This window comes from Hemibagrus wyckioides, linkage group LG25, assembly GCF_019097595.1.
Source record: "Hemibagrus wyckioides isolate EC202008001 linkage group LG25, SWU_Hwy_1.0, whole genome shotgun sequence".
Taxonomy (NCBI): Eukaryota; Metazoa; Chordata; class Actinopteri; order Siluriformes; family Bagridae; genus Hemibagrus; species Hemibagrus wyckioides.
Window position 1 is genome coordinate 13,724,253 of NC_080734.1, and position 271,243 is coordinate 13,995,495.

At 39.8% G+C, this 271,243-nt stretch overlaps 8 protein-coding genes, 1 long non-coding RNA gene and 4 other non-coding genes across 19 annotated transcripts; 3 read left to right on the forward strand and 10 right to left on the reverse strand.

Annotated features, from left to right (window-relative positions):
* Window positions 1-66,469: 66,469 nt before the first annotated feature.
* brf1b (BRF1 RNA polymerase III transcription initiation factor subunit b) lies at window positions 66,470-126,341 on the reverse strand. The gene is made up of 19 exons (XM_058379097.1): window positions 126,168-126,341; window positions 124,891-125,102; window positions 120,316-120,396; window positions 118,161-118,334; window positions 113,103-113,134; window positions 111,670-111,742; window positions 102,821-102,970; window positions 99,620-99,713; window positions 98,302-98,428; window positions 98,145-98,184; window positions 96,651-96,743; window positions 96,113-96,415; window positions 85,843-85,904; window positions 85,520-85,601; window positions 83,343-83,395; window positions 81,651-81,919; window positions 70,619-70,670; window positions 68,892-69,063; window positions 66,470-67,504 (listed from the first exon to the last, which is right to left on the reverse strand). The coding sequence occupies exons 2-19, from the start codon at window positions 125,072-125,074 to the stop codon at window positions 67,467-67,469; spliced, it is 2,079 nt and encodes a 692-aa protein (XP_058235080.1). The 5' UTR covers window positions 125,075-125,102; window positions 126,168-126,341; the 3' UTR covers window positions 66,470-67,466.
* btbd6b (BTB (POZ) domain containing 6b) lies at window positions 106,958-110,646 on the forward strand. 2 transcript variants are annotated; one of them, XM_058379100.1, is made up of 5 exons: window positions 106,958-107,111; window positions 108,350-108,644; window positions 108,742-108,832; window positions 108,926-109,044; window positions 109,164-110,646. In XM_058379100.1, exons 2-5 carry the CDS (start codon window positions 108,439-108,441, stop codon window positions 110,194-110,196), a joined length of 1,449 nt encoding a protein of 482 aa, XP_058235083.1. In that variant the 5' UTR covers window positions 106,958-107,111; window positions 108,350-108,438; the 3' UTR covers window positions 110,197-110,646. The 2 variants fall into 2 exon arrangements, with proteins under 2 accessions (XP_058235083.1, XP_058235081.1); XM_058379098.1 differs by lacking the exon at window positions 106,958-107,111 and having other exon boundaries at window positions 107,906-108,644.
* trnaa-ugc (transfer RNA alanine (anticodon UGC)) lies at window positions 121,274-121,345 on the reverse strand. The gene has a single exon. It is a non-coding gene; the product is annotated as a tRNA-Ala (tRNA).
* trnaa-ugc (transfer RNA alanine (anticodon UGC)) lies at window positions 123,810-123,881 on the reverse strand. The gene has a single exon. It is a non-coding gene; the product is annotated as a tRNA-Ala (tRNA).
* A 422-nt stretch (window positions 126,342-126,763) lies between the features above and the next one.
* On the forward strand, window positions 126,764-131,932 carry xrcc3 (X-ray repair complementing defective repair in Chinese hamster cells 3). The gene is made up of 7 exons (XM_058378630.1): window positions 126,764-127,148; window positions 127,243-127,380; window positions 128,799-129,011; window positions 129,309-129,463; window positions 130,189-130,401; window positions 131,460-131,506; window positions 131,625-131,932. The coding sequence occupies exons 1-7, from the start codon at window positions 127,094-127,096 to the stop codon at window positions 131,851-131,853; spliced, it is 1,050 nt and encodes a 349-aa protein (XP_058234613.1). The 5' UTR covers window positions 126,764-127,093; the 3' UTR covers window positions 131,854-131,932.
* trnaa-cgc (transfer RNA alanine (anticodon CGC)) lies at window positions 127,499-127,570 on the reverse strand. Its single transcript has one exon. It is a non-coding gene; the product is annotated as a tRNA-Ala (tRNA).
* trnaa-ugc (transfer RNA alanine (anticodon UGC)) lies at window positions 128,026-128,097 on the reverse strand. Its single transcript has one exon. It is a non-coding gene; the product is annotated as a tRNA-Ala (tRNA).
* On the reverse strand, window positions 131,925-145,939 carry LOC131345646 (uncharacterized). Its single transcript, XR_009203508.1, has 3 exons — window positions 145,821-145,939; window positions 135,347-135,521; window positions 131,925-132,281 (listed from the first exon to the last, which is right to left on the reverse strand). It is a non-coding gene; the product is annotated as an uncharacterized LOC131345646 (long non-coding RNA).
* Window positions 145,940-163,041: 17,102 nt separating this feature from the next.
* On the forward strand, window positions 163,042-166,659 carry ckbb (creatine kinase, brain b). Its single transcript, XM_058378934.1, has 8 exons — window positions 163,042-163,198; window positions 163,975-164,179; window positions 164,791-164,945; window positions 165,027-165,159; window positions 165,285-165,456; window positions 165,658-165,781; window positions 165,871-166,060; window positions 166,253-166,659. Exons 2-8 carry the CDS (start codon window positions 163,987-163,989, stop codon window positions 166,429-166,431), a joined length of 1,146 nt encoding a protein of 381 aa, XP_058234917.1. The 5' UTR covers window positions 163,042-163,198; window positions 163,975-163,986; the 3' UTR covers window positions 166,432-166,659.
* Window positions 166,660-167,675: 1,016 nt separating this feature from the next.
* Window positions 167,676-206,162, reverse strand: ppp1r13bb (protein phosphatase 1, regulatory subunit 13Bb). Of its 5 annotated transcripts, none has more exons than XM_058378930.1 (19): window positions 205,793-206,162; window positions 205,187-205,347; window positions 191,754-191,901; window positions 189,331-189,450; window positions 188,262-188,332; window positions 178,548-178,649; window positions 176,897-177,071; window positions 176,112-176,308; window positions 175,775-175,915; window positions 175,328-175,517; window positions 174,746-174,892; window positions 173,541-173,665; window positions 172,646-173,144; window positions 171,775-172,523; window positions 171,207-171,344; window positions 170,971-171,104; window positions 170,553-170,719; window positions 169,388-169,587; window positions 167,676-169,155 (listed from the first exon to the last, which is right to left on the reverse strand). In XM_058378930.1, the coding sequence occupies exons 2-19, from the start codon at window positions 205,193-205,195 to the stop codon at window positions 169,114-169,116; spliced, it is 3,354 nt and encodes a 1,117-aa protein (XP_058234913.1). In that variant the 5' UTR covers window positions 205,196-205,347; window positions 205,793-206,162; the 3' UTR covers window positions 167,676-169,113. The 5 variants fall into 5 exon arrangements, with proteins under 5 accessions (XP_058234913.1, XP_058234912.1, XP_058234915.1 ...); XM_058378929.1 differs by having other exon boundaries at window positions 175,751-175,915; XM_058378931.1 differs by lacking the exon at window positions 174,746-174,892 and having other exon boundaries at window positions 167,677-169,155; window positions 175,751-175,915; window positions 205,793-206,161.
* A 7,068-nt stretch (window positions 206,163-213,230) lies between these two features.
* On the reverse strand, window positions 213,231-215,944 carry atp5mj (ATP synthase membrane subunit j). Its single transcript, XM_058378552.1, has 4 exons — window positions 215,819-215,944; window positions 214,945-215,068; window positions 214,803-214,823; window positions 213,231-213,379 (listed from the first exon to the last, which is right to left on the reverse strand). The coding sequence occupies exons 2-4, from the start codon at window positions 215,066-215,068 to the stop codon at window positions 213,360-213,362; spliced, it is 165 nt and encodes a 54-aa protein (XP_058234535.1). The 5' UTR covers window positions 215,819-215,944; the 3' UTR covers window positions 213,231-213,359.
* Window positions 215,945-216,272: 328 nt separating this feature from the next.
* rd3l (RD3 like) lies at window positions 216,273-220,122 on the reverse strand. Its single transcript, XM_058378694.1, has 3 exons — window positions 219,894-220,122; window positions 217,632-217,934; window positions 216,273-217,552 (listed from the first exon to the last, which is right to left on the reverse strand). Exons 1-3 carry the CDS (start codon window positions 219,932-219,934, stop codon window positions 217,213-217,215), a joined length of 684 nt encoding a protein of 227 aa, XP_058234677.1. The 5' UTR covers window positions 219,935-220,122; the 3' UTR covers window positions 216,273-217,212.
* Window positions 220,123-230,363: 10,241 nt separating this feature from the next.
* Window positions 230,364-269,627, reverse strand: rtn1b (reticulon 1b). 2 transcript variants are annotated; one of them, XM_058379052.1, is made up of 9 exons: window positions 269,257-269,627; window positions 250,769-251,518; window positions 249,037-249,837; window positions 234,136-234,343; window positions 232,993-233,131; window positions 232,445-232,514; window positions 232,297-232,343; window positions 232,134-232,192; window positions 230,364-230,514 (listed from the first exon to the last, which is right to left on the reverse strand). In XM_058379052.1, exons 1-9 carry the CDS (start codon window positions 269,441-269,443, stop codon window positions 230,472-230,474), a joined length of 2,304 nt encoding a protein of 767 aa, XP_058235035.1. In that variant the 5' UTR covers window positions 269,444-269,627; the 3' UTR covers window positions 230,364-230,471. The 2 variants fall into 2 exon arrangements, with proteins under 2 accessions (XP_058235035.1, XP_058235036.1); XM_058379053.1 differs by lacking the exons at window positions 249,037-249,837; window positions 250,769-251,518; window positions 269,257-269,627 and adding an exon at window positions 239,999-240,175.
* Between the last annotated feature and the right edge of the window lie 1,616 nt (window positions 269,628-271,243).

Genomic DNA, 271,243 nt, shown 5'->3' on the forward strand with positions numbered 1-271,243 from the left:
AGGCCTGACAGCTACACTCTACATAACTTTGCTGTGTGTGCAACCCAGAGGCTATAGAAAATATTATACCTATTGGCCCAGAGGCATGGTACAGTTTGAGAGCTGAAGTGTCTCAGGTCTGTCTAAGCATGTGCTATATGTAGATGTCTGTTCCTGGCACCATGAGGCAGCACATCCTTCACGGTCACACTAATGGGCCATTGTTGCACTAAGGTTCCCCTCCCATGCTCACTCCTTCACTCCCTCCCCAGGGTGAGCAGGGCCTCAGCACCATTTGTGAAGTGCCATTAAGGTTTGCTCTCCATGTGTGAAATTGTTTTGATGGACTGTGATGGGCTAAGGAGAAGAGAGGCAATGCTTGGCTGCCTCTGCATGGTCATCCTGTCCTGTTGGCCACTACTAAAAGCCCTATTCAAATTCAATGATTAAATGGTGTGCTTGATTAAACAATGGAAATAATTAAATCTGAACACCGGGAAAGAAGCTTTTGGCTCACCGCAGCTTTGGTTATTAGCCACTTGATGACAAGGTGGAGGAGGATGAGTGTGTGTGTGTGTGTGTGTGGTGGGGGTGAGTGAGATGTGTGTGTGTGTGAGTGCATACATGCGCATGCTAGTGTGTGTATATAAGTGGATGGATGGAAGGCACTGAGTGGTACATGAGCGGCTCTGTTCCCATTCTGAATGAATCGGCATATCGAGCAATTGGGCAGCTGAATGATTTCAGCTGGGATGTGGGATGATTTGGAAGTGTGAATAGACCCACAGCAGCTTGTCTTCATATCGTAAGTCACAGGTTGCATCCTGGATTACAGATGATTAATTAAACCTCCTGCATTTTCAGATAACGTCTCTCAGTGCAGAGTTTCTACTAATGTATGCTAAGCATTGCCAGCCTGATTATTAGCTCAATCCAGCTAAATGCCTGCATCAATAAGAAATGAGTTGTCCGTGGTCATGCAGGTCACATGACTGGGCCCCGCCCTTGCTGCCAAAAGACCCCAGCTAAGAGGAAAATGAAATATTCATCTTCCTCACATCCATAATTCAGCAGCAGGAGGCAGGCAGCCATCATTTGTGCAGCCAGGCCAAGCAGATGACCCTCTGATTAGAGTGCCACAGTCCAATTCACACCACAGGAGAGATGGAGAAAGAAGGAGGGCATGTATTTCTGCTGGCTTTGAAAAGTGGCACTCACGCTCTCTGACTCTGGTTCTGCACTGGTGGGAGGATGGGAGGAGCAGGAGTACAGTACAGCCTTGCTTTGGGGCTGAGAGCTGGGAGATTAAATATGTTTCATCTAGAACAAAGATGTTGAAAATGGATGAGTGGTCTGGTGGGAGGCAGGTGAAGTGAATCACCAAATGAATTTTTATGGTGTGTCTGAGTGGAACAATAAAAAGTGAACACAGAAGACTGAAAATGCCCTGTTTGGCAAAGTGGGAATATAGTCAAATGCACAGATGACACACGTCCGTGTGCATGCCGAGTTGCCGGTTCCTTTGTGTCTATTTCACAGAGAGAGCCTGTGTATATCTCACTTGTTTTTGTGTCTGTATCTGTATCTCAGAGAACGCACATGTTTGTTTTGTGCATGCAGTGCAGAGTAATTAGCATCGTTGACATTGTTCTTGCCTGCCAGGCTAATCTTTGTATGAGGCGCTTATCAGCACTGGTGTTTACCGAGTGTGCCTGTAGGATCAGGGCTCCATTAGCCTGCTGCTAGTTTGCCACTCTTCTATTGTCCATCGTGACGCCTGGCCACAAAACCAGGCCTCATGTCCTTATTGTTGAAGAACAACTAGCCAAGACAGCCATCAGCAGGCAGCGGGCAGATGGCCCCATTCATCAGCAATAACAATACAAATAGCTCGACCCAGAGTGCACGCATGGGTCCCAGTGCTGCATGAACCTTGCGAATCCACAATCCAGGGCTGATTTCCAGGGAGAAAGAACAAATAAATTGTGTCCTTTTTTTCAAACTAGAGCATATTAAGACTGATGGTGGGTGACGTATTTCATCTGTACTTTGGTCAAAACCCGTAGCTAATGCAAGAATGAGAAATTAGGAGGGTGAATTTAGTGTTTGAAAAAGGAGAGACAAGCTAATGGGCAGCAATTATGTGAAATCCAGGTGCGAGTCTGTGGAACGTTCTTCACTGTGCATTAAAGACATTTCCAAAGAAATAGCTCTGTCATTCAAATAATGCACCGGGGTATTAGATTGTCATAACTAAACTCAGCCCAAGAGTACAAACTGAACTTGATTTAAAATAAAATCTGTTTTTCACCAGTCAACTCAGTCATTGGACAATGAATCTTTCACCTGAATCAGTCTAGAGTTGATTCGATTTTCATTTGAATCTGCTTATGCAAATCTGGCTTATGAAATGAATCCCCAAGGCATAGATGGAAACATTTGCATTTGTATGAAGGCTATGTGTGTAGTCTGTGCTCGAGCTAAGGAATGCCTTAGTGTCATATAATGAAGGGGAAAAAAAGTACATTAAAAATATAACTTAAAATTCTATACTCATGCTTTGATGCCTGTCCTGAGGGCCTACATCATAGAGTGCAATGGGGTGTGCTAAAGTGCAGATTCAAACAGTATGCCGAATAGAATTGCTTAAATCAAACATTACTCATGAATACATAAAAGAAGAGATAATTACATAAATTAAACCAATTTCCACCGGCCTATAGACCTTTATGAAGTCTGCATTTATAGCCGCCGCTGCAGTTTTTCTGGTCTTCGGGACCCGCATTAATTGAATAATGGCCAGTGGCAGCTGGCGTGGCTGCTGAGAGCTGGTGTGGAATGCGGTTGTTGTGCTGCGCCTTGGTCAATCTGCTCGGATCAAAGTAGAGGGAGGCTTAGAGGGATGGAGGAATGTTTTCAAGGCCCCCGAAAAGCTCATATGAATTCAGGGCATGTCTCTCTCAGGGAACACTCTGTATTAGCAAGGGAATGTGTGGGAGTTGGGGAAAAATGTCTTTTCTCTCTAAATCTGCTCTAGTTAGAACACAGCAGGTTGTGTGTAAGACTGACACAAGATTGAAAAATGATGAGACTCTGCTAATGGTGATCTATAGGAGGGAGGATGGATAGATGGATGGTGGAAAGATGGGACTGGGAGTGGAGGGGAGATGTGACATGAGGCAGCTGTTCCCTAAAGTAGAGGAAGACCAGACACTGCAGGGAGGAGGCCAGTGGGAGGGGAAGCACCTGTCTCTCTCTCTCTCTCTCTCTCTCTCTCCCTCATTTTATTTCCTCTCCATCTTTCCCCCACCTTCCTTCTGCTTCCCTCATTCCTGCCACATCAAATGAGCTCCATCTCTGTGTAGACAGCAGCAGGGAGGAGAGCTCCAATGCTTTTGAATGGGGATCATGTGTGGCATCAAAGATAAACCAATCCACCAGCACAAACTTGTTTTCTTTTCATTGTAACGTGTTTGTTAAAAAAATGGCAGAAGCCCAAGCTGTTCAGGTTGAGCCCTGCATCAAGAGAGTGAGCTCTATCTAAACTACATCAGAAATCCAATTCAAAGGGTTGGGAGAAAAATAGTATTCCCCTCATGTGTAGCAATCTTTCTTTTTATCTAACTATGTCCAAGTCAGGATCATTATCCTTTAACCTTCTATTATTATTATTATTATTATTATTGTTTGCTGTCAAAGTTAGTGCAAGAATGAGAATCATCAATGTTGTTTATTGGACTGTATGGAACCTGCCATATATAAAACTTTCATCACCGTAAACCTACCAAAGCATTATGAAGCGGTCATGCATTCTGCTTTCATCAGCTTGAAATGAACTTTTGTGAGTGTTTACACCAAATTGTATTATTGCAAAAAATCAATGTAGGTGTAACCTGCATGAGGGCAGTGTGGCACAGTGGGTAGAGTCGATGCTGTTGATTTCTTCCACTTTCCAAAAACATGCATGTAAGTGAACTGAATTGTTTATAAAAAGTGAATGTGTGTGTGTGTGTGCACACAGTACCATGGGCTGAACTGGCATCCCAACCCAGGGGTTTAGTCCAAGGGTCTGCAGCGTTCAACATCAAAAGAGCCATTTTTGCCCCTTTCCCACCAAATAAAATTCACACAGAGCCACAAAACCTATTTGACCCCTAAAATGCAGATAACACGGCATAAAAAGTTTTATATCCAGTTAGTTTGTTGCATTTATGAAAAGGAAACCTTTTTTTTTCCACAGCAGATCTGAAATTGCTCTTTTTCGTTCATCTCCAGCTTTGGACTTGTTCGTTCTGGAAATGTCTTTCTCCGTTAGATTTTGTTGTAGTTTGCTAATTTCACACCACATATTAAGCATTCAGGTAAGCCAGCATCGTCAGTAATGAAGGCAAATGAATCTGTCTATAAAGCCTTAAACGTTCTATTTTCTTCCGAGACTTTTCTTTTTTGGATTTATCCATACATTTGCCCATACCATATCTATAGTGAGCTTACCGGGAGTTGAAAAATCTAAATTATTCACCTGGCATGTATAACCCCTGGTTTAGTCCCACATCAAGACCAGCATGGACCCTACATCCACTATTACCTAGATATAGGTACTAAAGACAAACAAATGAACAAACAAACAAATATTATTGTGAAACAGTTTCATGAAAATCTTTACTCACTTGCCAGAAAAATATACATTACTCTGTCAATACAGTAAAAATATACAACCTTTGATTATTTTATTGTCACTGGGTAAAAGAGTCATTCAGTAAACCACTACTAAGTTTTTTTGCTTTATTTTTTCCAGGAACCTCACCTAGTAAGCTATTTTATATCACAATCATTATGGAACTCATAATGATACCCCAGCTATAAATACAGTTGTCATTGTGTTCTAACTTAACTCAGCTGAGGAAAAAATGTCATAATCCAGCATTATGTCAACAATTTGTATAACATTGACTCATGTGTCATGTGAACTTGACATTTAGATTGTTGAACGCTGTCTTTGTGAGAGCTGATGCATGTTCTGATAAGCCTTTTAAATTATTTATAGACTTTTTTATGCCGTGTTTTCATTAGGGCCTATGTAGGTATTATGTAGCTCTACGAACACTGTGATCAAATAAAGCATTACCTAGACGTTTTACATTATTCCCTATTGTTATATGATCTGATCAGTCATTCCTGTAAATCTGTTGGTTATTTTCGATAGAATGCAAATGCAGTTTTTAAGAAAAGGTACAAATGCTTCTCATACAAATTGGTACAAATTCCCAAGAGTGAGAACGAGCTGGAAAATATATATATATACAGTCAATGTAAAATTACCCTCGAAGGAGCAACAGTGGTTCATAAATTCACAGTATGCATCTCTAACAAGCTTTAACGGTACACTGCATTTAACTTCCATTTTAAAGAAAAAGAATACATTGCACTAAAAGGCATAGCTCGGTGTTATTAGGTTTTATTTCCTGTGCACGCTATAGATTTTTTTTGGAGGACAGATCATCTGTAACACACCTTTGCACATTCAAAACAGAGTGTTCTGTTTGGCTTCCCTTTATCTTCTGATCCTGACCACCAAACATCTTTCCTTTCAGCCGTGTGTGTGGAGGTGTAATTGCTGTGCATTAATTCCTCCTCAGTGCACAAGAGAGCTTTGAGCTGCAGCATTAGTCCAGTAAACAAAACAAAAAAACCCACTCTGATGTAACACTGACTGCAGAAATCCCAGGCAGCCACATCAAACACACCACACTTACTATGTTTTTAAGAGAATATTGCCTCCAGCCTGAACAGGAATCCATTCATCATGGATAACTCTGCCTTCATAGTTCAAGATTTAATTAGTGCACAAACTGATTTACTTTTATTTACTTATGTGATTTATGTGAAACTGTTCCATCAATTTCAGCACAGTAACTTGTTCTCAACAAGCGATTCCATTTCCTCTACAAGGTCCCCACTTCCTTATCTCTCCACACATCTATTAGTCGACGAATTCAAGAACGAGACGTGGCTTTTCCTTCATTAATCCTGTGTGAATGCTAACTGAAATTGTGCATAATTGAAAGTGCAGCAAAAAGCAATTCTTTTTTCCCTTTGCAAGTTGGAACTCTCTGATCCCCAGCAGGAACAATATGTGCAGGGCTGCAGAGGAATCTTCATTGTGTATTCAGGCTGAGAGTCAGAAAGCTAATCCACTCACTTTTAACTGGGAAGCTCCCGTCATTAGGATTATTCATAATCAGTAACATGACTTCAGAGTTTATGAGCATTGACCTGTAGATAGTAGGTGAGTTAGAGAGATAGATGGAGATTTCATTCTAAGTTGTACTAATGTGCACAGGCAATGGTGTAAGAGTAATTCCAACTACTGCTGAAGTAAGGAAAAGCTGGCACACATTTATTTAATCTAAATGCAACTGTGACTTCATTGCTATAGTATACATTGATGGACCATTTACGGATTTTTCTGCTCTTGCTGGTGACAGGCATGATTTTCTCACCATCTTTTCAGTGCTATTTCTTGCTGTGTGTTACAGTTGACCTGTACTGTTGGAACATGTAGCATGTCTGACGTATTATTTTTAGCTTTTAAAAGCTGGGTGCATGTTAGTTATTGTGATTTGTGGGTTAGAACACAGCCTTCTCTGGTATTGCTATAGCTATTGCAAGCTACTTATAAAAGTGATAAAAGACTGCTCTCCCCAAGCCAGTAAGCACAATGTCTCAATTCTAAATACCACTGATGTACTGATATACTGTACATAGGCGACTGAGCAAATAAGCAAGCTAAGCACTTTTTTTTAGAGGAGTAGCAAGCATATAGTTTTGCTCCACCATTGTGAGAAGGATTCAGTGAAAATGCACTGCTGTATGCTGCACGGTTTATGACATCAAGACGTTGCACACCTTACCACAATTATATCAACAGGACCACCCTGGTGCAACCCTCAGAAAACAACATGCGTAACTCCTCACAATAAAGTCACACTATTATGAACAACATGTTTAATTGATAATTATTTGTCTGACCCTGCTTCTGGTTCAGCAGGGATCTGCCCTGGCATCACTGACCTGCTCGCTAACATTGCAGTGTAACTGTGCATCAGAGTAAAGAGAAGATGCTAGGCAGAAGATATTAATTTACTAGTAAAAACACAAACTCCTGTTGTGAAAGACACAAGATCTGTGCTCTTTCACTGTACTGTGTCATGTCTGTGGATGTCTCAGACTTGGGTCCCAATCGCAATCTAACTGTACAGTATGTTCTGTTTAGCATTGTTCATCAGTACCTTTGTTTCAGTTAATCTTTGCAAAATATACGTTCAGTTCTCTAGTGTCTTTGACGATACCAAGCCCGTATAGACCTGTTTGTATGACCTGTGCCTTTGATCCTGTTTCTTGCCCAATGATATTTTTGGATTGTTTGCTGGACTAATTTTATTTTTAGTTCCTATTAAAATGACCTGCATTGGCATCCACTCTCCAAGCATCTCTGTTCATGACACACACCATATGTGGGAAATAATTCATTATTAATGATTCTTGATTAATTCCATAATGTCTAAAGCTGTAAAGCATTGATAAATTTCTCATTCAAATTGAGATTAAATTATCTCAAAAAAATGTTTTTCCATCTAAGGGAAAATGGACGAGGCACATTTCCTGCCATTCTAGTGTTCTTAAGCTATTACTTGATAGTTCCTTGACAACTCATATTCCAGATTGAGTCACTATGGGACCCAAAAATAGAATGCATTTCTTTTCTGCAATTTTGGGACTGCAGCATATTTTAGACATTAAGCTCCTCTGGAGCAGCTCCCTGGCATTCACAAACATGCAGAGGTTAATATGAGACAAAGCCATAGCTGTATCGGCTGTCTGTTGAATGCACTGTGAGAATGCTTGCGCAGGCTTTTGCACAGTTCTCACAGTGATAAATCACCTCTACAATGTGTCTAGCCTGTCCCTGCTCTCTCACATGCTAATGCCGCCAGACTGACCACAGAGCTTGCTGGCTCTAGATAGGTCTGTGCAGGGTGCAAATTTTAAGCTGAAATCCTTTTATTTTTAACTTTTTTGGTTTAAGAACCTGGTCATACTGTGCAGGATATTTTGGGAATCTATCAGTAGCAATCATTTTCAACACCTGTGTCAAAGGTGTACAACTGAAAATACATCACCTGGTCATTTTACAGTCTTTAACTGTCCATTTTGGTGAGCCTGTGCTGAAGCTATCATCAGATTCCTCTTCTTGGCTGACAGGCATGGAACCTGATGTGGTCTCTTGCAGTTGTAGTCCATTTGCCTCAAGGTCCAGTGTGTTTGATGTTTGGGTTTCTTTTCAGCACACTACTGTGAGTTACCAAAGCCTACCTGTCAGCTGGATCCAGTCAGACCATTTTCTTCTGATCTCTGTCATCAGCAACGTGTTTCCAAAAGCTGGCATACTACCTTGCTGTTTTGTTTTCTAAATGCACCATTCTGTGCAAACTCTACAGTCTGCTGCCTGTGAAATTCCCAGGTAATCAGCACTTTCTAAAATACTCAAACAAGCCTGTTTGACCAAAACCATGTCACTGTCAAAGTCACTGAGATCACATCTTTCCCCCATTCTGATGTTTGATGTGAACATTAACTGAAGCTTTTGTTCTGTATCTGTATGATTTTATGCATTACGCTGCTGCTACATCATCGGATAATTGGATAATGGCATAAAAGCTCAGATGTACAGATGTTCCTAAAGTGGCAAGTCACACTATGGAGGAGTTATAAAGTTTATCTTGTGCTTTGGATCTAGAGCTATTGGAAACAAATATAAGCTCTTATAGTATCAATCCTCTACTAAGAATAACTTAAACGATCTGTATAAATCGTGTAAAGCTGTACTTGAATGTGGGAGATGGAGAACATTTAAGCTGTGTGAAGACTTAAAACCAGAACTGGTATGTGACTTACATTTACTGAAATCTACTCATCTTCTCATGAAATCTAGCCACTAAGAAAGTAATAGCTTTGTTGTATGGGTTGTTTGAAATTCGAGAGAGAGAGAGAGAGAGAGAGAGAGAGAGAGAGAGATACTGTAAGATTGTTTTCAGCAATACGTTTGTCTGCAAGTTTATAATATCATAGCTGGACAGAAGCCCAGAAATGCCAATGAGAGCCCAGTGCATCAGACTCTGAAAGGAGACAAGACAAACATTTTATCCAGAACTGATTGTATTATAAGGGCAGAACACACCATCTAATTTCTCCATCACTTTTCCTCCCAGTTTTCTGCCCCCATCCAACATACTTTATGTCTGAGAGGTTAGCAGCTTATGAAAGCAAAACTCCATTTCTTCTTCTTCTTCTTCTTCTTCCTCTCTTCAGTTAAAAGCTTCACTTGTTCTTGTTCTAGCATTTTCCTCTTTTTTGGATATTCCTATGCAGTCAGGATTTTCACTCAAATGCTCCTAATCTCTTCTTTCTCAAAGAGCGCATCTTCTTGAGCTCTGCTAAACAGTGGAACTGCACATAACTCCTGGCTTAGCTCTCTCACACACACACAAACACACACACTCACACGTGCACACACACACACACACACACACACACACACACACACAGCACAATGAAAATGCTCGTTTTCATTTTTTTTGCATTCTTTTCTAATACAGTTTTTTATTAAAATATCATCAACAGTTCGAAAGTAGAATCAAAAGTAGAATCTTTGAAATATTTACAAATTTCTTAGTATTTGGTTCCTAATCTTTGGTGGTTATGCTTTAATGGTAGTGTGACTCCAGCTGGTCTTAACAAAATTATTCAAACCATATGATCCATTTTAGATCAAATCCAGAGCTTCGTCTGAAAACATGCCTTATTAGAGGAGATTAGACATAAGGGAAATGTGACCTTTTGTACGAAGCACAAATCAATATCACATATTTGCTTAGATTTAAATAGAGATATCTAAATAGTGCAGAATCTTGAAAATTAAATATTTAAAATATTGAACATTTGTTTTAAATATTGTAAAATTCAAAACCCTATCTATCTATCTATCTATCTATCTATCTATCTATCTATCTATCTATCTATCTATCTATCTATCTATCTATCTATCTATCTATCTATCTATCTATCTATCTATCTATCTATCTATCTATCTATCTACATTTTTATTGTGGCCTTTTTCTTTTGGACCCCACTCTAGATGTGTGCTGTTACCATGAAATCATACAATGCTGTGCATAATTATAAGCACGTGTGTAGAACATTATAATTACTGAACACAATTAATTTATTATTTTTCATACTAGTAATTAATTCCCATTTTAAGAAAAAAAAAAAATTGGCCTCCCTAGGCAGTGATTGCTCCTGTCAGTTCAGTAAATACATTTTGTCCATTGGAGAACAGTAGGAGCAACCTCATGGTGGGCTTCTGATGAAAGAAAAAAAAATAATTACATCTGATTGGACAGACCCTCACTCATCATTATCCAGCTTCACGGCAGGTCTACTGTATTGACAGCACCACACAGGAGTAACAACACAAGCCAATCAGCCGAGCTCATGGGAGGCCTATAGAACAGCAGCCTGGCTCATTAGACTGGAAATCCACAAGCTCAGGACTTTGGGTCTTCTTACTATTATTCATCCAAATTCTTATCCTCTCTCTGTACCTCGCTTGGTCTGTTCAGTATTTGTAAGATGGATAGAACTACTGTTGTAACTTAAATGCGAGAGCCAAGGTTGGCCAGGTCATTCGTCCATGCTTTCTCATTGAAGTGGAAGCAGCTATTGTGTAGCTAGTCTCAGTTTCCAGGCAATTATCTCACCATGACAGAATAAGGGAATGAATGCTGCAAATGCAAGTTAATTTCCTAAACCAAATAAGCACAACCCGGGCAATCTTGTGGAAAGAATAACATTCATTCCATACATAAGTGGAGCTGACCAGTACTGAAACAAAGGAGTATCATTCCTGATTCCCAGCTCTGCAAATGAAATTAGAAACCATGTCAGTTGCATCATCACATCCAGTGCAAAATTCACTGCCAGACACTTGGCCATGATAAATCGCTGCAGTGTCAAATGATTACAATCCAAACTTCAGCTAATATAAATCTCAGCAACCAACAAAACCTCTCAAAATGGTGTGAAGTTCAAATAACGCATGCTTGACTGCAATCTTTTGCTCAGTGAACTGGTAGTAAATAAAGAATTAGAGTCCCATTGCAGTATCCATGCATGTAGGTCCCAAGAGAGGGTGGAGTACAGTGCAAAAACACGGTCACACAATGACTCACTCATTCCATCCATGACCTCATCAGTGGTCGACCCCTGGGGTTTCTGGGAACAGGAATGGAAAGGCGTGTGGGGTGTGGGTGGAGACAAATAGGCAGGTCATCTTCCATGGAAACAAAACATGGAAGAAAGATAAAACAAATGAGGTGAGGGTTTGCTACTGGAAACAGGTGTCTTGTGTTGTGTTGTACTGTGTGGCCTCATTTAGTAGCACCAACAGGCGTACACTTAGCATTGCATCAGATAAAAAATATGCTACATGTAATGAATGGGGCTGAGTAGTAGGGCAGCAGGTGGTAAGCAAAGAGCAGCTTCATTTAATGTGGCAGAACCATGGATACATCTATAAGAGAGCTGAATAGCTGATGTTATTCTACATTATTATGAAGCCACTCTGCCACTATTCTAGTGCTTCCTTTCTGTGCTGTAGAATTATACACAGGGTTATCTGTGGGTGAAATGTGAAAATATTTTGAACAAAATACAGATATAACAAAAAAAACGCTAAGGTGTAGCATATGTTAGTGCATTAACACTCAATATATATCCTGTGCAAGGAAGGTATTAACCTAAGGTATATAGGTAGAGGGGTTTCTTAAGGCTCCTGGACCAAAATACATGTAGCATAAGGTACACATGGATCAGAGAGTCCTGGAACACACCTACTGAGATTTCTTTCATTGTTAACACTGGTGGCATTTCTGGTTTTAGAAGAAAGGAAAACTACAGTCGTTTTTGAGTATGTTTTATACGATCATTAAACCATCTGATCATTTGAGTGTGATGTCAGTTCACATGTCTTGTATGTGTAAAACATTATTGAGTATAATAAGCTTTTTCATATTCTTAGAAATACATAGTAGTATGTGGGAGGTTGTGAAGTGAGTCTTGTCTTAATATGCTTGATAAATATATGACAATAATAGTGATTCTTTTAGTGGCTGTGTACTGACAAGCATCTCCATTTACTGAGTTAATTCGAGCCTTACACAAAGCTTTGTGTCTGAAAACAGTTCTCTGTGGGAATATTGTTAACACTAACTATTTATTTCTGACAGGAAGTTAAAGTTGCATGGCTTGGGGGTTAATGGAGTGGAATTTACCATTGCCCAAACATTTTTTGGGAATCAGGTCAAGGGCAGATTGATGGATACTATGATCACATGGGATTATATACACAGGTACAGTACAGATTCACTTGTTATACTGTGTTGGATGAGCTCTGTGTGTGGATTTATGAACCACACATAGTTGTAGCAGTGTCCGACTGACCTCTACACTCCACACACTAGACAGCCTCATCTCAGTGACAGATGTGCCTCTATAAACACAGGAACCCCCCAGAGAGAACAAAGGGCAGAACGCTGACCCCAAGGCACAAACAGAGACACAAGTGAGTCAGTAAATGAACGAGTGGGTGACTAAATGCATGAGTATGGGTGGATTGATACTTTTTCAGCCACGACAATGCTGCAATCTTGTCTCCTTTTCTGTCCTTGCTGTGGCATACAGAGACAGCAAGTCATTTTTTTTTTCTCAAATTCCATGCTGTGTGTTGAGACAAGCAAGAACATCACACCAACCCTGTCTATCCACAATTCAAATCTCAGTCTCTCACTCTCTCTCTCTCTCTCTCTCTCTCTCTCTCTCTCTCTCTCTCTCTTTCTCTGGCTTTGGTAGCATGGCTGTTGTGGTAGTATTAAGGAGGGGCAGAATTGTCTTGTGTCTAGTTAGACACTAGTGTAATGATGCTGTGGTGACTCACGCATTACAGAGCTCTCTATATCCACACAGTCTACAGTGCTGGGTTACAAATACACCCCCAAGAGACATCCATGTAGGTCTTTAACACAAACACAACATGCAGGTATCCATGAACATGTCTGTATCTAAAAAAATCTCCATAGTTTGATCCAAAGAGAATAACAGAGCAGGACCGAGTGCCTGAAGGCCATGCTGTTAAAGAGAAGTTTGGTGACTTGCATGCTGTATTGTCAGAAAATGTGCTGCTGGGGAGTAAGTGCAGTGGTAAGTGACCACCAATCTGCCATCAGAGTCATTTCACAGGTCAGAACAGATGTACAGTACGTCCAGAATTGTAACATCAACTATAAGCATTCTGATATGATAGGATTTGGTATGATAGGATGATAGTTTTTGAAATGAATTTTTCAAAAAATACTTAATTGTTGCTTTTGCAATGATTATAGGTTTAAGGGTATTTGGTTGTTGTTGTTTGTTTTTATTTTGGCATTTTCTTCTATTCCTCAATGCAAATTTTCTCCCACTCTGCAATTTCCTCCAAACTAGAGAAGGAGAATGTTAGTGAACAGCATTTTTCAGTTCATGCCACAGTTTCTTTCAATTAGATTTAAGTCTGGGTTTCATACTGCCCTTCCAAAATACAAACTTTTTTTTTTTTTGCTTCTTCTTTTTTCAAGCTATGCTTTTGTAGTTTTTTCTCTGTGCTTTGGCTCATTTTCCTGTTGCAACAGATATGCAGAGGTCTGGATCATACTTGTTGATCACATATTTAGTCAAGCTGAAAAATAATTTGCCAGATAGCAAAGATGGTCTACAAATTAGCTAGCCAAAACTCATGGCATACATTAGTTAGCTTTGTTAGCGGTCTAGTTAAGGCCATGTATGTGATAAAGCGTATTTACGCAAATATGGTCATTCAGTGTGGAAAAAAATGAGGGAGAATTATGAGGAAAAAAATACAAGCTGAAAGATCAGTAACCTATTGGCCATTACAAGCAAGTTTTGATTTGATGAAACTAAAGAAGTCTGCAAAATATTTTTTTTGCCCAGAAATATTTTATAAAATAAAAATGAAAACAATATTAAGACAGATCAGATATTGTTCTGTAACCTACTTTGAACTAATGCTTTTAAGCTCAGCTCAGATCAGATAGCCCACAGTTTTGTGGTGCCCAATAAAGAGCTCATGGTGAAGCTATAAAGATTGAAAGCATCTCACCCAAGTGTCTAACCACTCTAATTGCTATGGCTAGATGAAGAAATACTTCTTTCTGGCGTTTGTCGGCTCAGTCAGACTGCCATTCTGTGTGGAAAATAGGACACATTGTGAGAACATAATACACTTGAAAAAGAAAATCCTTACCTTTTCCAAAAATGGCACAACCAATAAAAAAATGTGTGTGTGTGTGTGTGTGTGTGAGAGAGAGAGAGAGAGAGAGAGACTTACACAACAGTAATACACTTGTTAAAAATGATGTAGAACACAGGCCTGCATTTGACTAGACACCGCAAATATACTCTGTTCATAAATAGTCATTTTATTGAACTTGGTTTAATTGCCTTCATTACAGAAATAACCTACAAGGCATGCAGCTCTGGAGTAGAGCTTGAACCACATTAGCATCTATATTAGCAACTAAATGCATCAGCTCATGTGCTGCCAACCTGCCGCGAGCCCCTTTGTGCTGGATGGTGGAAATGCGAAGCCAGGCACAGCAATGAACAGCGCTCTGCTCTCCAAATCCTATGCCTGCGGCTCTCATATCAAAGCGATGACTGTTCCAGGCAGAATGGGGGTTAAACCAGAGACGAAGATCTCACCGGGGAGTGTTCAGCCCCGTAATGCAGCCGTCCACCGTGGGCACAGCCCCTGTGGCATGCCATTAAGGACAAACGCAGTCTGGTATGAGTCAACCCGTCTCACTCGTGTGGGTATAAGAGAAAGAATTCTCAAGGGGCTGAAGTGAGACCTGGGCTTTAATTTCCCAAGAGAGGCCCAGAGGGACTGTCAAATGTCAGGGACTGCTACCTCTTTTTCTTTCCCATTCTATCTGAAAAGCTTTGTCTCACTGCAGGTGAACTTGCAGTAGGTGGAACACAGTTTGATAATGACACCCTGCTATCATTATTATTCTCTCTGCCTGACAGTACAGGTGACTTGCCCAGGGCTTTTGTGCAGAGACTAGTTATTTTAAAACACTATATATTGTACCTGTGTAATCTACATTCAGTGCTCTTTGTTGGAGGCAGTTATATGGTTCTGATCTAGTCTGTAACTTTCTAGCAGGTCTTCAAATGGATGGCCAGGAACCCACCTTTTAACCTCCTGTTTAAATTATCAGAGTTTTTGACCATGTAGTATATAATTCTAGAAGGGAAATAATATATAATCACACTATTCAGTGTCTGGCCTGGTCCATCCTAAGGTTTTTTTTTAATATCACCACAGGGAGTTTTCTTTCTGCCCTCACCTCTGGCTTGCTCATTAGGGATGAATTATATCCTAAATATATATTACATTTATATATATTTCTGTAAATCTGCTTTGTGACCATGTCCACTGTTAACGCTGTTTAAAATTCTATTCAATTTGATTTGTATAGCAATCTTGGATAGGTTAATTATCATTGGGCTAATTGGAAAGCTGGTAAGACAAATCCTGCCTTCTCACTGCATGACCCTGTGTGTGTGTGTGTGTGTGTGCGTACATAACTACAGCAGGCAGAAATGGACAATAGAGGATCCACATAGCACACTACTAGTTACCAAAAAATGTGCATAAAAACAGGACAGTGTTCAGGCAGATATATCTGTACAATCTTGCTGAGTGCTGAAAGATTTGCAAGTTCGATGCTCTGCTTACTATTTATGCAAGCGTGTGAGAAAGAGTCTCCAGAGAATTCAGAGGCAGTTACCTTTCTCAAACTGTGCACCTTTCTTTGTCATAATGACAAAACTTTTTTTTTTTGTTGCAGAAAGTACTGAATTTTGTAATTGGACAATTTCATTCAGAAAATAACTGGATACATCTGGAAAAGGTTCCAGTGAATAAGGACAATGCATGACTTGTGACTAACAGCTGTTCTGAGAAGGTGAGGGTTAAAAGGCTTGCTCAGGCTTCCAGCAGTTGTTCTGTCAGACTCTTTCACCGCACCTTAACCACTGAGCCCCCACTGAGCCTCCACAGGCCATCATCAAATACATGAATCATAGCTATTTTCTTTTAAATAATGGATCCTCAGTTCCCAATTGTACATTTCTAAATTACGCCACAGGATACTTTCTACTTAAATGTGGCTCATAGAATGACGGAGAATTTCAGAAGAATTTCACAAGAATAAAGTCAGCGGGCAGTTCAAGTCGTGTCCTAGGCTTATCAGCGTAGCATGATGTCTAATTCAGTGATCATGTTATTAACAATGCAAGGTTAGAAGACCTGAAATGAAAAGCTGCTGCACAGGCAGATACTGTAGCAGGACGGAGTGAAGATGTAGTCCACACCACATTCTCCAGTCTGCCACCTTTGCCTTATTTCGAATCAGGAAAAACCCTAGCGTGCGACAGGAGGAGGGAAGGGGTGGTGGGGTTGTTGGGGGGATAACAGAGGGGAGAAACTCATAATCCCCTTGCTTCTCTCTTTCTCTCTCTCTCTTTCTCTCTCTCTCTCTCTCTCTCTCTCTCTCTTTCCATGGTGACAGCAAGAGGTGGTGTGAAGGTTTTCTGCTCAGACAAGAAATTGAATTTTGCCTCCGTCTCCCTGAGCTCATATTTATGACTGTGTCACAGCCTGCTGCATTGCACCGTCTGTCTAAGCGAATGTGTAGGCAAAGCAGAGATGAGCGAAAGCTTCTTTCACCCACCCACCCACACACACTTCCCCAACCCATACACATATTTTTATCAAAACAAACATACTCATACACAACAACCTTACACAGGTCAAAAATGTTTGCTGGCCCACACTAACATGGCCTTAACTTGTGAAATATAAGAGTGAGAAATTAAATATAGGCTTCACTGAGCCAGGCAGGTGTGTGAAATAAATTTGTGATGACAGTCTACTGTCATGATGACTGCTATTTTTGCATAGCCAAAAAAAAGTCATGATACTCCTCTGTAACTGGTCATCACTCAGCCCTACTTGCTGTGTATGTTTTTTTTAGTTTACAGCAGCCTGTGTCATGACTTTGTGCTTTCCTCTGAGAATTTGAAGCTTGCTCAAGGATTGCAACATGAAGCATTTCCACTGTACTACCACATCAACCTTGACCTGGAGCTTTCTGATCTGTGACGCAGTCAGTTTGGGGGAGTTTTGTTGTCTAAAAATAAAGAAACAACTTGGATCATAAATGATCCAGTGATTTTTAAAAGTTGAAGGTCATTTTTGGAATATCTGGCCTCCATTCACATTAAATAGCCCTACAGTACATAAAAATAGCTCTAACTCTAACAGGTCTCCTGCAGTCTGGAAAAGCATCAAATGATGCATCACCCAAAACCATCTAATTAGGGGACACTCTGTATTTGTCTGTCACTTATGTTTCCCTGTCAATTCAGAAGAGGCATCATTCAAAACACTGTACTTATTTTCTGTACACTTCAATCAGAGCCAGTTTGCAGTACACAGTAGCACACTGTAACTGTCTCTCAGATTCACTTGGGAGCACAGTTTCTGCAGAATTACATTTTCATGGTTACTGCGTGTTGACATTTAGAGGTTAAATCCCCACACCATAGAGCAGAAGAGAAAGGAACAGAGCCATTGCAATGTAAGCACAGTCATAGCACAACTAGCATCAGCATAAATCGTCTGTCTCAAGCCATCACCGTCCGTTAGAAATGAAATGCTTTTGACAGAAAACATTAATTAATATTACTTAATGTTACATGTATTATTTTGTACTTATACCAATAATACCTTGCATAGTCACAGCAGAAAAACTAACAAGCTTCGCAGCCACTTCTAACAGTTGTCAGATTTCATTAGCTTTTTAGCACAGACTATAAATTAGATAAGGCATATATAAATGCAATATAAATGAAACGTTATAGAAGGTGCTGTAGGTGCCTTTAGCAGGAGTCTGGTTTTTCAATTTAGAAATGAAATAACAGCACTGTCTTGTGGGACACTACAAATTATAACCTTCTGATTTGGTACTCGGTAAATCAATGCAAGCAGTAAATAATATTGTTGTTGTTGATACGATGGAAATCTATATCCTGTTGCTATTTTGTGTAGACGATAGTATTAGTAGTATGAAAAGTCTAAGCCAAAGCAGCAGTGGTTTATGTGGTATGGCTTTGGAGGGGACACTGAAGGTTGAAGGCTGTATTTGATTGAAATTTTAGTTGAAAACGTCTTGAACCACAAGGGTGTAGTCAGTGTTATCCTCATATACCACAAAACAGCCCCACACACCCATACTATCCACACACACACACAAACACACACATACAGCAGAGTCTTCCCATGTCAGGCACCTTTCATTTCCTCTCCAGAACAGGTTGTACTGGGTATATGTGGATTTGTATGCTTCATGCCTGGTATGTTTCTGCAAGCCATGCCTCTGCCATGCTGTTATATAACTGAGGAAATTTCACAAGTGTGTGAAAGAGTGCATGCATTTTGCGCCCTGAGGGAAGATTTGAAATTCAGACAGAAGGAGTCAAAGCGGAGTAAATAAAATAAGAAAGCTGTTCATGCTCAGATGAGGCTTACCACATGGGGGCTAGCTGATGATGCACCCACATACACTTCTTACACTGATCCCCCCAGATCTCAGAGTGTGCAATAACACAGAGACTGAAGCATGCCTGAGAGATTACAGAGCCTATATGTAGTGCAACCGCATTCAAAGACCCAAGAAGGTAAATAATACCATCAGACAGATACAGTGTCTGCCTGTTACGCCGACTATCAGAAGGAACCCTGAGCCGTGACCTTTAAACATCCATCAGCATATCTGATGTTCATATCTCAGCTGCATACAGTATAATACACTAGCATTACAGCACAGCAGTCACACAAACCCTCATGGAATATATAAATCAATTATTTGATGTCATGTCAAATACCTCTTGTGTTTGAGTTATTGTATCGTCATACTAGCCAGAGAAGAGTGATGGCTATAACACCATTCCCACTACACCAGAGAATCAAAACTATAATTTGAACACAGAGTCCCTGTGAGTCTCGATAGCATCATCTTGTATTATAATTTTCATTATTCAAACCCAATGGCTTCATTTGGAGATAAAATTGCTTTGCGCCCCTTCTGAATGATAGAAGGCATCTGGGAAAATGTCATTACGGAACCAAGTGTTAATTTACCTGTCTAAATGAGTGCGCACTTGTGTGTGAGTTTAGCGGTCACCCTGACAACTCAAGACAGCTTAGACAGCACTTACAAAAGGGTCATGGTGGGGTCCTGGAAAAAAGCTGTCTCCAGCAAAATATCCTCATCCCTCCCCATTTTTCATATGCATGACAGATCTGCAATGCACGAGAGACAAAGAGCCTGGAGCCCTTCAAAATTGTTCAGAAAGCCTGGAGGAGTGACATCCTTATCATTTGAGTGGCAGAAATTTCATACACAGACGTTTTTCGAATAGCGATATTGTCAGTTTTTATCTTTAGATATCTATTATGAATGGGCAGAAGGAGCGGTTAGTGAAGTATATTGAGCATGGCTGATACTGAGAGGATGTGGATGAGTGATGAGGTAATAGCAGAAGTCAGGATGCTGGCTTTGTTAATTTCACATGAGTCTCACGTGAGAAAACAAGGCCAGCAAAACTAATGACGCCCTCCACAGACAGCATGGCCCCTCAATCCGTCAGGCATTAGTCTAGAATGGCAGGGCTCATGCACTTGCGCACTTACCCACTCACATGCAGCCTTCGCTCATTGATCTTAGTTATGGGTACTGTTCAGCTTTAATTTATAGTGCCATTAAGTTTTCTGCTGTTCTACCCCTGACAGACAACCAATAGCAAGGACTGCTGGAGAGCATTTGGAGCATGCCTGCCAAAATTGCATTATTGTAAAAAGAAAAATCGTGTTTACAGTCAGGACAGTGTGTGCAACAGTGCATGGGCATATGGTAGACTTATATCACCAAACAAATATGCATATCACAATGAGCATGACTGCATATAACTGTCGCAGTGAAACAGATGTGCATGGTTGTGCACCATCACACACACTTATCACTGCTTGACAGGCCTCATATGCAGCTAAAGGCAGGGTGGGGGATTTAGTGGGAGATCGGAATAAATTTTGATTCATAGTTCCACTGGCTCCTGCAGCACACATTGACCCTGGAGAGTATAGCACCTCTAATTGAGGTGACACAAGAGTAAAAATCTGCTCAGAGCATGCAACGGATGAAAATGAGACAACGTCTGGAACCACTGTCTGTCAGGCCACCAATCCAGCTCACAGAAACAGTGTGTAAAACTCTCACAGAGGAATTAAACAAGAGAATTTAATTAGAGCTATTAGGCTTTCTTCTCTTTCTTCTTGTGCCACAAAGCCTGTAATGTAATGGAAAAGAAGCTTTTTTTTCTGTCAGATGTGTAGAGTTTGAGTGACAGGAGCCACAGTGGCTAAAGCTGTACTTCATAATCACATCAGATGTGCTCACTTTGCACCTAGTGGTCGAAAATGGGAACTAGGACAAGTGCTAAAAGAGGCCCACTGAGACGGGAACCACACTGCCCCATGCTCAGGGGGGAAGCAGAGGATAGCACAGATAATCACAGTTGTTAAGGTCACAGTTTTATTACCAGGTTGGGCTAGTTTAAAAAACTGTACAGTCACTAAAATCTTTGTTTTATAGTAATTAACCTGAAATAAATCTTATCAAACGAATTTCTCCAAACAAAGTCAAACTTTAAGTGCCTACACATATTCTCCAAAGCTTGGAAGGAAGAGGGAAAGTGGGATTATGGAGAGGATAAGAAGTGTGTACACCACAGTGACCTTGTTTCCTACAGAAAAGCTGAATAAAAGATCTCCCTTCACCAGTATACACATTTCTGAGCTAGATTGAGGTCTTTTGTATGCTAATTGGGCTGAAAGATCAGAAACTGAAGTGACACCCCTCTACTTTCCACCTTGTTTTCTTATAAGCAGCACTATGCATCAACCCATTAACAGTAAATATGGACATTATTTTCAACTCTACAGCAAGCACTCAGTCAAGCAGCTTGCATCCCATCAGATAATAACGTGCCCGAGTGCCTCTCTCCTAATGAGAGTAATTTGGGAAGGCGTGCTTAGCTAATATGACTGATAACAAGGGCATTGTCTAATTGCACATGTAATGTGTCATTTAGTGCTGATGACTTTCGATAGGAGGGGCTGGCAAAAGTCCTGGATGCTCTGATGGGTCTTTTGCCTCCATAAGGGAGAAAGAAACAGCTGTAGTAGTGCTGGAGTAACTACCCATTGCAAACCCTTTTCCCTTCAGGAGCATGACGTACATATTTGCTCATATACAGTACTGTGCAAAAGTCTAAAATATTAAAAATGTTTTTACAGATCCTCTAGAGAATTTGACTTTCTCACTCGCTTCTGTTTTAGCACGTACAACCTGACAGCCAGCATAGTTTTTTTTTCTTTGCTCTGAAAATGGTCTATATGGTAATATGATTTCTTCTGCTCTTTAAAAACATTTTGTAGATTTTGGAAATCTAAAATCCTTTCTTTAACTGAAACAAAAGTCATCAAATAAACATCTAGATCAAAAAATATATTTATAGAATATAAATGTTTTGTAAGCTCTGCACAGTACTGCATTGGTAAGAATGATATAATGTAATTGATTCCAAAAGCCCTTTTGTTGATGGATTTTGTAATATGCTTTGAAAAATAATTTTGTAACGGGTCAATATGGTTAGAACGAATAAATTCAAATATCGATTATTGCAGGAGAGAGAGGGAGAGAGAGAGAGAGAGAGAGAGAGAGAGAGAGATTATGAGCAGATTGCAGTTTGAATGCAGATTAGAGGCAGACAGCACTGGTATGTTTACGAAAGGGATCATGAGTGATAACCTGCTCCCCAGTTCCCCACACCAAGTCTCACAGTTTGGACAGTCAGCAATCCTGCTCAATAATTCATCCATAAAGACAGTAAGTGGCAGTTATACCGCCTTTCCTGCTTGAAATTTGAGTCACATCAACAATACAAGGTTGAGAAAATGCTTACCGTAGCTAACGCAGCCAGACGTAATCAGATTTAATTTCTGTCTATGCTCTTCAGCACAGCTCCACTACACTGCACAATATAAGACTTGAGCAGGAAAACGACACAAAAGCCATCAGCCAATGCAAATGAAGCATCATTTTAGCTTACATCCTAATGCTAATAAGCGAACACTTCAGTTACTATGCATATTCAGAGGATTTCCCCATCATTAAATCAACTCCATAGACTAGACAAATGATATAATTACTTAGGAAATGACGATAAGAAGAGAGCACAGATGTAGTCATATGAAACGACACTAATATTCAATGTTTACAATGGAAATGAGCTTTGCCCTGAAGCAGTCTAGGTAGGCATGTTCACAAGCACAAATGGCAAATTTTGGGGACAATGGAATTTCCAATTTGTAATTTAGTTCATTCTAACCTTCAACAAAAATGCATTTACTTTGAATATCTAAACAGATTTGTAAAATGCGACACCTAAGCAATGCTATTCATGCACCTTATACACTCTTGCTGACAAAGTGACTTCATAAGCGAGCTTGTGGACTGTACAATAATTGCCCATTAGGAAAGGCTTAGAAACCACACATAAGCTTAAGAAAGGGTTTTGATTGCCGGGTGACACCATTAAACTGCTTCAGTGCTAGACTGCATATATGTAGGAGGTGCAGAAGTGTAACAGGAGCCAAATGGAAGCACTACCATGGGGTTTAGAGGGCTGTAGTTTTCACAGCTCCTGTAACAATCCTTCACGGCCAATGTCAGGAGCTCATTCGCATTCACGGCAGTCGGCTATTCTAAAGCTCTGAGCTGTGAGTTTCTGTTCCAGGTCAGTTGTACAGAGCCCCTGCTTTATGAAACAGACACGTATCTCCCAAGGGAGCCATGAGATGGTTTCTGTGTTGACAAGCACTTTAATATTTTATGCCTTTGCTCGGATAAGTGGCAAGCCAGCTTCACATATATTAGCTGTGTCTTCTTACAACACAACACACAGCATATATAACTGTCCATTTGTGCTGGCTTTTATGCTACCTGAATTACACCTGCAGCAGCCAATTAAAAAGGAACCCAGTGTGGAGAAGATGAGGGTCAGTGGGTGGTTTTAAACATAACCCACCATTAACATACACTTCAGCCCATGTGAAGCTGCACATGTCTACTTGTTCACACCAAGGTAGTAGTGGACACCAGAAGAGAAAGTCCCTTTCAAGTAGTGCTTGACTGAGTCAAGGTGCTTCACTCTTCTTTCATCAAAAGCACAAAAACAAACCTGAATAAAGCAGTGTGTGGTTTCAAAGATCATAAAAGTTCCCCTTTGCTGCTGTAGATTCAGCTGTGCCCCTGCAATAATTATGGACTAAGACACAACTGTGCATGCTGTTTGGGAAAATCATCAACAGCGTGTGATGTGATTGGGACATGCTGATATATGGGAAACCAAAATTTCCCCAAAGTGCCAACAACTTAATTTTTTTTAAAATGTATTAACATACCATACATTATACCTTTTAACTATTTCTAGCTACATTTATTGTTTAAATCAGCTATAAACAGTTTTCACATTACTAGTCTCTCTTTTTTCTTATCCCTTAAAAAGTAAAAAATAAAATTAAAAAAACTGAAATGCAGGAATTCTCTATTCCTGATGATATACACCAATCAGCCATAACATTATGAGCAGTGAGAGGTGAAGTGAATAACACTGATTATCTCCTCATCATGGCACCTGTTAGTGGGTGGGATATATTAGGCAGCAAGTCAACATTTTGTCCTCAAAGTTGATGTGTTAGAAGCAGGAAAAATGGACAAGTGTAAGGATTTGAGCGAGTTTGACAAGGGCCAAATTGTGATGGCTAGATATCAGAGCATCTCCAAAACTGCAGCTCTTGTGGGGTGTTCCTGGTCTGCAGTGGTCAGTATCTATCAAAAGTGGTCCAAGGAAAGAACAGTGGTGAACCGACTGACAGGGGGACCGAGGTTCACTGGTGCTCATGGGGAGCGAACCCGTGTGATCCGATCCAACAGACGAGCTACTGTTGCTCAAATTGCTAAAGAAGATAATGATAGAAAGGTGTCTGAATACACAGTGCATCACAGTTTTGTTGTGTATGGGGCTGCATTGCCACAGACCAGTCAGAGTGCCCATGCTGACCCCTGTGAACCACCGGAAGTGCAAACAATGGGCATGTGAGCATCAGAACTGGACCACGGAGCAGTGGAAGAAGGTGGCCTGGTCTGATGATTCACGTTTTCTTTTACATCACATGGATGGCCGGGTGAGTGTGTGTCAGCAAGAACAGCAACTGTTGGACATCAGGAAATGCCATAATACCTCATAAAATGTTAGTAGAAGTTCACACTACTACTATGTCGAGGAAAATAATGCTTATAGGCACTATTATACTGCCTAGTTGTACATACTGCCTGAATTGAAATATTCACTCATACTGCCTGTCAGCATATAAACTCTCACTCATAATCAGTAGCGTAAGCAACCATTTTAAACTGGAATTGATTTTAAATTGCTTTCATGACAGCCCATCAGCTAAAATAATGTGGAAAGCACAACAGTGGTGCTGATATGTGGAACACTCTACACTGAAGGACCATTGAAATGAGGCGATATGAGGAAGATTCCATATCTTGTGGTTTTCATGACTGTGGAAATTGAAATTTTCTCAGGTTGCGAGGCAAATTTTGACATGCAAATAGGAAAACACATGGGAATGCTGGGAAAAAGCAATATGGCTGATGTGTGATGTGTGTAATTTTAGTATGCAGGGTTTCGTTAGTGAGGAAAATGTCCTTTCCAGTGGATTGGTATAAATGGGGAATAAAGCTAAATGATAGCTATCCTCATCCATTTGCTAGCTTTTATGCTCTGCGTGTAGTCCAAGGTGTGTAGCAACAGTCCTCTCTTTAAATAAAAATGTCATGTATTCACCTGTCCATATCAAATTCAGGTTTCAGGTTTAAATGCATCATTGATTCCACTTATTTCTGCTACCCTATACTGAACTTTCCCACTGCTCACTTATGCAACATACAGTAAGCTAATAGAACTGTCAGTTCTTGTGGTATCACTTACCCTCGTTCAGTTGCCTGCTTTCACAGTGGTGCCCCTGTTATCCAATACAAATTAAACTGCACTGTTCCTTTTGAAGACAGTAAGGCTGGTCAAAAGAAGACAGCACTGAAGCATCAGTTGCTTAATCTCTAATACAAGAAAGTCTCACCATTAATGGAGATTTTTATCTCTTTAGCTTCAAAGACAGAACACAAAGCCTGCAGTGCGCTTCCTGATTAATGCATCTGTCGTGTAACCACAGTGAAATAGAAAGCTCTGCAGGCATTTATTATATTAAAAAAAAAAAAAATAAGATAAGGCGGCACACTCTGTCATTAGTCACTAACCAATAAGGCATATGGCTGATTATTATTGCAGTCTCTATGAAATAATGATTATCTCATATAGACTAAATAAGTTGTGTTAAATCACTTCTGAATCTTAATACACATATAGCATTCCAGATTTTTCCAAGGTGACTGCATTGCCTGTTGCTTGCCCTAATTGTATATCAAGTATGGGGTAAACTATAACTAATTAGAGAGTCAGCAGTCCCATTCAATAATCTTTCTGTTCATTAACCTTGTGCTCTCCTCTATGACTGCTGTTAGCTCAGCTGATAGATGGTAATATGGAGAGACTGCATTTTCCCTGTTTGCTGAGGTGTGCTTGCTGTGACAGCTTTGACAAATGGTGCAATGTGGCACGATCCACAGAGAGTGTGGTACAGCACTGCAAAGCCCAAACAAGTTTACTGCAAACACAACAACTGTGCTAGTTCACAGCATTAAATTGCAAATTTCCTCCAAGGTTAGCACAAGGCAAACATGACAACATCTGCTTGGCTACATGACTTATAGCATTCACACATTTCCTCATGTTCTCAAATTGTGGAGCAGATGAGATGACCCTGAGCTTAGATGTCATTTGTTATTAAAGTTGATTAGTTTAATATTAACCTGAAAGTTTATTTAACACAATAATTGTTCTTCCTTTTGATGTAAAATACTAAAAGCAAATTGCTTTCACATGAGAACTCTCTTGCGACAATAAAGGTCAAGGAAATAGGTTATATTCATATTCACATTTAAACAATTCCGAGAAAACATACAGGGAACTCAGATAAATGCAGTTGTTTATTCATAACTCCTCCAGATTGTTTTGTTGAATTTCCAATAACTGAATATAACTGAATAAACCAATCAATGCATCATTTTCTTAAACTCAGTCAATGTAATATATATGTTTTTATTGTATTTTTTAGTCTATATTATCTATTCTGTTCACTGTATTTATTAGCTCCACTACATTAGGTCTAGAATTGCATTACAGAGGAAGTTCAATATTATTGGTGGCATATTAAAGACCCCGATGAAGCACTGAGGAGTTTAGCAAGAGAGTAATTTCAGTACATTGAAATGTTTTATTTGGTCTCCCCAACAAAGCAGCTCTCCCATTCATATGGCAGCTACCAACAAAGGTGAAACTGAACATATGCTTCCTCTGAGACGTGTGAAGCTGGCCAATCACATATTTTTGAACTGTGGCCTACAGTATGCTGCATTACAGGGCAGGGTAAGAGAAAGAAAGCACCATCTGCCCTCTTCCATATACAGTATATGAAAGTGTCAGCTAGCATGTGATTCCTTTGCGACAAACCTTTTCAAACTGATGCTCAGGCTGTATCACAGTATAGAGTAAAACACTCAAAGTGGAAAAGGGTTCCCAGGTTTTGTTGTTGTACCATTCGGGGGGCTGTGATTATTTTGTGAACTATAAAAATATTTGAAGACCACCTAAGGTTTTAATTTGTGCCTTAAATAATCCCAACTCCCAGCAGCCCACCTCAGTTAGAGCTATACTTCACAGCTCTGTACTTTGTGTGCAGGAAGCACCTGAGGAAAAGTATGATTGATGAAACAGTAAAGGCTGTTCTGAAGTTCTTATTTCAGGTACAACAAAATGATTATGGTGTCACAGCACTAATACTGTTATAATGAAACATTAGACACATGAGTTCCAAACTATACTTTAATGTAAACTGCAGGGTTAGGGTTATATGATGAATGCTGCAATTAGTAATATTTAAGAATGTGAAATTTGATTAATATTGTTCTAGTGATGCACCAAAATAACAATGTTGACATTTATATTGTCATTTACTATGTATTAAAACATTTGGTACAGTTGTGCTTGTACTTTATTACACATTGTAATCTGCTGATTTGAATAGATGAATAGTATTTCACACTTTCTGTGGTTCCCTGGGCCTTTTAACAACAGACTGGCATGCCTGAGGAGTGCTTTTCCCACTGCAGTCTCTATAATGGCACTAATATAAATGAATAGATTTCTCATTTGTTACTCAGCCTGTTAACTCCACCCACTACCCCATCATCTCCGACGCGCCTGCCTACAACCTCGCCTACAGCTCCTAAGCAGACTCCCCATCTGCAGGTGTGTTTCTGCTCACAGCTGTCAGCCTCCGTGACTAAAGATGAATAGGACTTTGATTTCTTCTTGTTGTTCTTCCTCTCTCTCTCTCTCTCTCCCTCTCTTTCAATTTGTTATTGCTGTAAGTTATAGGGAAAGCCTTCCTCTCTTCCTCCCTCCCTCTAGCTGTGACAGCCACCCACACACAAGGCTACTGTGTCACTATGCATGCATGACTCACAGAGCTCTCCTTCATCTCTCGGTGCAGTACACCGATCGTAAAAGACATTCCACGCTAATAGAGAAAGGCAAACAGAAACTCCACAGGTTACAACAGGACACAGAATATTTCTCAAGACTTGATTCTTCTTCGGGGATGGGACAGCTCTTTTTAAGCTTGACTAACTGACCGCCCCACACACAGAGTAGCTAAGATGTTGGACTACTGATTTGAAGATTGTGAGTTTAAATCCCAGGGGTGCCAATTTGGCACTGCTAGGCCCATGAGCAAGGCTCTTAACCCTCAACGGCTCAGTACAGATACAACACATACAGATACAGTGTGGGGGTGTATATTACACAGAGTTGTTGAAAAGAAAAATAAATATCAATACACAAGTCTGTGATGAGATTCACAGTGATGTTCTCCCACATGAGGTTTCTGTCAACTACCAAAAACAATATACTGTAGGTGTACTGGCTACAGAATATTGATCATAGGTGAAAATGAGTGTGAGAATGTGTGTTGTACTGTATATTTCCTCCTCATGCACCGTGTTCCAGATATACACTGCCCAGGATAAAGCGATAACTGAGGATGAATGACTCCCTTGTTCTATATGTTCTATATATATATATTTTGACATTTATGTTTAAAAGTAAACATATTGTCCAAGACCTTCACACAAATGATATATACTAATATGTTTAGACAAGATATCTTCCTGAAACCGGTCTATATATATAACACAAAAACAGGCCACAGGGGGAGGTTCATGCGTGATTGTGGTTGTCGTTCCCATTCATCTCTCAAACAGAGGGGAGTCTGCATGACAGCCAGCAGAGCCTCCACTTAGTGACAGCTCTGACCTTCTTCGATTAGACATCTATATTTCCTCTCACTCTCACAGGGTAGTCCCTGGGTATAATGGCAGTGTTGACAGTGAAGTATGACAGTTGAGAGTGTTCGACCTTGGGCAACCATTTACAGCCAGATTCGTACACACTCAGAGCTGCTGATGTGCAGATGACCTTGCTATCAGGTTTCAGACCTCCAGCACTCCCAATCTGAGTTGGAGAGGAGATCTCATTTCCTAGGCCAGGAGCTCTTTGTTTTCATCCCTTCTTCTGCCATTTATTCAGCTATGCACCACTACAAGACCATGAAGAAACCATCTGAAAGGATTTTGAAGAGGTAGCTTCAATCCTAAGCACTGAAATGTAGTAAGAGCCCCTTTAAATGGTCATTACTGAGAGGAACAAATGATGGATACTGAACAAGCACCATATGGACATTGCGGTCAAGTAGGTCAAGTTTAAGTGCAAATCATAGTAACAATGGTCTACATTTAATAATAGTCAATTCTTTACAGAAGCAGGACAAACGTTTGGAAAATTGAATTCCACTCCTGCTGTTTTCTATATTCTGACCTTTTTAATGCAGAGTATAATTTGAAAGGTTAAATTAAGGTTTGTCCCTTTAGAATACTCTGGCAAATTAATTCTGTGGTCAATTCTAAAGAGATAATATTTAAGCCCTAAATCCTGCATAGGTCACACATCTGCATAGAGAGAAATCTGTAGGGTTTTCCCTAAATGTACAGGCTTTACAGGTTTACCCTCCAACTTTACCTGTTCATAATAAAGCCCTTATTTAGAGCTCTGTGAGGATATGAAAGTATTTAATAAGCACTACATTGATTTTGGCATCCTTATTTAATTGCTATATCATTTTTTTGTAATCTATAAGAAACCCCAGGTGCTCAAAACCCTGGTATCTGGAAATGTGTGTATCAAAAAAAGCTTATTATGCAGCACTTTCAGACAATTTAATAGGTGTTAAAAAAAGCACAATCTACAGTATCTCATGAGCAGTCCCATGGAATCTGGTATAATAATGTAGCCTGGATGACACAAGAACAGTAATAAAAACATGCACACACTTTATACGAAGTAAAATAAGCTTCATGTTTATATGATTATACACAATATTACCTTTTGCATTTGTGAATTGTCTCACATGATGCTACCGAATTGGATATGATACACATTTCAACAATTAGTAGAATATGAAATATTAATTTTTTAGAAAAGACAATAAAGTTTTAGATTCATACCTTTAGGCTCCTAGAGAGACATATCCTTCAGTTTCCTCATTTTGGAAGATGTAGTCTTTGTAAAAATTGTACTGAATAGTCAAGATCACTTGAGAATGGAGGGCATCTGATATCTCCAGAGAGATGTGAGTGTAGTTCAGACAACTGGTGTCACATCAGGGATTCTTCTATTAACTGCTACTGGTGCAGCATGGTAAATACCTGATTATGTGCAGAGCCCACTTTTTTTTCCACTTAGTTTGGTCTCTGTGTGGTCTCTCTTTTTCCACCCAAAGTGAGTTGAAGAACGTGTGAGCATGCATGTATGTGTTAGCAAAGATGAAATGTGACGAGTGGCATAGAAGTAATGTTTGTGTCTTGCGCTCGGGGGGGTGGGGTGGGTGTTTATCTTGCTCAAACATTCTCTACAGCAGGAGATTGAAGTTAGGCAGGCTTCTGTGAAACTAAGTTTGCCTTTTTTCTTCCTTTTTTTTTTATTCTTCACCCCCTGCCTCTTTGCATTGAGTTGCACTTACTGCTTGTGTTTTCCCAGAGAGGTGACATCTATGATGCAGAGATTCTAATTACAGAGTCCTCACACTCTCTACTTGAACCGCATGCAGTCCTCTCACAGGGGGTTGCCAGCACAATAAGACTGGACTGGGATAATGGAGGACCCTCTGAACGACAGCCAAGACCAACCACTGTGGTGAAGGCCATTCTCCAGACAAACCTATTAATGTGGTTTGTCAATTTAGCTCATTAGGAATAGACCACAGGCACAGGGAAAGGTCACAAACAGTCTTCATTTACCAACCTTATGAAAATAAGCAAAGAAATAAATATTGACTCGGTAAGTCTTCACTGGTCTAGTCATAATAACATAATAGTGGAATGTTATTACATAAGTTTTTTTATCCCTGTGTCAACAGTCAGAGTGTATCGATTTAATGAGTGCCGTTCTAAGCAATGCAGTAAACAGTACAAGCGAGTTTCTCTAGGGATAATCACCAACAACATGAAACCACAAACTCAACGATTCGAATTAGGAAGAACAATGCTCTTTGAGAAGGATGATCTTTATCAGACCAAAAGCAAAACAGCAGACAAGGAAAACCTGGCTTCAGGTAAATAGAGAAACCACCATAATCTTCACAGCCCTAATCAATTCAGCACCACTCCTCTCCCCTCTCCTCTCATCCCCATTACACTGGAGCTGGCTCACTCAATTAAGGAGATTAGCATCAGGTAAGTGTGGAGGTTGGTGTGTGAGCAACTCTGTTGCTATGTGGGAGTGGAGCTCAGCTCAGCAGCCAGAAGGAAATCAATGCAGCCACCTTCTCAGCCACCCCCCCCCCCAACCAATAGGGCATCTGCACAGTGATAGCCAGCAGCCTCTGTGACTGTGTGGCATTATGAAAATTAGACCAGCCTTTCTAGCAAGCACACACAAGTGTATCTTGGTGATGCCACAGCAGCAATAAATAAATGAATTAGCTAAATAAATAACTAAATAATTAACAAGCTTCTTTCAGAAAAAAAAAATAAAGATGTCACGGAAGATACATGGCCACTCTGAAGGCATTTTCTGAAAGGCTGTTCCACAATAAGCCAAAGCACTGGAAAGTGACCTCACTGGGAAAGATGGATGCCATGTGGGAAATCTCTGCCAGGCACAAGATATATATGTTCTATATTTTTACACTTGCCATAATACTAGGTGGGCTCAGGATCCAGTTTATTAAAAGGCTAGAGCTTCTCTGAAGTGTGGCACAAATCAACTGTCAGGCAGTACAAAAAAGACCTATGTAAACGGCACTGTTTATATCCACAACAGATCCCAAGACGTCGACTGAAGCCTCAAGAGCAGAGAAAATCCTTCACTTTACTGCCTTTAGACTGATTTAGTCCTCACTGCCTAAAAACACAAAAACTGTTTTCCCCCTCAGGGACTTGCTGGCCACCTCGTCCACTCAAACTACTCTTTAAACTGAACATTCAGTCTGTAACCTATTTAAAATTGTGATTCATTTATTTTGTATTAACATGGAAACACAGCCTATTCACTATTTAGTGCACTAGTTTTTGTAAAACATTTCTGAAAGGAAGAATATACTAAAGAACAAGACTGCCATTATATCCCACCATGCACTGCACCAATATCAGAGAACGCACCATGTAGTGTGGATGGAATTGCCATTTTAGATGCAGGGCAAGAATCTAGACTCCTGGCTCAAAACAGCCCAATTTAGGTTCATTTTAAAGCCCAGCACTGGGACAAATATAGACCAACGCAGTATGGGATGTTTTAACCCAGCAAGGTAGATTTAGCATGTTGACTCTGCATGCTGGGTAAAATGGCTACATTGCTGGACTGCCAACCTGGGTTGATAATCATTAGGAGGAATGGCTATCGAAACAGGATTAGCATGAAGCTGACTCCTGTATATCTGAGATATTACAGAGAAATGGTTAAATAATTTAGATTAGGAGTCTTTATAGTAATACAAGATTAATTAAACAGGTTAAACATATATGTAAACATATTTGGCTAAGAATATTGTTGAAATTGTAACATTCATATTTAATATATATATATATATATATATATATATATATATATATATATATATATATATATACAAATGAGACTTATTTGTTCCAAGAAGCCAACTTTGTCCCTAACTTCTAGTGTAATAATGTTAGCTAGCATACTCTTTGTTCGGTGGCTAACACTGTGGTTGTCGAGCTAAATTACATATTAAAATATTTCCTTCTAAAACAAATTGAGTTAAAAGTAAATCAAAACGAACATTTCATGAAGCTGCATCTGACGTCTTTTACCTTAGGATTGGTTCCTGCATTATTCCAGAACATGAATCTTGCTGAAACACCCCTGTTCTCTTTCAGGTCAGGCAAATTTGAGTCACATCAACCCAGCTCCCTGACCCAACTAGATAAATTCAGCCATTATTACATATAAATACAGAAATTAGCATTATTTTAGAGTGCAGATTACAGGTGGGATGTACTGTATTTACTGCTGCTGACTTGTTTGTCCTCGGTCAATACCACCGGGCACCAAATGGTGTATTTCTCATCCATCCAGCTGCTTTCTGGTAAACTGTTTAGATGTCATTGCTTTACTTTGGTGAGCATCTAAGATAATTACAAATGAGGAATTTTGAATACAGGCAAGGAATTGTAAATAAGAATGCAATAAGTTGCTTCTTTGGACTGGAGTGAGGGGGAAATCAAGCACCTTCACCTACCAGCTGCAGGCGTGAGCCCTGAGCACTTAAGCCTTGGCTCAGACAGTGATCCAATCATCCACAGACAGTCTGGATAAAATAATACAGCATTTTACACAACGACAGGAGAGATTTCAATGCAAAACACAAGCTCTACATGAGGTAGGGGAGGAAGAAATGGAGCTTAAGGTGTTAAAGTGTGCATTTACCTGCACATTACAGCTTAAAATAAAACAATGACCTTCCCAGTAGCTTCCCTACTGAGGATTAGTTATTTACTCTTGGAAGCAGGTGCTGGTTCCATAGGTTAAACCTTATATCATTCGGTTCACTTCACCTTCACTTGTTTGTTTAGGACACTAATGATTTATTTGTTCATAGCAGCAAACAGAAAGACTTACATCTTCAATCCTGCCTCCAGATACCTGTCACTATGTAGCACGTCCAATTAGGTGGATATTTAAGGAGGTAAATATTTCTGTAAAGCTGCTTTGTTAAAAGGGGCAGAATGAAATAGTAAAATAAAATTTCATTGAATTTACATGTACAGTCCATTCCATGAACAGTATCAGCAGTCTATAAGACACAGTAGCTAGAATACTATTGAAATAGGAATTGATAGGGAATATTTCCTATGCTGCCTTGATGTGTGGTTGGAGTTATGGTTAATATACTGTAAATCCCTAACCTTAGCGTTGCTTTAAGTCTTCACTTCAAGTGGGAACTTGAGTGGGAAATCATTTTGATATTTGACATTCCTGATCTGCTCTATATCTTTTTGTCTTTGTGGAAGAAAGGATTTTTCCACTTCGAAATTCTTCCTTCTTTAATTAGTGCTCATCCAACTGATGACTGAGTATTAGTGGTCAATTGCTGAGGCATATTGATAGACCACAACCACAACCAAACATTAATTATGACAAAGTACAGTTATGAACTTAGCTTTGCAGGTGACTTGTCACATCAAACTGCTGTGAAGCAGCACATCTAGTGAATAGTATACACTGCCAATGTGCAAACTCTCTTCAGGAGACCATGATCTAAAGATGGTGCAAATCTACCATATTACTGTCTAATGGGAAAAGACTGTCTGCTTATTTTTTTTATTTATTTTTTTACCAGGCTTTAGTGTTGTCAAAAAGGAGTAATTAGAAGCACCATCACACCACTTACCATGAGATTTCAAGGACTCATTGCAATACAAGAGCAAAGTAAAAAATGATTTTAAAAGCCCAGCAATTACTTTTTCACAAAATCCACTTCTGACCAAACAGAAGAAGCCCTTTCACTGACTTTTAAAAACAAAGAAGGAAACATAAAAAACAACAATTAACAGTGTGCCAGTGGTCCAGTAATGGTAATGAAAATTAATGAGTTGTTTTCTGAGGACATTTGCAAATGCTTTATAAGTAGCACCACCTGAGTGACTGCATTGGGCTAGCGGTCTCAAGCTACACTCCAAATAACAAGACACTGACCAAGAGAGTTTAGAAGCATCACCCTGATCGAATGAGTTGAAATATTAAAACTATAGCTGTATTTGAACTGTAAACCTTAACTGTGTGTGTTGTAGCTGATGGATTATCAGTACTAACTTGTTTCTCTTCCTGTTGTTGTCTATCAATACAGTATTTGAACTGTATTACTGTGTCACTGTGATTATTGAATCCTGTACTGCTAGATGAACTGATTTGCTGTTAGTAAGGTAAAAAAAGAAGAAGAAGACATGATCCTTGGTGGGCTTTTTGTTTGCTAAAGTAATCTTGGGCTTGGAAAGGTAAAAATATCATTGCTCTGGACAAAAACAAGAAGCTGTATGGATCACCTACATCTTTTTGCTGCTAGCTGTCTATTTTTACATCCACAGCATTTTACTCTTGCACTTTATTTATTGCAAAACTGTGTACTGGTCAGCTCTGTCCCTTGTCTATAGTTTTGTACTGCACACATTTGCCCACATACATTTTATGTAGCACTATGTAGTTCTGTGTTTTCTCCTGTGGTTCTGTGTTTTATGTAGCACCATGGTCCTGGAGGGGTATTGTTTTATTTCTCTGTGTACTGCACCAGCTGTATATGGTTCAAATGACAATAAAAGCTTCTTGACTTGACTTGAGGTCACAGACACTTGCAGCTCTAATCAATTTTACAAAAGGGGAAAATGTCAGAATGCCTGAATAGCTCAGGCACAAACAATTATGTGAAGTGTGCTTGACCACAAAGACTTTGTAATTATTGCTGCATTCCAATGGAGCTGTGCTAACAATATTTTCACAATTTTATATTAAACAGCCTACTCATGTGGTAATCCACCACATCAGGAGGGGGAAAAAAACATTCTGATTGTACAAGCACAATGTTCATGTTGCTCAGTAAGATGGAGATCAATGATTGATGTTCAGTGGGAGAACAATTCTAGTGTAACTTTAGTCAAATAGAGTCATTTTTTGGTGGAAAATGATGAATTTCCTGGTTGTATTTCATTAGCATCAGTTACATTTCACAGCACCGGGTAGATGCCCTTGTTCAAAGCATCTCGATTCTTTTTTTCTCAATTACACAACTGAGCAGTTGAGGGTTAAGGGCCTTGCTCAAGGACCCGGCGCTGGTGGGATTTGACAGCATGACCTTCTAGTCAGTAATCCAATATCTTAACCACTGAGCTCCCACTTTTTCTACTTCAAATATTAGGTAGTTTGTGTTCAGCCTCTAGATTTCCCAATTACCTCGAAAGCATTCCCAGGATTATAACTCCGTAAATAACAAGAGTATTGTGAGTTCACCTTCTCACACAGAAGCATGAATGAGCGACTTTCATTTCAATTCATAGTGTGACTTCACAAGTGGTAAAGAATAGCACATGACAAGCATACACAGTTTATTCCTCTCAAATGCTCTCCATTAAAATGAGTAAAAAAGGATGCATGAACATGTGCAGCTTTTTTGTGACTGCTGTTCTAATATTAAATCCAATATGGCTAGGCAAAAACACCATGCGTCTCTCACTGGGTTGCCTCACATGGGGACCGAATCAGTGTAGCTGGCTTACGTCATCCATCTTTATTATTTATCATGGCACGCTGCAACAGATGCTCCCTTAAATCACAATACATTAGCAACTACTGTATGATGCTTCGGCTCTGACATACTGACACGCCCAAACCCTCTTCATCTCTCTTTAAGACTCTTTCACATTAAGGACGAGTTTATCTTACCTACCATAAGATTTTAACTTGTTTATTTTGTTTTATCTTAACTAAAATCAAGATAAAATCTTTCAAATGATGCATGTTTCTGGGAAATGACTCACTTCTTTTCCTGAACTCATTTAATTATCAAGGCAATCCAATATAGTGGGCTGGCAGAAGAAAATGGTCACTGGGCCAATTGGCCAAACAATTACATCAGCTAACAATATCAGCAAAGCATGCAGTCTTCCAGGACGCCATATGATTATAAATCAAAGAGCTGTTAAACTAATATGAGGAACTCGATGACGCAAGTGTGCTAGATCTGAGCTGTGTTACACCATAACTACAGAGCATTAAGAAAAGATCTAAGCCAATTTGTATCCAGACAGCCGAAGAGCATTCAGTGGTGTTATTAGCGCAGTAGATTTGGATGGTTGTGATTGCACTTCACTCTCCTTCCTCTGTCTGATCCGTGTCTTCCTGCCTGATTGCTTTGTCCTGTGCTCTCCCAATCCTCGGTCGATACATACATTTTTTCATTTTCATCATGAACAGGCGTTCTCCTGCATGACGTCTCACCCACGGTGATTATGAATATCACTTTGTTTAGCTTATAACTTCACGTTATAGGCTAATATACGAGTGATATTATATGGCTCAATATTGATCCATCCTATTTTATAAGGCTAATGGTGCCTGATGGTCTGAGATATTAAACACATACTTAGACACATATTTAGTGTCTGATATCATTTTCGAATGATACTCTTTTACAATTTGATATGACATCATGATTATTTTATCCATCATGTAAAAGCATTATGGAAATAATTAATCATTTCTCTTATGACAGTTATAGCTATATAAAATATTAAAATATCACAGGAATCTAAAGGGGCTTCATGACATATAGGATACATTTTCTTGAACTAATTTAAAGGCATCTCCTTGGGGTTGAACATGCATGTCCACATGCTTTTGTGTGGGATGTGAGGAACCTCCTATCTAAAAGGACAGTGATGTACTGACAGTTTGCAATGCACTGTGCGACATGATCATTTTTTTTATTCATTTGTTTAATTTGTTCTGTATTTATGCACTTAACTAGCTTGGCTTATTTGTCATTACATTATGTTAGCTACCACATTTTAATCTAGTCTGTTTTCTGCCAATAAAAACATGGTAGACATACTAGAACTCTTAGGCATTGGGCTAAATAATAAATGTATATTTTATGTACATGCTATGAGTTTTATGTCCAGCTTTTAAAACACTGTATGGTCACAAGGATCTACACAAAATCATCTGGAAAAGTGTCATAACACAAGATTCATTCACACACTCCTTGTGATTGTTCATGTCATAAGAATAGAATAAGAAAATAATCTACAATAAAAAAATGATTTTATCTACACAGGTAGGAAAGGGGAAAATCTATAGAAAATAAAAAATATCATATGAATACAGATTGGTGACAGAAACAGTATGAACAGAACATTTTTCAGTGTGGAAATTAAAGTCTGGATAGATTGTCACAATTCTGCTCTAAAGAGAGTCTCAGCACCATCTCAGCTATAGATCTTAAGAACTCTGTGCTGCAAAATGCATGCAGCTTATCTCCAAGTCTCTACATTACGATATAACTATTTCAGCATGGTTATTTGCTGGCTTGTTTATGAAAACCTGGCAAAGGTTGTAGACAGTCACACATACTGTAGCATTTATGAATATAATGTGAAAAGCACAAGTGGATTGCACAAACCTGCATTCATTTCAGTTTAATGAAGCATCTTTACTTGGGCTGCCATTAATCTTTGATTATGATGCTGAATTACTACATGTTCTAGTATGTAGAATGAAACCAAAGCAATACTAATAAGCAGAGTCCAGAGTTATTATTTCTCATGAACAGGTAATCAGTCCTATTTTCACTGGAGATGACCCAGGCAGCTTTAATCACAGTATATAAGTTCATATTTAGTTGCAGACAAGCAAACGCTATATATTTACCCACATGGATTCTTTTTTTGTTTCTCTCTGAAACACATCACGCAATCACACCTGGCAGTCCTCAGATTTAGAAGCTTCGGCTGTATCTCCCCAGCCATCCGCAGCTCGATTTTTATTTCTGCTGCATTTGTCCACCTTTAGCTCTTTTTATCCTGAGGCCTTTCAGCCACTCGATTAGTCCAGCCATCAGTTACTCCCTCTGGACCATCTGAACCCACAACCCAGCCCTCCACCAGCATCACCTCACACATGACCTCATCATACACACACACACACACACACACACAAGTCATAACCACATGCCAATCCTTAAGGAAAAATCAACCCTCAACATTTTACACATCATTTATAATTAATATGTGAAATTCAGTGGCATTCAAGATTTAGTATGTAATGGAATTCTTTCATGGATGTTGCTTTGACTTTTAATGGTTTCCTACATTACCCACAATGCTACCCATTAATAGTGGTGCCAGGGGGGTTGTTTCATATCTACCTAAAAAGGATCTAGTTTGGTAAAACACTCCAATTATACATGGATTCTTCAGTTGCTTGTAAAAATTAAACCGCAAATCCATTCATTAAAAGAGTTTCAGAGATTTGTGGCTGTGTGTCAGGGATGCTCAGAGAAGTGCAGACCTCTGTTGTGGACAGTGTACGAAGAGCAAATCAACAGTAAATACAAACCAATATAGCAAAACAAAAAGATTAGGAGCAAGGCTATGGAAAGAAAGGCGACAAACAATATGCAACATGAACAGAAATGTGATAAAGAGATAGATAGAAACCAGAACTGAAAGTGGAGTGTATAAAGGTGCTATGAGAAAGAGGAGTGGGTGATTTGTTAGACATGGAAACAGACAGGGGCTGATGGGTAATGTAGTTCAAACAGCAATTCAGTATAACCATGACACATGACATGTTCATTACCAGTGTAGTTGTTGTGAGGATCTTACTGTACTACAAAACCTTCAGAAAAATAGTGTAAAAAACTTGAATTGCTTTTTACTGCTTTGTGCCAGGGTTTGAATGTTTGATAAGGTAATGTCTAAAGTCTATGTCTATCTACAGCTGTATTCAGAGTTGAGTTACATGCATGAGGAATTAATATTGATTTTGACCCTGAACTCTAGTCCATTTTACTTGCATATTGTCAGCTGTTTTGTTTTTTTTGTTTTTTGTTTTTTTTTATTCAGTATGTTACCCTTGGATTCATGTTTTGGGTTCATGATTATGTAAATTAGGAATGTAACTGAATATAAATGAATGAACTATTCAGAATGAACACATGATGTGCTCTGAACAGATAACAGATATACAAAAACAGGTACTAACAGGAGGTGCACTAAACAAGGCTTTCTGAGCACCAAAGTAAAATCATATTTCTACCATCTTAGTAAAAACCAGGCTGAAATTTATTAAAGAAACCTGTTTTTAATTTACTGTATAGCACCAGCACTCCATTGCTCACACAGTCCACACAATATGTAGAGGGCAACAAATCACTGCTAATAAATAATTAAATAAATAAATAAATAATTTGATTGTTGAATTGTTGAAATAAATAAAATGATTGTTTTTCAATCGTTATTAAAGGAAAATCATGCTGGAAAGTGAAGCAGGTATTTTAACTCACATTAGATTCCAACAGCATGTCCAACAAACATTTCTGATCTTTCAGGAATGTAGCAAACCCAAAACTGAGTACTGACATTAGGTAGAAAGCTTGCCAGAAAGTTCTACATGCAGCCTGGCTGACACAGATTATGAACTGATTATGAGAGTAAAAAAGTTAAAGTTATATATATGCTATGTATATACACTGTCCAGGCATAACATTATAACCACCTGCCTAATATTGTGTTGCTCCCCCTTTTGCTGCCAAAACAACCCTGACCCGTGTATTCTGACACCTTTCTAACAGAACCAGCATTAACTTCTTCAGCAATCTGAGCAACAGTAGCTCATCTGTTGGATCGGATCACACGGGCCAGCCTTCACTCCCCACGTGCATCAATGAGCCTTGGCCGCGCATGACCCTGTCGCTGGTTCACCACTGTTCCTTCCTTGGACCACTTTTGATAGATTCTGACCACTTTTGATAGATTCTGACCACTGCAGACCGGGAACACCCCACAAGAGCTGCAGTTTTGGAGATGCTCTGATCCCACCACTAACAGGTGCCATGATGAGGAGATCATCAGTGTTATTCACGTCACCTCTCAGTGCTCATAATGTTATGATCGTTAAGTGCTAGTTTTTTTTTATATTTTGTTCATTTTCCACAGTTTTTGTAAATGGTCCACAGTTTCCAGGACCAAAAATAAGTAAATAAAATGGAGGCCACATCAGCGCCAGCTTCACACACTTTACAATTTGATGATTTAGTGATTTAGACATCAAATTGATCAAGTAACATTTTATAATCTGCTTAATAATAAGTGTGGAAGCCACACTGTTTAATAAAACTAAATTTGATTATAAAAAATGTATTCTGGCCATATTAATTGTTTATTTGAATGCTTGCTATATTATTCATATAGAATGTTTAAAATAGATATAAAATTGTATTGATTTCTCTTTTTCTTTCTTTTCTATTTTCCTTTACTGGACATTGAGTTTTCAGCCTTTACTGGACATTTAGTACTGGCAGATTCAGTTTCGTTGATAAGAGCGTGTCACTAAAATCACAACGCAGTCTTATTCAACATGGTGACAGATTATTCCTGGTGCCTGTATGTCTCCTGTGACTCTGGCCATACAGAGGATACGGGAACAAAAGAAGACAGACAGAGGGTAGGTGGACACTCTTGTCTTGGGGAGAGTTGATCTGATTAGAGTGACAGTCGGTCCCACTGGAGCCAGGGGCTTTATGGGATACACACGTGGGAGATGTGATGTCCCTACTGCAGGCCAGATGGAGCAGCAGATCCATCAGCGCCAGCCTGGACAAGGTCGGTCTGTTTCTCCTTGGGGAAAGGAAGCGCTGTCAGTTGTGCAGAGGGAACAGGAAGGAAGAAGGAGACTGACCACACTTTATCCCAGAACAAGATGGGGGATTCTTTTCCCCTGGACAGCAGATTATAGGATATCCTCCATAGGTGTTAAACACTAAACCACTGCAACATGCATGCAGTCATTTCTTTACAAATGTGTTCAACTGTAGTATTGAATTAGCTGGAAAGCCACGTGCTTTAAGACATTCGATATACTGTTTAGGTTGGAGTATGTTTTTATGTAATTATTCTGTAGCTAAATCTATAACAGCAAGTGGAGCTGCTGCATGTTTATGCTGCATGAGTCTCTTAGTGTTTGCCAAGGTGACTAAGATCATTACACAGGTTTGCAAAAAATAAATAAATAAATAAATAAATAAAAACCAGATTCAGGTTCCCACTGCAGTATAAACAGATGGAAATGTTCTTGGTTGTTCTACTTCTCACAAAGAGTATATGACTGGCACTCCCAGTACATGATAAAGTGAGGAGGAGGAATCCTTACAGTTACTTGTGAAGTGAATGAGTGTCAAGGAGAAGGTTGACAAAAATGTCACAGAAGAGCAAAGTCAACATCCAGATGTACAGAAATCATGTAGTGCAAAATAGCAGAAACAGTGTACAGTAAAGGAAAGCGAAACAAAAGATGTTTTCCCATCATTCATTCAACTTCAGTAAAACCCTTTACCATGGTCAGGGTCGAGTCTATCCCAGAAACACAGGACACAAGTCAAGAAGTTTTCAATCATATACAGTACACAGTGAAATGAAACAACGTTCCTCCAGGACCATTTTGCTGCCTAAAATGCCGAGCTACATAAAGCAACACAATGCAAGACAGTGCAAACAGTGCAAGACAGACAGTATATACAATACAATAGTGTGCACAGTGCAGTGCTGACCTGTGAGGCAGGAATACATACTTAATATTATGATAGTCAATCAGTAGGCCATCATCAAGACTGACATTTCATGCCTACTAGCAATTCTGAGTAACCAGTTACCCCTGGTTTGTATTTGGAGGAGGGAGGAAACCAGAGAACCCAGGAGAACGTGCTCAGAATCTCCAAAATAAAGTTCATGAATCAGGAACCCTACAGCTTTAAAGAATCAACTTTAACCACTGCAATACTGTGCACCCCAAAATGACTTCTTTTCAGGTTCAAATCAACTGCAAACAGTAACATTTATTATTTTACATGCTATAAATGCAATAAATACTATGCCTGCTTCTGTACATTCTTCTAACCCCAAGCTTGTCCCAAAATTGCCTTTAAGAAAAACTTTAAGAAAGAATATTCTGGTAAAGTCTGATATAGTAGTCACATACAGTGAAGAACATTTCAGGTGTCTTTACTTCATTGTCTTTACTACATAAAAAAGGAGGAAGAAATAAAAATGAAAGCAACAATGTGGTCCAAAGGAAGTTCACCATGACCCCCACCAGCAGAGAAAACAAACATGCAAGGCAAGCTGAATAAACAGAACTATGTCACCAGCAAGAGAAGACACCAGTCAGCACCTTGCAGGATATATACATCACTGTGTGAGGCCTCTGTTCTTACTTCCTGGTCCTATGAAAGGATCTAAAAGGAGTAGAGGACAGGGGTTGACGGAGGTTGTGCCAGCGGGCAGCAGGATTAGTGGGTGGAGCTGTAGGGAACTGTTGGCATTAGTCTGGCAGCTTCTCGCCAGGCCCCGTGCCCGAAAGCAACCCCATATTGATGCCTGGCAGTGGCTCGGCAGCAGACGGCAGCGTGCAAACACACTCGCCACTCCACTCAAAGCAGACAGATGTCTTCATTATCGTGAGGAATAATAATGAAGGATATGGATTATGATTTGGCAGATACATAGGGAAAATACAGACGGATATTAAGAGGGAAACCCTCAAAAACATACAGTCGTTTGTTGATGTTGCTGGGCTTTAGGTTATTTAACGCTCCACTGCTGACCACTGCAGCCAACACACTGAAGGAAATTGTTTGGAGGAACACAAGGCTTCTGTTTCTCTTAAAGATTTATAGATTTATTTTTTAATTCTGCCTTTAATTTGACGCCTACAAACACTGTAATAAAGAGTGTATCATATGTTTTTAATAAATCAGCACCAAAAGATGTGGCCATAAAGCCAGGGAAAATAATTCAGAAATCTTATTTAAACCTATAAAAAAAAAAAAAAAAAAAGGAAGCACTTTCACATTATTCTCTCAATGAAAATGATTGCCATCTCTCAGGAAAGAAGGTGTGATGGCAGATAAGGAAAAACTGCAAGCCACAATTTATAGCAAATACACATGATTGTGTTGATGTAATAAACATGCTCCCTTGCTACCTTCGGATTTGTTCTGATATCATTTTCCCAGCACCTGAGTCACTGTCTCCCTGGTGACAGAGGAATTGGGCCTTTTGCGGAGAGCAGCACAAAACAAATCAAAGTGCCACCTGACAGCTCGCCACCTGCGATGAAAATGGCTTTCTGTTCTCCTCTCAAACCTGTACACAGCCTTGTCTGTCTGTGGCAGTGAATCCCCAGTCTCTGCTGTCTGAGCTGCAATGACACCGCTGCAGGGGAGAGACCATCTGCTGCTGCTGTCCTCCAGCAGCCTCAATTAATCGCCCACTGCCAATACACACCTTTACTGACAGCAAAGGAAATTTGGAAACTACTGACCCTAACAGCGACACAGTTCAACACAATTACCGATGTCAGTCAGTCGGCCACTATGCGATTCCCATGAGCTACCCGCGGCATTAATGAGTCTTATCGGCTACCTGGAGGCTCACTTTGACTAAAGACTAAAATGACCTTCCTGACCCATATTCATATTACATACATAAAACCACTTTTTTTTTTTTTTTTTACTATAAAGAAAACGAGACAGTGCTGCCTCATTATAAATAACGTATAACCTTATAATGAACTAGCCCACATTTCCATCAGTCTAAGAGCAAAGTTGTTTAATCTAATAGGGGACATGGTGTGTATTAGAAGCATTAATGACTTCACTGCTTGGTTTGGGAACGTCAAAGTCTAAATCTTTCACCATCTTCATTGCTTTAAAAACGTTTTGCATTCATTCAACTGTAAAATAAATTCCACAGACCCGTACAGAGGTTTATTTTAGAAGCATAATCCAGCTGTCCACATACTGGAAAGCTGTTCACATATTGTTCACATATTACGCTCATTATTTTAAATGTGTGCAGTAAAATATTGCCCGTCCTTTGGAACCATTTAGCTTACATCCTAAAAACTTTCCTTCAACAGCTGTTATTTATAGGCTGAGTTGTTTTTGAGTTTTTGAGGTTTGGATTAAACTCATTCAATTCAAGTGACCGGTCAAAAGGTTAAGAATCATAACTTAATTAAAAATATAATAGCTTTTATACTGATGGCTTGTGAATCCCACTTCATGCAGTTCAAGGCTATTCACGCTGATAAAAATTGCTGGAGGTGTGTGTGTGTGTGTAGGGGGGAGTCTGGGTAAGTCTTCACTTTTAATGCTGTTGTTTAAAAAGGCAGTAATACAATGGTGCACTCCGTTCATTAAAATGAAATTATGGCTATTATGACTTTCTATCATTAAAGATTGTATGTCTCTCCTAATTACCAGTTAATTCTACATTACCTGCAATCCTGGATTTATCTGTTTGTTGAAAATATAACAAAAAAAACATCACAGCTGAAAATGATCATTTACTTAACTAAGAGTTTCATTTTCAAGTAATGCTTGCACAATACATAAAAAGAATAGAACTAGAATAGAATCTACTTATATAGGTATATATTTCAAAGTATCGTAGCTCAAAATCTATTGGATGGCAAAATTCAGACCGCTCTTTGTAACAATAACAGCTCCACAGATGGAAAATTAAACTACAGAAACCGTATGATAAACTACACTGTGTGGCCAAAAGTATTTGGACACTCGACCATTTTAGGACATCGCTGTATGCGGTAGAATTCAGATTTCCCTACACTGGAACTAAGGAGTCTAAACCTGTTCCCTCTGTGCAAAAAGATCACATTTTTCAACATTTATGAAGACAAGGTTGCCCTGCACAGATCCCTGACCTCAAACCCATTAAATACCTATGGAATAACCGGATGCCCCACCCAACATCAGTACCTGACCTTACTATTAATGCTCTTTTGCCTGAAACACAAATCCCCACAGTCACACTCCAAAATCTAGTGGAAAGTGCAATCTGAAACAAAAATGTAATGTAAAGACTGTCCTGTTGAGCTGTGACAAGCTTGTTACTGTCAGGTGATATTTAGGATGACAGGAGAACAGAGAGACTTTTCCAAATTGTCTATTCTACACATTTTTAATTAGGGTAAACATGTAGAGCTGTCCCTCATCCATTTTCGTCCTCTCTTGGGTATTTTTAATAAACAGAAAATTTATTTTATGTAGTTTCTTTTAATAAGGTTAAAAAGCTTCATGTTCAGTCTTTTAGCCACCTGCGAGCCATCATAGCTATTATTATATAAACATATCCCCCATGTTTCATCAGAGAAATGAACAGCTCAGTAGAATCTCATAATTAGTGCAACGTGACATGAAAGCTCTATAAATAACTTTGTGTCAGCGTTAATAAAAGGACAGCACTCCCAAACTCTAACGCCATGCTTCCTTGACTCCAGACCATTTTGGTAGCGGAACCAAACTGATTTTGCCGGCTGGGAGCTGTGGGCAGAGTGACAGTGAAAAATGCCAACACGAGCAAGTGCTCTCATTCTCTCTCTTAATCTGTGCTTGTGCTGCACAATACTGGTGAGCCAGATGGTGGCTGAAAATACTGTTCTGAAGTGCTGGAGGCACAAGGGACTCTGTTTCTGACACGGACAGTTCCATAAGTCCCTGTGAAAATAAAAATGCATTTGCCTTCTCATCCCACTTGTATAAAATTTCCCGATCCAAGTGGGTGAATGCGGAAAAACAAAAATGAGCAGAACAAAAATCACTTGACTACAGAGCAAGCGGTCAAGTGTCTAAAACAGATGGAGGCTTTTAACACAGGGCTGAAAAAAAGAAGTGTGTATTAACAGCCAGTTTAGTGGTTCTAAAAAATAATACATAGTGTACTTGCTAACCATCTTGGACATTTTGTTTTTCATTGAACTATAAGAGTCAGCCTACTAGCCAACTTGGCTCTAGTTTATTTACACAATGTAACAGGATAAAGCTTGATTATTTTGCAAGCTGTTAAATTACACAACATAATAGTCTGACTACATTAATTTAAGGGAGAACATGCTAGCTACTAACATCACATACCGACCACTGGTGCAGTTAACCCTAGCAAGCTAACTAGTAAGTTAACAGTGCTGTTTCGCTGTAACTAGCTCAAGTGAAGTTGTTGTCCTTCGAGTGCTCCCTGTTCAGGGTCGCCACCGCAGATCATCTGATCTACATATTTTGATTTTGGCACAGGTTTTTATGCCAGATGCTCTTTCTGATGCAACCCTCCCAATTTTTATGCTAGCTGCACTGAAGTATTACATTATATTTCACTTGAAACTGTAAGCTGAGCCAAAGCAAGGAAATGCAGGTGACTTTTGGCTTCATTTTTTGCGTGATTCCATGACCAAGTTTAACTTAATATGACTGTGACATGGCGCACCATAAAAGAAAGTCAGACATAACAGAATGTTTATCAAGGCAAATAAAGAAAATATTCTTCTATTGCGCAACTACAGCAGTATACTGTGTAAGATGGATATTTTATATATATTATACTATATTTCTACCCAAATAAAATCCATCCAGTAAATGCCACCTAGCACTGCCGCATCTGAAACACATAAAAATGAAGCACAACAAACTTTTACAGTAGGTGCTGGATCCTCACCCAGGTGCAGTAACATTTCACACAGCTTATGAACACACGTATGATATCTCTTCATCTCAGCCTAGGCCTACAAACACACCTGGAATATCCCCCGCAATCAAAACGCTTAAATACTAGCTTTCAAGGTTCATAATTACTCTGAGGCGTGCAGATCTACCCAGAGATCAACAAACACCCACTCAGCCTCTGGCAAGCGGTTACACTCATAAGCAGTATGAAAGTAAGTGTGTACAGACATTAGTGCTCATAATGTCTCTGCTACAGTCGTTTGGAAGGAGATAAAACCAAACCCTGAACGAAAATGTGTCTGTGATTCTTTAAAAATATAGAAAACAACAATCCACGTGCATTGAGCTGTGCTACGAATGTACACAGCCTTCAATATTTGACGCAAACAGCTTTCTGTTTCTCATTCTAGTGCCACAGCAAGAAAAGAGAGGTTTCTTTCACTGGATTTGACAGCGTAGCTAGCAACTGTGTGAGAAACAATAAACACAAGTCACATAAAACTTTCACTGTCTATCCTACCTACAAATATGCTCAATAATTGATGTGAAGCGTCAAATCTATTATAGCGTCTTCCATACGTTCCGATAATTAGTCTGCTCTAATAGAGGTCTCAATCATTTAATAGCCATTAGGTTACTACAAAAGACGTTTCTCATCTATAGTCTACACCACAGAGTAATGCTTTTTCAAATGAAGGCCATTTGCATTTTATTAACTTTTAGTCATTATTTATTCATCTATATGGTTGGAGTTTCATTTATCTTTTTATGTCATATTTGCCATGATGATAGCATGCTTTCTGCATCCTATATGGATTTTAAATAAATGTCCAGTGTGTGAGGTTTCATGAATAATAGACTCCGACTGATGAATATTGATAAGCACATTAATAGGATATATGTAAGCCAGATGGTTAGATAGGATATGATGAGCATGGTATATGAGCTTCATCGAGAATTTTTTGCATTCTAAACTAAATTAATGAAGATTTAAGACCTTTCTAACTATGAAGGTCCAAGACCACACTGAAAGTCTTTTTTTTAAAATTGGAAATAAACAGAAGGTTTCAAAGAAACCTCTGATATGTATATTTAATGAATATTAGTGAATATTTAATTTTTAAGATTCTGCACTATTTCTAGCTCCCTATTTAAATTTAAGCGAATGTGTGATATTGACCCGGTTAACTGCTTTGTACAAAAGGTCAGATTTTCCTCATATCTAATCTCTTCTACTGAAGTGTGTGTTCAAACGACACTGATAGATTTGATCTGAATCGGATGAGAAGCTTTTGGAGAAAATTGTGGAGTCCATGCCAGCTCTAGTCACCGTGTCGTTTAAGCAAGAAAAAAAAGGGACGTACAGAATACTGAGAAACTCTGAAATTCATGTGAATATTACAAACACTACTTTTCACCCAGTGTGTTATAATTTGCAATGAAAATTGTTGTCTTAAATGAGAAACAATATGAAATTTAAGCATTAGTGGTCTCAGACCTCTGTAGCACACTGTACGTTATCTTCACACATGACTACAGATTCAGAAGAGTTGATACACTTGAGGTTAGAAAGAGCATGAAACTAAACTACAAACAAACATGACAGGATGAAACGCTAACAAAGTTAAACACACATTATCAATTATGTTTATGTATCTGGTTTCAGTTCAGAGGACTTTTTGACTTCAGATATTGTAAGTCCAGGTCTCCCTCTCTTTCTGATTGCGTCCATCTGTCTTGTCCAGCCCTCTCCAGGCCCCCTGCTCCCTGATGTGTGCTCCTTTGATTAAGCAGCATGTCTCTCCACCTGCACTTCATAAAGGCAAGTGATCTGATTTTTATTACCCAGCTTCATGTCAACAGAGAGCCCAAAGTCAAAGTTCAAGCAAGGTCACAACCCCTTCTTGTTGCTTGGATGGTTTGGACAGAGTATGACGGGCCCCACATGGTGTTGCCATGGAGCTAAATGATGGTGATCAAGAGAGCCAGACACTGAGCAAGGCTACCAAACACCCAGAAGCTCTAGGGAGGGAATAGCGGCTTCGCTGTAGCTTGCCTTCCTCCACAGGATCAAGTGACAAAGAAACTAGCGTGGAGCCACCTGCCTCAGGGGGTGTTCTTGTCCAGGCCCCTTAATCCATTAATGAATTCAATTAGAGCAGTGGCAGCCTCTGGCATAGAAGGCTGAGTGATGTCCAATAGTGACAGGACTTTTTGTCCAGAAAGACAAGAAAACAATCAACAACCCCCACACACTGTCCACAAGCAACCTGCAGGAGACAACAAGGTCAAGGGCTGGACAAAAACTGCAAACACGACAAGGCTTAATATGAAAACTACAAAGGATCACCCTTTTAAACATAATATAAGAAAGAGCTAACTCATTTTATGGACATTCCACAACATTAAGCAGAAATATAATGGAATAAAATCCCCAATATTTGAGAAATTGTTTAGGACACTGGGACATGATGCTACTGGAAAAGAAAAATCAGCACTTCATGTTTGGTTACATCACATTGTTGATTATTTTCCTACAATAGCATGCCACGTTGTAGTCCTTACAAATACAGTTCAAGCCGTTAACACATTAATTATGCCATCTTGCTACACAAAAGGAGAAATCCTTCATTCTGATGGTATGAAGGTCCTCAACAATACAATCAGCCTGTCTTCTCTTGGCTTCTCAGTAAATAAGTCCTGCATTGATGCATGAGGTGTGACTGGAAAAATCCTCCTCATTTAGAGCCTGGGATTTTAGCGGCTGTGTTAATAAATTTACAAGTGGAACATCTTGAGCGGTAATTCAGTCCTGACAAGCATGTCAGGAGATGTGAGTGGAGCTTCTTTATAAAGGGAAGCAGTCCCAAAATCATCCTTGAGGATTGTGAAGTTTTAATTATTTTAATTTAGCATTTCAGGCGATGATTTATTAGTAGGATGATAAGCAAGCAGCACTTTCCCTCTGTGTTAACTAACATTTCTGTAGAGATGTTCATTCTCACTGCATATGGATTGGAATTTTCTTAGTATTTCGGAAGAATTGAAATGAAAAATAAAAGCCTATAGGTATATAACAGATGTCAGTTGACACCATCATGTCAGTTACGCCATGCTAGGGTGTGTGATAAGGGAGAGTGGGGCACAACCTAAAGGGAGAAGCAGGGAAGCCTTTCTTATCACCACACATACATTACAGCACAGTAGAATTCTTTTCTTCACATATACCAGCTGAGGAAGTTGGGGTCAGAATGCAGGGGCAGCTATGATAAGTAGTAGATAAGTACTGATCAGAAGATTGTGAGTTTGAATCCCAGATCCACTAAGCTGCCACTGCTGGGCCCCTGAGCAAGGCCCTTAACCCTCAATTGCTCAGTTGTATAAAAAATAAGAAAATGTGTCTGCCAAATACCATTAATGTAAATGATACAGCACTCCTGGAGCAGAGAGGGTTAAGGGCCTTGTTCAGTTGCCCAATAGTTGTAGATTGGCAGTGCTGGGGCTCGAACCCTCTCCTTACAATCAACAACCCAGACCACTTGAGCCAATACTGGCATGGGGCACAGTTATAACAAACTTTGTTTACACTGATGCAACTGTATTTACTGGTTACCATACCTCTACTGAATTTTTAAAAACACACTAACAACTTTGGGAGATATTAAAGATATTATTCATATATTATTCATTTTACAGCAGCATAAGTAAAATTTAAATTTTCAGCACTTTGTTTAGGATTCATTTAAACAATGCATATTTAGCACAAATTTAATCGATAATCTCTCGGTTATAATCCTATATATCTTATTCCGTGCAGTTGTTCATGTAAATTCATACAATTCCATCTTATTTTTTTTTACTGCAATATGAGAAACAGGCCAAAAAAAAACCTGCTAGTGTTTTTTTCAGTGGCAGAACTGGCAGAGTAATGAGGGGCAAGTCAATAAGATAGCATGTGAGGCATAGCTGTCATGTGACGAGCCATAGATTTATCACACTGAAGAAAACAAATGAGGAGACAGGAGTGATGGAGAAGCTCTTCTGTTGGTTATTGCAGTCATCAGGACATTTTCAGAGAAGATCAGGGAGGACTTTTTGTACTGTGGCTGTGAAACAGTGAAAGGATCACGGCTGCCTAAACTCAGTCACAGATACACAGACAGATAATTAAGCAATAAGTATGTAAACAAACAAACCGCCTCATGTTTTTATTTATAAGTTATTTACTTTTCATAACTTATTAATGAACCCTAAGTACTTTTCCACGAACTACAGAAAACATTGTGGTTGTGCCCCACTCTTCCCTAGTCCATCGGAAATGACTACCTTCAACAGTTCTATGTAATTTATTAGAGACAATTATATGGTTGTGTGGTCTTCACCAACTTCTGTAAAACACAAAAATAACAACAACAATAGATTTCTATATTTTAATATGTAGTTCTTTTTTCCCCCTTTTCATTCAGAAACCAGGTGAGACAAAATAAGTACTCTCTATAATTCACTAACATGTAGAATCAACTTTAGCAACAATAACTATTTTCTGGTAGAGTCTCTTACATCTTTTTGGAGGATTTTCTCTTCTTTACAGCACTGTTTTGCATTGTTTTATGTTTGAGAGCAGTCATTCATGCACAGTTAACTTTCAGCCACAGCGTCTCAGGTGTATTGTGGTCTGGACTTTGACTTGGTCATTGCAGCACCTTGATCTTTCCCTTCTTTAGCCATTTAGATGTCAGTATGACCCAGTGCTCCCATCTGCATCTTGGTCTGAAGGATATTGTTCTGTTGTTGTGTTTGTTCAGGATGCAATTTGGTCATGCTGCCATATTCTTTTTTTTTTTGGAGAAAAGGAGATTTTCCCTAGCTACCCTTCCATGAAAGCCATTCTTTAATTTTTGACTCAAGAACATAAACATTTAATGTGCCTACTGAGCCCTTTATGATGTAGCTCTTGGGTATTTTCTTTATATCTCTGATCATTAAACTGTCTGACCTTGGACTGAGTTTACTGGGAAGATTGGCCTGTTTTGAAGACTCTCCATTAGTAAACCATCCTTTTCACTGTACAGTGGTGAATTTTAAATTATATGGAGATGGCCTTATGACCCTTCCAGATTAATGAGCAGCAACAATTGTTTGTCTGAGGTTATGGCTGAGGTCTTTTCTACTTGCCATGATGTAGACACACACCTGAGTGCTCCAGAACACCAAACTGCCAATGGTTATTATTTTACTTCCCTAAGGTCACACCTCTTTAGGATTAACTAGTCTTGTGCATCTCTTTAGTAGCACATGGCTGATAATTGCTCCCTTAATGGTCCTGGATATAGCAAGTGTGTTCTGAATATTGGTTTACTTTTTGTGACTACATATTGTGGGTTTGCTGTTGTCACCTGAGGTTGTTGATTTGTTTATACAAGTTAGTGAGGTCCAAAATAAACATACACTCACCATCTACTTTAATAGGAACATCTGTACAACTGATGCTGTTAGCCAATCAGTCAATCATGTGGCAGCAGCACAATGCACAAAATCATGAGTTCAAGGGCTTCAGTTCATTTTCTTGTCAAACATCAGAATGTGGGAAATACATGGTTGTAGGCATCACATGGGCTGGAGGGAGTATTTCAGAAACTGCTGATCTTGGATTTGCTGGTACTGATCTAATAAAGGCTTTTGCATAAAAAGGTCCAGTTTTAGTGCTTATGCTGACAGGAAAGATGTACTTATGTATAGATAGAAAGATCTGGGATAAAATGGCAAACAAAATGTTCCTGTAAAAGGTCTGAATTTATTCTGCTGCTACCATCATGACTTACTGTACATAATCAATAAAGATTAGTGGGCCTGTTTCAGAAGCAGCCATGACACTACCACCACCATGTTTCACAGAGGAGCTTGCAAATAAATACATGGCTATGAAATCAAAATCAAATATCATATCGAATCAGATTCACTGGTATCATCAACTGTTGCCATATAAATCATACTGTATCATGTGGAAGCCTGAGGTTTATACCTCTAACAATATTTATGGGTTTAGTATAAACAGAGGTGCTTTTCACTGTACAGCAAAGGAATCAGTAAAACTCATGTTGAAACTCTGGAGGTCAGAAGGGTCCACCAGTGACCTTGGTCCCCAGTGGCATCCATTTAGTGTTTAATACATTAGTGAGGCTGAACTTTTCCATTAGCCCATAAACCCACTATAGGTATCATGTGTCCCCAGGCCTCATTGTTTTTTCAGAAATGTACAGCAGGACTGTCTCCCCAGAGCTTAGAGTGGCTTTGAACTAGTGAGGGCTGAGAGATGATGGATGTCTGTTGATACCTGGGGAAATGGATTCCCTTTTGCAACTCAAGTGAGAAGCAGCTTCCTAGCACTTCTCATTGCTCAGGGGGAGCTAGCCCTAAGCTCTGCCCTTAGTTAGATCTTTAATTCCCCTCCAGAATGAAAACCCAACCTCGAGCTGTGAGCCTGCAGGGAGAGTGAACACAGGTCAGGAACTGACAGATAGTAGTCAGCCTTTAGGTGAGGGTGAAGTCTTTTTCACTCTTCGCCCCTTCACCAACACTCTTACACGTATTTGTGTGAACATGAATGTATGTCAGAGTCACATAGTCAAGTTATAATGCTACATAAAGGTGGATCCTGCCACAGAGGCATAATAAAAACTCTCGATATGTTAGATTCATTTTGTATCCTACTGTCAGTATTAATCTGGACAGCTAATTTGAGTGTTATTTTTGTTTTTAAAAATATAATAAGTTTTAGACTAGGTTTAGGTGACATAATACCACAGCAATTTTAGACAACATCAGCTTTTTCTGAAATTTCCAAAATGCAAATGAATTAAAAAGAAAGATTTAATTCCTTCTTCAATGCAATGCTTACTAAAGCATTTCACTTTGTATTCCAACTTGATGTGATGTCCAGCTGCCAAAACAGCACAGACTCGGATGGTCAAACTGGTACAGTATAACATTTTTCCAAACTGGCAACTTATTTCCAGTCACCTATTACTTCATGAAATTGATCAGAAAATGCTTGAGGATTTCTATCTGCATCACTGTCATTATCTTAAACGTAATTTGTTGTATTAGTGTCAGTAATTTAGAAAATGTTTACATCTACCAAGCCTGTGTTTGGCACCTGGTGGCTGGTCAAGCCAAGCTGCGTTCTCAGTAAGCATGTGGCCAAATGAATGTGGTTGAAAAGATTAGATGATGATGACAGAGTGTCATTGCATCATGAAACTTTAGTTGAAAATCTTGCTAAGTTATGAGTTTGGCTGCGTCTTATTTAAGCTTCTTTCAGAGAAGACAGGCAGAAGGTGTGCACAACCACAGCTGTGTCCTTACGCCTCACTTCACACTGCAAATGACCAAATGCCTAAAGCCTAACTCATTAATTCCTCTAACTAATCACCTTTATAAAGTAAGCACACTAAAATGAGAACAAAATGTTTGTCTGTTTAACTAGTTGTGACATTTCAGTTTAGATGAATTGAAGAAAATCTTATTACATTTCTTACATACTTTGAGTAGAAGGCTGAATTATTTAGCTTGTTTGTCTTTTATTTCAGCAGAATTAATGCTACGTACTGTGCTGCTAAAATATTAAGCAAACACAAGCACAGTTATAATGGCATGTCTACAGTCAGTAAGTCCAGCATTAAGTGGCCTTAGACAGCTGGTTTGAGTTTCTAACTCTTGCATTACTGGGAAAGAGTACAAGCGCTGCAGTTGTTTATTATTTAGAGATGTAAAGTCAGCAATTTCGGCATAACGTAGCTGAGGTTAGCAAGATTCCACTAAAGCCATGCACACAAACTATGACTGACAAGTAAGTAGACACACCTTCATGGCCTGTTAGATGATCATTTGTTTTTTTTCGCTTGTTTACAGAGCCTGGCCTACTACAGAAGCCTTTTTTCCTTAGGTCAGTGATTTATGTCTGAGAAGATATTTTACTTAAACTAATAGACAATACTAGTTATAAGTCAACATAAGGCATTATTTTGCTGTGACTAAAATGTTAAGGTGATTCAGGTGATTTTTTTGCAGAACCAAGAACCAGCAAAGTCTTGAGAAAAATCTACAGAATGGTATGAAGTAGCAAGGCGAGGCCTGATTTCTTTCAGCCCAGATTGCAGACTGAAGAAGTCCTTCAGTGACAGCCACGTCTGGTGATTGCAAAGAGCGAAATGCCACTAGATCTCTGTTTGGGCTGATATTTTTTGCCGACACATCTGACACAGTGATTGAGAAGGAGCATACGAAATTCAGTCTTGGGAATAATTAAAGCAAACAAGGTAGATTATTTACTCCATCATCCCCCCTAGCCTTCGGAGGAGAAACCAAATGTAATTAGATTAAGCATACATCGTTGAATCAACGTACAAATTACACAAAAATGACAGACGACAGAAGCGCAAGTTTAGTGTTGTTTTGTTAAAACATACCCCTGAGACCAGTGTAATTCTATCTCTAATAAACAAACTATAAACAACAAAGTGAAACGTTAGATAAGGCTCTTTTCCAAAAAAAAAAAAAGTCAAATCTCTGACAGGATTTAATCTCTCCCCGCTCACTCACGCAAACTCGGGCGTAATAAATGCAATCAATGATTGACGTGTTTTGTCCTCTGTGTTTCAGTTCAGCATTAAATTGCTGTCTTACACAAATGCTCAAACCAGAGATGCTCAAAGCGGCCATCTGCTCCCACAGTCCACTGTCTCGGCTTTACGGCTCTCAGACTGTGCTTTATCATCTGAGCGTGAAAAAGCTGATCCGTGGCGAAACACGGCAGAATGAACCATCACAAAGGGCTATTTGCACTCATCACAACATATTTGAGCGGACAGACATAAAAGTCATTAAATCGCAGCATGCAGGGGCTGTTACGGATGCCTTTTGCTGAGACCAAAATTGAAATAGGCCATGAGTGATTTGTTCCAGTGTGATCGGGCTCCTCGGGGACAGAGAGGAGGGTAATGAATAGCTATGATGGAGAAAGGTATTAATCATGTGTAATCACGTCTAAAAGGTCCCCTGACAGGTAAAAATGGTACCCTTATGGCCGACACTTACAATCATCTATCAGCATTTGATTCCCTTGTGTGTTTGTGTGTGTGTGTGTGTGTTTGTGTGGGAGGTTGCAGTAATGTGTGAAAAAGTGTAAGGTCTATGTTTTTTCACAATCTATTCCTGCTTTGATTGCATTCAATTGCTAGTGCATATAATATTAAACTCACTCAACTGACATTTGCGAATACACAAGTCTCACAGAATTGAGCCTTCACTGGAACATTCTGAATTATTTTATTTTATTTTTTAGATTTTCAGCCACTGACGCTGATGTGCCGGAAGTGTATATGTTAGGAAGATGTTTTTTTTTTTTTATCTCAGGATTTCCATTAGTGAGTCTGATTGAATCTTACGTTCCCATTCAGATTTAAACATGCTACAGACTTCTAAGTATACTGGGCTGCACTAGAACATGTGCATGGTTTGTGTGTATAGAAAGAATCTAGAGAGAGTCTACTTCCATCCTCACTGACAGATCAGCCTGAAATCCTGTTTATCATGTGCAGCACCACACAGCTGACCTTCCTTCACTAAAACTGATTGACTATTTGAGCAGACATCTTGAATGCCTGTGTTCACCTGTTAGAGGAGTACTAACAAATGACTAGTGCAGAGAGCTCAGAGACCTGCAAATGGTACACAAAACACACACACACCCAGACTGACATGCTCACCCTCTGCTCCTCAGACAGCAGCAGACACCTTAGCCATCCTAACCATTGATTTATTGACGTGCCCTAAATTGAGCGAGACACATGTTGGCTCTACGCAATCAAGAGCTCGAGAGTGTTAAGTCAACACTAGAATGAGTTTCAATGCAGTCTGACCTGTCTATTTCTGACCTGTTGGCCATACAGCAGTCTTTCCAGAGAAGTTTTCACACCGTACCATTTATTTTATTTTCCGAAGCACCTCAGTTTGACAAGGTCAAAGGAACTGCACACTTGAATAGGAGAAACACAACTGGGTCTGACTGTTGGACAAAAAAATGCAATTGCAGATTAAATCAAGTGTGTCTGGCAGAATAAACACAGACAGTGACATGTGGATGTTTTCCACACGAACGGACGTTGCATGGATGGAGTTTCTCGATTGTGTTTCTCAATCTAGCATCTTCCAACAATGCCTCCTCACAAAGTACACTGTCCCTACTCCAGAACAGAACCTATAGCTCATTATGTTCAGCATCTGATGACCACATATTTTGGGGAAGGACAACATTAATAATGACAAACCTTAAAAAAGTTTGAGACCACTTGACTTGATGCTATCTAGTAAATTTTGTTTAGTGACCCTTAAGAGGCAAGAGGAAGCTGACAACATACAGTGATAGCAGCCCAATTTCGACATACTGTACCTCTTCACAACTGTGTTTGATTTAATAGAAATGTTTCATCACAATATCCCAATGTGTGAGAAACCTAATGACATTAAACATAAATATATACACCGGTCTGGCTTAACATTATGAGCAGTGAGAGGCGAAGTGAATAACACTGATTATCTCCTCATCATGGCACCTGTTAGTGGGTGGGATATATTAGGAAGCAAGTGAACATTTTGTCCTCAAAGTTGATGTGTTAGAAGCAGGAAAAATGGGCAAGTGTAAGGATTTGAGCGAGTTTGACAAGGACCAAATTGTGATGGCTAGACGACTGGATCAGAGCATCTCCAAAAGGAAGGAACAGTGGTGAACCGGAGACAGGGTCATGGGCGGCCAAGGCTCATTGATGCACGTGGGAAGCGAATGCTGGCCCGTGTGATCCGATCCAACAGACGAGCTACTGTTGCTCAAATTGCTGAAGACGTTAATGCTGGATCTGATAGAAAGGTGTCAGGATACACAGTGCATGATGGGTCAGGGCTGTTTTGGCAGCAAAACCACATCCCACAGGTGATCTACTGGATTCAGATCCGGTGACAGTTTACTGGAGAACACTGAACTCATGCTCATGAAACCATTTTAAAATGACATTTGCGTTGTGACGTGGTGTGTTATCATGCTGAATCAGTCATTAGAATGATGACTGGTGGAAACGGTACCTGATGTGATCTGCTGTTATAGCTGCTGTATCTGCCTCAAGGTTTGATGTGTTTGTGCATACCGAGATGCATTTCTGCTCACCACACTTGTACAGAGTGGATACCTGAGTTACTCCAGCCTCTCTGTCAGCTGGAACCAGTAGAGCCATTCTCCTCTTTATTCAACAAAGTATTTCTGTCAGCAGAACTGCCTTTTTTTTCTTCACTCCAGCAATGTCTAGAGACTGTTATGTGTGAAAATCTCAGCAGTAGAAATAATCAAACCAGCCACTCTTGCACCAACATTGAAAATCACTGCAGTTACATTTTTTTCTCCATTCTGACGGTTGATGTGAACATTACCTGAAGTCACAGGCCCAGTTCTGCATGATTTTATGCGCTGCACTGCTGCCACATGATTGGCTGATTAGGTAATTGCTTGAATGGGAAAGTGTACACGTGTTCCTAGTAAGGTGCTCTTTGAGATTATTTCCCCAAGTTGTTGGGATGTTAAATGATTTAAAAATGAGTTTTGTTTTCTTTTTGAACTTGCTTAGGCTTCATATAAAGATAAGTCAGATATGGTTTATAAAGAAAGATAGCTTTCAAAACGTTATCCTGTATAACAGCTCCCAGATTTCCTAGTGTAAAGGGTTTTTCCGAGACAGTGACACAAAATTATTTCCCAATAACTCGTACTCCTCTTATCTAAATATTTTTACGTTTCCTTTTTGTTTTTGGAGTGGACTTGTTCCAGGATACACCCACATTCCAACTTTTTTGGTTTAGCAAAACAAAACAAACAAAAAAAAAAAAAATTATAGTAAAAGGCTCGATCACGGAACACTCTTCGGTGCTGGATTTTTTCCGCTTTGTTGCTGTAGAATAGCTCCAGAGAGAAGAGGCATAATGCAGCTCTTTGTGTTGTTTGTGCTTGCTGTGCTGATGTGTAGATGGGATTTTAGGTGGCCATCTATCACCGCATCAACACTTCCATTTTGTGTGGTCTACATAAATCTGTCTGCGGCATCTCACTCCCCTCTCGCTAGTCTTGCTCTGGTGCTCTGACTCATATTCTCAGCAGACTGACATATACAGGAAGACCAGCTGCTGCAGTGTTGTACATGTTGAGACTGTTCCATAAAGCAAACTAGTAATGTATCAAAACACGATCTCTCGCTCATTCTCACATGGAGGACGCCTACGTAGGTGAGAGTTGTGCTTTTCCACAAACACTGATATAAGGGCTTTATCTCAACTCCAACTGAACGGAACGATAACACGGCTAAAATTCACAAAGCTGGGTGTGACCGATTTTAAAACAGTTTCTGGTTATAACAGCTGGATAACATCAGTTTCGATTGCTTTGTTGAAAATGAGCACAAGATCTAACCTTTGATAATATAGCACCAGATCTGTGAAAAAAAAGAAAGCTTGGTTGCATCTTCCTAAGAAATACAAAGATGTTCTGCTTACTTTTTAAGGAGAGACTTTGAGAGGATATAAGAAGAGAAGATGTGTAGTAATCTTTCAGGGGTGGGTGTTGATGGTGGGTGTGATGACACTGCCTGTAGGCCACAGACAGCTAGGCTGAGAGAGTGGGTCATCTCCACTGGAATTATCATAGATAATTATTCAAGACTGGAGCCTTCTTATAAGGCATGAATGACTACATTACAGGGAGAGAGAGAGAGAGAGAGAGAGAAAGAGAGAGAGAGAGCGAGAGAGAGAGATTTAAATACCCTGGAACATCATGAGCTAGGATAAAAATAGACATTTATACAGCATTATCATCCAATGCCAGGCTATAAAGTCAAGTAGAAAATGAGTCGCTCAATTTATAATCCCTATAAATATACAACGTCTGCGTATTTATACATAGAAGCCCCTTCAAACCCTCACATGGAAACGATGGAGTGGAAAGAGTGTAGGATCAGCCTACAAGCACATGCCAGCTTTCCATAGCATGCGGGTGCCGCCTGTCACAGGGCGCTTATATCGGAGACGGGAGAGAGGAGGCAGAGGGAACGGCGCAGCAGCAGATGGCTCAGAGACGGAGGGGGTTGTGGGTAGCGGGACTCTACCCTTCTCAGAGGCTCTGAGGCTCCTGTCTGCATTCCAATAGATCATTCAGATGGAGCCCCTGCGAGTTACCCCGCAACCTTCCCAATGCTCGTCTCTTAATGGATCCAATATGCTTTGCTCTTCATTATTATGCGTATCACTTCTTCTCAGCCTTGTGTTACATGTCCAGAGTCATTGCATGCTTAGATGGTGTGTATGTTCTACATCCAAACAGATCTTATTGTTGAGATAAACTCACTAAGCAACACAACAGCCCTCCGTAGAAATCCTTAGGGAGCTCTGAAGAATATGTTTTATGCTGGACAGACAGCGAGGAGCTCAATAAATTCTCCATTTGAACGCATGTAGAATCCTGGAAGCTGTAAGGTTTAGTATGTTATATTTACATTTATCCATCTGGCAGACACTTTTATCCGAAGCGACCGAGTGAGGCACAATACAATCCAAGCATGTAGCTGTTAAAAGAGCTGACAGTGACAGGGCTGCGAGACAAAAATTTCCACCAGTTTAACAAAGTGAAAAACAATTGTGTGGAGGAGAGAGTGAGCCGTAACCGAATTCACAAGTTGGAATAAGTGCTGGCATTCGGGAATATTGTCACAAAGCAGTCAATCATAAAGCTAGACACCAATCATTTCTCTGTAGGAAGGAGTATGAATGTTTGTAGAATTACAGCAGCTGTGAGCTTTAATATGTTACTTTTTCATTTATTCATTTGGCAGATGCTTTTATCCAAAGCGATAAAGTGTGGAAGAAAACAATCCAAGCATGTAGTCGTTAAGGAAGCTGATATGTGACAGTGCTGCATTCACAAGACGGCTGTGTAAAGGAAAACGAGAGCATGCAACTGAAGTTGCAGTAAGTAAGAAGTGGTGTTACAAAGCAGCCAAATGCCACAATGCAAGCCACCCATAAATCTTCGATGTGCCCGGCCCTGTATGTGTGTAGAATCAGAGCAGATTACATTTATTCATTTGGCAGATGCCTTTATACAATGTGGCCAAGTGAGAAAGAAGCTGGAACTGAGCTCACAGTAACCCTGTGTTCACACTAGCAAGTGACAAGTCGCTCATGTCGCCTGTAGTTTGTCTCGTGTCGCAACTCGTACATTTGTCTGTTGGACTGTCCAGTGATTATTGCAGTAAAAATTAACAAAGCAAGCTAACTATACCTGCTACATACTCTCACCAGAGACACCGATTGTCTCTGTTAATTCGTCCCATGCTTCATTTTTCTTTCTATCGTCTCTGTACACATTTAATGAGAGGTTTTATATGACAAAATGAAATCATGGTTATAGGGAAACAGTAACTGAGACATAACTGCAGGTAGAATCTAAAGTGAGTGGGCAAGTGGATAGGGAACTGAAGAAACAATGGACCATATGTGCCTCAGGACTGATGAGCAATCATTCGAGGCTGTTTTTGCTTCATGATGTTTTGTATAGAACTGAGAAAACTTCAAATGTCGCTTTGTTGTTTGTTCCTGGCACAGGAATTTTGGCTTTTTTGTCACTTGCACATGTATATAGTAAATGAATGGTCACCCATGGCTTTTTTGAGTGGGAATGTAGAGTAACAGTGCTGCACAATTTTAGCAAAAATGTTGTTGTTCTTTGGCTGCTCCCTGTTTGGGGTCACAGCAGATCATCCAATCTACATATTTGATTTTGGCACAGGTTTTACACCAGATGACCTTCCTGACGCTAACCATTTTATCCAGGCTTGTGACCGGCACTGGGAGGTAACCCCTCAGTGGCTGGGTTGGTTCCTTGCCTGGGAATCGAGCCCAGGCCGTGGCTGTGAGAGCGAGAGATCCTGCCACTGGACCATCAGGGACCTAACATTTTACCAAAAAATAAGTGCAAGAATCCATTATTGTCACAACCACATTGATGAGGCAGCGAGGAACAATTTAATAAGTAAAAGAATGCTAAGCTGCAATAATAACAGTTATTGCGTGATAGAAAAATATGTAGCCATGAAGGAGAGCGCATGTCATTATCACATTACTTTGTGCTACGACACAGTGGATAATGAAGTTCAACTCTGGTATCATTTTGAATCTGAGCACAAATATAAAGGATGCCCTCATGATGGAATTACAGTGATCACCAAGAGAAAATCTTTCCCAGCGCTTGAGGATTTTCTCTTTACAGCTCAAGGTGGGCTGAATGCTGACATCGTTGCAGCTTTGAAAGCACACTCTAAGCCTGCAATTGGAGGAACATTTCCCAAAATCAGACCCTGGCTTTAAGTGGATCAGAGATCCATTTGAGGACAAGACACACCAAACATGTGACAAGCTTTCACCATCAAAGGTTTTGGATGTTGGGACACTGGGAATGATGTTTAGGGAGAAATGTTTAATAGAATATTTCGGATCCACATTCAGACTGAATATCCTGAACTAGCTGACTCAAGTCTGACACTTCAGATGCCATCTGCCGCATATTTGTGCACAACTCTATTAAAAAAACAGCACTATACTTTCAGTTAAGTCGACAACAACAGTGATAGCTGAGTAACCAACTTTCTTCAATTTTTCCTCCGATTTGTGGAATTAAACTGGTCTGAAACTTTTTGTTGTACTAGTTAAGTGACCCACCGCTTAAAAGTTTACCACTTATCTTATAAAATATTCAAAATATATGAGCATATGTGAATTAATCAGTACCCTGACTGTAACAACCTTGAGTCCACCTGGATATGCCATGTCTCGTACCACACCATACATCACAAAACCATCTCCTTTTCATATGCTAATTCACAGGCAACAGCTAACACTACAGCTGCTGAGAAAAGCTGTCACTACACAGTATCGTTTAATTCACTTTTCACACTTACAGCAGCTTATAGAAAGTCCAGATGTGGGTGTAGATTTAGCTCCCTAATGAGCGAACCTAAGGTAACAGTGGCAAGGAAATCCTCCCCGAAATGTCGCGAGGAAGGAAACTGCAGAGGAACCAGACTCAAAAGAGAATCCATTTTCTTCTGTATGACACTCATAGCACATGAATAGACAATGATAGAGCCAATGGTCTCATTTATCAAGCAGGAGCACTTACACGAGAAATCTGGTATTCATGAAAATCTTTTAATTTCGGAAAGACGGACGTTTCCTATTACTAGTGTAACTAACTTGATTGATCGGCTTCCGATCGTATAATTAGCAGACGGCATTTTTATACACGATATGGATTATACTGTCAGGTTTATTTATTTACATGTACAGCATTTAGCAGATACCCTTCACAGAGCGACTTATTGAAGTGCTTTTTATTTAACAATAAAAACATATTCATACTAGTTCACTAGGTCAGGGACTAAGAATAACGTTGAGAAACTTCTGTACATCCAGTCCTTTGATGGTATGATTGTTAATTATAGGATATGGAAAGCTAAGAAAGAAAACCAACATAAAACTAAATGAAGATAAATATTCATTCAGTCATGATAAAATGAAATGCTGTTGCGTAAACAGAGGACGGTTTGATCTGCCTGTACAGAGCCATAATCTGTAAACAGATGGAAGAATGTCTAATGAGCTTTAAGATATTTCTTTTCAGCGAATTAAAAATATAAATCAGTTATATTAACCATGGCATCTTCTCTGAATGCTGTGCAACAGTTCAGATCTAACAGGTTGGCTGAAACACATTTAAAAATAGCAGTTTCCCTCTGTGACAGTCTCGTTGTCCGTGATAATCTAGGCACACTCTAAATCTTCTCTGTTTTTATGTCAAACCATTTTTTTTTTTACCCCCTCACTTATTTTCACACCTAAGTCACCTTCTCTCTAATTTGTTTCTAGAGTTTGACCTTTTCAAGTGCTGCCACACTGCTAAATATTTTTTGGCATAGAAGTGAATCCACTTCTTCCTTCCTGCCTTCTCTGTCACTGTGTAGATGTTATTTCATGTTTCTGTTTGCTTTTATGTTTTGTTGTGTCATTAAAGGTAATGAGCTGTGTCGGGAAAACGCTTCGCAATTAAGTGGTAATCAACATGCTCGCGCAATAGTATGAGGAAAATCAGCGTTTAAGAAAGTTTAATGAATTTGGCGGAAATGATTAGTTCAGTTTGGCAAAACGTTCACTTGCGATGTTACTAAAAAAAAGAAGAAAAAGATGAGGCTCGCTCTGCGGTGAGGTTTGCTCCTTCATCATCATCATCATCATCATCATCACGCTGATGCTTGTGGTATCTTCAAAAGTGACTTTCCAGGTCTGGAAAAAAATAAGAGACCACTGCAAAATAATGAGTTTCTTATGTTTTTTTTCTTCCAGGTTCATGTACTGGTGAGAGGAACAGTTTTGTTTCATTTTTTGTGAACAGCTGAAAATATTTCTCCTAAATTCAAAATATAGCTATTGTTATTTCGAGTGTATATTTAAAGGAAATGACAACACATCAAAATAACCCAAGATCATGCAGAGCTTTAACAACTCAAATAAAACAAAATGGAAATAATTTGTAAACAGATTGTGTTAATGCTTTGGCTAAATAACATTAAGAAATCAGTATTTGATGGAATAACCCTGAGTTGCATGCGTTTTGGCTCCATGCTCTCCACATTGCTGGTGGGGAACTTTTTACCACTCTTTTTGTAAAAAAGCAAACAGCTCAGCTTTGCTTGATGGTTTGTGACCATCCATCTTCCTCTTGATGACATTCCAGAGGTTTTCAATAAGGTTCAAATCTGGAGATTGGGCAGTGGTCTCTTCCAGAGCTATATATATATATATTAAAAAGCAAACTGGGTCATATACTCGAGTACATTCTGACACTGAAATGACACAACCGAATAAATCAATTAGGCCTATTAATTAGGAAGAATCCCCTGATCTAAGCCAGATGACTTAAATCTGGTGAAGTGACTGAGATGACCTTGCTTAGCATGTTGCATGGGAATAAGGAGGAGAAACCAGAGCCTGGTTTTCAGTCTGAGGGAGGGGAAGCCGAGCAGACCGTGCTGTGTTGTTTAATCCAGTCTTTGAAGAACCTGATATAGTTGAAGTGTGAAAGAGTCAGCATCTGCTAACAAATAAAATCAGACATGATTGGCAGGCAGCAGTGCTGCAGCGCCAGACCATTATAGTGTCATATTACCCAGCGGCCTCATGGTTGGAGGCGGGCGGACTGACGGCATCTACTCCATCAGCACCTGCAGTGTGAGGGAATCTGCCACATTAAAGGGTTTACACCAGCATACCGCTACACCAAAGAAATACCTGAACAAAACACAAAGGACACAAAGTTACCCTATCCATATTCATGGTGTTCATTTGAACCCAGGAATTAATAGAGTTTTGCTTTACTTACCAGACGTATTTACACAAGGTGAGCTCTTTGTTCCATGGGTTTCAAGCGTGCACACTGATAATAAATCGGGAATGCCGCATGCATGGAAGTCTATGGAACTTCATGAAGCAATCCAGTGATGCGAGCTGACGGTGATATCACAAGGAGAACTGAGCGCTCGCCATCTGCTGCCCTCTCACACACACACACACACACACACACACATGCATGCACACCTGAGGGTCTGGGGGTGATCTCGTGTTACACACTGACAGATTTGTCAGTGGTTGCGTGTCTTCCAGATGAAGAACTGAGAAACGGGAGACCAGCATTAAAAGGCAGCCATCATAATACGGGCTGCAGCTCATGTATAACAAAGAATCTTTCCACGTTACATCCATTTACACACTGACATGCTTAAGACAAACAAAAGGATTTGGAAGAGAAAAGAAAATCAAATATCAAACATAATAATGAACTGAACTGTAGTGCTGTAGCAAATATTCCATTTTAGATTTCTTTTCCTTTTTTTTTTTTTTTTTTTAACAGGCACAATAAAATCTTGACAAGTGGGTGAATAGACTTGGAAATTGTGAATTTAATTACACCTAGGAACGTTCACAGTCTACCTCCTGTACATCATTGAGCACCGTGAGGTTGGTCTTCTGAAATTTAAGTGATATAAAGGGTTTCACCTTAACTCACAGGGAAAACATCAAAAATAACAAACACACTGAGCGATGAATAATACATTGCTGCGATGTATGTAATTAAACATTGAAATGGAAAATATTGCATTTTCATGGAAACAAAAGCAAGTGCCATTACTTCAATAAACATTATGTACATTTATACACATTTACACACATTTATGCATTCAAATACTAACACGAGAGACAGTATTATAGAGTTTAACAAAGCTAAAACTCTAACCAGACTAAAACGACACAGAAAAACATCCAATAACATTTTCTTTTACTTAAAAATATGACATCTATTAACAGAGCACCTTCAGACATTGCTGTCAAACTAGAAACAACATAAACAATTATTCAGAATTGCCAATAAAATGAGGATGGCAATAAAATCCATCCTCAATGGTAAAAACATCACCTGAGTGGGCTTCATTTCTATACGAAAGCTACATCGACTGTTTCTAAAGCTGCATCATAAATCTGACATAACAAACACTCAATAGCTTATTATTATGCTTCCTATTAGCATGTGTAGGGTTTGGTAAGCAGTTGAGTAATTATAATAACGCGCATCTGCTGGATTAGCATGTGTCTAATAGTACAAGTACACAAAATCTACACTTCTGGTCTTCAGTCATGTGTTTTCCACATGTCACACACACACACACATCAGATGTCTCTCTATTGTCTCAGATGCTGCAGGAGTTTAAACAAGTCCAATGACGCATGACTGTTCCTTCATGGTAGTGACACTAGCGCACATGACACACATGACCAGGGCCTTGTTTTTCTCTCTCTCTCCTGTCTATATATGGAGAGAGAAGATGTCTCTGAGGCTGATGAAATCCTGCCTTGCTGGTGGGACGACAAACACTGTGCACTAAAAAACTTCCTCCTCTTCGACTTCACAGCCATATTCTGGAAAGAGAGGCAAATTTCACGAATTAAATATGAGATAGTGGACTAAAAAAGGTTTATAATGTTAGATTTAAAAGTCGGCCATGTTGTCTGGGTGAGAGATGGTATGCTCTCTCCCTCTTGTCAATCTGAGCTCATGCATGTGTAAGAGGGTAGATAGTAGTAACAATTATGAACACATACAGATACAAAAAACAATAAATAAGTAATAAATCGAAATTACACTTTAAAATAAATAGTATTTATTGTTCTTTGGCTTTTATTAATCATATGTAGTTTTATTACTATTACACAGGATGTTATAGTATGTGCCGTTGTCATATTAAGCTGCAAAACAAATTTCCCATGTGGATAATAAAGTGAAATGAACTCAGTTTCCCTCAGATTTTCTTCTTAGGGCAAAAATGGGATTAAGGGGGATGGAAGAGGAGTGATCTTTGTATTTACTAGTTGTGTATTAGTCTTGTCCAGGCACAAAAATACTTTGGGTCAATATGTCTGTTTAGTAAACTCTATGGGTAAAGGGTTATTGGTTTGTTTCCTATAAACAAAACTTCCATCCAATTTTCCGGACCCACACAAGAGCCTGAATAAATCTGTAGTTTTAATGAAAGTTAGACTGGAAAAAAACAGAAACATTAACCTTTGATTGTGAATTTTAGGACTGCTCAAATTACAACAAAGAGGAGAAATGCTGGTAAAAAAAAAATCCATGTAATATTGAGACATAAGCTAATGTTCATATTACATGCATAATGTGTGCCTAAAAGACCATTACCTAAATTAAACTTTACATAAATGCATAATGCATAAATGAATGTTCTCTTATTTTCTTTTCAGATGTAGATTAATATCAGAGCTCTATAGGTTCTCTATTCATCTGCTGATATGCTTTAGCATACTTAAATCCATTGGTCAGAGTGAGTTTGCAGGTGTACTGCAGACTCTCAAATGTCTCCGTTAGAGGAGTTATAACAGAAACCAGAGAAGTCCTTTCTTTTGCCTTGATCTTGGTTTCACTTTTATTCGTGCTAGGTCTATTGACTTATTGACTTGGTCTGTGTCACCCTTTGACCTCGGGTTTTGTCTGTAATATTCAAGATCTTGGATTTGTCTTGAACTTATCAAAGGTGGTCTTGACTACAGCCCTGGGTTCTATGCATTAAAGAAAATGTGGCATTGTCTGCTACCATAAGTAGTGAAGATCTTCATAAATACTTTACATAATCCTGGTTATACTTAAAATATATTTATTTATAAATCTATTTAACTAATACACCACTGATTTATATAATTATCGGTCTGGAAATTGAAGCGATAGCTATTTTAATCACTAACTGTAACATCATGACTCAAACTGATGACCCTGTCGGTTGCTCATACTGACCATTCCCTCCCATCAGCTTCAGCGCACTGACACAGGGCTCCTCCACCTCTTCATCCTCCTCTTCCTCAGTGGGCTCCTCATACGTCACAGGGCCACTCTCTATGACCGGAGGAGGAGTAGGGTCAGGGGGAATCTCAGGGGTCACCGAGGGCAGCATCACATTTGGCATGATCTAAAAAATTACAGGAAGGAGAACAGCCTGTGTTGATTTTTTGACATGCTTATATTGACCTTCAACAAGCCTGGCATTAATCAATGATAGACTGAGGCCAATTTCATTCAGCGCTCTGAGAAAACCTCCACTAAAAATCAATGACGGGGGAGCAAGATAGCAATAATGTGTATAAAAGAAACAAATGGGAAAACTGGATCTCTGCCATTTATGTAGTATATACGTATTCAGTATTGACTCCTTCAACAGCCATAAGGAACAGTAGAAAGAAAAAAAAAAAAAAACAGAGGGAAAGATTTTGAGAGGAATCACCACCTGGGGATTCGAGAGGCCTAATTAATTATCATGTTGTAGAAAAGCAAAGATGAGTATGGAAGTATAAGCTAATTATAGCTGGCATATATGACATGAGGGTTCTCTGGAGGCAGTCTCTCTGTAGGACTGGTAGCAGCAGCAGGGTTCTACTGATAGTAGGAGAGAAAAACTGTGCACAGCTTCAGAAGCAGCCCCTCTGCTGGCCTCAAAGAGAGCCTGACGCTCTGCAATGGGTCAGTCCCCGACTGAGTTAACCCTATCTTGGATCAATCAAACAGAGAAGCTTGGCAGCTGTGGAATCTCTGGGACTCATTAAATCGGACATGAAAAGAATATGCATGGCAAATAATCTAGGTGAATCATTTAGAGACTCAAACAAATGTGAAACTTTAAGCTTTTGCACTATATGTAGTCCAGAACAGAAGGCCTTTGTTTGTCGTGTATGTTGCAGAATGGCTCAAGTGGCGTGACATTTTCTCCCACTGTGTACAGGCATATCACTGTGACAAAGCTGACATTACAACTTCAGCAAACACAATAATAAATATCTTTGAGAGCTTCTCGTAGTCAGTCACAGTGCATTTACATTTTCCCCGTAGACCTTTCCTTGGGTTGGAGAGAGCAGTCAGATAAATGCTTGTGATTGTTTGTTGATGGTGACTCCTTTCCGATTTCCTCACAGGAACACATGCAGTTATGTAACACCAATTCATTTTGCTGTCTCTCTTCCGCCAATCAGAGCAGCCACTCCACAGCAACCAGGACAGGACCGGGAGGTTGCCTAGCGACGGCCCAGTTGACCCCCGCCAGCATTCTGTGTGTGTGCACAAGTGTGTGTGTGTGTGTGTGTGCGCGAGTGTGTGTGTGCGCACTCTTTCTCTATGCCTGCACATACCTCTCCCCCTTTTCTACCTCTCGTTCTATCTCTCTCACAGCACAGCGTCAGACTTAAATACAGGTTAAGCAAATCCTAATCTAAACGCATATCTCTGATGCACTAAAAGTCAAAGAGCAAAAAAGTAAATCAATCAAATAATCAAGCCAGGACAATAGATCCTGGGTTCAGAATAAATATGAATGCCACATAAAGTGCCACATGATTAATGAGAAAGATGGACATGGGGATGTAGCTGTTATAGCTATTATTACATTAATTCACCGAATTGCTTCTAAAATAAATTCACCTCTATTAGAAAGCAAAGCACATATCCTCATCAACCCATCTAGAATATTTTCTCACCTGTATAGCTGGTCTTTTCTTCTTGTGATTTGATGATATAAGGGGACGGAGCCTGAAAAAGTGCAAAGGTAAAAGTTATTATTGATGCATTATTATAGTGTTAAATCTGATTCAGTTTAAAACCACACTGCTTTTGTTCCATCCACTCTGTCACAGATAGAAGAACATATTTCAATCGTAACTCGTAACTGCAACTGCACACGCATTTTGCAAAGAGATCATTTTAGCACTGGAGCTGTTAAACATCCCGAAGAAACAGGTAACACTGGCAGAATCTTCTGGATTGTGCCCCACTTCGGACTGAATGCATGAAACAACCACAGCAGCAGCACTGGATTCGGTTTCTCATCACCGGCTGTGCGCTCCTCTTCGAAACTAAGTTAAGCATTCTGTCTCATCCCTTGCCTCCTCCTGCACTGCAGATTATTCAAGCCTAGCACTTTGTTAAGCCCAAGAGCTGCACCACTGGGTGAAAAGACACCCCCTGGCACTGATGAAATACTTAGCTTACAGCTGCCAGGAATCGGATTTCAACATCAAACATCCTGCTCTATTTAAGGCTAATATTAAAGAGGCTGTTATGAAAAGTTAATTAGTCTTGGGGGAGAAGGGAAGCAGGAAATGACGGCACAATCTGGAGAAAATGACCTTGATGTGTGCCTGTGCTGCTCCTGTGTGTGCAGAGCAGAGAGATCTGGAGAGGCTCTGAAGAGAACATACAATTTATGTCTCATTTAGAACAAATCCATGGAGCCTAAATAGAACTAGTGTAAGGACTGCAGAGTGAAACAGCAGTAGTCAGTAATGCAATGCTGCAAAATTCACTTAAAGCAGCAGTGATGGAAAGAATCATACAGGGAGCTTTAAAAAAATACATTTCAATTAAAGAGAATTGTAAAGTACAATGGGACCAATTTAAATATATGTTTAAATGTTGTGCACAATTAAGAAATTACACACCACCGTCATCTGCACACATGTTCCTTTTACACGGGAGACAAACCAATGGAAATGAAACAGTCATTAACCGGGAAAGGGTCAAATGTGAATGGAAGTGCGAATTGTTCATCTGCTCCTGCGATGTGATCAGCTGTGCAATAACCTAGAACCAGTTTCTGAGAAATGATGATGCAAGGAGAAGCCTGATGCATTGCTGGGAAAAGGATGACATACTGATACATTGTGGTAGGAGAAGGAGGATAAGTCTAAGGTCATTAATATATGGAAGCTATTGAAAATATAAATATTTCAGACATTTGAAGTTACCGTGTCCTTGACCTTGTTTGGGTCAATTCCTAATTCAGCACCTAATGACATAAATACAAGTAAAATGTCAGTACAAAATCGGTTGGCAAATGAACGGCATGGTACACAGCGCAGTCTTTTAGGAGTGAATCACCTGCAGATTCATAGCGTAATTATAAAAAAACAAGAGATATGCTAGTGTGTTTGAAACATAAAGGATTTGATATAACCAGCTTCCTGCAAGGCGGTAAGGCAAAACCCATCCATTAGCAGTATACCAACAATGTTCCTGACTTTGAGTTTGAAAATATAAAATGGCCACCTGCCATATCCATCTCTCTACATTTACTCACAACCCAACAACAGCGTAAGCCTGGGCGGCGACTGGGCCTCCCTGCTGAGTTCTCCCAGAGGACATGTGAGAGTGCTTTCCTGGCTGATAAACGAAAGTGCCAGTAATTAATCAGCTTAAAGAGAGGAGGAGGATGACGAGATGCAGACTGAGGGCTCGCTGCTCGCCGAGCAGAGGGGCTTCCATTTCCTTGTGATTCATTAAGCGAGACAGCTAGCACCAGCCATCTGCCAGATATAAGGCAAGCTAAGTCTAGCCTGCTTTGGCCCAGGCTACTCTGTCAAGTGCTACTGGTGTGTGGAAGTCTGGCACTGATCCCTACTGTAACTGTGGCTTTAAGGTTACTCAACACAATACTGCAAAACGCTCAGACTGAGACCTGGATCCTCTAGCGGGCTGCGACTAACACAATTACCAGCATGAGCAAGCGACAGCAGGCAGCTGGCCTCTGGGCAGAATGTGGAGAATATCTATTGACTGCTTCTGCTTAGAGGGAGTCAGAGGTGTATACAATCTTTTAGCAATGGACTTGGAGATAGCCCAGGAAGAAGTAAATAGGAGTACCACCCAAATGTACAGGGCATTACAAGGGAATGGAAAGGCTAAGCGACCACTTTCAATTATTTCTGTACGACCTTCCATTTCACAGTGTGAAGGAAGTAAAGGGAGAATCGATAGAAATCCGACTGAGTCTACAAAATCATAATGGGATCTGAAAAAGCCTGAAATACAGTAAGAGCATCTGCCAATGCAATCAAACTCTGATTGCTGTAATTTATCTCATTTTCAAATTCAGTGCTGTGGCTATCTAGAATAACTTCACATACAAAGACATCTATCTAATTTGCGAATCTTTCTTTCTTCCTGAGAAACTGTCCAGAGATGGAAATCACTTTCAATTAAGCCTGCTGTATAAAAAAAAGAAAAAGGTACTGAACTTGTACATTTTGTTTCCCAAGGCACAAACAAAGAAAAATGTTTCATTCACTTCAAAAGATGCAACAGTGGTCCTTAAGGTCCTGTAATGTACCTCAGAATTACATTCCTCATAAGTAAATGTACACCACTGATTCTACCTAAAGCCTCTAGTTTAATAGTACTCCTTTATTCACCTTGAGCATATGTACACCTCTGCTAAATCACTTGGTATTTATCTCAGCCTGCTGCTTAATGTGTAGTACGGCAGTATAGTGTAAAGACTATGACAGCACATTGTGAAAAAGGTCAGACAGCTTTGAGCACAGGTAACACTGAAACACATTCGATTTAGAGCCAGAATTACATTTAGAACGACACTGATGCATGGACATGGCTAGGCGGCTCAGTAAAAAAAAAAAAAACACAACCCATTATCCAGCAAATGTTCTTTTATGTGCTTAATGGAGCGAGGCCACAGAAGCAAGATGTTTGTTCTGGGAGCATAAAGCCACCGTAATTCTTGAGAAATGAAAGAGTGGGTGTGTTGTGTTTAGACGACATCTTGGGGTGAGGCTCTAAATGTGACTGCTGAACTCTGACCCTTCAGCATACATGCTTTCTATTGTTGTGGTTTTTATTTTCTTGTGCCAGCAGGGTTTGGCTGGGGATGAGCACATCCGCATGTGAGCTCCCACAATCCCTGTGGGCTGGCAACTCACACGAAACACAGCCAACCAGGAGTGACATCCCATATAGCATTCTTTGCCAGCTCCCATGTGGAGGCCTGCTATGTGTTTTTTTGCCAGTGTGGATGCATTAACAACATTTTGAGCTAGGTGTGAATGACAATGGTGTGTGAAGGACACCTTGGCAAATCAGAGTTTGTCAGACTGTTCTTGTGAAGCATGCAAAGGTCATGTTAAACGGAGAGCCTGGTTTAATTCAAACACTAAGCATGAAGCATCGGGTTGGACTTTTATATAGTATTATATTCATTAGATAATTAGTGGTTCAACATCGATTTCAGATCAAAGACAGTCTCTACAATAGGGAGAGGGTTAAATCAATTTCTCACATAAAAGCCCACAAAGATCTAATGGATTAACTTTCCTCAACAAAGTCAGTGAGAATTCCACATGGATCAGCTAAACACTCCATGTTATCCCATGTAATGCTAGGAAAACCCCACACTAAAACATCATACAGCAACAACATCTGGTAATTGTTGTTCTTCTGCTCATTAAACCATAAGACATCTAATCAAAAGTCCAAACTAAAACATAAGTCAAAAAATAATAAATAGACATCTTCACCAACGGCAAATTACAGTGGCCACAGTGGGAGCTTATTCAAAAAGGAAATAGATTCATTTAGAATGTCTGGCCCATGATTAGACTGTTGCTTGGGGAGCGCCACAGAGAGTGCAGAAGCCTTGCTTGCTGAGCCGCCCTGGTGAGGGGGGCGCCATCCTGATGCCAGGCTGCCTGCTTGCTCCCACTCCAAGACAGATGGCAGATGAGCTGGCTAATGGGGTGAATTCACGCAAGATAAATTTATCCACTTAACAATCAATCCCCATGTTGCCATATCATCAATAATTTCCCACACAACGGCAGACACGGCGAGACAAAAAGATACGAAGGGAAGATAAGATGACAGGGTCTTTAGTCGTTTTTTTGTGCCGCCATCTTACAGAACATGTGACTGCACTTTTTGTAGGCAGGTGAATACTTTCTCCATGCAGTTTAATTGATGTTCAATGTAAATGAAATAACTTCCTTGTCCTTCCACTATGCCGGTGTCACATTAACCACAAAGCAGCCATTAACATTTCAGTCACTCAGCCATCTTTGTAGTAATATAAGAGTTCAGGGTCACTGTAGAGGGGATTTAAGATTCAAGATCAAACTCTTCTAAACTTTTGGGCTTTGTAGGTAGACTAACACTTACAAGTGGCTCTTGCCGTAAGCTCATAAAGCTTGGTACAGCTGTAATGCCTTTTGTGGATGAGCTCTGAACCCCTGTAGGGTCTATTTTGCCAGTCAGTCAATAAGACATGTCAATGAAATCTGTCAGGGGGGAAGTAATAATTCTGCTGATCCAATATTGAGACTGCATGAATACAGAATAGGGCTAAATGCAGACTGAACGGGGATCCTAAAAAGAGCAGATCATATTTTATTAAAAGGGACAGTGTTTAAGCAATAGTAGGGGACCATTCTGCAACGTGAGGCTTCAATCACTTTAATGGAATAAATGACTAGGCTGGAACTCCAATTGATATGAATATTTTGAACCATATGTGGTACCTAACCCTGCGTCACTTAAATTGTCCTACCTTGATTGGTAGTATGTGTTCCTGTCTTTAGTTTACTGCTGGTTGCTATAGTTTTCCTGCTAGTGACTAGTTAGTTCCATATAGCTACACACCATCACCATAGCTAGCCACAAAATGTATGCTAAACACCCAAGTTGACCACAGACACAGTATCTTCCAGCACAAATAAGATATCTTGCTCATTTTGACAACAATTTTAATGTATTCCCACTAAAATATGTTAAATGTTGATATGTATTTGTGTGTATGTGTATATGTATACATTGTTTTCATGCAGTGCATCACTCTCTACCAGTGTATGAATAAGCTCAAAACAATGCTCTTCACAGTTTCTGCTGTTTACTTAATGTACCAAAAGATGACAGTGAATATCAACAGCTTATCTAGCACTTCAAACTCCCTAGAAGCATCAAGAACATCACCAGCTGCGAGAAGGAAAGACATATAAGAAACTAAAATATACAGATGTTCACAGGATGGGAGTTGGTGAGGTGTTATCTCACCCTTTCTCACTCCCATTGGTCACATCAGTCTGCTTCTCACATGCATAAAGTTACAAATCTTTATGCATTGCAACCCCAACTTCACATTGTGATAAATGCCTGGTCTCCTGTGGCTGAAACTCTGAAAATCTTATTTTAAACAAATGCTTTCTGGCCACACTGTCACATCGCTGTTGGTGTGAATGCCAAGGAATAATAATATACCAAACCTGTCTGACTGAGCATTTCAGAAGAAACCAGAAGAGACCGGCAGCGCCATGTTTTGCATGCTGCAGAAAAGATCGTTTAGATAAGTCAGCAGGATATAATGGAATTCCAATACGCCCCTGCTCAGGACACACCCATGTGATATAAGAGATATAGCAAGTGAGCCTGCCATCATGTCTTTCCCACAACAAGAGTGGTCTGGATTGACTAAAACATAATAACGGTCAATCATAAGTCAAATGTACTGTTCTACTTTGCACTGTGGAAGTAGTGTGACTGGATGTCTTGGGACATAAATCAATGATCACACTTTCACCACACACACACACACAGAGGAGAGGATGGAAGGTTAAAGCACCTAATCCAGACCAGAGAAAGCTCGCTTACATAGCGTGAAGTCATTAAACATTCAGCTCGTGCTCTCAGTTCCAGAGCGATGAAAAAGATACTGGAAGGATGCATACATTAAGAGTTGGTTGAGTTCCACACCTCCTGGTGTCAAGACAGCTTATCACACGTCCTGCAGACCACTGAGGAAACCCCCCCAGGGTCTGGAGGCTGAAGGAGGACGCTTGGCAGGAGGGATCCAGGGCAGAGAGGGAAGAAGTGATTATCCTCCTGCTATCTTCCTCTCCAGTGGTTCAGCAGGAAGGAAGTACAGGAGGGGGGATGTCCTCCACTGTTATGACCGTGCTTAGCTCATACCTCTGCAAACTCAATTTTCTCACAGGATGCCCTCTGTGTGAAATGGGCAGACGGTGACCCTTAGATGCCAATTTCAAAATACTGGCATCGACAAAATACAATAAGACATGGCCCAGAGCAAGAAACGTATCTGTACATATGAAAAATTTTCACATAATAACTACTAATGTTTCTAATCTTACCAACATTTCTTTATTTCATTCAGTAATTTGTGCATCCTGGTTAAATCTGGAGCCTAGAAACACAGGGCACAAGATGGGAATACACCCTGGCACCACTGACCTCACCTCGGTCACACGGCACATTCCATTAACCTCGACTACTTAATGAATGTCCATCCATTTTCTCCTGCACAGTCCCAAATATGCTCCCAGATTAATCATAGTGCTACTGGATACATTTATATTATATAATATTAAACATTTATAGCTCTCTCTGCTTTGTGGGAGTGGTCTCTCACAAAAACAATAAAAATACAATATTAATGGCATATTTTGCAGTGTATTCCCATAATATAAAGAAAACACGAACTGTATTTCAGGCTGTAAACCAATGCAACAATGTATGCTGGGTAAAAGACAAATCTAGCGAGAGGTACAGAGCATACAGGGGCTTTTCTAAACTATGTGCTCATATATATTGATAATGCCTATTTAGAACACTCTGATGGTCAATACAGACTGCTGGTAATAATCATTAAACCGGTTCAACAAAGCACGAAAATAAATATGCACCACATCTTGAGTACTTGAAGCGTGCAGACTGCATCTGGTATAGTGCTTTACACATGACAAGTGACAAATTTAACTGCTGATACGCTTTACCCCTGAATCAAATCAAAGTACCCGTCTAGGTTGTGTATAACAGCCTAAATTCACATGACACACTGCAGTGTGTGTCACAAACCAACCCTTAGTAGATGTTGTGAGTGTAAACTGCCTAATCTTACACACAGTGATCCAGAGAGACATTGTTACTGTGTAAAAAATGAAAACGTGCCATCTTTCCCTCTCTGAAGCACGACAGTTAAAGTGTTGCTCTGGATGTGCTGGAATATATGGGTAGAAGACCTGTATAAAACATGAATCATGGGGAAATTTGGACCCTGAAAATGGCATCAGCTGCCAAAAAAAGGCTGAGAACCACTGGTCCTCGATCACTCGCTGACACACATACATTCATGAGCATGTACTGTGGAGGCTGCTAAATCCACCCTGCCTTCTAGTGAACAAAACAGTGTGGGGGAGTAAATATGCCCTAAACTGATCACACAAAGAATCTGACATGGTGCAGGGTAGCTGTAAAGGAAGTACCAATTTTCTCTTCGTGTGTGGCTGTGCAGCTCTCGCTGTCATCATGATGCCCTTTGTTGCATCTGGTCAGAACGACGACGAAACCCGAAGAGCAGGAGAGGATCTTTCCTGCCACCTCCGCTCGTGTCAGAGCGTATACACATTCCTGATGCCACCAGGAGACATAAGCCTCCATTAACAGACGAGGTCTAGTCTGGCTTAGTGGAGAAGAGAGTGGGAGAGGGCTCCTGCTGAGACAGCTTGAGCAATGTGAAATGTGACTGACTCAACCTCCCTCAGCACCTAAAGAGCAGATGGAAAAGCAAGGCGAGAAAGCTCAAAGGGTTTACAAGATGGCCTTTTGGTGCTACAGCGTTAACTGTTCACCATGCACCTAACCTGCTGCTGAACCGAGCCATTTAATCTCTGCTGAACACTGAAGGAATATGTATTTTAAATTGAATCATATAAGTGAAATCAAAAGAATGATTATAATTGAAAGCTTTGGGGATCGCAGGTAGCGTTACTGAAATAAATCTTTCTGGTCCTCATTAGACAGAATTTATTGTTTCACTGTAATTCACTTAGTCAATGCTAATTCATTCGGGGACTTGTGAATTTGCTTATATCTTGCTTTCATTACTTGATAAGCTTGGTGGCAATGAGGTCATTAGTCACCATGGAAAACAATGCGCAATCTAGATGTTTAAGTTCCCCTGAGAAAACTGCTTAGACTGCAACATCCAGCTGTTATAAGGGATGTAGTTCCCATCAGCAGGAAGTGGCTCCCTGATTCCTACCACCATGCATCCTCTAGACTAGCCGACCACAGCCCACTGATAAATCACATCCCTAAACAATAGAAGACTCCACTTTTTGAAATCTGGACTAAAGCCTTTTGGGTCAGAGGCGAGGCATGAAATGACCCAGAGAATAAGGCTTGGCCAGTGGTCATGACCACAAAACAAAGTTTGGCTAGTTAAACGGTTGGACCAAAATTCCAAGCGTCCCTTTATGCTCTATTTGTGCCTCTTCTTCTTTGTAATCCATGCTAATCTGGACTTCTCCCTGCCTGCCTCTTCCAAGAGGAATTTTCTTGGGTATCATCCCTTTCATGCTTGCAAGCATGGTTGCAGAGGCTTTGTCGAAGGGGAGGGAAAAGCCTTCTGAGACATAATCTGTCACAGTCGCAATGTGTCTTAGAGGCCACGCTGTCTCTGGCTCAACATGACCAGACTATAGGAAAACCTAGCACTCTTTCTGCTCTGGTTACTATGGGAGTTGCTTCAAGGATTTGGTGACATGGAGCTCCACCAGTATCAGCCATGTGGCATGATCTGTTAATGGTTGCTGGGAAATGATGTCTGAGTGTAATGGCTGAAAGCTCTGTGCTGAATCTGCAGTTGTGGGGCATAAGTAGCCAAACCCATAATGTAGGATGAGCAATGCTGGATGAAAAGCTTGAGTTGACTGGAAACAATGACATTAGCTGTGGTAAATGTTGCATTTCCACTGGGAATAAGGAGCCTCTGTAACAGTCTGTCAAATGCATTAGGGTAACTCTGTACTTGGGTCATTTCTGGCAAAATCAGTGTGATGTAAATGTGGTGCAAAGCTTATTTAACACCCCCTTTTCAAAAACACTCACATACATCAACGCTTACCTCTGGCTAATATATCCATATCTCCAACCTTTAGGCAAGAAAGCCTCACTGATACAGTACTTTAAAATTCAAAAATCTTAGCTGTGTTACATGGCAAAAGCCTGGCTATGATTTCAAAGCAGGAGGAGGTACTGTAACATGAAGATCAGACAAGCATCACATAGCACTCTGGGAGGAGACACGTCTGGATGAGTTGTCACTCTCTTTGAGATATGTGCATAGAGGATTCAGAAGCAGCTCCTCCTGCCTCAACAAGTTCAGATTTGCACTTCAAAAGATGAACTCTGTGCGTACTAAAGACTCAGAACCTTTAACAACATGCAGGAGTGTATACAGGGAGGGATGAAAGACAAAAAGAGAGTAAAATAAAGGTACTGTATGGCATTTATGCCGTAGACTTCCTGGAGAAGTGCTTTGCTTTTCTATCTCTGTCAGTATAGAGGTCATGCAGTGGGCTTGGTTTGGCATCATCTCTAGGAGCTTGGCAGTGTGTGTGTGTGTGTGTGTGTGTGTGGGTGACGGATGGTGGAGTTGAGCTTTCTTGGGTACACTAGCGGAGAGGTGTGGGGTCATTCAGTTTAAGGAACAGTGTAAGGAACAGCTTGTACATACAAAAAACAGATTAGTCTCTCTGCTCTTAATCTGCAGAGGAAATATGCACAATAAATACTCAGAGGTTATGTAGTGCATTCACATGAAGCTGATTCTAATGACATCCTTCAGTGAGACTGAGTGAGACATATCGAGCGAATAGTTTTTAGTTATTTCAAAATGTAATTCTTGCACAGGCAAAGGTGCAGAAAACAACTGTGTGTTTTGTCAATAAACCATGGCTACATTTGATTGGTATAAGAAATTAAGGCACCAAGGCCAAATTGTCCTCCCACGATAGCTCATTAAATGTTTTCCCATGCTCCGGCAGGAGGGAAACGAAACGTTTTCTCTCAACCGAAGCTGTAACTAAATTAGAGTTTATTGTCAAATTTGTTCCACGTGCCATCCGTGACATAATTTAATACCTTTTAATAAGCCTTAGCCAGTCAGTGGCAGGGGGCTAAAGTGATTTTGCATTACATATGTTTTTAATAGCAAACCTGCTTTTGTTATGCACTAAAACTTGTATTAAAAGTTCAAAGCTAATTTCAGCAGTTAAAAACGATTGCTAAACCTCTGACAAAAACAAGCCATGTTTATCATTTTATTCTTAAAAATATAACATAATGGAATCTACAGCCTCTAAATACGTTGTTTTTTTCCATGTGAACATAAGGTCCACATTTCTGATTCTCCTTGACAAAAAATAAAGTTGGTAAATTAGTTAGTTATGAAACAAACATAGGCGAAAAAAAATCACATAATGAGGACCCTTAGTGAAACTGTCTGGCACAGATTCATTACTTTTCGTACAGAGACATTTGGAGTCCTAGAGGACTATTAATTGGAGAGAGGGAAAGCTTAGAGAAAGCACCGCAGGGTGCCAGGTGACAGCAAACAGAAAAGACTGGCCCAGAATTGATGACGAGGTCTCTCCTGGTGGAAATGACTCTGAAGGTCAGCCAAAGCAAGACAAAATTATACAGACGGACAAGAAAAAAGTACTCTATCAAGGACAGTGAGAACCTTTCAATCTTGTCTTTTGTCAGAGGTACAAAAGAAGTCACTTGCAAAAAAAGATGCACTACTATGAAAAAAAGATGGCTGTATACAATGAGAGAAAACTCCTTCAGTGCAAATGATCCCATTATTCCATAAACAGCAATCACTAAACAGCTTGCTGTGTTGAAAGGAAATGCTTTGTTAATTCTCACCTTTTCCCCATGAGGCTTGCAGGCTTGGCCAGACCCAGATTGCTCTTGTTGGGCTGTTTCTTGCGGCGGGTGAGCTTCTTACGTCCGGGGACAACACCAGACACTTCCTCTGTCTTATCTGCTGGGCTGCTGCTGCCTTTGCTGTTCAGGTCTCGTAGTACATCGTAATTGATTTTGCTCGAAATCTTCTTCTGTTCCAGCATCTTCTCGATTGCCTCTCCTGCAGTGCTGGCCCGAATGGGCTCTCGCCTTTTGGATGGTTTTTTGGGCTGCAAAGTCACAAAGAGAGAGAGAATTAGACAAGTTGGAAGAACAAAGCTCTGAACTGAAAAATACATAAAGAATCAGTGCTGAAAAGCTGCTCTGTACTGCAGACAATCCTCTGACTTACTGAAAGAAAACCAGATTTAGGTAACACCTTTGCGGTGCCTAGATAAGGTTCTAAAGCTAAAACATACACCGATCAGCTATAACGTTAAAACCACTGTGAATAAAATTGATTATGTTGTTACAGTGGCACCTGCCAAGGTGTGGGATATATTATGGATCAAATGAACTGTTAATTCTCAAATTTTATGTGTTGGAAGCAGGAAAATGGCAACTCAGCGACTAACTATTGACGAATTGTGATGGTTAGATGACTAGGTCAGAGCATCTGCAAAAACAGCAGGTCTTGTAGGCTGTTCTTGATGTGCAGCTGTTAGTATCTACCAAACATGGTCCAAGTAAGGACAGCCAGTGAGCCAGTGACTGGTGGAGTGAGGGGCCAAGGATCACTGATGTGCAGTGAGGGGAGTGGGGAGTGTGAGGAGTAAAGTCTAGCCTGTTTGGTCTGATCCCACTGAAGAGCTACTGTAGAACAAATTGCTGAATATATTAAAGCTGGCTATGATAGAAATGAGTCAGAACACACAGTACATCATATCTTGTTGTTTATGGATCTGAATAGCTGCAGACAAGCCACCACAGAAAGGATCGACAATGGCCACGTAAGTATCAGAAATGGACCATGGAACAATGGAAGAAGGTGACCTGTTCTGATGATTCACATTTTCTTTTATATCATGTAGACAGCTGAAAATTCCTCAGATCTAAATCCAGTCAAGCTTCTGTGAATGACATACAAGTCTGATCCATGGAGGCCCCACTTTGCAACTTATAGGACTTAAAAGACCTGCTGCTAATGTCTTGATGCTATATACCACAGCATGCCTCGACAGGTCAGAGCTCTTTCAGCAGCACAAGGAGGACCAACACAAAAGTAGCCAGATGGTTTTAATGTTATGGCTGATTCGCGAATATTTATTCGCAGAAATTAACCACGCAGTGGGAACCCTGCAGATATCAACACGGAGCCCGTAAAAGTGATTCAGCCCCTATTATCTTGAGTGATCTCCATAACCAGAGTTGTTTCAGAGTAGAGCAAATCCCAGCATGACAGCCCTGACTTCTGTATATGCTATGTGCACCAGCTTCTCAGCATCTTATTAGAGGTCCAGCAGTGCAGATGTCAATATAAAGAGGTTAAGTGCACACAGCACAGGGAGTCTGGGCTGAAACCAGAGATGTAGCCTGGATCAAATGGAAAGTGTATGGATCCCACGGACAGGGATGTGTTTGAGGACACTAGCACCAGAGCGGGGCAGGGGCCAAGACCCCGGCGTAGTGTTGTCACAAACATGATAAACTCACCTTCTCCTTATAGATCCCTTGTTCTTTCTCCTTAGCTATCCTCTCTTCTTTTTCTGAAAAGACCAGAACAAATAGAATTCAGAGGATTTGTTATATGTAGATGTTGGTATGCTTTATAGAAGATATCAGGCTTTTACAACACTACCCTAGTAAAAGAAAATACTAATAAAACCAAGTAGCTGATTGAACATCTATTTTTGCAATAAATGTTTCATTTTCCCTCCATTTTTCACTTTTAATTGAGTTTTAATTAAGTATACATATTTAATTAAAGTAAAGACGATGGATTTTATTCAGCACTAATCTTACTTGTTATAGACCTGTATATATTGTATATTATAGAACAGTTAGTTCTGGTCCACTATTATGATCGTGATTGGCATTCCACAAGCGCTTATATTTACCATAAATATAATTGTACCTGTTCCTACAGTAGTGTTAGCAATGTCATCAGCAGACATAGCAAACAAAATAACTTCTGGCTTAAAATATAAATGCTGATCAAAGTAAGAAGGGACGCCAAATTTACCGGAAGCTCCTTCAACGTTAATTTACAAATCATCGTTAGCTAGATAGCGAGCTATCGGATGTGATATAAAGCGAGTTCTTCAGGATCTGTTTCCGCCAACAGAGCAAAACATAAACAGAGTTATAAATGTCACTTACTTCATATTCATTTCTTGTTTACAGAACTGTTAGAAAAGCAATATTGTTCTCACAATCATGGGGTTTTACTGAATGTCAGCACGACTGTGATTACACAGGTCTCACCCTGCAAGCCTGACTTAATTGTATGCTAGCGATATGATAAGATTATGATATATAAACAAAATCTACAATCTCACAGTGAGCAAATGAGATAAATCTAACCTTTAGTATGAGCATATTTATTCTGATCACATTATAAGCCTTACATATAATAATTTCAACAAAACCACACATGTAGCGATTATTAGCACTACTGTGTACAATCTCCATTTGCAAATATAACTGATTTTCTCCCTCCAATGCTGGATAAGATCAGCGAGGACAAAGCAAAGATTCAGAATCTCTCTAAATCTCTCTAGATGGTCTAAGGTCCTAGGTCAACCCATCTAGATTCTTCTATTAAGCACACTCATGTTTTCAGTGTCACAGGAGGGATATCTAGGTCAAACACTTGATTCTGTGAGGAATAAAGTTTTTTAATGAATAGGATCATGCATAGGATCTTTTCTGTATAACTATCCTTATTTAGGTGTTTATATTTGTGGTTAAATAAAAGAAAATGCTTTTTTCTTTGTTGGCAAGTCTAATTCCAGGTTTGGTGACCCAAAAAATGCTACCAATCTTTTGTAAATCGCTAACTGTGATCCTTAGAGAAGGTTTTTGCCTCCCTAATGGTCCTTCTCAGCGTGTGTGGGGGTGAGGCTTGTGTCCTGTTCCATGTCATTTCAATATAGGTCCAGTTGTTTTAAACAGCTTAATTAATCAGTGGGTATGAACATTTTTTTTAGGCATGTGGACATTTTTATAGCCACTGAATAATGTATGAAGGTCACCACACTTTTGGCTCATTTCATTTGTGTATTCTCTAATTGTCCCGATGTTGATGAATGGCTATGAGAATATGGCCTTTGTGTTAACTCATATTTATGCGCCAGTGAAACAGGATAGTATGGAAGAACGGCTTGAGTTCCTAAACATTCAGGTGAACTTAAAACACATAAAATATTAATGGGAACATGATTCAGTTGAATGTTTTCCTTTAATGAATTTATTTCAATTAATTATTACAATTTTACGACAATCTTTCTCAAGGGTGCCAATAATTCTGGTCTAATACACAATGACCTGCAGCAGTTAAAGATAAAAACCTTCTTGCTACACCTACAGTGATGTAACAAATGAAACCTAATTGTAATGAAGGATGCTTTATCTTGAATTTATTCATATTTGAACACACGAGGAAGGTAAATATCCTGAAATTTGATTTGAAATTCACTCACAGGGACTCGCTCACTTTACCAAATGGGTTTTTAAAGCAACAAATCCCTTCACTTCATTAAGTTCTATTTTTATCCCAGACGTTCCCCCTTTTCTGGGCTTCACACCTGCCGGCTTGATAGCCATCTGTACCGCGAGAACCAAGTGTGCATTAATGAGTGCGTTAAAAGCTCATCGCTCTGTACTCTTACCTTTCTGCTCCCTTAGATACTCCTCATTTTGCTTCATCCACAGCTCTGTCTTAGCCTGGACCTCCTTTTCACTGAGAATGTACTGCAAAGGGGAGAGCAGGTTGATAAGGGGGTAATGCTACACAGCAAGACTGCAAGATCTCAGATTGTTCTTTAATGAGCTGATTAACTCGTGCAGCCATTCAGGCTAGCAGGTTTGTGAACATGAATTACAGCATCACCACCTAACAGGCTGTAAGAGCTTTGAGATATGGATGGCGTTTGATGTTTCATGTAATAATAAGAAGATCTCTAAATCTTTCATATCTTCACAAGGCACAGACCTTTTCGATCTCGTCCTCGTCGATGCCTTCCAGATCAAGCTCACCGTTATCTGACTTGTCCTCTGCAGGCACAGAAAGAAAGAAAAAGTCATATATTAGTTAATGCCCTAAAGAAACATGAGCTGATTTATTATTCTACTTCATTTGCAGGTTTATAATTGGTATCTGTAACAACAGTGTATTTTTCCCATGATCCATTATGACCTTACTCTTGTTGCTTCTTACAACAGAAACTTTTTTTTCCCTTTTCTCTCATTTTTTTCCCAATTTGGTCACCCACTAACCAGCTCTCTTCTATCATAAGACTGATAGCGACCAGGGTGGGTGAAGGCAAACACATGCTTTCTCTGTGACACAGGAATCCAGCCTAATGCATCTTTTCTATGGAAAGCCATTTTAGTCCAAATTGCATAAATACGACTATGATATAAATATAACACGATTAAATGCAATAATAAATATGCAGTGGTTATGCTGTTGGACTACTGATCAGAAGGTTGTGAGTTCAGATCCCAGTATTGCCAAGCTGCTACTGTGGGGCCCTACTGTGGAGCAAGGCCCTTAATCCTCAACCACTCAGTTGTGTGAACAAGATAATAATACTGAACTTAAATTAAAGTTTATTTGCCATATACACAACCATACACAGTATGGTCATCTGTTCATGTCAAAAAAAAGAAAGAATAAAAAATTTAAAAAATAAAATAAAAATAGAGAAAAATATATCATATAATAACAATCAGAAAATTATATATTTATTATAATATAATATAATATAAATATAACTACAGATGTGTGCAATTATTATTGGATTATTGGTTAAAGAATTATTATGCAATATGCAATGGTGAAGTATTCAGTGTTATGTAGAAAGGTCCAGAAAAAGATCAAGTTCTAGTCCTAGTCCTATTTGAGGGCTCGACTGCCCTGCTGGAAAAAACGCCTCCTCATTTTCTTTTTGTTGGCCTTCAGGGAGCAGAAGCGCTTCCCTGTCTGCAACAGAGAGAAGAAGCTGTTGTTTCTATTATAAGATATTATTTCTGACAACAGCATTGTCACATTTCAGAATCCGTTATTTAATAAAAGCAGATTTTATTTTTATTTATTTTATATTATGAAGTGAATAACACTGATGATCTCCTCATCATGGCACCTGATAGTGGGTGGGATATATTTGGCAGCAAGTCAACATTTTGTCCTCAAAGTTGATGTGTTAGAAGCAGGAAAAATGGGCAAGCGTAAGGATTTGAGCGAGTGTGACGAAGGGCCAAATTGTGATGGCTAGACGACTGGATCAGAGCATCTCCAAAACTGCAGCTCTTGTGGGGTGTTCCCGGTCTGCAGTGGTCAGTATCTATCAAAAGTGGTCTAAGGAAGGAACAGTGGTGAACCGGCGACAGGGTCATGCGCAGCCAAGACTCATTGATGCACGTGGGGAGAGAAGGCTGGCCCGTGTGATCCGATCCAACAGACAAGCTACTGTTACTCAAATTGCTGAAGAAGTTAATGCTGGTTCTGATAGAAGGGTCAGGGCTGTTGGCAGCCAAAGGGGGACCAACACCAATATTTGGCAGGTGGTCATAAAGTTATGCCTGGTTGGTGTATTGTCGTATATAAAAAGCAAAAAATGTTGATTATTTTCCTTTAACTTTTCCTCTAACTATAAAACTATGTTTTAATTACTAAATATCAGCCCTAGCTTTTTATATATATTTAAGTTTCAATTTTCTATATACAATAAACCTGTGACTGTGGAATATAACTCAGGTGAACTGGATTTAGCATAAGGTCAGCCGACTGTCAATTTATGTTCACCGAGCATAAAGAGGACAGAGCATGGGTTAACCTTAATCCTTTGAAGCGGTAGCGACTTTACCCTTTTGGAAGGCACAAGTGAAAAGTGTCACTGGACAGATGACAGATGACATTTATAAAAAGCAGGCAGCGGCTGTTTATCTGGTCTTCTGGCCACGCTTTTCCATTAACCCAGCAAATGCTCTGGGGCATGATTTAGTGATTATCACTAGGGCACACTAGCAGGGAGATAATTCAGCCTAGTACCTCATTTTTAAATGAAACAGAATCGTCTGTCTGCTTGATTGGAGGCCGGGGAGACGACGAAACGGGGGAAGTCGCAGGATTCCAGTCCTAATTAGACTTCCATTTCATTAAGGAGCAGTGTTACAGCGTCATGTGAAGCTCTGTCAATAACACATGCCCTGCCATTGCTGTTCAGTAATTAGCCTTAATAGTCAGAAAGAACGAAAGAAAGAAAGAAAGAAAGAAAGAAAGAAAGAAAGAAAGAAAGAAAGAAAGAAAGAAAGAAAGAAAGAAAGAAAGAAAGAAAGAAAGAACTGTTTTTATATCTACGCTCAATTTATGTACTTAGGCAAATTTTTCAAAAAATCTGTACTGTAATATGATAATGAGAATATCGTGACCTATTCAGAGCACACACCTGTCTGTTGCTACACACAGTTAGCTTTTACAGTAAGGCATGTGTCTAGTTTCAGTACAAAGGGAGAGAAGAACAAAAAAACCAACAGATCACAAAGCACACAATGCCGCACAAGCAAACAAAAACACTGACTCTCAGAATTAAGGATGCACGAATCCTATTATTTACCTTCTTCTGGCGGTGAAGCAGAAAAACTCTGCCTTTGTCTGCGGTTTCATACAAACGACAAGCTTGCGATTTAATGCGTCTGAAACAACAGAATGCACCCGTTAGCTAATTTTAGATTACCAATGCAACGCTTTATGTTTAATTAATCGAGGAAGCCAAAAATCAATGATCCCTGAACGTTCGCGGTGAACAGCGCAGCCCTATCAGACACCGATCCGATATCAAGTCAGGATCAGTCAGACACCAACAGTATGTAATTACACTGGTGTGTCCCTTCTACTTAAAATACACCTGTTTATTTATAACGTGGAGCGAATGTCACTGCTACACATTGTATAGAATAGTCTTTTCTAGCTGCATGTGGAATACGGAAATAATGCCTATAAATATATTTCTCCCTGGCGCCTAAATGATACAGAGCTAAACTGGGATGCACAAATCTGCAGCTCAGCATAGCGCGCCACGTTCGGTTTTCAGCCGACAGTGACAGAAAAAGCTTCTTCCCTGATAATTAAGAGCGGCGAGAAGAGCATGAGGGAGCTGACCTGCAATATTGCTGTGAATCAGACGGGACTGTAAAGATCAGGATCTCCTCAGATGTTCATTATCTAAACTGAGTGGTGCTTTCACCATGACCAAGACTACACGTATGTGTGCACACACACACACACACACACACACATGCACACACCTTAAAAAGAACAGCTAGGTCAAAGAAAAACTAGAAAAAAGCAGCAGCTCTAAAGAAGAAACTGATTTTACATGAGGGATGAGGAAGGAAATTGGGTCACAGTTTGTCAGGCAGCTTACATTCCCATTCGAGCTTGTGTGGAGTCGGAGACATTTCAGATTCAGATTGTAAGAGACTACAGACTCACACACACACACACAGATAGAAAAAAAAGCTGTCTGCCGTCCTTCCGTGATAACAAGCACACGATGAAGATCTTACAATTAGAATAAAACCGTCGGAGACAGCCACGATGAGCTCACTGGGTATCCGGCAGTGTGAGTTAAAGGTGCTGCTCTTCTGCAGCAGTCAATGCAGATCTATTAGACATCACACTGACTGCATACATTTCCCCTTTTTGTAACATGATAAGCCCTGGTTAATGTTATCAGCAGCTACAGCTTCCCCTGACACAGTACAAAGTGTCATTATCAGCTGCTGCTAGACTCTCCCAAGGTCAAAGGTGAGGAACGATGAATGTAATCATATTTTAGCAAAAACAAGATGCTCACTGACCTGTGATGATTCAGTTGATCATTTTGACCTTAATATTTAAACCAGGCCAATAAGCTGGTGGACAATAAAACCAGTGGACATATCAGGCTTACGGACAAGAAGTCTTTTTTTAATTATGGTTTAACAAGTCAAATAAACTACATATTGGGAGGTTTTGTGGTTCGCACATGTGCCTCGTACCTCCAGGAGCTTGCATTGTTCTCCCCATGTTTTGGGGGTTTCCTCCAGGTACTCTGGTCTGATTAGCATCTCTGAATTGTCCACAGTGTGTGTGTGTGTGTGTGATTGTGCCCTGTGATGGGTTGCCACCCTGTCCACTTGTACCCCGCCCTGGAACAGGATCCAGGTGTTGCTGTGTAGGATAAGAAGCACATAAAATGGATGTGCGAATGAAAGCTACACCTTACTGACTTTTATAACAACAAGTTGTTCTTCTTTTGGTGTGTTTTATGTTTAAACTTGCTTCACACTCTCGTAACATATGTTTGAGCTGTAACTACAGCACACACCACTCGCTCTGAATCCTACCGTATGCTGTACTACACACATCGGTGCCGAGCTGCAATTAAGTTTGACAGTAGAACGCTTTTCGGCAGGCATTAATTAGCATGCACGGATGACAGATGGTCTTCCCAGAAACAGGAACATGTGGAAAAACTGAAGAAACCGAGCATAAAATCTGGTGTAAAGCCGGCTTAAAACTCTCCTGTTATAAGTCACCATCAGGTTAAACATGAAAGTGAAGACAGACTCTGATAATCTTTTATGTGGCATGTGTAGACAGATCAGGGCACCTCATAGCCGGAGGATTGGTCAGCGGTTTGATTTTGAAGACGACGCAAAGAAAATGACATTAAATTACATTTGCTGCCACTTTAAGTCTAGTCAGTTTCTAAGCAACCAGAAGATTGTACTGAAGCACGCTGGAGCTTTTTTTGCTCTCTCAGTTGGGCTAGCTAATAAACATATTCCCTCCTGTCCACCTTTCTTCCATTCTTTATTCAACTCTTCTTCCTAGGTAAGCTAATTTTTCATAGATTTTCAAAAGGTCTCTCTTTGACAAGCTGGCAGTGGCAACCTCACCCAAGCATGGCCTGGCGTATACACACTGGAGTATGCGATGGGGCTTGCAGTGGCTGTCACATATCAAACTCAGTGGAGCAAATCACAGCAGCTCCTTACAGCAACTGCACAGCCACAGCTGAGCGAATAGTGGGAAGAAAACAGCACGGTATGATTAGGCTTCTTTTCTCCAGCAGATTAGAGTTAAACGGGGTTACTGCGTAGCTCTCCATGCACAGGGACCTGAAGGTCATCCGCAGGCTGAGCAACCAGGTGGAGCAAGAGCAAGCCAGAGGAAATGCAGCCGTCATCATAACGAGCAGTGGGAACGTCTGACTTCGGCTCACAACCGTGTCATTTGGTTTGAGATGTTTTAGTAATGCATGTAATACAGAGTGGCAGAAGAAGAGCTAGAAAAGTGATACTTGTAGCTGGGGGATATCTTTAAACAACAGCAAACATGCTGCGCATGATAAGACGGAGAACATACTCTGAGTCGAAGCCTGAATGCTGGGAATGTTTTATGGAGACTCTAAAATGCCTGTGAACTCGAGTTAGCATAATTCAAATGACATAATTGCAGTCATGTGAATCGTTATGCAAATAAATAGATAAGTTTTGACGCCAAATGCCACGATGGAGATTAAACTAGCAGTGAAAACATGCTCGAGTCACTTAGGGTAATCGCTGAGGATGAAAAATAGAAATTAGCCGACTCAGAAAGACACTATTAATAGAGCTGGCTGCTGAAGAATATAAACAGTGACAGACTGATATAAATACAGCAACAAAAAAGTCTCAATCAACACGGAAAGTTAAAGTTGGGATTCATACACGTTCGTACCAACAGAGGGAAAGTGTGTGTGTAATACAGTAGTCCAACCTCCGGAACTTCTTCCCAGCTGCACCTTTTGTTCCCAATGTTTGTGCTGTAGAGTCAAAGGGCTATATGAGATAAAATATGTGTAAATGTCATGGCTCAGCTACTTCATACTGTTTATCAGAATCCATCCTCTGAGAAAAATGCAGTGCTCCCACACACATTCAGAAAACACACACATGCCTACACAGACCCCAGCGCACCATACAGTCTCTACGCCTGTGGCTGTGAGGAACTACTAACATCCATTCTGCTATTTTGGCTAACACATTTTCATATCTGTCAATTATTCTAGCGCATGTCTGACACCACTGGTTGCTAAAATAGCCAAATTTGGCACAGCTTTAGGAAAACAAAATGTTGTGGGTGCATATTCTGCCCGGTCCTACTGATATTCAAGAACGTTAAATATGAATGATGATAATAAGTAATTTTTATACCTTCTGATTTTATTGGTGCAACTGATTGAGCCATACAGGGAACATGATTTTAAACAAAGCGGCACCTTTCTGACATCAGTATGCTAGATAGCAAGATAGCAGCTACATGAGGATACTTCAGAATCCCGGTATTATGGGATCAAGGGGGAAAGAAATGAGCTATTCTCCCAGAATCCCTCAGCATATTTTCATCCTGTCAATCATTTCAATCTACCTCTGCCTGAAAGGTTAAGCACTGTGGAGGATTGTGGAGGGTTTGGCACTTTTTTTCTTTTTCTTTTTTAAATCCTCATGCTGAATGTCATCCACTGAACGTTTACGGAGCATAGCTGTCATCTGCCGTGACACGTCCCCCCTTCCTCGGCTGCACTTTCTCTTTCTGCCTCTCCCTTTACCTCAGGCCATGGGTCCATCACTCCAAATCACGCACAGCTGCCAGCGCTCATGGCAGCCATTAGACCCGTTTTTTTGTTGGTTTTTTTTTTACCCACAATGGTACTAGTGGAAGTAGCACAGGCTTATGGCAGCAGAAGAGCGCCCAGCCAGTGAGGGAGAAAGGGTGGGAGGGGAGCACAGAGTCAGGCTCACTCAGCAGAAGAATGAAACAGCTTGGCGTTACTATTTGTGAAACCTGTCAGATGCGAACGCTTCAGCGTATGAGAGCTGCAGCTACAATTCCCATACGGAAACAATAGGCTGACACTGGAATAATAATGCAAAATCAATGTGAATGGCGAAATGACTCTAGCAGCTTGGTTGCTTCTGGTAAATGCTGATCTGATGAACAGATAATGCACTTTGAATGCGTTCTGCGGTCTAAACTGTGCCGAGGATTACTGTCTTTACACGCGCTCAATATCCAAAAGGCCTCTGATTTCAATTATTTGTCAAGAGCCTGACAGAGAGGTTTTTTTTTCCTTTAAAGGATCATTTCTCTCCAGTTCAAGTCTCAGTCTGTGCTGCTTTTTAAATGGCAGGGTTCAATCAAGGTTCATGGAACCGTGGCTAAAAGACCTATAGAGGGCTTTCCTTGTCACTTCTCACTGGGGTTTTGGGCACATTCATGCATGACCATGCCTCATTTAGACCCATTATGCATCATCTCATTCATATACTAAAATGCGTCTGGCATTTAAAAAAATATTTTGATTACATGAGCATGAACTACTTACAACCCTTTTCTGGGCTAAAAGTGGCCTGCCAGTCAGAAATAGAGCTGCTTTAAATAGACACTGATGAGAAGAAGGGAAAAAGGCTGTGGGACTAAGAGCGCTTCTTTCCTTGCTGTACTTGTGACAAAGGGTGTGAAAGACAGAGAGAGAAAAGAGAGAGAAAGAGAGAGAGATGGTGGGGTCCCACACACTGCTGCTTAGTCTCGCACTCTCTCTCTCTCTCTCTCTCTCTCTCTCTCTCTCTCCTCCTCTTTCAAGCACATTCTTAAACATTCTTTTTCCCAATCCTCAGCTCACACTTTCTCCACCTATGTCTATCTAACACTTTCACGGTCTCCCATCTCAACAATGCGACAGTCTCTATTTCCTGACCTTTTTTTTCCAATCCTTATCCACACTCTGCAGGTAAGCCCACTCCCCCCCCCATCTCCTCATGAAAATCCACACAAATCATTATGCAAGTGTCTGCAAGTGCTGAGATTTTGCAGTCTGCTGCACATTTTGTTGTTATTGTTGAGGTTATTGAGGAGGTGGATTCGTTCCTGCGGAGGAGATGGCAATAACGCTGTGTTTACCAGAGACTCTAAGAGGCTTTTGCTACTGCAGAGTCATCAGCCTCCCCTGCACAAAGGACGGAGATGATGGGGAATAATATTGGCTCGCAGCCACTCAGTGAAAGGCCCATAGACTCCCTCGTCACCGGCATCAGCAGATAGCTCCAGTCTGGATCACAGCTGTGCACCTTCATCACGCCTCTCCTGGTGGCCCCGGGGACGATTCTGCTGCTGCCACTAGCCTCGAGCAGCAAAGAGTCAATAACAACTATTCAGGTCAATGACAGGGCAAAGATGAGGGTCAAGGGGCAAAAGGGAATGGTGTGAATTCGAACGGCCAGCAGGTGCTGAGTGCTGAGAGCAACACGGTATTGCTTGGCTAAGCATTCTGGATAGCATTTTGAGGTGTTAGTAAAGACAGCATTAATAAATGATGGGTGGATTAACACTTCAGAGCCCTCTTACCAAACAGCACAACATGACAGCCAAAGGCACATTACCTCAAGGTTAATGTTCTTTGAGTGGATCATGCTTTTAATTACAATCCTAACTAAGTCAAGATCAATTTCATTGATGCGTTGTGTATCAATACTAGCTAATGTGCTGTACCTATTAGTGTACTGACAACATATGATAATTAAATACTGCCTGTTTATGTATTGATTTCCTCTTGTCTAATCACACAAAATGCCCATGAGCCCGTCAAAGCAAAAGACCTGTATGATGTGTTAAAACCTAAAACCTCCAGCACTGTGCATTTATCCTGATATTTTCTGTGAATATTTTATATTGTATTATTTTATATGATTTTAACAATCATTTATATTATTTTTAATTCTCTGCTGCAGTTTCAGGATGGCAATCGTCCCATAAAACAAACAAATATTCAGTCCTAAAGCATTTTCCAGACATCACTGCAAAGTTGTGTGAGTGTTTCTGAAATGTCCTGAAATCCTTCAAGCCATCTCAAGAAAAAACACTCATAAAAAGGGTAAAACTGCAGCAGAAGATACTAAACTATTTGGATGTGGTTTGTATTAAAATGCCTTAGAGTGACAAGTAAGATTTAAGAGCTGAGTTATTTTAGGGGAAATCAATTTATAACCAATTCTAATATCAAACTGATCAAAACTCAATGTACAAATTGTGTTATAATGATGTGTTGTGTTATAATGTCCCAATAATAGTAGCAAACATCTCATTTAATGTCTTTCGTTTTGTTTTTGTTTTCTGTATGCAAATATGCTTTATATGAACATGAATGCTAATCGTAATCATTTATAAATCTGCCTTTCTTGAAGGAGACTGATGAGATATAGGCTACAGACAATCACAGAACAATCACTGCTTCTAGCTACATCTGGAACATTAGCATAGTCCATGCTTTTTTCGGTACAGTAAAGAATTACTGATATAAAATGCAGATTTATAATTTTATATTTCAGGTTCTTTGGTTAGCGGTTAAATGGCAGGATTATAAGATCATTCTAAAACATGCCTACAGAACAGATGGGCATGTGGTAGTGCTTCAGGACAAAGCACTTCATTTGAGTCCTGAGAGTTTTAGCTGAAATATACGGCCTACGGGTCGAGCAGATCAGGAGAGATTGCATTGATTAGCTCTATTGATGAGGCTAAATCCTGCTTCCACTGGTTTTGACTTTCCCACACTGTGAAGGACTGTAAAATGAGTTCTGGCTGTTTTCATGAACCATAGAGCATTTGCCAAAAGAATTGCCTGAAATCACTATTGAACGAAGCTGAAGCGGTAGATAAAACGGGAAATGCCTTGAGAGTCTATCAGTAAGTAATAGTGTGGGGTTAAATAGATTAAATTAGAATTAAATGGTGCAAATTAGTTGAAGCAAAAGGTAAGGCACTTGAATGCAGCCATGACTATCAGACCAAATCCACAAGAAGTGTTTTTGTTGGACCTCAACAATGTAGCAATAGAGGCTAAACTATTAAAAATGTGTTTATGGCAAGCAGTGATCTACCCGTGTACAATGTTGAACAGTAATAATAAAGGACAGAATATAAGCTATAACATATAAAACACTATTTCCTGTTAATTAATTCAACTAAAAAAATCTAATCTCTAATGATCTCGTATGTCTCTACTTAATGCAAATCATACAGCCAGGCCAAAAAAAAAAATAAACAGACCATTTAGTGACTAGAACAGCTGTAGTTCATCTTTTTTATCATAATCGAATTAGGCATCAACAGATCGTGGGACATAATAACGCCAAGGAACCACATGGTGGACACGGATACTACAGCCACTCACCATCTTCCCCTTCTTCAGTCAGGCAATGGCGGATGGAGTCTGTGAGGCCAAGGCTGGCAGCGCTGGGAAGCGGGCCAAGCAGTGAAGTCAGTGGCACATGGGTGGAGCCGCTGGGCAGCTCTGCTGCCATTTTACCCTGCTCCTGTGCCTCTGTGCCCCCCTGAGGTCCCTGCTCCAGATTAGGTAACACCTGCTTGATGAAGTCCTCAGTAAGGTGCTGAGCTGCAGCCTCCATCTCCTCATCTTGCGTTTCCTCTTCATCTCCCTCGAGGTCCGACACCAGAGACAGACTACCATTGGTGTCTAACAGACAGACAGGAGGGATTTGTAAATGTAATCATCAGGAGCGATTATCCTTCCACTCCATGTTAATTTAAAATGAAGTGTAAGATTCCTCTAACGTAGCTACCGAATTACACACTAATTACAAAAAAGTAAACAAACAGTAGCGTGAGTTTAAAGAAAAACACCGTAATATAACTGCACATTTACAGAAAAAAAACAGCCAAACTGAACAAACTCGGGTGGAGTACCGTACCTTCTTTAGCATACATGGCATAAATTCCTCTCAGTTTAGGCCTGCTGTTCTCCAGTTCCGTCTCAATCTCATCCCGATAGGAGCTGATCTCACCTATAAAGACAAACAAATGCACTGAATTTCAATCACAGCACTGCCTCTGGCAAACAACAACATTTCTCAGACTGTACATTCCCCATTTTAAAACATGATCTTACATGCATAAGAAACGTCACGCTGCGAATCCTGTATGCAGCATTAACTGAACGCCTAAGTGCTATATTCAGAGTTCGTTTCCAAAGTTATGTCAATATTTACGCAGGAGAAGTAGATCAGTTTTCTGGGCTTTTAATTCAGATTAGGCAAATTACCTGTGTGTAATTCACACCTCCAGGTTTGCCAGATATCTCTTAATTAGAAATGTCAGAGTTAATGTTTTCATTAGCATCTAGATCACTGTCTTTAAGCGTAAGCATGTGCTTTTAATCAGGAATAAAAAATGCAGAGTGAAGATGGAAATAGTAACGGAGGGAAACTCTGGAATGGGATGTTCAACAAGTACGTAGGGGAGATTTGTCTGCATGCTTTTTGCCTATATAATGTAACACCGTTCAACGTAAAAGCAAAAGATGAGAAGCTTGCAAATACTGAATTAAAAATCTTGGTCCACAAAATAGCACTTGATCCAGTACAAATGTAATATTTAACATTTTATTTTTTTTTAATTATTTTAAAAAACCTTGTGTACAGTTAAAGTTATGTCAATCGATTTAAATAATCTCAGTGTTATTAATAATTTGATGTTCTCTCTTGTAAAATAATGTGCCTATTAATTAATAAAGTAATGTCATATAATAATAATGTCATATTTATATATACACAGATCAGGCATAACATTATGACCACCTGCCTAATATTGTGTTGGTCCCCCTTTTGCTACCATCATGCACACCTTTCTATCAGAACCAGCATTAACTTCTTCAGCAATTTGAGCAACAGTAGCTCATCTGTTGGATCGGATCACACGGGCCAGCCTTCACTCTCCATGTGCATCAATAAGTCTTGGCCGCCCATCACCCTGTCGCCGGTTCACCACTGTTCCTTCCTTGGACCATTTTTAATAGATACTGACCACTGCAGACCGCTGCATACTGCTCCTCACTTGTGCATGAGAAATGCATAAGTAAGTCCACAGTCAGAATCCCCCTATGTCCATATCTCTTGTGCAACTTCTGAATAGTGTTTAAGTCTGTAGTTTACATATGAGCTCTGAATACTGATGTGTGCAGTTTTCATATTCAATCCTCATAGCACATGCTTAACATAACTCTGAACATTGCTCTAAATCCTAACTGAGGTTATGTATTTTTTTCACGTTGTTTCAATAGAATATTAAAATGTCAGTTCAAGCACAAAAATGAAACGGACAGATACTGCTGAGAGCAGGCTGAAAAAAGGGGCTTGACTTTAGTGGACGCTTAAACATCGATGTCTTTTTCAGTTGAGGAAACTAACCTTGGTATTCATCAAGCTTCTTGGACAGCTCCTGTTCCAGCTGAAATAAACAAACGAATTTTACATTTTGGAAAAATGCAGCTGGTTAATTTAACAGGATAGAAGTGGCATGATGATGTATAGGTATGATGTTCACCATAAGCTATACAAAACAAACCTTTTGGAGCTTTAACTTCTTCTGGCCAGCAGTGAAAGACGGGGGATCGCACTCCTCCTCCAGGTCCACTCGCATGAACTCATCAATAGTCAAGTGACTGGTCGGTGTGTCCTCAAATTCTGTCAGCCTAAGAAGACGTTATGGTAAAATGACAGGCTACCAAATGACTTTCCCATGTATATGGCATTTATTTTAAAACTGTAGTATGGAACTTTTTTGAATGTGCAGAAATGACTGGAGGGAGAAAAAATAATGGGTCTATCAACCTTGACGTTTACAATTTTCACTTGAAAAGATCACCTTTTATATCAAAGTCTTTCTTATCATGTGTCCCTGAATACTGTGATAAATTACTAATTCTTCAGATCCTGCCAAAGGTACAGAATAGAAGGTAAGACACTGAACGACAGAAAACTTGAGGAAAGAATGGAAATGGTGTGTTTACTGTTTTGAGCTTAGGGCATCTTGCTGGGTTGGGTGAAGCCTAGCAGCAGTTGCTGTTAGAAATCTAACGATTTCTGGTGCTTTGTTATTTTGTCTTTTAAAGTAACTATAAGAAATGTGCATATTAGTTATCATATATTATTTGCATCCCACTCTGAGCAATATATTCCACTTTGCTTTAAACTCTTCTTTTGTCTTAGTTTGAAATTGCTATAGAGGTCTCTCCTAACAAATTACTCAGATGGCTGCATGCTGTCAGCTCTCACACTGCTTTGCCATTCTCATTACTAGGCCTAATTTTTTACCTAGTCATAGGAGACTACAATATCTGCAGGAGTTAATTACGATCTTAGTTCTTGAACTTGTATTACAAAAGTTACATACCGCTACTTTAAATGATGTCTATATCATTCACTCCTTACTAACATCAAGCATTTGAATATTCTATTATATGTACACTTAGCCATCATATAATCCTACTTCTTGCCATTACACAGCCTTCATATAATTTTGAACTAGTATCGAAAAAATTACATACTGCTACTTTAAATCATGGCATTTTTATATTGTTCATTCTGTTATATGTAGACTTAGCCATCATATAAGGGCTCTCATGAAGCGTTTTTTTCCCGCAGCGTGAAACATTCTGATGTCAATAGCTGCACTAAAAAAAATATCAGTGCAGTTCTGTTGGTAATATAAAAATAAGGAAAATATGTTCAGCTTGTAAAGCAGCACAAAGTAAAGAAAAACAAAAGGCAGCAAATCCACAAACCAGAGCTTGCATACATCTTATTACAGATATTCCTAAACAAGTGACACATATACGGTAGTCTAAGAGAAACCCACACACACATAAAGCGGAGGCACCTACCTCTTTCTGAGAGTCGCCTCGCAGACTTTCACCACGCCAATGACCTCCTTCACTGTGCGGCGGAATTCGTGCATGCGGGCTGCCACCAACAGAGCTGCAAGATTGAAATGTTAGCCATTTCCTATTATAATTCTACTCGGGTAATAAGAGGAAATTTCGGAGTGATGTGGCACCTTTACATGGCAATAATGTAGAGCACATGATCTCAAAGACCTGCCTGCACAAGTCTCCTTGCTTCTGCTGCCAGTTTTATAGCTCAGTGCCCACAACTGCTTTATGCAGCATTACACAAACAGCCTGAATTCAGTCAATAAAAGTTTCAGTGCCTACTTTATGCAACTAGCCCACGTTTTCAGAGGTAGAATGACTACAACTTAACCTTATCTTTTTCAGACAAAGTTCGGTTTGAAGTGATTGTTACAGCAAGCTTTGAGAGCAAGACCAAATCCAGTGAATTTTAAACAAAAGTAATATACATAACCTTATTATAAAAAGTATTGTTATAGTAAAATAAAAAATGAATAAACTGAACAATGGCTTTAGTTGTGACTCGAAGACTGTGAAGCGAGGGGCTTACTTCATTCACATGTTCCCAAAGCATCTGTGTGCTGGTCTATCAGATTTCCCAACATTACTGAGAATTCACTAAAAATAAGGCCTCATAAATGAATAGATTTAGAAACCCTGTAGTATAGCAGGTTTATCAGTAGCTATAAATGAGAATAAATCTTGTATGTAAAGCTGTGGTTAAAACTACAAAGTTAGCTGATTTCTTATTACATAAATCTTCTTATCTTCTTAATACTTAAAACGTCTTGCAAAGCTGCACGAAGGAGCTGAACTTCTGAACTCTGAAACTGTCTTTATTTGTTTTTCATTTTTTCTATAGGTTTATGTCTTTCCTGAAAATGGACGACGGAACCTAGCAGTATGTTTTGACTCGATGGACTGATAAACACATGAAATGATAACTTTAATTAACTTTTATTGAATGACTATTTATTGTGCAAATCAAGCTTGTTAACTCGCACTGCTGTCACTTCATACTGGCCGGAAAGTTATTCATTTATTGGCGCTTTATTAAGGTGCTTCCTCACAATGAGTCTGTAAACATAGGATGTAAACAGTCTCAACTCTAGTCTCGAGCATCAAATTATTAGAAATACGATTTGCATTACTTTGGAGATGATGCACAATACAAGCTTTGTGTGGGAAGCTTCTTTCATCACGTTGGGTTTATTTTTTATTCGTTCAAGTATGAAAGTGGTGCTGTTATAACAATTCAATGAGCTTTTAACTCTTTTCAGCTCTCCACTGCCTTGCGTTTAAGCGCATGTCGAGTGAGTACAAAGATTTGTGAGAGAGACAGTACTATTGTGGCCAAGGGCACAAACTCAATAAGATTGAGAAAGTCTTGATCAGGCCCCTGGCTGTTAAAAAAAGGACTAAACACCTTTCTACAGCTTCTACTAGAAAGAAATAATAAAAATTCAGTGCCTTCGGGTCAGTGTTCGGTGACGCAGATGGTGCTTGAACACAGAGGCGTAACAACAGGAAAAACAGTGCTACCAGAGTGGGTCATTTACACTGTTGATTCTAACAGAATAGAAGGTAAGACACTGAGAAAAAACAGAACTAGGGATGTATGGAAATGGCTTATTTCCTGTTTTGGGGTGAGGGCATCTTGCTGACGGCAGAGAACAGAGATTAAATGCTGGCCTTCAGATGGATGACCAGGGGTCTGTGCAGCAAAACAGGATGTGCAGAGCTTCTAGTTTAGGTGTGTTCTGCAGCACAGCAAGTCATCTTAATTCCTATAGCAAACATAGTATGGATTTGCATCATGGTTTGGTTTTTTAAAAATAAGCCTGCAGTATGTCTTTATAACATGAAATTTTAGGTTCTGATTTGTGTGACACATTTTATATTGCAAAATCTACTTCGTAACTAATTTGTATTTTTATTACTGTTAATAATCTGTATCGACATGGCATAGTATATATTCCAGACACAGAAAGACGCATTTGATCGTTTCCTCATTGAACCTGGCAACAAGGACAACCTATTTTCAACAGCATGAGGAAATGCTAAACATTACAGTGCCTGAGGAAAAAGTCTACCCTGAATGACTTGCATATTAATCTTTATAATTAACCTGTGATCTTCCTTGGCATCCAAGATTTAATTTGGGAAGAAATTTCATGACAGGTCGACTTTTAGATTAAGCTTGTTTCATCCAGATGTTTGTCTAGTCTCAGTCTGGTCAGTGATTTCCTACACCACATACAATTCCATTCGGCTAGCAGCTGATAAGGTTGGCAGCGGAGTGGACCTTTATCACAGTGACTTTGTCGCGATATCTGGTAATGGATAGAAATGCTTTGAACGTTATTCAGGTGTTAATGAGCGACGGCGATTCCAAACCGTCTGATAAGAGTTTATTCTGGCTAAAGATAGGTGGGAAATAGCTAGCTACATTTTTCAAACTTGGCTATTCAGCTACTACTATTAGTAACTAATAACTAATAATTAGTAACTACTAATGAAAACAGCACCAATAAACTAGCTAAGTTCTCACACACACTCAGTTCTATCTATCTATCTATCTATCTATCTATCTATAGATAGATAGATAGATAGATAGATAGATAGATAGATAGATAGATAGATAGATAGATAGATAGATAGATAGATAGATAGATTGCAATGTAATCAAGTCCTCAGTTTTCTCACTTGTCTGAAGGAGGAACAATTGCATAGTTATAATCTGCAGCAGGATTGGGTCCTACACACACACTACTGGATTTCTGAGTTCTTCTTACACACACTGCTGGCTTTTACTAATTCTTCTCACACAGACTGTTGGCTTCTCTGGGTTTGTCAAAAACATTTCAACAGACAACAGATGTTTGTTCTGTCCATGGGGAATAATATGTTTTAGGTGTTTACGACCAGTGCTTTTTGAGCAGATGCTTTGAAATGCTGTCTGCAGATGCTACCTGCTTCCTTTTAAAACGCTCACCCTCTTCCCGACGAACAGCACAAAGCCATTTCTTTCTCAAGAGCACTTCGATGAGAAATGAGTGAAGTTATAAACCGCTGCTGCTACACAATTCCAATATAACCATATTATTATGTTCTGGGTTGGACTTTTTCCTTTATATTTTCAAAGCTGACACCAGTGTAAGAATCATTCAGTACCTGCGCCACAGAGTCCAGATGGTCTGCGTCCTGTGTGCATCCAGTCCCTCTTCATCCTCTGCAGCAGCCTCAGTGCAGTCATGGAGACTTCGTGAGTTTTCTCTCCAAACTCCAACATGTGTGCAAAGCGTGGAATATACAGGCATGGATCTACACACACACACGCGCACACACACACACACACAAACACATCAACAATGTCAGAAGTTCTGTGTTCCCTAATAATCAGCAACCCTGTAATTACTAATGTGTAAAGCAGTCAGACTGAAAGTAGATATTTGCTTAGCGCCTATTCAGGTGGACTAGTCTTACAATGGGACTATGTAAATATTACTGGAGTACCTCTGGGATTTTAGACCTGTTAAAAAATTGTCATGTCAGTAATTTTTCCTTGTGCATGCCTGCAAAAGATAACAGAACATTTTATCTTCTATAAATTAACCAGTAGAAAAATCCCAGGTAATATTATATAAAGATTCCATTACATCCCATGGTATGAAAATAAAAGAGTTTTGCACTTTTTTAGTGTAAGGAAGTGCTCTTTTCTACCCTCTCTGGACGAAATGAAACGAAATGTAGTACTGTCTGAGTTTAAAACACAGAACTACAAGATACAGATTGCTTTAAGGAGAAGTAATACTTTTCTGAAGGTTTTAGGTAGGCTTCACCCATGCGTACATCATGAAGTCACATCCATCTATGCGATTTATACAGACATCACATTTTTCCTGTGTTAGGTGGTCATAATCAACCTACAGACATCACACATGACAAATGTCCAGAAATCCTTTAGTTACTTTGAGTATATTCTTTAGCTCCTCTTTCAGGGGGTTTTATAGGTCACAACGGACACCTCTTTAAGGCTCTCCTTGACATTGAAGTGAGTTTCAAAATTGTTTCTCTACAGGGAGTTCTCAATGTGGCTTGACTCTCAGTCACTCTGTGAAAGCAAACATCCCTAACTTCCACCTACTTCAAAGTCCTTGAATAAACTCACTCTGCTGCCCCAGTAAAGTACCCATCACGGCTGTCCTAATAACAGGGAAAAGAGTTCAGCTGAAAGAAGCAGGCAGTCACTGTCTAAGGAAATAATATATGAACTCCACCTGCGCTTGACGGGGAAAAAAACTGCACAAAAATCCCCCAGGACTGCGTATGTCACAAGGCTTTTCTGAGTCATACAGGCATTTTACACTAAATTATCATATTAATAAACTGAAATCCAACAGTGAGGGGACTGACCTTTCTGAGCCATCTGTATAACAGAGAACTATGATTTCAGCAGAAGTGTTTCCACATCTAACAACTTACTGACAACACTCTGTAGTGCGATGAGATAAAAACTGAAACTGGTGACAGGATTTGAATTTCTTTATTTCATGTGGACTGCTGGGATTGTTTGATTTGTATGGCAGATGATGAATCAAACTGAAGAGACAGACGGCACTGTAGCATTAAAAGAAATGGTTGACGTTGAACAGTCATGTCCTGACAGAGGCAAAAACACACTCATGAGAGGGTGAGAGTTGTGAAAGAGAGAACAGATGAGATTCAGGCTGAAAGGGAATCCCGAAAACCTCACACTTTCTATAGACGCTACTCCAAATCTCACAGAAGCACAGAATAGGTGGCAAAACAACACATATACCTCCTACACTGAATTACACAAAAACAAATAAAATAGCATGACTGACATTATTACAGCTGGATGCTACCCACCAACAAAATGTCTTATATTTCCTTCCCATGGACAGAGCTAGCATTCTACCCCTGGATAAACATTTTCCTATTTGTTAATCTGTACATATACGAACATTAATTTAACCGTCCCTGCTTACACGTTTCTCTCAAATTAGGGAAACACCAATCCCATTTTTCCATGTTTGGAAAAACACTGATATTCAGCTTTTAGTGCTGAGCATCATACAGTATGGAGTAAGTCCCTGACATCATGTCTGCTCTCTATAAGCTAATGTCGTTAAGCCATATAAAGCTAGACTATAGGAAAACTTGATTATGGTGTGCTTCAAGGACATTTGTTTCTTGTGTATGATCACATGCATGATCATGTCAAAGTTGCTTGCAGTCACGGCAAGCAGAATGGAATCCGATTCCAATCCGATCTCATTTCCAAGTATAAGATCATGGCATCTTGATCTAAAATTAGTCTAATTCAAATACTGGTTATGTTCAAAGGTTGTGAAAATTGAATTATGTGAAAGTTCTAGGTTCTTGTTCCCTTTATGTCTTATGAACGATCTAAATAGTATTATTATGTTCCGTATAAAAGCACCTTGATTAATCTGATTCGTACCACGACATTATTAAATTCTCAAATCTGATTGGTCCGAAGGCTGTGACTGTCACCCAGAGTCACAACAGGTTTAAATTAATGCACTCGCTTTAGCACATTATGACTTCTATAGTAACAACTAACAGCTTATCCAGAGACTTATAAACAACTTGTAAATAAGAGTAATAATCAGCAGTGTGTAAAAATGTGTTGCCTTTTTAACAAAATTAAAATGCAGACACACACACACCCTCAACACGCCCCGAGACTCAACACACCTGTTCCGAACCTGAGACTCAACACATACGTCTATAACTCCACCCACATTAAACTGTTTATATGCTTGTATTTTGCACACTATACAATTGCTGCTGTTGCTAATTTTGTACATGTCAAACTGTCACCAACTGCTGCTATACGTATATGTTTACAAGCCTATAAGCTATATCACTTGTTTACAGTTCTTCTATGTTTTCTGTTGTTTTTGTATCGTCTGTTTGCAATGTCTTCTGTCTTGCACTGTTTGCACCAAGCTGCACTTTATGTAGCTAGGACAACTACATATGGTTTAAAATGGCAATAAAAGCTTCTTGACCTCACACACACACACACACAAAACATTGTTGGAGGTAACAACATGTTTATATCTTATATAATAAGTATGTAATAACAGAAATAAACTTGTTTGGCTGAGGTGTCAGAATAGCAAATGTATTTATAAACTAATAAAATCTGTGATGTTCTTATTAATTGATAATATGCCAGTGTTTTTGTAGATGTCATTGTTTGCATATTGCTGTGGAGAAAGGAGATAGTTATTGAGAAAACAACTTCAGGGCAGGAACAGGAATTCTCATCTACATTACACCGCCCTGTTGTTGGTTATTTTCCTGTAGTAGCCGTTCCCATTGTGTTTCACTGATTACTTGTAAGAGTTTAGTGCTAAGTCTATAATGAACTCACATTGAAACTACACTGACCTAAGATTCAAGATTCAAGAAGCTTTATTGTCATTTCAACCACATATAGTCGACGATCTTGGGTGCTGTTGTAGAAAGGACACTATTTACACTCAAATTATTTACTGTCCAGTGTCACCCAAATGAGGATGAGGTTCCCTTCTGAATCTGGTTCCTCTCCTCATATCATCTCAGGGAGTTTTTCCTCACCACCGTCGCCTCAGGCTTGCTCAATAGGGATAAAATAGAGATAAAATAGCAATTTCACTTTAAACTTTATCATTTTCTCTAGGTTTCTATACTTCTATAAAGCTGCTTTGAGATGATGTCCATTGTTAATGTCCATTGTTATACAAATAAATTGAATCGAATGTGAATCCAGTATTCAAACAAGTCTATAAAAAGTAATACTTATATAAATAATATAAATCGCCTCTTTGTCTATGCAATTAATCACGAGCAGTTTGTCTGTTGCACTTTTCTGTAGGCAACTGTTGACACTTTTTCCCCAAAAATGGTATTAAAATAGATAGAAAGACAGACAGATAAATAGACAGACAGACAGACAGACAGATAGATAGATAGATAGATAGATAGATAGATAGATAGATAGATAGAAATACAGACAGACAGACAGACAAATAGACAGACAGACAGACAGACAGATAGATAGATAGATAGATAGATAGATAGATAGATAGATAGATAGATAGAGCTATGTAAATATGTTTATGAAGATAAGGGAATGCTCTGGGAAAAACATTATGATGTAAAAAAAACATTATGTATGTTGTATAATAATACTTAAAAGCCGCTTAACCCTGGCTATCTTTGGATAAAGCGCTCCTGATGATCCATTTTGTAGCGCCGGGGCCCTCTGTTGGAAAGCCGGGAAAGCGGAGTGGGAACAGGACGGAAGCCCAACCCCCTCTCCCATAGCAAGCTCCGGATTTAACATGGCTCCTGGCTGCGATCGGGCGTCCACAGATCTAACCTGAATGCGTTTCCTGATCACCTGGGCTTTACTCTGTTTTCCAAGGTAACGAATTATAAACTCTTACATCAGCATGGTTTCGCTCAGACTGTTGTTGTTGTTGTTGTGCTGAATCTCTCGCTCTGACTTCCGACTACAGTGTGTGTTCCTGGATGAGAGAAACGAGCTCATCTCAGTGCTGCCACTTTATCCTCTTTTTTTTTCCACGGCGTGCTTCAGAAAGCGTCTGTTCTCCACAGCGCTAGGGGTTATAGAGATGTGTGTATATACAATATATAGTCTGTTTGGTGTGAGAGTTGGGGTATCTAGTGCACTTCGCTGCAGATGTTTTTTTTTCCCCCCAGTGAACAAAATTGTGAAGCGTCCGAATGTCGGGACTTCACGATGCAAGGTTAGCAAAGTACCCAACTAAATGTGTTGTTAAAACTCCCACACCTGAGCGAATGGACACTCGGGATTAGCCACACACAGGGTCACTGCGCTGCATTTCGACGCGATGAGTAGTTTAAAAGTAACTTAGTAAAATTGTCTGAAACAAAAACTGAAGCTTGCAAACAAACCCGCGCTGGTTCAGTGTAAAATCGCGGCGTGTGTTTGTGGATTTTTGTTTACGCGCTCGTGTATATGATAATAGTGTATTTGCTTTTTATGGCGTAAATGGTGACGTGCACCTACATTGTCAACAATCACGTAAGGGTTAAAGGGTTGCGCTTAGAGAATATTATGGCGAAAGAGGGCGGTGTCTTCTGCTGTAGGCGGCGCGTCAGGGGTGCTGACGCCATTGGCGTCCGAAACTCTGATTGGTCGAATCAGACCTGGGCGTCTGCTTTCGCTACACAAAACGAGCTTTACTACACGGAGAAGATATACTGAGGGACCGTGTTAGAGAGTAAGCGCAGCTCCCATTCACATCACCGGTATGTTTATCTCAGCAAACCCGCGCGTGCACACACACTGTTGACACGGAGAGAGGAGGCGAGTTCTCTCAGCATGGATGTAGACCGGGTGAAGGGATGTTTTCTCACTGGTCGAGGAAGCGATGAGAGTCCTCGGTTTGGAATAATGCGTTTATTTCTGCACTTGAAATAGAGCGGTGTTTGTGAGCAAGCTCCATGCACACTGAGAGACGGACGTGTAATTCCGTGTTATATTATTACTACAGGGCTACACCTCGTCTTTCGATTGCCCCTCAGACTCGTGGATTTGCTCGCTGATGCCAACACCCCCGGACTGCCTGTATGGCCGGATCATGAAGTTGTTGACGTTTTTTCTTTTGCTTCCAGAGAGCCTCAAAAGGACTAGAAAAAGTGGGAAGCAGCCAGGCAAGTTGCCAGCATGCTATGAAATCGTGAGTTTGTCCTTGAAGAAGAAGATGGCTGCAGAGCTGTACCCTGCCAGCATAAACACCAACCTACCGAACAGTAACAGCACAGCGGTGACACCTGCCAACAAAAAGAGCATCGTCCAGGTGACCCAGACAGCGACCACTCCGACGGCCACCGCCGCACAGCAAAACATCAACAACAACAACGTCGAAACTGCCAGCTGGCAATCCACTCATCCTACACTCCGAGAGAGGTAAATCCAAACCCAGCAGTCTGATTTCTTTTTCTTTTCCCTGCATCCAAGTCTCAGGTTTATTCAGACCTTTTTAACAATCTCTGTTTCTTTCCAGGAACGCTTTGATGTTCAATAACGAACTCATGGCAGATGTTCATTTTATTGTGGGTCGCCCAGGCGAGTCCCAGAAAGTTCCTGCGCACAAGGTGAATGTGCTATACTCGATCCTGGACTTTAAAAAAAAGGGTGGACAGTATTTCCTGTCTGGGTGATTTTAATTGAATGTTTTGTTCCTGCAGTATGTACTGGCTGTGGGGAGTTCCGTGTTTGGTGCCATGTTTTATGGGGATCTCGCTGAGGGCAAATCCGAGATCCATATTCCCGATGTGGAGCCTGCTGCTTTTTTAATCTTGCTGAAGTAAGCCTTTTAATAAATTGGAAATTGTTGTTGAATGTTTGCTCTTTGAGGTTAAGTGATAAGCTAGATGTTTATTCCTGTAGCTTTAACCAAATGTGTTTCTGATCTTCCCCTTGCAGATACCTGTATAGCGATGAGATTGAACTGGAGGCAGACACTGTGCTGGCCACTTTGTATGCTGCCAAAAAGTATATTGTGCCTGCCCTGGCCAAAGCCTGCGTCAACTTTTTGGAGACCAGCCTGGAGGCCAAGAATGCCTGCGTACTGCTTTCTCAGAGTCGGCTTTTTGAAGAGCCTGAGCTCACACAGCGCTGCTGGGAAGTTATTGATGCTCAGGCTGAGCTGGCTCTCCGCTCTGAAGGCTTCTGTGAAATTGACTTGCAAACGCTGGAGATCATCCTGAAGCGGGAGACCCTGAACACCAGGGAGGCCGTGGTCTTCCAGGCTGTCCTGGAATGGGCCGTGGCCGAATGCAAACGACAGGGACTTGGACCAACAGCTCGCAACAAAAGGGCAGTGCTGGGAAAGGTCCTGTACTTGGTGCGCATCCCCACCATGACCCTGCAGGAGTTTGCAGATGGAGCTGCGCAGTCAGACGTGCTGACTCTGGAAGAGACACATGACATTTTCCTGTGGTACACGGCGGCCAATAAGCCAAAGTTGGACTTTCCGTTGACGCAGAGGAAAGGACTGACACCGCAGCGTTGCCACCGCTTCCAGTCCTCTGCTTACCGCAGCAACCAGTGGCGCTACCGTGGACGCTGTGACAGCATCCAGTTTGCCGTGGACAAGCGAATCTTCATCGCTGGCCTTGGCCTGTACGGGTCTAGTGGCGGAAAGGCTGAGTACAGTGTTAAGATCGAACTGAAGCGCCAAGGAGTCATCCTGGCCCAGAATCTGACTAAGTTTGTTTCAGATGGTTCCAGCAGCACCTTCTCAGTGTGGTTTGAGCATCCGGTTCAAGTGGAGCAAGATGCTTTCTACACAGTCAGTGCTGTGCTGGATGGGAATGAACTCAGCTATTTTGGACAAGAGGGAATGACAGAAGTCCAGTGTGGTAAAGTGACCTTTCAGTTTCAGTGCTCTTCAGACAGTACGAATGGAACCGGTGTGCAGGGAGGTCAGATCCCAGAGCTGGTCTTCTACGCATGAAAGGTGCGAGGACAGCGATGCTGAAGTGCATTCCACCCACTGTATTTCAATGCAATGAACACATGGGGGAGTACAGGGTCCCGAGACACTTTTGCCTTCTTTTCAGTGTAGCAGTGGAGGACAGTTGAATGACAGGCTGTTTATAAAACAGACTCTTCTCTGACAAAGCTTGAGTGAAAGAATGCTCCTCTGCTTTATTTATTGAGAAAAGTATATTTGATTTAATTATTGATGCTGCGGCATGCAGTCCTATAAATAACTATATAAATAAATAAATCTATATATATATATAAACAAAGAAATTGATGTATTGCACTCCTGGTGGCGTATTTCCACTAGCGTGTTTTTTTTTGTACATAACCTGAGTCTAATTTGTTTACAGCTTGATGAAATGTCTTGTATTAGTGTGCAGCTTACTAAACTGCAGATCATAAAAATTTTTTGTGACTACAAAGTGGTCGAACTCCTTATTGTTTTGACTTTTGTTGTCTATGAACTGGAATGTTGAAAACCACCAGCCTGTACCGAGGGAGTCTGAAAACAGATGTAGACACTTTAGCATAAAAGATCTGAGCTGTCTCGCTAGGTTAAAGACAATCATTTCGGGTTTTGACACAGATGTGTATGAAATCCTTGTAAACACAAACACACACACACAACAACAACAACTGTCACAGCAAACCTGAACCGTATTAATAAAATAATGGTTGCTATCAAGTGAAGAAATATCTTCATGGCCAACGTTAGGAAACCGTTTTTCTTGCCAGGCTGCAGGGGCAACTGAATGGGGAGATTGTTTGAATTGAGCCCAAAGAATTTGCTGTGCTGTCGTTTGCATTCTAATTGAGGATTTGGTGAACGCACAGCAGATGCATGATGGTAAAATGGCAGATTTTTTGTCAGACAAGCAGCTGAATGTGAAAATCAGAACACATGGAAAGCGTTTAATCAGTCTGGTTGCTGCAAATTCGCCATGTGCATTAATACGAGGATTGCTTTGTTTGCTCTGCTTACTCTGATGTGCCTAAGGAACAACAGACATTATTTATCTCTTCTGTAAGAAAAAAAAAATTGCTTAGTTCAGAATGCTTACATGATGGAACTGAATTTATTTTAGACATAATGGTGCCCCCTATGTACCTCAAACCAGACTGCAACTCTGTGTATGGAATTTTCTTTTAAACAGATGGGCAATTAATTTGCACTCATTAGCCCTAATATGGTGAAGTTTAAAGCAATTGTATAAAGGTCTGTGCAATGACCCATGAAGAGAATATGACTACGACTCAAGTCAGATTAATATAACATGTTCCAGGCAGTTAGCAGCTAAAACACTGTACTACGATACATTTTACCTGAGAAGTCAACACAATTATGGACGTACAGTATATATGATTTATCTCACTGTAAGACTGGATAAATGATGTATTTCAGTGCCTCATGTGCAGTGAGTAAAATAAAACACAACTTTACCGACAGCAGGTGCATTGATGCAGAGTTCTCTGGCCAAAAGCAGGAAAGTCTTTCCCAGGATATACACATTCACCTGAGGAAAATATATGGAGCATGTAAGACTTTACAGACATAATTACTAAGGTTTTACACAATATACCTGTATGTTTATTTGAGAGATCACTTGACCGTGATGTGACCATGGTAATTTACGATACCATACCACAGCCTTGCGCTGTAGGCCATAATGTGCACAATATGAACAATGTTCATTTTCTCTGGCTAGGAACAATTATACAGTTACACAGTATGTTTAGAACACTTTGGGCAATTCAGTAAAGTACAGAGGTCAAGCCCTCAGCAGCAGGTCTCTAGTTAGCCTGGCAGGCCCAGCAGGGTGCGGTGCTCTCAAAGCCGGGTGTGGCTGCACTTGCTTAGGATTCATTGCATGTTTCAGCCTTGCTGTAACCCACCCTCTTAACATCTTTTCAGTGCCAGACACAGTTCAAGGGTCCATACTCCCAGGACAGCTGGAGGAGTAAAAATAAGTGCAACACCAGCTGTGTAGCCATGAAATGCCTCCCCCTGGAACCACTGCCAGGCCGTGCAGAGTAGAGTGCATGCAGGACTGATTCGGCAAACAGCCACTTGCTAGTACAATTACAGTTTATTTATAGTCTGCAAACAAACTGTAATATCAACTAGTCACTTGCCAAGTCAATTCTGCATGCACCAATCACTGCACAGATGAAATATTGAATACTGCTTCACACTATAACTCGGGGGATGGGGAAGCAGTCAGTATATGCGGGATCTTTGAGACGGATTTCCAGGTAGCTACAGGAACTGTGTGCTTAGCTGTCATCAGTAACAGCTCTTATTTCTTTCGGTTGTAGATTAATTCCATATTTAGTTTAGTTTTAGATTCGATTTCTGTTCTAAAATTCGATATAAAAAGTAAAGTGAATATGAAATTAAGATGCATAGATGCATTTGTGACCCATCAATATATACACTGATCAGCCATAACATAAAAACCATATGCTTATATACATACACCGATCAGCCATAACATTATGAGCACTGACAGGTGAAGTGATTAAGTCTGATTATCTCCTCATGGCGTCAGTTAGTGGATGGGATATATTAGGCAGCAAGTGAATAGCAAGTCCTCAAAGTTGATGTGTTAGAAGCAGGAAAAATGGCAGAAAAAGGGGGACCAACACTATATTAGGCAGGTGGATATAATGTTATGTCTGATCAGTGTATATTATATTTCTCCTGTTGTCAACACATCAACTGTTCACTCGTGGTGTACATGGTGTACATAATCGTTTCTTGTGTTTAATGTGTGTTAAAATATCTGAAGCTATATCAGCTACGTGACCATATTCCTGAGTCCCGTCTGTTTTTGACTGACGTCATTAAAGGATTATAAAAATGTGAAAGCCAACCTGTAAAAGATCGCTCAGGTCCAGGAGCATGTCTGCAGATGAGTTAAGGAAGGATTAAAAACAAACATGAGGAGACAGGCAGTGCTCCTAAGCAAGAGACAGGGCTAACAAGTTTTATTATGTTTTCACTGCCTGGCTTTACCCAGTCATTAATGCAAATCTGTGACAATTAACTGATTTTGTTAATTGTCACATTAGATTAAGCTGTAGTTTAGTTTAATCCTTTCCAAATCACCACTGCACCCTCTGAGGCCTAAGGCAAAATTTGATTCTTACAGTGAGGATGAATCGTCCCTGTCCATCTACCCTGGCTCACCTGACCTGCATACATAAAAACATACATACACCGGTAGCATGTCTCCATGGTGACTAATGCCCTCAGAGGACATCAGGGGGAGATTAGTACCACTGAAAGGGAAAGTCTGATCCTGTCTTAACAAGAAATAGTCAAGGTGATCAGTCTAAGGGCAGTAATTACACTAGTGATTTTGATAAGGATAACATCTTACTGTATTACGATGTTATTTTGAGCTACCAATGGAATTCTGCATAACGTTTAGGCAAATACTGGGAGTTAGATACCTTCTGCAGAGTTTAAATAATGGCTTGGTCTTATCAGCGTTTTACACACAGTAAAGTTTGTAATGGAACCATGGCCTGTGCTAAAGCTGCATTTAGCTGAGGTTAAGCCCTTCTATCGAATGAGCCCTTCCCAGGCCTCAGGGGCAGGCAGCCTCACCCTGACGTAAACAAATCCAACTCACTGCTTCATCACAACAGTTCAGGGACCAGGGTGGGACAGAGATACAGGGCATTGCGTGCGTATGAGCATGTGGATGTGTGTGATGTAACACTGAGCAGGTGTGCAGCAGAAGAATAGAAAGACTTGTTGTCATTGTGGGAAAAAAAAAAAAAAAAAAACTGAAAGGCTTTCCGTCAGAAAGAAAAGCAGTTCTAGTCTAGAAAATGAAGCAAACCAGATGTACAGAGGCTGAGCTTCCTCACTAGATGCCATCAATTTGACATTATTCTCTACCTTATATTACAGCTATAACTACAGCAAACACTACAAAGGTTACATTTCCCTTACGAATACTAATTAAAAGATCTATCTTAGATTAATCAATGAATTTAATCAATTTACCCAAGTCCAGAGAATATATAAAATGTGTATCTGGTATGCATAGTATGTATAGTATATAGTATATTATATAGGATATGCATACTATATCAAATGCATATAAATGTGTTCACAAACCCTGTTTAAAATGTAAAATATGAATCCATATAGTACATTAAATCATTACGTGTCAGTAGATATAGCAACCAGTGAAATTTATCTCATTTATACAGCTGAGTAGCCTTCATAACCTTCTGATCATTAGTGCTGAGCTACAAGAAGAATGCCATATGCCAAAGTGAAGCATGGTGATGGCAGCACAGTGCTATGGGGCTGCTTCACTTTCACTGTGACTGAGACTCTAGTCAAGATAGAGGGAATCACTGATATTGGCTCCAAACACCAGTATACTTTGACACAAAACCTGCAGGCCTCTGTTAGAAAGCTGGAGATGAAGAAAAAAATTCACCTTGCAGTCAACAAAGGAATGAATACAGAAGCTCCAAAATCCTCATTGTGAAATATCAAAATGATCCTGATTTCATTTTTTTCTTTAAGAAAACCTTTTAACAGAGGTGGGCAGATATTTTTTTATATCCACTGTTATAGAGGTTAAAGAGAAAAAGCCCACTCTGTAATATTATACAAGACATATCATAGAGAGTACACTGTAGCTGTATTAAAGTGCAAAACACACATCACATCTTTGATTCCTTTAAAACGTAAATCGAACGTTTGTACCCTCCCATGGTTTATAGGCGAAGGAAAATACACTATCTTGGCAAAAGTTTTGGGACACCCCTCCAAATCATTGAATTCAGGTGTTGTTTTTCAGCGGTTGGGCTCGGCCCCTTAGTTCCAGTGAAAGGAACTCTTAATGCTTCAGCATACCAAGACATTTTGGGCAATTTCATGCTCCCAACTTTGTGGGGACAGTTTGGGGATGACCCCTTCCTGTTCCAACATGACTGCACACCAGTGAACAAAACAAGGTCCATAAAGACATGGATGAGTGAGTTTGGTGTGGAGGAACTTGACTGGCCTGTACAAAGGCCTGGCCTCAACCTGATAGAACACCTTTGGGATGAATTAGAGTGGAGACTGTGAGCCAGACCAAAACTGTGACATCTGCCTTTACATGTACATCAACTCTTCTGGGAAGGCTTTCCACAAGGTTTAGCTGTGTGTTTATGGGAATTTTTGACCATCCTAGAAGCGCATTTGTGAGGTCAGGCACTGAATTTGATGTGAAGGCCTGGGTCGCAATCTCCACTGTGGCCAAGCCTAACCCCTGAACAACAATTCCATGATTTGGAGGGGTGTCCCAAAACTTTTGGCAATATAGTGCATGTACCCCTTTTTTCATAAGTATTTAAAATCTGTATTGAGAAGTTAAATGGAAAATGTGGGTGTAACAAAACAATACTTTTACCAAAATCAACAGGAAAACAAGTCTAAAAAAAGGTCAAGGTTTTGCCACCAGACCTGATTTGAAAAAGGCTTTGTATGACATTTGCCAAAGACTTACAGACATGAGAGAAAAATTAGATGGGACAAGCAACTGAGAGGATCCAATTACACAATTATTAGTGGGTATAAAAGCTATTAGAGGATTTTTATATCACATTCAGAAAGAAGGATGCAAACGTATAGATTAAAATCATTCATTAATGTCTTATGCAGTTTGATGCTTACTGCAGAGATTACGGTGTAATAATTAGCCACTGACTGACTACATTTATAGATGCACTCTCTTTAATTATCTGGTCAAACTGTTACCACAGAATAATAGAAAACTAAAGTGCGGTACAGCCTAGCTGAACTCTTGATTCTGATTTGTCAGCAGAAGTAGATTAGTTTTCTCTACCAGCATGGTTCAGATAGTCCTTCTGGAGGCTTATATTAATGTGTCATTTCTAATATGTTATCTTTTCTATAATACATTAATACAGGGTCTAATAGTGGATCTTCCACGTTAACGGAAGCATGTTTAATTGTCCATATGGTGACATTTTCTTATGAGGATATTTTAATAAGGGTTTTGGAAGGAGTTCCCAGTGTCAGTGCTTTTTAACAGACACAGGTAAAACTGTAACTATAACAGTGCATAAATGGTTAAAATTATATGTTGCTCCTTAATAAATGTTGTAACAATTGTAATTGTAACTGTTGTGGATTATTTTCCCATACCAGCTTATTGTAATGGGTTTTATTCCTTACATAACTGTTAAAAACTCTGGGTCTGTTGTAACCCTGTGGTGCATTAGAGCAGAGCACCACTGCCATCATTGCTGAGAGGAAAGAGTGCTCTGAATCTGAGCAGATGGTCTGTGCACCATACTTTACTCAGCAGAACAACTCAGAATAATCATAATCCTGTCGCACTCATCCCACAGGCTCTCCACGTGACATACTGTTTCCTTTTTTTTTTTATCAGCAGTACTTTCTTCATTAAAGAAATACAGCATACCCGTGTTTTTCAATCTGTTTTTCGAATTGTTTCATTTTCCATCTGATTGTAAAGAATTGCAGAAATTGTTATTATAATGCCACAGCCCAGGTGTCAAACTTGGGGACTGCAGGCTAAACACGCCCCAGTGCCTCGTTTCATTTAGCCTGCTCAAACCTGCACGAAATCATATTGGAACTTTTTCACATTATCTAGATTTTTACACCATATCCAAAGCATAGCGAACACCCATGTTGGCTCATATTTCATGGGTTCTGGAAAAAAAAATCAGCACCTATCCCCTGCACTTGATGCAAGTCAGATCTACATCAAATAAAACATTCAAATGCCTTTAGAGCGATTCACAGACCTCCTTGCGATTCCTAAACGTATCACCTAGTGCTGAAACAAAAAAAAGTTGAAGGAGACTGAAGACCAGAACTACAGGAAACTAAAGACAGGTTATACTATATTGCCGAAAGTTTGTGGACGCCTGACCATCACACCTATATGTGCTTGTTGAACATTTCATTGGCACTGATGTCTGACGAACAGGACCGGCATACACTCTGCATGCACTCTGTACAGGACAAGTTCTTCTACTCCAAACTTGGCAAACTGTCTTCATGGAGCTTGCTTTGTGCACAGGGGCATTATCATGCTGGAACAGGTTTGAGCCTCTTAGTTCCATTCAAGGGACACTGTAATGCTACAGCAGACAAATACATTTTATACAACTGTGTGCTTCCAACTTTGTGAAACAGTGTGTGGAAGAACCATATGGCTGTGTTGATCAGGTGTCCACTTACTTTTGGATATAGTGCAAAATGAAGTCCTTCTGGGATCTTCTTGTTGTTATAAATATATATATATATATATATATATACATATATATATATATATATATATATATATATATATATATATATATATATATCCATTAGTTATTTTTTAAAAGCTTTAATCAGTTTAACAAATGTTAATCAGCAATAGTGCAAAATAGAACAATACTTTTTCCAAGAAACATCCTATTCTACACTCAGAGCCTAGATTAGCTACGAATGCTATTAATTAACAAAATATATAATCAGGAAAAAGGCCGATTTGGTCCCAGCAGAATTTGAGTTGGATATCCTTGTTACAGGGTTTGTAAGTTTGATAAAACTACATAAGGGCAGCTTTGATAAGATATTCTCTCATGTCTCATTTATTCATACAGTGAATACATTTATTGGTTTAATTTGAGAATTGCCCTCAGGGTTCCATTACATATTAAGCATGTTTCAGTTCAGTGGATTGTTAGGTCATATGCTACAGATGCAGTGTTTAGGCTCAAAAGCACTTTGAGTTGTGTATCCATTTCCTCTTGTTGTTTTTGGTGACAAGGCTTTGAAAGTAAACTGATGCAAGTAAAGCTCTTGCTGGGAGCATGGTAGCTATGAATGCAATTTTACTCATAAAATAGAAATGACAGCATGTGTAAGGATACGGGGGGTGCCCTCTGTCCGGCACACCAGATAGAGGCAGGCAGCTATGACGTGGGCCATCTTGCGCCCTCTTGTCAGATGTTTGCTCACCACCATCTTGAAGAAGTTGAAAGCTGTGTCTAAGCAGTGCTGGTTCAGCTGCAGCTGGCTGCCCAGGCTGTGTATTTGTCGTTTCCCTAGAGACAGGATACAGGCATATACATGAGTGTAGTCAAACACAGGAGTGTGCGCACACACACATATACACATGAAGCATGACTTCACACGCAGGTGTTTAGTTTTCCAGTAGCACTGATGTCATGAGAATGCTGCACATCTAGACAGGCTCCCTGAGCTTCTCTGGGCAGAGAGACAGCTGTTTTTGTCCCTGGAGATGGGACCATCTGCAGCCTTGTCTCGCTTTCTCTCAACATATTCACGTGTTTGCTCACACACTCACCACACCAGGGTAATTCATTTGACACGTTTAATACAACAGTCCACAGAAATCCCACAGTACAGTGGTGTGTGATTAGTTTATTGAAATTAACATTTAAACGTATGGTGCACAATCTGGTCAGTGATCTGATTTGCATATGCTTCTTCCAAAAAAAGCACTGTAGTGCTAGGACTCTAAAGCATCTGTCCCTGGTAGTGGGAATCAGGTATCATGCTCGAGCATTAAAGCAGATGTGGAATGGACAGACGAAGAGGTGGAATCCATGCCTCAGTTCCCAAGTGTAGCGTCAACGTGCCAAACACTAAAAATAACCCAGAAAGCTTTGAAGAGCATAATCTCTCTATTCTGCCGCCACTGTTTGCTGACCCGCTCTCCTGTGTTCACACATCTCAGGCCAGCCAGAGCACTGAGTGATTTTCATGCTGCACGCGCCACAGGATTAACGGGCCACTGCAACCTGGACTCATGTGAATGTAGCAGGAGGATTACATCACCACAATGGAGTAAATTTGGCTTTCTGTCTGGACCCTAGCCATCTCTCTCTCTCTCTCTCTCTTCTCAATTTCTTTGTGGAGCAAAAGTCTCAGTCATTAGACTAAATATAACTTAAATATATCTTATGTAAAAAATAGCAGCCATAGATTTAACATGAACCTGGGGGAAAAATCAGATCATTCCAAAATTTCTTTTTTTAATCACTCCAGCAAAGATTTTTTAACAAGTTTAGGGTTTATAAGTTTATAAGTTGTCTGCCCTAGACTTTCTAGGAACAGGATTTCTTCTTGGATTGTACTATATATATATATATATTTTGTGTGTTTTATCTTGTAACTGTCTAAGCTTAATAAAGGGATCAATAAAGTCTGTCTGTCTATCTATCTATCTATCTATCTATCTATCTATCTATCTATCTATCTATCTATCTATCTATCTATCTATCTATCTATCTATCTATCTATCTATCTATCTATCTATCTATCTATCTATCTATCTATCTATCTATCTATCTATCTATATTTTGACCTGTTTTCAAAGCCCTGTTGATGAAAACTGATGTGTTGTCAAAGAAAAAAAGTTAATTCTTTGTTTCATCAGACCTTTTTTTCGTTGAGTGTTCAAATCTTTTTTTTTATTATTATGATTTTTTTCCAGCCCAGCTTTGTAGAGTGTCTGGGTTAACAACATCTGAACTTTTGATGTCTCCAGCTTGGTTGGTCTCCTCTTGGTTAGATCTCTACGTCACTGACCTTTTTTTAATGACCTACCTAACATAGGCTCGATTTTTTTAGTCAAAACCAGTTTTTTATATATTGAGATTGTGTGCAAATTTAATCGCACAGAGATGAACTCCATTCAAATGATTAGGTTCTGTTCATGCAATTGGTTGCAAAACTAATTTATGTGTCACCAACAAACCTGTATACTTGTGCAGTCATTACTAATATCTTTTATTTGTAAATGACTATATAGATTTTTTAAATTCAGTGATTTCTTCAATACGGTGTGCTGTTTTAATAAATATATAATCGCAATTAGGCTCATTTCACATACACTACACAATGTAGAAAGGGGTGAATACTTCTGCATGGCACTGCAGGTAAGTACATGATTGTAGCGTAGAGTAATATAGTAATGTATAGAACATGAAACTTGGGTTAAAAAGCCGATCAGAAACAGTATGAACGTTGGTTCTGAGAGATAAAGGGTTACATGCTCACCATTCAGAAGTGTCTGAGCACGTGACTCCTTCCCAAGACTTGTGTGGAAGCCGGTTCCAAGCACTGGGGCCTTCACTGGACCTGCAGTGGAAAACAATTGCACTAAATTAAACTACTAAATATTATTTAGTCTGTGGATTTATCATGATCACTTGTCCTATCACTACTGATATCAGACTCTGAGTATCCTTGTACTATAGGTGCATTACCCTTTGTATTATGTTAATAATCTATTGTATAGAATATGTGCAACATCTCCCGCTATTTCACTTTTTGACGGCACACACTGTTTTTATCTTTTAATTTTTTTGCATTAAGTCTGGTTAGAAGTGTATAAATGTAGCATGAAAATTTCAGTGTATATTGATTCTTTTTTTGTAATAAACTTAATATGAACTTAGAATTTGAAACAATGCATTCACTACACATCAGCAATGAGCCTGATTGTTATTCATTAATAATAATAAAAATTAAAAAAACTTCCTGATCAGCTGTTCAAGGATTCAAACTGTATGTGATAAGATGGACTGTAATAGCGAGCCAATCATTCAGCAGCACAAAGCATAGCATTTACTGGGCTGTGCTTTTGCACTGACTCCATCTGGTGGCTCACAGCAGGAACAGCAGCGAGATATTCCATCTCTGTCTCCTAATGATTACTGATCAAACCTGCAAATATCTGTCCATCCTCTACACTGCTTATCCTACAGGGTCATGGAGAACATGCGCCCTTTCCCAGGAGGCTTGGGGCAACGGGCAGGGTAACACCCAGGATTGGTTGCCAGACAGGGCACAACTGCACACAGTCTCCAGACAATTTCGAGATGCCATTCAGCCTACACTGCATGTCTTTGTGTTGACAGGGTAGCTGGAGTGCCTGGGGGTTTCCTGGGGCACAGGGAAAGCTTGCAAACTCCACCCACACATGGTGGAAGTTACCCTTAAAAAAACATACCAATGGAGATGCAGGGGATTGAACCCTGGACCTCATACATGCAAAGCATGCGCTCTACCACTGAGCTACATCCCCATGGGCATGAAACATGCTGCAAATCTGAGAGTAGTGCATCCTGCCAGCCAAGTTACAGGTTCATGTTAATGCACTGATCTAATACACTAACCAGGCATAACATTATGACCACCTGCCTAATATTGTGTTGGTCCCCCTGACCTGTCATGCGCTGTGTATTCTGAGACCTTTCTATCAGAACCAGGATTAACTTCTTCAGCAATGTGAGCAACAGTAGCTCGTCTGTTGGACCGGATCACATGGGCCAGCCTTCGCTCCCCACGTGCATCAATGAGCCTTGTCCGTCCATGACCCTGTCGCCGGTTCACCACTGTTCCTTCCTTGGTCCGCTTTTGATAGATACTGACCACTGCAGACCGGGAACACCCCACAAGAGCTGCAGTTTTGGAGATGCTCTGATCCAGTCGTCTAGACATCACAATTTGGCCCTTGTCAAACTCGCTCAAATCCTTACGCTTGCCCATTTTTCCTGCTTCTAACACATCAACTTTGAGGACAAAATGTTCACTTGCTGCCTAATATATCCCACCCACTAACAGGTGCCATGATGAGGAGATAATCAGTCTTATTCACTTCATCTCTCAGTGCTCATAATGTTATGGCTTATTGGTGTAAGTTCTCATTATCTTGTCAAAGCTTTCTAACAGTCATAAATAAAGCTGTCGCTGTTAACCTTCTGACAAAGGAAAGTCTTCAGGACAGACGACTTTATAGTGTTTTGGTAACACAACAAGCTGGAGAGGGAACTGTTTATAGCAAATAAGATATGTGGTAACAGGATCTAGCAGATAGTAGGATATTATTGCCTTAAGCTGAGCATGAGGATGTGTTAACATGTGTTGAGGTGCAGAAAGGGAATGCCTTTCCCAAAAGCAAAAGAATTCACTGCTTCCTCTATATCAGTGCTGCCAACCACAACATTACCTTTCTTCACCAACACCAAATAAATGTACATGGACAGAACTGTTAACCTACATTATACTTAATGTGGATCAATATGCTGTTCAACAAGAAAAGCAAGACAGGTATTTGACTGTACTTCAATACACCAATTAACGATAACTGTGCAAATCTACAACAACAGACCCGAAACGTGAAAGTGAATTTCAAAGATTTTAAATATAATGCTGATATTATTGAAGCAGGCTGCACCAGGAGTTTGCTATCCAGGTAAAGATAAAGGAAAAATATTAATGATGCTGTGTTAATGGCACCCAAATCTCATGAATATGATCACATCTTCTTCTTTCGGCTTTTCCCTTCAGGGGTCACACAGCGAATCATCTCTCTCCACCTATCCCTGTCTTCTGCATCCTCAACACTTACACCCACTAGCTTCATATCCACATTTATTACATCCATATACGTCCTCTTTGGACTTCCTCATTGCCTCCTGCTTGGCAGCTCCATGTCCAACATTCTCCTACCAATATACTCCCTCTCCCTCCTCTGAACATGTCCAAACCATCTTAATCTGGCCTCCCTAACTTTGTCCAACATGAGCTGTCCCCCTGATGTACTCGTTCCTAATCCTGTCCAACCGTGTCACTCCCAAAGAGAACCTCAACATCTTCAGCTCTGCTACCTCCAGCTCTGACTGCTGTCTCATACTCACTGACAGTCTCTAAAACATGCAGCATGGCCGGTCTCACCACTGTCTTGTACATGAATAAGATCACACCCAATGCATTCAATCAGGTATGTCTAAGTTTCTGACTAGTAATGGAGAATCATTTATCTACATATGACATTAGTTGACACTGTCATTTAACTGCTTCATAAGATGTAGGATGTGATGATGTTAAAGGATCAGCTCCAGTGCGGAACTAGCTGAGAAGTAGGATTCTGGTCATTATGAAAATACACAAATATTCTGTGCAAAAACTGGTATGTTTCTGTTGCTATCTTTACCCAGACAAAATTACACTTGGCAATGTTTTATTTAATAAGTAAAAAATATGGATTTTTTTTTATTATTGCTTTTAAATTCATGAATCTTAGCAACTTGTCCCCTATGGCTTGTACTCAAACCATAGCCATGGTTTATTACTTAGGCTATTTTATAGAAGTGGACCGTGATCCGACTGCTTAAATGCATCACTGAGCTTCACAGCTAATTAAAGAGTTTGTTTAAGAAATGGGAGAGATAAAAAAAAGAGCTTTAAACATGTAAAAGCCAAGTGTTAGTGTTATTAAACTGATGTATCAGGGAGAGGGGGCTGGCACATGTAGGGGTGTGTGAGGTTAAATTGATCATATTCATAGAATTAGGTTTTCTTCATGACGGTAAAACAATAATTTATTCTGTGACATTTTTATGCAATATCAAGCATTTTATTATTCAAAACAGAAAATAATATGATCTTCCAACCAGAAGGTTGTTTAAATCTCATTTTTAATCCCAACACCACTAACCAGCAGGCCAGTGCCTTTCTCCTTAAGGTTACTCTTAAAAAGAGACTCATGGAGATGCAGGGGATTGAACCCTGGACCTCATACATGCAAAGCATGCGCTCTACCACTGAGCTACATCCCCATGGGTATAAAACATACTGCAAATCTGAGAGTAGTTCAGGCTGCCAGGCAAATTACAGGTTCAAGTTAATGCACTGATCAAATACACCAACCAGGCATAACATTATGACCAGCTGCCTAATAGTGTGTTGGTCCCCTTTTTGCTGCCAAAACAGCCCTGACCCGTCATGCACTGTGTATTCCGATACCTTTCTATCAGAACCAGCATTAACTTCTTCAGCAATCTGAGCAACAGTAGCTCGTCTGTTGGATCGGATCACACAGTCCAGCCTTCGCTCCCCATGTGCATCAGTGAGCCTTGACCACCCATGACCCTGTCGCCAGTTCACCACTGTTCCTTCCTTGGACCACTTTTAATAGATACTGACCACTGCAGACTGGGAACACCCCACAAGAGCTGCAGTTTTGGAGATCCAGTCGTCTAGCCATCACAATTTGGCCCTTCATCAAACTCGCTCAAATCCTTACACTTGCCCATTTTTCCTGCTTCTAACACATCAACTTTGAGGATAAAATGTTGACTTGCTGCCTAATATATTCCACCCACTAACAGGTGCCAAGATGAGGAGATAATCAGTGTTATTCACTTCACCTGCCAGTGTTCCTAATGTTATACCTGATCTGTGTAAGTTATCATTATCATGTCAATACTTTGTAACAGTCAGAAAATGCTGTCATTTTGTGTTATCTTCTGAGACAGGTAAGTCTTCAGGACTTGCAGTAATGTGTCACCATGACAAGCTGCACCTTTGTCTTGATATACTAGAGCTGGACAGACTGTTTACAGCATATATGTGGTAATGATCAGCAAACAATCCACAGCATTAAAAATAATTCTAAACGAATAATACGTGGTGTTTGTTAATTAATAGAAAATTGTAATCGTATGGACGTTTGGTTATCAGAAAACAATCATCTTTAGTGTGGTAACAGGTCTTTCACATTAAGGTACCCTGCTGTTAATAATTTCCCATAACAGCATGTTTTCAAGACATAAAAAGATCATGTACCATCAGCCGAGACAAACTGTCCAATAGCAGACGCTCCTCCTCCACTGTTCTCCACAAACTGCACCTCGGACACGATGATGTTGTCCTCAAGTACAGAGCCACAGGCGGTACACACAGCACTCCCACGCGCCTGGTCTATATCTATATCCGCTCCACCACAGTTCTTACACTGCCTTGCACTCATCCTGACTCCGGAGGAGATGCTGATATACCTGAGATGGAAGGAAAATATATGTTAAAGTCACAGTTGTACAGCTATGTACTTCTCAATCACAGATTTTCTCTGATATATTTGACAAAATATGATTATAGATTGGGAAAGTTACATTCTGCACTTTTAATTATTAAGTATATACAAACAAGGGCTATGAGCTGTCCTTTTAGTGAGATGCTTGAAATGGCCAGTTAAATCTTATATTGAATTAATATTAAATGCCAGAGTGTGGAAAATATCCCTAATAACTTGATATTGATGTCCAGTACTCTGTGAGTCACTATTGGGCCCTTGAGCAAGCCCTCTCTGCTCCAGATACGCTGTATCATGGCTGACACTGCGCTCTGACCCCAACCTCCAAGGATGGGATATGCGAAGAAAGAAATTCACTGTGCTGTAATGTATATGTGACAAATAAAGGCTATTTCTATTTCTACACTGTATCAGTTTGGTGCATTCTGTGCTTTTCTTTTCACAATCACAAGCCACCTGTCAAATAAACACCTTTAAGGATAAGAAAGCAAAATAATTTGTAAAAGTCTGTACAGTTAACAAACCAATATTTCCTCGTTAAGCTTCATCACAAACCAAAGCATGCCTCGAGTGGGATTCGAACCCGTCACTACGAGCTCGCTGAAACACACGAAGCTGAACAGTCCCGCTCAGCTACACGACACCACAGCCATCGCCCCCGCTCATACACTAAAGTATTTTCACTTGTCCCTGACCCTAAGCGCATTTTCACACACCTCATGTCCATTACTGTGGTTTATTATTGAATACCATGACCCGTATAGAGGGTTTATTTCCGTCCACTGCTTTATTATTAGCAGTGTATGGACATGGTTAAAGCTAGCTTAACCTAAGCTTAATTAAGCTCACTAGCTTGTTATTAAGCATCTTCCATCTTATCTACTCGTATTGCTCTGTTATTTATCACCCTAACGACCAGCGTTCACAGCGCTAACCCCAACCAAGTCTCCCTGATTTACCGGTTAGCTTTCCCACCTAGCCTGCTAATGTTACACAAAGTGATGCTCTTCTCGTTAGTTAGTCCACTCACCAAACACAGAAGTTAAAGGCTACAAAGCAGTGTCTTCGAAAGACTTTATTGAAAAGCAAGTTATCCGCAATGTTACTCCATGCTGTATGAATTCAGGAGAAAATAAATGTACCGCTGAAACATTTTGTTTTAGTGTCACTGGGTTGTTTTGACTAAAACGCGCTACAGATACAGAAGGACTCCGCGAAGTTTGTCTAAGTAGGGGTGTACAAGGAAGTAGAATGAGTTTTTCCAACTACAGAGAATTATTTTTTTCATAAATGTGAACATGGTCGTTTATTTAATATAGTTATTATTATTTGTAAACGTATCATTTTATATGCGTGTGCTGCTAAGCGGCAATATAATGAATGAACATGAATACACACCCCTAAATTGGAGTATACCATTGCCAGTGCCGTTCTTTATAGTACTTGTAAACCGCGTACTTTTTAAGGGTTGAGTACATCATTTAGGAAACTAAATAACTTATCAATATTTTCCCAAATACAAAACTTTTTCATAATAAATATTAGTAACTTTCATTTGGCTAATGCAATTTAAAAAGTGTTTTAAATGCAGTGCTTTTAAATTTTGGACGTATAGGAACTTTTATTTTGGCGTGTATTGAAAGCTTGAGTATAACCAGGAAATACAAACTACCAAACGCGGGAATTTTCTTTCAGCTATTGAAACATTTATAAGAGCGTTACACATTGTCACTACTCGAACCGTTCCCAGAAACACGATTTGTACTGCGCATGTGCGGTAATGCGTCTCCTTTTTGATTGAAATTTGGGGGTATTTATACTACTGTTGTTATAATACTATAATATTATAAAGTGTTGGTGGCAGACGTTTTGCGCATGCGCAGTACAGAACCTGTAGAAAGTTTGTGACTCTAAAGGTGCCGAACTCCAGACTTTAAGTCAGAATCATGAGATACCATGGACTGGGAGAAATTGGAATTGAATGCTAAGATTATTAATGCTTTAAAAAAAGGTACACACATTTCCAGCTTCAGACATGAGATGAAATGAAGTAACGCTGTGACTTATGTGATGTTATTATCTGATTTTTTTTTTTTTTTGATCAGCCAATGTGACCTCAGCCAGAAAGATACTGAGTCTTCCGGCTCCTGATCTGCAGAGACTCCTTCACCTGTCCGACTCTGAGGTCCAGCTCGTGCACACTGCAGTGGCCGCTCTCTACCGCACAGTCCCACCTGTCACAGGTAAACACACCTACTTTCATAGAAATACTACACCAAATTCTGCATTGCTTTACGATAGTGGGTGTTGGAATATCACAACCTTCTGACCAGCAGCCCAATGCCTTTAAAATCTCACTCATGGAGATGCAGGGGATTGAACCCTGGACCTCATACATGCGAAGCATGCGCTCTACCACTGAGCTACATCCCCGAGTGGTTGTTAAGGGTGCAGGCTGCTAGGCAACGCACGAGCTCCTATTGATGCACTCGATGTATTAAGTTATCATTATCGTGTCAAACATTTGTACCAGCCAGCAATAAGGCTGTCTTTAAAGAACAGTCTTAAGAACAGACAGCTTTTTACTCTATCTGTAAAAATTGTTCCCAAAGAAGCTACAGCTGGACAGAACACTGTGTTGCCATGCCAACAGACAGACTGACCACCAGCTTGTATTGAGTGTAGTAACAATTTCTGTGTAGTGAGCTGTTGCTAGATCTGTAATTAATATACAAATATAATAAAGCTGATACAGAATACAACTGAATAGTTAAATGTCTTTGCAGTGTTGGGATTTGAACATCCTCCTGGTCAGCAGGCCAGTGCTTTACCGATTGGCTCTAAGTCATGGCATAAGGGACTGCCCGGTGTCCTTAAAATGACACACATGGAGATGCAGGGGATTGAACCCTGGACCTCATACATGCAAAGCATGCGCTCTACCACTGAGCTACATCCCCAGATACTTAAGAAACCAGTGTATTTTCCTTAACAGTGCATTTTCTATAACTCCAACCAAAACCAATGTCTCATATCAGTGCACACAATCTAACAGGAATCATGTATTGTTTATTTCACACTGAACTGACTTCTTACTTTCTGACAATAAGTACACCTCACAGAAGTCTCATCAGCTAATGAAAAAGAGCAGTGTATTAACGGTGCTATAAACAATACAGAGTAATGATGATTAATACAGCCCAGCATCGTGGACTTTCTTATAGTTTAGGATAAACAAACCGGGCATAAAGTGATATAGAGTGATATAGCTATGTTTTATGTCCTGTCATCTCCTTTACAAAGCCACTATGCATAACTCTCTGTATTCACATATCCAGAATCATATTGGTTGATATGATTAATAGGAATAGATTTGATGTGTTCAGTATGTTAGAGATATGGAAAAAGCACCAAACAAGGTGATTGATTCAGTGTTTGTTAGTGCCGCTCTATTCTTGGAAGCTGTTACAAAAGGTTACATTTGTTAAAGAAAGGTAAATAACTATTAGAATCTCATCGTGTGTCATGCAGTGCATTTCTGAGAACTACATTTGTGAATACAGTTAAATTATACAAAATTGCACAATTACTTGATTTATCAAACAAGGCTCTTGCAAAATATTCTTCTTTTGAAGTAAATGTTCTCACCTGCTCTTTACAGCTTTACAGCTGACACTTGGAGAATTTCCCTCTCTGGAGCCGGGACATAGGCTTTCGTTCGCCTGTCCTGTTTTGGATGGTCTCTTAAGCGGTGGACTTCCACTGCATGGGATAACAGAGTTAGCAGGTGAAAGTGCTGCTGGAAAAACCCAGTTCGGTCTTCAGCTCTCATTGTCTGTCCAGTATTCACGCGAGCATGGGGGACTCGGGGCAGGTAAGACTTGAGCTGAGGCTAAGGATAAAATATATTGTTTATATTGTCGGAATGATTAGTGCTGAATGATAATGGCTAGGTTAACCATTTAACTTAGTATTTAAATTGACTACATTTGTTCAAACACATAGATTGAAATTTGAGTAGAATTAAAAATAAGGCACCTTATCACTGTGTTGTTGTCATTTTCAAACACTGAATATAAGCCAAATTATACCATCAAGATAACTGCGATCACACAGACAGTCAACAAATACCAAATTTAACAGAAATGTTTGATTGTACATCCATGAACAGGAGCTGTATATATCTGCACCGAAGACCCTTTTCCCATCAAAAGGTTGAGGCAGCTAATTACCCAGCAGTCGCGGCTTCGTCCAGATGTTCCCCCGGCTCTGATCCGTGCCATCCGCTTCAGTGACAACATCTACATCGAACACACTGCAGACCTGGTAAGAGGAGATGTCCTAGGGCTGCCAGGGTTCAGCAGAATTTTCTCAAATGTATATCATAATAATAATAATAAGAAGAAGAAGAAGAAGAACTGAGAGCAGGAAGCCTTTATTATCACCACACATACTTTACAGCACAGTGGAATTATTTTCTTCGCATATCCTAGCTGAGGAAGTTGGGATCGAGTGCAATAATAATAATAATAATAATAATAATAATAATAATAACAATAATAATTATAATTATAATTATAATAATAACAACAACAACAATTTTTATTTATTTATTTAAAATAACAAAAATACAAAGACATTTTTTTCTAAGCCTTTGTACGGGAAACATCATTGTGCACATGACATACATTATCCATTCCATAATCTACTTTTCCCTTTGTCAATCTTATCAATCTTTGAACAGGATCGAAATATTTTTGTAAATCTTCAGCACATAATGCCTGCACCTCTACACCTACTCTTTGCCTTTGCTTGCGGAAAGTTATTCCATTTATTTCTGAATATCTGTAATAAAACATGAGCTTGACAACCATTTTTGAGCTCACCTTTATATATATCACCATCTTTATAGCTCAGTGTAACAACCGTGATCCTGGTTATGTATGTTACTGTATGTTCTATGGTATTCATGCTGCTATAAAGACATGACAATAACTAGCACTAATATTTCCTCATAACAGTGGTGTGTGTTTGTTTGTGTGTCTTTACAGGAAGCCCTGCAGAAGTGTGTGACACAGCGAGTGCGCACGCTACTGGAGCGAGGTCTAGTGCGCCTCATTGTGGTGGACTCGGTGGCTGCTCTGTTTCGTAGTGAGTTCCAGGCTGATGAGGCCATAGAGAGAGCACGTCACCTACTGGCCTTCTCCGCCGCACTGCACCGACTCAGCCATACATATAGTGCACCTGTCTTCTGCATTAACCAGGTCTCTCTCTCTCTCTTTCTCTCTCTCTCTCTCTCTCTCTCTCTCTCTCTCTCTATCTATCTATCTCTCTCTACCCCACCCCCACACACAATTTCTATTTACTGCAACAATGGCATACAATTTCTGTGTTTTGAAATGATGTTGAGTAAATGCATGTGATTTGTTTTTATTTATGATGCATCAGTATACTTTTTCCTTTAGAAAATACAACATGTATTAAACATATATAGTGTATAGGGAGCTATAAGGGGTTTGTTATAACTGTGTTGAAGGTTTTTTTACTTTAAAAAATGAATATGAGAAGATGAGGGCACAAAGCCTTTATTATCGCCACACATACATTACAGCACAGTGAAATTCTTTTCTTTGCATATCCCAGCTGAGGAAGTTGGGGTCAGAGCACAGGGGCAGCTATGATACAGACCCCTGGAGCAGAGAGGGTTAAGGGTCTTGCTCAGTTGCCCAACAGTGGCAGCTTGGTGGTGCTGGGGCTTGAACCTCGATCAGCAACCCAGAGCCTTAACCACTTGAACCACTTTAATGAGTGATTAAAGCTTAAAAGAACATCATATTGCAGTCACACTACTGCTTATGTTTAAGATGTCTTTGGCAGAATTCCAATACTCAATATTTTAAGTAGGTGTAAGTAATTAGTGCTTAGCACATTTGCCTTGAATCTCTGGGGTTGGGGGTTCAATTCCTGTCTCTGACCTGTGTGCTTGGAGCTTGCAAGTTCCTCCAGGAATTCTGGTTTCCTCCCCAGTCCCCAGGCTTCCTGCCATCTCTAAACTTTCTGTAGTGTTGGTAATAGATGTGTGAGGGTGCGTGTGATTGTGTCCTCTGATAGGTTGGCACCCAAACAGGGTGTCCCGCACCTTGTACCCTGACTTCATTAAGAAAATGGATAGATTTTATTTTATTTTTTTGTTGACCCCAGTAAAGCCACGTTCAGTTATTAGATTTAAAAATATTACTTTTATAGCACATCCAAAACACAGTATTGACAATTGATAATTTTGCCTTAGAGAAATTTCCTAATCTTTATTCTCATTCACTAGGTGTCAGATGTTGTAGATGGACCAAACCCAGGCCGCTGTGATTACGGGTCAGTTTTTTCCATGTAGAAATACATTCTGTCTGTGTTATATTTCCTCTTGTTGAATGTCTCCTAAGTATAAGCAGATAAAAGGTGCAAAAAAGCTTGTGTACTTTACCCCCTACAGGCTGGTGGAAAGTAAGTTTCTCCCTGCTCTGGGTATTACTTGGGCCAATCAGGTGATGGTGCGTCTGATGCTGAGGAGACAGGAACGCTCTTTAACATTAGGGGAGCAGACTAGCGCTGCACGCAGATTAGAGGTGGTTTTTGCTCCTCACCTGGCTCGAGCAAGCTGCCTGTGTGGAGTCTGGGAAGAAGGAGTTAGAGGAATCACACAAGAAGGAATTGTGGAATAATATCAGCAGTATCAGCATAAGCAAAGAATTTGATTTTCTGATGGTCTCCAGTAACTAAGGAGCCATATTAAAATAAATACACCAAAAAATGATAATTTTTTTGTATATATGTATCTTTGATTTTGTCAATAAACTTTATCTTCGTAATTATTATATGTATAACGTATTTTTAATTATAATTCTGCTTTATAAAGAATTAAAAAAGGGTAAAATATTTGCATTCATTCATTTAATTTCTGTTCACTCCTTCTGGTGAGGGTCATGTCAGTAACAACTTGACAAGGAGAGTCCAAACATTACATCCATCTACATCTTCCAGCTTCTTCTCAGGGATCCCCAGAAATTCCCAAATCAGTATTCTGAGCTCTAATCCCTCCAGTGTGTCCAGGGTCTGTTCCAGCAAGTCATGAAGTATCTCAAAACGGCTTCTTTAGTCCAAAAGATCATGTAAATAAAAAAGTACAGTAAAATGCATTAAAACAAAAGTAACACCATCTCAGAACATTTATGGGTTCAACGGGTACAAACATAGATAATGCTCTGAAGTGAACTAAGCATGTGACGTTTACAAAGGTGCCAAAATCCATGAGTTAGCTGTACATTTTGGATTTTGATGCTGATTCTCTTTTTTTCCCAGTGAAATAAGTGGTCAGGCCAAGCAAATAAATCTCAAAATACTGTCATAACTATGAGAATATGAGAGTTGAAGTGAATAACACTGATTATCTCCTCATCATGGTACCTGTTAGTGGGTGGGATATATTAGGCAGCCAGTGAACTTTTTATCCTCAAAGTTGATGTGTTAGAAGCAGGAAAAATGGGCAAGCGTAAGGATTTGTGCGAATTTGCTGAAGGGCCAAATTGTGATGGCTAGACGACTGGATCAGAGCATCTCCAAAACTGCAGCTCTTGTGGGGTGTTCCGTATCTATCAAAAGTATCCTTTAAGTCCTGTAAGTTGTGAAATGGGGCCTGCTGCTAACATCTTGGTGCCAGATACGACATCATACCTTCAGGAATCTAGTGGAGTCCATGCCATGATGAGTCAGGGCTGTTTTGGCAGCAAAAGGGGGACCAACACATCGTTAGGCGGGTGGTCATAATGTTATGCCTGATCGGTGTAAGCCACAGTTCCTTGATAAAAGATCATGACTACGATATAACAAGTCATTATTTTGAGATGATATTGTTTACTGTTTTTTTGTGGTAATACTATTTTGTCTCTGTCTGACAGGATATTCTGGTTAGCAATGTTTTGTCCCCGGCATCAAAATGTGCTGACCAGCAGAGGGCGCTCTGTGTCTATAAAACTCCTTCACTGTACATAATTATCCAAACCGGAGCAGGATGCCATTGATTATCTTTTGTACACGGGTTATTTGTTTCTTCTTGCGTAATTGCTGAGATGGCTAGACATATCTGGCAGCTCTGTGATCAATGTCATAGCAATCACTGTCACTTATCTTCGGGGACACGGTGCCCCGGGGACACAGACAGCAGACAGAAAATACATTAATGTTAACCTGCATGGCCGTATTCTTGGATATTGACCATATTCTGGGAAATAATATAATCACACAACCCCACACAAAAAAGACAATTACATTCCACTGGTCCTCTACTGGAATTATATATAGAAGAGGAGAAGATACACATATACATATCCTCTCCCCGATCCTGAAATGTCTTGTTGGTGGACAGTAATTATGATGGACCCTGATGGACCGATAGGCAGCGGCTGCCAATCTAACAGTCAGCATATTAGGCAGCATCTGAGTGATCAATATTTCAACCCCATGGGAGTGGGGATTGATTCAGCATTGTGCTCTGTACAGGTCAAAGAAAGAGAGCTAACCTTGCGTCATCCCAAGCTATCTGATTTGGGAGTGTGTGTAGGTGTGTGTTTGTGTGTTGTGTTGATATATGAGTGATTTTGTTCTGTGCAGAAAATATGAACAGTTTAATGTGAGTGCTTTGCTTCGTTGTTTACTTCAGAGGTGGAAAGAGAAACAAGCTCATAAAACTGAATACTGATGACCATTACACTCTTCTCAAAGTCATTTGAAAAACATTTTGTTTACACAGTTTAAAGCACCAGGGATTATTATTATTTTTTTTTTTTCTGTACCTCCACCAAGATTCCCTCTTAGACCTTAGAACTTGTTTTCATTTCATTCTTTCATTCTCCCGTGAACTCTTTTCGTAGACAACTGAATTGAATTAAATACAGTGATATTTGGCTCAATTTATTTTAGCATAGCAATAAATTCATAATTTGTCTGTTTAAAAATAAAATTCTTAATAGCGTATACACTGATTTGGAGAGTGTTACATGAGGTCTGTTGTTTTGCATCATGCCACTGTTAAAGAAACTGCTCATAAACAATAATAGTCTCCAATAATAAAATCCCACAGGTTCATTTGATCTTCATCAGGTTTAATGTATTTATATTCATCCTGCCATGTTATTTTAATGAGACTAGAAATGTACTGAAGATTTCACTGCCATTAAAAACCACAAACAATTTTTAATAGTCTATAAATTATTTTTAATGTGCTGAAATATTGATGAATCTCGATTATAGCTCAGCATCCCTGTGGTTGTTTGCTATTACTTACATGTTGCACATATAGCACTTTAGGAGTTTACAAGCATACTTGGCTTATATGGTTGTCTGGCTGTCAGCTTGCCTTTCTGTTTAATGCTTTAGAGGGACATCATGAGAAATATACTTTGTATCTACGTGACCCAAATCTATCTATCTATCTATCTATCTATCTATCTATCTATCTATCTATCTATCTATCTATCTATCTATCTATCTATCTATCTATCTATCTATCTATCTATAATCTCTCTCTCTCTCTCTCTCTCTCTCTCTCTCTCTATGTATATATATACAGATCTGTAGGAGATGAGCTTTATTTCATTGATGTGTCTCAGTTATGGTACAGCATCTTAAGCACCTTGCACATTTTAGCTGTAGAAAATTATACACTAAAAACGGCTAGAAAACCTGCAACCATTAGTGAGCTTGCTATTCTGTCACTGAATGCTGACACAAAATTTCCTGGCACTGTTACAATGCTATTTCCCATTACTCAAATTTACATCAATGAACTGTGGAGGGTGTACTTATCACAGCAAGCAAAATATGCACACGCACATATATACACACACACACACACACACACACAGCCTCTTCTCCTTCTAGTCTTCGCCATTACCATGGCGACAATCACATGGTTTGGCTGTCCCAGATTACTTAACCCACCCCACTGAGCAAAGCAACCCTCTATTGTACTGCAAAACTGAACCCATTCCCCTCATCTCCCTCTCTCTCTCTCTCTCTCTCATACACACACACATACACACCACACACATCTCCGCTCAGCTGTGTACTGCTGTAGAATTAAAAAGCTTGTTATGTAATGCCCATGGACTATACACTAGGTGCAGTCAGGCAAGTAAACCAAGTAAAGACATGACCCACCATCCATACATGTCTTCCCCGTCTACAAGATGTCTTCTATGCTGAAGAGTGCAGTCTCATATATCAGCCAGAAGCTGTGAGGAGCGGAGGAAGAGGAGGAGGTGGCAGGCTGGGTGTTAGTATGCATCCTGCATCCTCTCATCTCTCTGCTTCATTCAGCCTTGTGCTTGATGTGCTGTAGAGGAGAGAGATGAGAGCTCTGTGTAAAAACGACATTAGCAGAGTCATAAAATCAGTGTATGTGTTGAGCAGATAAATTCATGTAAATTCTGAGAATTTGGGAAGGAAAATAAACTCGATTATGAAATTAAGAGATTCCTCAGACCAGCACAGCCGCACCGGGAAGCTCAGAGTTACATAACTACAGTCATGCATGAAAGCACACGATGGCTCTTTGAGGGGATGTTTGAAGTTTTTAAAAAGGAGCCTTAATAAGCAACTAAAATGTCTGCATGATAAACTGGCGCCTTAAGAAGCTCAAATGTCATGTCACATTAGCAATGTAACTTAGTTAAATTACTTCAGATGAGCTAATACAAGGTCGAAGCACATTACACACTCAATTTAGTGTCCCAGACTGGAGTTCTGTAACTACTCTACTCTCGTCTTCCTCCAACATCCACTAGTCTAAATGTCCAGCCCCCCAAAAAACTAACTGTGGTGGACCTCTGATGTACCGCAATCTTGTTGTATCACAATCCTGTAATCTTGTTTATCCGCTTAATTGACCCTTCTTTCAATATCGGATACTGCACAAGTCAATCCTTATATTGATTTATAGGTGAGGATGAAGGTCAATGTGGCCACAAAAACCTTGGCTATGTCAGCTAAATATATAGGCACTAAAATCTATCCTCTAATGGACTTAGATGGTTGGTTAAAATCATACAAAAGCAAGAGCACAGAAGGACGAGGCTCATGACGTCATCTGAGCCGACGGTGAAGCGGCATCACATGGGGAGCGGTGAAAACAGCAGAGGATGAATCGCCATTTTCATCTCCAGCATGCTGACACACTGTCATTGTGTTTACGATTCTAAAAGCACTGCAGACCAACACTGTACGATTGCTTTAGAAAAGATCATTTTAGAAAGCTTTTGATGAGGTCCAAGCATGCAAAATGAGCCCTGGGTTGTTTGTATGCGCTGCCTAGGACGAATTAACTTCTTGTCGAAGGGCTAATGAGATTCAAATGGATTGTCGAGAAACATGAGATCAAGCGAAAAACATCAGACTATGTGTTATTGTTTACTTCGCCGGCTCTGCTCTATCCTGGTTTGTGTGTGTAACGTTCTCCCTGCTCTCTCAACCCCCTAATCTGCATTCTCATGCTGTCTCATATGAGCGAGGGTGAGAAAGGCAGCTATAGAACATTCTTGCCCTGTTTGAACCCACCTTGGACATGTGATTATTTAAACGGAAAACACAAAGCCGACCTCAGATCAGCGCAAGCTTGAGGCCTGACTCTAGTTGTTGTCCAGTGGCGTATGAAAAGGTTTCAGATACACAGTAGTCTTATTCAGCTACAGCACAAAAGCAGGCCACTTTGAAACAGGAGGCTTTGGCTCTCAGGACTCGATTGCCTCTTTAAACTTGCTCAGGAAGCTTTTGTGTTTCCTTCATCCATTGAAGAGTCACCTCAATGACCCGGAGCATCACTGTACAATGATGTCATGATATTCTCCCTCCTCAAATCCCCATACACTCTAGCTCCTAAAATAAAATGTAAAAAATTCATCCATGATACACTGAAATACAAATTAGGAAATGTAACAAATTAAATGTCAAACATGTTAAATGACAGCATGATTATTCATGGAAGATGAATTCATGGCTGCCAAAAATCATTTTCTCCTTGAAAGCATATGTCTAGCAAGATCTTTGTGTGCACATTACACACAGACACACAAGCGCACACCCCGGGCTGTCTGGCAGATCAGGACGAGGGACTCAGGGTGTTTTAGGAAGAATCAGTAATGAGCCAGAGTCATTGTGCTGAGGAGGTATCTCCATGACGACGAGAAGCCTGGTTGAAACCAAAACACAATCGACAGCACCAGATGGGGCAACTGGAGGGGAAAGTATCTGAGGTTATGTGTGTGTGGGTGGGAGCTGCAGATGGGGGGAAGAGTCAGGTTTAAATGTACATATCTTAATTAGATAAGCCTCAGTTATCCAGAAAGGTCAAGCAGAGAGCAAACCTCTGCTGGGTTCACAACCCAGAAACATATATAAGCAAGGACAAAAAAAAAATATATTAAATTATATATACAGTATATAGTTACAGATGATAAGAACATCCATGCCATCCACGCACATTAGATGGGTGATATAGTATGTGATGGTCATCAGTAAAGAATTTCAATATCCAATTCTGTGAAACTAACAGGGAGACACAGTGGTGCAGTTGCCTCTCACAGCTCCAGAGTCTTTGCTTTGACCCTGATCTTGGGTTTCTGTGCATTCTGTGCATGATCTCCAGTTTCCTCCCTCCTCCCAAAAACTTGCCAGTAGGTGGACTAGATTTGTTAAATCGCCCCTTAGTGTGAATGAGTGAGTGTAAATGTGTATGCATGGTGCTATAGCCTGGCATCTTATGTAAGGTGTATTCCAGCCACAAGCCACACGTTTTTCCTGACCAGGATACAGCAGATACTGTAGAAATGACTACAAAAATAATTCACAACTGATTGGACAACTGATTAATAAATGTGTGTTATGTTTAGGTTTGAAAAGCAAAATATGTATAAGACATAAAACTGACTATATCATATTGTAACTAGTGCCAGTAAATATAGAACTAGCTGTTTATACACTGATACTTATTATAAAATGTATTAAATAAGTACATAAATAAATCAGAGATTATTAAATTCAGCATTAAAAGCAGAAATACTGCCATAACACTTTCATTTCCCTATAATGGATTAATAAATGTTTATCTTTTCTTATATTAACCAAAGGACATTTTCTTTTCACTGGTTGATGGATATATCTTGCTCATTGTTATATCCCAAGCCACTCTGAGTCACTTGTCCACCAGGCAGTGATGCATAACCAACTGGTACATGAAATACACAATTGGTTTGTGCCAGGTTTGTGAATTATCCACCTCCACAATGCATGCAGTAAACAAAGGCCCAGGCATTATACACTCCAACTCCAAAACAGACTGCATGGCAGATGTTTCTCTCACTCAGGGTGCAAAACTACTCACTGTGTAAAGAGAACAGAATGAACTGAGCATCCACATTCGAGGAACTTCTAATGACTCCTGTGCTAATCTGACTGTGCTTTTCTGCACTGAACACAGCTCGATACTATTTTCAGTACTGGTGGGAGGAATCGGTAATGAACTTGGTATTAAACAATATCGAAATTCTTCTTAGACTCCAGTAGGGCTTAAGTTTCAGCAGCAGGACAATGTTTAAAATTTTTTCTCATTAATAAGAGCAAACAAACACTGAAATTTTTGCATTAAACCTCTTTCTTGCTGATTCATTTTTCTACAACCCATGTCACTTTCTGTTTCTGTGCATCAGTACACGAATCATGTAGAACTGACACAATGTCTAGTGCTTATCATAAGGAGAAGTTTCTAGTGTTGATCTTAAAAATAAGATTATTTATTTATTATTTCTAAATAAACTGTTGTAAGGAAAGAAGCTTAGGAATTAGGAAAACAGAATTTCTTGTCAATGATCATCATCCATACACTACAGATGTGGGAAATTAAAATAAACGAAAAAATAATTATTAAATGTGCTTTTTCAAGGCTCTGATAAATCTCCTGAAGAGAATGGTAGCTATTGGAGTTTCTGATATGAGCAAATACGATCTAATATGGAGTGAAGCAAAATGGACACAGGGTCTGCCAGGTGATCTTAACGCTCAGGTCACCACAATGTTTAGCACCAAACCACCAAATGTCTGCTGTAACTAGATTATGATTGGATTATGTAACTTTGGAGTGATTGTAGCTTGTCTATAGTTTCACTAATAGAATCTTAAAACATAAGACCATCTGTAATAGCAGTGTGTGGTAGTGTGTGTCTGTGTGTGTTGTGTTAAGGTTACAGCTGGAGGATGAGCACCTCAGTGTAGTCCAGCTGGAGCACTCGCATGGGCCTCTCTTGTGTAAATGCCTGCACGCGGGCATCTGTGTAAGTCTACTACATAAACACCAACGCGAACGGAAATTGTGGACACATGGAAAACCACAGCTGGATTTGAATGACAAAACACAGGCAACACACATAGACATAGACACACCTTATGCTTTAAACCTGGCACAGAATTGCAACTACTCTAGTCTAGTTAGGAAATGTACCATGCTGTCTGTTCCAGTTCAGTACTGATTTATAATCAAAACAAATCTGTCTTCCTGACAGCTGATCTATTCTTTAGTCCCTCTGTAAATGCATTGCTGTAAGGTTTTGTCTTTGGTGGTTAAATGAGCTCTTCAATAATAGCTGATATTACATACATACATACACTCTATATTGCCAAAAGTTTTGGGACACCCCTCCAAATCGTTGAATTCAGGTGGTGTTTTTCAGGGGCTGGGCTTGGCCTCTTTGTTCCAGTACAAGGAACTCTTAATGCTTCAGCATACCAAGACATTTTGGACAGTATACTCCTGACAATGTTTACAGCTTTTACACTAAATATTCCTCTTTTTGATGTAATGCTCATACAAGTGAAGCTACTTTCATCATACTGTCACATTACTGTACATATTAGGTCTAATTATTTGTTCACTATTCCATGAGACAACAAGTGGTGATTTCTTGCAAAAGCTGAGGTCATGCTCCTGTCTGACTCGATGCCGTTTCCACTCTCTCTGGTGCAGATACTTTAGTGTTCAATTTCATTCAAAGCTTACTCCATCTGCATAAAACTGAAATATGATAACAGGCAAATAGGATGATGTGCATCCAAGTCAACAAGCAGGACAACAAATTTCACCTCATCTCACCACAAGTCAGAAATAAAACACTGACAATATTAATGAAAGCAATCCATGTTCTTGACCTTTACAGGCAACTACTTGCCCTTTTTCAACCTTTGACTAGTGACTGGTTCTAAATTATTTATGAACATTTTATTCCAGGCTGTATGTGCAATAAATGTCCTGTAGGTTCCTATATCATTTTTAGTATCATTTGTTTTTTTGTGAGTGAAAACTAGAAGGACAAGCAGGGTGAGCAGCGCCTGGTCAGGCGTTCAGAATCTGATCGATATCAGACTGGGAATAGTGACAATGTACCAGTCGCATTTTAGTATGGCCCATTGAGCAGGAGCTGATTGTTGGTCCTGGTGCTCAGGACACAGTCGGCATGGAAGCAGCGAGCATCAGAACTATATTTAACACCAGCTCTGTAGACTTAACTCCAGATAACAGGCTTATATAAAAGAACAGGACTTATCACCGCTTCACAGATGTAGACTTTGACACAACTTCAGCTCATAACTTTGGCTCGACTCAACTCATGAGATAAATAAACACAGAACTAGAATTAACACGAACACACAGGCTACATAAAGGAGGAAGTAGACAAAACATCCTATCCAAAACTCTTCATACACTGACACGAGGTATAGAGGCACTGAGGGATGCTTCACCAGCTCATGGTTTCTTCCTAATGTCTTTAATTTGCTCGTTAAGTATTTAAAGCTACATCCAGCTGCTTTGTGACAATGTGTATTGTTGAAAGTCGTATATAAACTGAATGAATTGAAATGATGTGAAAGCCCAGCTACTTAAGAATGCAAACTCTGCACTTAACCTTAGTATGTGTGCAACGACTCAAGTGAAGGAAATAAATATTAAAAACATCAGCAATCAGCATTATTTATGTATTAAACATATTTCCAATGCAGCTATTCATATGAAGTATAGACAGCATATGCACATATATATATATATATATGGGGAGAGTGAGAAGAGATGTGAAAGATGTGATTTTATTCAAAAGGACGATCGGGGGATGATCAAACAGCCCGACAGACAGACAGACAGGTCTTTGTGTCTGGAGTAGATGCGTCTGGGTGAGAGAGCCACTCAGGAGAGGGAGAGATGAGCAGCTTCACTCTTCACTAATGGCATAAAGTGTTTGGATGAACGAGTCGGACCAGGAAATGGAGTCAAAATCTGTTCAGCGTCAGCTTTGATAGATCGCATGCATTCCTTCTACAGCAAAACCAATGAAATGATTTCTCACAGTCACGTAAACAGTGTTTGTGCAAAAGTAAGAGCAGTAAAATAAATAACAGAGCTGGTATACGTGCATGCATGCAGGGCACATTTTCACACGGCTTCACTGTTGAATTTTGATTAATGAGATTTTATTTATTAGAAATATAAAATCAAAGTACTATTGTGATGCAATATACTTCTTTATAAACAAAAACAGAGCATGTTTTTTTTCCATGTTAATGCTGTTATATAATACAGCTGAGTACCCTGCACTGACACCTCATTAAATCTACACTGAAGCCAAGCAACTAGAAATGCTCTCAAAAAGCATGCTTGTAAATGCCATATGCACATCAGCATGTTATTATTTATTTATATATGTTTAAGGTTTACATACTAACATGCTACAATAAAAAAGAAAATTTGGCAGAATAAGGATGTTACCTTTACATTTACCTTTACAGTATTTAGTAAGAGTCACCCTCTTCTAAAGAGACACATAGAAGTGTGTTATGGTCTTTATCTGCTTTCTACTGAAGGAAATCTCAAGAGGTACAACACGAAAGAAATCCCACAAGACCACAAGACATGGAATTTTTTTGGAGAGTGGGAGTGATTAGTGCAGAAGGACCTTTAAGGACCAAGCTAAAGTGTGAAGCTGGCAAAATATCTTGTTTTGTAGGTACGATTCAGCTTCTATCTCTCAGCTTAACAGCATCACTATGTCTAGTATAAAAGCATCATGCTATATATAATATATATGATATTACTTTATTCAACATTTCATTTACCTTCTTAGCCAACTAGCTGTATAATATTATAACCTTAAAGAACTTATATTATTAGCTCTACTGACTAGCTCACTGGCCAACTCTGAAGTAAGCTATAGCTTAAGTTACTAGCTGCAGTTTCATCAAGAGGTCAAGTCAAGATGCTTTACTGTCATTTCAACCACAAATAGCTGACGCAGTACATAGTGAAATGAAACAACGTTCACGACAAGACAGTGCAGAAACAGAAGATACAAAAAAAAAACCCCAACATAAAACAACACAAGACAGTACAGGATACATAGCACTGAAAAAGATGTGCAATAAAACAAAATAGAATGTGCAAACTCAAGGAACTGTTAGCAATCCAGTCTACCAGTTAGCATGATGATTAACAGTAAACTCAGTTATAGACTGAAGCTAAGCTATGGAGCTAATAGGGCTGGGATTTAGATCAGCACAGTGTTCTACCTGTCTTGTCTTAACTATCAAATTCATTCATATTATGGTTCACATCATATTACTTGTTACACAAGTAACAGAACAAAGGAAATCTCAACAAAGTTGTATTTAAAAAAAATACAGCACAGAAAATACAGTACACTGGTAAAAAGTAAGGTCGCTAACTAGCTTGCTTTAATGCCTCATAACAGCATGGCAAAGGTCCACAATAGTCTGGCATCCCCAAGCTCTGGTCAAGCTCTTTCAAATAGAAATTTCAAATAGATTGTGCCTATTCTCACAACCGCAGACCGTGTAGCATAGCTGTGTATCTGTCTACAGTGTGTGCACTGGGGCTTGCTAAACACAATCCAGATGGGGACAGAGACTTGGACAAAGGCAGCTCAGCAGGGTGTACCCATGCTTGTGTGCATCATCCTCCATTATCTGTCTCCTTCCTCAGGTTCACACAACCTCTCACAGCTAGGCTTCATCAGGACGTCTCAGTTACCCTTTATCAGCCCCCTCCATGTTTCTTTATCTCCTTCTCCTCACTCTCTCACGTCACCACACTCCCTCAGCACCACTGTGTTATTCCTGTGTCTGCGCTGTACTCAATAATTCTTCTCACCTCTCTGGTGAAGGTCTCTGAAGATTGCGGAGATGTAGAGAGAGGGAGAAAGGAAGCGTGAATGAGTGTGTGTGTGTGTGTGAGATAGGAATAATCAGCAACCTACAAATGTGACTACATACTTGTGAAATGATTGCTTGTCATGCTTTTAAGATGGCATTGGTTTCCATTTGTAATATCATCCTCATTACGGTGGTACAATGGGTAGCATGGTGCATCACAGCTCCAGGGCCCCTGATTCAGTCCTGGTTAATTTTTCTCACTGTGTAAATTTACCCATGTTCTCCTTACATCCATTTTGATTTCCTCTGGGTTCTCCAGTCTTCACACAGTTCTCACAAATTAGCCCCAATGCTATCTCATTAGTCTGAATAATGATGAGTGAATGAGCATTATCATATATAAAACTCTTTACATTAAAGAGCACTGATAATATTAGGTAGTTACCTAGCCTCATCATTTTTGGTATACTAATAATATATTCATTTTCATCTTATTGTATCCTGGATCATAAAATATGTCAAGGTGGATCTGGAGCCTTGGTACATTCTGGGTGCAAGATAATAGAATTCACCCTGGCTGAGTACATCACAGGGCACCATTCACACACTAACATCCACACACTCCTTTACACTTAGGGGTAATTTAGTCTAGATAATTCCACCGATCTGTAGGTTTTTGGACAGTGGGAAGAAAACAGAAAAAATAAAGGAAGCCTACATGGCAAAACTTTTGATTTCAGAACTTTTGAATTCCTGAGACATCCGAAAGCACATGAATGGAGCATTATAATTTCCTATGGCAAATTAAACTACACTTCTGACTGTGTTGCCTTTGCTTATAAAATACAAACAACGCAGACATGAATCACAGACATGAATTTCCTATACAGTCTTCCATTCAAGACAGTGACCCTGTGTGTTATTAGTTGCTGCAAGGCAAATAAAGAGGCCTCCAACTGGCAGTCCATCTGCACACACTGGAAACCATGCCATCTCTACATTTACACCAAACGCAACATGGCCTCCATGCCTCCTGCCAGGGTGTGAGATCGAATCAGACAATCACTCTCAGAGAGCACAATCTGCTTGCATATGGAGCTGGGTCTTGATTGTAACAGTGCTGTTAGAAATCACTCCAATGTTAACAGCTAGCACTGCAGTGTTAATACACTCTCCCTGAGGTGAACTCCCATTAGAGAACATAATAAGGTCCATTGCTAAGCCATTTCAATGGAGGCATCTGAAATCTCATTGACTGTAAGGGTAGAGGTGTTAATGATTCATTATCCAGCATGGGAAAGTGACACAAATATATCAAGTGAGCATTAAAAAGGAATGGAGTAAATCATGCAGATGGGAAAATATTTAAATAAACAAGTTTATAGGCAATGACCTTAAATTGTCCAGTTGCACAGAATTATGGACAATGTAGATCAGTGCATCAGTGTGAACATTAGGTAGATAGCAACACTACAAATCCTAAGTCAGGTCAAGTAAAGCAGACAAAGTCATATATATGCAATGTGAATTGCACAGTGAGATAAATAATTTGGTCCAGAACCAAAGGTGCGAGACACTACATGTATAATAAATACAGTGCTGGCATGAGATAAATAAAGTATTCAGGTAGGGGAATATGGGAAGCAGTGGGGTGAGTATACAGAGGGTCAGTAGAGCATAAATACTAATACAAATAAATAAATAAATATGACAATAAGAAGACGTTAAAGTAAGGTCCATAGCTGTGACTTGAATGGAAATCTAGTACAAAGCATAAAGGTCAGGGCAGTAATGCTTTATAAAAGGAAACCATATGCCAAGCTGGGACAACTTTCAAGGCATAGGAGTTTTGTAGGATGTGATATGTGTATATCTGTGTAGATGAGATGACTTTGCCCGTACCTTAATCAAGCTGAATGCAGAGAGGCAATAAGAGAAGAACTAATGCTACAATATCACTGACAGAACAAAGACCCATGTCATTTTTCATCAAGAATTACTCTTTAAAGTCAATATGAAAACTGAAACCATAACAGATAAGTCTTCTATAATGTGACTTTTTATAAGGAGACAAAAAATACTGTATGTTTGGACTTCATCAGGATTGTGAAAATGGATCAGATGAGTGTGAGGGGGCGAAGTGACACGTGACATGATGTTATTCTGCATGGTGACAGAGCCGAAACTTTCAGAGGCTGGGAAATGTCAGTGCATTTTAATGCAGGTTATGCAAAAAACAGAATTTAGTTGTGAGAAATACTGATGAGTTATAATATGACAAAGCACAGGAAGGAATAATGTTTAAAAACAAAAGGCAAATTTTGTTGTCTTTAAGAGTTCATGGTGCAGATAGACAAATAACCTAAAGCATTCGTTGAAAAGCAACCCAAGAGAGTTTTAAAGCAAAGAAGTAGAATGTTTATCACCTGACCTGATTTCAAGCGAACGTGCATTTCACTTGCTGAAGGCAAAATACTCCAAGAAAAAACAGGAAATGAAGAACGCAGGAAAAAAAGCTGCAGTAAATACCTGACAGGGCATCACTAGGGCAGAAAGCCAGTGTCTGGTGATGTCTGTGGTTCCAGACTTCAGGCGGTCACTGACTCCAAAGCATTTGCATTCTACTATATCAGTAACCTATACTATAACCTATGAGTGTGAGGTGAAGGGAATGTGAAACATGACATATTATTCTGCATGGTTACATCACAAGGAAATGTTACTGCATTTTAGGCCAAAAAAGTCTCTGTGGGAAATGATGCGTTATAATATAATAAGGGACATGAAGGTGTAAGGTTTAAAAAAATGAATCAAGGTTGTTTTTACGAGTGCAATGTTGCCCTCGCAGTGTGCCCAGTGAGAAGTGAGATTAGCGAGGCAGACACATGCTCTCTCACTCCACCTCAACGTTGCCAAAAGCAGATTATGGATTACATCCACGGCTGTGCGCTGTCACATGACCAGCAGCCTTATTTGTAAGGCAAAGCATTAGGCATGATGAAAATGATAGGATGTGGGCATTATTATATCATACATAAACACCCACTTGCATAAATAATTAAACACTTACACAATGTTATTTTATTTTAGCAGTCTACCAGTGAAGAGTACCACCTCATCTAATGGCATGGGTATGTACAGTATGGCTGCCAATTGAACTAGTTCCCTTGTATTTACTGATAATGTGACTGCTGACAAAAGAAGAATTCATTCTAAATCATTTAAGGCTATATTTTCTGTTCTGATTCATGCTTTAAAACCCAATGGACATAAGTGAAAGTGTTCGGCCAAATCCATCACCTGACCTGAGCTGAATCTAACTGAGCATGCATATGAGTAGCTAAAGACAAAATGTCCCAAGAACAAGCAGAAACTGAAGACTGCAGAAACAGAAAGCTGCAGTAAAATCCTGGCATTGCATCACCAGGGAAGATACACAGTGTTTGGGGATGTCTGTGTCTGTGGGTTCTAGACATCAGGCAGGCACTGACTGCAAAGCATTTGCTGTGTTAAAATTGACAATTTAATGTATGATTATGTTTGTTCAATTACTTTTGGTCCACTGAGCTCATATTTATTATTTAATTTTACCTTCAATATACTACATATAATAGACATAACAATAAATGAAATAACAATAACTTTGTAAATGGCCAAATATTTTTGGACCTGTATGTCATATCTGTTCATGAAATGTTAAAAATGATGATGATGATGATGATGATGATTATTAGCATTATTATTATTAGCAGCAGTAGTAGTAGCAGCAGCAGCAGTAGTAGTAGTTGTTGTTGCAGTAGTACAGACCCAGTATATACTGAGTAAAGTATCATGATTTTACTGTAGTGTGTTTTGGCATGACTCTGAACAGCAGAAAGGATTTATTTAAGCAGACATGTTCAAGGTGAAAGGGAGCAGTGAAGTCATCTGCCCAAGCAAGTGCTAAACTCTTTCTTGCTTTTGTTCAGAAACCTTAATCCACTTTACTCGTTCACTACCAAGGTCAAGCCAGACTTTTTCTCTGTGTGTGTGTGTGTGTGTGTATGTCGTGTTTAATTAGCAGTTTCATTTCATTTGTACAATTCGTGTGCCGGGAATAATCTGGGAGACTATTAATTAGTAAAGCCAGCTTTCTAATGATCTATTATATAAAGCAATGTTTCTTAAGCAAAGCAAGTCTTCACAAACCATTATAAGGTACTATATTTATTACTGAGCTCATTTATTCTTTGGTCTAATTACGGCTTATTTAAATAGAACAAGTTTAATCCCAACATCAATATCTCAGAAACAAGAAGTCGAAAAATATCAACCCAGGCCTAATTTTTGTCAGGAATAGCTCCACTGCACTAAAGAGACAATACCGTTGTACACATTTAAATAACATTCACAAAATTAAATCTGCATAGAGGAGTTTCATGGGATGCATTTTACACTAAAAGGCATCCCTGGCTGCAAAAATGCTTGAGAGCCCCTGATGTAGAGCACTTCCTACAGAACAGCTTGATATTATTATCAGTATGAATAACCAATATTCTTTAACAGCCAGGATAACTCCACAGCTCACTTGATGAAGACATTCAGCCCACACATAGCCTGCTGTGAATCCTTCTGAAACAGGAAGTCAGTCTGTCTCAGACAGGGAAGTGATAGGAGAAAAGGTCAGTGTAGACGGTAGCAGTAACTGTGTGAAAGGTCTCAAAAGTCACAGATAAGACAGATATATACGCTACAGACTTACGGACTTGCAATCGTATCACAGCACAGACAGATTAATTAGTCTCCCTGGCTGGGCTTAGGGATGGCCTGGCTCTGTATGAGGATGAAGGGACAAGCAGCTTAGGTGCACCAGACCAACATATACTCAAAGATGTTTTTAAAAAAAAAGCAATAATATACTTAGATTTAGGTAGATGGTAGTTACAGATGCACTACATAAACAGAATACTTACACCGATCAGGCATTACATTATGACCACCTGCCTAATATTATGTTGGTCCACCCTTTTGCTGCCAAAACAGCCCTGACCCGTCATGCACTGTGTATTCTTACACCTTTCTATCAGAACCAGCTTTAACTTCTTCAGCAATTTGAGTAACAGTAGCTCGTCTGTTGGATCGGATCACACGGGCCAGCCTTCGCTCTCCATGTGCATCAATGAGCCTTGGCCACCTATGACCCTGTCGCCGGTTCACCACTGTTCCTTCCTTGGACCACTTTTGATAGATACTGTCAACTGCAGACCAGGAACACCTCACAAGAGCTGCAGTTTTGGAGATGTTCTGATCCAAGCGTCTAGCCATCACAATTTGGCCCTTGTCAAACTCGCTCAAATCCTTACGCTTGCCCATTTTTCCTGCTTCTAACACATCAACTTTGAGGACAAAATGTTCACTTGCTGCCTAATATATCCCACCCACTAACAGGTGCCATGATGAGGAGATAATCAGTGTTATTCACTTCACCTCTCACTGCTCATAATGTTATGCCTGATTGGTGTACAGTCAGCTAATAAGCAATACATCTATAAGCCTACAACCTACAATCTGCAACCTTAAAAAGGGAGCATGGGAACTCCCCTAATCTATTGACAACAGCACTGTTCAGTCCTTTTTCTTTATTGCTACAGCATTGTTTTTGTTCTGGCAGCATGTCCAGTCTGTCCATTTATCATCAGATGTTGTTTATTTTCTGTCATTTCAGACCAAGTAGATTTGCTGTGCAGTCTTTAATCATGTGTTCCAGTAAAGAGTTTGAAAGAAACGCCTGCTCCGGTGACTGATGCAGGGCAGTCAATAAAAGAGCCGGACATCAGGAGAGAAGATGGTGATATTTCATCAGTCCTCTTGCTGGCTGTCACAACATGTTGGCCTCAGAATGACATTTTATTAGGCCTTCTTTGGTATTACTGTTCTGTTTGTTTGCTATCACTGCTGGGAAAAGGGTGGATCTAATCTAATAATGAGAATATCTGTGGCACAGGAATGAGTATACATTCTGTTCCAGGACACAGAACATAAACAAGCTCAGTCTATAGCCCAAAGGTGCAGAAGCAGTGTGAGATTTGGTTTCCGGTGCTTTCTAAAACTATGAAAATCTTAATGGCAGTGACGGAGGTGCTGAGCTTGTTGCCATAGTAACAAGGCAGCCATTGCAAAGGAAGTCTGACAGCTTTTTCAATGCAGGCATGGCCACAGGCAGCAGGTCGCCTGGCAACAAGGCTGAGAAGAGAGCGGGCCATGGCACAGCCCTTGGGCAAACAACCCAATCAACCAGGAGACAGAAAATCAGCGGGACGAAAAAGTGTGGAGGAAAATGTCCTCCACCAGACACAGAATTCTGAGTACTAGAGAAACATCTTGACAAGCTATAATAGGACACAGACTCTATTAATAATCAATTATCAATTTCTGACATTAAAAGGATAGATAATGTCCATGTCATCCACACATTACTAGACTAATCATAGTTTTCACGGTATTAATCAGGAAATCAGTGATGATGTCCCTGTTTTTGTAGCATTTCTATGTATGACCTCTGCTCTGTGTGTGCGGAGCTCTACTGACTACAGAAATTTCTCTACTCTTTCTCTCTCTCTCTCTCTCTCTCTCTCTCTGAGCTCGACTGGGCCTCATAAATAAATGAAGCTGGCATTGCGGCTTAGACACCACTGCTACAGGCTCACACAGCTCCCTGCAGCACACCATGGGATTTATAGTCAGATTATATATAGCACCAGCTCCCAGAGACAGATATTGGTATTGCCTAGTTGTATGAAGATTTTTATTCTCCAAAATGATATAAAGAGATCCTGCAGTTTCATCCTTCACAGGTGATGTACAGTTGTACAGAGTGTGCTATATTCCACTTGCTGTCACACAAGCTGTACTACACCATTGCCTTGAAAAATCCCAGAACTCAATGCTGACACCATAACAGAAAAGAAAGATAGAAGTGAAATGAATGCCATTGAATAGAGAATCACAGGAAAGAGAAAGAGGCTATGATGAGGGAGTTGTACCGCATCCCATGTCTTTAAGGGTGCTGTTAAATTTTAATGCCTTTAGAGGGGTGAAGGTTGTGCTAAAGTCCTGGAGTACACCACAGTGACCAGACAGGTAAGATGAAGTGTAGAAAGGACAAAAACAACCCTGCACTCTGAATCCCTTTCACTCTGATTCCCAAAAGGATGCTCACTGATGTTTGGAGGTTTACACTTTGCGCTGTATTACTCTTCACTATACTCTCTAAAGCCTTGACTTCTTGTTATTTGGTAACACTCTCAGCACTCAAACACAAATCTAACACAACTGTTCATTATCATGACATTTTATTTGATACCCAGACACTATATTGATACAAGGCCAGTGTTATTATTTGGCTATACACTGTAGTTTTGTAGCCATTACTTAACACTCCCATTGCATCAGTCTATTAAACACTAGCAGTACAGGCCAGTCTGTGTGTGTGTGTGCATGTGTGTGTGTGTGTGTGTGTGTGTGTGTGTGTGTGTGTTTGTGTGTGTGTGTGTGTGTGTGTGTGCATAAATTGGTCAGAACAGCTGGCCAGACAGGGACAGAGGACACAGGAGGAAGGTGATTTTAAAGTGAGAGTACTGAGCATGCTCCCTATAAGCTGTGCAAAGGTGCATTGTAGGAGACTGCAGCACTGCAGCATGACTGCAGTGGCTCCTCGTTTTTCAGTGACTGGTACACACACACAATCTTTCTCAAATTTGCGACTGAAGGAGTGAGGAGTGCGTGGTGCGGATGTACAGTATTTGTGTAAGTAAGTAAAGATGGCTGTTGCCACTGTTGAGTGCAGAATCAAACCTCCAGTCACATGCAGCAGGCAGTCAGGAGTGGCTAAATCATTTATGAAACAGTATGAGGCCACACCCTACTGCAGTTTGTAATCTGTTCACAAAGTATCAGGAGTATCTGTATCCTATAGCACATTTCTATGAAACAATCCAGTCCAGAGTAAAGCATGACACAGCAATGAAGGATAAGGCACTGTGAAATAACCAGCATAACGCTAAGGCTATGCGATGACATGACTGAATCTAAAATGGGAACAGGAGGCGTGAGCCTGCAAGGGAGCATATATCTTTTCCCTTGCCATTACTGATCAATACAATATGACAGCTTCCTCCACTGCTTCTCTCTTTCCGTCCCTACAGGATCCTGAGGTGATACAAGCACTACCAAAAGCATGCGACTGCTGCACATATTTGCCAGCAGACCCCAGAGAGGTACTTCATATCTTCATAAATATACAGGAAAGCAATAGGACATAAGCTTTTGTGTTTGCTCCTCATCAATGGGTCTTTGAAGTGCTCGGTACTTCGCCATCATTTTGTGGTAGGCACAGGTGGCAGATAAGAGACACTTCTGATGAGATGCTTGCAAAGAACGACCAACAGAAAGCCGCTGAAAGCCCTCCAGACGCAGTTGGCTACCATGGCCATGCTGGAGATGAATGCCACAGCATTATGTTATATTGTACAGCCATTTCACACAATGGTTTCCAAAGAAAACCCAGCAACCTGAGACACAGACACAAAGATAATGCACATGACAGGCTAAACCAATTTAGCTTTTCTATCCTTTCTTTAGCAACAGTGACCTATATACCACAACGCATCTTAGCCAAAGAATGGTCAGAATGTCTTTATTAATTTTCTATAATGGAATAAATCAGCTAGTCAGCTGTTTATTTTAATGCAATTATTCTGTTTTATCCTATTTATGGCAGAACATCAACTCAACATAGTCTAAAACCTAAAATAATTCATTACGTTTTCTAAGGAGACATAACATTTATGCAAGAATTCTCAGGTGTTTCAGTAGATTTTCTGTAAGTCTTTCCAAGAGTCTTCAAGATTTCTCAGACAAATAACAAGCTGATTTTTTTTGTCTTACTAACAAAAATATACAGGTTGGTGTGGGGATATAATCTATAGCTGCTGTAGTGCAAGTGATAACAGGGACTTTTGTTCCTTATGACTGATCAGTATACAGTATGTGTGATAAGGGTAAGGGTGGGTTTATAAAATCCTTAACGTCTCCAAGGCAAGAAAGAGATCCAGGTGATAATGAGTGGGCGGAGGCAGGTTTTGTGAGTTGAAGCACAAAATGGCTAATCAGGACCAAGGGAAAACTCTAGGGAGAAACTTTTTCATGCTCTAGCACATTTGAGACAGCTCAAGGCCTTGATAATTAGCTGAAGATTTGAACCAAAGGTAGTGTTTGTCTGTCTCCTGTGTGAGAAAACAAAATATGTGAGACCATCAGCAGCTTTGCCAGATAGCAGACGATGCTCAGCCAAATGTGAGTTAGACACATAAGGGCCAGTAATGGCAATAACAAGTGTATTGTGAGCCAAAAGCAGCCCGACTGTAAGCAGTCACATTTAACGTTTGTACAAAATAGCGAACAGAAATGACCAGATCCATATCCCATGTGCACACATATCTTGCAGGATCTCAATTTTAAATAAAATAAAGAAAGTGTCTGGCATGTTTTGGGATATATCCTGCCTGTGCTGGTAGCCAGACTCTTGAGTTCATTGCCACAGTTTTATGTGGGTCAGATGAAAGTGGTAATTATGGGCTGGCACTAGGCCATAACTCATTATCTATCTGGGTCATAACCATGAGTACTGAGCAGACATAAAGCTTCAACACAACATCTAGCACATTCTCAAAGGCTTTTAGACAGATTTCAGCTTTATCAATTAGATACAAAGGTCCTCACTCTGAGGCATGCCTGTTTCATGTGCCTTGGGTTTCCATAGAAAATATCTCAAGTGTCTAGCTCAGGGGTTGCCACAATTTTTGGGGAGCAAATAACCCCAAATGAACATTTGCAGTATTTCACGTCTTTGGTTTCTAAGTGTCATTCTTGTGAATCCACCTTCACTAAATATTTCTATGAATTTTTTGTGTTCGTTTTCTTTAGATTTCTGGTTTTCCACTGAGTCAGAGTCACAATGTTGTCGAGGAACTAGTAGATGGAGCTGAAGAGAGAGCAATCTGTTTATTTTTTATTGCTGAACTCCTACACTAGCACAGTGTGTCAGGATAGCTAAAAAGACTAAAATAGCAAATACTCTCTTTGTTTAAATGCGGCTGGTTTTAATAAGACTCGCAGTAACGTTTCAAAAATCTGTCTTCATAGTTACAGCGATATAAGTATTAAAACAAAAGAGAAAAGAGTTGACCCATGACCTATATGTGAATCCAGCAACCCCATATGTGGAGTGGGGGGATGTTTGGGAATCCCTGTGTTAGCTTTTGTGTTGGTGCTGCATTTCAAATCAAATAAATGAATGTGGGTTTCCATTAGTCCTCAAGCAGGTTGAACACACAAAGGGCAGAAACTGCTTGGTTACAGGGAACAAAACCTAAAACAATTTTGTTGCCTGGCATGGCAACAAAATTTAATATTCAATGTTTGTCATTATTTCCATACAAGGATATATTTCACAGTTTTCAGAAAACACATTACAAGAGCCCAAAATATCCCATTATCCACCAGAGAAAACTGAAGGCAGGACAGTAATGATCCTCACAGGGGTGTACTGGGAGGGTGAGAGGCAGCCTGACAGTGCAGTATTCCGGATTTAAAAAGCTCTGAGAGGTAATGGTCATGGCCAGAGACTGCAGAAAATTGCAGCACCAACCTGTGATCATGTAAATTATATCTTGCAGTGAAATGAAATTATATAAAGCCAGCATAGGACCTACTGCTCATATACACCACAGCTCTTCTGCAATAATGTATGAAGTGTCTGATCATCTGACACAGAATAAACCAGTGTTGTGTTCTAATATTACACTGAATAAGGAAGAAATATGAGCTTCTGATCCCTTATAATAATACAAAACGTGTCCTATTTGCAAAGTCGTTTACATCAATAATAGAAAAAGCTCTTTTAAACTAGATTCACAAATAATGTATCAGCATTATGACCAATGATTTCAGTGGTAATATAGTATTTACCAGCATTATTAAATTAGAGAAGCATTATTAAATTAGGAGTGTTAATGCACACATAAAAATTCCCATTTATGACAACTAAAGCCCTAAACAGTTTAGCTCTGACATATCACGCCGATCTCCTGCAGGAATACAAGCCGATCTCCAGCACTTGACTCACCTTAATTAGAACAACGTCCAGACTTTTGCTCTGCAATCTTTGCAAAAAAATGCCGAATCTCACATTGTTAAGGGTTCTAGAGGATCTGTCAATCTCTGAGGAACCGTTAAAGTTTTCACTTAGAAATCTACAACTCAGGCTTATCTTATCTCATAGCCCTATATCTAGGAGCTGTATGTGGGTTTGACTCATCAATGTCACAGCCAGTAATGGCCAGCAATCCAAGTGTGTAAAACTGGCAGTGCTCTCCCATGTCAATCAGAATGATATAAAGCAATTGCAGGGTGTCTGTGAGCTCATTATTAAGTGAAGTGAAGAAATATGGTGGCTGGATTCAGCCTCCTGTCATGTCATCCAGATTAAAAACTTATTCCTGGGTCTTGTTTTTCATTTCTGTATATCATAGATATAGGGATAGTTTATTAATGATTGTAAATTGTACATATTATTAATGTACTTAATAGTGTGATTTCTACAATGCTAAAATGGTGGTACCAAAAATTATTAATATTGTTGTTGTGAGTCATAAGGAGTTCCATATAACCCCCCTATATGAACATATGGATATCTAATGATCTGTAATATCATGTATTTATATTTCATAACTGGATATTTATCCTTTTAGCACAAACATTGACTGAAAGTAATTTATTATTACATTTTTACTACAACCATAGCTTTGTGTTTTCTGTGGATAAAACGTCTGTAATGGGCAACAGCAAACAAAAGTGCTCTTATCTGTATGACAAAGAGCTCCACTTATTCCCACCTGACTGTCAGCTGCTGTTTGAGTGAGCCATATGTGGATCTTCAGGTTAAATAGATCGTTGGTCATCATATTAAAGTTCTCTCTGTGCTTTGCAACCATTTTTTAAACCCATAAAGGCAGTGACCTTAGTTGCTAATGCTATAAGCACAGCTAGAAATCCAGAAGTAGAGGGAGGAAGAAAAAGCATGACATCATGTCTTCTTTTGTTCTCATAGCAACAACAGCACCAATGTTTCATTAACACAGGCGCTCTGGCGTTCATATGCAAATAGGGCATCTGTGAATGGAGTAGGAGGAGAGAAGCCGGAGGAAAGAGAATGGCAGAAAAACTACACAGGAGACAGGCCCAAGTGTACAAATATATAGTCTGTAGGCTGGAGTTCCATTTTCAGCCCCAAGAACAGGACTCAATTACAGCACTGCCGAATGGAAGAGACACACATGACAGAAAATAGCTCCAGAGCTTCCAAAGGACCATCCAGCCACAAAAGGAAGTGGGTGGGAGAGAGATGAAGGTGACAGAGACAGAGAGATTAGGCCTTTGTGTCTGAAGTAGGAGCTCTATGGGGAGAATCATTTTCACCAGCAGGACACTTTATCTGATTTCCAAAAAAATAAAAAAAATACACAGACCACAAAGCATTGCTGAATATTGAATTTTTTGGAGGCGTACAAATGTAAACAGAGATTCAAGCTATTTAGCTGTTTTTTTGTTGTATCACAACAGAAATATTGACTATATACAAACCATGTTTAATAAATGTACAGGCTTTCAGGAAGACAGACAAAGGAAGATGACAGAAGGGAACAGCCACACTGCAGATCCAGCATCTGAAAGTGGGGGTGAGAAAGAAGAGGAGAGACAAGGAGTGTCTTGAGTCAGCAAATCTGCAGACACTAAGCGACATGCATACAGCTCCTGCAATGAGCTGAAACTTGAACCTGGAACATGAGGTTCCTTACAGCATCTTTATGCAGAATTGAATACCTTTAAAAGCCTAATGGTGACAGAAAGGGTGATAACAATAAAATAGCAAGGCATGTAAAGTTATTATCATTGTAGCAGGTTGAACAATATTCACCCGAGTCATAGTTAGTCATGTAATGCTTAGTGAAAGCAAACACGGATGTGACACAGGGGTATGAAAGTGTAAAGTTGGTGGCAAATTCATAGCAGCAACTTGACTTATCCAAAGAAATCTCAATTCCTTTTTATTTTTCATCACATTGGGCACTCGAGAATAGTGTAAAGTCTTGAAGTTACAATACTTCAGAACATCCTCACTCCTGCACCATCCATCCCACCCTGATACATAGAATTTTGTTTGTGTGAGACAGCGAGAGAGAGAGAGAGAAGGTGTATGAGAGGTTTATGTAACACTGTGAGTCAGCCATACCCTCTAGAACATCTGCAGTTCAGCCTTGTGCTTACTCAGTATTAACTATGCATCCACCTTTACATTTCTATTTCTGACTAGCAGAATAGTTTGGGGATCAATACAACAACAGTTTAGTGAATTAGTGAATCACAATTAGTGAATATATCAAAATCAGAACACAACAATGTGGGAATTTAAAAACATGAGCTCTGGTTATTGACTGTATGGAGTTTCCTTACGTTCTCCCCACATCTGCATGGGTTTCCTCCATGTTTTCTAGTTTCTTTCCCTCTCAAGAGTCCTAGTCCTAGGTTATTTGGAGTGTTTGCCCTGGTGAAACAGTTCTTACTATCAGAAACAATAAAATACTAACACATAGAAAAATATAAACATAATATTAGCATGTTGCTTTGCTTTGCAGCAGGTCACTCATGTCAGAACTGTAATGTTAAAGAAACGTCATCAATCAACATCAATCTTCTGACCAATCAGATTTCAGAACTCAGCAGGTCAGTTGGAGTTAGTGATTGCATTGTAATTACAGAAAAACAAAAAACAACACTAGTTATTTGTGCTAATTATGAATGGATCTCTTTATTTCAGTGAGAAATACTGAGAAGGTAAATAAATTGAATTGCAATTCTGTACAGCACTGTACTGAAAGAATGAACAATAATTGTGTGATGTAAAACTCATGAAGCAATATGTGGGAACCTGAAACCACTGTAGATCTATTCCAAGCTGTTTGAAGCCCACTATAAAGCTCTTCAGTCCCAGTGAAGATTTCTTAAGGGGGATTCCTAATCTACTAATTGCACTATAGCAGGATAAGTGGCAGCAGGTGGGTGGCAAAAACTAATAATTTAATAACATTTGTCTACTAAAACACTTAAGGTGCAAGAAAGCCGAGCTGATTACACTAAACTGGACACACTGTTGTCCTGTAAGGCTACCGAGTCCTCTTAGCTGGAGTGAAATGAGGTAGGATTTATTATTCAAGATAATTGAGTTCTTATTAAAGGCGCCACTGACCTGAATTCATCTGGCTGGTTAAAAATTAAAGGCCATCTACTGTTGCCTGCCCTACCAATTACACTGTCCAGGAATAGTAGCCAAAGCAGCCAGTGTGTACTGGGTCGAACCGGTCAGACACAGTATGAAGGCCGTTTATTAGTCTGAGACTGTTCAGTACAATGACATTACCTTTTAATGCCATTTCAATATACTGTACTTCCCTGGGATCCTTCTAGACTGATTCACCCCTTAGGTGTTAAATTATTCTTTGTAGTAATTGATTTTGTTGGTGCTCTTCTACAGTACAACAATCTCTCAAAGAAACCATTCATTCTTTAATACTGTGTTCTGATACAGTTTCATCCTCCAGGCTGCTGACACAATGCTTTCAAGCTAACCAAGACACTAAGCTCCACCCACTTTCTGCAAAACACTGCTCTAATTGGCTCAAATGCAGGGTGTGCTGTTTGACTGTGTAGAGCTAGAAGGATGGTTGCTAACTTAAAGAGTGTAGCTATGAAATATAGGTATTAAAGAGAAGGTCAGTTGGATAAAGACCTTTAATCAACCTGGCAGAGCTTTTGTCAGACAGAAATGAGGACAAAAATGCAAAGCAAAGTGGACTGCTGCAGATGTGACCTTCAGTGTCATCTGCCCGCATCGATAAGCCTCTCTATAAATTCACACACATGTTCAGCATCTTTGTTGTTCATGCCTCTACATAATCTCTACACCAAATATCCTGATTATGGCAAGGGTTGAATTGTAATAAGCGCCTGCAGAAATGTAATCAACCATTAATGTAAATGAAGTTCAGTTATAACATGAAATGCAATCATGACTAGTATTGTGCATATGAAAAAAAATACGTGTTTGACAGTATATCGAGTTGCAACATCAAGAAATGAAGAAGTGAAAGCAAAAATAAAAGAAATAGCATTGCCATATTTGGCAAGACTTTTTCATAGTTATCTAATAGACGTGTCAGCTGCAACTGCCCTTATTCACTTCAGTGAGCTCTTCACCTTCACCCAATCATCAGTAAGCAACCCATCATTGTCACATTACTGAATACTGAAGGTCTGTGTGGTTGCCATGGGGAATGGTGTGATAATCATTAAGAGATCAGGGGGCACTGTGTGATGACAGCTGGTGTGATAAAGTCCTGCCAAACACACCTGTTCACACAGAGGAACAGAAATTTATTGCATGATACATGACATACATGTCTATCATCTTGTATAACCAACTTAAGAGATTTGGGTTCAGAGTCGTGGGTAGTCTCGCTGCCTCGTGGTTTCCTGGTTGGATTACATTCATATTCTCCTGCATGGGTTATCTCTGAGTTCTTCGATTTTCTCCCATCTAAGTGTCAATAGGTGCATCAGATACATTAAACTGCCCCAAATGGAAATGTGTGGTGCCTTGGAATGAAGGAGTATCCCAGTCAGCATATATTCCTGCCTCACGCCTAGTATTCCTGGGATAAGAACAAAACCCACCGTCACCCTGACCAAGATTACTGGTTATGGAAAATGAATAAGGAAATGGAGAAGGAAGGAAGGAAGGAAGGAAGGAAGGAAGGAAGGATGGGAGGAAGGTAGAAAGGAAGGAAGGAATATCAATGCATATAGATTCAGGTACTCCGTTTGAGCTTACATTATACATCTCTAGGACATCATCCTCTACCAGATAAATGAAAATAAACTTGTATGCTAAATTATACAGTATGTTACTGTTCATGGCAGCTTTGTCAACTGCCACTAACTATACATTATTATTATTATTACTAAAATATGGGTTCATGTACTGATTTATTCATTAGGCAGATGCTTTTATTTACAACTAAGCAGTGCAGATGATGGTTATGAGTCTTGGACGCACCAGTGAAAGCATGGAAGTTTATAATCACACAAACTGCTGCTGAGGCAGTTCTTTAGGCTCTTTAATCAAACGTCCCATTGCCGGTGGTGGAATTCAAACCCACGTCTCCGAAGCTGCTCATCCATTCTGTTTGCATACATGAATCACGGTGCTAAAGACAAAGCTCACAAGTAACCTGAAATACTCAACCTAGTACAGTGTTAGTGAAAAACCATAGCACAAATATATCACAAAGCAGTCTCTATAACCTCAAGCAATGTACTTTTAAGCAAGCTAAACAACTTGTGCTGATGTTATTCTCACTAGATTTAAGTCTGAGCAATAGTAGATGTCTAGGATGGTGCATTTTGCAAGAAAGTAATCTAAATCATTTTCAGTTCTTAACATTCCCCTTTAAATTTTCATGACTACAGTCAGGATCATTTAACATCGCCTCTGTGAAATGACTATAGATGTGTGAGAAATAAAGATACAGGCTGCTCAAAAGCAATGCAGATTAAGCACTGACCACAGACTCTCACTGTGTCACACTCACAGTTCTTGCTTTGCTAGCAGGGCTTGATGGACAAGATGGCTGCCTACATAAGCATTCAAGCCTTCCGCTAATGGCTTTAGAGAACAGATGTACTTTTTCTGATTTATTTTTTTCTACAGAGTTAAGAGCCCGAGGGACGTTTCTGGAGGACTCTTCTGAAATCGTGTTTCATTAGTATTATACTAGAGTGCAAGAATCCAGGATAAAATAAATACATTTAAAGGCTGGGGTTTTTTTTACTGCTGCCCTCACTACTCAGCACCCTCACAGTACACTTTCTGAATAGTCTGAGGGAGAAGGTTGGCTTTCGATAATAAAATTCTAACACAAGCACATATACACAGATCCTGTGATACTGCAGTTGATCTTTTTTTTAAATAATATTTAGCTTGGTAAGAAGCTACACAGCGTTATATAAAACAGCACTGTGTCCCTGGGGGTTTTAAAGCTCTTTTCAGCTGTCTAATAATGAGGGTGTGCAGCAACACTGCTGAGTCAGAGAACTGCTGTACTAAAGCATGTATGAGGCATGAAGAGAGCAAGAAATTTGGTGTAACCTGTATTTATACTCGTGAACTCGTTATGTAAAAGAAAATACAGGAGCTCTTTTCAGTGGTAGTCAAAAACCTTGCTACATACCTACAGGCTCACTGTCACGACACCTACAGTCCATCAAAGTCTACAAGGAGGACCATGACTGTCGGAGACGGACTCAGACGAACGCAATTCTGCTGCCTGCTGTCATTGTGTCCACTTCAAAAAATGATAAATCTTTTGTTTCCACTTCACTAAATGGGTCTGTGCCTTCCTCAGACCAGGAATCATTGTTTCCACCATTCCGCCGATGATTCCTGCTCAAGGACACTCTAAAGGGGACTAAAGCAACCTTTTGTTAAAGATGGACTGAGCTCGAGAGCAAAGTTAGCTTTGGTATGAACAGTTAAATCATGGTTTTACCAAAATATTGGGAAAAGATCTGTTATTTAGATGTGCCAGGTTTGCTTAATTTATTTATTCACCTTCGGTAAACACTTTATCCTTTTGGCAGGCAGGAACACAGTCCATCACAGAGCCACATGCACACACACATTAACACTAGGGGTAATATAGAGTATTACAGTACCAATCCACCCATGGGCAGCTTTGGGAGGAGGGATGAAGCTACAGAGTACAGAAGAAGCCCATGGGGATATCATGCACAAATACTCCTGGCAACAATTCTCCTCAGCTCTGCCACCGATGTTTGCTTTATATTATGTATGAACTGTCACTTTCTGTGAAGTGGCAAGTGATTTAAATTTGTCTACATACAGTCTAAATTACATTTAATGAAGCTTAGATCAGAGCTGGTTAAATTATTGAAGGGTGTGATTTGTCTAGAGGTAGAGTTACAGAGTTGATGAACATACAAAGGATCATGATGCTTTTGTTAGGCACTTCACCTGCTGACTGATTTAGAACCAGATCATGACTGATGTATAATTGAAAGGATAAATCTTTCATTTCTGCTTGGGATCAGGAAAATGTTATCAGTTATCTTATTAACAAAGAAGAATATCTGCTGGGATACATTTCTGCTAGTGTTGCAAGTATAAAAGCTAATGAAAAAAAAAGATATTTTGACTTTGGGCAGCTGAGTTAGGAAATAAAATTGATAAGAAATTGCTTGGATGGATGGATGGATGGATGGATGGATGGATGGATGGATGGATGGATGGATGGATGGATGGATAGATAGATAGATAGATAGATAGATAGATAGATAGATAGATAGATAGATAGATAGATAGATAGATAGATAGATAGATAGATAGATAGTCAGATGCTTGTTAAAACTTACCTGAATCTAGGCAGCTGACTAAAGATGCTTACAAAGCAGAAGACAGCTATAGAAAAGATATCACAATGTTTCCAGTTCACAATTTCCACTGCGGGAAATGTTAAGCATTAGCAATTAAGGGGAACTGTATAAGACAAGGCAAGATCTGGAAGAACAACACTGGCCATATGCTCATCAAAATCCCCAAATGACTGCCGGAAGGTGTCAGGGATAGTGGTACACTGTTTTACTGTCTGATATCCGTTGCACAAACTTAGTCTGCATGGAAGAATCATCGGAAGGAAACATCACCTTAACTGTGACATTGTCACAAATGCCATTGTCGAATCATGCAAAACAAGCTCTAGATAACCCACAGACATTTTGAAAACAAGTGCTATTAATAACGGAAATGGTTGAAGAAAAAAAAAGAGGAGCACTTCATGAATATTTGATGATACCTTGCCAACTATTAATCATGGAGGTGGATGCATTATGATTTGGGGTTACATGGCAGCCAGTAGCACAGGAATCAATGCCTGAGTAGTAAATCTGTTCGTAGACAAATATATTGCAGGACTGGAAGCATTCGGCGAGCAGGAGTGTGTGAAAAAGGCATTAAATAAAAATAGAAAGACTTGTGATATGCCAATGGGGTGTTGCTGAGCCATGATTTAGTAGAGAAGGCTGTCCAAACATTTTGCACACTATGTTATTATTATTTTACAGAGAAAAATATATATTTTATATTGCAGCAGAGGTTTTGTTTTCACTTGTGCCCAAACCATTTGGATACAACAATATAGTATAAACATGAAGGTTGATATAGAGGCAAATGCAGAAGGGAAATCTGTCCTTCTTGTCTTCAGTAGAGAAGATAAGATTTAACTTTCATGGACTATCTCTTCTCACTTCTTCATTTGGAGCTACTCACTGTTGCCCCCCTGAAGGGGCTGAAGAACTGCCTCATTCCACCAAATTCCACCTGCCAGTCATCTCCAGGGTGAGTTGTCCAGAAAAGAAAAAAAAGGTCACGTGATCCACACGGGCCGTCGCTGGATGCTGGCGCTCGAGCTCCAATAGAGTGAATGGACTCAAATAGCATCCAATCAGAGCGCAGCTCCGGCGCCGTATAAAACCTGGCAAAGCAGCTTATTTCTGGAGAACATAATCAGCGTCGCTGTGTTTGTTTTGGACTAAAGGAAGACTTATTTTCATTCCCCCCCAAAGAAAATAGCCTAAAAGGTAGGATTGGTGTTTTTTTTGCTGTATTAGTGCATCTCACTACGTTGTGAATGCATCAGTTTCATTATTACATGACGATGAAAATTATGGGGAATATTTTCTATTAATATTAATTTGTTGTGAAAGATTGTGAAACATTCGGGCTGCTTCAGTATTTTTTTTTTTTTTTTTTTTACTGTATCTGGTATAAATAAAATATATAAGTAAATAATACATGCGTTTGCTTTTCAGTTGGAAAAATTCCATAAATTGAATGGCGACTCTATTGACAAATAATTTCCGGTGATTGTTCTTTTGTTATTGAAGGACATAAATACTGATATAGACTCATAGATTTTTCTGTACTAAAGAACAGCAGCGACGACCTTGCGGTTCTTCTACAGGAGCTTCAAGGTCTCCAGCGTTTTTAGGACACTGCGCAATTACGCATTTTGCGTGCAGGAAGCGTGCGTTTCTTTATTTACATCCATCCGTGTTTTTGCATGCAGTTTATATGATTAATGATTCTCAGCAGCTGGGTGGTTTGTGGAGATGCCATCACATTTGCATGGTAGCTACTTAACGCGCAAACTACTACGCTCTTAAAGGAGGTATTGCAAGCCCGTGTGCAGTTTGTGTGAGTTTGAGGCTGAATTCCTGCACCGCTGCGGGAAACGGGCGCTTTAATACCGTTACGTCAGAATTAATGCGGCTGAAGGGGGAGGGAGGCTTCGTCCTTGGATGCTCTGGCACACCATTCGGTCTCGGACGCGTCTAACGACTGGCTCTTTCCTCAGCTCTGAGCAGCCATGCCTTTCGGAAACACCCACAACAAGATGAAGATGAACTACACGGCCGAGCAGGAGTACCCCGACCTCAGCCAGCACAATAACCACATGGCCAAGGTGCTTACCCCGGAGATGTACGCAAACCTGCGGGACAAGGAAACCCCCAGCGGCTTCACACTGGACGACGTCATCCAAACCGGGGTTGATAATCCAGGTAAGATCCGTCTGCTTTTTGAAGGTCAGATTCTTTGTGTGTTTCATTTTCCAGTTCTAGTAAATGAACAGAAAGATGGTCCACGTTTGTGCGCAATCTCAGGTCTCAACGTGCCTGAAACCAACACTGATCACCTGTTTAAGGTGAGATGTAAACAGAGTTCCAGTGATTATGTCAGTGTCAGCAGAAATAACCTGTTTGACCTTGTATGAAAGCTCTATTTTGACTTTCCTGGATAGTATTCTCTAGCTCAAAAATGTGGCCATGTGTAGGTATAAACAAATCTGTGGCCAGGTACAGTCCATTCAAATCACTGGATTCCAGTGAGGTTTTTTTTTCCACCCTAATGTCTCCACTGCAACAGTGTCTGCTGCATAGCGCAAACTAAAAACAATGATACTTAACCAGAAACTCTATGGCTGTACACAGAAATGGTAGTGGTTATGGGTTTTCCACAGTCGTTGCTATTTATGCAGACACTTTATGCTCGACTGGACCCATCATCCATGAGATGACCGATCTTGCTGTAGCTTTCACAACCAAATGGTCTGCCTTGACCTGTCAAAATAGACTTGCTATGTTTTATATCAATCCCTCCCCCTACCTTCTAGGCCATCCATTCATCATGACTGTGGGTTGCGTTGCTGGTGATGAGGAAACGTATGAGGTGTTTAAAGATCTTCTGGACCCAGTCATCGAAGACCGTCATGGAGGCTACAAGCCCACAGACAAGCACAAGACAGACCTGAACCCAGACAACCTTCAGGTATGTGCAATTTGAGTGTGTGTCCTGCATTTCATTGGTTTTGCCACTGGACTGCAAAAGCATTTATTTATTGTGCCATAGGGTGGAGACGACCTTGATCCCAACTATGTCTTGAGCTCCAGAGTAAGAACTGGAAGGAGCATTCGTGGCTTCAGCCTGCCCCCACACTGCAGCCGTGGTGAAAGGCGTGCCATTGAAAATCTTTCTGTTGAAGGTCTGTGTACAGTTTCTAGATCATCAATTTCCAGATTGAGCCATTTGTGGTCTATTATATATGAAACAGACCATATAACGTGTGGGACAATACCCAAGGTAGCTCTGTGTTTCTTCACTAAACAGGTTTAGGTAGTCTCGAAGGTGAATTTAAAGGAAAATATTATGCGCTGAAGAACATGACAGAGGAGGAGCAGCAACAGCTGATCGATGATCACTTCCTGTTTGATAAGCCAGTGTCCCCACTGCTGTTGGCCTCTGGTATGGCTCGTGATTGGCCTGATGGCAGGGGGATCTGGTAAGTGAGCTTTTGGGGTTTCCCTGGCAGTAAACTAAAATTACATCACAGAATTTTGTAGACATTTGCAAAAATTGGTCTTTCATGTAATTGTAGCAATTCATTCAAATAATTTTTGAATGACTGGATGAATTAAGGATATTCTCACTTCTAAACACATTGGTCATTGTTTTACTTCCCTTGCCCTGTTTATGTTGTAAGGCACAATGATGATAAGACCTTCCTTGTCTGGGTGAATGAGGAAGACCACCTCCGTGTCATCTCCATGCAGAAGGGTGGCAACATGAAGGAAGTCTTCAATCGTTTCTGCACAGGGCTCACAAAGGTTGGTGCGAGTAAAGATAAACAAAGTTGGAGATGCAATGTATATCTTTTTTGTAAATTGTAAAACGTGGTGTTTAATTTGCCTTGTAGATTGAGTCTCTCTTCAAAGAGAAGGGCCATGAGTTCATGTGGAATGAGCACCTGGGCTACATTCTTACCTGCCCATCTAACCTGGGGACAGGGCTGCGTGGTGGTGTCCATGTTAAGCTTCCAAACCTGAGCAAACACGAGAAGTTTGGCGAGATTCTCAAGAAGCTGAGGCTTCAGAAACGTGGAACAGGTACGAGATACAAATACAACCTGCAGCTAGGCGGGCAAAGTGATACTCTTGACTGTTAATTGTAGTCTCTTGTGTAGCACTTGATGATGAATGGACTAACTGTAAATTGCTAGGGACTTCCTCCACTGTGTTAATCATAAAGACTTATCCCATGCAGTAACTAAAACATACCTACCATGTTCCCCTGTCTAGGTGGAGTAGATACTGCTGCAGTGGGTGGCGTCTTTGACATCTCCAATGCTGACCGGCTGGGCTTCTCTGAGGTAGAGCTGGTACAGATGGTTGTAGATGGTGTCAAGCTTCTCGTCGAAATGGAGAAGTGTCTTGAATCCGGCCAGTCAATTGATGACCTGATGCCTGAGCAGAAGTGAACACTGCTATATGACCCAACCATAATCCCAAAATGACTCCTCCTCCTGCCTCCAGCAGCTCTCCTTTCCTCCAAACCAGTAATGTTAATCACATCAAGGAGCTCTCTCTGCCCATGTTAGTGGCACTAAAGTTAGACGAGTCTTCCATCAGTCCGAAGGATTTTGTACCTCCAGCGTCTTGAGGATGGCTCTTTAACACCTGAAATAAAGTCTCTTTGGCCCATGGAATTGGTTGTGGTGTCTCTTGCCTGTATGACAGTAAAACCTGGGTACTATAAAAGTGCAGTTTTCCCTCCAGATGAATCCACTGAGCCAAGCATGGCCATTCAAAAACATTACAGTTGTGTAGCAGTGCTGTAAAACCTGCGGTCCTCTTATTTTGCCATTTGTAATGAATACTGCTAAACACACTTCTCCTTCCTAAACATTCCTTCGTATTTCATGCCATTTACACTCTAGACAAGATCATGACCGAATGTAATTCATTCCCTGATAAACTAAACCATACCATATGCTACTAACCAGGTTACACCTACATTTAAATGTAACATTGTCCCAGAAATGGGATTTCTGTTGTCTGTCCACAATAAAATCAAGCAACACAAGTCAATGGCCAAACTAATGTCCAGAAGGATGTTTCCTGTCAAAGCAACTCAATGAAAACAGTACTAAAAATGTAATGACTTTAAGCTTTATCTTGTAGCAGTGGTTTAGCTTTTTATGTTTATGTTAAGCACTCACTAAAACCCATTAAAATATACTAGCACGTCATCACAAGTGATTTTATTTATTTATTTATTTATTTAGGTTCTTGTTTTCCAGTGTTAATGCTCTATTGCCCTCTTGTGGACGCTCTTAGAACTTCCATGTTTTATTCTTTTAACGAATCCAGTGCTAGGATAATTCCATCCTCTTAAAGACATACAGTATAATGGCTTCAAATTACGGCTTAATGGTTGCTTTAAACTCTCTTCATTCCAATGCTTTATACAGCATTTTTAAACCACATTTAATATACAAAAAACAAAAAGGCCCAAAGTGTCAAAATGTCAGATCTGCAATCATCTGATGCATTACATACAAGCTGAAATATTGCTGAGTCAGACTCGAAATGATACTCAGTAGTAGCCTGATGCGAATAGATGTGTCTCAGCATAACAGCCTCGAGTCCCCTGAGCGCATCATCATACTCTGCAGTCTCCTTGCTACTGGGTTTTTTTGCTCGTCTCGGTAAGAGTGTTAAAAAGAAAACTCCACCATGTCTTGGGATTTGTTTAATGTTTATTTGTGCACATGTAGAGAACAGAAGGTGCGAGTGTTTGTATCTGTATGGCATACAGAGGTCTGCACAGGCAAGTACTGAACATAGCACAAATCATTTTAGAGCTTCGTCACAGTATTTACAGGTGAACTCTACGTTTAAAGCTCATTTCTGCTTCAGAGGCAGGGCAACTCACAAAACTTTCAAGAGGAATGGAGTAAATGGAGTGTGGCACAATGTAATTCCATGATTAAAAAAAATAATAAAATAATAATTCAGTGTAAAACAATGTAATGCATTCGGTTCAGACCTTTTTGATCTGCTAGTGGAACAAACCTAAGATGATTCAAAGGCTTCAAACCATCTTAGTGCCTTTGGGTAAAACTTTATCCTACTAAAATCATTGTTGTAAAACAATGTTGATTTTGTACTGCCTGGTACTGTTAATGGTACTGCAACACCATTTTGGTTTCTTGCACTCGCACACTATCATTCCATTCGCATGTTTATATGCTATTCTATCTCCATAGATCATCTTTAAAACAATTCTGATGTGCTGTGCATGATAGAAATCTCTCAGTAGCCCATCCATGCATACTTATTTCACGCTCTCGTCACTCACAGTAGAGAGGCAACTCATTCATACAGGTAACACTGTATCTGACACGTGCAAACACCCGTTGCTTAAATGTACATACTATATGATTCAGATATTTTGCAATAAGTTGGCCCAGTTACTATACATCATTTTAAAGCATTTGCTCTCTTTTCATATAAGCCATGTAACCGTTTCCGTTCTCACACGCCTCATCGTATATTTCACTTTCACTGCTCATTTTTATACACTCTGAAATTCATTCACTCAGACAGCATTCTTTTGTTCCTAACTCATACAAATGTAGTGTAAATCCACACACAACCCTTAACCCTGAAGAGTTCTATCTTCAGTGTAAAGATTCCTTCGTTGAATGAAAGCTTGGTAGGAAGCGAAAGCAGCCGTGCTCTGACCGAGCGCTGTGCCAGCATACTGTCAATAAAATAATAGCATTAAAAAGCTCCAGACAGAAACACAAGCTAAAACAATGTTATAAAACAAAAGCTATGAACCCAAGTAAGTAGTGCCTTGATAGAGGTGGAGAAATGTGTAGCAACTATGAGACAGGGTAGAATCCAGTTCTTGAAGGGTAGAGGGAAATGAGGAGATGATAAGATATTGGAGTAATGGGGCAGACCTTAGGACCTGAGGCTTCTTGTTTAACTTGTATGTGTGTGTGTGTCTCTATTGTGCCCTCAAATGAGAAGGCATGGTTTAGCAGCGTTAACCCTGCAGGAACTGCATCAGCAAAGAGTGGGAGTGAATAATGGAGGTCCTAGACCCCCAGACATCAGTCCAGTCAGTCAGATGGGAAAGGTGCAGTCAGCTATGCCAAGGATCTCTGACGTGGTTTTATTCTGGGGTATAACTGCAGAGACACATACAGATAATGCTTTAAACATGCAGCTAATTCTATAGTAAATAAATGCATTAGATATTTCTAATACATCATTTCCATATTCAAAGAACTACAGCTAAAGATTTACCAGAGAGAGTAGGTTATTAAATTTTTATGGATTATTAAAAGAAATGAGGGTACACATTTGAGTACATTTTAAAAGTCAACTTAATACAAAATGATGAATGATGATATACTATACCCCGAGCAGGTTACGAGGTACGTAGCCCTCCTTGTCATTAAGTTTGGCCCACCACCACTCTGTCTCCGTATCATCTTTCCTGCGCAGGATGGTGATGGCATCTCCCTCCTGGAATGACAGCTCGTCTGCATTTTGGGCCTCATAGTCCCACAAAGTGTACACAACTCCTTTATTCATCACACCCAGCTTCTCCTGCACACCTGCACACAGAGAAATGACAGATTAGAGAAAGCTGTACAATAACACCTTGTCCTTGATCAGTTAGAACTAGTAAATGTCTTAGAAACTCAAAAAATAGCTGAATATTCTAAACAGATCTTATCTGAAGAGATGCCATTGCTACTATTGATAAAATCCTAACAGAGAGAAAACTGAATTTGACCACAAACCCTATGTCGGTCAACAAGATAGATCTTTTTGTAAGACCTGTAACAAAACAGCGGGGCATAAATCTAGCATAACCACCGCTTAATAACAAGCAGCTTCTCTACATTCTCAGTAAACTGCTTTCCAATGTGCCCAAAACTGCCAAAAAACAAGATTTTACCCCAAAAGCCAAATTGTATGTCAGATGGCAATGCCACTCAAATAATTTTATTGTATGGACAATAAAACAAAATTTACTGGCTGCATTTGCATTACATGTTTAAGCATCCCACTTGAATGTATAACCTTGCATTATACAGTTGTTAATTTCAGATTTACCAATGTACATGCCAGATCACTGTCCCGATGCCTGACAGATGTTTAACTGTCTCCAACATAGAGAAAAAATATTAATACTGATTTTGTAGAATTTAATGTCAATTGTCAAGCCTACTCGGTCAACATTCATTTTTTATGTCTCAAATACCCTGAAAATATTCTTCAAACAGGAAAGAAGCTACTGAAGTAAAACCTGCCCAGCATTTGAACTTGCTGAGGCTTTGACCCGAGACATGAATTCCAAAATCTAATCAGTTCCTATTTCGGTTACAGTAATATTTCCACATATCCCACTAACATTCTACAGATGAACTAACAAGATGGACAGACAACCTGAAAACATAATGCCTTCACCACCTAGTGGCAAAAGCATGAAAATTGTCATCACACTACATTTACATCACTGACATGAAAGAAAACTAGTTTGCTAATATATTAGAAATATTATGAAAGCATTTACCATAGAGGAATTGTGAGCACTGAATATAACCCTCCTCCATCTCTTCACACTTATCTGCTGCTGTTTCCACATCACTGATGGTGGTGGCGAAGATAGCAGCGCCAGACTCCACCAGCAGCTTGCAGAGGTGAACACTGTTGCAGGAGGCGGCACAGTGCAGGGGTGTCCTGGTGAATACACACACACACATTAACTCTTCCCAAAAAAAAAACATCCTCAAATGATATTAGAAGATATATCCTGTCTGAGGGAGTGATTCATTTAAGCATGGCTACGTACAGGACGGTCATATCTCGGTTCATTTCTGTTCTAGTGTACAAAAGGTGATAAATTCCAATCCTAGGCATGTCAACATATGCTTATTATGTTATCTGCTCAGATATGTGCTTGGATTGAAAACATTCTGAAGTGAACTCACCAGCCATCGCTGTCTGCTGCATTGACATTAACTCCAAAGTCAAGGAGGAACTTGACAATATGGTGGTGTCCAGCACACACTGCGTTGTGTAAGGGTGTGATGCCCTCATCGTTTGGGGTGCTGGGGTTCTCCACCTGTCAACAACCCATCGTAATTTTAATATTAGAATGAAACAAAGAATTGATGTACCAAATCTGCTAGTAAGACAAGTACTCCACTGCCATATAAAAATGTACCTCATAGATGATCCGCTGCACAAGGTCAAACTCGCCCTCGAGTGAGGCATCCAGCAGCAGGGCCAACGGATTGAACTTCACCCTGAAACCATGGCCTGTCCTCTCCGAGTCAGGTTTCTTTAGATTAGTGCGCTTCTCCTAAAGAGATTTTAAATAGACAAATATCAACACTATACACAAACTGAAAAAGTCAGAGAATCTACTGTGCAGTCACCTGGGTCCTGTACTTATGAAGATGCAACTAAAGACTGCTGCTGGACCAACCAATGTTAAGCGTAGGTGCTGCTAATACTTGGCATAGCTGGGTGTGTCGAGGAAATTACATGTAACAGAAACAACTGCTAAGAGTTTATTTTTGATTAGAAAAAAATAAAGACTGGTATGCATGATTCTACACGACTAACATGTAACTCTTTGGTCATTAACCTTGCTGAGGGCAATCAGACTTCCTACCCTACTAGTCCAGTGAATAGTACCATGTTGCATGCTAGTCACCCCACCTTGTAAATAACCAATTTTATGCCTGCTTACAACTAGGAATGCATGAGTATGTGTTTTTTAAGCCCACCGTAGCTTGGGCGGCTGGTGAGCTTCCTGCCTCCTGTGGTGAGCTGGCTTCAGGAACAGGGTTAGGTAGAGTGGCCACGGGCTCTGCAGGGATGTTATTGTTGTTATCTTCTGACGGTTCCAGGGCTGTTGAGACTGCTGTTTCACTCTCTGGCTGTATTGGCTGGTTATCATTGGCATCACCTTGGGGCGAGTCTTGCGAGGGCACTTCCTCTGAGCTCACAACAGTCAAAGCTGGTGTTTCAGAAGATGCATTCCCATTATCTGCATCAGCCAGTGCTTCTCCCACTGCTGATGCTGTAGGCTGGTAGAAGGGAGTGACTCCAGTGCCTCCTCCCACTCCTCCAATGCCTCCTTCGATTCCACCAGCCAGAGTGTTAAAGCGCTGGTAGAGGAGCTTCTGGATGTTCGGCCCACTGGGTCCTTCAGGTTCTGTGATGGAGCTGCGCTTCTTGAGTGGTCGTGGCGCGTTGGCCAGTTTCCTGCGCAGGGCCTCAAGCTCAGCATCACTCTGGAAACGCATAGGGGAGTGAACCATGGGTGTAAGCTTGGTGGGACTGAGGGGACGAGGAATGTGGTCCACGCTGGGTGCAGGGGATTCTGGGAAACCAGCTGTCTGGCCTTCAATTTCCAGATCACCATCTACCATATCAGCTACAGGGCCTGGTAGCATAGGGAAAGACCCCGAGCCTGGGAAAGGCAGGGGAGAGGTGGGAGTAGAGCTGGAGGGCAGTACTGGCTTTCCATAAACTGTAGACAAAGGTTAAGAACATGTTACATACACATATGAACAAATCAGTGCATACATAAACCTTCAGGCCAAAAATGCCAAATTCTCTAAAATATCTAGGTAAAATAAATTTGTTTCCTACCTGCTTTGACGGCAGACTTGCCAAGAGGGTAATTCTTGGGCACCCCCTGCTGTAGGTACATGTGATAAATGGAACTTGAGTTCATAGTAGGTGGGCCTTTCCTAGGCGACTGTGGTCTGGAACCCCTGTCTGGAATAAAGGGCCGCACTGCCACAGCCAGAGGGGGATCCGGCCTGTCTCCTGGGGGGAAAAGAGGAGAGCTGGGCTGGAAGGTTGGACTGGGAGGGACTGAGATGCGCTGCTGGATCTGCTGTGAAGAGGAGCCAGTGGAGGAGCCACCTCGTGGCCAGACAGGTGGAGGTTGAGCACTGGGGTTAGGGGGGTTGTTTGAGTGGGTTGGAACAGGACACAGTGGCATATCTTTACGCCGGTCCAGTGAGCCAGTGGAGCCAGAATTGATTGATGAAAGTGGGTGGGCTCTGGTGTGGGTGCCGTAAGGAGGAGGCTGGGGCTTACAGGGAGGAGGTGGAGCTGGGCCCAGTTTACTCAAGTCCTGAACCTACTCAACAGAAATGAGAGAAATATATTGTCTCTAAGTAAATATAGCAATGTTTTATCCGAATGCACAAGCATTCTCAAAGTAACTTGCATGCATGTTAAAGAAATTAAGTAAAACCCCATTAGAAGAGATTTTAATAGACAAAATCATCATCCGTTTATCTTAAGAGCTAGTGTTATAAAGCCATGGATCTTAAACATTTATTGTACTGACTGCCCTTAGACTTCTACAACAAACATGACAAGTAAACAGCTGTAAAATACTGTATAGGTGAAAATGGTTATGTTGTCCTCAGTGATAAATGACCACAGAAGAGGATGGTGTGGACAGATTTTTTTTAAAAAAGCTTGAATATTCCTTTAAGAGAGACAAAAGGACTGACACTGGAAGCCAAACCTTATCTGATGGGGTGCCAGCAGGAGACGCTGTTTTGCTGGGAATGTCTCCTACTGACTCTTTCCAGTCTGGTGGCTTCAGAGATGCGTTGCCTTTGTTAAGGGTGGGCCACCCTGCATCATTAGCTTCAAAAATAGAGAAAATCAGCATAAGAATAAATGTGACATCTCACAAAATCGCATTACCATATGCTCCAGGTGGTAAATTAGTTAGAAATGCAGGTGGTAGGTGCATATAGCAAATTTGCAGGAATGAGTAATATAGTTTTTTCATAGTAGAACAGATTATATGGCAGTATGGCATAACAAACAATCATAATTTTAGAAAAGTATTTATTAAAATTATTTCTGTGTCGAGTGAACCATCACTAACAAGCGCTGATATCCAGACTTATAGTTGCACTTACAATAATTACAGTTCTGTCTCCAAGGCATAAATATACTGCTGTTCAAATGCTCTTGAAGACGTTACAAACATTTAGATTGTATCTGATTTTTCTGCCATGTATTGCTAATTTTGTCATTACATGTTATGATATTACATAAAACGAAATAAAACTGTTAATACAAGTTTAGTAGTTTATCGTTCAGGTGGTATAGAGGACCTTGTGAACCTTATCAGCGTAGAGGTTCATACAAGCATGGATCATCCCCACACACAGCCACACCAACATGCAGTCATGGACAGGCATTTCAATCCTCACACATGGGCACACACAGCCACCCACAATCACACACAGGATCAGCAGTGTACTTTATTGGAATCCAGTCAGTGAGGTTTGATTCCAGTGCATAAAAAGGGAAGCGCATTTTCATGAAAAATCTCATGTTACTGCACTGGTAACGATCAAACACAACAAGCAAAAATCCAGCCGCTTGATGTGTCTGGCCCCTAACATTTTGTGTCTGAATACGCTTTACTATTTGCAACAAGCAGAGTAATGGAACGGGTTTTTGGTTCCAGTCAGACTACAGTTGTACTTGTGATAGCATAATATTAAAATATATTGTAACGAAAACCTGGTCATTAAAGTACTTAATTCATCCAACTGGTAGAATGTAAGTCGACTTTTGGACCATGTTTAACAGTTATATTGGCATTGGCATGAATATTGCTACTCTGGCACTGCAATGATCCTGTCCAGTACTCTGGATAAGGTTCAGAGGCCATCCCTCCAGCTCTCCATCAGCCACCTTCCCACTCACAAGAGACTCCATCTGACCCCTCTGTGGAGCAGGAGGTACCGGAGACCCCGGGGCCCGGGCCAGACTCCGAAGGAGATGGTGTGAACGGGTCCACTATGATGTCTAAATCAGAGACCTTCCACGGGCCAGGGGGCTTTCTCACTCCGTCTGATCACCCCCCCATCGCACACACACACAGTACAAATACAACAGAACGGTAGACAGAGCAAAGGGAGGAAAAAGAGACACACACAGAAATATCAGGCACAAAGTAGAGATTACATAAGAAGTCATAGGAGAAGAAAAAGAAAGAAATTGAACAGTAATTGATGTGTGAAACACAAAGAATGGAGGCATGTGGCATGTGTATATAACGTCTCCCTCTACCGGCACATACCTAATCTGTATAGGTGCTTAATGACCACCACGAGCCAAACATTTTGCACAACCTCCATCTTAATGGAGTTACTTACATTTCAAGCTAATACACACTGTTTCAAAACGACAAAAACAACAGAACCCGTGTGTTGAGATACAAAGAAAACATCCCAAAATAACTGGACTCCCTTCAAGTTTGTAAAACATTGTTATGCAATGACTGACCTGATTTAGAACGAGCATGGTTGGCTGAAGTGTTCATGCCCAGTGTCTGAGGTTTAAGAGGATCTGGTGGAACCATGTAGTTGTCTGGGCGTGATGGCACCGGGACCTGGATATAGGGCCCAACTGCTGCCACACGGCCCGTATTGCCTGCCGCTGGTTGGGGTGAAGGAGGTCCATTTGCATGGTTAAGCTGTAGACAGGCAAAGTAAAGCAAGATTGAGGAAGAACAGGAAAGTGGAAATGGAGAGGGGGCATAAATCAGTATATTAGCATATACAAAAAGCACAATGGCAAAAATGCCTTTATGACCTTCTGTCTTTTTCATTCAGAGTTCCATCTGTGTCCAAACTCTGCACATGTGTGACAGAGGTTTACTTTTAGTGCATGTTTATGTCTGTGTGTGAGGTGAACTCCTAGCCTTACAGGCAAGTTCTCTTTTTGACGTGCCTCAGCTTTTTTCTTATAGAGGCGTTCACGGAGCTCACTGATGCGCTTGTCCATCAGCGTCACCTCCATGTTGCGCTTGTTCAGCAGCTCCTTCTGCTGCTGTAGCTTACTGTTCTGCTCTTGGTTCAGCTTGTTGCGGATCTGACATGTACACACAACAAAATAATCTCAGTTAACAACAATACATCCCTGACAAATACTAACACTTCATATCAGCCACAGCTCCAACAAGATTCACATTAGAAAAGTAGTTTATCTGAAAAGCTATCCAAAATGTTAGATATTGTAAATTATACTTTGTCCTGTATATCTCAGGTGTATGTATGTAAGTGCAGACCTGTAGTTCTTGGTAAAGCTTGCGGAGCTCCAGTGCAGCAGTGCCGGTGACATGACCCCCGAGGCCCTGCAGGCCGTTGAGTCTGCCTCTGCGCAACTCTTCCAGTTGCTGACTCAGCTGGTCTACCCTGAGCACAGCTGCCTGAAGCTCTGCCTGCTTCTCCTGGAACAGTCCGCTGATGTGCTCAATCTCTGCAGCTAACAAGATGAAACACAAAACAACATAAATACACACACACAGACAAAAAGGACATTGTATTTTGTACTAGTTGCCACGTTACACAATTAGTGGTCCAAAATTATGCAGCAAGGAGAATGCAACTTAAATACTCTTCATAACACCTTCTTATAGTTAGTCGCATGTGGTTTACGATGAAGAGTATTTAATTAACTGAGTGATTGAATAAAATCAACTTAACTGGTGGACACAAGTAATATACTTAGCAGAAAGAGGAAGAAGGGAAGCTGCAAGAAAGATATGATTATGATATTTGCTGATCAATCAGCTTGGCAAACTGTAATGAACCTTGGGCCAATTGTGTCAATTACAGTCACTCCTTGTGCTCATGCATTTTTCTACACTTAGCCTTGGTCTCAGCATTGAAGACAACTCTACTGGATAAGGTTCAGGTTCTCTACATTAAGCTGGTTGATGAATTAATAAGTTGGATTTTTAAATTATATTGTGTAAAAAAAAAATCCTGCAAAAAAAAGCTTTTGATGCAAGCAGGCCTAAAAGTCAAATCTGTTTAGATGCAGAAATCTGTCAACACTGAAAATACATACACAGGTTGCCATTGATGACCTTGCTGTAGTCAACTTGGCCCCTCATGGCACGAATCTTTTTGAGTTTGGCTTCCTGACTCTCCACTCTTTCTTTCAGCCTCTGCAGCTTCTCTGTTTCAGATACAGACTGCTGCTGCCTCCGCTCCTGCTGCTTCAGATACCTCAAGCGTTGTTCCTACACAAACACACGAAGTGGGAGACTGAGACATAAACAGCTACAGTTCAGCTACAGCCATTTAAAGAGACAATGGGCCATCGTTTCACACTGTATGTGTGACTGTTAATTCATATGGTTCAGTGCTTGATTCTGATTGGTCACAAGGGGTGTATTAGTTTTGTATAACAGCACAGTAAGATCTGGTTGTAACAAATGATTGAATAATATTAACGTGCATGTTCTAACATGTTACTGTTTCTATAGTGACAGTTCATGCATGAGGACTTGTAGAGCAGACACTCCAAATATTCTAAGACTAATCATACAACAGATTACAAAATGAGAAATTTTGTTTACAAAATGATTACAAAATGAGAAAAACAAGTCAGTGATGTGGTGAAGTTGTTTGTGAGTGAGTGAGAGAGAGAGAGAGAGAGAGAGAGAGAGAGAGAGGCGTGAAGAATGTCTGTTGCAACTGTAACATAGGTGAGAACAGGAACTAACTTGTCTTTGGGACATTCCACAACATTAATTTAACTATAACTTGTCATTAATAAATTAAATGGTGTACTCTAAGCTCTGTTACATAGGCAGAACAGCATTGTCTTGTATGAAAATAATGCATATTAGTGTGGTGGAGAGATTGATAGCGGCATTCCATTTGCGACTTGTGCCACAGCTAAATATAGCACAGGTAGCCTTTCTACCAACTGACTACATTTATGGCTTTATTATCCTTCACGGCAAATCAGCCACTCTCGGTCTGCAGCTGCTTCAACAACAGATCGGAAATTGATTCCACTTTTATCAACTGAGAGATTTTGCAATGACTGAACTGAATGTCACTAAGAAGCTATTCGGCTTGAGCTAGTGAGAAATGCCGACTGCTGCATACTGGACATTTCTGAGAGTGTCTGCTAAATTACTGGCATTGTGTGGTCTCGGATTGGTCTCCTGTGCAGATTTTGCCACTAACATCACCGCAGCAGTAAACAGAGATGAGCTCATCACCAACCACTAAGAGGGAGTAATGAAATCCTACAGATGAGCTCACACATTTAAAATATGTTCTCCATACTCAAGCTTTTGCCTATTCAAGCTTCACATGAAGTAAATTGGCACATTGAGTATACACTCGTTAAACTGCAAATTATAGCGTAGAAGGCCGAAAATATCCCCCTATATGACAGCATGAATTACAGGCGAAATCTTGCCTACGCATGTCTAAAAAAGAAGAAACAGACTGACCAGCCAATCTGCACTGCAAGTGAACACATTAGCATGGAACCATATTGTATATATTGTTTTGCTACTCTTACTTAGTGCCTGAAATCTTAGTATACAATAACTTAGCCTCAGGACTTAAACATCATTCAAACAGCACTGAATCCGCAGCTCTTCACACAACGCACAGCATCCGCCACCACTGAGTTGCGCCTGATCTCCAGGGTGAAGCACACTGTCCACGGCACCTGTAAAAGAAGAGAGGGTTACCTTAGCGACGAGGATCTGCTGTTGGGCCTCGATCTGCTGCTGCTGCCGCGTGGCCATCTCTTGCAACTCGGACAGAGTGAGCTCTACACGAGAATTCGCCACCTGCAGAGAGGGAGGGACAAGGGGCAGAGACAGAGGAGGAGAGACAGATGGGGGTGGTGGGATAGGAGAGGTCAGTTAGCAGGTCATTTTCAAGAAACCAAAACAAAAGCACTCCATTAAGTTGATGAGTAGTATGCTCTATTCACAGTCAGTCCCACATCTGAACCAAAAACAAAAACAGCCAATCATGTGATTGGAAAAACCTTGTTTATACAGATCATTAAAAAAGGAAGGAGAGGAGGGAAAGGGTAATGCTGGGAAGAAAAAGACTGAATTAAGGACTAATCAGAGGGTGAGGGAGGGCGAAACTCAAAGTTTTCTCAGTATAGTGTTAACAGGGTGTAAAAGGCCTGTGGCTGTGTAAACCTGGAGGACCACTGAATTTCTCTAACAATGCAATTCATTTAGCATTTCTGTTTCAGTTAATTACTTCTTGCTGTGGGCAAGAAAAGGGAAAGCAAACATCTCTGTAGGTCTGTGGTGTACCAGGACCCAAGTTTGACCTTCATGGTGTAAATGGCGCGTTTTTTATCCGAGAGGCAGCAAACTGGTCTGTGAGAAGACACAAAGCAGGTCTCCATAATCTGTCACCTGGCATTCTGACTGATAAGAGAGAGGCGTCCATCACACTGCCTGTCTCCATGCTGTCGTCATGGCAGCAGAGCAGAACTGCCACGCAGTAATAAATAAATAAATAAACAAACACTAACAACATAATGCAGAAAGCACACATAGACTATAATTTGCGCCGAGGAAGCTGAGGCAGCAGTCTCTGCTTTACACACTCTGTAGCAAAACCATTACTAAGAGCAAAATGATATCAAGGTATTAGAAAAATAATGTACAAATTTAACAAAGTGATTAAGATTCATATTCTAAAACTGTAAATAAGTGTCTGGACAGAGCCCTTGTATGTCTATGAGCTTTGAAAGCTGACCAGTTGAAGTTATAGGTGCGATGAGCTGATGGTTGTTCACTGAGCTGCCACCTTTGAATACTTCAAGTCCATAGAATGAAGTTAAGGAGAAAGCATTTGTAAAACCCTGGATGCCACCTACATTCATTGTCTGATAGTCACAATAAAGCAACTGCTACAGCTGTATCAGGAGGTTTTTTTCTGTCTGACACAGCCAGTTATATCACCCAAATGCAATGACATTAAATCCCTGAATAAAAAAAAATCCTTACCCTTTGTCTTCCATCCTTGTGTTTGCCATTCAATAAGCTCATCTTACAGCTACTTTGATCCACTGACTGTTACAGTTCTGCACTGGCCTGACCTTTACAACAACGTAGCTATTTATTCATTGGCTATACTGACAACAAATTAATTCATTTCCTAAAAAGTCATGAATCAGCTTCCTCAGGGGACTGCCCTATGTGGAACTTACAAGTGAATTCAAGCAATGCAGATCTCAGCAAGTCAGACAGAGTGTTAAGTTTGGCCACTTGTGTGAGATGGGTTGGGTGAGTTGACATGAGGCCAGCACAAATTAAAGAGCAAGCACAATGGGTCAGATAATGCCATGAGACATCTAACTAAAGCCAGTTTTAGATTTCAGGATGAATCAATAAAATATATCTGAAGGCCATTGTTGTATGCTTGATGTTATAGTGTTTCCCACTGGTCTGAGGCACACCTAGAGGAGACCTAGGTGTGGTGGAAGGGTGATGGTGTTGGTGTGTGGGTGATGTTAGGATGGGTAAGGGTTCACGTCAGATCTGGTATAACTTTTTTATATCGACTGTATACAGTGTGAAGTTACTAGAAACCAAATTTAACATCCAATATGTAAGGCCTCTCTCCCTGCTATTTTTTTTTGTTGTTACTGATTCTCTCTGCTTTCTTTCCATTCCTCCAGCCCTGACTTTGAAGTAAATCTTAACTAAATTTCTAATAAAAACTTAAAACAGGACATGAATCTCAAACATAACCTGTGTTACCACAACCTTGGAAATTTTTTTTGCATTGCTTATATTTTTAATTCTACAGTTACACTTTTTCCGGTAGTGAACGCAATTACTGAAAGGGCTCAGGAACAAAAATGAGAGAAAAACAGAAGTGAAAAGTTCCTATTTAAAACTTCCCGACACTTTAGGGACATTACACCTACTAACGGAAATATGCGGCACGATAAGGAGCGACTGCACATAAAGCCTACACGAGTGTATTAATCCATCAGCATATAACTCCCACACAAGCGTCAGCAGTGCAGCATTGCTGGGTCACCTACAGCCAGTGGCCAGATCTATTCCCAGCAAAAAAAAAAAAAAATCTGATCTATTCAATTAATTCATCTATATTAATAAGAAATAAATGGGCTGCGTATATTAAAGACTGTAGAATATTTGTGTGCATAAATATTCTCTATAACAGGCTACTGATGACACCTAACACGTGACGTCATATTATTACTATTAAAAAAACCCATGACAACACCTAAGTGCATTAATTTGAAGCTTTGTTACAAGTTCAAGTTGGATGGGATGGATAAACATTTTAAGTATGCACATACTCACTGATTCACAAGTCATTAAATCAGTAGAACGTTCTTATCTACTTATGTAATGTTAAAATATCGTTACCTGGAGAGAGTTCCCCCATGTAATTTTGCAAGAGCACACTTTTATTCTACCGCATTGTCCCGACTCTGTAAATTCCTGCACCGTCTCCACGTGTTTAAATTCCATCATATAATCCCCTCTCAAGTCTCTCCAGAAGCGCGTTAAACCCTGCAGGCTGAGGAGCGCGTGCACACACTGGCGCGCGCCAGCTTTCCGGTGATTACATCTGAAATCGCTGAGCAACGAACAGCGTCGTACTACATACCATGCTGTTTAATACGGTATTACGCAGAGTCTTGCTTTTGGGCTCTCCCGCTCCGCTTTCCAGAAGGAAACGTTACCAACACCACACATCACCGACTAACTAGCTGACAAAACAGTGAGGGGGAGAAAAAAAAATAGTAAGCGGATTTAGCCTGGGGGCGCGAGAACAAACCGGGTTCGCGTCAAACCAAAAGTCATTTTAAATCAGTGTGACGGATTGTGAACTTTTTAATTCATGGCATCAGCGTGCACGGTGTGTGTAGATGTGTTTGACCAGCGCGGATCTCACGCGCGAACGACTGATCCGTATGAAAGGAAACGTGGAAGCGCGCGTGCACGTCTGTTTACCGCACGTGCTGTTTACCTTATATTCAGTCGCTATTTGACTTTAAGGTGCAACATTCGAGTTTTATTCTTTCTTACTTGTATAAACAGCCTGCAAATTATGTTATCAACAACAACAACAATAATAACAATAATAATAATAATACATAGTTTAAGCCATGTGTCCAAGGCAAATATATTATGTGGCTGGACGGGAGAAAACATTCTGAAAACCAACTTCCGGTCCGGATGTGTTGGATGGGCCTCCCTTTGGGGACAGTGGGTGGACGGATTGGTCTCATTGAATGTTTAACCCACACACTTAACTGTTAAATAATACTGGAGCTACATACAGATTCTCACCGACTTGGAAAAGCAAAAAATAAATCAATACAAATAGTAGGGAAAACTGAAAAGTGCAGGACAGGGTGTACACCATGACCAGGGTTGGGAATCTGTCCACTAATATATATGTAACACTATATATATATATATATATATATATATATGAGCAATTGAGGGTTAAGGGCCTTGCTCAGGGGCCAGCAGTGGCAGCTTGGGGGACCTGGAATACAAACTCACAACCTTTTAATCAGTAATCCAACACCTTAACCACTAAGCTACGACACTGATCGTGTTATATTGTGATAAAAAACAGTAGACATTTCAAAATATCTTTTACATACAGTTTCTACTATAAAAATTATTTTACCTTTATCATCTCACAATTAACATTCTGGCAATTATCATTTTAAAAGAAGGCCTAAAACATCCAAATTGTAACTCAAGTTAAAGAGAAGGCTGTATCTGATATGTACTCCACTCCTCCGTATTAAATCTAAATGTCCAGCTGGCATAGATCCCAGACGATGAATTACTCGCTAAAACCATATAATTGTAGTTTTAATTACTGCTGAACACTTGAGTTGCTGACAAGGTATATCTAGCTGTGTATAGTAGTCTATTTTGAGTCCACTGCTTCAGCATGTCTGCAGTCAGAGCAGGAGGTAGAAAATCAGCACACTTCTGCTTAAACTGGACCATCTATTAAATTGTATGCACTGTGAAAGATATGAAATACTTAAAAATCAAAAAACAAAAAACGTTATCAAACAAAAATGCAGAAACTGAGAAGCAGTACAGCCTTACCCTGAGAATTAGCCAGTGCCATTGGTCATATATCTCTGGCACAAACTTTAATTACATTTGTTAAAAAAACACACACAAAAAAGAGAAAGAGAGACCAGATAAGGGCATGTAGATGTGGTCTAGTGCAGAACAGCACAGTTTAGTTGAGTTCATGATCAATAATGACACAGTCTGCACTCTGTGTAGTCATGAGCAGCGTGGCAAGCCTCCAAATTTCATTACCACAGAAATGACTTGACGCAAGTGGTGTGTGAAGTGATTCACGGCTTAAAGGCCAACAATGTTAGCTCGTATTTGCACACACAGCACTCTATGAGTCTCAGCATCACACAGGGGCTGAAACACACATCTTTAGGAAATATCTATAAAGGTGTAAGAGAAGGGCTGTAATTATCTGCATTAGCTAACCTTTTCTCTCAAGTATACAGCCTGGGTTTGATAGTTATATCATGAGGACGATGCTGGAAAAAAAAATCATCTGTAGATTATTTAGATTTTTCTTCCTCTGACTTGACCTGTCACGTCCTCTTGCTCTCATCCTCCAACTCTGACCAGATGCTGTTGTACAAATGATGCTGTCCATCTCCGGAGAACAGAAAAGTGTCTTACAATAGCAGCTTTTAGTACAGAAGTGAAAGCCGTGACCCAACAGTTTGACTGCTGACATTAATTTAGAGAAAACATTATTACCACGTGCAAAAACACTGAATAGAGTTTCTGCTCAAACAAGGTGCACATCATTTGGCTTCTTAATGAAAACACAACCTTGAGAGGCTTCCTAGAATTTAAGTTTTCTTTCTTTTCTTTGAAGGAGTCAAAAGGTTGAGAATCTCCAATTTCTCCTTGGCAACATCTGTAGACAGTGATGCCTCAATGATGTGAGGCTCTTTCAATACATGACAAAAGAATCAGGTTAGTGTACTGGCCCTGTTAAAAGCAGCTCCTGCCATCTCCTCAGCCCAAGGCCATGTTCTCTAGAGGATGTGATGCTGGAGCATGCATTCATCAAGAGAACCTGCAATCCCAGTGCAGCTGCAGGGTGGAGAGTCTTCGGTGGGTTTACTTACTGCAGCAAGCCATGTGTATGCTTTTTTGCAGAGGCAGATACAAGCTTCAAGTATGCAGAATGGAAAAGGATCAACTCCAGTCTTCTGACAACACCGATGTAGTAAAAATGACTTAATACAAGAGCTATTTCCTGGAAGACCACAAATTGTTGGTTAGAACCTTTTAAAATGTACTACAGTTGCATCTTGCTTCGACCGATTCTGTTAGATTAAATATAAAAAGATAGGTATAGCATGAGAAATTATTCAAGAAATGCCAACAAGGCCATTTAACTAAAGTCCTGACTGAGCAAGGGGCTGCTGACGAGTTCACTAAATCTGCTGGAGTCTAAAAAAATCTATACAACACACCATTTTTATGCATACCTAAACTGTAAGCAAACCAAACCTAAGTATAAATAACATGGAGCATATGTTAAATATGTCTGTGAATCCAGGTGTTTTAAGTGTAGGCCACATGATATGTCTAATGTTGTGCCAAGTGTTATGTAAATGTCAGCGTTTCTTAAAAAGAGTGAAAACAATATGACAACATCACGAAAGCACCGACAGACAACCTTTATTCATTTTGCTCTATGTGTAACTGTATAAATTATGCGCACCAAGATCACTCATGGCATGGAAAAAACACCATCATCCTCTTTCCACATGGTTCAGCATAAAGCAATAGCCTTGCCTGTTTTTTTGGGGCCGAGATCCGTGCTTGGCCGACAAGGCACAAATAATAGCAGGGCAGTAAAGAAGGATAACCAAACCACATCCAAAATCAAACCTAACAAATCTCGGATCCTGGAGGCATATTTCTCGAAATCGAACGTCTACAGTGCTAACAGAAACAAGCATAAAGCAACAACACAGCCTCTAGTTGTTATAATTACCTGCAATGATTGTATGCTCTGCTTCTTAACCGGTACGGTGAGAGAGATTCGAGTTAGATCATATGAAAAATGAAGCAAAGACTAGAATATACACTCCCTGCAGGGCAGAGCCACCCACACATACAGGAAAAAAGCTTCAACTCTGGTAAAGTTATGCTGCCCACACAGTCCAGAGTTCCACAGCTCCAGTTCTGCTGCTCATGGATAATACATTTAACAAGACCATATCAACAAACTACAACCCAAATACAACGCCACAAGTGTGTGGAAAAACAAAAACATCGACTAAACCCTTAAATTAATTAATCAGCAGGACCACATTGATTTTAGGATAGCAGAGTGAAATGAATAATTATCAGCAAGAGCCAAATAAGCCTTACCTCAGCCCTGCTTGTCTCTTCGAAACACAAGTCTGCTCGGCTGAGTGTGAAAGGATGTGCAGATGGATAGAGATGGCGAAGAGTGACGGGGAAGGAAAAAGAGAGAAATGGAAGGGAGGGGCTGACTTATTACAAATAATCCCACTCAGAGAGAACTGGCACATACACTTTCACTTCAATGCCACACAAACTGCCCTGCTGGCAAGACCCATGGCAGAAAGAGAGAGGGGAAGAAAGTGAGAGAGCATAAGAGTGAGAGAATGAAAGGAAGTAGGAGAAGAGAGACCACCCACTACAGGGACCAGCTGAGCATGTGTCCAGGGATTACCCTCCCTGGACATTGTACAAGTGGAAGAGAGACAGAGAGTGATTATTTGTGTGTGTGTGTGTGTGTGTGTGTGTATACACACATCATCATCATCTCAGTAATGTCACGTCTACATACAAGGGGATAAAAGCCCAGATTTAGCAAAGCCAGAGGGGCATACCAAGGGCACTGATCCTCTTAAGACCTCTTATGTCATAAAACTGTTGTAATCCCAAAAATATATAAAGGAGCAACTGAATAATAAACCCAGAATAGATTGCCTGTCTGCCTTGAGGTCAACCTGTAGAGAAACCTGCACACAAACACAAAGACACACAACATAGAATTACAGTTAAGCTGTTTTTGTCAGCTGAGGGTACTACTTAAGCTCTGCACTGGGAGGTATTATTTTAAGTAGGAGGATGTTGTAGGGTTGATGTTTACCATGTTCATACAAAAAGAGAGGCATGATTCAATTAAAAAAACCCTCCCAAACAACCCTGAAAGACAGACCACAGGTCGCCTCTGTGGGTGAAACGAATCCTACACACAGGCTGTGCTGAAAACACCCACAAAGCACAAACAGCAAAAAAGTCTACAGAACAGAGATTACTTTTGAAAAGCACTGCAAATCGTACTGATTTCAGATTTGTCCTGTTAGAGTGTTGTAATATGTGATGTTTTGTTTGAGCTGCAATGGTCATTTTGTGAAATGGACAAATCAAGAAAAATGCTGACACTATGAGAAAAAAATATCTTCTTTCAGTAATGTCCTTAAATTAACCAGGGACATCCCTAAGCCAATCAAGATTTTAATTTATAAAACTTAATAACTACAATATCACTAATGTTATTCACCTTTCTTCTCTGATGCCAGCAATGGAAAAAGACACTTAATTTACAGTTGACTTGCTTGTCACAAACTTGCTGCTCTGATGTTCTATTTTTTCCTCTCAAGGCCTCTTATTTCAGCTTTCTACTGCAGAGAAATAATACTTTTCGATATCATTATAAACACTGAAAGCCTATTCAGTCGAGTATTAACCTACCCTTCAAAGCGTAAAAATTTTAATAATGCTCACACTGAGCCGAGCAAATAGTTAATAACTATATAATGGAATGAGCATTAGGTTTTACAAATTTGGGAAGGAGAAATGCGCCCACACACACATCATTCTGTATTAATGCCGGTCAGCTTCTCACAGAATGTGCAACAGTGTTATCACTCTATTCCTGATATCATGACTTCACCTTGCTGGAACAGTAAACTGACCTGACTGTTGTCAGTAGGTCCTCTGTGCCTGTCATTCACAGGATATGCTATGTACTAATCACCACCATGGTGGGGCTCTGTACCCTCCTGACATCAGCAAGCGCATCTTTTCTAATAAGTTCCCTGGCTAACCACCTCAAGCAAATTAAATGAAGTGTGTCCTCTGCAGTCTGTCACTTCTTCCCCCAAGACATGGAGATACCAGAGATGCAGAGGGAGAGAAAGAGAAACAAAGAGGAAAGTAGAAGGAATAACCTCAGCCTCAACTATATGTTATATAAATGTCTGAGCAATACGGAGGCCATTATTTCCTTGTCAGCATCCTTTCACATCCCTTAAGGTAAAATTAGTTCCACTTCCTAGAGCATAGCATTTTCTCTGCCAGAATCTGGGCCAGATGGCTACAAAGAGAGTGAAAGTGAGTGATGCTGAAGGAAGCTCTTATAATCAAGTGGCTTGCAAGAACAAAAAAGCACAAACAGCAAAGCTTCCATGAAAGAAGGCAAATATGGAACATGCCTGTAAGTGCAGTATTTGATTTGCAGCTCCGAGTGAAAACTGTTAGCTTCTCATAAGATAAATGGTAAACTGCACAGGCATTCGCAAAATACTTGAACTAAAACATGTAAGCGCACAAGCTGGTGCACAAGTTTAGCCAATTTGATCAGGAAAGACTGGCATTCAAAAAACCAAAGCAGTATGGAGACTTAACTCACTCCTAATTGTGATACAGCAGAGGTCATGTCCAGAACAATCCAAAATGATAATAACCAAGCCTTGTTTCACAGTTTAAAGCCCAAAGTTTGTTGGGTTAGTTGCTGATTCTAGATTAGCATCTTCATAATAAAACTGTGCAAGCTAGCTAGCTAAGTGGACTTCTGATACAGAAGTAAATAATCAAGTAAAGCAGACAGACTTGTGTCTATATCTTGTTCCAAGCATGTATATAATGCTAAACAAATAAACATTAATGGAAAGAAAACAGCTATTTCTAATGCTTTACTATTCATTATTTATTAGATGCCTCTAACAATGGCCATCACCCAACCAAGACAAAACATAGAGGCGGTGCAGCGGTGGTGACAAAATCGCCAAGAGGGACATGTAATGTTAGCTAGACACATGACCTAGACATTAATCATGTGAAGTTTATAGACTTGCTCTCAGACAGGAGAGTCTATTAATGCTATGTTGTGTAGATAATTGGATGTGTTATGTCAGGTGGCTTTACCAGCAGAACAATAATGAGGAAAACCGTGCAATCTATGAACCAGCACATGGAGTAAAATAAAATTGAACAGATCTGCTACATTGTGATTTAGGACACATGATTAAACCTAGAGGTCATGACAAGTGATGATGAAATATTTCAACATTCACTGACACTCATATTACAAAAACATACCCCATTTTCATTGTGCTTATCAGAGCTACTTCCAGTCCTTCGGTTTGCCTGCTCCTGAGACTGCTGACTCCCTGTCATTAGGAAAAGAAAAAGAGAAACATGCACATTTAGAGCATTACAACATTTTAATCTTTGCATAACATGACCAGGCAATGCACATAGATTATTATGCTTTAATCTGTGTAGTCCTGCTGCTGCTATTAAAGGCAGCCACTCAAACACAGCAATCTGAAACGTGGACCTAAATACAAGACGAAAGAACAGAAGGAAAGAGAGACAGTGCTGCGAGCTGGGTCAGTGGACAGATGGCGTGGGGAGACAAAATGTGAGATTGCCTCGGCTGTGCTCAGGCAGACAGGATTGAGGCCTTCTAAAAGATGAGAGTGTGATGGTTTAACACCCACAATATTACAGCTCACTGCATATAAATTTGCAAAATACAGTTCATTATGGTCCACACACACACAAGCAGCATGTAAGAGCAAGAGCGTGTAAGCGCGTGAGAAAGAACTGTAGGGCAAGTAATACCGTGCCAGGTTTTAATGTTTGTATTTGGTTAGAGTGCCAGCATTATACCCTAGTATTACTTAGCTGTAGATTAAACATTAAAATGTAATTTAACCCTGAAAGTTTATAACAGTTCACACAATGTGTAGGTGATATGATTAGAGATCTCTGCTCCAATTTCCAGACTGTACATGTGGCTCATATTCTGAATGTGTGTGTGAACCTGAAAAGACACTAGAAGCTGGACACTTAATCCAAATGTACAGCAAGCTGCTTAATTATATAACCACCACTTAACCAGCAGTCCCTTGACTAAAGACCCGGACTGCACTGTACCAGTCTGATCCATCTGGATTAAAGTGAAAGCAATCCTTATGAGTGAAACTTAATACATGGCCACCTTCTTTTTTGATCAGAGGGCATTATGGAGGAGTGTGAATAGTATGAAATAAAGATCAATTTGTGAATAAAAGTTGGTGGTGGCATCTGTGGGGTAGATGATAAGGTAAGCACAGATTAGATGCTTCACAGTGCATCACTAAAGCTTTTCACAAAGGCTCACCTGGTTCACTGCTCTCTGTGGGAGAGTCTTCGTGGCGCAAGAAGAACTTCACTTCCTGTTTCCTGGGGCCCCACTTCTGCAGGTGCTCGTACATCATGTGGTCGAAGGGAATTGCTCGTTCTGCAAGGAAGGAAGATCACATAGTCCAGCACATTAGAAGATGAAGAAGAAGAAAAAAGCGTCGCTAGGATCCCGAGAGATCAACAAGGAACAGATGTAAGGTTTGAAGACAACAAACTGTTGAGAGTGAGTACAAAGCTCAGAGTTCATCTCCATTACATCAAAGGCAGACATTCTTCTCTGACCCTTGGACCTATGGGTCTACTAAGGGGCCCTGAGAAAGAAATTAAGAAGGAAGAGTGCCACACCTCACCCTGGAGAGGGAGGAAAAGAAACACACACACACACACAGAGATAGAGAGTCACATGTATCAAAGAGTCAAATGTGGCTTCCTGCCAGAGGAATGCAGTACGGCGGGAAACAGGGAGATGCAGAGGAAAAAGGAGGCTAGTCAAAACAAAACAGCTTCTAGGAGCAGGTAGAGAGACAAAATTGGGACCATGTTAACAGTTCTTTATATATTCAGCTTGATGCAGCTTCATCTTTCTCATTTGTACCAACTAATCTGTAGTCTTTCATTATCTGTACTTATTTAGGCTAGATTATACTAAGAATAGGAACCTGTTTGGAGTTTAAATTGATTAATAAATGAATAAATAAACGAATTCAGGTGTTGTTTTTCAGCGGTTGGGCTCGGCCCCTTAGTTCCAGTGAAAGGAACACTTAATGCTTCAGTATACCAAGACATATTGGACAATTTCATGCTCCCAGCTTTGTGGTAACAGTTTGGGGATGACCCCTTCCTGTTCCAACATGACTGCGCACCAGTGCACAAAGCTCCACACAAAGGTCCATAAAGATGGATTTGGTGTGGAGGAACTTGACTGGCCTGCAGAGAGTCCTGACCTCAACCTGATACAACACCTTTGGGATGAATTAGAGTGGAGACTCTGAGCCAGGGCTTCTAGTCCAACATTAGTGCCTGACCTCACAAAGATTCCCATAAACACATTCCTAAACCTTGTGGAAAGCCTTCCCAGAAGAGTTGAAGCTGTTTTAGCTGCAAAAGGTGGGCTAACTCCATTCATGTGCACGTGAAGGCAGACATCCCAAAACTTGTGGCAATGTAATTGTAAGTCCAAGAACAATATGGCAGTATTCACTAGAATGTAAATGATCATGTTTTGACTCCTATAGTGTACAATCACTGTACTGTTTGTCCTGATTTCTCTCTTCCCCTCCACAGCAGCAGAAATGCCTCGCCTCAGATTCAACCTGTGTGACAAGGCATAATAATAATCAAGCCTTAAACCTAGCTCAGAAAGGGTTTAACCAAAACAGAGAAAATAGAGACTTCATGCACCTTGTATGGAGACTGGGTCAACACTATGCCAGAAAAACATGATTTTCTATCAGAAGCACACCTGGAGAGGTTTTTACTTCCAACACTGATATGCTGTCAGCACGGGACAAGGTTACAGTAACCGTGTCTTCCTGAAGACTTGGACTGTGCTCTGTGTTTTTGATCCCACACCTGCATACTATCCACTGCTTTGAACTTTACGTGGTTTAGATGTAGGATCAGTGGCAGAGCGGATGAACAGAGTCACAGAAACAGGCTATTCATCTCCTTAACCCATACAATGGGCTATTTTGTGCATGGACACAGCACAGCCTGTTGAGGAATATAAGTGGAATGACGGAGGAGAATTGCTCAGTGTTATTATACAGAGAAGAATTGATGGACTGAAATGGAACTGGAAACGGCTATAAAGGTGACAAGTTATTTGCAAAACGAAATGGTTTAAAACTGCTACTGAGAAAAAGGATAACTGTGACATTAAATAAGACCAATGACATGTTATGAGCAATCAACACCACTTATTCTTCAGTAATGGAATCAGAGACAGCAGGCTGTCTTCTGGTGCCTCAGTGATGCTGTAGTGATGGACATTTTGTAAGGCATGAAATGACATTTTGTTGAACAGGGCAGTGACCATACCAGAATACCTGTAGTATTTTATTTGAAAATAGCAAAATGACCATGGAAACGTTTTGGGGCATTTTATCCATAGTGAAAAATGCAAGCTATTATTAACGACAAGAAGCAAAATAAAAACTGAAGGACGGGAGAATAATGGAATTTGTCTGGAGAGTTTCTATTCACTGCTCGCTCACACACTGTGATCGGGAATATGACAACACTACAGCACATAAAAGGTTCACAGTTCCTTGTGAAGTTCAGCACATTTTATTCAGTGACAGATCTTTTGGTAGAATCTGAAAAACAACACTAGAGGGCTGTACTCTTACTCTGATTGTCAGACTAGAACATAAACACTAGCGAAGATCTGGTGCTTACCGTTGCCACGCCACACTTCAGCCAGATGGCAGCCGCTCTCGCCTGGCTCCTTACAGAACTCGACCACATCGCGACAAGTTGTCTCTGGAGTGATGGGCACCTCCGTCAGAGCCTGCTCACCATCGCTCAAATACACAGTCAGAATCATCTAAAAGAGAGAGCGTGAGAAAGATAGAGAGAGTTAAAATACAATATTAAAGCATGCTAGTTTGCATAAGCAGGATAAGAAAGTGCGGGGTGAATGTTCTCCTATATTAACCTTGTTAAATTTAGACAAAATGTATTTAAGCTGGCTCATTTGCATAAAACCTGCACAGACAAGCCCTTATATTAAGATGGCTTCTTGGTTATGGAATCTAAAATTAAAGACTTCAATATTCATCCAGATAAAACACAATCTCAGTGTTGCTGCATATTAGTCACAGGTTCTGTTTTATTGTTAGCAGATAGAGACCAAAAAATCTCTGAAAGGAAAAACACTCTGAAAGCTCATTAACAGTAAAGCACCTCATCTGAGCAAGAACAGTCTCTATAACTGTTTTAAACTGAACAAACTTCTCTGCCAAGCTGCCTGTGTATTATGTATCCATCCTACCTGTCAATTATGTTGCACATGCAAACAAAGAGCTGTTATCTTCTTGAATGGTTATGAAATAACATGACATTAGCGAGACAAAAATACTTACAGGCCTGTCGGTGTTTTGTAGGTTAGAAACAGTGTTTATACGCAACCATGCAGTTTTCAAGTAAAGCACATGTTTAGGCCACGTCTCTCAGAACTTCACCACACTGATTTCAGCAGATTTAACTCTAGTCCTTCCTTTACAGTACCCTGTCCCTGCTGAGCAGAGCATTTTCCCTGCTCTGACACACCTACATTTAAATAATCAGTTTCTTAACACAGCTAATTAACATTCTAAGATGAACTGGGTGTGTGTGTAGGACAGAACCAAGACCAGGACTGGACACTGTGTTCTAAGGCAGAAACATGCTGACTTAGGAGGATCAGTCGATGTGTAGGGGTGACTGGCCGGTGGTTAGTGGAGTTCTGAAAGGCATTTCCAAATTCCACGTGTCAACCCCTCTGCCATCCAAACATCTAAGGTCCAGGCTCCACTACTGCTGACGGTGGGTTAGTGCAACCAGAGTTATCACTGCTGACTGTCATTGCTTCACTTGTCTGTGTCAGTCAGTGACAAAAATGCTGTTTATTCCCATAGCACAACAAGCATGCCTAAAGTAGCGGGTAGGCTGTAAGAACACAGCTTGAGACAAACAGACCCCGGGGAGGTCCAGGCTGTTAACAGTACTGTCCTAAATACCAAATGAACCACAAGAAACACATTCTTAACCACCAGAATAACAATATATAATTAACCACAATAATCTAATTAATATACACTAGGCCAGACGTTAACAAAGCATTTACAGACTCACCTGAGACGATGAAAAAGCCTGAGACGGGAGAGAAAAATTGTAGGCCTGAGACAAAACCATTCTGTTCTGAACCCAAGTCTGGCTTGACAAGATCTTACCCTAGAGTAATGATTGAACAATGACCAATTGATTCTATTCAGAATAAATGGAAAGGGCCCAACACTGCACTCTCTGCCTGCTAACAGAATAGCAATGCTGTTTTATATGACTGGCAAAGCTCCAAGCCCATGAAGGTGACCATTTTACCTCCAGCTAAACACACAAAGACTGTGTAGAAGGACACTGCGTCTGAGACCTCGGGGGATACATACCACTCCCCGCTGCACACAGCCAAAAACGCCACTTTCTAGGCGAGGAATCACAGGTGTGTGTGGGTAGACAAAGAGCGCTTTCAGTTTAAATACAGCAGAACAATAAGCAGGTTTTATTCACAACAAACAAGAATGTGCAGCGAAGCAAATGCCAAAACATAGTACAGATGTTTTACAAGACTGAAAACATACGCATGGGGCATGCAGCCTGGGTGTGTGTGTGTGTGTGTGTGTGTAGCAGTGAAAGTGCACCTTGAGGACAGGCAATGCAGTGAGCTTTACTAATTGGCTAAAATCCAGATAATCTGTATAAATCCCCTCAGGAGATTTGCACAGGGGTGCTAACAAACATATACGAGAACGCTAGAAGGCAAAACATAACCAGAATATAATATATGATTTAGATCATACTCTAAAAAATAATTAATATCTATTCAATTTTTTGCTGTAATGTCCACATACAGGGTGGTGGACAGGAAGCCAAAATGCAGAGGGGGAAAAAACACAGAGAAAAACCATGTCCACCCTCAAAAATCTAGAGGTTTTATCCAAAAGGATTTCAAGGATTTGATCAGTGTAGCTGAATAACCTAGTCAAGAGCCCAGATCTGAATCCAGCTAAATCTGTGACCTGAAGTGAGCTCTGTACAGATGTGTGAACAGAAGTGACCTGAAGTGAGCTCTGTACAGATAACCTTGACAATCTGATGGCTCTAGAATGTTTTTGCGAGAAAGATTCTTGCCAAAAACTTGGAGAGAGGTAATGAAATCAAAAGATTTTCCCCGTTTTCATTATTTTTTTTATACGTTGTAATTTCACGTTGAGCGTGGAAAAAATTCTGTCATGATTTATCTTGGTTTTCCTTTTATTTTTTGTCCATCCCAAAGCCTTGCCATTTTAACAAGGGTGTGTAGACTTTTAATATCCACTGTAGGTTTAAAAAATATCAACAAAAATGTGGACAAGGACTCAGGAATAACACTCAACATAGAGAGCCGTCAGGTAAATGAGAGCTCGTAAGTAAAAATTCACGTTGTGGAACAAACACTTTCATAAACAAACTAACCATTTTATAACCTTTTATAAACAAAATGTCCTGTCCATCATTTAATACCATATTGATACAAAACTATTATTAAAACTCAAAGTGTTTGTTGTTAAAATGGCATTAAAATGTCATTTGTCCATCAATACTTTTTGCTTATTTATATTTGTAGCTAACTTGTTGTTTATTGCTTAAAACAAGTGTTACAATGAATTAATGTCTTGAGTTTTTCCTTAAAGAATATTTAGATATTTGGGCCAAAATCAGACAGAATATTTGAGAATACTTATTTCACACTGTTTTTTCCAATCCCAGGGGTTCTCAGTACTCTCACAACACCAGACCCACATCAGTGAGGGCTTAACGTATATATTTTTTTACAATAATATAACTGATTACTGTAAACTGTGCTCCTCAAGACTGGAGGTAAGAACCCACAGTCTAAACAAGGTGTCTATTGAAGCAGATCATATCCCTATAGTTCTGTACTCCAATATATCTGGTTCCAAATAGCATATTTTCTGTGCAAAGGACAAAATAAATGCAGTGTCAAAAAATGTGTGTTGCCTTTTTTTGGCAGTAGTGGAAGAGGGGAAAAAAAATCAGAGCGTGCATAATTTGGATGTCCGACTGGTTGAGAAACGTTGGCACTCTTCCTCCTTTGATGCGATTAATCAGAACAATGGGTGTGATAGAGTATGAGTGTCAGCGAAGATACAGAAAATACACAGTCTACAACATCCTCACCCTTAACATTAATACAACAGCCACCATTAACCATTAGACATCGTAACAACCACCAGTTCTATTAATATCAGCAAAACAAAGATTATTTCATAATGTGAAAGAGCTTGTAACCTATAAAGATTTTCACTGATTTGGAAAGTATGCAAAATTACTGAGTGTTTAAAGCACATTCAAATCACATTTGGAACAGCATTCATTTTAATAATAAAAATTATAATAATATCCATTAATACTAATGCTATAACAGTGTCACTGCTAAAGTATTAACGTAAGCATGCTCTATCAGAATGAATGCATTTCTCTGTAAAAACTAATATGATTCGTATAACATATCTATATCAATATAGGACTTGTGTATCAGATAGAAACAATTACCCAATGAAAAGGTGTAGAGTTCTAAAAGAAGCATATTATCAATCTGCCAGCTTTAATGGCTTTCTGAGAGCTGTTTTTTATCTTACAAAACAGTCTAACATACACTAAGCATTAGCAAAGCACTTTTCATTAACACCATGTAAACACTGAGATAATCACAAACACAGAGTTGAAATCATCCACACTCTCTTGTGGGCCTGCTGATAAACCAGAACATGTGACACATTGAGCTGACATCAGCTGAAGTCTTTAATCATGCTCTGTAACGATTAAAGCCCTTAACACGACCTCTATTAACCCCACATCGCTGTAAGAGCATAGCCTCTCCTACCCTGTAGACCAAACAAGAGCATCACCTTTCTCCACCTGGCTGTAGTCCGTGTTCTTCTGCCCTTTCTCTTCAGGTGTCGGACGTGCTCCTTCCCACAGCTCTTATCCTTAGACAGGCTGACTAGACCACGAAGGACAATAGTTACAAACCTCTTCATCCCGCAGGTGTCTACCAGTCAGCACAACAGCACAAACACTACTACATACACAACCCCTCTTTCCTTTGCTCTCTGCATCACATCACATGCACTCTCAGAGAAGTAAGCAAAGACACAGCCTTGCAGTCTCCCTGCAGAGAGAAGCCTTTAAGAGTCATGCACACTATGGACCGCTGAGAGACTGAGAGAGAGAGAGAGAGAGAGAGAGAGAGAGAGAGAGAACATCCAAGTGAGACTGAGGAGGGAGCAGTACTCATTAAGATTGAAAAGTCTCATCCAGAAGAAGACAATGCCAAAACTAAAAAAAAAAAAAGAGAGGGACGTTCACAAATGTATGCAAATGTCTTGCTTCCCTAGACAATGCAAACTTATCACACTAATGGGTTAAGAGATTGCAGTGTGTATGAGCGCTCAAGCATCCTTTAAGCTATACAATACCACTGTACAGTGATCAATACTCATCATCAGTATACTGTAGTCCCTGAAATATCTCTCATCTATTAAGGCTGCACACATATAAAATACCTTTCCCATCCACTACAGTGAGAAAATCCTTGGTAATGTTATCCGTTAAGGTGCACTTGTATATCAACATTGCAAGTAATGCCTGCTGAGGTCATTCCTTGAACGTCACCAAGCGTGACAATAATTACATTTGGTATCATGTGATTAAATGAGATCCAAATAAACGTTTTGTACGGTCATGCATACAATCAGCATGGGGAGTGCATACATGGAAAAGCACCTAATACTCCACTGAAGAATTGGAGCTGGTGATTCTTGGCATGAATTCTTCTAAGTACCTGGATACATCAGTTGAAAACTTGGTTGCATGTGGCAGGAGGCTCACACAATACAACTCAGAAATGGTTAAAAATACAGAACAAGAACAACAAGAAGAAGGAGAAGACGACAACGAGAAAAAGGCCTCTGGACTTGAAAACCTTGTCTGAACTGAAGAGGGACATCTCCAAGCCCCAACCAAAAAGAGTGGTAGCGCAAGTGATTAAGACTCACAGTTGGGCCCTTGAGCAAGGCCCCGACACCCCCTGCTCTAGGGGCACTGCATCCATACTGACCCTGCGTTCTGACCCTAACCTTCCAAGGATGGGATATGCGATTGTGCAGTAATTTATATGACAAATAAAGACTTAATTTAAAGCAGCTTGTATGGAGAAGTGCACCGAGAGCCTTCTACAAGTTTCTCCAAACTGCTTAGACATTATGCAGCATACAAAATAAACACTAATAACACTTTGCATAGGTTACTCTTTTAAATATATACATTTTGGCACGTTCTTTTACAGGGCAACAATTCTGGGCACTGTAAGTATTATTAATCCTCATGCAGATGGAAAAAAAGAGGGCATGGGTGCACATGCATCACAAAAAACACAGACAACTGAAAATACTGAACTTCAGAAAAAAACACTAATTGAATAAACACTAATTGAATAGCCCAGAAAGCACAGACATTTTTGATGCAGGATTTCTGAATAACGTGCAGGTCTTTACTGAGATATCAGACAGAAATCATGAAGCCAAGGTTTTCAAAGACTTATCCAAGACAGATGGGTATTAATTACAAATGCTAAATTAGATTCAGCATCAAAAGGATGCTTCTTGCAAGAGCAGTGATCTGCATGTTACACAATCTGTCTGATGAGCACAGCACCAAGAGGACACAGATGAGGTAGCTCTAACGCTGCCCAAATCTGTGTGAGAGAACATTTCATGCCGCTTTAGATCCACTGTGCACTTGAATGTTCATGATTGAGACAAACAGGCCATCCAGGGTTTCCTACACACCTGACACACTTAGGACTTGTCTGATGGACCAAACAATTTCATACACACTTGTCTTACCAAAAGGGTGGGTCATAAGTCAAAAATATCTCATGATTCTTCTACAATATACAAAATTAAAATATCTAGCTTTGCATACAAACAGTGAGTAAGAGAATTTTTGGATGATGTTTAAAGTCTCAAAGTCCAGCAGGGGCTTAACTCCACAAAACATTTTCATATACATCGCTTGCCCAAAGCATTTTCCTCTTGGCTTGGAGATCGGCTTCCTGAAGACAAGTGTAAATGATTCACAGCAGTTAGGACTATGGTGCCAATAACTGGCCATACTAATGCTCTGAACTGGCAACGAGTTCCTTCTATGTCCTGGCAAGTGTTATACCACACACAGTCACTGCTAGACTGTCTAACTACAGACAAATATCCTGTGTTAAAACCTTTTTTATGTTTAAAAACCACTGTTCTATTCATCTGATCTTGATTTGAAATTAGTTTACAGGATGCCACAAAAAACGGTGAACCAACAAAACGAAAAATGAAACTCTTTATCAGAAGGAATCTCAAATGAAATGTGCTGGAAATAACCTTGAAAGATAAATTATAAAATCTGCTAAATCTGAAAGAAATCCTCTAAAAAGTACAAGGTTGATGCATAAGCATTTCCTTTCTTTTCTTATTAAAGATTTTTACAGGAGCCAGCATTCATGGTTTGAGGAGCTCCTTAAATCAAGGTCGGCAATTCGGATGGATGCATTAAGGAGAGTGAATGAAAGTGTAATGAGGTCTTTGAAGGAAGGTGAGGACAACAAGAACTCAAAGTAATTGTTAAGACCAACAGTGGCATTTTAGAGCCGCGAGCAAAGCAGAGCAGGATGATGTTACTCAGCTCGTGTTGCAGAATCTTGTTTGAATGCAAATGTTTGATTTGTGGTACGAAATGGAGATAAAAGCCTGGTACAATACTGTCTAACTTTCACAGCCATTTCCCACCAGAGTTTCTAGTTTTGTAAATACATCACCAAAAGGCCAAACAGTATGAGAGATGGCAAAATCTCTCTGCCTGAGATGAAGAGGACAGTTTGGGACACTTTTTAATGGATGTAACATTCAGAACTCTGCACATTTAAAGCAAAGACTGCAAAAAGTCAACATATTCCACATTAAATAGTTGCAAAGGATCAGGAAGATGCTGAGCATGTCTGCTGCAAAGTCCCCCAACAACAGCGTGTTAGCCAGCACACTCAGTCCCCAACTCTCTATTGGCTGGCTGAATCCCACGCGAACAGAAAGAGGAAAGCACTCCAGCTGACTGACTGTGTGACACTGATGCTGCTGGGCACAAGTCACAGCAAAGCATAGTGTCATGAACAGTTACTATTCTGACAGCCTGGTCAGGCGTCCCTAACTTCTCACTGACTGTTACATGCATTTTTACAAACCACTGTGGTCAAGAAGAAGGGATCATCAAAATGGCATGGCTAGGGCATTCACACATCAAGGTTGAAAGCACACAATGGTACAGAATGTCACTGTACACTGAAACATTACGATGTCCTTTCACTGAAACTGAGAGGTCTACACCTGTTCCAGCAGGACAATGCCCCTGTGCACAATGCAAGCTCCATGAACACATGAAACCATGGTTTGCCAATGATACTGTGGAAACACTTGAGTGTCCTGCACAGAGGCCAGAGCACAACACCACTGAACAACTTTGAGATGAACTGGAACACCGACTGCACCCCAGACTTCCTCACCACAACAATAGGACCTTATCTCACTAATGCTTTTGTGGATAAATGGATAAATCCACACACCAAAATCTAGTGGAAAGCCTTCCCAGAAGACAGAAGGTTATACCAAAGGGGGAATAAATCTGAAATGGGATGTTCAACAAACATATACGTTACATTGCCAAAAGTTTTGGGACATCTGCCTTTACATGCACATGAATGCAATATGGAGTTAGCCTGCCCTTTGCAGCTATAACAGCTTCAACTCTTCTGGGAAGGCTTTCCACAAGGTTTAGGAGTGTGTTTGTGGGATTTTTTGAGCATTTCACTAGAAGCACATTTGTGAGATCAGTCACTGATGTTGGACAAGAAGTCCTGGAGCCCAACCCCTGAATTCAATGATTTGGAGGGGTGTCCCAAAACATTTGGCAATATAAGTGCATGTCCACAAATCACTGGCTATATAGTGTATATATGGCATGTAGCAAAAACCCTTGGCAGTAGTGAAAACAAAACAAAAAAACAATGACAAAAACCTATCATAAGATGCTTTGATACAAAACATTTCTAATTTAATTGGTTAACTTTCTACAAAGATCACAGATAGATAAGGAGACAGTTTAACAAACATGGCTATAAACCAGGCAATCTGGCTAAAGAGATTTTAATAGCTAGCTTGCTAATGTGTATAAATTTATTTAAATTTGATTTATTACACAATAATAAATTGAACATTACATAGGTTAAACAAATAGTACAAAAGAGAGACACATTTCACAAATCTACAGTTATCAAGAGTTAGAAAATTTCTCCACACAAGGTCATCACACCACATCTAATAATTATCATTTTTGTGAAGCATCCAGTGATTAAACTATGAGTCAATAAAATATTCCATAGCTTATAAATACTGGACAGGAGAATCAATATTAATTATACCAGACACATCATGCATGACATGCAGCTATACCATCAATACACTGCACTCTTGGGTAAACATTCGCATGCACATGTGAAGAGCCACAGATCACTACTCCGGAAGAGCTTAGTGTTACATTTCCATATTGTGACAAGCCACAATTTGTATTATGTAATGTGTGGCGATGTATTCAAGGTTCTTACCACTTGCAACCTAATGCATTTCAAACTGTGCCCCAAATTTACCTCTTGGCTAGACATTGTCCATTCAAGCAGGGAATTTATATTCCTCCCCTCGCTCCATGACCTCCGAGAAAGGTTTAGCATAGTGTTTAACACACATACTAATAAAAGCAATCTCACAACAATATAAGGAAGGCACAACGTAAAACAAATGAACTGTTTCGTACACCCATGACACATCTACATAACACACACATGTCCTCGAAAAGGAAATATAGCACTATCTGAGACAATACATACGCTGATAATACACTGCTGTGGTGCAGAAACAGACCACCCAGGCTCCCTGCAAAACAAACCACTCCCCTCCACACACTCGTATGATCAAAACAAGCTCCACAGTCATGTCATAAACCTTTTCCACAGACACACCCTCACCTCATGAAATGTGGTTCCATCCCAACATGCCTTCAGGAATGAGAAGCAAAAAAAGCTCTGCTGCTGATGAGGTGTGTGTATGAACATGCTGAGAGAGATACTTTTAATTGTTAGCGCTGGGGCTGATTTATCTGATGTACTCAATTTTCTCTTGGTGCTTATTAACCTGCATGGCAGATCTGTGGGGGAAACTCATCACTTATTGGCAAATTTGGCCGGCCATCGGTCAGTTCCTTGTTAAAGCAAGGCTCAGCAGATTCTCAGTGTAAAAGCTCGGAAATGCCAGCAAATCATTACAACAGGAGACATTCTAAAGAAATTTTCCAAATCCGATTTCTTCACTATCACTGTGATAAGAAGCAAAGAACAAGCAGTCATGCAAGCAACGCAGTTCTTCCACATACACTATATTGCCAAAAGTTTTGGGACGTCTGCCCTCACATGCACATGAATGTAATATGGAGTCGGCCCGTCCTTTGCAGCTATGATAGCTTCAACTCTTCTGGAAAGGCTTTCCACAAGTGTGTTTCGGGAATTTTTGACCATTCCACTAGAAGCACATTTGTGAGGTCAGGCACTGATGTTGGACGAGAAGGCCTGGCTCAGAGTCTATGCTTCACAAACCTCAGTGTGAGAACCACTACACTAGAGCACCTGCAGGAGGTCTTTTATAAATGAAGGTGAACTGCAATCTCCCCTTTTGCAAACACAAATAGGAAGAGAAAGCCTCATCCAGAAATTGGTCCAAAACAGAAAAATATAGTGGCATTACTGTAGGTAGTCAGTTATAGTAAATGAGGTATCAGATATGTCAAAGATGCAGCACTGTACCATTTTTTTTTTTAATCAGCCGAACTTCCCATTATTTTCATGTTCAACAAAAGGATTCCTATTTTTGTCTCCAGGTTTAAATGCGTGTGTGGAAATGCCACCTTTATTTTTGCACATTCCCCACTTTTTCTGGACAAATAACTAATAGGCAGAACATACGGGATGTAGGTATTTCCCATCATGCACCTCTGCATACCCAGAACGAGACAGCAATCTAGGTCATGCTGCATGTGACAGAGCTACTATGAAGTTTTTTTTTCTGAACGGTGCCGTGTGGGGTAATCTGACATTAGGTTATTTTTATTTTCATCAGTTATAAAAAAATAAAATAAAAATACAATACTAATTTATTTAACAAGCTACGGTTAGCTTATAAATATTAACATCAACACATTTACCCCACAGGAAACACCATATTCATGCAAAACCTATGTTTATCCCCCTTGCACATTGACTTGACAAACACTAATACTGTGATGATGCACTGCCCATATTGCAAAGTCAATATCATTCTGATTTATCTTTAACAATGATGAAGTAAGGCTGTGGACAGAGCTCTGGGTTTATGCATCCTATCAGGCAGATCATCCATTTTCCCAGCTGCAGATGGAAACACAATGTCCAGAACTGACCCCATGTTGAACTCGGACACACCCCAACTCAACTGGAGCAGGACTGGATCTTGTTTAGATTAAACCTCACAGGTGCAGTGAAGAGAGCTTACTTCCTATAATGCATTCAAGCGACTGTTTATCAACGATCATCCGGTCAGTAAACTACAGCAATACAAGTTTTAGCATAGCCTTTAAAACAACACAAATATAGGTGAACTACATTCAACTACTCGAGGTCCAAGCAAGTGGCACAATCTAGGCTACATAACAGTTTGGGCTCCAGACACTGAAACACTGCCCTAAATATAGAACTAATAATAGAGCTTTACACCACGGCGCCGCTGAATTCTCACATCGGATTAAATCAAAAGGTTTTGATTAATTTTCTATAACAGCAGCTCTGACATTACTGTCAACTGTAATTCAAATCACAGCTTTATATTAGTGCACTCAATCTAATATGCAATCATTTATATAATTAAATACACAGGGAATTATATGGCTCACATCATTTAAGACTCAAAATAATCTGATTTTGAATAGAAACCCTATTATTTAAAAATGAATTATTTAAAATCTATATATATAGTTCGCTCTGGTGAAGCTTTCAGTAAAGGTGTTTTTATGAATGATGACTTCAGTAAGTGACAGCACTTTTAGCTAAAGCTATTCCATTTTTTTTTTTCCACAAGTGGGAAAGTCTCTGCGAAAGAGGAAGATTTGAGCGAGTTTGACAAGGGCCAAATTGTGATGGCTAGACGACTGGATCAGAGCATCTCCAAAACTGCAGACCTTGTGGGGTGTTCCCGGTCTGCAGTGGTCAGTATCTATCAAAAGTGGTCCAAGGAAGGAACAGTGGTGAACCGGGGACAGGTTTCTAAGCATTAGGTTTCTAAGCCTTAGCATGTTTCTAAGAATATGTAGAAGAACACAAAGTGCTCAAACAATCGTTACAAAAAACAGGTATTTTTTCCAAGTACCCTGCCATGCCTGCTCAAAACATGCTTGCGAGTGTGCAAAGCAATTACTTTCTAGGAATTCGAGTCTTCATTCTTCTAAAAGCCTAAAAACAGCCCAGAGGTACTGCTGGTGCATGGCTGTATCAGGCCTTTATCCTCCCAATTAGGCTGGCAGGAGATAACACACAGATTTGAATGGTGCCTGAACATCAAGCCATAAACATTAGACTAGATAAAGACACACATACTAGGCAGGTCCTGAGGGTAAACCACCTCCTTCATCCAGACAGCCTGAGCAAGAGATAAGAATGTGTCTAAGATCAAGACTAAAGCTACAAAGATGATTTCTTTGAGAGTTTTGGGTAACTATTCACTATGGTTAATGTTTAATGGTAGCACATTGATTAAACCATGATTCATAGTGCAGTTTCCCAGCCTGATTCTGCCACCATAAGATCATGATATCAAACAGTTCTTATGCAATCAGTATATATAACCGCAGCCTACATCAAAAGACGTACCGAAAAAGAGAACGGAAAGTCGGTAATATCACTACAGCTGGGCTTGAATTAATGTTTTTTACATAGATGTGTACTCGCTTCATGGCTTTCCAAACAAAAACAGCTCTAGCCTCAGTAGACAATGTCTGCCTCTTTAACTGCTGACTTGGGACTGATGAAATCATCTATCCATTAAGACTAACCAAAAACACTCCACTCATGTCACTGCCATAAAACTAATTACTGCCATTAGTGCTTGTGGAGAAAGAGGGGTTGCTTTCTTTATCTTCTTGAGGGTCAAAGCAAGTCCATTTCCCTAGGAGCTTAAAATCACAACTGTATTCTGGCCTCCTTTTCAGATTAAAATGTTCTCAGTGACAAAATTTTCTGCTTTGGATGCATGCAGGAGAGCCCTCAACTGACAACCATCTTCTCAGAAAAGACATTCAAAAAGAAAAGACATTAGACATGACATTATGAGCACTGACAGGTTAGAAACAGAAACAACGAGCAAGCGTAAGGATTTGAGCGAGTTTGACAACGGGCCAAATTGTAATGGCTAGACGACTGGATCAGGGCATCTCCAAAACTGCAGCTCTTGTAGGTGGTTCCCGGTCTGCAGTGGTCAGTATCTATCAAAAGTGCTCCAAGGAAGGAACAGTGGTGAACCGGTGACAGGGTCATGGGCGGCCAAGGCTCGATGATGCACGAGGCTGGCCCGTGTGGTCTGATCCAACAGACGAGCTACTGTTGCTAAAACTGCTGAAGAAGTTAATGCTGGTTCTGATAAAAACGCATCAGAATACACAGTACATGATGGGTCAGGGCTATTTTGGCAGCAACACAATATTAGGCAGATAGTCATAATGTTATGCCTGATATATAACCCCTAAAATATTCAAGAAGGTGAATGTTTTATATTCTTCGAGTCAGTGGATCATTTTTTCCATGACTGTGCTTCACAATAGGCAGGTGATTAAGACAAGTGGCTCTGAAGAACTCTATTTATAGGAGGATCAGGGTGGGACAATCAAGAGAACATACTTACAGGCATCATTTTGTTCAGATGTCAGAGCAACATCAGGCCTCGGCTTGCGTCCTAATAACGTTGGGGTTTGTTTTCATATGTCCCCTAGAAACCTTTCTGACATGGACACTTGTTCTCACAGAAGAGGTACACAAGCGGCCATAGCACTGCTCACCAGTGTCCTGAAAATCAATAAAAAGCACATAACTACATCTTTAACTAATTTATACAGCAAAAAAGAACGGTCCTGTTGTGCAGGCTGAAATTATAAACAGTTAACTGAGCAGTCACAGCTAGTCAAGCTAATCTATCCTAACCTCATTACAGTCATTTAAATGAGTGCTCGTGTTTGCTAACGGGTTAGCAAACACGGCTAGCTCTTACTTGTCCCTCTAGTTATTTTAACTAGATAAGGTCGTCTCTCGAATTAAACCCCAAGACATTAAGGCAAAACCATTTAAAGCAACGTTAGGTCACACATTAAAAAACTACACTGATTATATTAGGGTTAATGAGACCACGGAGCTGAGTTAGCTAAAGCTACGTAGCAACTGTCCTAGCTAGAAAGCTGACAAGTAATATGAACTAAAACGACCAAATAAGACAAAAGTTTGCTGCTCTACTTACAAGTCAGGCGAAGACACGGAATAATCCGTTTAAACACCAAAAACCCTTGTGGTGAAGGAGGAAGGCGAGCTATGGAGTGCGCCTGGCAGCACAGCAGGGTTTTCCAGACGGAGAGCAGCAGCACGCTAGCAGCCAACTAGCAAGGGCTTTGCCAGCAAACATGCAGAGTTTCACTAAAAAAATAAAAGAAAATAAAAAAAACACGCTGTCTTTGGTCTACTATAAAAGATATCTTCGGAATAAAAACACCAGAAATGAGTTATTTCCAGAGGAAGTGTGTAGGAGCCGCAGAGTTAATTACAGAACATTGGTTTGTTAGTGTAGTAAATGATGTCAGGGCACGTCTGTGAGGAACGCCAGGAATGTGGAGCGGCCAGGGAGCAGGTCGCATTACAGCACACACACATACACATACACATACATATACACACACACATACACATACATATACACACATACATACATACGCATACACACACACACATACACATACATACATACATACGCATATACATACACACACACACACACACACACACACACACACATACATACATATACACGCATACATACATACGCATACACACACACACATACATACATACATACATACATACATACACATACATACGCATATACACACACACACACACACACACACACACACACACACACACATACATACATATACACACATACATACATACGCATACACACACACACACACACACACACACACACACACATACATACATATACACACATACATACATACGCATACACACACACACATACATACATACATACATACACACACACACATACACATATACATACATACATACATACACACACACACACTATATTGCCAAAAGTATTCGCTCACCTGCCTTGACTCACATATGAACTTAAGTGACATCCCATTCCTAATCCATAGGGTTCAATATGACGTCGGTCCACCCTTTGCAGCTGTAACAGCTTCAACTCTTCTGGGAAGGCTGTCCACAAGGTTTAGGAGTGTGTTTATGGGAATTTTTCACCATTCTTCCAGAAGCGCATTTGTGAGGTCACACACTGATGTTGGACGAGAAGGCCTGGCTCTCAGTCTCCGCTCTAATTCATCCCAAAGGTGTTCTATCGGGTTGAGGTCAGGACTCTGTGCAGGCCAGTCAAGTTCATCCACACCAGACTCTGTCATCCATGTCTTTATGGACCTTGCTTTGTGCACTGGTGCACAGTCATGTTGGAAGAGGAAGGGGCCAGCTCCAAACTGTTCCCACAAAGTTGGGAGCATGGAATTGTCCAAAATGTCTTGGTATGCTGAAGCATTCAGAGTTCCTTTCACTGGAACTAAGGGGCCAAGCCCAGCTCCTGAAAAACAACCCCACACCATAATCCCCCCCTCCACCAAACTTTACACTTGGCACAATGCAGTCAGACAAGTACCGTTCTCCTGGCAACCGCCAAACCCAGACTCGTCCATCAGATTGCCAGATGGAGAAGCGCGATTCGTCACTCCAGAGAACGCGTCTCCACTGCTCTAGAGTCCAGTGGCGGCATGCTTTACACCACTGCATCCGACGCTTTGCATTGCACTTGGTGATGTATGGCTTGGATGCAGCTGCTCGGCCATGGAAACCCATTCCATGAAGCTCTCTGCGCACTGTTCTTGAGCTAATCTGAAGGCCACATGAAGTTTGGAGGTCTGTAGCGATTGACTCTGCAGAAAGTTGGCGACCTCTTCGCACTATGCGCCTCAGCATCCGCTGACCCTGCTCCGTCAGTTTACGTGGTCTACCACTTCGTGGCTGAGTTGCTGTCGTTCCCAAACACTTCCACGTTCTTATAATACAGCTGACAGTTGACTGTGGAATATTTAGGAGCGAGGAAATTTCACGACTGGATTTGTTGCACAGGTGGCATCCTATCACAGTTCCACGCTGGAATTCACTGAGCTCCTGAGAGCGACACATTCTTTCACAAATGTTTGTAAAAACAGTCTGCATGCCTAGGTGCTTGATTTTATACACCTGTGGCCATGGAAGTGATTGGAATACCTGATTCTGATTATTTGGATGGGTGAGCGAATACTTTTGGCAATATAGTGTATATATACATACATACATACATATATACACTCAGACACACATTAACACACGCACACATACACACACAGTTGTGTTCTGTTTATGTCAACAAAATATAGAATACATAAATGCAACCATATGAACATTCAACTAAATTTCTGAACACAAAAATTGACTTTTGGTGCATCTACTACCCCCAATTCATACATAGTGTAGTCAAGTCAAGAAGCTTTTATGGTCATTTCAATCATAGACAACGGCCAGGCATAACATTATGACTTATGCTTAATATCGTGGTGGTCCCACCTGGACCTGACCCGTCATGCACTGTGTATTCTGACACCTTTCTGTCAGAACCAGCATTAACTTCTTCAGCAATTTGAGCAACAGTAGCTTGTCTGTTGGATCAGATCACACAGGCCAGCCTTCACTCCCAACATATATCAGTGGGCCTTAGCAGGGTACTTGGAAAAAATACCTGTTTTTTGTAATGATTGTTTGAGCACTTTGTGTTCTTCTACATATTCTTAGAAACATGCTAAGGCTTAGAAACCTAATGCTTAGAAACCTGTCCCCGGTGCACCACTGTTCCTTCCTTGGACCACTTTTAATAGATACTGACCACTGCAGACCGGGAACACCCCACAAGAGCTGCAGTTTTGGAGGTGCTCTGATCCAGTCGTCTAGCCATCACAATTTGGCCCTTGTCAAACTTGCTCAAATCCTTATGCTTGTCCATTTTTCCTGCTTCTAACATCAACTTTGAGGACAAAATGTTCACTTGCTGCCTAATATATCCCACCCACTAACAGGTGCCATGATGAGGAGATAAACAGTGTTATTCTTTTCACCTGTCACTGCTCATAATGTTATGATCGGTGTAAATATTTATTGTTTATGTGATTTTGAGCTGTGTAATGATTTATTTTCTGATTAAATAATTTGAATTTGTAAATGTTAAATTCTTTGAACATTGGTTTAAACAAGACATTGCAGTCTGTCTGTAATGTTTCCAGAAAATATGTAATGCTGGTCATCTCAAATATTCCTTACTGTTTCAGCTGCCTAATTGAATCTTTTGCTTGAACAGAACACATACAGGGGTTGGACAATGAAACTGAAACGCCTGGTTTTAGACCACAATAATTCATTAGTATGGTGTAGGGCCTCCTTTTGCGGCCAATACAGCATCAATTCGTCTTGGGAATGACAGATACAGGTCCTGCACAGTGGCCAGAGGGATTTTGAGCCATTCTTCTTGCAGAATAGTGGCCAGGTCACTACGTGATGCTGGTGGAGGAAAACGTTTCCTGACTCGCTCCTCCAAAACACCCCAAAGTGGCTCAATAATATTTAGATCTGGTGACTGTGCAGGCCATGGGAGATGTTCAACTTCACTTTCATGTTCATCAAACCACTCTGTCACCAGTCTTACTGTGTGTATTGGTGCATTATCATCCTGATACATGGCACCACCTTCAGGATACAATGTTTAAACCATTGGGTGCACATGGTCCTCCAGAATGGTTCGGTAGTCCTTGGCAGTGACGCGCCCATCTAGCACAAGTATTGGGCCTAGGGAATGCCATGATATTGCAGCCCAAACCATCACTGATCCACCCCCATGCTTCACTCTGTGCATGCAAGAGTCTGGGTGGTACGCTTCTTTGGGGCTTCTCCACCACGTAACTCTCCCGGATGTGGGAAAGACAGTGAAGGTGGACTCATCAGAGAACAATACATGTTTCACATTGCCCACAGCCCAAGATTTTCGCTGCTGGCACCATTGAAACTGACATTTGGCATTGGCACGAGTGACCAAAGGTTTGGCTATAGCAGCCCGGCCATGTACATTGACCCTGTGGAGCTCCTGACGGACAGTTTTGGTGGAAACAGGAGAGTTGAGGTGCACATTTAATTCTGCAGTGAGTTGGGCAGCTGTGGTTTTATGTTTTTTGGATACAATCCGGGTTAGCACCCGGACATCCCTTTCAGACAGCTTCCTCTTGCGTCCACAGTTACTCCTGTTGGATGTGGTTCGTCCTTCTTGGTGGTATGCTGACATTACCCTGGATACCGTGGCTCTTGATACATCACAAAGACTTGCTGTCTTAGTCACAGATGCGCCAGCGAGACGTGAACCAACAATTTGTCCTCTTTTGAACTCTGATATGTCACCCATAATGTTGTGTGCATTGCAATATTTTAAGCAAAACTGTGCTATTACTCTGCTAATTAAACCTTCACACTCTGCTCTTACTGGTGGAATGTGCAATCAATGAAGATTGGCCACCAGGCTGGTCAAATTTAGCCATGAAACACTAAATTGGCCAGTGTTTCAGTTTCATTGTCCAACCCCTGTACGTTAAACAGTGTTAAGGAATACAAAATTACACCATGATTAAAATAAAAGACTTTTAATTAATGATTCAGAATATAAACCAATTGAGTAATGAATGTATGAATGCAGTTTATTAGACAATGACATACACTGTTTAATATCATTTTAATAAGTCTATGTTGTTGTTGTTGTTGTTGTTGTCCTTCGGCTGCTCTCTGTTTGTGGTCGCTGTTTGAAGTCTGATCCATATATTTTGATTTGGTGCAGGTTTTACACTGGATGCCCTTCCTGATGCAGCCCTTCCATTTTATACAAGCTCGGGACCATCGCTGAGAGTTAACTCCTCAATTTTACTAGGTCTATATTTTACAAATAAATAAATAAATAAATAAATTTAATAAAAACACATAAGACCTGACCACTAATTTAAATACACTCTGACTAATCAAATAAATTTGACACAAGGACACTAAAATTGAAGTTGTTTCACAAAATGATAACAAATTTATAGCGAGCCTTTATAACACATATAGAGGCAATCCTGTAGAAATACATACCATATTTTCACATAGTGCACCTTAAGGAATAGTTCATCATCGTCATCATCATCATCATCAACCTTACGTAAAAAAAAATGGTGTATTAGGGTCAGTACTATACATGGAAAAGTTTGTGCTGTTTCCAAAATGCACCATACTACATATGTTATTAAATGAAAATAGACCTAACTTACAATATACACCAATCAGGCATAACATTATGACCACCTGCCTAATATTGTGTTGGTCCCCCTTTTGCTGCCAAAACAGCCCTGACCCGTCATGTACTGTGTATCCTGACACCTTTCTATCAGAACCAGCATTAACGTCTTCAGCAATTTGAGCAACAGTAGCTCGTCTGTTGGATCGGATCACATGGGCCAGCCTTCGCCCCCCAAGTGCATCAGTGAGCCTTGGCGACCCATGACCCTGTTGCTGGTTTGCCACTGTTCCTTCCATGGACCACTTTGATAGATACTGACCACTGCAGACCGGGAACACCCCACAAGAGCTGCAGTTGTGGAGATACTCTCATCCAGTCATCTAGCCAGCACAATTTGGTCCATTGCTCAAATCCTTACACTTGTCCATTTTTCCTGCTTCTAACACATTGCTGCCTAATATATCCCACCAACTAACAGGTGCCATGATGAGGAGATAATCAGTGTTATTTACTTCACCTCTCAGTGCTCATAATGTTATGCCTAATCTGTGTAAATATGTATAATTTATGTGATCTTCAGCTGTGCAAAGATTTATTTTCTGATTTAATTCTTTAAATTTGTATTAAATTCTTTGAGTTGTAATTATTTTTTGTTTGGCTTTCAAAGACATGTTGGTCTATTTTCACTTTCCCAGTCTACATTACTAAAAGCACTTCCTCTTTTGTTTTCACAACCAATAGCAACACCAGACCCTTATCTCTTATGTTTCAGATTGTTTGATTTATTTCCCTCCTAGTACACACCATCATAACCTTGTGAGCAATGTCCCGCTGTGACGTCAGTGTGGGGCTTCTCATGGCAATAACAAAAATACAGCAACTTCTCTGAATCTCTGAACACACAACAAATATTTCATTATAAACATATTTTATTTCATTATAAATATATTTAATAACATAGGTAACATGAAAGTGTAAATGTAAATGTAATGCTGTCAGTAGTTGAAAAGAGTGACTCGACTTCCCTCTAGTGGCTGGATACATGTGGAGATAGGGCGTGGCTGGCAAGTTGATTGACAGCTTAGAAGGGTAATGATTTTGATATCGTAAACATTTCAGTGTTTCCATTGATCTAACACACCTATTCTAGTTAATCAACTAACTAACAACCATTCCTGATCTGAAGTGGTGTGTTAGAAAAGGCACAGCACTGCAATTTTCAGGACAGGTCCACTTTATTAGGAACACCTGTATCTTCATACAAAGGGGTAGTTAGTGTTTACAGTGTAGGGAAGATGCTGTTTTTTTTATTATTATTAATGAACATACTGAACATAACTTTCTTGTTGAAAGTCAAGTTTTTGTGAACTGCCACTTGTGAAGGTGTACCATGCATGTGATCAGATCTATCCGTTTTCTCTGAAACTGTTTATACACTGACCAGGCACATTATGACCACCTGCCTAATATTGTGGTGGTCCCCTTTTTGCTACCAAAACAGCCCTGACCCATCATGTACTATGTATTCTGACACCTTTCTCTCGGAACCAGCATTAACTTTTTCAGCAATTTGAGCAACAGTACCTCGTCTGTTAGATCGGATCACCGCTGTTCCTTACTTGGAGCACTTTTGATAGATACTGACCACTGCAGACTGGGAACCACCTACAAGAGCTGCAGTTTTGGAGATGCTCTGATCCAGTCGTCTAGCTATCACAATTTGGTCCTTGTCAAACTCGCTCAAATCCTTACGCTTGCACATTTTTCCTGCTTCTAACACATCAACTTGTTGACAAAATGTTCACTTGCTGCCTAATATATCCCACCCACTAACAGGTGCCATGATGAGGAGATAATCAGTCTTATTCACTTCACCTCTCACTGCTCATAATGTTATGCCTGATCAGTGTATACTTTTAATTGCACAATGTGCATTTTGTCTTGTAAATTGAAAGAAGTGTACAAAGCATCATGTACAGATGAGTCAGTAGGCTACTTACTAATTTATCTAATCTATATCACAGTGTAAACTTGATATTTCTTGTGTCTGGCATTTCTAGATGTCCTACAGGATACGCTTTACTTGGTCAATATTAAACAGTGTTTGGTGAAATGGTCAGTGCAGTGCAGATTTTTGAGGATAGTTATATGGTTTAATTAGATTTGTAAGCCAGGCTGTGTAATAACATTACAAGCCAAAGTGCACTTCTAACACTACAGTCCATATTTATAAAAAATCACTTGCACTCAGTGTATTGAAAAGCATCACAAGAACATGTGGCAAATAAAACTGAGCAGACCACACAGATTGTACAGGTATTTCAAACAGAGCATTTATTCATTTCACAAACAGATAAACATCCTGGAGTCAGTGAAGCTCTTCTGGGGGAGATTTACACAAGGGAGCAGGGGATGGTCACATTGCATGGTGGTCCGGTCAGTGTGAGTGGTCAGACTCTAATAGAGAGAAAAAAAAAAGAAATCAAGAACAAGGAAATAAGACACAATCACAACACTCTGAATCTGTAGAATCTACAAATCTACGTGCTATAATAAAACATGAGGAGACGACAATACAGAATGGAAAGAGTTTCTCTTAGGTTTTTTTTGAAGCAGACAAACATCTTCCTCCATTTCTCAAAACTCTATAATTAAACTGATTAAACCTACACATGCCAGGTCAGTATAAGAATTTAATAGCAGTATAGTTTTTAAAGAAGATACCAGCTTTATCAGTAATACTGAGATATAAGTTTTCAAGACAGGTTTTGGAAAAACATTCAGCTTCTATAATAGTGGCCTGAACAACCAGTCACTATTATTTCATCAATGGTTTAGAACTTATCCAGTGTAAAACAGAATAAACTAAAGTCAACTACATCAAATATTAGGATATTTGTGTGTACACTACAATACAGACAGTATTTGTATCTATTACAATACACAAATAGTAACCATCTAATGCTCCAAATATCTTTATTCAGATTGGAGCCACAAAAAGACACAAGGTCTGATTTTAGATGTTCAATGACAAACTAAGTAGAAAAAGTTTCAATTAGCCAAACGATGTACACCGACCAGGCATAACATTATGACCACTTGCTTAATATTGTGTTGGTTCCCCTTTTGCTGCCAAAACAGCCCTGACCCATCATGCACTGTGTATTCTGACACCTTTCTATCAGAACCAGCATTAACTTCATCAGAAATTTGAGCAACAGTAGCTCGTCTGTAGGATCGGATCACACGGGCCAGCCTTCTCTCCCCACGTGCATCAATGAGCCTTGGCCACCCATGACCCTGTCACCTGTTCACCACTGTTCCTTCCTTGGACCACTTTTGATAGATACTGACCACTGCAGACCGGGAACACTCCACAACAGTTTTGGAGATGCTCTGCTCCAGTCTTCTACCCATTACAATATGGCCCTTGGTCAAATTCGCTCAAATCCTTACACTTGCCCATTTTTCCTGCTTCTAACACATCAACTTTGAGGACAAAATGTTCACTTGCTGCCTAATATATCCCACCCACTAACAGGTGCCATGATGAGGAGATCATCAGTGTTATTCACTTCACCTGTCAAGTGTCCATAATGTTATGGCTGATCGGTGTATTCTTGAACTACTTTTAGTTTATAACTAGATAATTCATTCATTCATTAAGCATTCAACAGGAAAGTTGTGTAAATCTCATTTTGGCACAAACTCTCTCTTCAATACTCGCATTTTACAAGGTGACCTCATTTCAGATACAAAATATTTGCCCACATAAGACACACGATGACTCTTCCAATAACTGATTTGACGATACTGAAGGTCATGTCCGATATAAATATGTTGCCTCAATATGGAATTTTTTAAACAGAGAAGTACTTACTAGACTTCACTGCTTTCTTTCCTACAAGAAAAAAGAAAAATATTTTTAATACAAAAATAAAAATAAATCAGTCACATTGTGAGACTGACAGAATGCAAGTGATAAAAGCAAATTTCATCTATGGTATACGATGAGAGCCTACCTCCATAGGAGACTTTGTAGTAAAGGTAAGTCATGATTCCCAGGCCAACCCAGACCTCCTGGTACGCCTTGGTGTAGTATGGGCCAACTCGGGACCACCAGGCTCCAAACACACCTCCGGCCATCTAATGATCACGAAAGAAACACACAAATGGACAAACACATACACACTCTTTATATATTTTTATGAGGATGTAATGGGGCGTGGTCTATATACTTTCTATAAATATCTATAAAATGACTGGCAAGAGCCCAAGAAAAACACACACCTGTTCTAAGACAATGGCTATTAAACATTAATAAGTAAACTATTACTTTCACGTTTTCACGATATTTCACCTAAAAAGTAAACAGTATCGACTACTGCACTTTTAAGAACAAGATATGCATTTGGCGTTTGTTTTTTTTTGCCCACCCGTAATGAGCTCGCGTGCTACGTTTGGTTATCAGGCTGGTCAATCAGGGTGAAGGTTTGATTAACCAATCATAATTGAGGACATGGGACGGCTCTAGCCAATCATGGCGCAGAGGGCGGAATCTGACGAAATACGGGTGGGGAAAAAAACAATTTGATACCGATTAATAATCTGCAAATAATCTATAAAACAACTACTGTATTCAGATTAATTGCTGATTTAATCTGTTAAAACAGCTTTTGGATAATTTCTTAATCTCAGACTTCAGAAAAAACGAGCTATCATTCACGCACACGGTTCATTAGCCTTAGTGTCACTCGGCTAAGGCCTAAACTTTACAAAGAAACATTAGTAATATATTGATTCCTCCAGACAGGAGAATTGCACAACTCTTATTTGTATAATATTTTAGTTTATTATCTTATAAACCTGTTCTGAGACTAAAATCTCATCACTCACCTCTAAACTGTAAAAGCTGCGGATCACCCGGAGAAGGTCACTGTCCAATCTGAATGCTAGCTCGCGACAGGAGACGCACAGAGAAACGGAAGTGCAAACTAGACTTCCGGTATATTAGTGCAGGCATCACGTCAAAATAAAGGTCTGCATTCGTAAAAGTGCATGATTCATGAAGTCGTTTGATGTTATGTGGCGTTTTATGCATACACAGTTCAATCATTTATTATTTACCTATTAACACACTTGAGCTATCTGTTAGGGCATAAATTTTATTTATATATTCAACTTATTTATTTATTTATTTATTTATTAAAAATATAATCGTACTGCCCCTCAGCCAGAAGATGGCATTGTTTGCTGAAATCTTATGAAATAAGAATAATTCTGACAAATTAAAAGAGTGCGACAAGTAATTTGACATTTTATTTTTCTTTTATTTCATTTTATTGCCAGTTATTCAGTTAAACATATATTAAACATCTGACAGATTACAAATCTTAGGAATGTCATAACGCATAGCAACATTTGGCTGAAGGCTATAAGGGCAATAATTAGTCTGTGATCCATTTCTAAAGAAGGACAGTTATATAAAGGAAAACCTTGAAGGAAGGCCATTTGTGTAACAGCAGTGCTACGTTAAAAAAAAACCCCAAAACAGTTTGGCTCAGCTGCTTCTTTATGGGAAAAAGATTTGTAGTTTATTCTTGTTCTCCTTTTTAGCATGACATAAACCAGCTACCTCTGACATAAAGAAGGGAATACATATTAACTAATTGATGCACACACACACACACACACACACACACACACGTATGATTGTAGTCTGTGTGATCAGTGCATAGAGAGAGCTACTGAAGCGTACAGAGAGCCGTGCTCCTCTCTCCCCTCAGGCTAATCTATGCTTCATAATCCAAAAATATAACGGAGAAAAAGGGCAAAGATTAGTCTGTGTAAGTTGCTTTGCAGCTGTGTGCTTACTGAGTTTCTATGGCTCATGATGTCGAGAGGATTTTTGTATAAATGTGGTGTTGCAAGTGAAAGTCTTACTGAGTAGTAAACAGACAAAAAGAACATAATATATCAGTATTTGGGAATTCCAATGTAGTTTATGAGCAGAAATTGAATAAATCATTACGAACTGACTGGTAAACTTGAAAGTCACTCAATGAGCTCACAGTATTGTGTATTTAAGACTTGTCTTAGTCAAGATCCAGCTTAGTCCAAGCACTTTCCTTGACCCATAAAAACTCTTGTAACGACTCAAACCCAGGTCTCACTAGTGCTGTCCTGTTTGTTTCCAGGGGAAGTTTTTTGCCTTTGGGAAGGACACTGTGGTCACTGGGGTGTCTCGGAGCTATTTCTGGCCTTCACAGTTTGTCACTCTAAGCCTCAGGCTAGTCATAGGGAAAGGAGCGACAGTAGGGAAGGCAGTCCCTATGGACCGTATATGAACAAGCATTATGTAAATGCTTGTCTACATAGCTGGATATAGTAGGAATCTCCTCTCGACGCTTTTCTTCCCCTTCCAGAGAAGACAAGCTTCTATTCTTTTCTTCACGAGTGTCGATGTCTGCAGGAGGAAGAGAAACAGGAAGTAGCATTGGTGGAGCTGGAGGGAAAGTCCTTCTGTATCCCACCTCTTCCTGCCTTCTCAGGAAGTCCTTCAGCACCTGTTTGAAGATGCACACGAGCTCCCAGGGAACGACATAATTGTGAGCCAAAATCTCACGGAACCTTGAAAGAGGTAATAAAAACATACACACTAATGATCAGTCGCTATCACATGAACACACACACCTACACGTCTACATACCTGAAGAGTACAGTGGCTGTGTGCGATGGTGGAATTCGGGCACAGAGTCGTTCTAGCAGTCTGCACTCAGACGCTGGGATCAGAGCAAGCAAGTTGTCCCGGGTGAGAGGCCAGCGATATCCTAGAGCACCGTGAGAGCAACGGGGGTGCTCTTCCTCAAGAACTGGACACTCTCTCTGCTCGAACTGCCAGAGAAGCTCCTGGAGTAACACCCGGCCGGAGCCCAGAGATGCTGCATAGCTTGGATTCGGCACACCTTCCTGATGGGAGGAATTCACACAGGCCAGGAATGGCACTGAAAGACTATAGTAGGGAAGGAGAGACAGGGGAGAAAAACAACATGATTTCAGACAGCTATAGATATATGTCCACTAGGGTGAATATTCCAGTGAGATTATTACAGTATTTGTAATGAATTAGTTTGGTTAACAAGTGATAGAACATCCTTTATCATAGCTGGAACTTAAAAATAGTGTACACCAATCAGGTGTGAATAAGACTGATTATCTCCTCATCATGGCACCTGTTAGTGGGTGGGATATATTAGGCAGCAGGTGAACATTTTGTCCTCAAATTTGATGTTAGAAATAGGAAACATGGGCAAGAGAGTTTGATGAAGGGCCAAAATGTGATGGCTAGATGACCCGATCAGAGCATCTCCAAAACTGCAGCTCTTGTGGGGTGTTCCCGGTCTGCAGTGGTCAGTATCTATCAAAAGTGGTCCAAGGAAGGAACAGTGGTGAACCGGTGACAGGGTCATGGGCGGCCAAGGCTCATTGATGCACGTGGGGAGCGAAGGCTGGACCATGTGATCCGATCCAACAGACGAGCTACTGTTACTCAAATTGCTGAAGAAGTTAATGCTGGTTCTGAAAGAAAGGTGTCAGAATACACAGTGCAAAATGGGTCAGGGCTGTTTTGGCAGCAGAAGGGGGACCAATGCAATATTAGGCAGGTGGTCATAATGTTATGGCTGATTTGGTGTATAATACATCAATAATTTAAAGTACTGTATGTGTACTGAATGGGAATATTCCACTATGTCAATTTATGACTGCAAACATTCATTACAATTTATTATTATGTCACCTGCTTACTTTAGGTACTTTTTGTATAACTTACTGTGTAAATACTGTGTCTGGGTAGGAGTGTATTCAAGTATGTAGCACAAGAATTCCAATCTATATAGGCATTTTCCCCTTTTCCAAAGTTCCCAATTAGTATAAAGAAATCAATAATTTTATCACAGCAAGTCTGATATACAATTAGTCAGGACACTGTTGGCTTTCACTGTGAGACATTATTACCTCTGTTGGGATAACCTTACACAGAATTTTAGTGGTTGAATCGAATTTTAGTTCTCTCTCTATATATATTTAGTTCTCTCTAATATATATATATTGCCCCTTAGTAAGTAAACTCATAAATACTTACAAAGCTACAAATTCTTAAAGTACAGAGTGTCTACTGTCCTACGAGCCACTAATCACCACTACGGAGTGTGACATGACAAAGATATTCAATGTTGAACATGGACCACAACAAAACAGGCACAAATTCGACTTTTTCGGCCTCTGGCAAATGGCAATAAATTTGAAAATTGAAACTTATATATTCTGACTTCCTGTTAAAGCAAATCTCTTGAAATGTTTCTTGACTCAAGGTCGGTGCTCCTTGGTGTTTCTCTCTCAATTCCTTTGAATTCAGTTATATTTGTTTTTATAACCTCAGGATAGACTTCAGATGGAGTGGACCTCAAATGGAAAAAATAACTTCAGGTCTCTCACGTCACAGTACATAAAGCTCCTGTGGCGATTCTGTTTCGAGAAGAAAAAGAGGCTGTTTACTGTTTAGATAAAGTGCAGGTATGGAAGACGAGAACCACCGTATTGCCTAAAGTCATCTACAGTGCAAAGTAGTAAGAAATGTCAAATAAATTGAAATGGAAGGCACCAATTACTCCAGCTAGACATATTAAGGGTTATTAAGCAGCACACTGCAGACAGAGCAAGGATGTCAGATGTCAATGGAATTAGATAGGTAGAAGAAAATGTTTAAAAGAAATACACAAAGCTAAAAGGTCACGTAAACAGAAAACAAAGCAAAACTTATAAAAAATAAGTTGATGAAAGAATTATGTATGAAGATACTTAAGCAAGAGAGTCCACCAACGTGCAGAATAACACAACATGAATGACACACACCATTCTGGGGGACAACATGACGAACGATAAATCTTAAGAAATAGTCAAATATCCTTACCTGGCATTAAAATGACGGTATCCATGATGCCTTGACTCCATACGGTTAACCTTGAAATGATGGTGAAAAGATGAAATGTGCAAGAGAGAGATACTAAGTGAATGAGAGACAGGCAGAGTGTACGAGATTGCAGTTTTGATGGCAGTGTGCGGGAAAGTTGAGAGAGAGAGAGAAAGAGATAGAGAGATAGAGAGAGAGAGAGAGAGAGAGAGAGAGAGAGAGACACTGCTTCCCCTGCCTACAGCAAACTGCCTTCTGTCTCTCTGCTCTGATAACCAGCCTCCGCTCACTGACCCTGTTTCCATTCAATCCAGCCCCCGACCACACACACACACACACACACACACTCATTGTACATCCCTTTTAATCAATTTGATACATCTTTTTCCAGCAACATGATTTCAGAGAGCTATAGATATATTTCCAGGAGGCTTAAAATTCCAGTGTGATGATTTTGGTATTTGTAATAAATGAGATATTATTGTGGCACCTTAAAAACAGTAAATAATTCATTAATAATTTAAAGAATATGAGTATCCCTGTATGTCACTTTATGACTGCATACATTTATTACAATTTATTATGATTTCACCTGCCACTTTTTGTACTACCTATTATATTTGCACTGGGTCTGTGTAGGAGTGTACACAAGTAGGTAGCACAAGTCTATATATCCATCACAAACATGCACACACACACACACACACACACACCACACTCTGTGTACATCCATTTTAATCAATTTGATCATTTGTTTTTCCAGCCATGAACCCATTACCCTATAAAACAAGCTTCACAGACACTCATTTTAAGTAGAGTTAAATTATCACAAAATACAGACCAGTCTTTATTTAAAGAACGAGACTTTCCATAATGAGAGATTCCCAAACACAAAACCCAGACTGAAATTGAACAAAGAATTGATGGTGTGGAGTAATGCATTACATAACCAGCATTGATTTCCTGTAAAAGTAAACCATGGCATGCATTTTCATCCTATTTAACACAAATTGATGAATAACAGTCTTTTATTCATTAAAGAATTGTGTTGTATTTTTTTGTTTTCTAAAAATCTGTTTATGGTCATTAATGTTATGGAATATATGAAAAACAAGTTCTGTGTTTCATGTATGTCATTGCAGCTATACACAGTCATCTCCTCGCTGGCCTCTGTGTGTGTGTGTGTGTGTGTGTGTGTGTGTGTGCGCGCTTCAGTAGCTCTCTCTATGCACTGATCACACAGACTACAACCATACGAGTGTGTCTCTCTCTCTCTCTCTCTCTCTCTCTCTCGTTACAAATAAACCACAAAACTCTGTCCCAGTGACTGTCAGAAAGCTTAAAGTTATAGTTTACCTCTGATTCTGAAACTGCAATTTTTAAAGAAAACCTGATAAATAAACAGCTCCCCCCCCCCAAAAAAAATCACAAATAGACACTTTAAAATCTGTTCATGTGATACATCCATCATAGAAGTCCCTGTGTAATTGATGATAAGATGATGAGATCAATATAAAGCTTGCAGCTGGATATGATATCTGACCCATGCTGTTGTAGCAAATATAAATATAAATCACCTGATTCATCAGAAGCGAGCATTCAACAGTGCTGAAGTATCAGTAACTACAGGTGTAATAACTAATATCAGTAGTAGTTGATACTCACTGTCTTCACTACATTTAAAAATAAAGTATAACTTGGCAAATTAGCAAGCTACAGTATGGTGGTGCATAAACCATAGGCTCAAGAGAAAAAGCAAGCACTGAGAGCTGGTCTGGGGATTATTACTGTGAATGGATTATTGTGTGGAGTCGTCTACCCCAGTTCCAGCACAACAACAAAGGAGACCACACTACACCCATATCTGAAGACAACAGTAAAGCGGATCATTGCTCAAAGTCAAAGGAGGGCAAAAACTATTCAGGGTCAGAAATACCCCTCATATAGAGCGGTTGGTTGCCATATGGAAGCCTCTGGGTGGCCTTCTGGCCTGTTTGTCCTTTGAGACACATAATCAGAGAAGTGCAGCTGGTACTGGTTCTGTTAGAGACTGGGTCAGGCTTCCGACCTCTGTTCTCTCCATATGAACAAAACAGGTCCATCTGTACACTGGATACACTGGAGTAATGGAGTTGTTGGAGCACTATAACTACAGCTCATAACAACAGCTACAGAAGAACATAAACCTGACTCTATATGTATATACACCAGTCAGGCATAACATTATGAGCATAATATTGTGTTGGTCCCCCATTTGCTGCCAAACAGTCCTGATCCATCGAGGCATGGACTCCACTAGATGTTAGCAGCAGACCCTTTAAGTCCTGTAAGTTGTTGGATGTGGCCTATATATATATATATATGTGTGTGTGTGTGTGTGTGTGTGTGTGTGTGTGTGTGAATGAAAATAACAGCAAATTATGGTTAGGGTGGATGATGAAAACTTATTATAGACAATATTATGCAATAAAATAATAATAATTTTTGTGACTTAAATTTTTTCCTTGTGAATTATCTATCTATCCATATTCTGTACTGCATATACTACACAGTGTCGCAGGGAACATGGAGTCTATCCCAGGGGACATGGTAGGACACACACACACACACACACACACACAGAGACACTCACACTTTCTGTGTCAATTATACATTATTATTTGTACATCATTACATTATTATTATGATTTTGATCATTTTCTCTTGCCTGTTGGATAGATGTTTTATGTTCTCACATTTTAATGTAGTCATTTCCAGGATATTGTGTTTTTTCCTCCATGAAAATTGATCCATTATGGTTTTAATAATCTAATGACATCAGAAAGGATCTGCATTATCGGAGTGCACTCTGTATGAGAATGGATTAACCTTTTGGTCCATTATTAAATTGCATTTTGTTAATATTTCATAACTGTGATTAATGCAGTGCAGCATGGATAGTAAAGCCAAATAGATACGAGTGGGACAAGTTTTCAAGCTTGGAAGGACAATAGATTTAAGTTGTTTTCCACAGAATGTCTTCCCTTATTTAAATACATCTTTTACATTTACAGGCTCTGACAGTGCCAGCTCTTGGAAGAGGGAATTAGGAATTCAATGCGACTGACGTGTCATCCGTGCTCCTCGAGGGCTGCAGTGCTCTGCTGGTATTTATTAGACTTTCTCAGACTTCTCTCTTTATTTCACCGAAGGTGACGATTTTTGTGTCTGCCTCTGCATGAGTCATCGTCCACTTTTGAGTGATAGGGGGATATTCTGCCATGACTCTGTTGCTGGGTGTCATGTAGTTGAAGACAGAGCCTTGTACATCATCAAGCCTAAATATCACACTGACCTTCCCTTCACACTCAGCACAGCCTGACCTGAAATGGAGTGACAGGGAGGCAGGGGATGATGCAGCGTTATTTGGTTTATGGTGCTGTACATACAACACTACAGATTGGGTTTGATCACAGATCACATTGTACAAACTGCTCCCTGTGTAATAAATACAACATTCATTTAAGACATTGGTTAAGAATCATTTAAGGAAACTGCTTGAATTAATCTTGATCTGTTTAACATTTCGGTATATGTATATATATATATATATATATATATATATATATATATATATATATATATATATATATATATATATATATGTATATGTTTTGGCAGCGCTAGGCATGACATTGGTCTTTGAAACTCTGTGGACATTTCTTAGAAAGGTGAATATTTTTAGTTCTGGTTTTGGGCTGTTTGTCATGTGGACCTGTGACAAGTTTAGGAGGAAAGTCACAGTGTTTCTCTATGCTTGTCTGACTCATCAGGGAGGAAAAATAGACAGAGTAACATGCTATCTGACTTAGTTAGTAAGTGTTTGAAAGATGGTTGTTGAGTGTAACAAACTATTAAACAAAAAACTTCAAATCCTTTTACTGAAATCTGAATAATTTAAGTTTTTAAGCTTTTGTCATTTATGGTAAAAGTAAATATCTCAACGAATGGTGTTATACACTATATTGCCAAAGGTTTTGGGACACCCCTCCAATTCAGGTGTTGTTTTTCAGGGGTTGGACTCGGCCCCTTAGTTCCAGTGAAAGGAACTCTTAATGCTTCAGCATACCAAGATATTTTGGACAATTTCATGCTCCCAACTTTGTGGGAACGGTTTGGGGATGATCCCTTCCTGTTCCTTCCAACATGACTGTACACCAGTGCACAAAGCAAGGTTCATAAAGACATGGATGAGTGAGTCTGGTGTGGATGAACTTGACTGGCCTGCACAGAGTCCTGATTTCAACCTGATAGAACACCTTTGGGATGAATTACAGCGGAGACTGTGAGCCAGGCCTTCTCGTCCAACATCAGTGCCTGACCTCACAAATGTGCTTCTAGATAAATGGTCAAAAATTCCCATAAACACACTCCTAAATCTTGTGGAAAGCCTTCCCTGAAGAATTGAAGCTGTTATAGCTGCAAAGGGCGGGACAACTCTGTATTACATTCATGTGCATGTAAAGGCAGATGTCCCAAAACGTTTTGCAATATAGTGTATGTCCCAAATCATAACATTTCATTTAATTTAATTTCAGTTTAGTTTAATTCAGTTCAGTTCATTTTGCTCGCATTGTACAGTGTGAGACTCTCAAAAGGATGCAGTATAAAACTGAAGCAAAAAAGTGGTATAAGGTGAAAAATCCATCATCTGCTCTGGCTGTGGCTGTAGGGTGTGTGAGACCCAGCAGCTGTTATATGTCATTCAGACTTTGCTTTGCTTTGAGTTGTGTGTGTGTGTGTGTGTGTGTGTGTGTAAGGCTCAGCTGACCTTTCTGCAGGTTCAGCGGCAGTCCAGACGCTATCCCAAGGCCAAGAGGACCACATTGTGCGGGTGTATGTGTGTATTTCTCTTTCTGTCTGTCTGCCTCTCTCTCTCAGTCTGTTTGCCTGCCTCTCTCTGCGTCTCTCTCTCTCTCTCTCTCTCTCTCTCTCTCTCTCTGTGTGTGTATGTGTGTGTTCTTTGTTACTCTATGAAGGTGGATGTGAAGTTGTACAATGCTGTGTCCTTGGGTAAACGTTTGAGTTAAGAAGTACAAACTTACAAGCAAGATTAAAATAATAAAGAAAACCTGAAATTCTGGCTTGTTAAATTCTCAGTGGGATTTTAAAATGAAAAAGTCAATAATGTCATAAAAATAAATAAAGTATTTAGACAGCTGGATGTGGTCATTGCACATGATTTTTTAATCCTATCCCACACTATTTCTTACTCACACTCTGGATGGTGTAGTTTATCCTGGTGAAGTTTATCCTTCTCTTTTCTTCATCCACTAACACTAACAGAAAGTCTTCAGTGCATAACAACAGATTCTGTATTAGCCACAGGATGGCGCTGCTGTGCCGAAACCTAATGTATCATGGATGTTGTTTTCCTTTGTCTTGGGATATAAACAGATACAGAACCATTATTTTTTAAACGTGTGTTAGGATTCAATAGCTTCAACTATTCTGTTGCATTAATAATCATGATTTTTATTCAAAATTGTAATTGATAAATATGTTTTTTTCCCCAAGAAAGATTCTTTTATTCAATTCAGTTCAATTCGATTCGATTTGATTCGATTCGATTCAATTTTTATTTGTATAGTGCTCTTAACAATGAACATTGTCTCAAAGCAGCTTTACAGAACATAAGAAACAAAAAACATAGTAAAAAAGTCCTAGATGTTAGGCAAAATCATCCCTATTGAGCAAGCCTGAGGTGACTGTGGCCAGAAAAACTCCCTTAGACTGTATGAGGATGAAACCTTGAGAGGAACCAGACTCAATAGGGAACCTCATCCTCATTTGGGTGACACCGGAGAGCGTGATTATAAATTATTCTAAACACTGGAGAGTGTGATTATGAACAATGTCCTTTCTGCAGTTATGTACAGTTTGTATGATGCAGATACAGAATATGTAGAATGTTAGTATGTGTATTAATTAGGAGGTTGTTTGATAAACCCAAATCCTCACGAAGCAGAATCCAGCTGGAGCTGGTCCATCTCTGGATGCCTTTATTGGGATACATACACTATATTGCCAAAAGTATTCGCTCACCTGCCTTGACTCACATATGAACTTAAGTGACATCCCATTCCTAATCCATAGGGTTCAATATGACGTCGGTCCACCCTTTGCAGCTATAACAGCTTCAACTCTTCTGGGAAGGCTGTCCACAAGGTTTAGGAGTGTGTTTATGGGAATTTTTCACCATTCTTCCAGAAGCGCATTTGTGAGGTCACACACTGATGTTGGACGAGAAGGCCTGGCTCTCAGTCTCCGCTCTAATTCATCCCAAAGGTGTTCTATCAGGTTGAGGTCAGGACTCTGTGCAGGCCAGTCAAGTTCATCCACACCAGACTCGGTCATCCATGTCTTTATGGACCTTGCTTTGGTCACTGGTGCACAGTCATGTTGGAAGAGGAAGGGGCCAGCTCCAAACTGTTCCCACAAAGTTGGGAGCATGGAATTGTCCAAAATGTCTTGGTATGCTGAAGCATTCAGAGTTCCTTTCACCGGAACTAAGGGGCCAAGCCCAGCTCCTGAAAAACAACCCCACACCATAATCCCCCCTCCACCAAACTTTATACTTGGCACAATGCAGTCAGACAAGTACCGTTCTCCTCGCAACCGCCAAACCCAGACTCGTCCATCAGATTGCCAGATGGAGAAGCGCGATTCGTCACTCCAGAGAACGCGTCTCCACTGCTCTAGAGTCCAGTGGCGGCGTGCTTTACACCACTGCATCCGACGCTTTGCATTGCACTTGGTGATGTACGGCTTGGATGCAGCTGCTCGGCCATGGAAACCCATTCCATGAAGCTCTCTGCGCACTGTTCTTGAGCTAATCTGAAGGCCACATGAAGTTTGGAGGTCTGTAGCGATTGACTCTGCAGAAAGTTGGCGACCTCTTCGCACTATGCGCCTCAGCATCCGCTGACCCTGCTCCGTCAGTTTACGTGGCCTACCACTTCGTGGCTGAGTTGCTGTCATTCCCAAACACTTCCACGTTCTTATAATACAGCTGACAGTTGACTGTGGAATATTTAGGAGCGAGGAAATTTCACGACTGGATTTGTTGCACAGGTGGCATCCTGTCACAGTTCCACGCTGGAATTCACTGAGCTCCTGAGAGCGACCCATTCTTTCACAAATGTTTGTAAAAACAGTCTGCATGCCTAGGTGCTTGATTTTATACACCTGTGGCCAAGTGTGATTGGAACACCTGATTCTGATTATTTGGATGGGTGAGCGAATACTTTTGGCAATATAGTGTACTAATACAGTTTTCCTTTTCCTTCCTTAAGGTTTTTGGTTGAATGTACACAATATGCTCAAAAATATTTGGACACCTGATTTGAAACTGCTGCCACAAATGCAATGTTTTAAGCAGAGATTTGTACAGGATGTCTTTGAAGAACACAACACAAAGCTTTGCAATTTCACTTCACTGGGGAATAAGGGGCCTCAACCTGTTTGAGGCTCAAACCTGTTCCAGCTTGACCATGCCCCTGTGTATATGAAAACATGGAAACCTGGTTTGCCAATGTCGGAGTGGAAAAACTCGACCGACCTACACAAAGCCCTGACCTCAACCCCATTGACAATTTCTGATATGACTTCACTCCAGGCCTCTTCACACAACATCAGTATCTGATCTCACTAATGCTCTTGAGTCTAAAAGATTACACATCACTCCAAATATCTAGTGGAAGGCCTTCTCAGAGATTTACTTACTTAACTTTATTGTCTTTAAGGAAATTCTTTATGTAGACAGCAGTATACAAACACATACACATATTTGGAGGTTATTATAACAGCATAATAATAAAAATCTGGAGTGGGATGTTTAACAAGCACATATGGGTGTCATTGTTTCATTATCTATATCATATTGGAAGTTGTTATCCCATGTAGGCTTAACTGATCAGTGACAATTCACACTGTCATGCTGTTAGGAGCACATGCTTCCATTTAAATGAAACAATCAGTGAGACACATGACCATGACACTTGTTAAGTAAATATTTCAATTTCACGCAAGTATTTTTTAAAAGGCTGATGCATGCTCAATTACTCTATTTGTAATATTAGTTTCGGTTTTGGATTAAATTAATTCAATAAACAAACAAACAAACAAAAAAAAAAAACTCATTTGGAGGTGAGACAGATTTAGGGAACCTAACAAAAGTGAAATCCTTCTTCACCAGCAGGTGGAGGAAGAAGCTCAGACATCATAGATCTGAAAATGTTCTGATATCTGACATCCTGCTGAGCTGCCACTGTTCTCCTGCAGGGAAAGCCTGCAAGACAACAACGCCCTGATCACGATCTTAGACAATTCAATACAGTTGACTTTGTAATATGATTGGCATCTTTAAATTGTCCGTATTGTGTGAATGGGCGTGTGTGATATTGATTGTGTCTTGTGATCTTGTCCAGGGTGTACTCTGCTTTCTCCTGGGATACACTCCAGGTTCCCTGTAACCCTGTAGGAGAAGTGGTGTAGAGAATGGAAAGGATGGATCTCGTAATTTTGTAATACAAATCTGTTGTTTTTTGACAGATGTGAAGGTCTACTGAGGTTCAGTTTCAGCTTTGCAGAATATCCATATATACTCATATCTTTATCTTTATGTTTCTTAAGACTCATTTCCTTAGAGAATCCTGATGGGTCACTACATTTACTGCCAAATCTGAACAACACAGCATCCTTTTCCATGCCACCTGCTCTTGGCATAGAGATATGTGTGTGTGTGTGTGTGTGTGTGTAAGCATGGCACTGGGAGCTGACAGGCGGACACCATCCTGACATCCTGCCTCGGTGAGAGAGGTGAGCTCCTATCAGCAAACCAAATCAGCTTAACCACTGAGCTTCTGTCATGTAAACCTCACATCCCAGAACAGATACACAGTACAGTGCAGGAGTCTCAGGCACATGTATATGCTCTAAACCAAAGCTGTCTTCAAAATGAATGAAAAATAAATGAAAAATAAAAATGAGAATAAAATGTAATAAGCCAAACAATGTTGGTATCTGGTTTGATCTTGCTTTGGTTTTTAAACACATCAGGTGTAGTTTTATAAGAACTTATCTGTAGGTTTTTGTAAGCATCATGGAGACTATACCACAGCTCTTCTGGAGACTTTAAATGTCACACTTGCTTCAGAAAAAGCCTGACAGCCTCCATTATGTTTCCTTTTTTTGACATTAACGTTTACATTTACATTCCTTGTGTGTCTGCGCACGCTTGGCGAATAAAGCTGATTCTGATCCTAACATTTTTCATTAAAAATTACATTCGGATTTTATTTTTTGCTGGAAAAGAAATATTTAGAAATCTAATTTTAATGACCCATTAATGCCCAATAAATAAATAAATATCTAAGCCAATATTTGTATGAAAATGTCGGTTTTAGTATTAGAAAGAGCTTTTCTATGTATTCACATCAAATCAGAAGACAAAAAAAAAAGACAGTATACATTTAAGAACATTTATTTTCGCATTCAGCAGTGAGTACATTTTAAGTGCAAATAGTTAAGAGTCCATGGCTAAGAAGAACAGAAGTACACTCGACATAGTACAAAGATGGACACAATCACCAAGCTGGCATTCTCTTGCTTTAAGCTTCCTCCTCCTCCGTCTCTCGTTCGTTTGCATTTCACTTAAAAGTAACTTGACGACAGTACCTAAAACATGAATCTCTGTAGTTCCTGTAACGAATTATATATAAAAAAAACACTACAAGTTAGTTTACCATAGCTAATCAGAACACTGCTAAATATTGGCTGTTTTGCCACACAATGAAGGGAAACCTTGGCATGTCCACGCGTCTAGCTGATAGTAATATTTAAGTGTATATGTTTCCAGATATAGTGAGATAAGAGAAGACCCACCCAGTGCCACAGACAAAAAAAGCTGCTTTTGGACTTTTTTTTTCCTAAAGAAGAAGAAGAAGAAGAAGGAGAAGAAGAAGAAGAGACTATCACAGGAGAGCACTAAATCTGAAGACATCATTCACACACTACAGAGAAACGTCTTCAGCGCAGCTGAGAAAGCCCAGAGCACAAGAAACCAGAAGAAAAGAAGAAACGCATCAGCACTTAAGACTCTTGACTTCATGCACTTAATAAGCAACACGAAAACACAGATTTTTTTTTTTTTTTGGTTTTGTTTTTGTTACAATTCTTTCATATATGACATTTTTTTTACTAGAGCTTAGTGCTGGAGTGACGGCACGCTTTTGTCTTTTTTTTTTTTTTCTCTATGGTTATTGGGCAAGGGTGGGACTTCTCTGAACGGCTCGGCTGCTGCTCTAAACACCACAGTGTGCACAAAGTAGAACTATGCTCCAGTAACTTGTACATGTGCATGTTGATCTGTACATGAATTTATGTAATTATGTGTGTGTGGGTTTATTAATGTGTGTGTGTGTTTGTTTGTGTGTGTGTGTGAGAGAGAGGAAACCCATGAACTAATGAGAAACTCTCCCTGTAATAAGGGACAGCCTGGTCATGGCCTCCTTGTTTTCTCCAGCGGATCTGGGCTGTTCACTCAGCCTTTCGCTTTGCCCCTGGAATCTTCTCCTGGATCCTGGAGAGGAAACACACAAACACTTGTCAGGTTCAAGAAGTGACGTCTTGTTAATTTCTCTTGTCTTACACTCGTCATTCTATTTGTACTTTCTGTAGTCTTGTGCATGCAGTATACGTCAGATATGAATAAAAAATGACTGCATTCAAGATGGCGCCAGTGAGGTCGGCTGCTGTCACAACTGCTCCTACTACACTTTGTATGTTTTTGTTTAATTTTCATATTTATAGTCATCTTTAATTATGTCACACTAACATATCTATATTCTGCCCACATTATATCTGCATTATATTGACAAAAGTTTTCCCTCAAAATCATTGAAATGTGTTTCAGAGGTTGGGCTCGGCCCCTTAGTTCCAGTGAAATGCTTCAGCATACCAAGACATTTCGGACAATTTCAGGTTCCCAACATTGTGGGAACAGTTCATAAAGTGCATAAAGCAAGGTCCATAAAGACATGGATGAGAGACTTTGGTGTGGAAGAACTTGACTGGCCTGCAACTGTCCTGACCTCAACCTGATAGAACACCATTGGGATGAATTAGAGCGGAGACTGCAAGCCAGACCTTCTCATCCAGCAGTTCAGTGCCTGACCTCACAAACACTCCTAAACCTTGTGGAAAGCCTTTCCAGAAGAGTTGAAGCTGTTATAGCTGCAAAGGGTGGGCCAACTTAAATTCATGTCCATATAAAGGTAAACGTCCCAAAACTTTTGCCAATATAGTGTATATTCTGTCCGCATCCATCTGTCTACTATCACTATTCTGCTTATTCTATTCTTATTCTATTCTATTGTTGTTCATTTTATTCTATTTTTTAATTAAAAATAGAATTATTCTTTTTATACTTGACATTCTTTTTATTTTAGATTCTTCTTTTCTTCTAGTGTATTTCGTATATTTTATATTGGGACAAATCGTAAAAAAAACATTTCACTACATGTCGTACGGTGTATGACTGTATGTGACAAATAAAATTAGAATTTATTTCTAAAATAAAAAACAAAAATCTCTAAATGCATGTATTAATGCTGTCAATATAACAAATTTGCTAGTGACCTAGAAATTGTGCAACATCTTGGATATGCAATCATTGTTTTTAGAAGAAAATCTCACACGCAAACCCTACATACACGCAAACCCTACATATTATATTATTTAATATAAAATGACAGAATTTTCATGTGATATTATATTTTATACTTTAACAGCCCAACTGTACATTACATAAGTTATACAACACAGTTAGGCTATACACTATGTCTTGAGCACATTTAGTGAACAGAAATCTGGATATCTCTCATATTCATAAAGGTGTGAATCACAAATAGCTATATATTTATATATATTTGGGTATATACACCCAATATATTTGGTATACTATGGTAATATATTTGGTATACTATTTGGGTATATATATTTGGGTACTAAGTCTCTTAGGTAATTATAGGAAATTTACCTAATATATACAAATTTAAATCACTTTTATAGACAAAATTTCTCTGGAAGAATGATAATATGTACTGTATATGCTGTTGCATGTCTGTATGGATTGGAAGTTAACTTGAACAGTGAAAAAAGCTACAAGAACCAATGATGTGAAAGGATGACAGAACTTACTTCCCCACCACCGTGTTTACTTGAGTCCTTACGAGTCCCAAATACTGGTCAATCTGTGCCTGAGACAAAAGAGAGACAGATACGATGAGGAAGTTAAGATACAACTCAGTAAAAGCACCATAAGAACAATGTATGTGTAAATGAATGTGTATGTAATAATTACCTGGTATTTCTCATACACCACAGGCATGGAGAACATGGACACCACCGCTACAAGACAGGAGTGTGAGTCTAGTTAGATCCTTTTTAACCATAGTGAAAAAGTAATATTTGCTTCTTATGAAAGTAACTGCAATATAATGAGTTCTTACCCATGATGAGGAGAGTGAGGCCATTGAAGAGCGCTCCCACATAGGTCAGCAGCCACATGACCACTGCGAACTGAGAAAAATACGCTGTATTTAAGTGTGTGTAACCATTCCAGATTATTAAGTATTTTAAGCTGCTCTTCCTGCACATAAAACAGACTTGTGGAGACGACTGTCACGTGTGCAAAAGATTTCAATGTGCAGATAAAAAAATGCAGAGGAGAAAGCTAGTATTGTTATATAACTCTTTATCACTGAAAACATTCATCTCTCATATCTCTCTGTAAATCACCTCATAAAAACGAGCTTAGAGTTTCATCATGTACAGTTCACTGTGCACAAAAATATGTATAATAGCTGTTGTTTTTTTGTCTAATTTTGTGTATAGATTCACATTTATTGTGTACATGCCATTATGTGTGCTAGAATACAATAAGCTTCATGTGAGTTCTGGCTTGCTTTACTGTTATAAAGCAACAAATTATTATTATTATTATTATTATTATTATTATTATTATTATTATTATTATTATTATTATTATTATTATTACCTTCAGTGAATCCACCAGGTCCTGCACTAGGAAGAGCCTGCGCAGTTCCTTCAGAGTGTTGTTAATGTAGTGCTGGGTGTTCTCGGCATACCTCTGCATCTGATCATGTGAGAGAGACATCTCCAGCTCCAGATATGACCTGCACACCAAAACACAAGCACTCTTTAGTCTTTAGAGGAAACACATATGTTGCTGTGTGCTGAGAAGACAGAAATATGTGGGTTTGCAAAAAAAATAAAAGTTTTTGAGATATGTGACAGAATAAAGTTCACCCTATCGACCGACTAACACAAAAACAAATCAAACCCCATCTGTGGCCAAGAGCAAAATGGTCCATGCTCCCTGTGTAGGACGGATATACTCATACTCTTTCTCTGCTTTCGAACATAGAGCCAACAGTCAACTGTAGGCACTTGTGAGTTCATGTATGTTTCCTTCCTTTGACCCTGAATGGGCAGCAGTTTGAAAAGTTGGGCTTGGCCTGCTTCACATGTCTCAGCGGAAGCATGTGTTAACCTTCACTCATCCCAGTTGGTAGCTATTGTTTTACAGGCAGACTTGGCTGGTGGATGGGAACTGACATAGACCAAATTAGGAGAAAATGTTCGAGATGCTCAAATAAACACTGATTTCATGCTGAAACATTCTGCATCAACTGAATTCTAACTAATGCTTTTTTTTACTGGGGTAGCTTAGTGGTTAAAGTGCTGATCAGAAGGTTGTAAGTTCAAATCCCAGGTCCACCAAGCTGGCACTGCTGGGCCCTTGAGCAATGCCTTTAACCCTGAATTGCTCAGTTGTATAAAATGATATAAAATGTAAGTCCCTCTGGATAAGGGCGTCTGCCAAAGTGCCAGAAATGTAAATGGAAACTCTGAACAATCACAGCAGTGTGTTTAACCAATAAGCTTACTGTATGCTTCATAAACACAGCATGCTGGGTCGCCAGATCCTAGTTTAAATTATGAAAGTTTGAAAACTACTGCAGCAGATGCTTCTCCTTGGGTCCAATATTTGGCATTTAGAGACTTATATAAACTATATTAATGTTCCTGATTAAAAAATGCAGATCATAATTGGTACATGATGAAATTGATGAAATAACGCAACAAATATACAGAGACATGCATACACAGAACTTACTTAAAGGGGTGTCCCTCATCAGTCTTCTGCACTGCCTGGAGGACGGACTTGTAGACTCTGAAACTGATGGTGGCAGAGAGAGCGGCCAGGGCGAGGTAGGCCACCACACTGACCACGCTGAACTGCGTCAGAGAGAAAAGCAGCAGCAACACACTGCTAAACACCAGGCCAGTCTGCTTCACATCGCGCCAGTACAACAGCTCCATCGCTACACAGTGAGAGAATGAGAGAAAGTAAAGAAGTTATGATCTTGCATGAGCTACTCACATCTTTTCAGTTATAACTGTCCTGAACCTTAACATAGCATCAATGTAAATTTAAGGCAAATCAGTCAATACTGGACACCATCCTATTCAGTGTCCTCACCCTTTTCCATCCAACTGTCTAATATTTTATCCTGCTCCTGCACACACATCTCATCCCTCCATTCCTAGTCAAAGGGCAGCACGGTGGTCATGGCAACAGACCGGAACCAGATGCTCAGCACTGGCAGCTAACATCATGAGATATGCAATGCAATCCTGGCTTCTATAGATCATCGCAGGACAAATGCCTCAGAAACATTATCCAAGCTTTTCTAATCGCTAGAGTGATGAGTAATTATTTATTAAAAAAAGAAGCAAGATTGCAGGCAATGTGGTGGGAAAGACTCCAATCTGACTCGCACCAAAAAATAAATAGGTCCCCATATGTGTCCACATTAAAGTATATTAGCATATCAATACAATGTAGCCCCACCCCCTTCCCTTTGCAATCTGTTCCTCTTTCCTTTAATTCACATTTCTACATTTATAGGATATTATTAACTAGTTAACACTCGAAACAGCACCGTTTTAAAAATCTATAAAATGTCATTTTAGGAAGCAAAATAGAGTCCAGTAAGGAAATATAAGATTCAGTCTACCATCTATAAAGACATATTGTAATGTATTACATGCTTTTCAGGCAAATATGTGTGCCAGATCTCCATCTCTTCTAGCAAGCTGTAAAAACTAGAGCATTATTCTGAGCCATCGTATGCTAGTAACTGATGCTCCAGAAATCTCCTCACAGGGTTTGCACATGCTCGCTGGGGTCCTTTGTGTGTGTATGTGCGCGCGCATGTGTGTGTAGGGGCAGGGTGTGGTTAGGACCACATAATGTGATAAACAGGCATTGAATGCACTCTAAACACGCAGACAGGGATAGCCATAGAATTTGAATCAAATGTATAAATCAATCTCAGTAATAATGCACACATAGTCAGCTGCCTGCAGGCACTAAAGCATGTTTTTAAGTCCCCGTGGTACAAACAAGGTTGACACCCATAAACACACACACACACACACACATGCATTTTCACTCCATGAGACCCATCATGTCCCAGAACTTGCACAGTTTCCAATTAAAGCCTGCATGGTAAACCGAGTCTCCTCTGAATGGTGCTCGGTCGCCACGGAAACTGAGATGGGTGCAATGGAGTGAGCGCTGATGCAGTTTCCATAGTAACCATGTTCCATCTTTTCCCCGGCAATCCCAGCCTCCTTCTCTCTCAGTAAAACAGAGATGACAGGCCTGGCAGACAGAGTAACGAGGCACTGATGAGGTGAGAGGGGAGGGAAGGATTAGACAGGAGAGGAAAGAACTGGGACGATAAGGGAAAAAAAGGAGCCAGTAACATTGCAGAACATGCTAACCTTGCTAGTGCTAATTCGTTTGCCAGTCAGACACACAGTTATCATTACAGCAGGTGTGGTGTTACTCCATCATAACAGTTGTGAACACAATAGGATATGCATAATGAACGTGAACAATAAATAACCAAACAAACATGAAAACCAGTGGCATGTATCCTGGTGCTGATGCTAATAAGGTGCTAAAGGAAAGATCTAAAAGACGACCATTTTCAAGATCACAAAACATAATCACCAAAATATATGCAAAGCTGAATAACTACTGTATTACTGAACAATTCACAGAACAATTTTCTCTCTCTGTGTTTACTGCCTCTCTGCTCTCACAGCTAACATCCTCTAGATGCTCCGTTATTAAAACACCTGCATGTCAGTTTTCAACACGAAAAGCTTTAGTATGTCAGATTCATATCTTAATAACTGTTTAATCAAATACAAACACAGTCTCTGGTACCAATCAATATCTCTCCACCCTACAGCTGTGATGTTTTAGCAATTCGACGGCATATCTACTGCACACATTATTTACCTGCTTAAGTTTCCAACCTTTGCCATTAATATCAGATTTAATTGGAGTTCTTACAAATATAATAAGTCAATGAAAGAGGTATGACTGCTGATCACACCACTATGCCTAACATCAACCTCAACACAACTTTTCCTATGAACAGAGGTCCCAGGTTACTAAAATAATGATTGCATGTCTTCCGACAAAAATGTGCAGTATGAGCTGGTTAGAGGGCAATCAGAGAGATATACAAAGTAATTGAGTAAATGAGTTCAAGTTCAAAGTAGTGGGAGGAAACAACGAGGCTTTTGTGTTTGCTAAATGTTCTCGAGAGTCTCAACAATGCGAAAACTCAACTATAACACAGATTACAAGCAACAGGACACTTTGTAAAAATGCTGAAATACATGAGGAATGCAAAATAAGCGTGTGTGCATACATGTGTGTTTTGTTCATAAGGAAAAGCATTTCTAAAAGTTCTAATATTTTCATAATTTCGATAATCTTTCTTAATATTTTCAGATCCTGGGATGGAATATAATCATTTTCTTTTCATATGGCCAAACCATTTATGAACATATGTATTACCTGCACTTCAGTTGTACTATTTAGTACACACAAAAACCTAAATAGAAGAATCTCATATCTGCTGCAATCTCTGTCTAATCTGTTTTGCATTATTAGGCAGAAACGTCTAACATAATGTTTCTAGAAGTCGACCACCGATCCTGTGCGTCTGCCAGCAAAAAGGAAATACAAACCTTTTCAATAGAGTACAAGATACCTGTCTAGATTCAATTACACAACGGATTTGAACGACAACAGCCCTGGAAGAGGTGCTCAGAGGAACAGTCAGCCAACAATAGTACTCAACTGACCGGTCTAAGCTGCGATATCAAATCAATGGATGAACCAAGTCAAACAAATATAAAGTTTCACAGTGTAAATCAAATCCAATTCCAATTGGGTGTCTGTAAACAGGAAACACCACACCTCTGCTGCAGTCAGAAAGTCCTTTCTGCATTCTTCTTTAGTAATAACACAAATAAACGCTTGCAATATATCCAAAATGTTGTCTGAGTCTCTAAATTGAAGGCACTGTGATAACATTTCAGGCATGCTTTCATGGCACATGTTCGGGTAAACTGGCTCAGGAAGATAAATCAGGACGAAGTGATCATTTGTAATATTTTCCCTCACTTTTAACAGGTCCTGATCCTGCAACCAAATATGCTTTTTTTCCCAAAAAAAGGTTGATAATTTCACCTGTAATTAAAGGCCCAGTTTAATCACTATTCCAGCCGCAAGTGGGATTTGAGCTTAGTGCCCTCTGTGGGACTGCAGACAGAGGGCCAGGCAAATTTAAGACTATTCCAGCATGCTAAAATACAACATTTGTTCCAGTAAGAAAACAAAAACAACCCAGTTGATCCTTCAGAGCCTGCAGCCAGACTGATGAGGATACACTGCAGCCTTATGAATCAGCGTGGTATTTACTGAACGCATTATATAATAAGAATATTGTTAAATTATTGCACGGGTGCTAGGCAACACTCCTTTTTTTTCGTGTCTTGAGCCACGATATGATCTTAGGAATGAGCTGAAAACCTTCATCCTTATGATCCAATTCCAAGAAATAACACTGATTTTATGGCTAAATATCTGCAGTGCTAAAATGGGAACCTTCTGAAAATAGTATAATCGCTGACCCGTGAGCTCATTGGTGCTGAGCGTAATTACCATGCTGTTATAATCAATGTTGCCGCTATAAAGATCTTTTTTTTTAATTGGTATTGCAGTTTGGTGTGCATACATGCAAAGAGTCGAGCTGGTGTGTTTCAGAATAAAACTACCAATCAGAGGGATCCTCTGTTTAAATTCTAGGTTACCTATTCCCGATGGAGAGCTACATTTAACTAAACTGGGTGGATTTATCAAAGGCAGAGTCTGCTGCAACACACTGATGTGAAGCCTGATGTGCTGGTCTCTGTCACTCTGGGATCTCTTGTTGTTTGTCTAGTCTGATTTTTGTTTTGTCTGATTCTCATTTAGCCTTTAGTCTTCTTCGGACTGGATTGGAAACAAAAACATGAAGCTTTTCGCTGAGCTCTATACACCGATGATTACTCTGTCACCTAGAATTTGAGTTACATATGGTTTAGTCTATATTAGTCATTTTATTCTGTGAGTCATGAACAAACACCTTCTCTTGTGCCAGCTATCACCAGAATGGCTTGGTTTTTGTGACACAGCCAAGATGCATCCTCACACCCCAGGTTTTTTCTGGAAAGCCCTTCCTGAAGGCAGAAAATGCTGATCTAAGAGCCAGCACTACCTCGCTGCTGAGGTTTGTCTTCCTGAAGCACAAAATCGATAAAGAATAAAGGACAATGACATCATGGTGCTATACCTGACTACGACGGTGTATTTCTACATAGGCAAAAAATCTTTTTTTGTTTTTTCCCTCTTACAGAGATTAAAAGTGACTCAAAATGGTCTCACGTACCAAAAAGCTCCTGGACTAACAGGCCTGTAATGTGTTGATACTGTATGTATTCATAAGAATGACCCCTTTCACTGGATTCAGACACGAGATGCAACCACAATTAGGAGAAATACAAATATAGAGGCAGCTGTTAGAGGTGTCAGAGGTTAAAACTCTTGTCAGGTTAAGTAGTTTTGCAGTGTTGATGATTAACATTTCACTCTTGTGTACATATACTGGAGGAGAATACTAATTACGAAGGAGGAGCCATTGCATTAATCTGTATTTCCCATGAAGTGATCAAAACCAGGCAAAATCTGACAAATCTGTTGGATGTTTTTTTAAAGATTATGAATGACATGGATTATGAGCATTTAGATTTAGGGATATGTAGATAACATTTGTGGTACCGCAGAAGCCTACAGAATTGCTGGTATATTGTCAATAAAGAACGAATCAAGAAAAAACAGCTACTACAACCCCAGGCTCTCTTCCATAGAATATTCTAGCACTCTAGCAGTCCATCAGCAGCTATATCCCTGTCTCAGTACAGGGAGAGTGTTATACACACACACATGCTTATAAATATGTCTGCCACAGACCACCAGCTGTCTTTTACACAAAAGGATGGCAAATTTGCTGATGGCGACCTGAAGCTGTGTGCAAACGGAGCTGGCCTGCTATAGGTAGCCACACCCCAACCTCCCACAAGCGCACAGTTGCTTGCTGTTGGTGTTAAACGTTACAGACAGCCAGACACAAAGCAGAAGGAGCACACACACACACGCACACACACAGCAGGATCATTATGCGGGTGAAAAATTCATTCATTTTGATAGCTTTGTGTTGTGTGTGCTGAAAGGATGCATAAAAAAAGCAAGGATGAGGCAAAAGGGGGGGTTGAGGAAGGGCGTGTCCGACTGTCTCAGACCCCCCCCTTCGTTTGATGCTCATCATGGCGCCTGCCTTGACGCAGACAAGACACAGAAACGAGGCGACACAGCCGAACATAGCATAGGTTCTAATCTCAATCTGTCTATCTGCATAACCCCAAGCATCTTTCCATCCTGCAACCACACTCGTCTCTCCTCTTTGTTAAATCAGCCAATCAAAATGTGCGCACGCATCCTCATCCTCTGCCTCTCTCTAGACAGCCCAAAACCATCTCACATACATGCTCATGCACACAAACAATACCCTGGCATTTCCAGTTGCTCCAGAATCCCTCCATCTTGGTGGAGTCTGCGGCTGCCGTGGTGCTGCTCTGCATGCTGAGGGGAAGGAGTGACGATCGGCTACTGCTAACACGCTAACAAGCTGCTGTATCTCTGCTCCTGCTCTGCTGCACCGCTCTCTCTCTCTCTCTCTTTCTCTCTCTCTCTCTCTCCCTTTCTCTCTCTCTCCCCACCCCACCCCTGTGCATGAATGAGCCACAAGGGGAGGAGACAGAGAGCAAAGGGAGGAGGGAGGAGGTTGGAGGGGAGGGGAGGGGGGGTGTACTGGTGGCTTGTGTAAATGCTGCCGACTAGTGGAGATGAGAAGGAGGATGCACAAATGTAAGAGAAATTAAGAGTGTTTTGTGAAATGACACAACATAACCAAAGCCTGTTTAACATACAGCAACAACAGACGCTCAATTAGGATTGATTTGGAAGATTTCACATAATAAAGGACACCAATATTTTATAAAGACAAAGAAATTTTTTTGCCAAAACACAGAGTCAATCTGATCATGGCTCAATCTATTTTACTGATTTAAATTGCTGCCAAAGATCCATAACGTTAAAGGGATTTGTGTGTGTGTATATGTGTGAAAGCCTAATACAGGGCATGCAGAATGACTCAGCACTTTCTGTTAGCTTCCAGCTGTTTTCGTAGGGCACAAGGACAAACATATAGCAGTGCAGTACAATACAGCTACAGATACAGCACTGTACACATATTGCTACACATAGTCATATACCTGGCAATATATTATATATATATATAAAACAAAACCAGTTAAAGATGTGCCTGCATTGGTTTGGTCATAGTTATGCTGTATCACAGCTATACCATGACTTGTCAAAATCTCTCTGGAGCCCCTATGCGGTCAGAATGACCTCAGAGGACAAAGTGTTGGGGTTTATCTATTCATTAATTTCCTAATGATGATGATGATGATGATGATGTCATTAACATGATGTCATGATGATTTAACATTACACTGACCAAAATATTACAGCTGCTAAAGAATCAAGAAAACTGCAGCTTGTGTGGTTCACTTGAACAGAAATATTATATTATAATATTATTTGAAACCATTCTGTACAGGAAGTAGTAAATAATTGAAAACCTGATATACATTTTTCTTCATTTTCACATAGTGATACAGCAGACTGTAATGGATCGCTGCCTCTCTGCCTGTACACATGTAACTGGAGTAGTATTTTTTAGCTATTATACATGAAAGCAGATCCCATTTTAACACTAAATTTGTGTTTAATAGCATTGCAAGTCAGTCTCACTTAATATAGACTAATAAAATATTAAGGGAATGAAAAAGCTGATCATTATGAGGACTGAAATCATTATCAAAACTTCGTCTGGTAAAGTGTAGTTCTTGCTGTAGTGTCAGAGCAAGAGGAATGACAGACGATTAACATATTCAAACATTAGTGGATGGTTTTTAGAACACATCCTGACATTTAGTGCACTTATCTATGCACACAGCAAATGATCTACATCAATGACATTAAGTTTCACGTCCAAAAAGTGTGTAAGGAAAATGAATGCAAACCAAAAACATAACACATCTTTGTTCACAGTTCAAGTATGTGCCTGAAAAACAGTATTTTTGTTCATTACAAGTGTATTATTGTATTAATCGATTTTATATACTGAAGGAGTCTTGACAACGCAGCCTTAAAAGAATATAAAAATCAGTGCTTCAATTGCTGTATCATACTTTTTAAAGTCTGTTATTAAAAAAAATACATAATGAATTATTCTTGGAGTGAAACAAAAAGGAAAGATAAAAAAAGACAGTAGTGAAATAGCTTTAACAATTCATGCTCTGATAATGATTAATCCCCCCCCCCCCGAATAAGAATTCTCACTGTGTCCACTTTCTTTCTACTCTACTGTTAAACCTAACTCTCTTTTTAATACTAATGTCCAGATCAATCTCTATCAGGGAACGACATCATATTAGGCTTAGATAGACTTATCTAGCACTATGAAGAAATCTTAATAATAAATAAATACATCTGGATACTGGTTCACTGGGTCACTAATGGGTGACTAATACTAATAAAAAATTGCTGGAAAAAAACAAAAAGGTATTAAGTGTGCTGGTGTGAAGTCAAATCAACTGGAACTCAGTGATGCAGACAAAATTGTACTGCTTAAGCACTGAGCACTCTGCTGGCTGAAACTGGGAAATACAAGCATCCTCATTGTTTTAGCCTGAGTCAGGCTTCTAGAGGCTTCTCATGAGCAGGGCAGCACGTACAGTCCAGCTCCAGCTCCAGCCTGCTGCACCACACCCTTCTATCTAGGACAATATACACTGATGCAAAGGACATATCACAATCAGATACTAGATAACTAGGCTCAAAATATATCCTGAAAATATATATCACTACAAAATATATCCTGCTGTAGACCAAATGACAAAATGTTGCTGAGTGAAGGTGTTATATGTAGGTGTGACAGCTAACACAATGGAAGCATGACTGATAATAGTCCTTAAAACACTGACACTCGTAGGAATTTGAGACTTATTGGATTTCTAGAAAATTCTAATAAAATTAGCTTCAAGCTTCTCAGCCATGACTGTGCATTTTTGGAGTAAGCACTGCTGGCCTCTATATCATCATTAAAAGGAAGTTGGAAAGCTAATGGAAGGCAATAAAAGGACCTGTGCAAGGCGATGCTTAAACAGAAATTTCATGCAAAATCAATAAAGTAATATGAATCCTTAGTGCAAAAAAAAAAAAAACTATTTATGTCAATCAGGATTACAGTAACTGGAAAACATGGATGGTGCAAATTCACAACCTAAGACTCAATGCTGATAAACATTAACTTACTTGCTAATTATTCTCTACAGAAGGTAACTGTCTTTCTGTCATTGATCATAGCTTTGTGCCCAGTTCAGCATCCTGAAAGATCGCCTGCTTCCCAGAGCCCTCAGCAAAGTCAGCTCTCTCTGTAGTCAGCACTAGCCGGATACACTAAACACCTAAAGTTATAAATATCTCTAAACTGAACACCAGGGATGGAAAATTCACTAGCCCTGACATCTAGGACAAGCTGAAGATGCGTCCATGTTTTCATTTTTTTAATTTAAGATTACCTGGCAGATGAATGGAGTCAGTAGGCTGCGAAAACATGGAACATTACAGTGAAGTGCAAAAAAACTGTTCTATAGCTATACAGATGATTACCTCACCTTGCTATACAAACTTGAACAATGAAAACTACACAGATTACAGATCTACCTCTACATCTGAACAACCTTACAAACATTTACAAATTTGTGAAAGAGCAATTTTGTTATAAAAATATTCCATAACAAATAGAAAATAGATGATTTCCATCTTTTTCAGCTGCCACTACAATTCAGTTTGATTGGAATGATTAACTATGTGTTGATCTGGGCAATCTGATCCACTGACATATTTATACTACATGAGAACAGAGGACACAGTTTGTCTCCAAACCCACCACTAATGGGACACGAATACTTTGCATAACTTAGCAACAGAAGCTTGCAGAAAATTGGCTTGGCTCTCAGTACGAAATTGGTATCAGGTATTTGTAAAGGTATTTGTAAAAATTAGGATCAGTACTTCACTACTGAAAATGCCAATACTATAATTTTAACATGAATAAACTATTAGTACACTTGAGTTCATTTAAAAATGATTCATATACACCGATCAGGCATAACATTATGACCAATATTGTCTAATATATGCCTAATATTGCGTTGGTCCCCCTTTTGCTGCCGAAACAGCCCTGACCCGTCATGCACTGTGTATTCTGACACCTTTCTATCAGAACCAGCATTAACTTCTTCAGCAATGTGAGCAACAGTAGCTCATCTGTTGGATCGGATCACGTGGGCCAGCCTTCACTCCCCACGTGCATCAGTGAGCCTTGGCCGCCCGTGACCCTGTCGCCGGTTCACCACTGTTCCTTCCTTGGAACACTTTTGATAGATACTGACCACTGCAGACCGGGAACACCCCACAAGAGCTGCAGTTCTGAAGATGCTCTGATCTAGTCGTCTAGCCATCACAATTTGGTCCTTGTCAAACTCGCCCAAATCCTTACACTTGCCCATTTGTCCTGTTTCTAACACATCAACTTTGAGGACAAAATGTTCACTTGCTGCCTAATATATTCCACCCACTAACAGGTGCCATGATGAGGAGATAATCAGTGTTATTCACTTCACCTCTCAGTGCTCATAATGTTATGCCTGATCGGTGTATACATTTAAAAAAAATATATTTTCACAATTTCCAAAATGTGAGCACTAAGCATTTCAAAGCACTTTCTTAGCAATGACACAATAGCATGATCAACCACAACAGTAATGCCAGTAATTTGAAATTCCAATATTCAAAATCTCAGTAATATATATGACTATACTTGTTTACTTCTCAGCTTTAAGCAGTATATCTCACCATCCCTCTGCTCTTACACTCAGTGGATAAGAAACCAGAAAGATAAAATCTCTAGCACTTATTAGCACTAAATGTCACCATTTAGCACCCTCTGAGCCGTCTCACAGCCTCAAGCACTGACTCTCACTGACTTACACCACTCTCATCCAGTAACAGCAAATTATCCTAGGCTAAAATTAAACTGCTATAATCAATTATCTGTCTCCTTTTGCCTGAATATGTGCTTTCCACTTTTGCAGCTGTAGTGAGGCTATATAAACATAGGAGGGCAGCACCACTCATCGATGCTGCTGTAGAAATCATAAGAAGGACGTTTCCCACTGAACCTGAGGCATGCACAAAGTGTATATATATAAACTCACAAATATACCGTGTGAGTAAATATTTCAATGCCAACTTGTTAATAGTATGACAGAATAACCTTGACAGAGAAGAGCAGGGGTTATTGTTGTGAATGAGTACAGTTTCTCAGAAAAGGTCTACTATTAATGGAGGAAACACTCCAGATTCTGTGACTCAGCTCAGCATCAGCTCAGAGGAGATTTCACTAGACCTTAGACACAAATACCAGCACTTTTAAATATAAAGCAAAGTCACGATGGATGTTTTTTTGGATGCTTCCAGATCCTGCTCAGCATGGCACACACCCCACTACTTCACGAGGACAAACAGAAGGTGATTGATTTGTGTTCGAGAACTAAGAGCAGGGTCACTTCAGTCTTCAGTATTCTGTGGTATTAGTAATCTGTTATTTTAGAGCTTTGGTTCTCATCGCCTCAATCCTTGAGTATCCCATTATTACATATTTTTACTTCAGCAAAAGCTCTCTTGAGAATCCTCAAACCTTCAGGCAAAGGATATAAGTATTATTTTTAGCAGCAAGACATCAAAAATGCATAGACCTGAAAATTCCTCAAGCATTCAGAAAGGCTTGTTTTTTCTGTCATGACATGGCAAAAAATAAATAAATAAATAAAATAAATCGTAGAAGTTTGTTTAAATACTTATGTAATGTTATGTATGTACATAGTACAACAAGTAATAATTTAATGTTTTTGTTAACCAAGCCTTGTTTTACTGTATACATAGGCAAGGTGCAGAAATACTCTTATACAAGTAGCACAGGCTGAATGCCTTCTAGAAATTTAGCCCCCATGTGACTAAATACGTGTTTGTATAAGTATAAAGTGGCACAGAGGTCACGTGTTATGTAAAACACGGTGTCCTCTCTCTAGTTTTGTCTTCCCTTTCTCGTCCTACGCCTCACTGTCCTATAAACAGATGATCCAGTATCCACGATTTGCCCTTCTACTGCTACAGTACTCTGGGAGAAGAGAGGAAATGGTCCAGAAAGTGACTTGCACAATATTTTCTCCCACATAAAGCAGCACATGAAATGACTCTGCAGTTAGAGATAGAATCGATATTTTAAGTCTATATCTGTTCAATCAAATAGCATTTTAGATTTGTTAGATTTTGTTACATAAATATCTACCTGTCTAAAAAGTTTCATTAGTGAAGGAACATTTTATAAATAAGTCTTTCTACTAATCTGGAACATCTAGCTGCAACAGACGTAGTGAATTCTTCTACCTTGCATCCTGGATTGCCTTTCGAGCCACTGCCACCATGACAAGCTCAAATTTATGATGGTCAAAAGCAATACTGGTTAGATTTTTGACCAGTAAAATTTTATTTATTCTAGTTCCGCACAGACATCTGCAAAGTCAGCAAATGCTTTAGCACCCAACACTTGATAAAAAAAAAACCTAAATTAATATTTCTCTCTCAGAAAAGCAAAATACTCAATTAAAAGTTCTGTTGGTGAGCGGTGTTGTATCTTTTCATCATGGACGGCCAGAGAGGTTTCCTTCAGAACTGCTTGCTCATTTCCTTGCTATGTATTAATAGCAAAGCGGCCATCTTGCGACTATGACCTCACATGTTTAGACTGTCTTTCCCATTCTTCCCATTCTTATCTTGTTGATTTGTTAGCGAAGTGGAGAGAGAGAGAGAGAGAGAGAGAGTAAAAATGTGTACCACAGGTGACTGTTTTTAATATTTGACTTATTATTAATTGTAGCATGATTGACTTATGGCATACAGTCTGGCATGTAGCAACAACAGAAGTATGGATGTTGCGGACTCATTTTGCATGAAATTTCTATTTAAGATTTTCTATATGCAGTATATGCTGCTATATATGTGTAGAAAGGACATTATCAGCAGTTACATTATTTACTGTGCAGTGTCACCCAAATGAGGATGCCTTCTGAGCCTGGTTCGTCTCAAGGTTTCTTCCTTATATCAGCTCAGGAGTTTTTCCTTGCCATTGTCACCTCAGGCTTTCTCATTCGGGCTAAATGTTAGGGATAAATATTAACTTATTTATACAATAAGTAAGTAATAACTTACTTAACAATAAATATTAAACATTATAATTTTTTCTATTTTTATTACTCCTGTAAAGCTGCTTTGAGACAATATCTATTGTTAAAAGTGCTAAATAAATGAATTGAATTGAACTGAACTGAATTAAAATCTTAGAATGTTCAAAAGCATACAGATTGTGTGAACTGCTGAAACTCTGTTCACCTTCCCATTCATTCTGTATAGTGCAGGATGCAGAGATTGTTCTGCTAAGCCCCGGTGGAGTTGGATGATGGACATGATCAATGTCCATCTCGTTTGGACTTTGAACAAATGCGACAGGCACTTACAAGAGCCCTGCCCTAACTGCAGCATAATGTCATTAGTTATGCACAAAGCACACCTCCTAGGCTATGGAAATACTGCAGTCCATTCATTACCTTTCTCTTGTGGTCCCCAGACATAACAAAAAGTAAAACAAACAGGAGATATGGCTGTAGAGCCCCTGAAGAAGAAACTGTTGAAGCGGCAGGAACAAATGCAGACAGAAGGCTGAGCAATCCATGGAAGAGAAGAGAGTGTGGTGATTGCACTGTTATAAGCAGATTAGAGGAGATAGCAGTGTTCATGGGGCAAATGAAAGAGTTGTTAGAGGACACAGTAGAGTGCTCAAAACAGCCTAGTACAGACATTACATATAGAGTGTCAGATCCTGATGTGCTATTGGTGGCTGCAACTTTTTCTCTGAACATGAGGCCCATTTGGCAGAGAGAGAGCAGGTAGCACAACAGAATTTCAGCAGATTGAAGACCGATGTGTAATGCAGGAGCACAGCACAGCAGTAGAGATGAATTGGCTACAGACTGGTATTAAGGCAGCTTTAGCTAAATTAAAGTTGAACATAATATGACATCTCACTTTATAGCATTATATCTGCCCATGCTAGTGGTCACGATATCCTGAGAGCTATGATGGGCTCTCATATGCATTTAAGAGTGCACTGAAGACGCTAATAAAAGAGCAGGCATATCGGCTGCAATGACAGGTTTGTAATCAGGGCTTCCAGTAGTAAGACTGCCTGCCTGACTGGAATTTATTCGAGATATTTTCTATGGTTGACATTATTGATGGGCCCTGCATTCCAAATACAAATAAGATTGTTCCCAGATGAACAGGTCAGTATGGCACAGCGTACAATACATCATAAAAAATATTGTTATGGCCCCTGGGGAAAACTAGAGCTTTTTTCATGATGTGAAACACTAGAGATGATAACCTCTTATCTTGCACCAAAAATGGGACTTCATATATTTTGCTGAGTCAGCTAGAAGCATCTAAAATAAAATCATATGTTGCATTGGCGTACTGAGAGTGCAGTAACGTTTTCATAAAGGTGCTGAATGTCTCTGTCCCTCATGCAAAACAGCATTTCCACAGTGGCATCACTGTAGCCAGCAGCTTGTGCAACAGATACAGACTTGCCAGCTGGTTGACCAACTGTTTGTGGGCTTTGTAGAACAATGGTCAGCCCATTTGGTAAAGAAAGTGATTAGGCATGCAGTCAAAAGTTAACCATCCTGGAGGTCCTCCCCTCAGTTGTAGAAACAGTTATATACATAACCTTAACATAACCTAAAACAAACTATTTTGAGGGTACATACAGTATTTATACTGTATTTTGGATATGACACTCTGGGACAACGTGTTTATGGACTACAATTAGTCAGCATATCTGCCTCATGTGTATGTGAAATTAACGTTAAGAAAATGCTAAGACATGATTCAAAAATATAGTGTATACAAGGATTTATATACTGAGATTTCTAAAAAAATTCCTGCATGCCTTTTGGTGACTATTTGAAATTAACATGCCAAATGTGTGTACTAAAGCAGGAAAGGTTTTACCCTCTGGGCATGGAGCATTCAGATTTTCCTTCCTGGCTTTGCTGCCAAAGTCATTTCTTTCCACCCATATATTTATAGCAAGGAGTGGCCATTTTGCCACAGACATTCTTTGCGTATATTTAAGGGCATTACAGAATGTACTTCACTAGATAAGTGCTAAAGAAGTGATTAAGATAGTAATTTTATATCTTAGAAAAAAAACATTCTTATTCATAGTAATTTTGCATTAGCCAATCAGAATCACTTCTTAAAGTAAAGAATTTTAATTTGACACTGTCTTACCCTTCTCTCTAGTTATTCCCTGGAAGATAGCAGGAGTCGGAGGGTGTCTCTCAGCGCTGGAATGTTTCCTCTCTGCTTGCCTTTCCTCAGGAGGCTGCTCCACCTTCAGTTCAGGCAGGTCTACACTGGGGGGTGAAGGTTTGCTACTGGGCTTTGTCTTCTCATCCTCTCTGTCACTTGCCAGCTTCTCTTTAGGAGCATCATCAGAGACTGGAGCAGCAGGTGGAGGTGCAGGGTTTACAGTGGGAGCAGCGATCACTGGAGCTGAGGGGGATGGAGGTTCAGCCGGTTGCGAGTTGACTTTGCTTACCTTGGTGGAAGAGTCCTGGGGAAATCTCTTAGGGCTCTCCTCTTCACATGACTCCAGGGCCAACTCACTGTCCAGCTCGGCCTCCCGCTCCTCACGCAGGATGCTGTACTGCATGGCTGCAGAGATGGGGGCAGAAGCCAGGCCAGGTAAAGGGTTAAAGGCAGGGACAGAGACAGAAACCGGAGCTTGAGTAGTTGCAGGGGCTGGTGGAGGGGTGCTGGGGCTCTTGCTGAAGGTCATGTAGGCAGAGCTGGGAGCCTGTGGACTTGATTCCTCAGATACAAGCTCAATCTCTGAATCACCTGAGTCTCCACTGCTGGCATCAGTAACCTTGGCATAAAGGGGAAGAGTCGGGGTGCTCTTTAGCTCCACAGAAGGACTCTGAGATTTGGGTGCAGTCTGGAAGACTGTTGAGGTCATTTCTGAAGCTTTCTCCTGGGTTTTCACTTCAATGCCCTGAACCATGGGATCAGATGGAGAGTCAGACTCTTCTATAGTGACAAAGGTAAAAGAGAATGGAAAGAGGTGAGTGTTTGCTGCAGGTTCATCACCTGCTTGGCTGTGGCCATCTGCTGTGTTAAGATGTCACACTGAGAGAGAGAAATCAGTTAGTCAGAGGCACAGTGGCTCGGCTAAGAACTGCAAACACACCACTACTGCCTCACCATAAACTATTCAGATATGTTTGTCCTGATATCTGCTGTTAATATATATAATCACGTCAGCGTGGTTTTTGAGGTTTTTTAGCATGGTTATATATCTGTATGTCAATGTCCAAGTAGATTCAGCACAATGTTTTTGCTGGCTTTCCTATTGCCTCTTATCTCTGCAACCTAATATAAAGTGTATGTCTTGGCATTTTCAGCACACATATACATGTGAGCAAACTGCCTCTGGCTAGCATTTCCAATTAAAGCAGACGGCTAAGAGGAGTTTAGTTATACTCCTACATCTGTACCCTGACAAATCGATTTAGCTGGTTATTTGTTTCTATTTCATTTAGTTATTTATTTATTTACTTATTTTTACAATTTGGCGAATTTTCCACAAAACTGTCCAGTTAGAAAACTAGCCAATCAACATGTAGGAAGAAAAAATCACTGCAACTGAGATGGGATTTTTTCAGAATATGGAAAGAAAAAATATGCTTGCTTAATATTTCTTTGACTTTATTTATAGATTGCTGAACGACATTGTACATCTACTCTTATCTCCTATATACATGGCATGAGTGACTTCTGAATGATTCAACAATAGGGTTAGTCAATCAGTTAGTCAGTCAGTGAGAAAACAAGACTCTTCAACAAGAAAACAAGAATCAAGACTGGTTTGCCTAGCAGCCTGGCAAAAAGCCTGTGATGAGTCAAAAGCATACAACGGCCTATGTTGTACTGTGCCAATTGATGTTGTTTTAATGCTCACCTGTGAGTGGTGGAGTAGAAGATCCGGGACTCTCATCCTCTGGCTCAGACAGTGTGACAGTCGGCACGCCCTGTAGCCCCAGGCTCAGGATGCTTTCCTTTTCAGAAACAGAGACTGGAGAGGCACGTTGGGTGGCCACAGGAGACACTGACAAAGGAGTTGTCTCTGTCAAGGTGATCTTGACTGGACTGACACTGCCCTCAGCACCTGGTGAGCGGTCAGGCTGGTAGTCAGAGAGCTCATCATCTGAAGGTTCTTCTACATAGGGGAACGTTTGTGAGTCAAGAGCAGCTGCAGACGGGCCCAGTGTCTCCACTTCCACAGGTGAGGGACTCTTCTCCAAGTAATGCCCTCCCCTGAGGCCAGATAGAGGGGCAGAATCTGAAGCGCCACTTATCCCCCAATCCTCCAATGGCTGCTGTTGGGTGTGGGAATCCTCTCTGCTCCTGATGTCCATGTAGTTGTAGGTGGAATCGGGGGTTTTGTCTGAGTCACGCAGCTTGTGGGAGCTGTAGCCAGTCTCAGCACTCGGGGTCATCTCGATACCGGAGTCAGAGCTGAACATGGCAGACTGGCAATCCAAGCCTGAGATGAGGTCTTCAATTCCTGCATGCTGCTTCTGAGCCCCTCCACTCACATCACCCGAAAAGTAGGAGGTGTCCATCTGGGAGGAGAAACCAGACAGGAGGGATGTGTAAGGGTCTCCTATATCAGTGATGGACTTCTTCAGGAAATCTGTGTCTGATTTATCTGTTGGAGAGAGAAAACCAGGGGACAAGAGAAAAGGACAACGTGAGCAAAGCTTGGATATTTACTCAAAACTGAGAAAAATGTCACTACTTTTTCACAATAACAGGCTCAAACATTATAACCTGCAATTAAAAGCATTATATATTACATAACAAAATAAACCAGAGAGATAAATCTGGCTACAGTACAGTTTCTATATCATGGAAAAACAAGACTTTGATTGTTTGGTCAGGTAATCTGAATCTGCAGAAATACATCCACAGGCTAATCTGTCCTCTGCCTGGTACTGTATACAAATATAACATCTGTCATCTGAAAATGTCCTTGAGAATATCAGTGACTTTGTCCTGTACATCTGTGAGAGAGACTTTGTATGCACAGGAGTGCATGGGTGTGTGTGTGTGCAGTTGTTTATTGCCTCTAGGTTTAAGTGTACTCCCAGAGTGCTTGCCAGGGTGTGGCAGTGACAGATCTTGCCTGTAGTCTGTGACAGCACCATCACTCTCCTCCCTCTATCCCTCCCTTCTCTAATGATTCCCATAACACCTTCTCCTTCAAGTTTACTTTCTATCAATGTTGCTGTTTTGGGCAGATGTATATCTCCCATGATCGTGTCTGTATAAGTTAACTGTAATGTTGTCACACAAAGAATAGGGAAGTGCTTTATAATTGTGCTTTCTCCACCTAAACACACATACTCCCACACACACACACACACACACACACACACACACAAACAGACTCTAAGTGTCTGATTATTTACAAGAAATATTTCAATCCTCTTAATTAGTCTTAGTACATCTACTGACACATCAGTTAATTTCTCTACATCCAAACTACGAGAAATTCACTTCACAGCGGTGAAGTAGTGCTATTAAACACAAGTGTTCAATATGATAGAAGTCTAACTGCACATTCTTTGACAATCCATAAGCGTCAGTTATTATATGGCGTATTGTACATGTTTATACTTCCGTCACTGCATCTGTTTCCTTTAATACATGAACAGTGAGGAGTTTAAATGAAGCCTACATAACAGTACAGGTAGCAGGTTTAGTGGATTTGTTCTAGTCGAGTGTAGGTGGCACAAATAGCCCTTCTGTGGTACAGAAAATGAGTTGAGTTGCTAATCCTTACTGAATACGTGTTGTAGCTCAAAAACAGTTAAGTATTTACAACCACATTTGGTCTGTCTGTATACCCAGTAACCCCTACTCTACTCCAGCATAAAGCTTGCTCATCCAGTGCTACACTGTCCTACATACACAGGGTTAGGGAGCACCACTGGGATGCTATTTTTAGCCCACACTATCCGAAAGGTACGAGGATCTACGTGAATAGAAGTCAAGAAGGCGACTGGTAACAACACCCGTTATTAGGCCTCCAGTGATTGGAGGAGGTGATGTTACAGAGGAAGAACATCTCCAACAGTGATGTCATGGACTACACAAGCCAGTGAGTGGCAGAATTGCATTGCTTTCCACCGATGGACTATTTCAACACAAAATATTTCCTTGTTGTAGCATTATTAACCCAAAATGGTGGACAGGTTATCACAACAGATGAAAATCATTAGATAGATAGATAGATAGATAGATAGATAGATAGATAGATAGATAGATAGATAGATAGATAGATAGATAGATGCTCATGATTTTTTCAATACCATGTGGTAAATGATTTGATTCTATGGGAAAGTTTTCATGCTATATTTACATATGACAGCAACAAGCGGACCCTGACTTTCGATCATTGGTCTATGGTCATTGGTCGTCATTATCCTGTTTGTTTTACTACGTTCTCTAAAAGAAGAGATATATTAATACTGAGATGATGTGACACTTTAACAGTACACAGATGAACTCAGTTCAATTAATTATGTGATCTCTGATGGCAACTGGTTACCTGGTCTCATTAAATTAAGTCCCAGTCAAGTACATATCAGTTTTAGCCCAAGAATGAGGAAAAAAAAGGAAAAGTTCAAGGGAGGTGAATACTTATGCACAGTGCTGTATTTAAAGTGCTCTTATTGAATTCAGATGTGGGTATCAGTGTGATATGTTTACCAGATAAAGAAAAAGACGAGTCACAGGAATGTTGCACACTAAGCTACCCGCTCTGGGTTGAGAATATTAGTGTGTGTGTGTGTGTGTGAATGGTATAATATGCAATACCACACACTCTCAAGCCCACATTCCACCCTCATCACCGGGCATGCTGTGGAGGAACTCATGACTCATCCACATCATTAAGAGTGGAGACAGAAAGAGGAGGTGAGACAGTGGTGACATACGTAATGATCTCAATGTTAGAGATGACAATCTAGGCAATTATATCCATGCAGTTCAGTCATCATCTCCGGCTGTAACCTTAACTGTTATATTCGTCCGTTTCTGAGCTCAGCTTACTGTATGAGCAGAGTAATGTTCACATGTCCTCCCTGTGTTTGCGTGGGTTTCCTCTGGGTTCTCCGGTTTCCTCACAATGCAGTTAGGCATATTGTCTTTGCTAAAATGCCTCGAGCTGTGAATGAGTGTGTGGGCGAATGCCGTCCTGCCATTGGCTTCCAAACTACTGTGAATTCTCTAGATTTTGTGCTCGGTGTACTGGGACTGGATCTGGATCCACTGCAAAACTGACAATGATAAAACTGCGACTGAAGATGAATGGATGAATAATGATTGAAAAGAAACACATCTCTCTGCTACCATCTTGTTGGATATCATGGTTGATATTAAGAATTCTTCTTCTGCTTGTCTATTAAGAAGACAGGGAATGCGAACACTTTCCTAACTTTGATATGTAAATCATTTCTTTAGAAGGACTTCCACATCAAAGGATTCAAATCTGGTGTTCTGAAGTAAGGTATATAGGAAATGAAGTGTATGTGGAGAAAATTCAATTTCCTCCTTAGACTCTGCCTTTCCAGCCACCAAGTAATGTCACCAAGTAATTGCAGTAATGTCAATTTGATATCTTGTTAGATACACTATACATGAAGGAGGAAGCTACTGAATGTAGCTTCATTACATTTTTGTGATCATTTTCATTGCCTAAAAGCACGTAACTAAGATGTATTTGAAATACAATGCCAAATGGGGAAGATTAATACATTGCACTGGCACAGTATGGCCAGATTACAGTGTTATACATTGTTATAAACGGCTAGATCTAACACAATGAGTCCAGTGGGATGTGTGTCCATGGCTGCATTATCATGACCTGGTGTTGATGACAGGTCAGGTGTCAAACCAGCTGACCCGCTTAATGTGAATTGTGGGCAAACCTTCATGAATACAAGCACAAGACACACACACACACAAAAATACAAAAACTCATACATGCTATTCACATACAGCCAGTGTAATCAGATGGTGAATGGACAGAAGTAGAAATACAAGGAAGTAAAATAAATGTTGGCAGAAGTTTTTTTCCTTGGTTGTTAAAATATTTTTAAAATAAGTGATGACAGAAATCTCGCATTAAATATATTTTAAAGTATTTTTTAATATTTTTTAATATTCCTGCTCTGGTTTGAAAGAGCAAAAGTTTTTGATCTTTAACCGAAGGTCTACTTTGTGAATTAAAACTTATAAAGTTTCTGATCTTCTTTAACTGAAAGTCTACTTTATGAATGAAAATTTATAAATTAAAGATTGAAATAAAAAATTAAAAAGTTGTGAGCTGGAGAAGAGCACTACATATAAAAAAACACAACAACATTTCACTTGAGATCTGTTTACTGGACACTCTGAAATAATACAAAATTATCGAATAATGTATAATAATGTATGTCGACCTTGCAAACATCGACGAATAGATTTTACCGAGTGACCATATGTTTCCTTTCTAAATGCTTCTTCTCAGCAGAAGAAAACGCATCATTACCGATTCTCCTTAAAGATATACCCCGGCCTCAAAACCCTAGAGGATACTTTTAAGCAAGGCTGAGTTACTAAAGCTTTAGGCTTTAGCCACAGTGCTAACACTAATGCGCTTTGCACCGGCTAATCACTCCTCCTCTAAAGCACCTAGAAAGGAATTATACTAAGAGGATCTATGAATTACATGAATGAATATGTAAGATGTACAGCCTGCAAAATAGAAAAAAGAAAAAAAAAATCACCATCCGCATGGCTTCACCATCTGTTCTGATGTTTCAGTTCATTCTGTAGCTGTAGGTGGGCATCAGGAAATGGGAACAGAGACAGTTTTAAAATGAGGTGAGGGTAATGTAGAACAAAAAAAAGAAAAATCTCTGAATAATAGTAATAAAAGCAAACAGGAGGTCTTTCTAGAAAGTGCACTGATTCAGGCAGAGGTGCTACTAGCTACAGGATAAGAAAAGGCAGTGCGTAAAATTGAGAAACAGGTAATAAAGATTATCCATGACAGAGTTAGAAACAGGGCAGGAGGAAAGATAAAACCCTTTCACAAGAATCTAAGGGAATAGCTGGTGTGGCCTCTCAGTGTTGTGTTCCCATCAAGTTTAAGTGACTAATGGTCAGGAAGAGCTTTGCTACAGTGGGCCTCATAACCATTCAGCACCGAGGCTATACTGATTAGATTAGCTTCATACACTACCATATACCAAGAGCTGTCTATACAGTAACATGTTTCTCTCTGTGCTGAACAATGAACCGAGGGCATTATGGAGAACACAAGAGAAATAACCAGCCTGAGGTTGTAGTTCTGTCTTTTACAATTTATACCACCGTTATTAAGACCGCAGTCTAAAGTCACTTGTCTTGTTGCATTCAGCTACCAATATTTCACAACAATGGTTTGAAATCCCAGTCCTTTAGAGACTTGATAGTTTCTTGATAGTTTCTTGATAGTTTCTCTAGTTGAGTTTCTTGAGCTGAAACTGTGAATCAGTGAAATTATTAACAGTTGGTTATGTACTGCTGTTGTGTGCTCTCTTTGGTTTCAGGGCATGACAACCTAACATTTGGTCACACCTCATCTTCAGTAAACATTTTGTACTAGTAAGAGTCACCGTGTAAAACATACACTTAATCCTGTAGGTCAGGAATACACTCTTAATCATATACCTGAGGCTTTTCATGCTGTTTGAAATCATGTTCAAGTCACACCTTTTTATATATTAAGCAGAAGAGAGATGGACCAAAGCCGTAGCTGTGTAAAAGGAGCACAGAGCAGGTATATAGGCTTTCAAGAAGAGATGACATGATACTACTTTTTCCAGATACTGATACTAAAACTCTGAGTATCAGTTGATATCAATAAGCATCCAATGTCTTTCTTTAAAAACATCCAAGCTTTGAAATGAATTACAACTGAAGCACTTAAAAATACATGAAGTATTACATATTTAAAAATATACAAAACAACAGGTTTTTAATTCAGCTATACCCACCTAAAAATGACCTGTGTTCCAAATATAATAAATATAATTAAATAAAATGTATAAATATAGGAAAAACCAAACATAATAATAATAATAATAATGATGATGACTTGTAGCAATACATACATATATACAAATATAGATATGAACATCACAAAAAATAATAATAATTATATTAATATTATTATTATCATTTGTGATGTTCGTATCTATACTTGTATATATGTATTTATTACTACAAGTCACTTTGTATGTTAACATTTCCAGTTCAAATAAATAACTAAATAAATCCGAATTCCATATCCAATTCAAGACTTTTCCATTTCCACAAGGTCAAATCAAATTCTTCTTTTATCTCCTCTGATATCTGAGCCTCCATTTTCTGCTGATATGATTCTCCTCATAACAATTCTGTGTATCTCATGAGTGACATTTCTACTTACATTTACATAAAACTTTTGGTAATATTCCCACCCACAGATGCAACATAGCATAAGGGCTCTAAAAACTTAAAAACTTTTCATTTGTTTAAATATTCACATGAGAAGGAGGATATACTATGACAAGTCAGAGAGGTGAAAAAAGAAAAGTGCAGTTCCAGAGCAGTATAGCTCTGTGATAGATCTGTTGGGAAGTGTCTCGACATTAGGTACCAACTGGCCATGTCTTTCAGACGTGTGTATGTGTGTATGGCTAGAGCGAGCAGCAGTGTGTGCCTGCAGGACCATGAAGCAGCAGTGGACATGACACTTAGATTTATCCATACTGAAAGCAAGTCATGGGCCTCTCCTCTTCTTTGCAAGTATAAAGTTTCTCTGTTCAAATGCAGATGCAGTCAGAAAGAAGGCTAGACAAAATACAAAACACATACTGTATACTACTTGGATTCTTGTACGCTGATGTATGCCTGCCCAGAAACGTCAATGCTAGTTACACATTAGACAAGCCATCGTTGGCAGTCAATCAGGGAAGTCAGAGAACGAGAGAGTGGAATATAAGATTATATAAGATACAGGATTCTCATTGTGTAATTCGTTTGTAATCAATTCCCAGTTGTGAAGTGGTTTCAGCCACTGATCTGTGTACTTTAGCTTAAATATATCCAGCTAGTTGCTACCCACAGGAATTTCACAGTCCTTAAAGGAATCACGCACAGATCAGAGAGATAACAAAATACACATTTCAGAAGTGACTGGACTTTTTTGTTCCCCACACGGAATTTGAACAGGATAGTTAGAAATAGCAAACAATCTCGCTACCATCATTCTCAGAAATGCATTAAGCACTACCGGGAGTGAGTCATATCACCCTGAGGTCGTGCACAAAAAACTGTGTCTACTGTGATATTGTGGAGCAATCACAGCTTTAGCTACAGCCAGCTAACTTTAGAAAACAGGCTCATTCTGTAGACCCCATGCTGTGTTTTGATCTTGCAGATTGTGCAGTTACACTGTGGCACTGATGATTAGTTCACAATGCACGAAGAGACTGATGCTGGATCACGCAGTGCCACACTGTCAACTAACTGCAACTGCCTCTGACGAGCTTCTGTTGAACGTGGGAGGTTTTGCTCTTTCACCTGCCACTCAGTAAATGTGACAGTCATAGTGATGTGCACAATAATGTCTTTATTCTCATACCACTTCTCTAACACAGAAGAAAAATCAGTAACCGCAGCAGATAATTAGATCCTCAGAGTTGCAAACGCTGGGACTGCATCCCAAACCACATACTAGCTAATTAGGATCAGTATTTATCACTACAAAGCACATTGGTGTCTTTTCTATTTAAGCATACTATGAAGTGTGCATGTAGTTTTAAAACACAGCCTCTCTGATGGCATACTGACTTGGCACTGTGAAATTAACTCTCATGGTGGAGAAGGACTCAACCCAGCCCACATTACATAACTCACGAATCACGTGCAGACAGCAGTTTTCTACTGGAGTGGGTGAAATTTCTAAATCTTACATACAGCAGCTTTAACTATGGAATATTTGGTGCCTGTTTATAACAAATTGGGGTGTCTGGGAAAATCAGCTGCTAGTGGATAAGGCAGGAAAAACAGTTTATTTACAGTGTATGTAATTTTCCTTTTAATTACTTAAAATCATTTGGGTCTATTCTTCAGCTGTTAATGTCATTCAGCTTGTAGCATAGCCAGAAAGAGGATACAAACTGTAGTCAGATTATGTTTAGACAATGTTGAGATATGTCTTCAAATCAAGAGTCTAATAATCCACTAATTTAATCAGAAAATGTGTGGAAACTATGAAACGTGCTATAAGAACAAACAGGGATGGAAAATACTTGAAAATATAATTAACTTCCTTGCTATACTTGAATATTACTTCGAGGGAGTTTATACTTTCCATAAGTGGTATTGAAATTCAATACTTGCACTCTTACTTAATTGCATGTTTAATTATTTACACCCTAAAACAGCTCTTACAAATGTCAAAGCTCTCGTCTTCTCTTACCAAGCATTTAACCGTACGCTTCACAGCATCAGCAACACAGGCTTCTGTACATTTGCATTTCAGTTTAAAAATCAAGAATCAAGCCAACTCGTCATCTGCTCTGACCTTCTCGTGCCATTCGATGTAGTTAATGTTATCCGTGTGCAAGCCATCAGTCTACAGTGCTGACCTTGAGGATGAGTGTCCCTGAAGTAATTTGCTAGAGTAGGCAAAGACTCTGTTTTGCTAGAGTGGAGTATGCTTTGCATTGCTAGAAGGCATCAGAAGAACTCCATTCAAATCGTAAAAAACATGTTTAGGTAGGCTTACATTATGTTTGCTAGCATTACCTTGCTACAACCTGTTTGCTTTGCTAATAGCAGACTAGACTAGCATCATAATAGCTTCTAATAGCTTTTATAATAGCAGCAAGTCAAATTCTAGCAAACGTTAAACACTGGTTACTTACATGATAGTTTACTTTTGACTGATTCGCTTACAATTCATCTAGCATTAGTAATGCATATTTTGCATGACTAGCTCACAGAAAGGACAGCAAATATTGCTTTCTACCAATACTCATAGTGTAGTGCTTTAAAGTGAATCTTCTATCAGAAAAAGAAGAAAACATGACTACTTAATTTGATCATTTTTGCTTTTAAACGAGAAAGATATAGCATAATCTGTACTTGTGCATTGTTTTTCCTCTACTCACAGCGAAGCACCGAAATGTGTCAAAAACGAAGCATAATAAATGTCAACAGTGTTAGGCAAAGGGAAATCGAGCTAACCACACACTGCAGCTGAAATTGGTTAGATAGCTGTTTATTAGCGTGAGCACTGTACCGCTGGGCTAATAGTGATGTTCGGTAATGAGGCTTCACAGCAGGTTTCTCTCTGAAAGGCTTTAATTTGTCGTCCTATCTATAATCCATGATGTCAGTTCTTTCCAGTCAAGTCAGTCATTTTTTTGACTCTCTCTCAGAGACTGTTCTGTCCTGCTCTCCATATCTTGTGATTTTTCTTAAGAAGAAATGAAGCATAACTAACAAGACTAGCCTTTACACACTTTAGAAGTTTTATTATGCAGGTTATTGTTATTGGATTAGTCTTCTCTGTGTTAGAGATGAGAGAAAGTGCTTAAAGGTCTGCTAGCTTTTAATGTATTCTGCTGAAATAATGTGCTTAATGTGTTCGCTGCTGAAATGTCCAACCACTTTGTGCTTTGTGAAGTCCCTTGTGTATGTGAATCACAACAAGGCGGTCGCTCTTGTAGCTTCCAGGACACACTCCTCCAGACATATTCATTATTTAAGGCATTAATTAGTCAAATCACATATAACCAGACCCAAATTTTGGAAATCAAACATTACTGTTAAAATATTTATGTTTCTTTACTGGCTAAATCAGTTGTCTATATTATTATGCTTTAATTATCTACTAAAAGAGTGAAATAACAACCAAGTGAAGTGGACAACGAAGCAAAAAAAAGCTTTGCTGTCACAAAGCTCTCATCAGCGTGCAAAAGCAAGGCCATTAGTCAAAGAGCCAAGCATCCAAGCATATACATACAAGAAAGACAACTGTATATGTTTCAACAACAACAAGCCAACAAACATTCAACTGCATTCAGTCCAGTGTAATCTCCCCAAACATGAATTAACTTATCTCAACAGCACAGTTTGCATAACAGAAGAGGTACGTTCCCGTGTGATCTCCAGAAAGTGACTTCACTATAATTAGTACCATAGTTATGCCAAATCAGTGCTTAAACTACATTACCCATCAGCCCCTGCATGTTTCCTTGTCACATGTCTCACTATTCACCTGCACCTGTGTCCTATTTCACACTGATAAGCTTCTCATAAACGTTCCTGTGTTAATGTTGTGTCTTGCCTTGTCTTGACTTCCATGGCCTGTTGTTGTTTTTACATCATAGATATACATAGATATAATCTGAATATGTTTACTATGCTGCTCTGGTGCAATATTTAGCTGTATTTGAATACAAGTAAAAGAGTGTAGAAGCTTACTCTATGGAGCTTTAATAATATCAGCATTCACATCAAAAACTACCATTAACAAGTGCACAAGAGCCTTTAATATGATTTGTATTCTACTGCTGATATTCTTGGATTAAATCAATCAAATGAATAAACCTTTCTTTTCCTTAGATCATTCAAATGTTTTGCCCATTGCTCAGAAGAAGCAATATATTCAAAAACCGAGACAATCGAAGCTCTACGAGCCAATCAATAATACATGAAGCATCTTGTAGATGCACATGTCCATGTTTTTCCATGCTCCTGGATGTGAGCGAAAGTAAACCTATTCCCAAAGCTTTAAAAGCTTCTGAACAGCCAGGTCAGTAGCTCTTAGAGATAATGGCTGTTTTGGAAGCACTTCAGATATCACAGTAGGAATTAAAATTTGTCTGCACTCGATTTTGTTCTCCCACTAATTTTTTATGTATCATGATGCTTCATGCAGAGAGCAACAACACGGCATGTGACAGCACACATGCTTGGAAAGACTACGTGACAGTCTGAGCCTCATGCTGTATTACTGCATCCTGCATTGCAGCCTCTCAAATAAATGAAGTGGTGAATTTCAAAACAAAATAAATCCTCTGTGTACATTATAATTCTAAGCTCAAGTTACTCTGTTCTTGAGAGTAAACAGCTGGATGAATGACTGGGATATTGCCTGTGGATTTTTATAAGCAGTGGCTAAGTAATGACATGGTTTTATTGATGGATGTCTAAAAATGGAAGCCAAAAAGCCAAAAATATTAGATTAATACAGGTTTAGTACAAATGTAACAAATAAATACGGTTTTGTTTTTATAAATGATAAAAATGCTAAATGTGAAATTTAGAATAGACTGAATGACAGTTTTGTGTTTATATATTTTTTTTCTCTGGTAATTTGTCTACAAATGCCATCTTCTCTTGTAAACACCTTTATGATGCAACATAGAGATGAGTAAAGTCTAACAGACTGTAATAAGTGTCAAGTCAGACCACGAACTCCATCTCCAAACATGTACCATGATCCACAAACACCCCGCATCATTGACAGTCACTGGAGTTTTATCTACACTCACTAGTTCCCAGTGTCATGCTTCAAAAGAGACTCTCACACACCACTACCTTGCTAAGTATAAGCTCATCTTACCCTGGTTTTTTTATCTTACCAAGCCTGTTTCATTCTGTTTCTGACCGGTATCTTGTCCACTGTACTTTTGCTGATCACCTGACCTCGTATTTCTTTTAATCCTGATCTTGCTTAGTGTTTTTGTATTGATTGCCTCAATCAATTAAAGCTTTCATTAAAGCTGCTTACCTGCAGCTGCATCTGTCTCAGCCCTCAGCCTCCATCTTATTACAATAAAATACAAAAAAACCTTTAATCCATCTCCCATTGGAAAAACAAGTTTTAAATTATCTACAAACTACAAAAAAATCTTTAGAGCTTGTACTACTAAACAAAAAAAAGGCTCAATGCTTAAGGATTAAGGGATTTGTTTACAATCAAACCCAAGGGAAGAAATAAAGGAACCGGATACATGGATGCAGGGTCATAAAAATATATTAACTATCCCACTAGTCTAATGTGAAAGCTCTAAGGTGACCCACTCTGACCTGGTTGAAAATGGTAACATGATGCTGGCTAGTTACATGCATTAATAGAGACACATATGAGTGTTTAAATTCCAGTGTAGTCATAGTCAGAAGACACTACGGGTCAATAATTTGTTGATGAGCCGTAGTGTCTTCTCTTCACATGGCACATAAGATTTATTACTTGAGTCAGTTTAGCTGAGAGTAGAGTTATGAGACAGTGTGATGCTGTGGTAGCTGACTAAAGCTGTGTAGTGCAGCAGGTGATGGGAAGAACACAGCATGTAATATAGTTGTGTTGCTCCACTGTAATACAGCAATAACAAGTAGAACACAGCAAATAATAAAAAAACACTTTTCTGTTACTAAGTCTATCGGCCCGGGCAACAAAGAATAACAAACCAATCGCCCGGTACATAATCTTCTTATCCCATGTACCCAGGCAAGTGATTTTTCCACCCCAGGTTTCAAAATCTTACGATGCAAATAAAATATAAGCGCATAGGCTAGAGGAAACGTCAAGAAAAAAGCACTGATATAGTACAGGAAGCAGTACCGGGTCTTTTTACTGGGTCAGTAAACTTTTTCACATTTCAACATTATTTTGCCTTTAATGCACACTCTAATGTGCACCCTTAGTGGAACACTGTGTCTCGAAGACCAGGAGTAAATGCTGGACAGACCATTTCCTCTGGTCTTTTCCGGTTCATTTGTCTGACACTGATGCTCTCATGCTTCTCACCATCCACTCCATTATTCATGTGCAAATGGAGGAGCTCAATAACCGACGGGTGAACATAACCTCAGAGCTGTCAATCACAGGCATGAAAAATCACCTTAAGTGAAAAATGCGACAAGTTCATGATTTAGGGGTGTCCGGAGACATCCTTCCCAGTCAGGCGAATTTTAACATGGAACATTCTGGTACTACTGAGACCCAATTACTGGGAAAATACAGCATGTTATTAAGTATACAGTGTACAATACTGCCTTGTTAATGTGGTGCCTATTCTAGTACTCGCATTCAGTCTCTAGCGCTATTCTATGTTCCAAAAAAGGTCCCATACAGATTCAATACAGAATTTCATTAACGTTCTCTCTAGCTTTGTTCACTATTTAGCCAGCAAGTCAATGTTAGCTGATAGCATTCTGTCTAGCAATAAGATCTCATCTTGAAATCAGTAAGCTGCTCTACAATAATTAATGTAAATCAGTGTCAAATATTTTGGTGAAAAACATTGTGAATTGGATCTTAATTCTGATTGGTCCATAGAAGTAAAATAACATTTAAGGACTGCCCCGAGGAATGAACGTGAAGTCACTGCCACCTCATTAAAATTGTAAAATTCATAATTAACATATTTAACAACCTTAATGAGAAAATTATCCAACGGCAATGCAAGGCATTAAAATCCCCAAACCTAGCCAGAAACCTAGCTCATTCTGGTAAACACAAGACTTTGAAAATGTTCTCTAAAGCCAAATAAGGGGTTGTGTATCTAAGATGTGTAGCATTTGTGTTTCCTTACACAACGCCTCACATCCCTAAATCAGTAAGCCTGTCTTATCCCTTGGTTAGTTGTATATAGGAAGTGAGAGCAGTCAGTCAATAATGATGAGACAAAACACACCTATACGCTGAATTACTGTCTGGGAAATTTCTGTTTTATCTACTTTTCTGTGAGTCAGACAGGAAACCCAGGAACAGGATAATTTAATTCAAACAGGCCACTGTCATTCATTCAGCAGCTTGTGTGCTTTCTGTGAGCTGCTAGGAGCTGCTACTGACTCTCACTTACACTGCTTTGTGAAAACCCTAATCCATATTAAATTTCTACTTAGGAGAAACACTTAAAAGGTTTCTACTTTTCACTAATCACCACATCTGAGCAAACCACTATCAACTTAATATAACTTATGCAGCAATTTCAAATCAGAAAATATGTGTAACCTCAAAGACACCAAACTCTGCACACAAAAGAAGACTGGAAATGAACTGCAAAGGTGTACAATGAACTAAAATATAAACTGAAAATCATGGCATGAAATAACGTTCCTCCAGAACCTTGGTGCTACATAATACACAGAGCTAGATAAAACAACACAGAACTAGGGCTAAAGATGAAAAGAAATTGAACTTACTGACATAAATTGCATGTGTGCAACCTTGTACGAAAAGTGCAAGGCGAAAGATGTTGCAAGATAAGAGACAGTGCAAACAGCCAATACAATTAACCACAAGACAGATACATATAGATAGCATATTTACTTACTTACAGATTATTGATTACCGTGTATCAACTCAAAGCATATACATTTATTTTACTTACTTGAAAACTGAGCAATGTACAAGTTCTCCACCTTCACTTAGGCTATTATAGAAAAATTCATTAATATTTAAGATCGATGCTTGGGTTGCTAGGGGACTACATAAGATGGGACGAAGGTTCTCATGTTAACTGTTCAACAACCAGGTATGTTGACAAAGTACAATACTATTATTTAGTCATCTGTTTCATATAGTAATCATATTTCTAGCTTTAAAATAATAGCAGATAGACATCAACTCAATCTGACTGAGAGAAAAAATCTGTAAATGTTAATTTTTCATTTCACTTTCATTCCTAGCTAGTATGTTTGCTGCACATTCTCACTGAAGCTCCAATCTCTCATATTCATCTCTCATATTCTGTACACATTATATGTCTGAGGGTTTACTGATCTAGCTGCGTATATAGATATATCTCTCTCTATAAGCCCCGACTTTATTTACATGCACCGCTAGCTCTCACTCTTTTCACACCGATATCGCCTTCTCCTAGCATAATCTTCTATAAGAATTCCTGAATATGTGTGGTGTTGTTTCTGAGCTCATTCTGATGAGCTGCATATGTGAACTGCTCATGATTTTGAATACTTTAGATTTAGATAACCTTGACCCGACAAACATAATTTGTGGGTGTTTTCTTACCCTGGTCTCAGCTTCGGGAACTCAGGAACTAGCTTATACGTCATTCTGATGGGGTCATGTTATTTATTTGTGCTTGTTTTATGCTCACTAAAGCAATTTCTCAAACCTTGAGTAACTGAACTGATTGATTTTGACTGATTGAATGCTTAAAATGAGTAACGATAGCAAAAATAAATCTGTAAAACGGCTTTATTTTACTCGTGAATCTTTCATTGCATCAAATTATACTTGATCTTTATGCTTTATTATTATTCTTTATTTATTAAAATGTCATTGAGGGTTAGAGAAAAAAACCCTGAAATCTATTTACCTTAGCCTTTTAAGCTATACAAGACAAGTGTGCTCTCTTACAGGTTGTGTCCTCAAAGCAGCTCTTAGTAAAATACTATTTTAGTGAATAGAACAGACGTGGGTGACAATATGGAGGATTTCATTCAGCACTGAAATCTTTGATTAAACCAAGGTTAGTTATGGCCCAGTCTATGAAAAAGGCAAATTAAAGAGCTCATGTAGTGAGAAGCAATTTCTCACATTAAGCCAGGAAAGGACAAAATCGATCCTCCAGCACAAGGTCATATTAGACACAGCCATGCAGTCAGCACCATGATGTAAGCATAAAGTGATACCCTTAAATGTTACACTCAGTAACTAGAACTAAAGACAAAAGACAGATGATAGCGATTAACTTAACCGAACTTGTGTTCCTATTTTCCACACTTCCAGGAGTTATCTGTGCGTCTTGGCAATAGGGAAAGTGCAGACATAGCAACAAAGACTTTATAAACAGACAGCTACATTTCTGTCTGAAGATTCAGTTACAAAGTCTGATGTTATTTTAGGCAGAAATATTACTTCTCTTAGAAAAAAAAACAGCACTAACACCCAGGACAGATGAGATAGCAGTGGAAAGAAAGAAAGAAGAAGAAACAGTTACAGTATTAAGGCTGGGAAAATGTTCTAAAGTCATGACTGGACATGATTACCCTACAGGCAATGTGGAAAAAAACCAGCACTGGCTAGTCAGCTTCAGCAAGAGATACAGAAAAGCACTCTACAAGATAATCTGAGTTAATTTTTTTTTTTTGCAGTACTTTGAAACAGCTCATAAACTCAAACCAGCCCCGAAGAGCCCCTAAAATTGAGAGAATGCACTTAATTGAAAGCTTAAGGTCTGCAAAATAATCTGAGTCAGATTTCATTCCGTAAATTACTAATAAAACCAATCATTTGAATAAAAAAATATACCCAGTGGTTCTCCGTTATCATAATCATATCCTACGATGGGACCACTCATCATTATTGCTCACTTATCATACACATTATTTATTTCTTCCTGAGTCTGAGAGTGAAAAGAAGCAAACAAGACATTATATTTTAACCTCCATGGAGGTTTGATTTCCATTAGTCTCTCTGAACAAGGACATAAAATTAATCAGCAAAGCTCACAACACAGGACAAGAGCGAAGCAGTGGGGATGAAAGGGACAATACATGCCTTCTTAAGTAATAACATATTCATTTCTTTTGAACAATCCAAGATACGGATGTAGTTAGAATCCACAACAACCACAACATTAAAGCTAATTTTATTTGAAAGTTCCTGCTACTAGGGAATCTGACCCGGTTCCTAGTATCCATATCAAGCTCTTACTGGCTTCAAACAATGGACTGATATTTAATTGAATATTATCTGAACTGAACCATGCTGACAAAGTAGTCATAGTACACATTAGCTCACAGCATGCTGCCATTCTGCTGGGGATGTTTTGCATATGTTGCTAACAGAAGCCTCCATAGAACCAGCTCCGTTATTAAGAAGACATCGGTACCGGCTCAGTATCGGATATCAGCTGAGACCGCTGGGTCTAATGTTGGTATTGTTTTGAAAAGGGGAACAAGTCAGATTGGTGCGCATCCCTACATGAATCTGATACTTTAAATATCCGCCATTTGCTTATTGTATGAATGAACTGGATTTCTTCATAAACGTTGAGACAACTACATGTAGTTGGTATCATCGGAAATAAAGAGCAACAGAGAAACAAAATGTATGTTGTTGGTGGACTTTGCTGTTCTTTGTTGGTGAATTTTTTGTAGGAATTTTGATTTGTTCTCTCTCTCTGCCTCTGTCGTTCTCTTTTTCTCTCTCTGTCTCTCTCTCTCTTACACACACACAAACACACACAGATATACACACATTGTCCCAGTTGCTATTAATTCTCCAAAACACAAAGATTCAATCATGAATTATATGTCTTCATACATTTAGGAGGACAAGAAGAAATTAAAACTCAAAATGTAGGTCCAAACCAATGTTTGTGTTTAGTCCCCCCCCTAAATGAATACTTCCAGCACCAAAATGAAATGTTTCTTCAGTACAGGGAGAATTGTTAAACCAAAACATGAACTATTGATGAAGCCTCAAAGGCATTTCATTTTGTCATATATATATATATATATATATATATATATATATATATACATTACATCAAGGTAAAATTCTTTCTTCACATATCCCATCTTTGAAAATTAGGGAATGTGGCAATTTACATTCTATACTATACACCTAAACATCACACCCATATGTGCATGATGAACATCTCATTCCAGATGTAATCCCCATTTACTGTTAGAATATCCTCAAGTCATCTGGAAAAGGCTTTCGACTAGATTTTTGGAGCACGATCTGTCAGGATTTGTTATTTCTGTTCAGGACACTTCCGTACCAACTTTGACAAACCATGTCATCATGTGCAAAGGTGCAATGTCATGCTGGAACATGTTTGAGCATCTTAGTTTCAGTGAAGGGCAACTGAAATGCTATAGCATATACAGGCATTATAGTCAATTGTGGGCTTTTAACTTTGTGGGCTACAGATAAGGGTAAGAACCACATACCAGTATCCACATACTTCTGACCATATAGTTGAACTTAATACTAAGAAATCATTTAACAGTTCAGGAGCAAACCACAATATTACAGTGTAATATTAACTAATAGCTAAATATACTTTCTAAAATAAACTACAATACTTAAAGGTGATGATGCACGTGACAGAGCACGCCGAAAATCCACCCTAAACCTTACCACATCACTTCTGGCGACAGCTAGGTTTTAACCACGGCCTTGCTTAAATGCATCCTGTCCAAGGGCCTCGGGACAGGGACAAAGTTAGTAGGTGAGGCAGCTGTTATTCTCAAGTCACCTAATGAGCGCTTCTACAAAAAAACGATCTCTTTAGAGTTTAGTAAAGATCCCTAGCAATTGCACGTGAAATTAAGTAAAACTGCACTCTCGAGCCGAATTAAGGTTACCTGTAGATGCAGTTTCCATGGTAACGGGGTGAGGCGGATGGTGGGAGTGCTGCTTCTGCTCGTCCTCGCGCTTCGAGTCCTCAAAGCGGGCCGAGCTGCTCTTCTTCCCGAACAGCTCCATGTTCTCCAAATCGTCTCCGTACCACCCGCCCTCTGATCCTGGCTCGTCGCTCGGCTTCACGGACATGCCTGTGCGATGCGCCTCAGACAGACCGAATTTATTGTTTGTTTGTTTGTTTCTTGTTTAATGAAATAATACGCGCAGACGATAAACACACAGAGGACGAAATGACAAAGCAACGCACGAGCTGAGCTCTTCCTCACGCGCCTGCGAAAATGGCTCGTTCGGTTCAGCGGTTGGACGCTGACGTCATTGTGTCTGAGGCTTAGGACGGGCGCGGACTGAGGATGAAAACACTCTCGGTTAACTGTTTACGGTCAGGACACAGGGTTACAACTTTCTTCAATTTAGCCTGATTAAACTACATTACTGCCTTGTTCCTTATAGAGCTTCACTAAACAAAGGATATAGAACAGATATTATCATACTGAGATACCTATAATATAGATATATAAACATGTCAAAATATTTCAAATAAATTCTATTTTATTGTGTCCTTCTGTTAAACAAATTAAGCAAAAACACAAAAATCATGGACACAGGATAACCCAAAGTGGACAGATTGGAGATTGGAGTATTTTTTCTAATCTTACGCTTGTCTAGTTTGGCTGATTCTGTGTACAAGATAGCGTCAAAATCCTGTTCTTGGAACTTAATGTTGATAGATAGATAGATAGATAGATAGATAGATAGATAGATAGATAGATAGATAGATAGATAGATAGATAGATGGATAGATAGATAGACAAATTGAAAGACAGACAGATAGACAAATAGACAGACAGACTGACAGATAGATAGATAGATAGATAGATAGATAGATAGATAGATAGATAGATAGATAGATAGATAGATAGACAGGTACATAGATAGATAGATAGATAGATAGATAGATAGATAGATAGATAGATAGATAGATAGATAGACAAATTGACAGATAGACAAATAGACAGACAGACAGACAGATAGATAGATAGATAGATAGATAGATAGATAGATAGATAGATAGATAGATAGATAGATAGATAGATATACTATATACGATCCAATCCTCAGGAAAATTCTTGTTTGTATTGCCTAATACGTAAAAAAACACAAGAAGAAATAAGCTACTAAGCTTTACTAATTACAGAGATGTTTAAACCGAAATGATGTTTAGTAAATTAATTAGACTTGCCAGTTACTTTCCATTATGCCCTTAGTATGACTTTACAATCTGAACTCAAGCATAGGATGATAGCGTGTATGTTTGTGCTCTGTCGCCATCTTGTGTTTAATCTCAGACAAACGCATTGACAAGCATTAATGCTGACAATGCAAATGTTTGCATCTTTAATGGTTTTTGGATGAAGAAAAGATCGTTCTAGACTTTTGACATGGCACGAGGGTATATCCTGCAATATGACAGAAGTATAAAGCATAAATTGTTTGTAAAACTCCAACTGAAAGCAATGGGAAGCAGTGTTTTATCAATATTCTCTGAGTCTCCAGTCTTGTTTTAAAGAGAGCAGTAATGGAGTTAGAAATGAAGCATCCAGAAGATACAAAATCTGTTCAGTGCATACAAAAAATGTTGGTGTTTATAAATGCCAAGCTATTACATTGCACTCTGAATGAATAATTAACCTTTTTCATTGATTTCACAGGTCTGTTTTGTCCACGTTAGCCATATTCACAGTTACACACCGGTCAGGCATTATGAGATCATAACATTATGAGCACTGACCGGTGAAGTGAATAACACTCCTCATCATGGCACCTGTTAGTGGGTGGGATATATTAGGCAGCAAGTGAACATTTTGTCCTCAAAGTTGACGTATTAGAAGCAGGAAAAATGGGCAAGCGTAATGATTTGAGCGAGTTTGA

Excerpts from the sequence above, each read along its gene's own strand:
- btbd6b (XM_058379098.1), top strand. The coding sequence starts at position 108,280 with ATGCCAACACCCCCGGACTGCCTGTATGGCCGGATCATGAAGTTGTTG. Across the intron at positions 108,833-108,925 it reads AGAAAGTTCCTGCGCACAAG|TATGTACTGGCTGTGGGGAG; the intron begins GTGAATGTGCTA and ends TTGTTCCTGCAG. Across the intron at positions 109,045-109,163 it reads GCTTTTTTAATCTTGCTGAA|ATACCTGTATAGCGATGAGA; the intron begins GTAAGCCTTTTA and ends TTCCCCTTGCAG.
- atp5mj (XM_058378552.1), bottom strand. The coding sequence starts at position 215,068 with ATGGCCGGAGGTGTGTTTGGAGCCTGGTGGTCCCGAGTTGGCCCATAC. Across the intron at positions 214,824-214,944 it reads CTACAAAGTCTCCTATGGAG|GAAAGAAAGCAGTGAAGTCT; the intron begins GTAGGCTCTCAT and ends TTTTTCTTGTAG. Across the intron at positions 213,380-214,802 it reads AAAGAAAGCAGTGAAGTCTA|AGTCTGACCACTCACACTGA; the intron begins GTAAGTACTTCT and ends TCTCTCTATTAG.
- ppp1r13bb (XM_058378929.1), bottom strand. Across the intron at positions 177,072-178,547 it reads AGCAGATCCTCGTCGCTAAG|GAACAACGCTTGAGGTATCT; the intron begins GTAACCCTCTCT and ends GTGTTTGTGTAG. Across the intron at positions 173,666-174,745 it reads GGGGTCAGATGGAGTCTCTT|CTAATGATGCAGGGTGGCCC; the intron begins GTGAGTGGGAAG and ends CTATTTTTGAAG.
- rd3l (XM_058378694.1), bottom strand. The coding sequence starts at position 219,934 with ATGGAGTCAAGGCATCATGGATACCGTCATTTTAATGCCAG. Across the intron at positions 217,935-219,893 it reads TACCGTCATTTTAATGCCAG|TCTTTCAGTGCCATTCCTGG; the intron begins GTAAGGATATTT and ends TCCCTACTATAG. Across the intron at positions 217,553-217,631 it reads ACAGCCACTGTACTCTTCAG|GTTCCGTGAGATTTTGGCTC; the intron begins GTATGTAGACGT and ends ACCTCTTTCAAG.
- rtn1b (XM_058379052.1), bottom strand. The coding sequence starts at position 269,443 with ATGTCCGTGAAGCCGAGCGACGAGCCAGGATCAGAGGGCGGGTGGTAC. Across the intron at positions 234,344-249,036 it reads GGGAATAACTAGAGAGAAGG|CGATGGAGCTGTTGTACTGG; the intron begins GTAAGACAGTGT and ends CTCACTGTGTAG. Across the intron at positions 233,132-234,135 it reads GATGAGGGACACCCCTTTAA|GTCATATCTGGAGCTGGAGA; the intron begins GTAAGTTCTGTG and ends TTTGGTGTGCAG.
- brf1b (XM_058379097.1), bottom strand. The coding sequence starts at position 125,074 with ATGAGTGCAAGGCAGTGTAAGAACTGTGGTGGAGCGGATATAGATATA. Across the intron at positions 102,971-111,669 it reads CATCAATGCACCTGCTGTCG|ATCCATGCCTGTATATTCCA; the intron begins GTAAAGTTGTGT and ends GTGTGTGTGTAG. Across the intron at positions 98,429-99,619 it reads GAGGCGACTCTCAGAAAGAG|GCTGACAGAATTTGAGGACA; the intron begins GTAGGTGCCTCC and ends ACGTCTTCTTAG.
- xrcc3 (XM_058378630.1), top strand. The coding sequence starts at position 127,094 with ATGGACTGGGAGAAATTGGAATTGAATGCTAAGATTATTAATGCTTTA. Across the intron at positions 127,149-127,242 it reads TATTAATGCTTTAAAAAAAG|CCAATGTGACCTCAGCCAGA; the intron begins GTACACACATTT and ends TTTTTTGATCAG. Across the intron at positions 131,507-131,624 it reads CCAGGCCGCTGTGATTACGG|GCTGGTGGAAAGTAAGTTTC; the intron begins GTCAGTTTTTTC and ends TACCCCCTACAG.
- ckbb (XM_058378934.1), top strand. The coding sequence starts at position 163,987 with ATGCCTTTCGGAAACACCCACAACAAGATGAAGATGAACTACACGGCC. Across the intron at positions 164,180-164,790 it reads AACCGGGGTTGATAATCCAG|GCCATCCATTCATCATGACT; the intron begins GTAAGATCCGTC and ends CCTACCTTCTAG. Across the intron at positions 165,160-165,284 it reads TGAAAATCTTTCTGTTGAAG|GTTTAGGTAGTCTCGAAGGT; the intron begins GTCTGTGTACAG and ends TTCACTAAACAG.